Source organism: Aotus nancymaae, unplaced genomic scaffold (genome assembly GCF_030222135.1).
Source record: "Aotus nancymaae isolate 86718 unplaced genomic scaffold, 86718_ANA_hifiasm-v0.15.2.pri h1tg000006l, whole genome shotgun sequence".
In the NCBI taxonomy this organism is placed as follows: domain Eukaryota; kingdom Metazoa; phylum Chordata; class Mammalia; order Primates; family Aotidae; genus Aotus; species Aotus nancymaae.
In genome coordinates this window covers 3,389,968-3,674,591 of record NW_026988417.1, presented here as the reverse complement: position 1 = coordinate 3,674,591, position 284,624 = coordinate 3,389,968, and the positions used below count along the sequence as shown (strand labels likewise).

Genomic DNA, 284,624 nt, shown 5'->3' with positions numbered 1-284,624 from the left:
CCCTTTTGCAGATGAGCAAACTGAGGCACAGAGAGTTTCGGCCACCTGCGAAGCTTGCACAGCCAGGATCTGCTGGCTTCTCACAGCATCCACCCTCTGCCCGAGGAGTGCCCAGTTCAGCAAGGCAGGTGACACCAATCCCAACTGGGCAGCCAGGTTTTATGAGGCCAGGACACAGGGCACTGATTTGAAGCCTCGTGGAGGGGTTCAGGTCACAGGCCCTGCCAACGGGCTGACCTCAGGGTCCTGGGGGAGCCACAGTCCCTCTTTCCACCCAAGGGGCCTGGTAGCACCAGCCTTAGAATGTGCTGTGAGCCCGGGAGGTTGCAGGTGGGTATTGAATGATTCCTGCCACCCGGCCCCCACAATACCACTCTGTCCCTCCCACAGGGGCAGCCTGGAAGCTACACTCAATTGCATCACCCCCAGGAAGATGGAGAGAGGCCCCCACGAGCTCATCAGGGTGGGTTTCTGCATAATGAGGTGCCTTGGATATTCCTAGAGGTCCCAGCCGAGGCCTCTGTCCGTACACTGGTGAACAGAGCCCTGCTTGACAAGCTCAGGAGGACGCCAGGATCCCGAGTGACAGATTCCACATCCACGCAGGCAGACCAGGGTCTGCAGTTACGGGTGGGAGTCCCAAGGTCCAGGTGGGCACTCCCTCATGTTCCCAGGAGCATGCTAGGCTGCAGCGGGGTGGGCAACGCTTCTGGGCTTTGCTCCTGCCCAGGCCCCATTTCCCCATCTGTAAAATGGGGGAAATATTTTCCCTTCCTAACCACATTGGAAAGACAAGACAAGCAGCCACCTGGGGAAGGTGGAACTTCCCGCAGACGCAATATTGGGCAAAACAAGCAGGTTCAGCGCCTGAGCTGTGGTGCTGGCCCCACCACTGTGTGGACACAACACATCCCAGCACTCAGCCCATGGAAGCCGTGCCCGCTGCTGCACTGACGGCCCCTCCCTCTCACAGAGCCCTGATCCCGGCCATCCCGATGGTTGCGGTCCTGGTGCAAGGGGACCCTGTGCCCTACACTAGGCTCCTCCCCACTGGGACACCCTGTGCTGTCCTTGAGGCTGGCACTGTCCCTGGCAGGGGCCGTCCCATACCCAGTAGGATGCTGAGTGGCACCCCGGACCTCCACCCACTAGACGTTGGTAGCACTCAGTATGACAACCACTTTATACCCAAACATGGCCAAAACTTCCCCCAGTAGAGAACCGATGACAGGTCTTCTAGACTGTCCTTGTCACCCTTAGTCCTTCCCCAGACTGGGACATCTCACAACCAAGACCTCGTCCCGCCCCACTCTCTACATCCAGCATCTGGCACCACACCTGCTGAGAGCTCAGGCAGTGTTTCCTGATGGAATGAGAGCACGGGCCACACACCTCATGGTGGCGGGGTGGGGGTTTCTCGTGAGTAGAGGGGCCCCGCATGCCAGGGCTGCGCTGAGCAGGTACACGAGTGACTCCCGTTGTGAAGGCGGCCACTTGAGGTGGGATTGTAGGAGCCTCTGTCACGCCGGCAGTGCACAAGTCCTCATCCCAGGAGGATTCAGAGACAGGCGGTTCCAAGACCTCCCGGCTCACTGGTCACAGTCTCCCGGGTCCTCCCGCCACCCTCTACACAGCACCACTGCCACCCACGTCCCTGGTGGGCAGGAGCAGGGGTTGACACAGGGCAGTGGGTGCGTCTGATCCAGGTTTTGTGGGGCCTCCCTATAAAGAAAAGAATACAAACTTATAACAACAATATTAGGTATGAGAGTGAATATTTCTTTAGGATGAGGGAAAAAAAGCTGCAAACGTACAAAATCCAGAAAAGCAACATCCTGTTTTTCTGGCCTGGCCCATCTCCACAATACTTCCTCCTGCCTGCTGTGGCTGCCTGCTTTTTAGCCATCTCATTGTGTGAGAATTTTGCATCACCTGCTGTAGAAGGAATAGAAGCATAATAGTTCTTCCTCCAGCACGGCTGACTGAAGTTTGTCTTTTCTCCTTTTTATGATTAGAATGCACAGAGCATGTGACTTAACACATGTGCCCACAGCTTTGCAGTACAGCAGAAGGTCTGCACAGGTTAAACAACACGAGTTCTGACCAAGTCTGTTACAAGATTCCTACTTGAAAAAGGAAACAGGCCAGGCACGGTGGCTCACACCTGTCACTTTGGGAGGCCAAGGTGTGTGGATCCCTTGAGCCCAGGAGTTCAAGACCAGCCTGGCCAACATGGTGAGATCCTGTCTCTACAAAAAAAAATTAGCTAGGTTTGTAGTCCCAGCTACTCAGGAGGCTAAGATGGGAGGATGGCTTGAGCCTGGGAGGCTGAGGCTGCAGTGAGCTGTGACTGCCCTACTGCACTGCAGCCTGGGCAACAGAGCAAGACACTTTATCAAGAAAGAAGCAGAAGCAGCGATGCTGGGTGCACATTTATGACCATATACAATGCGTTATCGACGGGTGGTTTCTGCTCCAGCAAGGCCAATGAGAGCCGCATGCTCTGCTTACAATGGCACGCACCCGAGGACCATCAGAGGGTCTCCCGGGCGCCCGGGCTCCGTGTGTTTCAGACCTCGCTTCCCGTCCACCGCATCCGGGCAGCACAGGGCACTGCAGGTGCGTTCACTGCCTCACGATCTCTCCCCAGCACCCTCAGGCCGTGATGCCAAAGAAACCGTCTATGCCCAAGTCTTAATCCACAAAGGTGCCCGAGAGGGGTCAATGCTATTGAAAGGAAAGTCTAACATCACTCTTGAAACATTTGCTGGAAATGAGAGACGTGACCGGGTGGCGGGAGGGTGGCAGGGGGACCAGGAGGCAGAAAGGAGTGAGGGAAAGGCCCAGGCCACAGCCTTCGCTGATTTCCCTGGGAAGGCCGGGCAGAGCAGGGGAGACAGTTCGGGTCGGGCTGATTTGTCTGATTCTGGTGGGCTCCGGGGCTGTCCCTTGTGCTCCGGTTCCTGGCCCGGGTTGACATCGGGTAGGGACATATTGGCTGACAGGAGAGAAGATGAAGGAAGTGGCTGGGAGCACGGGCTCTGAGCAGCAGGGGAGGCGCAAACAGCCCTGGGTCGCTCTCTACAACCCAGCAGCCAGCACCGGCCCCATCAAACAGCTTGGCCCGTCATCACGTCCGCGAGTCGTCAAACAAAGCGTCTAAGGAGGCACACGCCAGGGACGAGGCCAGCAGGGAGGCCAGTGGGGAGGAGCGGGAGCTGGGGTCTTTCTTCCTCTGCCTCCTTCCCCGCCCCGCACCCGAGAGTAAATTGCGTTCTTTTGCCAAAGCCACAAGAACACTCAGGCGCCCAGAGAAAGTTCACACACGAACACAGGAAAAAACGTGAGTCGTGTGACCATCTCCACAGACGGGGTCACGTGGTCGGTAACGATCACTCTGTGCTCTTAAGGAAAAGCTCAGCCGCTGGGAAGAAAAGGCCCGTTGTGAAGCTGATGAAGGCCACCTACCGAAAAAGTCAGAGCGGCCAACAGAGCTAACAGGAGAATGTTGAAAGCTTTCTTTACGAGATTGGCAAGGGGACAAAGGTAGCCATTAGTGCACTGCTATTCAGTATCAGCCTGGATGTGTGCTCAGTGAGTTGGGTCAAGTTTGTGAAGAAAATCAAACGGCCTTTATTCCCAGATGATATGGTTGTGTATGCAGAAGAGTCTAAATAATCCACAGGGAAATTCTGAGGACTCAGAGGAGCTCAGCAAAGTTGTTAGGTTCAAAATGCATAGGCAGGATTCCACTTTATTACTATATATTAGCAACAAGGTTGGAAAAATAAAATTTATAAAAAGATATTGTAAGAGCATAAAATATCAAGAACTGAGAATAGTGTACAAGATCCCTACACAGAAATGTTATTAGTAGGCATCAGGATGCTCTAAATAAATGGAGATACCATGTTCATGGATTAGAAGTCTCAAAATGGACTCTTCCCAAATTAATTAATTTTTTCCAGATTGATTTGTAGAACCAAAGAAATTGCTAACCAAATCCTAACCAGGTTTATGTGGAACTTAAAATACTTGCTCTAAAATGTGTGTGTGTGTGTGTGTGTGTGTGTGTGTTTTATTTATTTGTATTTTGTTGTTGTTGCTTATATTGAGACAGGGTCTCTCTGTGTTGCCCAGGCTGGCCTCAAACTCCTGGGTTCAAGCCATCTGCCCACCTCGGCCTCTCAAAGTGCTTGGATTACAGGCATGAGCCACTTCATCCAGCCTAAAATTTGTATGGAAATACAAATTCAATTGACAAATATTTGTTGCCTCTGCCTGGTCCAGGACCCGCGTTCAGGGGAAGCCGCGTCACTGGGGTCCTGAGATGCCGTGATTGTTCAGACCCGTGGAGGAGGCTGAGCAGAATCATGTCATTTCCCCTGCACGTGCCAAGGGCAGGGACCCTGCTGCTTATCCCTGCCGGATGTGCAGTATGAGCTCAGAACTGCTTAACAGCACATCAACGAACCTATGGCTTTATGGCAAATACCACAGAAACCACCTTCAGAATGGGCTGAGGGAGCCGTCTGACCCCGAACAAATGAATCCTGCTTTCCTCATCAGTAAAGCGGCAGTGCAGCCCCTCCTCACAGGACGCTCCCCGCAGGGTGAAGACACGGCCACACTCCGCCGCACAGCAGCCCTGGGACCTCCTCCCCGTGATGGGAGGCCCCTGCTGAACTGCTCCCACCACAGATGCCGGCGAAGCCCGGAAACAACGTGGCCCTCCCGGAGCCCTGCAACGGCACTGTCGTCATCAGGAAAAGGGCCGGTGGCACGCACCTGGCCATTCGTGTCCTAAGTGAGAAAGGCCCTCTTCCCCGGCGTCGGTGGCTCATTGAGAGGAACACCTGGGAATCTGGCTGCTTAGTAGAGCAACTGAGCACCCAGGTGGCAGCCCCAGCGGACCCTGGAGACATTTCAGGAGACCTGGCAGGGACCTGAGACTCTTCCACTGCACCAGGCCCTGGCCAGGGGCTGGGCTCAGAGCCTTTATTTTTTCTTTCTTATTTTTAGAGACAGGGTATTGCTCTGTCTCCCAGGCCAGAGTGTGGTGGTGAAACCATACCTTGCTGCAGCCTCAATCTCCCAGGCTCAAATGATTCTCCTGCCTCAGCCTCCCAAGTAGCTGGAACCACAGGCATAAGCCACCCTGCCAGCCTCATTTTTAAATGTTTTTGGTAGAGATGCCACCTCCCTATGTTGCTCAGGCTGGTCTTGAACTCCTGGGCTCAAGCATTCCTCACACCTCGGCCTCCTGAGTAGCTGGGACCACAGGCGCGCACCACCACACCGGGCCCCACGGTCCCTTTTAAACTGCAACTCACAGTCTCCAAGTTAGACGCGCACAGAGAAGACCTAAATATGTGTGTCCTTGAGGGAGGCTGAGGAGTGGAGGAGGACGAACTCTTACAAAATGTCAACCTTTTCCAAAATGTGTTTTCAGTAATTGCTGTTCTGCGCCAAGTTTGAGCCTGGTGGGAGTTTCATGTCGGAATTTCTAAGTAGGAGTTCATAACAGACAACTTAATCACCCTTGTGTAGGGGGAGGCACTGAGCGATGATCTCTGTACCCAGGTAGGTGCTTCCTGGATCTGCAACCACAGGAGAAGGGAGGTGGGGAGTGGGTGGGGGGCTCATGAAGGACACCGCGGAGGAGCAGGGGGCAGGGGGCAGCAGGATCTCTGATGGTAGAAGGGAGTGGTCACTACATCCCCGACACCCACCCCCCATGTCCCCGCTGTAAACACACACTACAGGGGGAAGGCTCCGGGCCAGCCCCCATCCCCTCAGGACCACGATGCTGGCATCTGCAGAAACAGGGGTAGGGCTGTCTGGCCTGAGAGCCCTAGAGCCTGAGGAGGTGCTTTAGAGCTGACCTCCTCCTCCACCCTCAGACCCAACCCGCTTCCGCAGCAGCAGGTCCCGCTGGAGTCCCTCCTAGGCCTGTTCTGGATCTGAAGTGGGCATGAGACATTCACCACCTATTCCTTTGCCCCATTGTCATCAGGGGCTTTGTGGTGCCTTATTTTTGAGAAGAGGCCACATATTGTAGGACCAGGCTGGGAACAAGGGAGACGTTCATCATGCATCCCTCCATTCATCCATCCATCCATCCATTCATCATCCATTATCATCCATTCTCCCACCTACTCACGCATTCCTCATCCATCCACCCACTCATCCACCCATTCATCCATCCACCTATTCATCCAACCATCCATCCATTCATCCATCCACCTATTCATCCATCCACCCATTCATCCATCCACCTATTCATCCATCCATCCATTCATCCATCCATCCATTCATCCATCCACCTATTCATCCATCCACCTATTCATCCATCCATCCATTCATCCATCCATCCGCCAGTCATTATCTATCCATCTACTCACCATCCATCCACCTACCATTCTTTATCCATTCATCCCTGTCCATCCATCCATGTATCCACCTACCAATTCATTCATTATCTATCCACCCCATCCATCTATTCACCTACCAATTCTTGCGTTACCCATCCATCCCCATCCGTTCACCCACCTACCCATCCACCTCTCCATTCATTATGAATCCCTACCCATCCATCTACCCACCCACCCATCCATTCATCATCCATCTATCCCCATCCATCCACCCACCCACCCATCCACCTACCAATTCATTCATTATCTATCCATCCCCATCCATCTATCCACCCACCATTCATCATCCATCTATCTCCATCCATGTATTCACCTACCCATCCATCTATCCGTCCCCACCCATCCACCCATCCACTTACCCATCAACCATCTGCCTTCCCATCCAGCCAACCATCCATTCTTCATCCAGATGGACAAATCTTCATTGAGCACCAACTCTGTGCTGGGCAACAGGAGATGGAGATGCAGGAATCACACTCTCTGCTCTGAGAGAACATGCTTTCCAGGGACAAGACATGGACAGAAGCATCAGGTGAAGATGGCAGGAAATGCTTGATCCGTGGTCCACACCCTGTCGGGGAAACTGAGGGCCTGGGGACACCGGTCTGATGAAGAGAAGACTTGAGGGAACTGGCATATGCTGCTGAGAATGTTTGGTGCCACCATAATAACTGGGAGAGAGGAGGGAGGAGGGAGGACAGGATGGTGACCATGGTGAAAATGAGGAGGGATCAGTGGATTGTAAGCCCGGCCATTGAAAGAATGTTTAGGTGAGACCGGAGAAGTCAGCTGGACACAGTCAGGACCGTACGAGTTAAAGAAAGAGGAAAGAGACACGAAAAGCAGCCTTGGGGCTACACCTCTCCAGTGGAGGGGAGGTTATCTTAGGGCTGGCAGGCCTCTGGTCGGGGAGGGGTTTGGAATGTTTCTGGTCTGAGATGTTATTTGTGGTTTATGGTCATGCTGACCTTAGCCATTAGGCTGATGCCCTTTGGATTTAGGCGGCTTTTGATCAAGGTGAACTTAAAATGACAGTGCTTGTCCAAGACAGTGATACTCCCACTCTGTCCGGGAGGTCACAGCTGCTGAGTGGCCACTTAGACCTGTGCTGGTGGAGGGAGAAGACTTTACGGTTATGGGCTACAATATCTTGGGTGTGGCCATGGGAGAGGAGGACTAGGGTAGGTTTGAGGTCAAGACCATCAAGGAGAGCAGGCCAGAGTTTTGGGGGCCTCACCCACCTGGAGACGGAAATAGAAATCACCAAGAACAGTAGTGCTGGAGAGAGTGCTGCAGTCCTCGAGGGACTGTGGGGGGCATTTCCAGTCACAGCAAAGTCAAGCGGATGCTCAGAGACCCACAAAAAGAGTCAAACTCTGCAAAGTATTTGAAGAGATTTATTCGGAAGCAAACATGAGTGACACGGCCCCCGACGCAGCCCTCGGGAGGGCCTGAGACCGTGCGTCCAAGGTGGTCAGGATACAGCTTCATTTTACACATTTTAGGGAGACATGAGACGTCAATCTAATACATTTAAGAAATACATTGGTTCAGAGAAGCAGGACAACTAGAAGGCCGGGGATGGGTGGGGGTGGTTTCCAGGCTGTAGGTAGATTTAAATATTTTCTGAGTAGAGTTGATTTAAAAACCTAGGACTAAGAAAATGTTTGGGTTAAAATAAAGGATTGTGGAGACCAAAGTGCTCATTTGCAGAGGAAGTCTTCAGGTAGCAGGCTTCAGAGAGAATGGAACGTCAACTATTTCTTCTCAGACCTCTGTGTGGATGTTACTGCTGGAGGCAAGTCCCACTCCCACTTCCCATCAGGGCCTGAACCAGTGTTTCAGGTTAAATTTCAAGAGTGCCTTGGCAGAGGAGGAAGTCCATTCAGATGGCTGGTGGGGGGGCCTCAGAATTGTATTTTTGGTTTACAAAAGGTTTGGGATATGGGGGACGCTGCTCATGGCTGGTCATGAGTTCGAGAGTAGGGGGGTTGGGGGAACTGGGGATGGGGGAAGGGGTCTGAGAAGGGGATATACAGAGCTGCCTGGGGCAAGGGGTGGCCTGGGGGACTCAAGCTCTCCATGCAGAGGGAGAAACAGCAGCATCAGCTTCGTCCTGGGGTCACAGTGGCAGGCAGTGCGGGGAGCAGTGGCAGTCATGGAGTTTGCCAGCAGAGGAGGCAGCGGAGGGTGGTCTTACTCAAAGGACCCTCCCTGCATGCTGGTAGATGCCTGGGAGCTGGGAAAGGGTTGCTTTTGCCCAAGCACGTGGGGTCCCACTTGTCTCCAGGCGATGGTGGCTGGCAGAGAAGATCAGGAGGCTCATTGCCCTAGGCCAAGTGCGACCTTCCCTAACCAGGAGGCCACGCCCTCCCCCACAACACAGTGCCTGATTGCTGCCAGCAGGGAGAGGAGGCACGAAATGGTCCTGGCCTCAAGGCAGAGACAACTGTGAGGTACAATGCTCCTGAGCTCCCCTCGCCCAACCAGGCGGAAGCAGGCACAGCCTGGCTCAGCTTTCTGCACCTGCTCTCTACCCCCACTCTCCTTTCATAGGAGTAGCTGCCCTATAATCACTTCCACAGGAATTCCACCTCAGCTCTGCTTCCAGGAAACCTGACCCAAGACAGAGGTTGCTGCAAGGGCAGAGGCCACAGACATCCACGCCGGCCTCCCTGCGTTCAGTCTGTGAGGGCCCCCCACCCCAAGCACTTCTCCAAGACTCTTGGACCCTGGAGTCTGCAGGCCAGCTCCTTGCTGGCGTCTTCCCTTGACCTGGCCACTGCCTCTGCTTCCTCTGCAAGTTCCCTCTCGCACCCTCGTGCTCGCTGCTAGCTGCCTCCAGAGCGCTCTATCCCCTTCCCACGTGCCCTCATGGGGGGCCCCCAGAGCTCTGTCTCCTCTCCCCTGGACCCCTCTGCCTCTGACTGCCACATCTATGGAGTTAATGTCCCAGGAAGGCTCCACGTCCAACCCACAGGGACCTGGATTCTCATCTCTCTCCGGAACGTGCTCTCCCTGGAGACCTGGCAGTGGAATTGGCCCTGCCCACCTTCTGGTCTCCCTGAGTGGACACCTGGGCATCGGTCTGGACTCTTGTCACCAAATTCTGTCCCTTCCACCTTCACATGGCCTCTCCATCTTCACCGCCTCAGGGTCTCTATCTCATCCAGGCCGCCGTCCCCTCTCCTCCGGCCAAGAGCACCGGCATGCCACTGGTCTCTGTCCCCTCTCCTCCGGCCGAGAGCACCGGCACGCCCACTGGTCGCCGTCCCCTCTCCTCCGGCCGAGAGCACCGGCATGCCCACTGGTCTCTGTCCCCTCTCCTCCGGCCGAGAGCACCGGCATGCCCACTGGTCTCTGTCCCCTCTCCTCCGGCCGAGAGCACCGGCATGCCCACTGGTCGCCGTCCCCTCTCCTCCGGCCGAGAGCACCGGCATGCCCACTGGCCTCTGTGCTCTTCCTCGAACGCCTCTCTGTGTACATCTCATGTCGGGATCACTGCGGCCCCCACTGCTCTGGGTGGAATCGTCTTTCCGGCGGTGCTGCAGTCCCGTGGGGCTGCCTCACTCCCCACCCCACCTTGTTTCTGCACTGAGCTCCAGCCAGACCACCTGCCTGCAGCCACCTGGCGCTACCTGTTCCTGTGCTTCCTGCCTTTGCCTGCAAAGAACAGTTTATTCAGTCCACCCTCAAGGACAGAAACAAACTGCTCTTTGGCTGTAGCGGCACAAAAGCCCCAGTCAGTCAACGACAAGGCTGCATGCTTCTGAAGGCCAGCCAGTCAGGGACGGCGCCCCACTACAGTCAGGCCCAGGCAGCAAGGCGCTTCTGCTCAGGCTAAACACTCCTGCTTCTGAAAGCTGGCCAGTCCTCGGTGCAGGCTTCCCAAGAGACTCAATTTGTTTTGCTCTGAGAGATGGTCCTATAGCACAGCTCCCTTTGCTCTAGTAAGCAAGACGCTCCACATCAGCGCCGGCCAGCCCCACAATCCACTCCCACCAAGGCCGAGGGCCCTGCCTCTGAGCTCCTCTAGGACCATGTCTGTCTCTGTTCACACACCTTCCCCTCACCACTTACAGACATGGGCTGGCATGGGGGCTGCTGGGTGCAGGGGTGAAAAATGAACATTCAGCCCTGGAGGAGCCCAAGAGAAGAGCGTGCCCTCAGCTGGAGTCCCTGCCATGCGCCTGGCACCGGTACTGCCTACATTAACCACTGTGATGTTTTCAAAGATGGATGAGTCCGAAATGTATAATGCCCACGGGGGAGTGTATGAAATCTGGACAATGTAAAGACGAGGAAAAATGCAGGCCTGTGTGCCCACCACCTGGTGAGGAAAACCACCTGGACAGCACTCTAGAAGCCCGTGCTGCCCATCGCGTCCTTCCTCCTCCCCCTGCCCAGACGCCTCGGCTCCAACCTTCACCCGGTCCCTGCCTTTCTTTAGTTTCATCGCCTGTGTACATAGCCTGGCGTACAATATTGCTTAGTTATCTGGGAAACTGGGCTGTGTAAGAAAAGGGCTCGTAGGACCCCACACCACTGTAAGACGCAGGATCCCAGAAGACTCTCCTCCCAGTCCAGCTTCCGTTTCCTGTGGGTTTATAATGGCCCTTTCTGGAGACACTGGGGGCAGGATTCACAGAGCTGGAACATTTGCAGTGAGGACCACATTCATTCCAGATGACCAACAGGAACATGCTTACAGGGGGATGGGCCAATCTGGACTGTCTCCTAAGCCCACCACGGCCTACCTGTAGCTCTCAGGAGCGGGGGCCGAGCAAAACACGTACGCGGGGTAGAACGGGTACCCGCTGATTTCAGGCCCCAGGAGATGGAGAGGAGCAGGAGCCAGGGAACACACGGGGAAGACAGTTACAGGTGAGAGTCTAGGCCAGGTTCACCTGGGCAGTCGGTCCTGAGGTGTGAGAACACGGGATGATGGCAATGACAGCATTTGCTCTGTCTCTGCAGTCACTTCGCGAGGTCATTCTCCCTCTGCCACCCTCCCGGGGGGGTTCCTTTACCTCCTCTCCCCCATACATCCTATTTGGTGAACGTGTGCTTCCAGCTAAGATGCAGTAACAGGCTGAATTTGCCCTCTTGCCTGAAACAACAGCTGGAAAAAACAAACGAAATGATGGCTCTGAAAATACTAGAAAAGCAGTAAAGGACAGCAGTAGATCACCTGGATTCCAGGCACCTGAAGTCTTCTCTGGACCAACGTAAGATAGAATGTAAAAGTAAATTAGGGTAGGCCCAGTGGCCTGCTACTGTAATCCCAGCACTTTGGGGGGCCAAGACAGGAGGGTTGCTTGAGCCCAGGAGTACAAGAACAGACTCGGCTACACAGGGAGACCTAATTTCTACAAAAAATTCAAAGAATTCGGCCGGGCGCAGTGGCTCACACCTGTAATCCCAGCACTTTGGGAGGCCGAGGCGGGTGGATCACGAGGTCAAGAGATCAAGACCATCCTGGCCAACATGGTGAAACCCCGTCTCTACTAAAAGTACAAAAAATTAGCTGGGCATGGTGGTGTGTGCCTGTAATCCCAGCTACTCAGGAGGCTGAGGCAGGAGAATTGCCTGAACCCAGGAGGCGGAGGTTGCGGTGAGCCGAGATCGCGCCATTGCACTCCAGCCTGGGTAACAAGAGCGAAACTCCGTCTCAAAAAAAAAAAAAAAAAAATTAGCTGGGCGTGGTGGCTCTAACCTGTAGTCCCTACTCAGGAGGCTGAGGCGGGAGGATCGCTTTAGCCCGGGAGGTCGAGGCTGCAGTGAGCCATGATCGTGCCACTGCACTCCAGCCTAGATGACAGAGACCCTGTTCCCACCCCCTCAAAGGAAATGAATTAACATTAATTTCTCCCAAGATGCCCAGGTTCTCTTCACCCACTTCCTCATTGCTCCTCCAGTTGGAAAGTTCTCCCTCCCCAGGCAAAATCCCGCCCGTCCTTGGAGGCCTTTTCAGATCATTCTTGCCAGATGAGCTCCCCTTGTCCCTCTTCTGAGCCCAAAGCGGCCCAGCTGCCGTCTGTCTCCCTCCTGTCCCTTGTTTCCCGCGCTACCTCCAGGGCACTGCCCAACTCACTGGCCAAGCCCCCAACGAGCGGACTAGGCTAACTTTGGCTCCGGGGTTTCCTAGGGTATCGTGGGCTGGGGGAAAGCGCGCGAACCCCTGCGGTGCAGCAGGCGCGAGAGGCGGCGCCTTGGACGCGCGCGGAGGCAAGGGGCTCCGGGACGTGGGGGGACGCCTGCGCGGTCGTGCGTCCCCGGGACAACCCGGCCTGCGCCCACCCGCGACCGGGCCCTCCGAGGAGGGCAGAGCGGGCTGCGCCACGTTCCCCAGCGTCAGGCCGGGGCCGCAGTCCTAACCCCGCGATGGCACGAACACGCAAGACTCGGCGTCAGTGCGCGCGAAGTGGGGGCGGTATCAGGCTCAGCCGACATGGTCTGGTTCCTGGGCTTTCCGCTCTTTCTGCGGGGCAGGGCGGGAAAGAGGCCTAGAGTCGTGCGGGCTCCAGGCTCGGGGCTCCTAGCTCTGAGTGAGGCCTGGTGCCTGCTCCCGCCCGGCCACCCACATTCCCCAGTTGTATCCCCAGCCCGACTCTGCAGCCTCGGGCCGCGCCGTGGTTGCCCGGGAAACGCACGCGCCTGCGCAGGGATTCCTGGGCTCTGGGAGTCCGCCGGTGGCCTCACCGCGGCCGGCCGCTCACGGGAGAACTACAATTCCCGGGAGGCCACGCGGCGAACGGGGCGGGGAGGTGGGCAGGGCCTTTACTTGCTGGGGTCTCTGCGCGGAGCGCCAGCCGCAGAGGAAGATGGCGTCGCGGAGGGTCGGATCGTTTCCCCGCGGGTTCGCGGCGCTGCTGCTGCTGCTGCTGTTCCTGCTTGGGCTCCGGCCCGCGGCGAGCCACGGCGGCAAGTACTCGCGGGAGAAGAACCAGCCCGAGCCGCCTCCGAAGCGCGAGTCCCAGGAGGAGTTCCGCATGGAGAAGCTGAACCAGCTGTGGGAGAAGGCCCGGCGGGTAAGCGCGGCTCCGGGCGGCAGGGCAGGGTTCGGGGGGCTGTGGAGAGGAGCCTGGGGGCGGGGGCCCTGGTTATTGGGCGCGGTGGAGCGGGGCCTGGGCGTCAGAGGCGGGCGAGGCGCAGCCGGGGCACCTGCGCTCCACGCACCCTGTTCTTGGCACAGCCTCCTTCAAGTGCCAGGTGGGGCGCCTCGACCCCTCCTGCAGCAGGATAGGGACCCGTGCCGGCAGCCACGCCTTGTGGAGCAGTGGCGGCCGGCACCGCGAGAGTCAGTGTCGCGTTCCCCAGCCTGGCCGGCCTGCTGACCCGAGCGTAGGGGCAGACCCAGGCTAGATCACAGGTCTCTTGCCTCCCAGGCCTTTGCCTCTTTCTTCACCTCATCTCCTTACGTGGGGAAACAAGAAAAACACGTTGTTGGGTAGAAAGACGTGTCTAGGGACGGCAGGAATCCCAGGAGCAGGCACATTCTTGTTCATTTGAGCGAGAAATGAGGAGATGGGATCGATTTAGAGCACATAAAACGCGACCTTGGGAATGCTTAAAGTCAGTCTTAGCAGCGCGCTTACCTGACTTCCTTCATCTGAGAGATGAAGGAGCCGAGGCCCTGAGGGGAAAGGGCACCCCCAAGGTCGCTCAGCCAGTGGTGCCCGGGGACTGCAGCTTCCTAATTGGTGGGTGACCCTGAGCCAGCTGCTCTTTTCTTTGAGATACGGTTACTTCATTTGTTAGGTGTGGTTTGCGTTCCCGAAATGGGTTTTTACAAACTATGCCCACCCTCTGGGCGTCAGTCAGTATCTCATCTAAAATGCAGAAGTCAGATTAGATCTCTGTCTCGGTATTCCCGGTTTAAGCATTCCTGAGTCTTTTGAGAGGGAAAGTAAATTATTTGCAGAATAAGAAGGAACTTTGGAACCAAAAGGCAGAGGAGAAACAGGTGGGGGAGGGACAGACGGCTGTAAGACTGCGTGGGGCTGGGGATTGACGCCTGGCGTCAGCTCCACAGGCCCTTCCTGAGCTGCTCTGGGGTCCTGCAGTCAAGCCCCAGCGTGACCTTCAGCCTGCAGAGGTGCGAGAACACTCGGCTGGAGCAGCAGGGTAGCTTCCTGGAGGAAGGGACTCTGAAGGGGCTGGGGACACGGCTAGGTTTGGATGTGTTGACTGCCTCCCTGTGCCCACTGCGCTGGGCATCTGTTGAGTGGGTAGAGTTCTTCCACAGGATGAGGAATGCGGAGCCAGGAAGAGACTCCCTGACAAGTGGAGGTGATGCTGAGGAAGCACACTCGGGCCCAGGAACCCCAGCGGCTCCCTTTGCTTTTGGGTCCTGGCCCACGTCCTCCACCTGCCCTGCGGGCCCCCCTGCTTCACCCAGCCTTATCTGCAGGCACCTCCAACTGGTCCTCTGCCTGTGTCAGCCCAGGCCTCCTGCGGCGATACGCCTGCCCTCAGGCTGCCCCTGCACCGTCCTGGGTGCTGGGTGCTCACCTGACCGGCTTCAGTCCTGGGTCGGGTCATGTCTCCTGAACCTCCCCTGAGGTCCACTGGGCCCCGTGCTAGGGAGAGCTGCCCACCTCAGCTTTGGACTGAGCCTCGGGTAGATGGTCTTTCTGGTCCCTCTGAGTCCTGAGCTTCTCTCTGGGGGCAAGTCTCTTCTGCTGAACACAATGTGAAGTTCTTTGTGGTGAGGGTGTTTGGGGATTTTCTGTGTCTTTGTCTTCCCGCCTTCCAGAGAGCCTGCTACTCTGGCAGGCAGGCCCGCAGAGCCCATTCGTCTTGGTTTTCCTTCCAGATAACGGAAGCTTAGAGGGCCGCCGTGCTGAGAGGGTGTTCTAGCCCCCAGCCAGGTGTGCAGGCGTCAGACCCGGACTGGCTAATGGAGACAGGTCTGCAGAGCGGGGCCCTCAGAGCCCCACCCCATCTCTCAGGCCACCTCCCCGGCTTTAGAAGGGCCTCTGAGGACAGGCCAGGGCAGCCTCCACAGGCACCTAGGACCCGCCAGGCCAACCCACAACCTCACAGCAACTCAGCAAGGTTGTGCCCTTGTCCACGGAGCTCAGGTGGAAGGAGCTGGGGCGCAGTGGCTGGGTTGGAAGGGACAGTGCAGCGCCGCCCACCGTGGTGAGACAGACGCAGCGTGCCAGGGGGCCGGGGTCACCGCCACAGCCTGCTCCTCAGGGTGGGTGCCTCGTGGTCTGGTGCAGGCACGCGGGTGAGCGCTAGCAGGACGGCACGTGCCCTCTGAAGAGGCAGCCCATCGGCCATCCTGGTGGTGTTGGAATCTGCGCAGCCTGAACTGTGCTCTGTGTGCAGGTTGACACCCGTGGCTTAGCTGTGGACCCAGGGCCGGGATTCCCGGGGCGTTAAGAAGCAGCAGGTTGTTGGAAAGTTCCAGAGCACTCTGCTGGCACGCAGGTGCTGCTGTGTGGGGAAGGACCGCTGCTGAGGTCCCAAGCAGTGCTGGGCTGCTGGGTCTGGTCAGGAGGGCACGGCCAGCTCCGCTCGTGTCTGAGGACACAGGCAGGTGTGAAGCTCCAGGCCGCACGTCGTCCGTGGGGCTGAGCCGGCTTTCTTCCCTGCGTGTGGCCCCTGGCTGGTGATTTGCCCCACTGCTTCACGTTTGACAGGTTCTTTTCTGCATTTGGTTTCCACAGCGCAGTTCTAACTTGATGCGTTAACATTTAACTTGACAGAGGTGAAAGAATCCAGAAGTAGGGTCCAGGGCCCTGCACATGGCCCGCTGGTCTCCCCCTGCGTGCAGCCAGGCGGGCCCCTTCTGCGCCGGGCACAGCAGCCTCGTATCGGGGAAAGGGGGCTGGTTTTTGTGAGACACGCGGTGTGCAGTTTAAACCCTCTGGCGCCTAAGACTTGGGGAATCAGAGGGAGAAAATGACTTTCTCCTGTGGATTGTAGATTCTACAGCCCACCGAGCATCTTCCTTTGATTCTCCCAGTGCCCTGGGGAGGCAGACAGGAGGAAGCCAGTGAGTGAGGGCCACAGGTTACAGGGCATGGAGCCTGCCAGGACGGACCCAGGGCTCCAGCAGCCCAGGGTCTTCAGCTTTGCTTTCCAGCGAGCAGCCCACGGCAGTCACAGGACACCTGTGTCCTCTCCCCTGCAGTCCAGGAGGGCAGACCCAGGGCCCTCAGTGCCGGCACGCTCTCCAGAGTGTGGGCCAGTATTGCCTGCCCTGGGGTGCTGCTTCTGGCTCAGAGCGTCACTGTGGGCCTCTTGTCTCGGGCCCTCCCGGGCAGTGCAGCACGGTAGGTAAGACGCCTGCGGGGTAGCAGCAGTCGCAGGGAAGCAGAGATGGAAGCAGACCTGTTCCTCTAAGAGTTTGGGTCACAAACAAGATAAGCAGGTGTGGGCTCCCGGGCACAGACTGCTCCTCCTGAGAGCTCAGCGTCACTCAGGTGCCTTGTCTTGGGTCCTCCTGCTGGCAACGCTCAGATCAGACCTCGGTCCTCCTAGGGCCTCCCAGTGGACACCACAGACAAGTGTCCAGGGCACAGAGGGGCACAGGGAGGAGCTCTCAGGAGAAGGGGCCAGTGGATGAAGCTAGCTGGATGAGAGGCACGCAGGTAGGGTGTGTCGGAGGCACCAGGGAAAGGGTTTTCGGGTGGAGGCACAGAATGTCTACCAGGAGGACGCTGGACAGAAGACTGCCCCCGGGACCACCGAACAAGGATTGGAGAACCTTCTAGAGAATCAGAGGCTTTCCTCTGCCCTAGGCCCTGCCATTCATTTGTGCCTACCGTTTGCCTTCTTTTTACTGTTGGGGGCCTTGTCTCAGTGATCTGAATTTGTCCCTAACTAAATTTTAAGCTCCTGGATGATGGCTCCTGTGTGTCTGGGGCAGCCGCAGAGTCAGGCTAGGCTCCTGAGGGGAGAGAGGCTGAAGCCGATAGCCCAGCGCCGAGCTGGAGACAGGACCTGTGGCCAGGGGTCTCCTTCCTCGCAGGCCCAGCACAGATTGAGCTGCAGGGAGCAGATGGGCTCAGTCTAGATACGTGCAGAATATCTACTGCACTGTCTGGAGTGCGGGGTGCTCCAGACAGACAGAATTGGCTTCATGTGAGTCTTGAAAGAAGCGTGTGCCCTTGTGAAGTAGGGACCTGAGGGCCGGCCTCCTGAGGTCTCAGCTGCAAGGGAGCATGGGGTGCAGGACACTAGAAGGCAGCTGGCTCTCAACTGGGCACTTCCTGGGGATGCTCACTGTTTATATCCACTTGATTGAAGTATAACACACATACTTTGGATATTAGCTTGTGTTGTATTTATATGTATTTATGATAGAAAATAGCTGATGAAATACAGATTAAAGGTTAATATTTCAAATCTCTAAGGGAAAACAGACTCCATATTGAAACAAGCACCATGAGAGACAGGCATGAAGTGACCGACGCCTGGAGCTCAGAGGTGCAGGAGCTACGGTTCCCGCCCAGAGCCACGAGCAGCTCTCCAGGACCGGCCCCAGGGGAATGTGGCAGGTGCTCCAGGAAGGGAGCGGCCTGAGATCCGAGACTGGAGCATCTGCAGCCTGCAGCACTGAGCGGTTCCTTTGCTGCAGGACTCCATAGAGCCTTTCCTGTGCGCTGTCATGACACAGACGTGGCTGCAGCTCCCCAGTGAGCCAGGGACGGCACCCTGTCCTCCATGCACCCTGGTCCCACCTCATGACATGTTCTGGTTCACACAGCTCGGCCACCTGCCCTGCGCAGAGGAGTTCTTTGCTTCCCTGAAGGGCTCGCCTGCCCCGTCACATGCTTGTTAGTGGCCAGGTCAGACCAGAGGCCAGCGTTCATGATGGGTGGCCGTGGCCCATCGCACGCTTGTTAGTGGCCGGGTCAGACCAGAGGCCAGCATTGGTGATGCGTGGCCATGGCCCATCGCATGCTTGTTAGTGGCCGGGTCAGACCAGAGGCCAGCATTCGTGATGGGTGGCCGTGGCCCATCGCACGCTTGTTAGTGGCCGGGTCATACCAGAGGCCAGCGTTCGTGATGATGGCCATGGCCCATCGCACGCTTGTTAGTGGCCAGGTCACACCAGAGGCCAGCGTTCGTGATGGGTGGCCGTGGCCGGTGGTTTTCATTCTGCAGCTTGCCTCGGCCGTGTGGCATTCTGGCCCCGTCATTCTAACATGGGACACTCTTGGCCTAAATCCTGTCTAAAACCAAAAAGCAGTATGCCAGCGGTCACCTCATCTCCTTCCTTCGCTCACCCAGGGTCTCAGAGCTGGGCGGGCAGGGTGGGATGAAGGAAGCATGGGCTGCGCTGTGGAGGGTGCGGGTGGGGTGGGAAGTCCCTCAGCCCCAGCGCAGTGGCTTGTTCCGGGCCCTGCCAGGGTGCTTTACTCCAGCAGGTAAATGAGAGGGTGACAGATTGCTGCTCCAGAAGGATCTGGGGCTGTGTAAGCACCATCCCGGCAAGACAGGACCGTAGTGCACGTGAGCGGTGGTGACCAAGGGTCCTTGGGAAATGAAGATGCGGCAGATCTGAGATGACAGTGATTTTTTTTAAAAAAAGAACTTCTAGGTGTCTATGTCCTTTATTTCCCCTTCGCCCAGGACCGTGGGTGCAAGTGCAGGCGTCCAGCAGGCAGGCCGTTGACACCTACTTGGAGGACGAGCGCCTGGGTACCCACTCCATGTGTCCTGTTCACTCCACGGCTGCCAGTGTCCCAGGGCGGCCTGGATGTGCTCGATTTGGGTTTTGGTGTTTAAGATGTCAGGTGGAAGTTTTCTATAAACTTCAACTTTTATTCTCTGTAGTTGAGTTTCTTTTCTTACAGTTACACAGTATAAGGGAAACGCAGTGGGTATCTTCTTCCCGCCCTGTTTACCCAAGTGCCTGATGCCTGGCCCCAAGTGCTGGGGTGGGAAAGTCAGGGCATCCTGTTACAGCCAGACAGGAGTGGGCAGCTGCTGGCAGTGGGGAGCCCCCGACGGACTTGGGGTTTCCAGATCGTGTATACAGATGGGCCTAGGGACTGGTGTCCGTGCAGCCTTCTTGTCTGACCGAGAGGGTTTGAATCCAGCTGACACTGACCCTGACTCCCCGTCTTCCTGGTCTCCCGGAACCTCCTGGTCCTAGCCTCCTCTGAGGTCAGTTTCCCACTGCGTCCTGGTCCGTCCTGCTGGTGGCTCACAGGCCCCTCTGCTCTCGTTTGCAGCTCCATCTTTCTCCCGTGAGGCTGGCCGAGCTCCACGCTGATCTGAAGATGCAGGAGAGGGACGAACTTGCCTGGAAGAAACTGAAGCTCGAGGGCCTGGACAAAGACGGGGAGAAGGAGGCGAGACTCATACGCAACCTCAATGGTACGCTTTTTCTTTTTCATGCAGGTGGAGTATCTCTTACCCTAAATGCTTGAGACCAGCAGCGTTGTGGATTTCGGATTTTGTTTTGGATTTGGGAATATTTGCATTATGCTCCATCTGGATATCCAAAATGAGCCTTTCCCCGAGCATCCTGTCAGTGCCCAGAAGGTTTAGGGTTTGGGATGGGGGCTTCCAGTCGTGAGGGAGGTGGCCGATGGCCTCAGTGCTGCGGGCCACGCCTCTGACTCCTCGGCTCTTGGCCAAGGGGCCCGTTGGGTGCAGTCTGCAGGGGCTGTCCTCCGTGCACAGATGCACCCTTGCCCATGGTCTTGGCTTCTTTGCTGTCACAAGTGCCATTGGCACGCTGGAGGGAGGGCCAGGACTGGGGTGCTGGGCAGAGGAAGGAGCCAGAGGACAGGCAGCAGGAGGCTCTGTCACCCCGAGGAGGAAGCTGGCTCGCCCCAGCATCTTGAAGTTTTGGGGACATATTCCGGATGTTGTCGGAATAGCTTCCTAAGCGTCAGAATGGACGCCCCTGTGATGTAGTTGGTGAGCCTCTTGTGATGTAGTTAGTGAGCTGTGGGTATTCAAGACAAGGCAGGACAGTCGCCTGCTTGGTACCAGCATACAAAAGCCAGGACGGTTTTAAATGACAGCGTTGTGACTGTTCCTTAGGACCCCCTCCTCCACCATCCTCCTCGCCACGGGCCCGTTGGCGGGGCACTGGTGGGATGAGGGCATGCACCAGGGCGGCCTGTGGGACTGGGGTTGGGGCTGCTCCAGGGAGTCACATGCTCAGCCGCCTGACCTCAGTGCTGCTGAGCAGTGGCTGGACGTGGGCTGAGCAGGACAACCTTCACACGCAGGCAGCACCGGTTCTGAGGCCAGGAGGCATCCAGGCCACCTTTTTAAACAGTGTGTGTTTTCATGTATTTATTTAGTTATTTTCTCCTCCCCACTGCCAGTACTGTTTGTTTGTTTGTTTGTTTGTTTGTTTGTTTGTTTGTTTATTTTTTGAGGCGGAGTTTCACTCTTGTTACCCAGGCTGGAATGCAATGGCGCGATCTCGGCTCACCGCAACCTCCACCTCCTGGGTTCAGGCAATTCTCCTGCCTTAGCCTCCTGAGTAGCTGGGATTACAGGCACGCACCACCATGCCCAGCTAATTTTTTGTATTTTTAGTAGAGACGGGGTTTCACCATGTTGACCAGGATGGTCTCGATCTCTTGACCTCATGATCCACCCGCCTCGGCCTCCCAAAGTGCTGGGATTACAGGCGTGAGCCACCCCGCCCGGCCTCTATTTATTTTTAAAGGCAGGGTCTCACTTTGCTGCCCAGACTGGTCTTGAACTCCTGGGTTCAGACAGCCCAGCCTGAAATAGTTGTTTCTGGTATCAATTCCTTGCCATGAAGACCGACCCAGCAGGGGATTGAGTTTTGAAGCGTGCGTCTGTGGGACCCGTGCCCAGCGCCAGCAGCTCTTGACGGCTGTCAGGAGAGGCAGCTTTCTGCAGTAGGAAGAAGACTGCAGGCTGGTTTTTCAGACTTAGGAAGATCACGAGTGCTTCCAGCTGGAATACGAGGAGCACACGCTGCCCGGCCCGGAGACCCCCGTGGCCCAGGCTTCTGGGTGGAATGAGACAGGAGGGATCCAAGGCCAGGCCACTGTCAATGAGAAAGGAGGCCTGAGGCTTCCGGGGTGTTCCTGGGGCAGGGACACTCCCTGGGGCTGGCAGTGACCCAAGATGGACCCTTGGGAGAGCGCAGGGGTGGGGCCTGCTGAGCCCGGAGTGTGTGGAGGCCCCACTGGGAGTAGTCCAGTAGGGTCACGGGTGAAGGCCCAGAGGAGGCACTGGGATCCTGGGTCACCGCCTGGGTGAAGAAGTCCTCGGAATGGGGGGGTAGTGTGAGGCGAAGGAAGGCTGCACGCCCAGCATCTGGGGAAGGTTTGATTAGGAACTTGGGAGAGGCCCTCTCAGCCCGGAAGGGAAGGCAGGACCCAGTTCTATGGGAGGTGGGGCCCTGGGAGAATTCCTCCAGCCCCCAGGAAAGGGCAGAAAGGCCCACCACCAGCTAAGGAGGCAGGCGGGGCTGCACAGGCTCCAGACCCATGGGACCCCATGAAGGGCCTGTCTCACAGAGCCACAGCGAGGGCCTTGGAAGTGGGAACTGGGCCTCAGGAGAACAGCTTTCCCTTGGAGGGGAGGCCAGCCCCCAGGCTCTGCTCTCCTGTCCCAAGCACCAGACCTGTCCACAGCTGGGTGCTGCCAGCACCAGGGCCCATGTTGAGCGCCTGCTTTCGTGCCGTGTTGGTGGCAGTGTGTGGTGACAGACACAGCCCACAGATGCCGAGGCCCCTGGGGAAGTGGGGCTGGGGAGCGCCATGTGGGCAGATCCTAGAGGCCTCCCGGAGTGGCTGGGCCACCGCATGCCGCAAACTAATTATCTTCCTGGCTGCTGCCAGTAACTTTGTTAGAAGCTGCTGACACTGAAGTTTCTTCTTTAAAAACTGTTTTTCCTCCCAATAAAAATAAGATGTGGGCTATCAGAAAGCCCATCACCCTGCATACTCTGCAGGTGGCCTCTGCCCTGTGGTCGTTAGAGTTTGTCCCATGGCAACAGGTGAGGCTACAGATTTTGTTCTTGAAAATCTGTGTCACTGGTCTGCAAAGACAGGCCAGTGTGTAACCACTTCCACGGTGCCCCAGCCCCCCAGCCGCTTCCGACAGCTGCGTCCAGAGGGACACAGCTTGGTGGAGGAGTACAGCGGGGGCGTCCCTGGTAGGAAGAGGGAAGTCCTGGGACGTCCCGTGAGTCACCAGACCTGTTCCTAAGCTCTGGGAGACCGCAGTCCCCACGCTTGTTTACGTTCTTGTTCCTGCCACATCTCCACTGGTCATCCAGGAACTGGGTGAAAGGAAACCGCTGACAGATGAGAGGTGAACCTGTGTCACCCCCTGCGGCAGCCCAGATGTGTGGCCGTGCACTGTTTTTCACAGGAAACCATATCACATAGAACCTCCCCTCTCTCCTAGTCATCCTGGCCAAGTATGGTTTGGACGGGAAGAAGGACACTCGGCAGGTGACCAGCAACTCTCTCAGTGACACCCAGGAAGACGGGCTGGATGACCCCAGACTGGAAAAGTTGTGGCACAAGGTACTCCTGGGTTGTCTCCGTACCTCGCAGAATCTGTGCCGTTCTGTCGAGTGTTCAGGCTAGGGGCTGTGAGGGGGCGATCTCTGCTCTGCGTGGGAGCTGGGGCTTGGGGGAGTCTCAGGAAGACAGTGGTTTCCTAAGGAAGCCGTTCTGCCATCTTTCCGTGAACGCCTTCGGCTTTCCTGTTTAGAAAATCCCTTGCTCTTTCAGTAGGGAGTTCTATTTGGCCTGCAGCTGTCAGATCTTCAGCTCAGATCATGTGTAGTTACGGGGTCATGGCATAGCATGGGCTGAACTGTTGACTCGTGTCTAGTTTTCAGTATAGTGAGTGGTGCTGTGGACTTGCCTCTGTGATTAGTAAGGTGCCCTCGGCCAGGGTATGGTGTGTAGGGCTGGGCTTTCACCCTTTGCCCGGGAAGGGTGTGGGGTGCTGGTGTGCGGCCAGGTGCTGAAACCTGGTGGGCCACGGCAGGGCGTTTACCTGCTTCAGCTCCCCCACTTCCAGCAGCTTCTGCTCCAGAACAGTGTGTCTGGATCACATTGATTTGGGGCCAAGAGCTGGACTTCTCATCGCAGCCCAGCCACAGCTCACTGTCCTTGGCCGGGAAAGATGGAGTCGGTGGATGTGGGCAGAGAGGGAGAGCGGGTCCTGTGTGGCCTCCCTGGACGTGTGTGACCCATGTCTCCCCACGACCGGAGGCAGGTGGCATGACAGTGAGGAGCTGGCAGTGGTCTCCCTAGGAAGATGGCCGGGCGAGCCTGGGGGCTACCGGGCTGCCACCCTGTCCCCTCCTTGGGATCTGTTCCCCACCCAGCCAGCTCCGTAGCCATCCCCCACTGAGCCTGGACTCGTCCTAGAGGAGGGCAGTTGCCTGCCAGCAGCTCTTCCCCAGTTTGTTTTGTTTTCCTGCCCTACCCAGCCTAATAGCGGCCCAGGAGGGTTGTGAGGGCAAGAACCGGGCCCGGCACTCACACGTGGGCAAGGGCCTCCTGGCCAGGGGGAGTAGTCAGCTGATGAGCGGCCCCAGCCACAGGAGCCCACGGTGGGTTTCACTCTAGGCCTTGTTTCCCTCTTAGGCAAAGACCTCTGGGAAATTCTCCAGCGAAGAACTGGACAAGCTCTGGCGGGAGTTCCTGCATCACAAAGAGAAAGTTCAGGAGTACAACGTCCTGCTGGACACCCTGAGTAGGACCGAAGGTGCTCCCTCCCCGGCCCACCTGCACACAGGGCTTGCTGCGCTCTGGGCAGCCCCGGCTCCCCCCGGGACACGGCTGGGGCAGGGAGGAGGCACCGGATGCCGTCTCCCAGGGTTCCCACCAGACTTTGTGAGTGGGAGGTTGCGGTGTGGGCGGGGCCGGTTCTGAGCGTCGCCCACCTGCATTTGGTTGGATAAACCGAGTCTTACCAGTGCCTGTCCCCACCATGGGCACAGCTGCCGCCTTTGCTAGACCTGAGCTTCACTGATGGGTCCTTCATTCTGGACTCTGGACCCTCCCCAAATAGTGATTTTCCCACCCTACAATGTTGGAGTAAAATGGAGGAGATGACCCAGCAGAGGGGGCGGCGGCAGGGATCCAGAATCAGCCCCCAGGGGACCTGATGCCCCAGCCGTCACTGCCAGGCACCGCTTGGTGTGTGTTGCAGCATGGAAAGGAAGCGGTCCCGATGGTCATTTCTGTGGCGCTGCTGGCCTGCAGAAGGGGGGACATTGTCAGTCAGAAATGAGAGCAAGTTTGAGCTCCCCCGCAGTGGGCATTCTAGATGGTGCTCCAGGCAGGCAGGGCGAGGGCTCCCAGCCTCATGGGTCCTGCCTCGGGTTTTACAGAAATCCATGAGAATGTCATCAGCCCCTCAGACCTGAGCGACATCAAGGGCGACGTCCTGCACAGCAGGCACATGGAGCTGAAGGAGAGGCTGCACAGCATCAACCAGGGCCTGGACCGCCTGCGCAGGCTCAGCCACCAGGGCTACGACACCGAGGCTGGTGAGTGCCCGCCCGGGGCCTCTGCCCGCCGGGACTGTCGCTTCCTGAGGACGGGGCTGTCTCTGGTTGTGTTTTGGGGTCGAGCAGGTGAGTGCTTGGAGCGACGGGCACCTGGACCTGTGGACGCTGCAGAGGCCCTCGGTGTGCTGTCTACCCAGGGGTGGTCACAGGGCTCGCTCCCAGCAGCTGCTCCATAAAGGTCACTCACCGTCCCGGGCCCTGTTCCTGGAGACTGGCGGAGGGTGGTGGCAGCAGTGGGCCCGGGAGCAGCCCCTCCCAGCGTCTCCCCAGCCCCAGCAGTGAGGCTCCTGCCATTCTCTTGTTGGCTGAGAACAGAGACCAGTTGTTGAGCACAGCTCTGTCTCCGTCTCATGCCACCCGCACTGTCCGTTCGTCCCCCTCAGCCCTGCAGGGGCAGGACCCCCAATCAGGCCACAGAGCACGTGGCTCCATCTCAGCAGCTTGGTCAGCCTCCACCGCAGGCCCCTAGTGGCCAGGCCCTGTGCCGCTGCTTCTTGCCCAGGACCCAGGCCCGAGCCTTGCTCAGGGTTTGCCAGAAGCCTGCCGGCCTCACTCGTACAGCTTCTGATTCTGCTCCTCATCCTCCGAGTGAGCACTGAGCACTGCCTGCGTGCCAGGCCCTGCTCTAGGCTGGAGGAGGCAGCCGCTGCCGAGAGATGCATTTGTGCCCTCATGGTGATAAGACAGCAGGGCTGGTGTCTGTCCCCGGTGCCAGCCAGAGCCGCCACCTCCTTTCCAGGATGGAGCCTGCAAGGCCTGGCCAGAGGCAGCCTCCAGCACGGCAGTCAGATGTGTCACCTGCGTGCTCTTGGGCAGAACCCCTCACCACCCACCCCCAAACCCCGGGCTCTCAGCCCGATCTGGTGCTGGTGACGGTGTCAGCCTTGGCCGTGGTGGGAGGGCTGTACCACCCCATAGGCCGCTGTGCAGTTCACCGAGTGCCTGTGCTAGAGAGACCCGCGTGAGCCTGGCTACAGTCCATGCGATAAGGGTGACTCGGCCCCACACACTCCTCTCCCACCTCGGGCTGTCCCCAAGGCTCCTGCACCCAGTGGCTCCTGCAGTTCTCTTTCGGATCTGCCTGGGCCTTCCAGCAAGCCCTGCCAGCCCTGGGCCCTCGGTCCTGAGCAGGAAAGGTCAGCAGAGGAAGGAATGGGGCCACTCTTGTGGGGCTCCCTGGGCAGGCGGCTCTGGGCCACTTGCTCCTGGATGGAGAAGGGTGACAGCCCCGGCGTCTCCCACCACATCCCCTCGTGAGCACAGGGTCCTGGAGCCGACTTAGTTTGCCTGGCTCTGCCCAGAAGCTGAAGGAAAATGGCCTGTGCTTCCCTCCAGACCTAGGCGAACTTGTGGCCCCTCCCGAGGTCCCGGGCAGCCTCTCCAGCAGGCCGCCTTCCACCCTCCACCACCTGCTTCAGAGGCAGCCAGGCAGACTATGGCGCTTCCCAGGCTCTGGTGCAGGCAGGTGTTTCTGGACACAAAGGAGACGTGGTCGCTTGTCCGAGGGGCAGGGAAGCCACATTTCAGTGAGGTCACATGAGCTGCAGAGCAGACACCCTGTGTGCCCCGTAGGACTCTCAGTGCATGTGCGCCCGCCTCACACACAGGCCTGCACACCCTCACGGGCTCCACGCGCACTTCCCACGGGGCTGGCTGGGGCGTGCACCCGGGCGCTGCTGAGGCCACTCTCACTCCTCCCCTGCAGAGTTCGAGGAGCCCAGGGTGATTGACCTGTGGGACCTGGCGCAGTCTGCCAACCTCACCGAGAAGGAGCTGGAGGCGCTCCGGGTAAGGAGACGCAGCCCTCTCCTGTCGGGTCCTCCTGTGGTGAAGGTGCCCTTGCAGTTTCTTCCTTAACCACTCGGTGAACCTGTTTTGCTTCTTATCTGCACAGGACCTCATGTTTCAGGGGCGGGGCCACGGCCTGGAGGGAGGGCCTTGGTTCCTTTGTGCATGTTCACATCTGAGCGTGGGCTTGGTGTGGGTCCTGTGGATGGTCAAGGATTGATGGCGGGAGGGGACCAAGGACAACCGCGATCCTTTGGGGGTATCACAGCTTCCTGAGACGGGGACCCAGGGAGGGAAGGAGACCACCTCAGGTGGCAGGGGCTCCTGGGGCGTATGGAGTACCAGATCCTTCTGAGGGTGGAGCTGGGGGCCCTGGGTCAGGTGCGGGGGTCAAGGCAGGGCAGGGTGCCTGGAGCTGCAGTCCAGCCGAGGTGTTGCCCAGGCAGGCTGAGGTCAGGTGCAGAGGCAGCCACAGCAGAAGCACAGGTATGTGTGAGGTCAGCCACCTGTGCAGCGGAGGCACAGCCCCTGGACGTGGGGTCAGGCCAGGAACGAGCTGGAGGCCCCCAGACGAGCAGTGGGTCGGCTTAGGGCTGCTGAGGAGGCGCAGGCTGGGACCCATTGCTGGGGTGATGGTCTCCCAGCTGCCACCCCCTCATTGTCCATATCACTGCAAGGCCTGTCCTGCCCTGGGAACGGCACCACCTCTTGGGGTCCGTTCATTGGTGTCCCTCGTTTACCCAGGACCGAGAGGTGGCGTGGCGAGCATGGGGAGGGAAAACTCACCTGTGGGAACCTTCTTCCAGGAGGAGCTGAAGCACTTTGAAGCCAAAATCGAGAAGCACAACCACTACCAGAAGCAGCTGGAGATCGCGCACGAGAAGCTGAGGCACGCGGAGAGCGTGGGCGACGGCGAGCGTGTGAGCCGCAGCCGCGAGAAGCACGCCCTGCTGGAGGGGCGGACCAAGGAGCTGGGCTACACGGTGCGCGTGGGTTTCGGGGCCGGGGAGGCCACAGCTCCCCCGCCAGGAAGACAGGGCTTTCCCTAGATGGGGTGTGGGCTCCACGCCATGGTCTGGGTTGAACCCCAGGACCGCAGGTGTGTGGGGCGCTGAAGCCTACTGCAGCCTCGCAGGGGCGCTCTGCGGGCATCGAGTCGAGTGCAGCCCCCCGACCCCAGATGTGAGCGCAGGCCTGGGCAGGCCACTGCCTGGTCCTCTGCTGTGACCAGGATGGGGCGTGACCTGGATGCCCACAGCCAGCCACGAGTCAGGGTACTTTCCGGCCCTTGAGACTGGCGAGACCCTTCGCCACAGCCCTGGGTTAGATGTGAGGAGAGGGGGAACAGAGCCCCCCACAGAGACTGCAAACCCGGAAGCTCATGCCAGTGCCTTTTGCACGGAGCTGGGTGGCTGGGGGTCAGGGCGCATGGGAGCCCCATCTGTACTTTTTAAACTTTGAACTGCAGGCATGTGTTACCAGTTCAGAGATAGGAAAAGCCTGAAAAATAAACAAAGGCAGAGGTTCCGATAGGAGAGGGTGGTGTGGGTCTGCCGGGAGAACATGCCAGAAAGCAGCCTGCAGCCCATCACCCATCCGTGGGCAGGAGCTCAGGTCCAGGGTGAGCACCACCATGTGGGGGTCTGCAGGGCGCCCCTGAGACGCAAGGATGGGAGGTTAGCATGCACCTGGCTTCACTTGACCACAGCAGAGCACAGTGTTGGTTAGCAAAACTGTGTCACGCTGCCTCTGAGACCCCGCACCAGCGGGGCAGAGGTCAGAGGGCGGCTGAGGGGGGACCTTGCTGGGTTACTCGCCCTGAGCTGCGGGCTCCTGTGGAGACGGAGGAGGCGCCCATGAGCAGACTTTGTGAGAATCTGGGGAGCCACAGTGAGCCCAGCCCAGGCTGGGCTGACACAGCACCCACCGCCACCGGGATGGTGTCTGGGGATGCTCTGTGCCGCTGTGGTGCGAGGACCTAGAGGTCCCTCTCCTTCCCTCCCAGGCCCCGAGGAGGAAGGCGCCTTTCCCAGAACCCTGTCCCAGTCCAGTCCTTCCAGTCATCGTTTCGGCTCATGACAGGCTCACACCTGTAATCCCGGCACTTTGGGAGGCTGAGGCAGGTGGATCATCTGAGCTCAGGAGTTCAAGACCAGCCCGGGCAACGTGGTGGAAACTGTCTCTACCAAAAATTCAAAAACGTAGCTAGGCGTGGTGCTGTGCACCTATGGTCCCAGCTACATGGGAGGCTGAGGTGGGAGGATCACTTGAGCCTGGGAGGCGGAGGTTGCAGTGACCCGAGATCATGCCCCTGCACTCTAGCCTGGGTGACACAGCGAAACCCTATCTCAAAAATAAATAAATAACACCATGGGCCGATCACAGAGACGCTGGGCTTTCCTCTTCAGCATGAACTGCGGCTGGCTGGTCATTCTTAGCATTCTTGGGTGGGGGTTTCCTAGTTGGCACTGAGCTGCTTCTGTGATTCATCTGTGAGCATTTCTGGATGGGCGTGTCATTGGACAGTCAGATGCACGGGACTGGTGCCTTTCCCTTTCGGATCACACATCTCCTGGCGTGACTGAGCTCACAGAGCCGGCCTCGAGGTGTGCTGTCCCCAGCTCATGAGGCGTTTCCATCCCTAGGTGAAGAAGCATCTCCAGGACCTGTCCAGCAGGATCTCCAGAGCTCGGCACAACGAACTGTGAAGGTGTCGGGAGCCCGGCCCGGCAGGGAGGAGGCCGGCGTGAGGGACCTGGGCTCCTGGCCGTGGCATTCCTGTGGACAGCCCGCCGTGAGGGTGGCTGGGGCTGGCACAGGTGTCAAAGCAGGAAGGCTTGTTACTGGTGACTGCAGCCGCTGCTGTCCCAACACAGGACTTGGTGGTGGTCGTGTCTGAGTCTGAGATCAGCCTGGCTCTGACCGAGGGGGCTTGGCTTCCGCTCAGCATCAGCGTGGCAGTCACCGCCCCGGGGAGGACCTCCGTGTCCACCCGCTGTGGGTCTGCCAGTCCTCTGCTAAAACAACACAGTTACAGAAAGAAATCTTACACTTCTGCCACTGGAAGTGCTATGTACAGAGTCCTTAAAAATTATAGTGCAGTATTTAAACCACCCATTGTTGGCTGGTCACTGAGTGTCCTCGCAGCTCGGGCTGGAGCCAGTGCTCGTGAAGGGATCACACCACAGCCAGCTTCCCTTCTGTGCCCCATGGGTCTTTGCAGCCAATCGCCTTTTCCCGTGAGACAGCCCGGCTTGATTTAAAGCCAAGAGCGCTTGAGGCTGAGGGGAAGGTGGCAGAGAGGAGTGCGTGGTCCCGTGGAGGGTCAGAGACTGGCCTGGGGCAGCGTCTTTCACCTCTCCTCACCTCTGCAGCTCAGGGAGCTTGGGAGACCCCAGTGAACCTGCAGGGCCTCCGTGCTCCTAAGTGTGCTGTGTAAATGCTCCATCTCACAGGGATAGGGACGAAGGCCTTCCCCCGACCACAGCTGATGGGCCGGGCGTTGCCCAAGTCCGGTCGGACTGTGGTTCCCACGTTTATCTCACGGGGGTAGGGACAGCCACCAAGGCCTTCCCCCGACCACAGCTGATGGGCTGGGCGTTGCCCAAGTCCGGTTGGAGTATAGTTCCCACGTTTATCTCATGGGGGTAGGGACAGCCACCAAGGCCTTCCCCCGACCACAGCTGATGGGCCAGGCGTTGCCCAAGTCCGGTCGGAGTGTGGTTCCCACTTCTGAGCCTGGAAGAGGCCCCGCCGGGCGTATTGGGTTTGGCTGCAGCTGGATCTTGGTTTGACTGTTGAGATCTGCCGAACACGAGCATCCGCTCAGCTAGCATTTCTAAGAAAGGTCGAGGCTAAAGGCAGCATGCTGGGAGTTGGCACATATAGGGTGGAGGGCCCCAGGTTACGGCATGTGGGTGCCTGTTTCTACATGGACTCCATCCAGGGCGGGTGGCCTTCTGCCTGGCCTAGTGTGCCAGCCCCAGCAGTGCCCCTGTGTCCCTTCAGCACAGGAGCCTCACCAGACCTCCCCATAGCATCCACCACACTGTCCCTCTTGGGTGGGGCTGGGGTGATCGTCCACTCAGACGCCCAGAGAAGCAGCCCCCCTGTCTGACGGGATCTCCATGCAGGAACCCACATGCAGGGCACAGCCCTGGGGCCTTCACAGTCTTGGGGGCGGGGGTGACAGGCCTGGGGGACTGGGCCCAGGTTGCAGGTGTGAGCCATGACACCCGGCCACCACGTCGTCGTGGCTACCGTCGGGTTTATGGTAAAGCCTGAATCCAGGCAGTGTGCATTTGCCAGCTCTTCTTTTTCAAGGTTCTTATGGCCGTTTATGTCCTTGGTGTTTCTGTGTACATTTTACAACCGGCTTCTCGATTTCTACCAAGAAGAAGACGCCTTCTGGGATTTCAGTGGCCATTCCCTTGGGCGCATTTTTGAATACCTTTTCTGAATATCTTGAATACATGCTGGGAAGAGGCAGCATCTGAACAGCATCCAGCCTTCCGAGCGTTGACTGTGTGGCTCCAGCATTTAGCTCGTCCGACTTCCCGGCAGTGGACTGGAGTTACCTGTGCATGCGTCTGGCCGCTTTCCATTCGATGTATTCCTAGGTGTTCCATGTGCTACTGAGGACTGTGTATTTTTGTTTCTCGTCTCACTCGTGCGTGGTGCTTTAATCCTGTGCCCTGAAGTCCTGTATTGGTCGTGGCGGCATTTCTGTGGACTTGAGGGTTTCCGTGTGCGCACATGTGTCCTGTGTCTGACCGGGGCTTTGCTTCCCCTCTGCAGTCTGTGCCTTAGCTTCTCACTGCACGGGTGAGGTGAGCTGGCACTTCCTTATCTTATTCCCAGTCTCAGTGAAAATGGGCTCCCATATACACACACACACACACACACACACACGAGTGTTCACCACAGCTGTTTCCAGCTGGGTGTTACAACCCCAGAAAGGAAGCAACTCAAATATCCACCCACAGTAAAGTGCATTAAAAACAGCACGGGACAGGCACACGATGCAGTACAGCAGCGAAAAGGAACGCGCTTCCTCCGCGCTTACAGGGGTTGTCACTGCACTCACAGGTGGGAGAGGTTCCTCATTTGCTGAGGGCTTTCCCCAATCGGTGTTGAGTGTGGTCAGCTGCCTCTCGTGCACCTAGTGAGATGCTCAGGAGGTGGCTTGCTTCCCGCATGACTGGTGAACTACGCCGACTTTCGTGTGCCAAGATGACCCGGCGTTTCTGGGTAGGTCCCTGTGGCCGAGGTGCATTGTCCTCGCATGGCCGGGTGAGATGTGCTCATGCCAGGCTGAGGACCTCCTGTGTATGAACGCTCATGAGGGGCCCCGGACACTGGTCTTCATTGTCTTGTCATGTGAATGTCTGTCAGGGTTTGATACCTAATTAAGTTGGACTGAAACAACTCTGTCATGGTTTGTAAAGAGTGGCATTATTTGTTCCATGGAGATTTGATGGGTGAAGCCATCTCTGCCTGCCATTTTCTTTTTGCTTAGGCGTTTCATTAAGAACTTGATTTTTAAAAATAGACATGAGACCGGGCGTGGTGGCTCACACCTGTAATCCCAGCACTTTGGGAGGCCGATGTGGATGGATCACCTGAGGTCGGGAGTTTGAGACCAGCCTGGCCAACGTGGTGAAACCCCATCTCCATTAAAAATACAAAAATTAGCCAGGCGTGATGGTGCATGCCTATAATCCCAGCTACTCGGGATGCTGAAGCAGGAGAATCACTTGAACCCAAGAGGTGGAGGTTGCAGTGAGCCGAGATCATGCCACTGCACTCAGCCTAGGCAACAGAGGAGGCTCCATCTCAAAAAGAAAAAAATAGACATGAGACTTAGATTTTCTGTTTCTTCTTTTGTCATTTTTTTAATGATGTTTGTCATAAAATTTCGTCTAAGTTATCAAAACAATTTACATCAATTGTTCACAATATCTTCTGTATACTGTGCAATGGTGTTCATTTTCTTTTTCTTTTCTTTTTCTTTTTTTTTTTTTTTTTGAGACAGTTTCACTCTTCCTGCCCAGACTGGAGGGCAACTGTGCAATCTCGGCTCACTGCAACCTCCGCCTCCCGATTCAAGCAATTCTCCCGCCTCAGTCTCCCGATAGCTGTGATTACAGGCACGTGCCACCACACCCGGCTAATTTTTTTTGTATTTTTAGTAGAGACGGTGTTTCTCCATGTTGGTCAGGCTGCTCTCGAACTCCTGACCTCAGGTGATCTGCCTGCCTCGGCCTCCCAAGGTGCTGGGATTACAGGCGTGAGCCGCCGCACCCGGCCGGGATGTTCTCCCATTCCTGCTGTTGGTAATTTGTTTTCCTTCCCCCGATCAGACTAGCTAAGAATTTACCATTTTTACAGATATTTTCCACACACACAAAAAAAACCCTACTTTTGGGTTCATTGATTTTTTTCTATTGTTTTTCTTTTTCACTGACTTTTGCTCTTTTTATTCTTAGAAGTTTCCTTTCTTCCACCTATTTTGTGTTCAATTTGCTCTCCTTGTTTTAGGTTCTTCTGATAGAGGCTTAGATAATTGATGAAGAATAGGAAGGATTGGACAGTACAGTTAAAAACTTGGCCTACTCACGCCCGTTGGAGAAAACTTTCCGAAGCACACGTGGAATGTTTTCCCAGTTGACTGTGTACTAGGACCCCAAGCATGTCGACCGTTTGCAGAGGATAACGTGTAGGTAAACACACACTGTGTAGATAAGTGCAGAGTGCAACTGAGGAAGTCAGTAACAAAGGACAACTAAATGCATGGGATTTTTTGTTTGGTTTTGCAGTAACTTGCACCTCCCTGGTGACAGGCCCAGCGCCTTTTGGTGCGCTCTTGGCCATGTGGGTATCTTCCTTAGGGAAGGGCCTGCTTAATTCTTTTGCCAGTTTAAAAAACCGAGTCTCGGAAGCCTTGCCTTTTTTGTGAGTCAGACCTTACTCTCTTGCCCAGGCTGGAGTGCAGTGTTGCGATCATAGCTCACTGCAGCCTTAAGCTCCTGGGCTCAAGCAGCCTCCCACCTCAGTCTCCTGAGTAGCTGGGACTATAGGCATGCCACCACTATGCTCTGCTAATTTAAAAAAAAACAAACTTTTTTTGTAAAGACTGGGTCTTGCTCTGTTGCCCAGGCTGGTCTCAAACTCCTGGTCTCAAGTGATCCACCTGCCTCCACCTCCCAGAGTGCCAGGGTTACAGGTGGCTGAGCCACCACGCCCAGCCTGATCTTAGAGTTCTTTCTATGTCTGGGTATGAGTCCTTTCTCAGATCTGTTGTGAATAATTTCTCAGTCTCTCGCTGGCTATTTTACTTTTTTTTTTTCTGAGATGGAGTCTTGCTCTGTCACTCAGCCTGGAGTGCAGTGGCACAATCCCAGCTCACTGCAACCTCCGCTTCCCGGGTTCAAGCAGTTCTTCTGCCTCAGCCTCCCAAGTAGCTGGGATTACAGGCCTGGGCCATCATGCCTAGCTGATTTTTTTGTATTAGTAGAGATGGGGTTTCACCATATTGGCCAGGCTGATCTCGAACTCTTGACCTCGTGATCCACCCCGCTCAGCCTCCCAAAGTGCTGGGATTATAGGTGTGAGCCACCGCGCCTGGTTTCTATTTTACTTTTAATGGTTATCTTTTGAAAGCAGAGGTTTCTAATTTTGATGAAATCCAATTTTTTTTTTTTTTTCCTGTTCTAGTGGTCTTATTTTCTCCTCAAATTGAGACTGGGGAAACTACACAGCAGCAAACCAGGATATATCCTCCTTTTAAAACAGCTTGAGCCAAGCGTGAGTGGCTCCCGCCTGGAATCCCAGCATTTCGGGAGGCTGAGGCGGGCATATCACATGAGGCCAGGAGTTTGAGACCAGCCTGGCCAACATCAAGAAATTCCATCTCTACTAAAAGTACAAAAATTGACCATGTGTAGTGGTAGCGTCTGCCTGTAGTCCCAGCTGCTCAGGAGGCTGAGGCTTGAGAATCACTTGAACCTGGGAGGCAGAGGTTGCAGTGAGCCAAGATCATGCCACTGCACTCCAGTCTGGGTGACAGAGCAAGACTGTCTTAAAAAAAAAAAAAAAAGCTTGAAAATTAAAAAACATCTCAATAATGATGAGATGCAGTGATTTTTTTTCCTTCCCTAAGCTGGGCCTAGAGGTATCTCTAGGTTCAACTCCTCTGGTTCTGGAAGACCGGAAGGGTGGCATTGCCCACCTTGACCAGGGCAGGCCCGGCACAGGGCACTTTAAGAGCTGGGCCCAGCCCAGCCTAGCCTGCGTAGTCCGCGTCCATCTGAGAGGTCTCCTCTGCCCAGGAACTCGGTGGCTTCCAGGTCCTCCCCGACAGAAACCTCCCCAGCGCCTTGCAGAGCTGTAGTTCAGGGTGGTGGTGTAGACGGTCAGGGTAGCCAGTAGTGGTGCCGAGGCGGCATGTGGGTTGGTGGGGCAGCTGGAAGCACCTCAGCTGTGGCGTCACACCAGGTGCAGTTGAGAATGCAGGGATGTTCTGGCCGCAGGAGGCCCCTGCCTGGCCAGGCGGCTGTGCGTGTGGATGAAGCGCCACTGTGAGTTGTGCTTGGTGAGGACGTACACCCTACTCTTCTCAGTGGTGACGGGTCAAACCACTTCTTCCCAAGGACAGGCAGCAGCCTGGTGAAGGGCCTAGGCACCAGGGAGAGGGGTTGGACTTGGAGTTGGGTCGGGTGGAGTCGCCCTGCATGGGGCTCCAGTGCTCTGGCTGCCATTCCCACACCACGGCACCACAGCCGCCATGGGACCCCGGGGGCTGGGGCTGAGGGGCCCTGGAGCCAGGCTGTCCAGGACGCAGCTGCCTTCTTTCTCGTGTCCTTGAGCTCAGGCATAGCCTGCACCTTAGCCGGCCCACCACAGCTGTGTGCGTGGCAGCTCGTGATGGCCTCTGCTATCACTAGCCATCCCGGTGTCTGAAGTCTCCACTGGTCTGTTCCTGTCTTTCCATCTGGGTCACTTAGGGGTCATTTTGTCTTCCATGCTTGGTTTGTTTGTTTGTTTTCTAGAGATGGAATCTTGCTCTGTCGCCCAGGCTGGAGTGTGTTGGCGTGATCTCAGCTCACTGCAACCTCCGCCTCCCGACTTTAAGTGATTCTCCTGCCTCAGCCTCCTGAGTAGCTGGGACTCCAGGCATGTACCACCACACCAGGCTAATTTTTGTGTTTTTTTTGTTTTGCTTTGTTTGAGACAGAGTCTCACTGTCACCCAGGCTGGAGTGCAATGAGGCAATCTCAGCTCACTGCAACCTCTGCCTCCTGGGTTCAAGCAATTCTTCTGCCTCAGCCTCCTGAGTAGCTGGGACTACAGGCGTGCGCCACCACACCTGGCTAATTTTTGTATTTTTTTTTTTTTTTTTTTTTTTTTTGAGACGGAGTTTCGCTCTTGTTACCCAGGCTGCAGTGCAATGGCGCGATCTCGGCTCACTGCAACCTCCGCCTCCTGGGTTCAGGCAATTCTCCTGCCTCAGCCTCCTGAGTAGCTGGGATTACAGGCACGCGCCACCATGCCCAGCTAATTTTTTGTATTTTCAGTAGAGACAGGGTTTTACCATGTTGGCCAGGCTGGTTTCAAACTCCTGACCTCAGGCAATCTGCCTACCTCAGCCTCCCAAAGTGCTGAGATTACAGGTGTGCACCACCATGCCTGGCCTAATTTTTGTATTTTTAGTAGAGACAGGGCTTCACCATGTTGGCCAGGCTGGTCTCAAACTCCCAACCTCAAGTGATCTGCCCACCTCAGCTACACAAAGTGCTGGGATTACAGGCGTGCTCTTCCGTGCCCTGCCTGAACTGTTGAGTGTTTGTGAAGTTATTTGGGGGTTTGAGATCTGCTTTATGGATCACCCTCCCAGAGAGGGCTCTTAGCCTCTGATAGTAGGTTTGGGGCTGAAGCTTTCTGACCCACACGAGTCATGCTGATCACCCTGAAGGGCCAGGCCAGATCTTGCCAGGTTAAGGACTTTCCCCACACACACTCAGGAGAGGGCGAGGGGAGGGCCTGGATTCGGGGGGCTTTGGCTTGCTGCAGATAGGCGCACCTTTCAGACTCTCACCTGAGGCTGGCCTGGAGCCTGGTGTCTGCCCTGTCCCACCCCCTGCCCCCCGCCAGCCCCCCAGGCCCTAAGCCCCCGAATCCTGGACTGGCCAAGCCCTGAGGCAGTGGTACTCGGCGCTCACAGCCTTCCTGGGCCCCTGGGTCCCTCGCTTCTCTCTCGTTTGTACCTTGCTGGCTCTTCAGATTCCCACTGCTCTTAAGGAAAAGTTCAGTATTTGCCGCAGCACATCTGCTCTCGGTGTGGCGGCTCATCCAGGGACCCTAGCCCGTCGTTACTGGACCTGGAAAGCTCTGTCGTCCGTTGTTCTATGAAACAAGCCTCTGAGGTTATCAGTTTCCCTCCACCTCCCACCCTAACCACCTTTTCTCAAGGGTTGATGTGTAGTATTTTCATGGCCATTCAGTTCAAAATATTTTCTCATTTCAAATGTGATTCCTTCTTTGATCCACGTGTATTTTTAAGTTTCTAAGTGTGCTTACTATGGCCGGGTGTGTGACTCACGCCTGCAATCCCAACATTTTGAGAAGCTATGGGGAAAGGATCACTTGAACCAGGAGGTTGAGGCTGCTGTGAGCTCACCCTGCACTCCAGTCTGTACAACACAGAGATTCTGACTCAAAAAAAAGAATTCTAAGAACCAGTTTTTAAAATGGGGAAAAGAGCTAAGCAGGCCCTTAATTCTCTAAAGAATATTCCCAGACATGCAGCAGCATGTGAGCAGGTGCTTGGCCATCAGTCTTCAGGGAAACTCAAGTTACTACAACGAGAACCACGGCACACCTGCTGGGGTGACTGACAATAAAAAGGCCCCCTCACAAGGGTCAGGAGGACGTGGGCCTGCTGAAACTCTTATGGGGCTGGCGCACATACAAAGTGGTACAGCTGCTTTGGAAAACTATTTGGCAGTTTCTTTTAAAAATTAAACATTTCGAAGCCAGGCGTGGTGGCTCACACCTGTAATCCCGCACATTGGGAGGCCGAGGTGGACAGATCACCTGAGGTCAGGAGTTCAAGACCAGCCTGACCAACATGGAGAAACCCCATCTCTACTAAAAATACAAAATTAGCTGGGCGTGGTGGTGCATGCCTGTAATTGCAGCTACTGAGGAGGCTGAGACAGGAGAATTGCTTGAACCTGGGAGGCAGAGGTTGCAGTGAGCCGAGATCACACCATTGTACTCCAGCCTGGGCAGCAAGAGCAAAACTCTGACTCAAAAAAAAACAGATTTCTCTAAGCGAAAATTTCACTACCACACATATCCGAAGAGAAGTGTGTGTGTCTGCAGGAATGTTCACCTAACAATTTTGTGATAGCCTCAAACTGGAAACAACCTGAATGACCATCAGCGGGCCTAGATGACAAGTCGTAGTGTGTTTGCATAATGGAACAGGTGCAGTGTTTGAGTAGTGAACCGTGAATCCCATAGCGTGGATCTGAACATGAGGAGGAGAAGAGCAAGCTGAACGTGGACAGAAGGACTCCCTAGTGATAGCTTTCAGTAGCGATGGGAGTCAGTAGTGATGGGAGTCCCTAGTGATGGAGTCAGTAGTGATGGGAGTCAGTAGTGATGGAGTCTGTAGTGATGGGAGTCCCTAGTGATGGAGTCAGTAGTGATGGGAGTCAGTAGTGATGGAGTCTGTAGTGATGGGAGTCAGTAGTGATGGGAGTCCCTAGTGATGGGAGTCAGTAGTGATGGAGTCTGTAGTGATGGAGTCAGTAGTGATGGCAGTCCCTAGTGATGGAGTCAGTAGTGATGGAGTCAGTAGTGATGGGAGTCAGTAGTGATGGGAGTCAGTAGTGATGGGAGTCAGTAGTGATGGAGTCCCTAGTGATGGAGGCAGTAGTGATGGGAGTCAGTAGTGATGAGAGTCAGTAGTGATGGAGTCCCTAGTGATGGGACTCAGTAGTGATGGGAATCAGTAGTGATGGAGTCAGTAGTGATGGGAGTCAGTAGTGATGGGAGTCAGTAGTGATGGAGTCCCTAGTGATGGAGTCAGTAGTGATGGGAGTCAGTAGTGATGGGAGTCCCTAGTAATGGGAGTCAGTAGTGATGGAGTCTGTAGTGATGGAGTCAGTACTGATGGGAGTCCCTAGTAATGGGAGTCCCTAGTGATGGGAGTCAGTAGTGATGGAGTCCCTAGTGATGGAGTCAGTAGTGATGGAGTCAGTATTGATGGGAGTCAGTAGTGATGGGAGTCAGTAGTGATGGGAGTCAGTAGTGATGGAGTCCCTAGTGATGGAGGCAGTAGTGATGGAGTCAGTAGTGATGGAGTCAGTAGTGATGGGAGTCAGTAGTGATGGAGTCCCTAGTGATGGAGTCAGTAGTGATGGGAGTCAGTAGTGATGGGAGTCCCTAGTAATGGGAGTCAGTAGTGATGGAGTCTGTAGTGATGGAGTCAGTAGTGATGGGAGTCCCTAGTAATGGGAGTCAGTAGTGATGGAGTCCCTAGTGATGGAGTCAGTAGTGATGGAGTCAGTATTGATGGGAGTCAGTAGTGATGGGAGTCAGTAGTGATGGGAGTCAGTAGTGATGGAGTCCCTAGTGATGGAGGCAGTAGTGATGGAGTCAGTAGTGATGGGAGTCAGTAGTGATGAGAGTCAGTAGTGATGGAGTCCCTAGTGATGGGACTCAGTAGTGATGGGAATCAGTAGTGATGGAGTCCGTAGTGATGGGAGTCCCTAGTGATGGAGTCAGTAGTGATGGGAGTCAGTAGTGATGGAGTCCGTAGTGATGGGAGTCCCTAGTGATGGAGTCAGTAGTGATGGGAGTCAGTAGTGATGGAGTCTGTAGTGATGGGAGTCAGTAGTGATGGGAGTCCCTAGTGATGGAGTCAGTAGTGATGGGAGTCAGTAGTGATGGAGTCTGTAGTGATGGGAGTCAGTAGTGATGGGAGTCAGTAGTGATGGAGTCTGTAGTGATGGAGTCAGTAGTGATGGAGTCAGTAGTGATGGGAGTCAGTAGGGATGGGAGTCCCTAGTGATGGAGTCAGTAGTGATGGGAGTCAGTAGTGATGGAGTCAGTAGTGATGGGAGTCAGTAGGGATGGGAGTCCCTAGTGATGGAGTCAGTAGCGATGGAGTCAGTACTGATGGGAGTCAGTAGTGATGGGAGTCCCTAGTGATGGAGTCAGTAGCGATGGAGTCAGTAGTGATGGAGTTAGTAGTGATGGGAGTCCCTAGTGATGGAGTCAGTAGTGATGGGAGTCAGTAGTGATGGAGTCTGTAGTGATGGAGTCTGTAGTGATGGAGTCAGTAGTGATGGAGTCAGTAGTGATGGGAGTCAGTAGTGATGGGAGTCCCTAGTGATGGAGTCAGTAGCGATGGAGTCAGTAGTGATGGAGTCAGTAGTGATGGGAGTCAGTAGGGATGGGAGTCCCTAGTGATGAAGTCAGTAGTGATGGGAGTCAGTACTGATGGGAGTCCCTAGTGATGGGAGTCAGTAGTGATGGGAGTCAGTAGTGATGGGAATCAGTAGTGATGGGAGTCAGTAGTGATGGAGTCAGTAGTGATGGGAGTCAGTAGTGATGGGAGTCCCTAGTGATGGGAGTCAGTAGTGATGGGAGTCAGTAGTGATGGGAATCAGTAGTGATGGGAATCAGTAGTGATGGAGTCAGTAGTGATGGAGTCAGTAGTGATGGGAGTCAGTAGTGATGGGAATCAGTAGTGATGGGAATCAGTAGTGATGGAGTCAGTAGTGATGGGAGTCAGTAGTGATGGGAGTCAGTAGTGATGGGAATCAGTAGTGATGGGAATCAGTAGTGATGGAGTCAGTAGTGATGGAGTCAGTAGTGATGGGAGTCAGTAGTGATGGGAATCAGTAGTGATGGGAATCAGTAGTGATGGAGTCAGTAGTGATGGGAGTCAGTAGTGATGGGAGTCAGTAGTGATGGGAATCAGTAGTGATGGGAATCAGTAGTGATGGAGTCAGTAGTGATGTAGTCAGTAGTCATGGGAGTCAGTAGTGATGGGAATCAGTAGTGATGGGAATCAGTAGTGATGGAGTCAGTAGTGATGGGAGTCAGTAGTGATGGGAGTCCCTAGTGATGGAGTCAGTAGTGATGGGAGTCCCTAGTGATGGGAGTCAGTAGTCATGTGAGTCCCTAGTGATGGAGTCAGTAGTGATGGAGTCAGTAGTGATGGGAGTCAGTAGTGATGGAGTCCCTAGTGATGGAGTCAGTAGTAATGGAGTCAGTAGTGATGGGAGTCAGTAGTGATGGGAATCAGTAGTGATGGGAGTCAGTAGTGATGGAGTCCCTAGGGATGGGACTCAGTAATGATGTGAATCAGTAGTGATGGCAGTCAGTAGTGATGGGAGTCAGTAGTGATGGGAGTCAGTAGTGATGGGAGTCCCTAGTGTTGGGAATCAGTAGTGATGTGAGTCCCTAGTGATGGAGTCAGTAGTGATGGAGTCAGTAGTGATGGAGTCAGTAGTGATGGGAGTCAGTAGTGATGGAGTCAGTAGTGATGGGAGTCAGTAGTGATGGAGTCCCTAGTGATGGGACTCAGTAGTGATGGGAATCAGTAGTGATGGCAGTCAGTAGTGATGGAGTCAGTAGAGATGGAGTCAGTAGTGATGGGAGTCAGTAGTGATGGGAATCAGTAGTGATGGAGTCCCTAGTGATGGAGTCAGTAGTGATGGAGTCAGTAGTGATGGGAGTCAGTACTGATGGGAATCAGTAGTGATGGAGTCAGTAGTGATGGGAGTCCCTAGTGATGGAGTCAGTAGTGATGGGAGTCAGTAGTGATGGAGTCCGTAGTGATGGAAATCAGTAGTGATGGGAGTCAGTAGTGATGGGAGTCCCTAGAGATGGAGTCAGTAATGATGGCAGTCAGTAGTGATGGAGTCCGTAGTGATGGGAGTCGTAGTGATGGAGTCCGTAGTGATGGAAATCAGTAGTGATGGGAGTCAGTAGTGATGGGAGTCCCTAGTGATGGAGTCAGTAGTGATGGGAGTCAGTAGTGATGGAGTCCGTAGTGATGGGAGTCTCTAGTTATGGAGTCAGTAGTGATGGGAGTCAGTAGTGATGGAGTCTGTAGTGATGGGAGTCCCTAGTGATGGAGTCAGTAGTGATGGGAATCAGTAGTGATGGGAGTCAGTAGTGATGGGAGTCCCTAGAGATGGAGTCAGTAGTGATGGGAGTCAGTAGTGATGGAGTCCGTAGTGATGGGAGTCGTAGTGATGGAGTCAGTAGTGATGGGAGTCAGTAGTGATGGAGTCTGTAGTGATGGGAGTCAGTAGTGATGGGAGTCCCTAGTGATGGAGTCCGTAGTGATGGGAGTCCCTAGTGATGTAGTCAGTAGTGATGGGAATCAGTAGTGATGGGAGTCAGTAGTGATGGGAGTCCCTAGTGATGGAGTCAGTAGTGATGGGAGTCAATAGTGATGGAGTCCGTAGTGATGGGAGTCCCTAGTGATGGAGTCAGTAGTGATGGGAGTCAGTAGTGATGGAGGCTGTAGTGATGGCAGTCAGTAGTGATGGGAGTCCCTAGTGATGGAGTCAGTAGTGATGGGAGTCAGTAGTGATGGAGTCCGTAGTGATGGGAGTCCCTAGTGATGGAGTCAGTTGTGATGGGAGTCAGTAGTGATGGAGTCCGTAGTGATGGGAGTCCCTAGTGATGGAGTCAGTAGTGATGGGAGTCAGTAGTGATGGAGTCCGTAGTGATGGGAGTCCCTAGTGATGGAGTCAGTAGTGATGGGAGTCAGTAGTGATGGGAGTCAGTAGTGATGGGAGTCCCTAGTGATGGAGTCAGTTGTGATGGGAGTCAGTAGTGATGGGAGTCAGTAGTGATGGGAGTCCCTAGTGATGGAGTCAGTAGTGATGGGAATCAGTAGTCATGGAGTCCGTAGTGATGGGAGTCCCTAGTGATGGAGTCAGTTGTGATGGGAGTCAGTAGTGATGGAGTCCGTAGTGATGGGAGTCCCTAGTGATGGAGTCAGTAGTGATGGGAGTCAGTAGTGATGGGAGTCAGTAGTGATGGGAGTCCCTAGTGATGGAGTCAGTAGGGATGCGAGTCAGTAGTGATGGAGTCCGTAGTGATGGGAGTCTCTAGTTATGGAGTCAGTAGTGATGGGAGTCAGTAGTGATGGAGTCCGTAGTGATGGGAGTCCCTAGTGATGGAGTCAGTAGTGATGGGAATCAGTAGTGATGGGAGTCAGTAGTGATGGGAGTCCCTAGAGATGGAGTCAGTAGTGATGGGAGTCAGTAGTGATGGAGTCCGTAGTGATGGAAGTCGTAGTGATGGAGTCCGTAGTGATGGAAATCAGTAGTGATAGGAGTCCCTAGTGGTGGAGTCAGTAGGGATGGGAGTCAGTAGTGATGGAGTCAGTAGTGATGGGAGTCCCTAGTGATGGAGTCAGTAGTGATGGGAGTCAGTAGTGATGGAGTCTGTAGTGATGGGAGTCAGTAGTGATGGGAGTCCCTAGTGATGGAGTCCGTAGTGATGGGAGTCCCTAGTGATGTAGTCCGTAGTGATGGGAATCAGTAGTGATGGGAGTCAGTAGTGATGGGAGTCCCTAGTGATGGAGTCAGTAGTGATGGGAGTCAGTAGTGATGGAGTCCGTAGTGATGGGAGTCCCTAGTGATGGAGTCAGTAGTGATGGGAGTCAGTAGTGATGGAGGCTGTAGTGATGGCAGTCAGTAGTGATGGGAGTCCCTAGTGATGGAGTCAGTAGTGATGGGAGTCAGTAGTGATGGAGTCCGTAGTGATGGGAGTCCCTAGTGATGGAGTCAGTTGTGATGGGAGTCAGTAGTGATGGTGTCCGTAGTGATGGGAGTCCCTAGTGATGGAGTCAGTAGTGATGGGAGTCAGTAGTGATGGAGTCCGTAGTGATGGGAGTCCCTAGTGATGGAGTCAGTAGTGATGGGAATCAGTAGTGATGGGAGTCAGTAGTGATGGGAGTCCCTAGTGATGGAGTCAGTAGGGATGGGAGTCAGTAGTGCAGAGTCTGTAGTGATGGGAGTCCCTAGTGATGGAGTCAGTAGTGATGGGAGTCAGTAGTGATGGGGTCTGTAGTGATGGGAGTCAGTAGTGATGGGAGTCCCTAGTTATGAAGTCCGTAGTGATGGGAGTCCCTAGTGATGGAGTCAGTAGTGATGGGAATCTGTACTGATGGGAGTCAGTAGTGATGGGAGTCCCTAGTGATGGAGTCAGTAGTGATGGGCGTCAGTAGTGATGGAGTCCGTAGTGATGGGAGTCCCTACTGATGGAGTCAGTAGTGATGGGAGTCAGTAGTGATGGAGTCTGTAGTGATGGGAGTCAGTAGTGATGGGAGTCCCTAGTGATGGAGTCAGTAGTGATGGAGTCAATAGTGATGGAGTCAGTAGTGATGGGAGTCAGTAGGGATGGGAGTCCCTAGTGATGGAGTCAGTAGTGATAGGAATCAGTAGTGATGGGAGTCCGTAGTGATGGGAGTCAGTAGTGATGGAGTCAATAGTGATGGAGTCAGTAGTGATGGGAGTCAGTAGTGATGGGAATCAGTAGTGATGGGAGTCAGTAGTGATGGAGTCAGTAGTGATGGGAGTCAGTAGTGATGGGAGTCAGTAGTGATGAGAGTCAGTAGTGATGGGAGTCAGTAGTGATGGGAATCAGTAGTGATGGCAGTCAGTAGTGATGGGAGTCCCTAGTGATGGGAGTCAGTAGTGATGGGAGTCCCTAGTGATGGAGTCAGTAGTGATGGAGTCAGTAGTGATGGGAGTCAGCAGTGATGGGAGTCAGTAGTGATGGAGTCCCTAGTGATGGAGTCAGTAGTGATGGAGTCAGTAGTGATGGGACTCAGTAATGATGGGAATCAATAGTGATGGCAGTCAGTAGTGATGGGAGTCAGTAGTGATGGGAGTCAGTAGTGATGGGAGTCAGTAGTGATGGAGTCCCTAGTGATGGAGTCAGTAGTGATGGGACTCAGTAATGATGGGAATCAGTAGTGATGGCAGTCAGTAGTGATGGGAGTCAGTAGTGATGGCAGTCAGTAGTGATGGGAGTCCCTAGTGTTGGGAATCAGTAGTGATGGAGTCCCTAGTGATGGAGTCAGTAGTGATGGGAGTCAGTAGTGATGGGAGTCAGTAGTGATGGGAGTCAGTAGTGATGGAGTCCGTAGTGATGGGAGTCAGTAGTGATGGGAATCAGTAGTGATGGGAGTCAGTAGTGATGGACTCAGTAGTGATGGAGTCAGTAGTGATGGGACTCAGTAATGATGGGAATCAGTAGTGATGGCAGTCAGTAGTGATGGGAGTCACTAGTGATGGGAGTCAGTAGTGATGGGAGTCCCTAGTGATGGAGTCAGTAGTGATGGGAGTCAGTAGTGATGGAATCCGTAGTGATGGGAGTCCCTAGTGATGGAGTCAGTAGTGATGGGAGTCAGTAGTGATGGAGTCCGTAGTGAAGGGAGTCCCTAGTGATGGAGTCAGCAGTGATGGGAATCAGTAGTGATGGGAGTCAATAGTGATGGGAGTCCCTAGTGATGGAGTCAGTAGTGATGGGAGTCAGTAGTGATGGAGTCTGTAGTGATGGGAGTCAGTAGTGATGGAGTCCGTAGTGATGGGAGTCCCTAGTGATGGAGTCAGTAGTGATGGGAGTCAGTAATGATGGAGTCTGTAGTGATGGCAGTCAGTAGTGATGGGAGTCCCTAGTGATGGAGTCAGTAGTGATGGGAGTCAGTAGTGATGGAGTCCGTAGTGATGGGAGTCCCTAGTGATGGAGTCAGTAGTGATGGGAGTCAGTAGTGATGGAGTCTGTAGTGATGGGAGTCAGTAGTAATGGAGTCAGTAGTGATGGAGTGAGTAGTGATGGGAGTCAGTAGTGATGGGAATCAGTAGTGATGGAGTCAGTAGTGATGGGAATCAGTAGTGATGGGAGTCAGTAGTGATGGGAGTCCCTAGTGATGGATTCAGTAGTGATGGAGTCAGTAATGATGGGAGTCAGTAGTGATGGAGTCCCTAGTGATGGAGTCAGTAGTGATGGGAGTCTGTAGTGATGGAGTCAGTAGTGATGGTAGTCAGTAGTGATGGAGTCAATAGTGATGGGAGTCCCTAGTGATGGAGTCAGTAGTGATGGCAGTCAGTAGTGATGGGAGTCCGTAGTGATGGGAGTCAGTAGTGATGGAATCAGTAGTGATGGGAGTCAGTAGTGATGGAGTCAGTAGTGATGGTAGTCAGTAGTGATGGAGTCAATAGTGATGGGAGTCCCTAGTGATGGAGTCAGTAGTGATGGCAGTCAGTAGTGAGGGAGTCCGTAGTGATGGGAGTCAGTAGTGATGGAATCAGTAGTGATGGGAGTCAGTAGTGATGGAGTCTGTAGTGATGGGATTCCCTAGTGATGGAGTCAGTAGTGATGGGAATCAGTACTGATGGCAGTCAGTAGTGATGGGAGTCCCTAGTGATGGGAGTCAGTAGTGATGGGAGTCCCTAGTGATCGAGTCAGTAGTGATGGAGTCAGTAGTGATGGAGTCAGTAGTGATGGGAGTCAGTAGTGATGGGAGTCAGTAGTTATGGAGTCAGTAGTGATGGGAGTCAGTAGTGATGGCAGTCAGTAGTGATGGGAATCAGTAGTGATGGGAGTCCGTAGTGATGGGAGTCCCTAGTGATGGAGTCAGTAGTGATGGGCGTCAGTAGTGATGGAGTCCGTAGTGATGGGAGTCCCTACTGATGGAGTCAGTAGTGATGGGAGTCCCTAGTGATGGAGTCAGTAGGGATGGGAGTCAGTAGTGATGGGAGTCAGTAGTGATGGAGTCCCTAGTGATGGAGTCATTAGTGATGGGAGTCAGTAGTGATGGAGTCAGTAGTGATGGAGTCAGTAGTGATGGGAGTCAGTAGTGATGGCAGTCAGTAGTGATGGGAGTCAGTAGTGATGGAATCCGTAGTGATGGGAGTCCCTAGTGATGGAGTCAGTAGTGATGGGAGTCAGTAGTGATGGGAGTCCGTAGTGATGGGAGTCCCTAGTGATGGAGTCAGTAGTGATGGGCGTCAGTAGTGATGGAGTCCGTAGTGATGGGAGTCCCTACTGATGGAGTCAGTAGTGATGGGAGTCCCTAGTGATGGAGTCAGTAGGGATGGGAGTCAGTAGTGATGGGAGTCAGTAGTGATGGAGTCCCTGGTGATGGGACTCAGTAGTGATGGGAATCAGTAGTGATGGCAGTCAGTAGTGATGGGAGTCCCTAGTGATGGGAGTCAGTAGTGATGGGAGTCCCTAGTGATGGAGTCCGTAGTGATGGAGTCATTAGTGATGGGAGTCAGTAGTGATGGAGTCAGTAGTGATGGAGTCAGTAGTGATGGGAGTCAGTAGTGATGGCAGTCAGTAGTGATGGGAGTCAGTAGTGATGGAATCCGTAGTGATGGGAGTCCCTAGTGATGGAGTCAGTAGTGATGGGGGTCAGTAGTGATGGGAGTCCGTAGTGATGGGAGTCCCTAGTGATGGAGTCAGTAGTGATGGGCGTCAGTAGTGATGGAGTCCGTAGTGATGGGAGTCCCTACTGATGGAGTCAGTAGTGATGGGAGTCCCTAGTGATGGAGTCAGTAGGTATGGGAGTCAGTAGTGATGGGAGTCAGTAGTGATGGAGTCCTTAGTGATGGGTCTCAGTAGTGATGGGAATCAGTAGTGATGGCAGTCAGTAGTGATGGGAGTCCCTAGTGATGGGAGTCAGTAGTGATGGGAGTCCCTAGTGATGGAGTCAGTAGTGATGGAGTCAGTAATGATGGGAGTCAGTAGTGATGGAGTCCCTAGTGATGGAGTCAGTAGTGATGGGAGTCAGTAGTGATGGAGTCAGTAGTGATGGTAGTCAGTAGTGATGGAGTCAGTAGTAATGGGAGTCCCTAGTGATGGAGTCAGTAGTGATGGGAGTCAGTAGTGATGGAGTCCGTAGTGATGGGAGTCAGTAGTGATGGAATCAGTAGTGATGGGAGTCAGTAGTGATGGAGTCTGTATTGATGGGAGTCAGTAGTGATGGGAGTCCCTAGTGATGGAGTCAGTAGTGATGGGAGTCCCTATTGATGGAGTCAGTATTGATGGGAGTCAGTAGTGATTGAGTCTGTAGTGATGGGAGTCAGTAGTGATGGGAGTCCCTAGTGATGGAGTCAGTAGTGATGGGAGTCCCTATTGATGGAGTCAGTATTGATGGGAGTCAGTAGTGATGGAGTCTGTAGTGATGGGAGTCAGTAGTGATGGGAGTCCCTAGTGATGGGAGTCGGTAGTGATGGAGTCGGTAGTGATGGGAGTCAGTAGTGATGGGAGTCAGTAGTGATGGAGTCCCTAGTGATGGGAGTCAGTAGTGATGAAGTCAGTAGTGATGGGAGTCAGTAGTGATGGGAGTCAGTAGTGATGGAGTCAGTAGTGATGGAGTCCCTAGTGATGGGAGTCAGTAGTGATGGAGTCAGTAGTGATGGGAGTCAGTAGTGATGGAGTCAGTAGTGATGGAGTCAGTAGTGATGGGAGTCAGTAGTGATGGAGTCAGTAGTGATGGGAGTCAGTAGTGATGGGAGTCCGTAGTGATGGAGTCCCTAGTGATGGGAGTCAGTAGTGATGGAGTCAGTAGTGATGGGAGTCAGTAGTGATGGGAGTCCCTAGTGATGGGAGTCAGTAGTGATGGAGTCCGTAGTGATGGGAGTCATTAGTGATGGGAGTCCCTGGTGATGGAGTCAGTAGTGATGGGAGTCAGTAGTGATGGAGTCAGTAGTGATGGGAGTCAGTAGTGATGGGAGTCCCTAGTGATGGGAGTCAGTAGTGATGGGAGTCCCTAGTGATGGAGTCCCTAGTGATGGGAGTCCCTAGTGAAGGAGTCAGTAGTGATGGGAGGCAGTAGTGATGGAGTCATTAGTGGTGATGGAGTCAGTGGTGATGAAATCTCTGGTGATGGAGTCAGTGGTGATGAGTCAATGGTGATGGAGTCAGTAGTGATGGATTCGTTAGTGGTGATGGAGTCGGTGGTGATGGAGTCGGTGATGGGGTCAGTGGTGATGGGTCAGTAGTGGTGGGGTCAGTGGTGATGGGGTCAGTGGTGTTGGAGTCAGTGGTGTTGGAGTCAGTAGTGATGGAGTCGTCAGTGGTGATGGAGTTCGTGGTGATGGGAGTCCCTGGTGATGTGAATCAGTAGTGATGGGAGTCTGTAGTGATGGGAGTCAGTAGTGATGGGAGTCCGTAGTGATGGGAGTCAGTAGTGATGGAGTCAGTAGTGATGGAATCAGTGGTGATGGATTCTGTAGTGATGGGAGTCAGTAGTGATGAAGTCAGTAGTGATGGGAGTCAGTAGTGATGGAGTCCCTAGTGATGGATTCAGTGGTGATTGAGTCATTGGTGATGGAGGCAGTAGTGATGGGAATCAGTAGTGATGGAGTCAGTAGTGATGGGAGTCAGTAGTGATGGAGTCAGTAGTGATGGAGTCTGTGGTGATGGATTCTGTGGTGATGGGAGTCAGTGGTGATGGAGTCGTCAGTGGTGATGGAGTTGTCAGTGGTGATTGAGTCAGTGGTAATGGAGTCAGTAGTGATGGAGTCAGTAGTGATGGAGTTATCAGTGGTGATAGAGTCTGTGGTGATGGGGTCCGTGGTGATGGGAGTCAGTAGTGATGGGAGTCAGTAGTGATGGAGTCCCTAGTGATGGAGTCAGTGGTGATGGAGTCAGTGGTGATGGAGTCTGTAGTGATGGGAGTCAGTAGTGATGGGAGTCATTAGTGATGGAGTCAGTAGTGATGGGAATCAGTAGTGATGGATTCTGTAGTGATCGGAGTCAGTAGTGATGGGAGTCCCTAGTGATGGAGTCAGTGGTGATGGAGTCAGTGGTGATGGAGTCTGTAGTGATGGGTGTCAGTAGTGATGGGAGTCAGTAGTGATGGGAGGCAGTAGTGATGGAGTCAGTATTGATGGGAGTCAGTAGTGATGGGAGTTCCTAGTAATGGGAGTCCGTAGTGATGGGAGTCAGTAGTGATGGAGTCAGTAGTGATGGAGTCCCTAGTGATGGGAGTCAGTGGTGATGGGAGTCAGTGGTCATGGAGTCAATGGTGATGGAGTCTGTAGTGATGAAGTCTTCAGTGGTGATGGAGTCTGTGGTGATGGATTCTGTCGTGATGGGGTCAGTGGTGATGGAGTCTGTGGTGATGGAGTCAGTGGTGATGGAGTCACTGGTGATGGAGTCAGTGGTGATGGAGTCTGTGCTGATGGAGTCTGTGCTGATGAAGTCTTCAGTGGTGATGGAGTCTGGTGATGAATTCTTCAGTGGTGATGGAGTCTGTGGTAATGGAGTCTGTGGTGATTGAGTCAGTGGTGATGGAGTCAGTGGTGATGGGGTCTGTGGTGATCGAGTCAGTGGTGATGGAGTCAATGGTGATTAGTCAGTGGTGATGGAGTCTGTGGTGATGGAGTCAGTGGTGATGGAGTCAGTGGTGATGGAGTCTGTGGTGATCGGGTCAGTGGTGATGGAGTCTGTGGTGATGGAGTCAGTGGTGATGAGTCAGTGGTGATGGAGTCAGTAGTGATGGAGTCGTCAGTGGTGATAGAGTCATCAGTGGTAATGGAGTCTGTGGTGATGGGGTCAGTGGTGATGGAGTCTGTGGTGATGAGTCAGTGGTGATGGAGTCTATGGTGATGGAGTCCGTGGTGATGGAGTCTGTGGTGTTGGGGTCAGTGGTGATGGAGTCTGTGGTGATGGAGTCTGTGGTGATGAGTCAGTGGTGATGGAGTCTATGGTGATGGAGTCCGTGGTGATGGAGTCTGTGGTGTTGGGGTCAGTGGTGATGGAGTCTGTGGTGATGGAGTCTGTGGTGATGAGTCAGTGGTGATGGAGTCTGTGGTGATGGGGTCAGTGGTGATGGAGTCAGTGGTGATGGAGTCTGTGGTGATGGAGTCAGTGGTGATAGAGTCTGTGGTGATGGAGTCAGTGGTGATGAGTCAGTGGTGATGGAGTCAGTAGTGATGGAGTCGTCAGTGGTGATGGAGTCGTCAGTGGTGATGGAGTCTGTGGTGATGGAATCTGTGGTGATGGGGTCAGTGGTGATGGAGTCTGTGGTGATGAGTCAGTGGTGATGGAGTCTGTGGTGATGAGTCAGTGGTGATGGAGTCAGTGGTGATGGAGTCTGTGGTGATGAGTCAGTGGTGATGGAGTCTATGGTGATGGAGTCAGTGGTGATGGAGTCTGTGGTGATGGGGTCAGTGCTGATGGGGTCTGTGGTGATGGAGTCTGTGGTGATGAGTCAGTGGTGATGGAGTCTGTGGTGATGGGGTCAGTGGTGATGGAGTCTGTGGTGATGAGTCAGTGGTGATGGAGTCTGTGGTGATGGAGTCTGTGGTGATGGGGTCTGTTGTGATGGGGTCAGTGGTGATGGAGTCTGTGGTGATGGAGTCTGTGGTCATGAGTCAGTCGTGATGGAGTCTATGGTGATGGAGTCGTCAGTGGTGATGGAGTCTGTGGTGATGGAGTCTGTGGTGATGGAGTCTGTGGTGATGGAGTCTGTGGTGATGAGTCAGTGGTGATGGAGTCTGTGGTGATGGGGTCAGTGGTGATGGAGTCTGTGGTGATGAGTCAGTGGTGATGGAGTCTGTGGTGATGCAGTCAGTGGTGATGGAGTCTGTGGTGATGGGGTCAGTGGTGATGGAGTCTGTGGTGATGAGTCAGTGGTGATGGAGTCTGTGGTGATGGAGTCTGTGGTGATGGGGTCTGTTGTGATGGGGTCAGTGGTGATGGAGTCTGTGGTGATGGAGTCTGTGGTCATGAGTCAGTCGTGATGGAGTCTATGGTGATGGAGTCGTCAGTGGTGATGGAGTCTGTGGTGATGGAGTCTGTGGTGATGGAGTCTGTGGTGATGAGTCTGTGGTGATGAGTCAGTGGTGATGGAGTCTGTGATGAGTCAGTGGTGATGGATTCTGTGGTGATGGGGTCAGTGGTGATGGAGTCTGTGGTGATGGAGTCTGTGGTGATGAGTCAGTGGTGATGGAGTCTGTGGTGATGGAGTCTGTGGTGATGGAGTCTGTGGTGATGAGTCTGTGGTGATGAGTCAGTGGTGATGGAGTCTGTGGTGATGAGTCAGTGGTGATGGAGTCTGTGGCGATGGGGTCAGTGGTGATGGAGTCTGTGGTGATGGAGTCTGTGGTGATGGAGTCTGTGGTGATGGGGTCAGTGGTGATGGAGTCTGTGGTGATGGAGTCTGTGGTGATGGAGTCTGTGGTGATGGTGTCATCAGTGGTGATGGAGTCAGTGGTGATGGAGTCAGTGGTGATGGAGTCTGTGGTGATGAGTCAGTGGTGATGGAGTCTGTGGTGATGGGGTCAGTGGTGATGGAGTCTGTGGTGATGGGGTCAGTGGTGATGGAGTCTGTGGTGATGGCGTCAGTGCTGATGGAGTCTGTGGTGATGGAGTCTGTGGTGATGGAGTCTGTGGTGATGGAGTCTGTGGTGATGGTGTCATCAGTGGTGATGGAGACAGTGGTGATGGAGTCAGTGGTGATGGAGTCTGTGGTGATGAGTCAGTGGTGATGGAGTCTGTGGTGATGGAGTCTGTGGTGATGGGGTCAGTGGTGATGGAGTCTGTGGTGATGGGGTCAGTGCTGATGGAGTCTGTGGTGATGGGGTCAGTGCTGATGGAGTCTGTGGTGATGGAGTCTGTGGTGATGGAGTCTGTGGTGATGGTGTCATCAGTGGTGATGGAGACAGTGGTGATGGAGTCAGTGGTGATGGAGTATGTGGTGATCGAGTCGTCAGTCGTGATGGAGTCTGTAGTGGCCACCTCTGGAAAGGACAGGAGGGTGTTTTGGGTCATGATGGGAAAAGTTCTAGATGTTCATCTGGCTGCTGGTCACATGGTTTGTACATGTTCAAAGGTTTATCAAGCTGTATAGTTAAAAGTTGTGTATTTTTCTCTTTGTAAGTGGTAACTAAGGAATTCCTCAGAGAAGAGTGTGTCTGTGTAACAAGAACAGGGTGCTGTAAAACGCACTGAGAACATAAAGAACTGCAAATCAGGGGCCTGGCAGCAGAAATAAAGCCCTCAAAGACTAGAAAATAAAAGTGTAATCCCAGCTACTTAGGAGGCTAAAGTGGGAGGATCACCTGAGCCCAGGAGGCCGAGGCCGCAGCTGGCTGAGTTAGCACCACTAACTCCAGCCTAGGCAACAGTGAGACCCTGCCTCAAAAAAAAAGAATCACACTGAGTACCACAAGAAAGGATCAAGAATAAACTGTAAAGGGTGACCCAGGACGCCTAACAATCTGAATAACAGGACTCCAGAGAGGCCAGAGAAAATGGAAGTGGGAAATCATCAAATAATTCAACACGATTTTCTGTAACTGAAGAGCAAGTTTCCAGAATGCAAGGCCCTTGGGTAAGAGCTGAAAGTTATAATTGTGAAATTGAAAAGCAATGGAGGCCTAGAAATGAATCAAATACAGCAAGAAGGGGAGACGGGATCTCCCCAGAAGAATTGAGTATCAGACTTTGCAGCAGTGGCGGGAGCTGCATGTCTGCAGAGCAGACTCACATTTCAGAGGAAAATCACTCCCTCCCTAAAACTCTGTCCCCAGCTGTGAAATACAGAAGTAGAACACAGGTTTTTTTGAAGCGTGTAAGACCTCACATTCACCCCCTTACCCCGTGTCTTCAGTTGCTCCTGGAGGAGGGCGCATTAAAATGGAAGAATAGATCAAGACACAGGACCCATGGAAAGGGACCCACCCCAGCAGAGACCTGTGATTTCTAGGACCTTGATGTGGGCAGATGCGGGGTAGCAGCTGCATTCGGCAGGGCAGAGGCTTCCTCAACAAAATAAAGTGGATTGACAGCCTGGCACGCCATGGTATTTGAGAGGCGATTTATACATCCATGGGAGAGTTGACCATGTGTTAACGATGAGTGCATACAAAACTCCATTCTAGGGACAGCTGAAGTTGAGCTGAGAAGGAAAGGGCCACACTAGCTGCCCACCTGTCAGAGGATCTTCCCTGTGCCTTGGGGCGGCACGACGCTGGCCCACCCAAGTTGTTTGAGATAACAGGCCTGCCTGGCACTGGTACTCCCAGAGTCACAGACGCTGAGCCGTGCCAGCACTGACTGCTCGGGACGGCGGGACGGCGGGGTCCCCATGCCCCACATGTGAGCTGCTGGTAGCTGGGCTGAGCCCAGGTCCCGTCCACGTGTGGGACGTGAGTGTGTGGTGCCATCGTGTCTGCATGCATCCTGCCTGGTCCTGGACGCTTCAGGCTTCCTGCAGCACGAGTGTCAGAAGGGACAGGCCTGGGCCTGCAGATCCAGGGGTGGTCTTGGGCAGAGGCTCCTGCTCTGACAGAAGGGAAGGAGAAGGGTAGGAAGACCAGCAGAGGCAGCAGGAGGCAGTGGTGGCCGCATGGGTGGTGCAGCACCAGGGCAGTGGGCAGAGGCCGGGGCAGTCTCAGGCCCAGGGTCAGCAGCTACATGCAGGCAGAAGCCAGAGTCCAGGTGCCTGAGGCCTCTGTGGGCACACAATGGCCCGTGTGCTCTACCTCATGGCTACAATAGCTTTGCAGAGATGACTCTGTCGGGCTTTGGCCGCCAGTCACAACACCAGGGGAGGGTCAGGCGTTTGTCCAGTTGTAGCTGCAGCCTTGAGTGGCCATCCTGGGCTGAGGGCGGCTGCCCTGAGATCAGAGCGACCCCGCCTTGGCCAGCACTGCTCGTTCCCACGGCCCCTGCACCACACAGCTGGGACCCACGGTGCGGTCACAGCCTCCCCGGGTGCTCTGCTGGAGGCCTGTGAGGACCCGAGCCCCATACCATGCCCACCCGTGATGCCCTGGCCAGGTCTGGCTGTGACCCCTGCTTCTGGGCCTCCCACAGCCGTGGGACTGGCTCCAGCCCCACAGTCACACTTTTCATGTGGCTGTTTCCCCAGGACAGAGCCCAGCCATTCCATCGTGCAGAGGGGAAGTGGCCCAAGGCACACCCAGACACACCTGGTCCAAACCCTGCCCCACAGCCCCACGATCCTGTCAGCAGCACAGGATGGACCCTTTCTCCCACTATGTAAATGGGAAGCCTGAGCTCCAGCCGGCCAGGGTCTTGGGGAGGGGCGGGGCTGTGCGCCCAGGTTGCATGTCTGAGCTGGTGCATGTGGTGGCCCGGAGGTGGGCATCTCAACTCCGCCACCTGGAGGGCCTGACATGGCTGCAGCCCTGGACCAGGGTGCAGGCCAAGCCTTGCCCCAACTTGCAGCTTAAAATCTTGTCCAGGGGCCTCCGGGGTGAGAGCCCAGCCCTGTGTCTGTCAGAATGCTCCCCAGGGCCCGGGCGTCTAAGCAGGACATCTCTGTCCTGGCCCAGCTGGCTCCAGATTGACCCTGCATCCCCAGAAGTCACAGGCGGAGTGGGGGCACCAGGAGGGCCAGTGCCCTGAGCCTGCCCACTCGAGGGCCCCACTAAGCAGCAGTGGCAGCCACCTGTAGTCCCCAGGCAGGCTGATCCTGAACTCCCTGGGTCCTTGATGAGCTCCTGGGGGAGGGGCAGGGGAAGGGCAGGAAGATGAAAGAAAGGGATGAATACGGGTGGAGCCCTGACATGCAGACAAGAGCTCCGTCTCCAGGAGCAAGGCAGGGGCCCGCCGGGGGCTTCCTCTTGCCGCAGGGGTTGAGGGCACGCAGGACGCCCACCACCTATGCACATGGCCCCATCAGCCCACCGACCCCCAAGCCACAGCACCCACGCAGAAGGAAACCCCAACCCTGTGCCACCAAGGAAGGCAGCCCTGCTCGCCCCAACCCTGAGCACCCCACATGAAGACATCAGATCCATGTCCAGGAGAGAGAAAAACTGGGCATCATCAGAAACAGAACAGTCACAATGCGAAGCTCTTTACAGGACTGACTGTAATGGGTCCCGGGCGCAGGGCTGCCGGGAGGTGGGGAGGGGGTGCCGGCAGTGTGGAGACTCCAGTCTCGGGTGGCGAGGTGCTGAAGTGGGAGCAGGCGCTGCTTCTGGCGCTGCAGGGCACAACACCAAGGTGAAGAATGAGCGTTTTGCCAGGATGCGGCTGTCATCCAGGCGGTCACCTCCAGGGTGAGAGGGCAGTTTGCATCCCAGGCACCGCAAACCATGCTCCCAGACTCACTCCTAGGCAGCGACCAGAGCTACCTGACGCCTGGAAGCAGGGCCTCAGGCAGCCTGGGATCCAGAGCGACTCATTCAGGCCAAAGGAAGGGTCAGCCCGGGGCAACTGCAAGGCGGGAGGCCTGGCCGTGGGCCCTGGATACTTCTTCCTGTTTGCACCAGGGCCCGGAGACCGGCCACGCCCTCTCCTGCGACTGGGGGTCCCTGGGGATCAGCCCACGGCCGACAGAAGGGGCAAGCCTGCCGGGGGCTGCGGCAGCAGCACAGTGTGTCTGGTCAGCTCCAGGCACTGTGGCCTCACGGCTGGGCTGCCCTCCTCTGCTCCAGCTCCGACAGCTGCTCCTCCCGGGCCCGGGCGTGCTGGGCCCCCACTCTGTGCGCTGTCTCGGTGGCAGCGATGTCGATCTGGGCGTAGAGGGAGGCGCCGGCCCCTGAAAGAAGCCCGTGTCAGCGGCAGCCTGCACCGCCCCGCTGCCCAGGCCCATGACCCTGCCGCTCCACACCAGTCCCCAGCCAGGCCTGCTGGAGAGGACACCCCCTTCTGCAGCGGGGACACCCTCAGGGGTTGTGGCCCAGCCAGGGATGGAGTTGGGGAAGTTTGCCTCCTGGGGGGAGGCTGGTAGGCAGAGCTCCCTGGCGAGGGCTGCTGGGTGGGGCTGGGGGACAGGGCCCTGAGGCTGTGGTCCCAGCTCCCAACTGTCAGGGCCTCCACGCAGGGCAGGGACCCACCTCGGACGCCCTCGCCGGCCTCCTGGAGCTCCAGGCCCATGTAATGCAGCTGCCTCCTGGAGGAGGGGCCGACGGGGATGTTCACGTAAGCGGGCGCCTCGCCTCGAGGCCTCTCTGGTCCTGGGCTGTCCACAGCCATGGGTCCTGGAGATCCTGTGGGGGGAGTGGCTGTGACCCCATGGGGACCGAAAGCCGCACTGATCCCAAAGATTGTGCAGTAAAGAGCTGCCCGCCCCGCCAGCCCCTCCTTCCCCCTCCGCCTCTCCTGCGCCTTGGGGGTTCCCGCTCCATTTTCCCTGACTGTCCATCTTTGGCCCAGCACTGCCCCATCCCAAAACCACCCCCCCACTGTCCACTCCTGGTCCAGGTGCCCACAGAGCAGAAGGAAGCGCCGCCCCTCCCCGTGCCACCTCTCCTGCAGTCATTGCCGACCCCCAGTGGACGCCTCGAGGCCCGCTCTTCTGTCCCTGCGCCACTCACCTGCACCTTCCTGGCAGTCTCCCTGCCAGCCACCCCTCCCCGACTGTCCTGGCACCTTCTCTCTTCTCTCCCTGTCCCTCCCAGGCCAGCACAGCCCTGCTTTGTTCTGGCCTCCAGCACCTGCCCCTGGTGTCACTGTCCTCCTGGGTCACCCCACCTGCTGCAGGCTCCGGGGTGCCCCCTTTCCTGCGCACAGGCCCAGGCTCCCTCTGCGTCCCCTCCAGGGCACCCAGGTGCCCCACACCCTCTCTCCCTTCATAGGAGTTACTCCCTAGCCCCGCCCACTTCCTAACAGCTGATGGTTCTGTCTGCAAACCCCACTGGTGCTGGGGTGGGCAGAGCAGGTGCTTGGAGGGGACCCCACGAGCCCGACTGGGTGGGACTTGAAGCAGGCTCCCACCTTGTGGGGCTGGACACACACTGGCCCCTCCTCTGCAGCCCTGAGGGCTCTGAACCGCAGGCACCAAGGTCCTGCAGAAGGATCCCGTTCTCCAGCGCCTCCTCCCACTCCTGTCGTCAGGGCCTTGTCGGGGAACTCAAAGCCACGTGACGTGGGGGCAGTGAGAGCAAGTCCCCCTTCCTCATTCCCGGACTCAGTGACTGGGAGGCTCAGCCAAGCCCTACCTGGGTTGTGCTCCCTGCCCCTGGCACACTCCGAGCCCTCAGAATTCAGGTGGGGGCTGGGATGGAGGGTGACTGCCCTGCAGGTCGGCCTCCCTGAAACACCTGCTTGTCGGGGGAAGGGCCTGGCTCAAGGCTGGGCCTCCCTGCCCCAGGGATGTGTCCGCAGCAGACCCAGGCTCTCCTGTGGCCACCCGCTGCCCGGCACCTGCAGCACGCGTCCACTCTGTCTGGCTGCTCATACCCTTGTCCCCATCACTCCCTGCCACATGTCTGGTGGGGGGAACTTCCACCTGCTTGCTCCCAGTCTCCCAGAGAGACCTGACTTGCTGATTCTGCAGCCAGCAGCCAGGACAGAGTGAGAGGGAGCCCAGGTCGATGCAGGTTCGCTCCCCTGATTCCATGAACTAAAGCAGCCAGCACAGTTCTGCCCCCACCCTGCCGGGGCCTAGGACCCTGGGGAGAACCCCTCCTGCAGTGCATGGCCCCCTCTCGGGATGCCAGGACCCCTTCATCAAGATGAGCCACAGAACACCGCAGCCAAGTTCCAGTGTCCAGGCAGGTACCTGGGCCAGCAGGTACAGGGGCATCAGGGTCAGCTGCCTGGAGGAGGGGGCGTGGCTGAGGGGTAGAGGTCGAGAAGGCATGGTGGGAGAGGCAGGTGTGGGGACAGCTGGGGGAGTGCCGGGGCCTGGAGTCTGGAAAGGGGCTAGGCTGCCATGCACAGGTCCCTGAAGCCAAGGGGCGTGGCTGGGGCTCGCCCATGATGGACTGGACACGCCTCTGTAGCCTGGCACCTCATTTTAGGATTGGATTCATTCTTCCAAGGTTGTCCCCAAGGGTGGTGGGTTGGAGGGGCGAGGGTGGAAGCTGGAAGGACCATGGAGTCCTGACTGCAGGGAGAAGAGACGAAGGTTCCCAGCACCACCAGGAGTCCACTAGGCTGTAAGCGGCGCTGGGCCAGGGGGCCATATCCGCAGCTCCTCCCCAGCCACCAGCGCCCAGGTCCCCAGTGCTCCGCCTCCTGTCCACTCCCTGGGACTTTGCTTTTGTTTCGGCTTCTGTAAGCATCGCTCCCAGTGCCTCAGACACTTGCGGTGAAGCAGGAACTGGGAATCAGCCCTTCTGCGCCCTCCTCCCGCACCCCGCCCTGGGCTGGCAGCCCGACACTACCACACCAGCCTGGTTCACCTCTGTCCCATGACAGACCCCGGGCGCCCCTCCCGAAAGCCCTGCCAGCCTCTGTGGAAAAGATTCACGTCCTCCAGTAGATCCTATGGGCCTGTCCCCTTGACCCCCACACCTGTGTTCCAGGGGACCCCGTCTGAGTAAAAGACACCTGAAGGGTATGGGTGGCCTCGGGGAGCCAATGGCAGGCCCCCGGGAGGACCCTTGGGGGAGGGCTGGCCCCACCTCCTCTGGCCTGGTGGCCACCTCAGCACTCTGGACTACAAGGATCAGTGTCCAGCCCAGGTCCAAGGCCGGCTAGTGGGGGCTTTCCAAGCTGCCCTTGCCTGCCTGTGGCCCCGCCCCATCCCCAGGTATCCCCTCCAGGCCTGCCTGGACCCTACGCCCCCTGTAGGTGCCACCTGCTTGGGAAGAAGGGATTGAGGAATCCAAGGCTCAGTCCATAGGGGCTCCTGCCCACAGGGAAACTGAAACACAGAACTATGCCACCCATTCACCCCAGGCCAGCCACCGTCACCTCCAGCCTCTCTCAACCCTGCCCAGCCTTCAGCAGGGCTCTGTCACCGATGACAGCTGGGCTTCTCCGGCGAGACCCTGGGGACCTATGCCTTCCCGCTGGTTCCCTGCCTGGCCCTCCCTCCCGGCCCGGCCCCAAAACTGCACCTGCCAGGGCACCAATGCCTGCTCCTCACCAAGTCGCTTACCACCAGCCCAGCCTCCACAGGCCCCCCTCCACTCTCTGAGGACACAGCCCCTCCTTCCAAGCTAGGGCTCCTGGACCCCAGCTCTGACTGCCTTCCTGCCATGCCCCCCTCCAGGAACAGGTCCATGCTTACGGCTTGGGGACCCACAGACCCAAGTCTGTGTCTCCCAACCCTCAATCCATCATCTAGCTGCCCACTGGGCACTCTCAGCCGGTGCTCCTGAGACAGGCCACATGGTCCAGGCCACACGGAGCCAACAGCCTGCCTTCTACCCACTGCCCTGCTGTCCACACCTGGGCTGGACTCACCCCCACTGCCTGCTGCCACCCAACACCCACTGCCACCCAGCACCCACTGCTGCCCAGCGCCCACTGCCACCCAGTGCCCGCTGCCACCCAACACCCACTGCCACCCAGTGCCCACTGCCACCCAACACCCACTGCCACCCAGCGCCCGCTGCCACCCAACACCTACTGCCACCCAGTGCCCATTGCCACCCAACACCCACTGCCACCCAGTGCCCGCTGCCACCCAACACCCACTGCCACCCAGTGCCCACTGCCACCCAACGCCCACTGCCACCCAGCACCCACTGCCACCCAGCGCCTGCTGCCACCCAACACCCACTGCCACCCAGCGCCCACTGCCACCCAGCACCCACTGCCACCCAGCGCCTGCTGCCACCCAACACCCACTGCCACCCAGCGCCCACTGCCACCCAGCACCCACTGCCACCCAGTGCCCACTGCCACCCAACACCCACTGCCACCCAGTGCCCACTGCCACCCAACACCCACTGCCACTCCAATGCCCGCTGCCACCCAGCATACACTGTCACCACCACACCCACTTTCACCCCATTCCCCACAGTCCCTACTGGCAGTGGGCCCACCACCCTCCCCCTCTAGCCAGACTCTGGCTGTCATTTCTGCGCCCACCCGGACTCCCATCTCCCTGTCCCTGAGCTCTGAGGGACTGGCTCCAGGTGCCTACCTGAATGTGCTGTCGCAGGTCCAGAGGATGAGGCAGCTGCTCCCTAGACCAAAGAGAAGCCAGGTCAGCGCACCCTTCAGGCCTCCCTCCATCCTGTGCCCGGGGCCTCTGAGAACAAGGATGATACCCCCGAGAGTGACACAGGCTGGGGGACCGGGGCCACCTGCAGGGAGTCCACCCACCATCCCTGATGCGTTCTCTCCAGGGCCCTTTGCCCCACACGCCCCAGATATCCGGGCCGCCCACCCACCCTGACCTCTCAGTCTGGTGGCAGCCCCCAGAACTAGCCACAGAAGAGCTGGAGGCCTCATCCTCTGGGGATGGGGTGGCTCCGAGCCCCTGGCCCTGTCCAGCTCCGCCTATTTTGCTGCTAGAGCTTTATCGGAGGAGGCCCACACCCACGAGAGGCAGTGTCTGGGCGCCGACCTCAGAGCTGAGTGGCTGCTCCGAGCATGGCCTCCATTTCCTTTCCCGTCCTTCAGGGCGTGGGCCCCGCTCTCAGCAGCTGGCGGGGAGGGCTCCGCGGGGGTGCCCCTGGAAAGCGCCCCATTGAGAGGCCCCAGGTGAGATGAGCACAGTTCCCCGACACTGCAGGCGACCTGCCTGCTCCTGGGCCTCTGAAGTGGGCTGTGCCTAACGGAGTGCCCTGAGTCCCTGGAGGAGCCTGGGGTGGGGTCTGAAGGCCACTCGAGGGTGGGATGGCGGCCCACGGCTGAGCTCAGAGGTTTCCTGCCCTCCTTCAGCCCGGACAAGCAGAAGCTGGGCCAGCCCAAGTGAAGGCCCCACGTGGACCCCAGAAAGAGGCCGCAGCGCCCTCCTGTTGTGAGGGCCCTGTGTGGGTGGGGCTGGGAGGCTGGAAGTGGGGGCTCGGTGCTGAGTTCCGCTCCAGGCCAGACTTGAGGGTAGACAGTCACAGGACTGGGACCCTCACACAGGGTGACCTGAGAAAACTGGACTGATCCAGACTCTGAGAGCCTTTGACAAAGGCCGGCACCCCGAGCTCATCACACACAGGCCTGAAGGCTCCCGTCCCGGGATGCCCTGGGAGGGCCAGGCCGCAGGTGCAGGTGGTGCAGAGCCCGAAGCAGTGAAGGTCCGCCCTGTCCCTACCTGGCCAGGCCCAGAGGCTCCTGGGTGGCGAGAGAACAGAGCCAGTGCCTGCCCCATCTGGTTGCCCCTGGGCTGAGGAGAAGCCCCCACTCCACTGGCCACCCACTTGGGGAGGGGAATGGAGGCTGGAGACCCCGGGCCGCACACTGCAGCAGGCGGTGGGCAGAACCTTCAGACGCGCGGAGCGAGGCCTGCGCTCCATCCAGCACAGTGGGAAGAGGCAGACGCCCGGGCCGCGTCCCCATAAGGAAGGGCTGTCCAGGGGCCTGGTCCCGCCGGGCAAGAGGCCCCCATGACCCCACACCACCCCCCAGGCCACCGTGGGGTGCCTCAGTCTGCTCTTCCCAGAGGGACCCTGTCCCCCGAGCCTTGGGCAGGGGACCCGCGGGAACGCAGAGGGCTGAGCTCGGATGATGAGGACTCTGGCAGGAGGGCCTGGCTCCCCAGCGTGGAAGCCACAGCCTCTCATCCCGCGACAAGGCTGGTGCGGCCACCGCCTGAGGTGACAGCAGCTGGGGCGACAGTGACAGCAGCTATCAAGCCCCTGCGACGTGACCTCATCAGACCCTCATGCAGCCCAGTGAGGCAGGGTCTGTCATCCCATTTGCAAGAGGAAACTGAGGCTCAGAGAGGCACGGGGCTGGCTACGGGCACCCAGCCAGTGGACGTGGCCCAAACTCAGTACCCAAAGCCCACACTTGCCACCAGGCATCACTGCAGAAGCTCCTCCAGGACTCCCCACGCAGAGTCGCCCCCAAACAGGGTGGCAGGCAAGAGGGCAGAGAGGTGCCCCCACAGGATGTGCAGGGGTGACTCAGACCAGCCTGGAACTTGGCCCCATATGAGGAGACAGGCAGGGCAGGGGCCCCAGGCTCAGAGCCAGTCTCCTCCTGGCCTCAGGTTGGAGGATCTGCTCTTACCTGTACCTGAGGAGCCCCGTGCCTGAGCCCGAGGGACTACTCAGACCCCATTGTGGTCTCCAGGACACACCCAGGAATGTGCCACATGTGCATGCACACATGCACACACACACACCACGTGCACGCACACACCACACGTGCACACACCACATGTGTGCACACACGCACACGCACGTGCGCACACAGGCACACGCAGGCACGCACACGCGCACACGCACGCACGCGCATGCACACACGGACACACACACATGCACATCCCAGCCCGAGGGCTGCCCGGCACTGCCTCTCTGCACGCCACAGCATTCAGGCCCAAGGCTGACGAGACAGACGAGGCTGCTCCAGCTCCTGAGATGATGGCCGAGGAGGCTGGGCTCGGAGACTTCGGATCCAGGCAGAGGCCCAGCATGGAGGCCAGGCGAGGGGGCAGAGGGCGGGGCAATGGACGAGGACAAGGTGGTAAGAAAAGAACACTTTATTTCCAGTCTGAGAACGTCTTATAAAAAGTGTCAGAGTGAGAAACGGCTGACAGCGAGGGATGGAGCCAGGTGTTCCCAGGGTGCGGCTGGGCAGTCAGGGCTGGCTCCGGGCTGGGTGGGACGAAGTCACCCAGGGTGTGCACAGTGGGCCGGATACCGCCCTGCCTCCGACGCAGGGGAGCCGAGCTGCTGACACCAAGGGGCACTGAGCCCTGGGCCAGGGCAAGCACAGGCAGGGCCCGGAGCCTCCCGACGCCAAGCCTGCCTTGGGCCCCACAAGGAGGCTCCCACCAGAGGCCTGGGGCACACGGCCCCTCCCAGCAGGGTCAGTGGGTGAGGCTGTTCTGAGGACACCGCCTGCCCCCAGGGCCTTCCTGCAAGGGCTTCATCAGGGAGCAGCGGGGCCCAGACCCCAGAGACCTCACGAGTCACGCAGCCTCCTGGGCTTCGGTTTCCTCCCATAGACGGGGATGAGGCCCGGCGCACACAGAGCCAGGGGCTGGGCTGGTAGAGCCTGAGTGTCCAGAGCCACTGTGGGTGGCTTGGTGCTTAGCAGGTGGTGTGACCGCACCAGAGGGGTGAGGGGGAGAACCGGCCACCCACGAAGGGGGCGTGAGGCCCGAGGAGGACAAGGCAAGGCCAGCAGCGGGGCCTCCAGCCCTTGGCGCCGCGGTGCGAGGCGTAAGCCGCAGAGATGCAGCCCCCGCCAGAGCCCCAGAGCCTGATCCTCAGACTAGGAGACACGGAGGGAAGCAGTTGGGCCTTGGGGCTCTGCCGACCCCGACCTGCCTGACCCAGAGCCCCTGCCTTCCAGAACTCACCTCCCCAAGCCAGCCCCTTCCTCCACGGGCAGCCACAGGGTGCTCCCTCCAGTCCCCTCTCCGGGAGACCCCGGTCCCTCCCGCAGAATGTGGAGCGCCTGTCCTGGGCAAGGAGGCCAGCGCCACCCCATCTCCCGTCTGGGGGCAAATTCAGCCCCTGTGCAGCCGCGGACCGGATCTGCGGCTCTCAGGGAGGGGGGTTTACCTTGAGTCCTCCACAGACTGGACATGCCGAAAAGAAGGCTGGGGCTGGCCCTGCGTGGGGGCCGCCTGCTTCCCAGGGCTCGCCGGGGGCCGGGCCAGGCAGTGTGGCCTCACCGCCCTGGGGGGCCTCCGTCACCAGGCCCTGCCGTCTCGTGCCCAGCCAGCCAGAGGGACACCCGGCGGACGTCTGGCCGCCCGAGTCCCCGGCCGCACCGTCGCCAGGACTGCCCTGCGAGGCGGGGCTGTGGTCCCTGGGAGCCAGGCGCAGGCTGCGTGGTGTGTCGTAGTGGGGCCGCAGCGAGGTGGGCACCTGGTACTCAATGGCCCCGGGTGGGCAGGTGCACAGGCTGGGCTCAGGGGCCCCGGCCGCCGGCAGGCTGAGCAGCGAGCCCAGTTCGTCCGCAGCCCGCCACACGTCCAGGCTGCTGCCCGCGTAGGAAGACAGGCTGCCGGAGTAGGAGGAGTGGCTGCCCGTGGCGATGCCGCTGTCCGAGGAGCTCTGGCGGCCGACCTCCTGCAGCTGCCGTGGCCGCAGCAGCTTGGGGGGCGGCCTGGAGGCGCCCAGCATGGCTTCCCCGGGGCCCTGGGCAGCTGCTGGCCTAGGCCCCTCCTGCGATGTGCTGGCCGACGACAGGGACTGCTCTGGCCATGAGGTGAGCCGGCTGCCGGCGCTGACGTCCGAGTGGCTGGCCTCCGAGGAAGAGCTGGACAGGCTGCGGTCATCCCCTGGGACAGAGCAGGAGGCCAAGGCAGCTGGGGATGGCAGGGGGCTGGGGAGGGCTCAGGGTGGGGCTGGCGCCTGGTGGATCCCCACCGGCTGGCACCTCCTGATCTCACCCCCCCTCCAGCCCCCAACTCCCTAGGGACTGTCACAGAAACCTGGCTTCACCAACGACAGGGCACCCTCTGCCCTCCTTGTTCCTCGTCCACTCCTGTCCTTTGTCTGCTCCTGTCCTTCTGCCACCCACTCTCCTAGGCCCCGGGCCCCTCCCTCTCAGCGCCCCTGCCAATACCTGGGTCCCAGCCTCCTCTTCTCCCCCAGAGTTCCCCACCCTCCCTGCCAAAGAGACCCACACTCTGTGCCCAGCCATCCTGACTGCCTTCCAGGGCCACCTGGGTAACTTGCCCTCTGCACCATCATGGCACCAAGGCTGACCTGCACTTCCCTTCCCCAAGAACTTCTCAGACCCTGCCAGCCTGGACACCTCGACTCGGCCCCTGCCCTCACCATGCTGGGTCCCTGCCCTCGGGGATGAGAACCACACCCGCAGCAGGTCCCAGGCTGCCTCCCTGCCAGGCCTGGCCTCGTGAGCCCATGGGAAAGCTGCTCTCACCTCTGTTGCTTCGCTAAGCTGCCTGCTCTGCCTTCCAGGGTTTCCAGGTGGAAGCAGTAGTGAGCCACCCCCAGGAAGCCCGAAGCTCACTGCAAATCTGAGACCCCTTCTCCCAGGGCGGGGGCAGGCAGAAGGGGAGAAGGCCGCTGTCCGATTGGTGCACGCCAGGGTCAGGCAGTGATCAGAGGGCACCGGCCGGACCAGCCCACACTTGGCCCTGGGAACAGGTCGCCCATGCAGCCACCCTCCTGGGAGCACAGCAGCCCCTCACTGCTCTGCCAGCCCCTGGCACCACCTCCTCTCCCCACAATGGCAACAGAGCCAGAGCCCCCAGCAGCTGAGGAGGCGCCTCTGCTCCTGGGCAGCCAGCTCACCTGCCTTAGAGCCTTCTGTCTGGGCACAGAAGGTAAAACCAACACTCAGGGCCTTGGTCTCCCCCAGGCACAAGCTGGTGGGCAGGAAAAGATTCAAAGGCTCTCAGAGCAGAATCACCTTTCCTGTCAGCACCTCAGACCAGAGTTTAGCAAATGTGGAATCAGGAGTGCAGGAAGGAACAAATGATCAGAGGGAGAAGGAAGGAATGAATGATGGGGGAGAAGGAAGGAATGAATGATCAGAGGGAGAAGGAAGGAAGGAATGATGGGGGGACAAGGAAGGAATGAATGATCAGAGGGAGAAGGAAGGAAGGAATGATGGGGGACAAGGAAGGAATGAATGATCAGAGGGAGAAGGAAAGAAGGAATGATCAGAGGAAGAAGGAAGGAAGGAATGATCAGAGGGAGAAGGAAGGAAGGAATGAGCAGGCGGAGAAGGAAGGAATGAATGATCAGGGGAGACGGAAGGAATGAATGAGCAGAAGGAAGGAATGAATGAGTCGGGGGAGAAGGAAGGAATGAGCAGAGGGAGCCCACAGCCCCCATGCGCGTATGGAAGCCTCCGGCGCTCCCCTGCTGGAGCTTAGCCGAGGCCCCACAGCCCAGGCCCGGCCCCGGCCCTACCTCCACTGCCCGGCCGGCCCACGGGGGACAGGAGGCTCAGCCGCTTCTCCAGCTGCAGGGCTTCCAGGGCTTCCTGGGCCACGCGCTCCTCCACGGTTGAGGGTCCCACAGGACTCGGGTCTGCAGCAGAGAGAAGAGTCCGTGGAGGAGGTGGCCCCACCTCCCACCCTCACATGCGGGCACAGCCCAGCCTGACGCTGGGCTCCCCCTCAGTGGAGTGGCAGTCCCCTGGGAGCCCCACTCCTCCCCACACCTCAGCCCAGATGCTGGGCATCACATGCAGACACCCACGCCGCCCCCATCCAGGCCACCAACTGGTCCCTTTGCTCGTGGACGGCCCTGCCACCTGTCCACTCACCAGGGCCCCACGCCAGCCAGACCCCTCTTCCTCACCACCACTGAGTCTCTCAATTTACTGTTCCAAAAACGCCCGGCCCCTCCCCAGCCCCTAGTGCCTGCCTCGCTGCAAGAGGTGTTGCCCACCCCCCATCACGGCGCCCACTTCTCGCAGGCTCCCTTCCCCCTGGGGTAAACGCACCCCTCACTTTGCGGCAGCCCCACTGCTCCCTGGGGCTTCGGATGGAGCCTCACACGGTGCCCAAGGCTCAGAGCTCAGTGGTCTGCGGACCCTCAGCCTCACCCAGCCCCTCCCCTCAGGGCTGCATCCAGGGAGCCCCAGCCCCCACCCTCTCTGGTCATCATCCATGTGTCCTGTGGGACTGGGTGGCCAGAATCCTCCCCTTCCTGCCCAGACAGGGCGGGACCCTCTCTGGCCCCTCAACACCATGGCCCCGAACCTCAGCATCACTGCCCGGGTCCTCAAGCCCCCACCTGTGCTGGGATGTCCCAGGCACTCGGTGATGAGAATGCTGGGCTGAGAGGCTGCCGTGCCCAAACAGCGGGCCTCAGGACCCTGTCCCCTCCACATCCACTGCACCCATGGCCACAGTTCTTTAAAGAGCCACACCCACAAGAGCAAACCGACCCTGTCACGCTCCAAGTGGCCTCCTCTGGGCCTCCAGGACACACCTCCTGCCACCCACCTCGGGGACACCTGCAGGACTGAGCCAAGACAGGTCCAAGAGCCTGCTCTCCCCAGAATTCAGGAGCAGAGGCAGCGTGAAGTTTCACCCAATCCTGCAGCGCCCAGCGGATGGGAAGGTACAGCCCACGGCCTGGGACATGGGATCAGAGCCTGGGCGGGAACTGAGCCTGGCAGAGGCTGGACATCAGTCTCGCCGCCCCACAGTCAGGCTTCCGGAGAAAGAGAGACAGCAATGGTGCCCCTGTCCCGGTTCATGTCTAGGCTGAAGAAGCCCTGATAGGACACCGTCCTCTGCTGACACCTTCAGGCCACACAGGTGCCCATCTGGGGCCTTGAGCACAACCGGTCGCCCTGTCGGGACCTCAGAACCGGGCCCTCCCCACGGGCAGGTGAGAACTCACTGCACTGGGCCCAGGAACCAAGAAGAGGCTGGAGGAGCCCCCGCCAGCCTACGGGTATGGCCGCCCCGAGGCACTGCTCCGGTCAGCCTGGGGACCGGCCGGCCCACGACCCTGTGGCCCAGTCTGTAGCACTGCCAGGGACAGGGATGGGAGGCACAGGCCTCTCTCCTGTCTCCTCCCCGCCTGTGCCTGGGAGGGTGGAAGGTGATGGCAGCCAAGGCAGTGCCAGCTCAGGCCCCACTCCCTCCTGACACAGCCTCCTGGCGGCCACCCGGCTTGGTGGCTCCTGGCGCTGTCACAGACACATTCTGCCGTGTGGGCAGGACAGCAGGCGCCAGTCCTGGCTCCTTGGCACACTGAGGGTCCAGGCCGAAGACAGGCACAGTGACAGGACAGTTCCACTGCCCCTCAGCCCTGGGACCTTCCCACCAGGGCCGCCCCCAAAGTCAGTGCCCTGCGGTTGGGACGAAGAGCGGCCCCTCGGTGACGCCAAGGTCAGGACGCAGGACACGACTTCCTCCATTTCCCACCCAGTTGCCGGTGGGCAGCAAGACGCAGACTGACTCCCAGCCCCACCAAGCGCCCCCTGAGCCTCTCACCCCCGTCTGCAAAATGGGGGTGCAGCAACAGGGCACCCCTGCAGAGGCCGGGCCAAGAAGGCAGCACGCATGCTGTGCTCGAAGCCAGCAGACCCCGGACCTCAGAGCCCGCCCCTCCTGCTCCTGGCGCGTCTGACCGCCTCTGTGCCTCAGTGTCCCCGTGCAGAAGTCCAAGGGGCTGGACTTCCTGCTTCTTCAGTGGGTGTGACCACAGCAGGCCCAGCACAGGAGCACAGCAGAAAGCCCGGAGCGTGAGGATGCTGAGGGGCTCTGCGGTGGGGCACAGCTGCAGGCCGACGCCCTGACCGCAGAGCTTTCTGAGAGCCCCCAGCTGACTCTGGCTCACAAGGACGTCCTGTGGAGTGAGGTCTGGGACTTCTGGGCAGCCCAACCCCTCCAGTCGCCAACAATGGCCCTGCCAGGGGTGGTGGCGCCTGTCCTGTCTAGCGGCTGTCCCAGGCCGAGCCTCCCTGGCATCCTTTGCCCAGTGCTGCTTCCCGACACAGCTCCAGCTCCCGGGAACGGCCTGCAAGGAGCAGGAGGGAGCGGGGAGGCCTCCTGCTGCCCCTGCCTGGCCCTGTCCCCGCCCCACGCCCTGCACAGCCGAGCACGCTGACCGCACCATCCACAGATGCCGGCAGCCACTAGGCAGGAAGACGCCTGCAGGAGTGCGGCTGCACCATGCAGCATGGCGGGGTGGCAGGGAAGGCCCTGGCCACAGGTGCCGCCTCTGTCCTCCCAGGGCTGCCCCCCACGTACCTGAGCTGGTGTGGGTAGCAGGCATTGGGGACTGCGGCCAGAAGGGAGGCCGGGGCGCCCGCATGCTGCTCACCTCTGTCCTCCCAGTCACCCCCTTTACCACGCCCCGGCTGGGGTGCCAATGCCGGGAGGCGCCACCTGTGAGCTTGCCGGTCCCCCGCCACGTGGCCTGAGCCTGGGCCTCACTTGGCCGTTGTGACAAGCGTTGCCCTCATGGAGCTAGAGGAGCGCTGGAGAGAGGAGGCCCTGCCCCGCACCTGCCCCGACATGGGGAGCCCTGCCGTGCCCAGGCACCAGCACCCCTCTGGGGTCCAGCAACCACAGCCTGCGAAGCCAGCACCTCGACTGGCCGCGGCCACAGCCAAGGAAGCGCGGGTGGGACGAGGCGAGGCCCCTCAGTCCAGCGTGCCTGAGACCCCACAGCCAGGCGACCTCCTGAGGTGACCTGGGGCCTAAACACGGGGCCCAGGTGGAGCAGTCCCCATCCCAGCCCCGCTGGCTGCCGAGCTCCGGCAAGGCCCTCCACAGTCCCGGCCTGGGAGATGGTGGGGGGTGTCGGAGGGTCCTTTTACTGCACAGGAGCAGTTGCCGCTGACTGTCCCAGCCAGAAAGCTTTAGGCCCCAGCGTCCCAACCGCTCAGACCCCCGAGGGAGAGCGCCTGCAGGGACACGCCCGGCCGGACGCGCTGAAGCCCTCGGAGGGTCTGTAGAAGCCCAGCCTGCAGGCCTGGCCCGGAGGGGGCTGGTTCCTCAGCTGAGGGTGGGGAGGGCGGCCACCCAACTAGGTGACGAATTGGCGTGGCCCCCCGGCCCCAGGACACCGCCCAGCCCACCGAGCGCATCCTCCCGGCCGACCGGGCTCCACACACACCTGGGAGAACGGGCCGCAGCCCGAAGGGGCCCTTGGTAGGGGAGATGCCTCGGACGATGCAGTCGAACAGGAAGCTGATCTGCTCCCCCTCGGCCGAGGACAGGAAGAAGACGCCGGCCCCTGCAGAGGGAGGACAGAGACACGGGTCAGCCTGGCCGGAGCACAGCTGGGGACCCCGCAGAGCGGGGACGCAGGGAACTGGAGCAAACTCCGCCACAAGCCGCCAATGACACCCTGCCTGGCCCCGCGAAGCCGGGTCCCCAGAGCCTGTGGACTCCCCACGGACCCCGAGGCGCCCTTCAAACTTGGGCAGCTGCTCGAACAGCTTGGGCTGCTGGGCGCCAGGGTGAGTGCTGCCCCTCCCGTCCCAAGTCCTGTGTCCAGAGGACACGCCCCAGAAGGAGGTGGGAGGGAGCGCCCTGCCTTGGACAGAGATGGGTGCCCCCGCCCACACACCTGCCTTCTGAGCTAGCTTGCGGGGTGGGGAGGTGGGAATGGGGGGATGGGGGTTGTGGCTGCTCTGCCATCTGGCAGTTCCTCTGCCCCCAGGGCCCAGCAACCACCCCCGCCAACAGCCATCTTGAGGGTGAATGAAGCTGCCAGGAGACCCCAGAGACATCAAGCAGGGTCCCCTCAGGGCTCCACGGCCACGGCGGAAGGAAGTTGTGCCACCTGGAGCTGGGCCACACCCCAGGACGGCCCCATGGGACCGCACTTCCTCCCCCAGGGCTGTCGCGAGGGCTACGGTCGACTGTTTGTGAAAGACGTGGCACGGCACCCGCCCACACATGCCACGACCGTCACGCCGGCCAGCGCCGTGTCCTCCCCACCTCGGGTGGCCTTGCCGCCTCCTCAGTCATCTTTCAGGGGGAAGCTGGAGCTCCCAGTGTGGGGTGCAGCACCCTGGGCCAGCACCCACCTCTGCACCCCCACAGCAGCAGGAGGGTCCCCAGGGCCAGCCTGGGGTCACTGACAGAGTGACGGAGCCCCCACGCGTGGAGAAACCCCAGCTGCGAGTCACGGGGCGCTGCCCTTCCGGCCGGGGGTGAATGGAGCCCTGGCGGCCACGTGAATGGGTGCCTAGGCTGGCTGTGCCCGCTGGACACTCCGCCTGGCGTCACCTTACAGGAATCCCTCCCACTCCGGGGCCTCTGCCTGTTGCCCAAAGAGAGGCACGCCGGAGGCAAGGCGCCGGGGCCGGTGAGGGGTGGGGACAGGAAATCTCGGCATTATAACCCCGCTGCCCGTCACCCAGTCACGCTCCGCCTTCACAGAACCCAGGCTGCAGATTCCAGGGATGCAGAACTCGGGCCAGCCCTGACACGTGGCAACACTGCCGGCCCCTTGGCAGCCACCCCGGGCACACGAGGGTGAGCGGCACCTCGTGCTGTGGATGCCTCCTTCCACGTAATGTCCCCAGACCAGGTCACCGGACGGCACCATTCCTGCTTTAGCGACGAGGACACTGAGGCCCAGAGAGGGCACGCCACCTGTTCACTGTCACACAGCCACGAGGTGGACTCAAGCCCCAGTCCCCTGGCCCCCCCGACACTTCCTGCCCCACACAGCTTCCCGTCCTGCTGTGGGTGAGGGGTGCTGCTGACCAGAAGCCGAGGTGGGGCATGGAGGGGAGGCCAACACCCACTGTGATGCATCCAGGAGGCTGCCCCAGAGGCTCAGAAGGGCCGGGATGGGGTGGGGGCCCCCAGCCAGGGAGGGCGGGTAGAGGAGAGCTTGCGCCAGGCCCTGGGGGCAGGCGAGGAGAAGGCCAGCACGCTGTCTGCTGGCTGGCTCACTCACCGGGCCAGGCTGTCTCTCCCTGCCCGGCGGTCTGGCCCTCCCCTCCCTGTGAAGGGCTCAGCCGGCCTGGCCCCAGCTCTCTCTAATCCTGAGCTTACAGACAGCTGGCAGTGGCCGAGGGACAATGCGTCCCCTGACTATAAAAGCCGCATTCTGAAGGCGTGGAGCCGGCCCGCATTCCACGGGCTTCTTCAGAGCTTCACTCGCCCCGGAGACGCCGTCGGCGGGCAGAGCCTGGAGCACAGCCACTGCCGGCCTCGCCCCCCACGTGCCCACCATCCACGCCAGCACGGCTGACATCAGGGGCCCCAGAGGAAGACGTCCAGCTCCGGGGCTGGTCTGCAGGTTCTCAGGCCGTGGCCTCCCAGGACGTGGCATGGCTGGGCTCTGGCTGGGCCCCCCGGGTTCACGCTGCACCCCTGTCCCCAGGCTCCCCGCTCCCACCCAGCCCCCCACGTCCTTGGGAATGCTCAGAGCTCCCTCTGCACACCAGGTCAGCCTGACATCTCCACTCAGGAGGCCGCTGTCCCCACTGCGCCACACCCCTGGCCACATAGAATGCTCCCTGACCTGTGGAGACTCAGGCCACGTAACGCCAGCTTTCATGATGCTTTCTTGGCTCCTGGCCCCCTTCAGTCCCCTTCAGTCCCCTGACCCCGACAGCCCCGCTGTGATGCTGTCACAGGCGCCTCCTCTGGGGCAGAGCCCCATCTGCTGCCGTCCCAGCCAGCAGCCTAAGCAGCTGGCTGGCCAGGCACCTGCGCCGTCTGAGGCCTCAGTGTCCCACCAAGCGCCCGACAACCAGGAGATTGGGGGGAAAGACATAGGCCGCCCCGGCCCCTTCCCCAGGACAGCATGGGTGCCTCCTGTTTGCCTGTGTGTTTGGGGAAAGTGCCCCCTGCCGTATCACACAGGTGTGGTGGCAGCAAAGCCATCCGCTCTGCTTCTGCGACCCCTGCCCTTGGAAGCCGCCCCTTCTCGGGAGGCCAGTCCACCCCCTCCCCGGAATCGGGGCCAGCCAGTGATGGCTCTGGCTATAAAGTAGAGCGAGCGATGCTGTCCCAGCCCCACTCCATGGCCATCAGAGGCCTGGCAGCTTCTGCCTCTGCCCTCTTGGAACCTATCGAGAAGTCCAGACTGTCCTGCTGGAGGGTGAGACTCCTGCAGGGAAACTGAGGCAACCCAGCCAACAGCCAGCATGGCTCTCTCCTGGGCCTTTGGGCCCCACCACCGCCAAATGCCACTGCCCAAGGGACCCCCAGCGGCACCTCACGGGGCAGAGATGAGCTGTCCCCACTGTGCCCCGTCCCGATCCCTGGATCGCCAGCCAGGGAGCAGCCACCAGGTTCCGAGTGTTTGTCACACCGCAGGAAGTAGCGTGGGAGACGCAGAGACACAGCACAGAGGCAGGCAGGACGGAAGCAGAAGGCCAGAGCCTGCGAGCCTCAGGGCAGCCCCCACTCTGGACAGGGGCTACTGAGCTGCGGGCGAACCTCACCCACGTTCCAGACGCACCTGCTTCCTAAGAAACACAGCTCCAGTGAAAAAGCTGTTGCACTCAAGCCCAGGACTCACTGGCTCGAGAAAGAAAACGCTCCTCCATGCAGACACCCAGCGAGCCAGTTCGAGCTAAGGCGATTTCTGTTGCAACAATCTTGGGTACCCCAGCAGGTACCCCTGGATGTCATTAAGTGCTCAGAATCCCAGCTCCTCAGAGAACAAAACATCAATGTGTTACCCCTTGTTGACAAAGATCATGCACTGGAACCATCTGAGAAGATTCTAGAAAGCTTCTGTGCATACAGCACTGACCTGCCTGGCTTATGCTTTGAATCAGAAAGTTGGCCCAGCTCACCGAGCCCCTCGGGAGGTCATTCTGCTCAGAGTTTCCTAGCAGAGTAAGATGTCCACCAATGGGAATTTCACTTTTCTGTGCCCTGATTTTGGTAGAAGCAAAGTTCAGTGAAACAAGTTCATATTCAAAATTGAGTTTTAAATTTCATCTCACCATTTCATGCCCACTGGGATGACTATTATCAAAACAAGCAAAAAAAAAAAAAAAAAACAAAGACAAAGACAGAGACAGAAAACAGAACAGAAAATGCCAAGCGTCAGGAAGAACATGGAGAGGCGGGAACGCTTGCCCGTGGCTGGTGGGAAAGTGACAGGGTCAGTTGCCGTGGAAGAGTCTGGCAGTTGCTCAAAACATTAAACAGAATTCCCGTGTGACCTGGCAATCCACTTCTGTGTCCTTCCGAAGGACTGCCAGCAGCACCCACACAGACACATGAGAGACAGCCCGATTCTCCGCAGCTGAAAGGCGGCAAGGCAGAGGCCACGTGTCCCTCCACGGAGGAACGTGCAGGCACGTGGCCACCCCTCAGTGGATCTGGGTGCCACGTGGAGAAGGAGGCAGTTCTGACGTGGGCCACAAGCTCGAGGAACCTCAAGGACACTGTGCCAGTAAAACAAGCCTGTCACAGCGGAGCAGACCCTGTGTGACCCCACTCACATGAGGTTGTCCAACTCACAGAGAAAGGAATTTGAGTGGGGGTGCCAGGGGCTGGGGAGGGGGCTGGTGTGAGTGTTTAATGGGGGCGGAGCCTCAGCCTGGGAGGATGAGAACGTTCTGTGGAGGGATGGCGGTGAGGGCTCCCTGGTGGCACAGATGAATGGAGCAGCCATGCCTCCCTCACCCTCTCCAGCCTGTGCCTCTCACGGGCCACCATCAGGGCAGGACAGAGCTGCGCAAGGCAGAGCATCGGTGTCCCTGCAGCCGCCTCTCTGCAGGTCAAGCGCATCCCACAGTCACTGTGACAAGGAATCCTGCACACATACATGCACAAACACACACACGCACAGGCGCACGCACATGCATGCACACAGGCACACATGCACGCAGGCACACACGCACACTCACACAAACACGCATCCACATGCATGCACACGCACACGCACACACACATACACATACTTCAAAATGTCTTAGGGGTGCAGCAGCCCCAGCACTGACCCCAAAGCTTCCTGAGCAGAGTGTAGCAGTGTCAGCCAAAGACAGGGCTCCCCCAAAGACAGGGTCCCCCAAAGACAGGACCCCCAAAGACAGGGCCTCCCAAAGACAGGGCCTCCCAAAGACAGGGTCACCACATCCCTGGGCTCCACCCGGAGCAGCAGGCTGGTCACGGCTTCCCCAGAGTGGACACGTTGCTCCCCCTGCAAGGCCCAGCAGAGGCCACTCCACCACGACCTGCCTTCCTCCCTCTGCCACCGGCCCCTCTTGCGGCATCAGTGGGTGCTTACCCACCCGGGCGCAGCCTGAGCAGGCCAGGGATTGCTCCAAGGCAGGCCTGGGCTGTACTTTTCTCTGCGTCTCCTGAAGGGCCAGCCAAGGGTCCTGCTGCCAGCCTGTCCAGGGTGTCCTGGATGGCTCAGCCCCCAACAGGGAGGCGTGGGGCGCCCTCCGAGTCCCCACAGGCACACAGGGCTGCTTCAGGAGGGCAGAGGAGGGGTGAGAACCGACACCCACTCCCAGGCTCCAGGCCCCCCTCGGCCCAAGACCCACCAGGTGGGGCCAGGGCCACTCCCAAGTGCACAAGAGGCGGGAGGGGGCTCCCTGGGGGGCAGGAGGGGGAGCCCTGGGGGTTTGGGAAGGTGATTCCTAGGGGGTGGGAGGGGGAGCCCTGGGGGGCAGGAGGGGGCACCCTGGGGGGGCGGGAAGGGGATTCCTAGGGGGCGGGGGTGCCTTGGGGGCAGGAGGGCTGAGGGTCTTGTTATCCAGACTTGTCAGTGCTGCCCAGGGAGGCTTGTGGGGGCAGTGGGGACGAGGCTGGGAGCCTCGCGGCATTTGGCTCACACAGCCGGTTCCCCCAGCGTCCTGTAGAAGGGACTCAGGGTCCCCACCATGCAGATGAAGAAACAGAGCTCAGGGAAATGTGAGCCCCAGCCAGGGATGCGAAAGACGCAGGTCAGCCCTGCAGTACCCCGGAAATCCTGGCACTCAGACTCAGGTCCAGGAACTCACATCCTTGTGTCTGGAGGCGTGAGATGAGGCTCCCTGTGTGGCTGGTCCCCTGTTCCTGAGGCCACGCAGCCCTGGGCTGCTTTTCTGCCCAGGAAACAGACTGGAGTGAACGTGCCCCAGGAGGAGGTGTGTCGGGGCTGCCCACGGCCAGCCAGTGTGGAGCATGGCAGCTGCTCCTGCCCCCGGACACCGCCTTGCTGCTGGCCCTGCCAAGAGCGGGGAGGCGGGGGCGGGCAGAAGGCCTGGCCTCTGGTGCCACAAGGGAGGAAGGGCGCAGCATCTGGGCCCCCCTCCCTCAGACCCCAAGTTCAGCCTTGGTCAGTGCGTAGCGCAGGAGCGGCCATGGCTGGGCCACATCACGGCCATGGAGCACTGGCCTCAGGAACGGCAGGGCAGGCGGATGGCTTCATGCCTCAGTTTCCTCCCCTGTAAAATGGGGATGGCAGGATACCTCATGGCAGGGGCCAGGGGAATGCACTAAGACAGCTGAGCGCTGAGACCCACGAGGGATCCCCGAAAGGCCGGCTCCCAGGAGCTGCCACAGCCAGCCTGGGCCCCCACTAAGTGGGCCACAGAGGAACTTGGCCCGGTGGAAACTTCCAGGCAGGGGAAGGAAATAAATGACAGACCTCTTGGAAATGTGATAGGTGGCCCTAGACCCAGAGGAGACTTGAGTCAACAGAGCAGATTAAATGTAGGGTCTACTCGTGGAGACCTGCAGGGTCAGGACCCCAGTTCCTGGATGCCCCTCCCCTTGCCACCAAGGCAGGGCCTTTGTGCTGGACGCTGGCCACCCCACACCCAGGGGCACAGCTCTAGAAGGCACTCCTCCTGGGCCGCCCCTCCTCCCCTTGTCAATCACCACCTGGTTAACATTCCTGGAATCCACAGGGTCGTCCCCCCAACCCACCAACCAGGCAGCTGCTGCCTGGGGTCAGCCTCACCCTCTGCCATCTGGACCACAACCAGAACCTTCTCTGGCCCCTGTCAGTCTATTCCTCCACGCCAAACTGCACCGTGGGGTCCACATTAGCATATGAAACACTCCCCTGCTCAAACACCTTCAATGGCTCCCTGCTACTTCAAGACAGTGGCGGTCCAATTAACCAACTGTTTTCAACCCAGCCCGGCCTCCTCTTCCTCCTCCACCCTCATGCCTCCCATCCCCACCTAACAGGGTTCGTACACATGCCTTTCGGGCACCCGTTCGTGCTCAAAGATGTCTTCTGACAGCTGAGCTAACTCCTATTCACCCTGCAGAAACCGCATGCGGCTCACTCCTCTAGAGAGCTTCCCTCAACGCTCCAGCCTGGGGTCTGCGCCCCTCCTGAAGGACTGAAAATGCCTCATTCCGACTCATGCGGGCTCTGAGGCCTGGCCATCCGATCCTTAGGCCCAGCTCTCGGCCAGGAGAACCCACGGAAGGCACTCCCTGCTGTCCCAGCTCAGGGACCCGCGCCGGGGCTGCCGCCAGCACGGTCCAGGGTGCAGTGCAGTGGCCAACGGCGGCTGGCAGGGGGCGCTCCAGAGCTGGGCAGACGCAGCGTCCACACAGCAAGAGCCTCCTAGTTGGGCTTTGCATTCTTCTTTTTTTTTTTTTTTTTTTTTTAGGTGGAGTCTGGCTCCGTTGCCCTGGCTGGAGTGCAATGACGGGATCTCGGCTTACTGCCACCTCTGACTCCCAGGTTCAAGCGATTCTCCCACCTCAGCCTCTGGAGTTGCTGGGATTACAGGCACCTGCCACCACACCAGGCTAATTTTTGTATTTTTAGCAGAGACGGGGTTTCACCATGTTGGCCAGGCTGATCTTGAACTCCTGACCTCAGGTGACCCGCCCGCCTCAGCCTCCCTAAGTGCTGGGATTACAGGCGTGAGCCGCCACACCCAGACACATCCTTTACTCATTTTTAAAAGTCAAAATGGTTTTAAAACGCTCCCTGTGGCTCCCAGAGGCTGGGTGAAGAGGCAGATGGGGTCCCTGGACTGGAAGCAGCCGGAGAGAATGGGTAAGGGGGAAAAGGGCATCATCTCCAGAAGCTTCCATTCACCCCCCAGGCCGAGCTCAAGCGTCCCCTGCCCCTCCAAAGCCTTCCCTTCCCGGACTCCGCGTGGGCTCAGCCTCTCCGGGGCCCCGCCCTCTGTCCTGCAGGCTGAGCCTGTCAGGGTGAGTGCCCCTCTCTCCTTTGCTCTCTACCAGGCACCATCAGTCCCTGCGGGCGGGGCCCAGTCACTCGCCGGTATGTGAGGCTGGAACCCACAGCTCCAAGCTGTCCACAGACCGTCGCCTACCACGTGCCAAGTGCGCTCAGGTCAAGCTCCCATAGTCCACACTACAGGCCCATGACCAACAGAGACCCAGGGAATTGGGCCACACTGGGGACCCAGGGTCACTGTCACCAAGCCACCTCCTGTCCCATTCTGAACAGGCAGCGGTCCACAGAGAGGACCCCCGCCCTCAGGGCCACACCCAGCCAGGCCTGTCTCCACCCGACCCCCACCAGGGCACCAGGGATGCGCAGCCATGCCCAGCGTCTCAGGATGAGTGAAGCGTCGCCTTGGGCCAGGGTGGCCCTCTTTGCTGTCTGCAGAGCTGGCTGTGGTGGGGCCAACTGAGGCGGTTCTGGGGACCGGGAGCCAGGCTGGGACCTGTTCCTGGGGAAGGAGGGAGTGTAAATTTCCTACACCCAGGACCTTCCAGGGCCTTCCCACGACTCCAGCCCCACTGCAACCTCCAGATGGAAAGTGACGAGGCCCACAGACTCATTGGGATCCAGATTCTGGATCTTTCTCCATCCTGGTGGCCCCAGTTGTAGGCCAAATGGTGGCCTAGAACATGTGTTTCCATTCCAGGACCTGTGAACAGGGGTCTCTGCGATGGAATCGAGGTTCTCGGGTGAGGTCATCTTGGGTCCTCCAGGTGGGCCCTAAGTCCAGGGACTGTAAGAAACGGAAGAGGAGGCGCAGGCGGGAGCCAGCAGGCGCAGAGCTGAGCAGCACAGCTGAGACCCAAGGCCACCGGGGCCACCAGTGGCTGGAAGGGGCGGGAAGGACCCTCCCCCGGGTCCTCCCCTAGAGCTTTTGGAAGAAGGCGACCCTGCAGACCCCATCCTCCAGGCTGCGGAAGGAATCCACTCTGGACTCTCGGCCCTTTCCTGGGGATCATCTGCTACAGAAGCCCCAGGAAGCTGATGCCGCTGCCCCTGGACCACCCGAGCTGCCGCTCCCTCCCGCAGGAGGCCCCAGGCTGCCCACACGTGCCGCAGATGCCCGGTCCCTCCTGCCACACAGCCTGCACTCAGGGCTGCGTTGAGAACACCATCGCTTGGCCAAGCCTAAGATCCAGCTTAAACCAGCCAGGGTGGGGGCCACGCCTGTCTCCAGGAGGACGGAGCCCAGAAGGGCCTGCCGGGGGATGGGATGGGTGGCTGGGTCAAGCCTTCCAGCCTGGCCTCCAGAACCCACCTGCCCTATGGGGTGTGTGGCCATGGGTAACAAAATTCCCAGAGCCCTTCTCTCAGCCCAGGGTCCCACAGGGGACGAGAACACTCAGCATTGAGCTGCAGAGGCGGGTTCCGCAGGGCTAGCCCCTGTTTTCAGGTTCTGCGGGGCCAGCCTGGTTTGTGGGTTTGTGGGGTAAGCCCCTGTTTTCAGGTTCTGTGGGGCCAGCCCGGTTTGTGGGTTTGTGGGGTAAGCCCCCGTTTTCGGGTTCTGTGGGGCCGGCCCGGTTTGTGGGTTTGTGGGGTAGGTCCTCGTTTTCGGGTTCTGTGGGGCCAGCACAGTTTGTGGGTTTGCGGAGGGAGCTGCTCTAACAGCTTGCCCTGGAGAGGAGGCAGCAGACGCCCTACGAGCGCCCACCCTGGCTTTCGGGCAGCCCAGGAAGACACCACAGCAGCCTCGCCCTTGGGCGAAGCGCAGCTGCAGGCGCTGGATTGCTTACCAGTGGCAAAGGGGCCACCCACAGTCCGGCAGACACGTGACCCTTCAAGGCCTCCGTGGAAAGACGTCCCGTAACTCCATTCCATTACAGCCCAGACAAAATAAACAGGTCTCCAAGGAAACGGGTCCTCCTGCCCTGCCCCAGCTTAGAGGGTGAGCGCGAGGTGCCACCCCAGCCAGCTACCTGCCCATGCCAAGGAGTTCCACAGACGAGAGGAGGGTATGGGTCCCCATCCTGCAGGGACCCCCAAACCTAGCACACCACAGACGAGACAGGTTGTCCGTGCCAGTTCCTGCTTCCCACGCGACAGAGGACAGCCACCCCAGGCTTCACTCCTGAAGCCCTCGTGCTGAACCTCCAGCCCGGGGGCCCGTCCAGCAGATGGGACCCCGACAGGTGTCCTTGCTCTCCTGGGAACCACCCCCTCCGAACCAGCCCACAGCTGGCGTGGGCAGTGGCCCTGCCCATCCACAGTGGCTCACAAACCCTGGAGCGGTCTAGGCCCTTTGGACTCTGGCTGTGGCCCTGACAGCCCCAGGGGCCGAGCCTCCAGGCCAGCTCCACCCCAAGAGCCCCCTGCAGGTGGCTGCGCACCGCCTGCCTCGGTAGAGCCTGCGCCGTGTGCCCTGCCCCCCTTCAGGGTCAGACGTCACCTCCTTAAAGGCCCCGACAGGGCTGGCTCCTGCCGTAAGACCCACTGGATTTGTCCCCAGCGCCCAGCGCAGAAGGTGGCAGAACGCAGCTCCCAGGTGGGTTTGTGCCTGCTCCCCAGCTGGCCTTTGCAGGACGAGGGCGCAGGTGGCCAGCATGGCTGTGTCCTTGCCTGCGTTTGCTCTAGCCAGACACATCCCGGCACCCCCAGAGCCCGGGCCAGTGTGAGCCGCGTGCAGTCCCTCGGCCCTCTCAACCCCACGCCAGGCCCCCAGGAGGCCCCTCTGCCCCCTCCAGCCCAGCAGATGAGCAGCCTCCCCTCCAGAGAGAAGAGAGGAGGCATCACGCCCTCCGAGGGGACTGCAGGTCCACAGGCCGGCCTGGCATGTCTGCACCCAACACAGGAGAAAGTGGGCGGGGTCGCTGGAGCGCCCGAGCTCCTGCAGCACTCTGGAGCCGGCCAGGGGCCTTCCTGCTCCCATTCCCTCACTCCCCCGGCCGTGGCGGGCTGGGCGGGGGCTGTCAGGCCGTCACACATGCAAAGTATTCAGGCCATCCCCACCCATGGCCTGGCCACCTCACTGGGGACATGAGGGCAGTTCTGGGCTGCCCACAGGCCGGGTGGCTGGCAGGTCCACAGGGAATTCTTGGTCCAGGGACATGTCTCCATGGGCGCTCATGCGGGAGCTCGCACTGTGCTAAATGCATTTATTTGTATTTTGCTTTTCATGAGATCTGGCCATGAGTGGCCCTGAGGCTCTGTGACCCCGGGCTCCTCCCCCTCCCCCAGCCCTCTCCCTCCAGTGAGGAAGAGCAGAGGCAGCCGAGGCCCAGACTCAACGCTCCACCCTGAGGTTCCTGGGGCAAAGGACCTCAGACACCGAGTGTGGGAAGACGCTGTCCCCCCGCCGGGGCGTTCTGAAAATGCCAGCGGGCCAGCCTGCACCTGGGGTCTGGCAGCCGGATGCCAGCAGCTCTCAGGGGAAGCAGGGAGTGCCCGAGCCGCCGCTGCCCAGTGGCCCCACACACCCGTACTTACAGTACCCACACCTGGTCCCGCCTTCAAAGATGAATCCGTTTGGCACGGCCCCGTAGCGCCGGAGGTCAGACAGCTTCCACTGCCCCGTGACAGCCGGCGGGATGTCCCTGGCCAAGACGAGGACGTCATTGCAGAGGTGCAGGGTGGCCGGGCCACTCTCCAGCTTGGTGCCTGGAGCCACCGTCACATGGAACCTGTGCACTGTGGGCGGGCGGGGCGAGAGGGCATCACGGAGGAGGCGGCGGGGCAGCGGCCAGGCCGGGGGGCAGGGCCCAGGCCGGGTGAGCAGGAGCAGGGGCCAAATGGGGGTAGGCGGGGGACCAGGGTCGGTCAGGGGCAGCCGCCCAGGGGTCAGCCGGGAGCTAGCGACGGCAGGATGAGCAAATGGCACTCCTCACAGCTGCACTGGCCTCCTCCCCATCCCTTCCTCCCAGGAACTATCTTTGTTCAGGGGCAAGCAAGTCCCAGAGGGGCCTGCAGAGGGGCCTGACCCTGGACCTCCACCTCCCTCCCCCAAACCAGCCTGGGAGGTGCCGCTGAGGGCAGGGCTGGTGAGTGCCCTGGCTGGGTTTCTGCTCATGGCACCTTCTCCCCAGGAAGCCTCCCTCTGTCTGGGGCAGCTGCATGGCCCCGTCACAGAAGGGGAAACCGAGGCTCAGGGAGCCACAGCCTCCAGTTAGGATGTGGAAAGTCTGGGGTCTGCATCGCAACCCCAACCTGGCCACGGGACCCTCAGGACACTGCGGGTCCTCTCTCCATCCAGGTGGCCATTTGCCCGATCCCTGGACACCCCCATGGTCCTGCCCACTGCCTCTGCCCAGCCCCTGAAAGCCCCAGAGAGGACAGTAGTCCTGAGCGCCGTCCCCACCTCGCCTCTCTCCCAGGTCAGCACCCAGGCAGACAGCAGCCTCCCCACCAGGGGCCCCACTGGCTCCATCTCAACCTCCAGAGCAAAAGGGACCCCGTTTCCATCCCAACCCCCCTCCTCTGCCTCCTCCGAGGCAGCCTTGGGAGCCTCCTTGTCAGGCCGTGTTCGACGAAGATTGAGCTGTGCCATGGCCCTGCCCCAGCAGAGGAAGAAGCAGAGCCATGCCACTCAGTCAGGCTGGACTGGAAGGAACTCCCAACGGGAGAACTTTCTGGAAAGGCGCAGTTCTTCCCTCCTAATGCCTCCTTCCCCTGTACCCTCCTGCAGAGCCCGCTGGCTGCACCTTCTCCCGCTAAGCACCCGGCTTCTCGTCCCTCAGTGGGGCAGGAGGGGCTGCTGCCCTGGGGCCGAGGCTGGGGGAGCTCACCTCCAAGGCCAGAGAGCTCAGCCATCAAGGGCCCGGGTCTTTTAATCAATAGTTTACAAAGTAGAGTCATGCAGAGACCATACTGACCAAACAGCAAGTTTTTTTGTTTGTTTTTTTGAGACAGGGTCTCACCTGTCACCCAGGCTGGAGGGCAGTGGCACAACCTCAGGTCACTGCAATCTCCAACTCTCAGCTCTTTTTCACTTTTTTCTTTTGAGATGGAGTCTCGCTGTGTCACCCAGGCTGGAGTGTAAGGACATCGTGATCTCAGCTCACTGCAACCTCCACCTCCCAGGTTCAAGCGATTCTCCTGCCTCAGCCTCCCAAGTAGCCGGGATTACAGGCCCCTGCCATCATGCCCAGCTAATTTTTGCATTTTTAGTAGAGACGGGGTTTCACCATGTTGGTCAGGCTGGTCTTGAACTTCTAACCTCGGGTGATTTGCCCGCCCTGGCCTCCCAAAGCACTGGGGTTGCAGGCATCAGCCACCATGCCCAGCCATCATTTTTGTATTTTTAGTAGAGACGGGGTTTCGCCACATTGCCCGGGCTGTTCTCTATCTGCTGGACTCAGGTGATCCACCCTTCTCAGCCTCCCAAAGTGCTAGGATTGGGAGCCACAGCACCTGGCCTAAAATGGCGAGCGTTTAAAGCGAGGCAGTGGCGGTGCCGACATGATGGGGTGGACACCTCAGTGAAGGGTGAGGACTCCACTTGGTTGATATTTTACTGTTTTGCTCACTACGGGTGTTTGGCATTGATTTTGGTCTCTTAGGAGACGCAGGGTTATGCTTGCTCTGCCACTGAGTGCCCAGGGGCCCAGCACCACCCACGTCTGCTCACAGCCCCAGGGCAGCTCAGCCCCAGAGGCCCCCACGCACCCATCCGAAGCCCCTGCAGGGCTGGGACTAAGGTTTCAGCTCTTCCAGGGCCAGCTCCCCCTACAGCACTCCCTGCCCCTCCAGCCCCTCCCCTGCCTCTGCTCTTACGTTGGGGAAGCTGCGGTGGGATGGCCCAGCCTGGGGCTCTCCTTCCTACCCAGGCTCTGGGCTCCACTGTCCAGTGTGGGAAGCAAAGGGCAGGGCTTTGGGAGGCCACACCCCTCCAGAGGCCACACCCCTCCAGAGGACACCAGCCCGGGTTACATGCTCCAGTGGTGACTAAAGGTCAGGCCAGGGAGCTCTAAAGACATCACAGCCCAGCAGACTCCCCTCCCAAACCCTCGTGGGCACCCCCAGGCTAAAGCTCAACCCACCCTGAGGCTTCCACGAATGTCCCATCTTCCTGCACCGGTCCCTGGAGCCGCTTCCACTTCTGTGGCCCACGTTGGTGAGGGGCCCCAGGATAGAGCAGGGAGCCCCCCTTCCCCCGCCACCCAGCCCCGGCCCCATCACTCACCCTCACCGAGCGCATAGCGGATCCGGGCGTCCCATGCACACATGGCCTCGCGGCTGTCGAAGCCCAGCATGATGGCCTGGGACAGGCAGACGATGGCCAGCGTGTGGGCCAGGCCCTCGTAGGGCAGGCCGGGCTCCAGCCCACAGATGTCCTCCAGCATCAGGCTGCTTCGCTCCCGCAGGCCCTTGGCACGCTCCGACTTGTCCTTGTAGGCCAGCATCAGCAGGCAGTCTGCAGGGAGCGCGGCCGTCAGGGATCAGCCAGCACCACCCGCCCGAGTCCTCATTGTCCCCAGGGGGGCTGTGACAGTGCAGAGACCCAGGCTGGGGGCATGACCCTAAGCAAGCTGCTCAGTCATGCCCAGGCCTCATCTTCTGGCATACGAAACAGGGCGATGCCCTCCTCCAGCCATGCCAGGCCTCGTCTCCTGGCATACAAAATGGGGCGATCCCTTCCCCCCAGCCATGCCCAGGCTTTGTCTCCTAGCATACAAAATGGGGTGATTCCCCTCCCGCTATAAGACTCACAGGCCACCAGGGCAGAAATGGCCCCGGAACATTCGTGGCTGTGCCCGGCCCCCTACACTGGCTCCCATGACTGGGTTCTGGACCCTTGCCAGCAGATTTGCCCTGCCTCAGGTCCTAGAGCCCCCGGGCCACACTGAGGGCTGCAGGAGCTGTGGCCAGGGGCTCGGGGGCCCAGCGTGGGACCTGCCCCATGGCTGTGGCCTCATGCCCTGTCCCTGCCACCCTGCCAGCCACACCTGTGCCAGCTCCCTGCCACCTCTGGACCCACTGCCCCTCGTGGTTCCTTTAGTTCCAGGGTGTGTCTGAGCTTCAGCCCCAGAAAGTGGGGAGGTTGAGGGGCCTTGGGTCCCACCCCCATTCACCCACCACTGCCCGGTGCAGCAGGCCCTGGCGTCTTCCTCAGCTGCTGGGGACCTGCCTGCGTTCTGCCTCCTGGACCCTCCAGGGTCACTTGGGTCCCCGTCCCCACCCCCACATTCCCATTTTCCAATGTCACTGTCACTACAAGCAACCAGTGGGTACCATCCACTCTGCCGGGTGCAGCTCACACCCATCACAGCACAGCCCCCGCGTGGCCTTGGGAGAAGCACCTGGGCCTGGGACACACCTGTGAACGGCAGGTGCAGCAGGGCTGCCCGAGAGAGCAGAGAGGACGGCGCAGGAACACTCCCAGCCCTCCCGGCACAAGTCCAGGCTTGACAGCCAGGCCGCCTCCCACCTAGGCCCCGGCAGCTGGGTACCCGGCTTCAGTGAGGAGTAGGTTCTGGGACTTCATGCAAACACCCCAAATCCCTGTGCACACACAGGAGGGGATGGGGGGAAATGTCTCCAAAGAGGATTGCAGAATGACGTGTCCATCTAACGCTCTGAAAAACCCAAGTGAGAACCAAAATCCCAAATGAACTTGACTCAGACACTCATTTTTGCAGTGGAGTCCAGAGCAGACATGGTGCTCAGCTTCCCTCCTGTGCCACGCCCACCCCCAGGCCACGGGGCGGCAGCCCCGGAGCCGGCAGGGCCTGTGTGACCTCCGGGCCAGTGGTCAGCAAGCTCCCTCTGCAAGGGGCCAGAGGCAGGCAGTGCAGCTTTTGGGGCCACACGGGCTCCGTGGCCACTACTCGGTGTCGCCACCCTGGCTGTGTGAAAGCAGCCTCAGACCGTGTGAACACCCATGGGTGCAGCCGCAAGCCAGTGAAACTATTCACAAAAGCCAGGCGCGGTGTGGGCTCGGGGCCGGGGAATTCGGTTCCCATCGGAGAATCTGTCCACAGTGCCTGACACGTTTACAGCTAGGAAAAAGTCGGGCATTCCCAATTGGAGAAAGGAGCCCCTCGCCCCGCACCCACAGGGCTCCGCCTGCCCAGCCGAGGCTTTCCAGACCATGTCCCGGCCCCCTCTGGAAATTTAGAGACAGGAAGCAAGACACCCGGCCCAGAAAGGGAACTCCAACACAGCGGCGTGGCCGGAACTCGCAGGAACAGCTCTGCGGCTGCTCCTCCACCTGTTGGCACCTGGTCCCTGCCACGCCCCCGCCTGTAGCTCCTTTGTTCAACAAGCTACATTCCCAGTAATCCAGTCAGGACTGGGGTCCGTTTTGGCTTTGCGGGGCTTGGTCTCCGTCTGATACTTAGCTGGAAAGCAGGAAAGCAGCCGCAGATGACCTGTGCGGGAATGGCCTGGAGTCAAACTGTATTTACAAAAACAGGTTCCGGCAGGATTTGGCCCAGAGACCACAGTGGGCGACTCCTGGCCGAGGGCTGAATTTGCCACGACAGCTTCTCACACTGTCCTCACGCCAGTGACACAAGCCAGCCAGGCCCACCCGGGACATCTTGCAGGTGGCAGGACGCATGCTGACCCCACGCTCGGCCCTCAGACCTTTCTCTGATTCACAGATGTCCCCCCTCAGCCTGTCTGATTTTTCTGGAGACACAACCTGCATCTTGAGAACGCCTGAGAATCCAGGAGCGCTTACATCCAGGGGGCTGAGCGTGGCCCCCAGCCAGACGTGTCCACTCCCGACCCCGGAACCTGTATGTCCTTATTTGGGAACAGGGTCTCTGCATATGTAATCAGGGTCAGGATCCTGGACTATCTGGTGGGCCCTGAACCCAGCAGCAAGTGTCTGTGTGAGAGACAGAACAGGAGGCGCAAACACAGGGAAGATGGTCACCTGAACGGGACGGAGGCAGAGACAGGAGCACCGCGGCCACAGCCAAGGGACGGCTGTGGCCAGCAGGAGCTGGAGATGCAGGAAGGAGCCTCTCTGGGAACCTCGGAGGGAGCGTGACCCTCCTCAGTGCTTAGCAAGGGGCACACACTGTCCCTTACTGAGGAAGGGCCATCGGCCCCGCCCACCCACCTCCAGCTGCTCTGCACCCTGTGCCTTGGAAGGCTTTTGCAGGACCTGGAGGGACCCGGGGGCTCTGGCAGGCAGCACAGGGTGGGGTGGAGGACACCAGGTCATGACGGTGAAAGGAGACAGACGAGGAGGCACCAGGAGAGGCCAACCAAGGCATGGAGACACGGGAAGCAAGCAGGCACACGCGCACCCTCATACATGCACACACACACACACAGGCACAGGCACACTCATTCACACACACACAGGCCCATGCATACATACATGCACACATACAGGCACACACACCCCCATACATGCACACACACAGGCACACGCACACTCATACATGCATACACACAGGCACACACACCCTCATACATGCACACACACAGGCACACACACCCTCATACATGCACACTCACACAGGCACACATTCATACATGAACACACAGGCACACACCCTCATACATGCACACTCACACACACACAGGCACAGGCACACTCATTCACACACACACAGGCCCATGCACACATACATGCACACATACAGGCACACACCCCCTCATACATGCACACACACAGGCACATGCACCCTCGTACATGCACACTCACACAGGCACAGGCACACTCATTCACACACACGGCACATGCACACTCATACATGCACACACACAGGCACACACACCCCATACATGCACACACACAGGCACACACCCCCCTCATACATGCACACACACACGCACAGTCAGGCACACATACATCCACACACACACATGCACACATACACAGGCACTCATACATGTACACTCAGGCATACACTTGCACATACACACAGACACACACATACATGCACACACAGGCACATATACATGCACATTGACATGCACACACACAGGCATGCACACTCACACAGGCACACACGTACATCCACACTCACAGACATGCACACACATGCACACACATAGGCACACACATGCATGCACACACATACACAGACATACATGCATACTCACACTGGCACACACTCATACATCCACACACACACAGACAGGCACACACAGACATGCACACACAGGCACACACATGCACACAGGCACACATATACATGCACATACTCAAGACACACAATCATGCATGCATACAGACACACACTCATACATGCACACTCACACTGGCACACACTCATACATCCACACACAGGCACACACATGCACACAGGCACACACATATGCACACTCACACAAGCACACACATGCGCACAGGCACACATATACATGCACATACTCAAGACACACAATCATGCATGCATACAGACACACACTCATACATGCACACACAGAGGCACATGCACATTCACACACAGGCACACACTCATACACGCACACACAGAGAGGTGCAGACACACAGTCATACAAGCACACACAGAGAAAGGCACACAGTGATGTACCCCCATGCAGACACAGGTACTCATAACACTTGCACACAGAGACACATGCACACAGGCATTCAAGCTCACACAGACACACGCACTCACACACACGTGCACACACAGACACACTCCCGCACAGCCCCTGCCTCAGCCCACACCTGCTCTCTAGCAGCTCTTGCCCTACTTGGAGCAGCAAGTAGGGCAGCTGGTTCCCAGAACTGGGGCACGGCCGTTTGCGGGGGATGCAGGTGTGGGGCAGATGCAGCAGGCAGGTGGCAGCCATGGCAGAGTCCTGCTGGCCCTTTCAGGGTGCTGAGAGACCCCAGCTGGGCCCCGGGAGCCCTCTCACTGTCTCTGGTTTCTTCCCAGCCTCACCTGGTCCTCCAAGGCCCTCTACTCAGCTCATTTTGCAAATGCCAAGTGCACTTGAACTCTGTGAGCAGCTCAGAACCCAGGGAACAAAGCCCGGCGCTTGTGGAGCTGACTCCAAGATAGGGAGACGGTCAGGCGTGCACAAGACCCACAAACAGGCGCGCACGTGTGCGCGCGCACACACACACACACACAGACCAACGGGCAAGGAAAATGCTCCACAGACAACCAGAACAGGTGACCCAAGGACAGTGGGCAGGGGACTCCCTGCACACGGGGGGCTCTCCCCGGAGGGACCTGACTGACTCCTGAGTGAGAGAAGGACCGGAGGGACCTGACCGACTCCTGAGTGAGAGAAGGACCTGACCCAGCAGCCCCACAGGGAACAGCATTGTGTTAGAGGGAACAGCCAGTGCAAAGGCCTAGAGGCAGAGTAGCATGGACTCTTCAGTCACACAAGAAGGAGGGGACAGTAGTCCGAGGTGTAGGCAGGTTGGGACCCATGGGCCTGGGGATCGGGAAAAAGAGCTTTGCTCCGAGGCCCCAGGGGCACTAAAGGGCTGGGAGCACAGGGGGTCTGGCCTGGCTTGGATGTCACAGCCCACCTTGGCTGCTGTGTGATGGGACGCAGGGAGGCAGCAGAAGCCACAGCGGCTCCTGCATCTGTCCAGGAGGCTCCCTGCAGGCTGAGGCGGGGCTGCAGCAAAGGGAACTGGGAGGCCGGGGCAGCCACAGTGGTGACCTGGACATGGAGCGCCACCCCACCCCCCCACCCCCCCCCCCGCCCCGGCAATGCATGATCACCTGCCGCACCCAGCCCCCCAGGCTAGAGGGGATGTCTGGAGGGCGGGTGTGGGACAAGGGAAACGGAAATTCCAGAATGAGCCCTGGATATGGGTGGTGGAGGGATGCCCGGGGACCCTTCTGGGGTGGGGGCTGGGGTCGGGGGTCTTTCCTGGACTCGGGAGGCTGAGAAGCCACCAGACGCCGGGCAGAGATGCACACAGGCAGCTGGACGCAGGCGTCTGGAGATGTAAAAATAACCGTGGAGTCATGAGCACACGGAAGGCCTCACAGCCAGGGGAGAGCCGGGGAGGGTGGCGGGGAGAGGGAGGAGGGGAGAACACAGAGAAGACGGAGCGAGCAGGCCAGCAGGCGAGGTGGCCCAGGGAAGGCGGGGGCGCCTGTGGGCAGGGGACACAGTGGGGGGTCCACGTCCACAGGGACCACGATGGGAGTCCACAGAAGTGGCTGTGGGACATCGCCTGTGGAGGTCGCAGTGACCTTGTGGCAATGCCCTTAGCCAGGCAGGCAGCAGCAGCCTGAGGGGACCCTGCTGGGTGTGCAGCAGACTGGAGCCGCCCCTGAAGCTGGGCAGGGGCGAGGGCAGGGGCCACCAACCAGGCCAGTCTGCTGGTGCCTCTTCAGCCAGGCCACAGCCAGGACACATGGGACCAGGGTCCAGTGGCTAGCCCCAGGAAGGAAGCACGTGAGGGCGCGTATCCCAGCACAGGTGTCGAGGCTGTGGTGAAGGTGCCCCCAGAGCACAGACGTCAGCAGGGCAGCCCAGGATGAGGCTCCAGATGCCAGGGCTGGGCCCTCATGCCCACCTCTCCATCGCCCTCACAAGACCCCTGTCAGTGGCTGAGGACGCAGGCAGGGGCCGCTCAGGTCACCACGCCCACACATGGAACTGAGAGCCGAACCCCGGCTCTACCATTCCCCGTCCTGACTCAGGGCTGTGGGAAGCTGGCCCTGTTCTCGACGTTTCCATGGGGAGAGGAGAACCAGGCCAGTGCCCACGCCCAGTCCTCAGCCCGGAGCTGGGATGTCAGCCCCAGTCCCTTAGGGAAGGAGGCAGAGGCACAGGAAATCCACCACCAGGAGGCCTGCTCAGGAAGGGCCGGCCCACTTTCCACCCCAGCCCCTCGTTAGCGGAGCTGCCCACTGCGGAAGGCGGCGCCCCAGCACAGCACCAGCCGTGGGGCAGCACCTGAGCTCACAGGCAGGTGCCAGGCTGTCTCCGTGACCATATGATGGGGTCCCTCCTGCAGGCCAGGCTCCGTCCCACCAAGCCGCTTTTGAGGGCAGTGCAGACATGGGGGACCCCTGCCCTCCAGAAACTCAGCTTTCGAACCGAGAGCAGGGACAGGGGAGACTAAGCAGGCACCAGTAGTCGGCGTGGGAGCAGGCGTGGAGCTTCCGGCCAGCTGTGGGGGCAAGGCTCGGACTGGCGGGGGGAAGAGGGCTGTGCCCAGCAGTCTGTGTCTTGGGCCGGATTCCTTAGCTTTTGGCACCTCGGCTTCCCGCCCGTGACAACTCCAAGAGTCTGCCAGCTCCAGGACTCGGGCCTCTCCTGTGACTTATCTGAGCTGGATGAAACCCCCAGGTCCCACCAAGTGTCTGGAGGATGAACAGTCCCCCCGCCACCCCAGCCGCTGCACCAGGGAGGAAGCAGAGAGGGGCTGGGCCAGGCGCCAGTGTGCGGGTCCCCGGCAGCTAGCCCTGGCCACGACTGGACAGACCGCCCTGCCTGGAGCGGGGACGCAGACACGCCTTCCGCAGCCAGGACGAGGTGGAGACCTCGAGGAACACTTCCCACTGCAGGGCACGCTCCCGCCCCACCCCGAGGCCGACGGCCAGGCGCAGTTTCATAAAGAGTGTTTCCTTCATTCCTAACTACACTTCGCCACGAGAGAAAGATGTGCTCGTGATAGAGGAAAGCGCACAGAGGAGCGAGGTGCCGGTGGGAAAGCTGGGCCCTTCCCGGAAGCAAATCACCGCTGCTAACCAAGAGAAGCCTGCATTGCTTCCAAGGAAGCAGAGGGGTCCTTCCTCTCTCCCTCGCACTGGGAGCATGGGGCTGTGCTGTCCGTCCAGGGCTGGAGCTGCTCCCCCTACGCCGGGCCCATCCGCGAGGGAGGTGGTCTCCAGAGCTGAGGGGAACGCAGCCGGGTGAAGGCAAAGGGGCAGCATCCAGGGAAGGGCCAGGGCGAAGAGCCTAGAGGAGGTGCCAGGCTGGCCTGGTCGGGGTGGGGAGGTGGGCGTGAGGACTCTGCTCTGTCCCGTCGTCTCTCACTGACCTCCTGGCAACCCCACAGGGTGTCAGTTTCAGCCCCGGCTGCTGGAGTGACCAACACAGAAAGCGGGTGTCCAAAGCGATGGGTCCCAAGACAGGGAGCCGGTGGGTGCTGGGGACACCTGGCCGCAAGGCTGGGAATGGACATCCGCCCAGAGGGGACAAGGCACCTTCCATGACTCCACGTCACCTCCCATGGCAGCCCACACCCAGCTCCAGCCTCCCCAGGCTGTAGATCTCAACTGCGCAGGGGACGGGGTAACCCAGCTGACACTCGGAAGCCTCCACGTTCACCTACAGACTCACAGAGCGTCCTGCCCTGGACCCAGGCAAGCTCCCCTCCCTCCACTCACACTTACCCTCTTGAGGCTGGCAGGCCCTGCCTCCTGGGACACTCTCTGACCCAGAAAGGAAAGCCTCCAAGAGGGACAAAGACCGCTCCCCCTCCATTCCTCTTGGGGGCAGCTGTCCCAGGTGCCTTTCTGGGCCAGGGCCTCTCTGGAGGGTCTGCACCGGCCCCAGCCCAGCACCGCCCACCAAGCCTCACCCACCCCACCTCAGCCCCAGCCCAGCCACGGCTGACCAAAGCCTCTGGTCCACCCCAGCCTGGCCGCTCACTCCGCCCGGACCCCACCCCTTCCTATATCAGATGCCCTGCAGCCCCGGGGCACAGACACCTTCCCAAGCTCTGATGGTGCCCCCACAGCTCCAGGCAAGAGGTCTGGGCACGGAGAGCTGAGTGGAGAAGTGACCCTGCGAGGGGAGGCGGAGGCCAGGCGGGAAGCACCTTCCTCCAGCACCTGCAGAGAGGACCCAGGAGGCCCTGCCCCACACCCTCCCTGGAAGCCACGACACCCGTGCTGGAGGACGCCCTGGCAGCCCGTGGCATGCAGCCCCCCATGCCCGCAGGCCAGCATCCCACCCAGACCGGGGCCTGGCTGGCTCCATCGCACCTGTCCCCTGGAGCAGCTGCAGGCCCGGCTCAGCCCTCCCTGCAGGCCCAGCGCTGCAGCCGGCCAGGGCTGCCAAACCTGGGGGCTCCTCACTGGCCCTCCCCAAGCTGGGGTGCTGGCTCAGGGCGAGGACTGCGGGGGACCCCTGTCTCCTCCTGGATGACTCTTCCCCCAGCAATGGGGAAGTCACCGAGCCCCTACCCAGCTGCAGCCCAGCCTCTGCTCTGCCTGGGATGGACCCGGGGTCAGCAGCCACCCACACAGCACCCCTGGAGGCTGGTTCCGGGGCCCTGCTCTGAGCGTCCGCACAAGCACAGCTCAACCCTCAGGCACATGGGGCTTCGCTTCTGGAGTGCCCCTTGCTGCTCTGCTGGGGAGCTCAGGTCGAGTGCCTTCCGGGCCTCAGTCTGCCCTTCTGGAAGGAGGGTTCTCTGGGGCCCCCACCTGCGCTCCCAGGGGTACCGGGTCTGGGTCCGAGCGGGGCTCTGGTTTCCCGGCGGGGTGACGGCAGCGGCTATTTCGGGCGAGCTGGCATCACTGCCCCGGGTCACTAGGCCCCCACGCCCCTCGTCCCCCGCCCGCCCGCCCCGCTCACCTGCCACTGGCGACGGCTTGCGCAGCACCAGCCACCTACTCTTCCACTGCGGGGACAGGGGGGAGCGTGAGCCGCCGCCCGCGCCCGCGCGCCCCCCACCCCGCGCCCCCGACGCGCCCCGACCTTCTTGCCGTCCCGCAGCTTGACCTGGCCCTCCACCAGCGCCGCCTCGGTCATCTTCTGTCATGGTTCCGCGCCGCTGCGCTCACCCCGGCGCCCCAGCCCAGGGTCACTTTCAAAATAGCTCCGGGGCCCTGGGCTGGGCCAGGAGGGCGGGCCCGCGGGCGGGGCGGCGACACCGGCGGCTCCAGGGCCGGCGCGGGCGGGTGGGGCTCCTTCTCCTCCGGATCGCGGGCGGCTCCCCCACCCCCACGGGCCCCCTGGCCCCACTGTCCCGCTGGGGCCACCTGAGCCGCCCACCCTCTGCAGCAAACGCACCATCTGGGCTCACTCAGACCAGCGCCTGGGCGGCGGGGCGGGGGAGGGGGAGGCAGGGGCTTCTTTTTCAAAAAACAAGGAAAGCGACCCAGCAGAAATCGGCCTGCTCTGGGTAGTGCTCCCAACTTTAAAGTTGGTCTTCAAGCAGTCTGGCTTCCCAGACGGGCATCTGCCCCTCCCACTACCCCAGGGTCACCAGACACCCTGACGACAGACTGGCCACAGGCAGCCCAGGCCTAGGACGCCCTATGTCCCCAGGCTTCCCCCACAAAGAGGTGACCCCTCCCCAGGCAGGCGGTAGGGGTGGGGTGCCCCTGGCAGCCTCTGTCTCTTCCTCCATTCCTGTCCCCATTGAAAGGCGAGACCTTTGGCGGCAGGGACCCCAGTGCAGGTGGGCGGGTCCAGGACCCACTGTGCCACCTCGGTGCCCCAGGTCTGCACGTCTTCTGCCCCACATCCGGGCAAGAGCGGGACCTGCTGAGGCCAGCCTGGCTCCAACAGGCAGAGGGGCTGCCCGCTTTGTAGGGGACCCGCCACAGCCCTCCCAGCCCTGGAGTCTCTGAGTTTCTGGACTCCCCTCCTTGACCATGTGGCTCCAGTCCAGATGTCCCGAAGCTCTGTCCTGGGCATTAGATGCCACACTCAGGTTCTTCTGGGGAGAGGCCATGTGCTTTGGGGGACCTGGCAGGTCCTCGCCTCAGTGTTAGCCCCATCTGAGGGACGATCTCCAACACCCTGGGGTCGGGGACACCCAGCAGATACAGGAGCAGCATCGGGGAGGGGTGATGGCACCCCAGAAAATAAGCTCCTGGACAAGCAGGGCAAGTCCACATGCCCTGCCCCAGACCCCATCCTCACGGGGCTGCTGGTTCTGGGAGGAGAAGAGGGAGGGGGTAGACAGTGTACCGTTAGGGAGCACCCGTCTTCCTTTCTTTCATCCCATCCAGACCCCAGGCTGGGCTCCGTCTGCCTCGTACTGAGAAGGAGACAGAATCAGGGCAGCGTGAGGCCTCACAGCCAGCACTGAGCCACATCGGCTGACCTCAGGGCAGAGGCGGCAGGAGCCCTGGGCCACCCCCGCCACTGCCCCTGTGATCCGAGAGGCAGGTCTCAGGTGGGCCACAGGGGGTTGGCTTTGATGCTGCGGAGATGTCTTGCCCGGGCCTCATGCAAGGCTGGGGACACCAGGCCCAGAAAGCAGCTCTTTGCACCCCCCACCCACCCCCACAGTCACTGCGTGGCCCCCAGCCGCCTTCCGCAGAACAGTTGCTGAGCCACAGAGCCCCATTCATGCTCCCCACACATCCCAGGCCCCCGAGGGGCTGGCCAGGACAGCCGGCGCGGAGGCGGGGGCGGCTGGGGCTGTAGCCACAGACACATCCGCTGCCCTGGGCGCCTGGCACTTGTTCATCCCTGCAGGGAGGGGCAGGGCCCCACTGCATTCCGGAGTGCTGGCCCCGGCCCAGGCTCCTGCCACGCCTGGCAGCTGCACCTGCTCCCACACGGCCTGGAGCACACAGGATGCGGGAGGGCAGACAGCTCCCTTCCCTGCTCCACGCCGCCCCGGGGCTGCCGAAAGGTGGGGAAAGCTTCCTGCAGGAGGAGAAGGTGGCCTGGCTGCCACTCCCAGACTGGCCAAGAGCTCTGTGACCCTGCGCAAGCTCTTGCCCGACTCTGTGCCTCAGACGATTTCCCTAGAAGTCATAGCCAGGGTTACTGGCTGCAAATGGACAAATAGACTGGCCACTGAGCAGGAAGGGGTTGACTGGAAGCATGTCAGGCCTCCAAGAACCAAGGGAGAGCTGGTGGGCAGAGAAAGCAGAGTCACATCCTGAGGCAGGAGGACACTGCAGCCCGGCCCCGCCCCCAGCACAGCCGGGCTCCATGCGAGGGGCAGGGCCACCACCTTCAAAGGAGGCCACGGTCTCAGGTCACAGCTGCACTCCTGGCTGACCAGAGCCCCCCTGCAGCTGCCATGCTGCCTCTGGCCAGGGACACTGCCACCTCTGTCAGACCCCATGGTCATGGTGCACTGCCACATGCCAATGGCTCTGTGGACAAGGGACCTGCCCCTCACCAGCCACACCACCTTGGCCACCATGTGATCTTACCGGTCTCAGCTTCCTCTTCTGCCCTGATATTGTGATGAGCCCCCGAATGAGATGATGTCCATGAGCATCTTTCAAAATTATCCTGGGTTTTCTGGCCTGCTATGTCTTGCGTCTCCAAGTGGCCCAGTGTGCGGGAGAGAAACACGTCAGTTGACCGTGGCAGGGCTGTACCCTGTGGTCACATCTGTTCACACATCCACGTTTCTCAGTGCCACCCCTCCCCCGCCCCACACACATATCAGGTAAGGCTGTATGAGTGAGTTCTGGCCAGTAGGGCATGGGTGGAAGGGGTGACCAACACTTCTGGCCAGCCCATAGGATGCCTGACTTGGTTTGGCTGTGTTCACACCCAAATCTCATCTTGAATTGTATCAATACTAATAGCTCCCATAATCCCCATGTGTTGTGGGAGGGATCCGGTGGGAGGTAACGGAATCATGGGGGTGGGGTTTTCCCGTGCTGTTCTCATGATAGTGAATCAGTCTCATAGATCTGATGGTTTTATGAAGGGCAGCTCCCCTGCACATGCTCTCCTGCCTGCCGCCACGTAAGACGTGCCTTTTCTCCTCCTTCACCGCCGCCATTTCCCATTGCCTTCAGCAAGCACCTCAGCAGGTCATTCTTTTTTTCCTGGTGGAGCCGCCCAAACCTTCATTCCCGAAGGGTCTGGCCCATCTGTGGTCCTGCCTGGATGGGGCTGCCGCAGTTTCCCATTGCCTTACTCACAGGGCACCGTAATGCTGAGGCGCCCTAAGGGTCTCCTGTCTTCCATGCATACTCTTCCCTACCTCCCTTGTGGGGTAGTAGACTGATTTCATCTTGATAGTCCGGGTCGATCACCCCGGCCAACACTGTAACCCCCTTAGCCTGTAGACTTAAAGGAAGGAGGAGCCCAAAGTGTCCAGGTGGCAATCTTCCAGCTCAATGGAATCGTGTCTCCCGGTGGCAGCGTTCCTCCCTCTGGAACGAAGACCTCTAGGCCAGCAGAACGTAATGTCGTGGGAACAGGAAGCAAAAATGTTGCCAGTGGGCCCCAGGGGTGATGGCCAGTGGTGCCACTGCCACTTCCACCCCTTGATTCCTGGACCCGTGAATCCTGGCCGTGGGAGAAACAGTAGCATATATTGGACACTGATCGAGAGCATACCCGGCCTTCCGGAGAACTTTGCCCTAGTTGTCACTGTAATTGTGACTTCCAAAGGCCATTCCGCCATTCTATCCAGATGCTTCAGGATGGTGGGGGACATGGTAAGCGCAGTGAATTCCAGGAGCGTGAGCCCACTGCCACACCTCGTTAGCTGTAGGGCAAGTGCCTTGGTCAGAGGCAATGCTGTGAGGAATACCATGACGGTGGATGAGGCGGGCCGTGAGTCCGCGGATGGTAGTCTTGGCAGAAGAACTGGGTGCAGGATAGGCAAACCCATAAACAGAGTAAGTGTCTAGTCCAGTGAGGACAAACCTCTGCCCTTTCCATGATGGAAGAAGTCCAGTATAATCAACCTGCCTCCAGGTCGCCGGCTGATCACCCTGAGGAAGGGCCATACTGAGGGCTCAGTGTTGGTCTCTGCTGCTGGCAAACTGGGCACTCAGCAGTGGCCGTAGCCAGGTCAGCCTTGGTGAGTGGAGGTCCATGTTGCTGAGCCCATGCGTAACCTCCATCCCTGCCATCGTGGCCACTTTGTTCATGGGCCCACTGGGCGATGACAGGGGAGGCTGGGGAGAGAGGCTGAGTGGTGTCCACAGAACAGGTCATCCTACCCACTTGATTATTAAAATCCTCCTCTGCTGAGGTCACCCATTGGTGAGCACCCACATGGGATACAAATACCTTCGCAGTTTTTGACCTCTCAGAGAGGTCCATCTGCATACCTCTTCCCCAGATTTCTTTGTTACCAATTTTCCAATCTTGCTTTTTCCAAGTCCCTGACCATCCAGCCAAACCATTGTCTACAGCCCATGAATCAGTGAATAATCGCACATCTGGCCATTTCTCCCTCCATGCAAAGTGCACAGCCAGGTGCACTGCTCCAAGTTCTGCCCACTGGGAAGATTTCCCTTCACCGCTGTCCCTCAGGTACGTCCTAGAAAGGGGCTGTGGTGCTGCAGCTGTCCACTTTCGGGTGATGCCTGCACGTCGTGCAGAACCGTCTGTGAACCAGGCCCTCGTCTTCTCTTCCTCTGTCAACTGATCACAGGGAACTCCTCATGAGGCTGTCAGTGCAGGCTGGGGGAGCGAAGGCAGCTGGCAGGAGTGGAGACCGTGGGCGTTTGAGCCACCTCCTCATGTCACTTACTTGTGCCTTCAGGACCTGCTGGAACCTGATCACGTGTATACCACTTCCATTTGATGACGGAATGCTGCTGTGCACAACCCACTTTATGGCTGGATGGGTCAGAAAGCACTCAGTTCGTGACAGGCGGTTCAGGTCGCATGGTGACTTGATGACCTAGAGTCAGACGTTCAGTTTCCACCAAAGCCCAGTAACAGGCCAAGAGAGTAGTTATCTGCAGAAGACGGCGGGGCCTCGCTCCAAAACCCTAGAGGCCTCCTCTGTGATTCTCCTATGGGGGCTGCCAAAGGCTCCACACGGCATCCCTATCTGCACTGACACCTCAAGCACCATTGGCTCTGCTGGGTCACGTGGCCCAAGTGGCAGGGCAGCCCGCAGAGCAGCCTGGGCCTGGTGCAGAGCCTTCTCCTGTGCTGGACCCCACTCAAAACTGGCAGCCCTTCCAGTCACTCGATATATGTGCCAGAGTAACACACGCAAATGAGGAACGTGTTGCCTCCAAAATCCGAACAGGCCCACTCGACGTTGTGTCTCCTGGATTGTAGCAGGGGCCAAATGCGCAACTTCCTTCACCTTAGAAGGAATATGTTGACAGGCCCCACACCACTGGACCCTAGAAATTTAGGTCCCTGAATTTGAATCAGATTTATTTCCCATCCTCTGGCACACAAATGTCTCACCAACAAGTCCAGTGTGTTTCCCATAGTGTCATCAATGTGACGGACCAGTGTGATATCTTGTGGAAGAGAAAATCGATCAAGATTTCTCTGAACAAGATTCTGACACAAAGCCGGAGAGTTTATATGCTGTCCCTGAGGTAGGACAGTAAAAGTGTATTGCTGGCCTTGCCAGCTGAAGACAGATTGCTTCTGTGGGCCCTATGGACAGGAACGGAGAAGAGGCATTGGCCAAGTCAGTGGCTGCACACCAGGTACCAGGAGATGTGTTAATCTGCTCAAGCAATGAAACCACATCTGGTACAGCAGCTGCAGTTGGAGCCACCACTTGGTTAAGCTTACGATAATCCACTGTCATTCTCCAAGATCCGTCTGTCTTCTGCACAGGCCAAATGGGAGAGTTGAGTGGGGACGTGGTGGGAATCACCACCCCTGCGTCTTTCAAGTCACAGGGAGAGGATGTTGCCACTACTGGGGATGGGGAAGCTGTTTCTTCTGGTAGAAAAGTTTCATCAGCGTTTACAAGCTCCCTATTCCCAGCTTCATCAGGGCCCTCCCACACGTCCCCATTGCAAGTTGCAGGGCCCATCCTGTTCCAGTCAACGCTCTCACTCTAACAGTGGGCACCTGTGAGGCTGCGCGTGCACCCTTCACTGCAGGTCAGCCGCTTGCATGATAAGACCTTGTGTCTGTTTTCCCCAATTTCGGCTCTTTCTTTATAGGAAATAAGACTCTTGGCTGGGCACAGTGGCTCGTCCCTGTAATCCGAGAACTTTGGGAGGCTAAGGTGGGCAGATCACCTGAGGTCAGGAGTTCAAGATCAACCTCGCCAACACGGTAAAACCCCATCTCTACTAATAATACAAAAATTAGCTGGGCATAGTGGCGCACACCTGTAATCCCAGCTACTCTGGAGGCTGAAGCAGGAGAATTGCTTGAACCTGGTAGGCGGAGGTTGCAGTAAGCAAAGATCGAGCCATTGTACTCTAGCCTGGGAGCCTGGGTGATAAGAGAAAAACTCCATCTCAGAAAAAAAAAAATTACTCTCCCTCGGCAGTCTTAGCAGATTTGAGGCTCAGTATCTGCTTCTGAAGCCAGGCGTCAGAACCCCTGGGTTCATCATTTCCTTTCACCACTTTGTCCTCTGAACTGAGGAGAAACCACCAGCTTCATTATGTTACTTGGTTCTCCACACGTGGCCAAAGGTGTCATGTAGAGCCACTAAACTCCTTGCCTCTCAAGAGCGGTGACTCAGGAGTGTCAAACACATTCATCTTGCATAACTCTCCTAACAGTTTCTCCAAGGACCATCAGTGTTCTCCAGACCCTCCAAAGTAGAGTCCTTAGCACTTTGGGGTCTAATCATATTAAGCAGCCAACTCCAGAAACCCCAAAACCGATGAAAGAACTCCCTCCTTAACATCCTGTTCCTCTCGAACCACTCCTGGTACCAAGCTCTGTGTTAGTCAGGGTTCTCTAGAGGGACAGAACTAATGGAATAGATAGATAGATATGAAGGGGAATTTATTAAGTATTAACTCACATGATCACAAGGTCCCACAATAGCCGTCTGCAGGCTGAGGGGCAAGGAGAGCCAGTCCCAATCCCAAAACTGAAGAACCTGGGAGTCCATATGCGAGGGCAGGAAGTGCCCAGCATGGGAGAAGGATGGAGGCTGGGAGGCCAGGCCAGTGTCTCTTCTCACGATTTTCTGCCTACTTATATTCTAGCCACGCTGGCAGCTGATGAGATGGTGCCCACCCAGATTGAGGGTGGGTCTGCCTCTCGCGGCCCACTGACTCAAATGCTAATCTCCTTGGCAACACCCTCACAGACACACCCGGGATCGATACTTTGTATCCTTCCATCCAGTCGAGTTGACACTCAGGATTAACCATCACAGTGGGTCTCCCTGAGAGCGGGTCTTCCTCTCCCAGTGCACTGACTCAACACGCAGAAACACCCAGATACACCCAGAAACAATACTTTGCATCCTTCAATCCCGTCAAGGTGACACTTAGAATTAACCATCACAACCAGGAACAACTTTATGTCAATAAATATAAAAAGTTAGACAGATATATTTATAAAAGCATAACTTCCTGTAACTGGCTCAAAAAGAAATAAAACTACTCGCATAACCATTAAGACACTGGATCAGTAGTTAAATAGAATCCTGTAAAGCAAACACCAAGACAGGCAATTTCATGGGCAAATTCCACCAGACTTTCAAAGGATAGATCCTTCCAACTATATACAGAATTTTTCATTGAATTTTCATAAAAGAAGGGATACTCTTGAACTTATTTTATGAGTCTCGGATAGCCTTGACAACAGTCATTCAGAGAATATAAGAAGGGAAAGTTACAGGCCAATCTCATAAACATGCATGCAAAATCCTAAATAAAATATCAATTATCTATAATATAAAATACATATAAATATAAAGACTATATACACATAAATTATATATTATATATACAGTGTCTGTTTTCCCCAATTTCAGCTCTTTCTCTACAGGAGATAAGACTCTCACTCAGGGCAATCTTAGCAGATTTGAGGCTCAGTATCTGTATATGTATTTTATATATATATAATATATATTATATATACAAATATGTATATAAAATTTATTTTAAATATAAATTTTATTTTATTTAATTTTTAATGTTTTGTTATATACAGATTTTAAATTTATTGGTTAAATAAATAAATATAATTTTTATTATTTAAATAAAATATAATAAAAATAAATAAATAAAATATAAATTTTAAAAGGTTTAAAAAAACCAGTCCAGCATGTATCAGTCAGGGTCCCCACAGGCAGGCACCCGTGGCGGGACAGTTCGAGGAGGGCTTTTATTTACGAAGCTGTGGACAATCACAGTGGGGAGCGTGGGGCTGGCAATGGCGGGAGTGGACCCCGGAGCATCTTGAGAGCAGCTCTGGCCTTCAGTCCCAGGACACAGCCAATCTGAGGGTATTTGTTTGTCATAAACTACCACAGATTGGGTGCCTTAGACAACAGAAGTTTATCACCTCGAAATTCTGGAAGCTAGGAGTCTAAAACCCAGGTGGCAGCAGGCTTGGCTCCATCGGAGGCCAGGAAGGGACACCTGCTCCAGGCCTCTGGTCCTGGTTTGTGGACGGCCATCTTCTCCCCGGGGCTCCTCCCGTCGCCGTCCCACTGTACGTGTCGGTGTCCTGTAAAAAGCAGCCATTCAAAACCAAAGCTGTTGCAACTTTAAACTACTTTGCATCTTCAAGGAACATGATTACGGGACCTGAGTTGCGTCTGACAGGCGGCTGTCACTTCAGCAGCTGTAACCCTTGTTCCTCTGATTATAGAGTAGCCTTTTCTTTACCTGCTTGGTTTTGTGAAATGTTGGAAAAGACTGTGGGACACCAGGGAAGACCCCTCCCCGCTTCATGCTGATCTTCACCGTAGATTCGCTCCCCTCTGACTTCTCCTGCACAGAGACCTCGCTGGCCTCCACTTCGTCTACGTTCAATATACTCTTTCAAATTGGAAAAGAAAACAAGATGTGATTAATCAGATTGCTGTGACCCGTAAAGCAGCCTCGTGTGGGAAACACTGCCGTCCCGTTCGCTTTGGTTATTTGCTGCCTATGTAAGCACGACCTTAACTCCGTGTCTTTGTGGCACTGGCCCGCATCCTCTGGAGTCTGTTTCCCAAGTGGGTATTTTCAGCTTCGTGTCTGCATACGCTCTTTCAAACTGGATTCTGATCCTTTTTTAATTTTTTGAGACGGCGTCTTGCCCTGTCACCAGGCTGGGGTGCAGTGGCGTGATCTCGGCTCACTGCAACCTCTACCTCCCGGGTTGAAGCAATTCTCCTGCCTCGGCCTCCCGAGTAGCTGGGACTACAGGTGCACGCCACCACACCCGGGTAATTTTCGTATTTTTAGTAGAGACGAGGTTTCACCATGTTGGCCAGGCTGGTCTCGATCTCTTGACCTCATGATCCGCCCACCTCGCCCTCCTGAAGTGCTGGGGTTGCAGGTGTGAGCCGCCGAGCCCAGCCTGGATTCTGACCCTTTCATGATTTCATGTGGACAGTCCAGATCACCTCTTCTTCTTAGGACACCGGTGGTATTAAGTAAGTGTCCACCCTAATGACCTCATTTGAACTTGACTGACTCTTCGAACAATCTGTCTCCAAATACACTCACATTCTGGGCTACTAGGGGTTAGGACTTCACATATGAATTTATTTATTTATTTATTAAAACAGCATCCTGCCCTGTACCCAGGCTGGAGTGCAGTGGCATGATCATGGCTCACTGCAACCCCCACCTCCTGGGCTCCGGTGACCCTTCCCCTTCAGCCTCCTGAGTAGCTGAGACTACAGGTGCGTGCCACCATGCTCGGCTAATTTTTTGCAGAGACTGGGTTTCACCATGTTGCCCAGGCTGGTCTTAAACTTCCACCTGGGCCTTCCAAAGTGCTAGGATTACAGATGTGAGCCACTGCACCCAGCCACCATATGAATTTTAGGAGGACATAATTCCACCTAAAACACTGAGGTGACCCCAAAGAAAGGGAGCCAGGAAAATACAAGCTCAGTCCCTCTGTCCTGTCTCTGACTTTGTGCCCAACAAGAAACAAGAGAGTGCATGCCCACTGCAGACCGCAGAGGCCAGTCACCCAGCCAGGGCACGACGGGAGCAGGCCGGGCACAGTGGAGGGGCAAAGGGAAGACCCCAGCTTGCACTCCAGCACAATACTGTCCACTCCACAAACGCAAGGCCAACCTGAATTAGAAAACCTATCACGGGCTGGGCGCGGTGGCTCACGCTTATAATCCCAGCACTTTGGGAGGCCACGATGGGTGGATCATTTGAATTCAGGAGTTCAAGACCAGCCTGGGCAACATGGTGAAACCCTGTCTCTACTAAAAATACAAAAATTAGCCAGGCGTGGTAGCATGTGCCTGTAATCCCAGCTACTCTGGAGGCTGAGGCAGAAGAATCGCTGGAGCCTGGGAGGTGGAGGTTGTGGTGAGCCAAGATTGTGCCACTGCACTCCAGGCTGGGAGGCAGAGTGAGACCCTGTCTCAAAAACAAAAAGAAAAAGAAAAAAGAAAACCTATCATGGAAGTCGTCACATTAATGGAGCCAAGGAGAAAATGTGTACATTTATCTCAACAGGGGCAGAGGATCATTTGAAAAGGCTCAGCCCTCACAGGGGAAGGGTCAGGGACGGCTCACATCGGATGGGGGAGCCATGCGGTTCAGAGCCCCAGAACCAGCTGCTGGAGGCCCCACGCTCAGGAGGAGGAGATGCTCCCCTCTCAGGATCCTGGGGCACAGGCGCCAGCCTCAGTTCCCCAGCCACTGCCCAGGCTGCCATTAACACTGGCAGGGGCAGGGGTCCCCAGTGGCGGGGTCGTTCGTGAGCTTGAGGGCTCGGAGGCCCACGCAGGGCAGCGCCCTTCCCTCTCTGCTCAGAACCCGGCTTTGCGTAGGGCAGTGACTGCGGCCTCGATGCCCCGTTTCCCGCCCTCCCAGCCTCCTGTGCAGCCCGAGGTGGCACCAGCCTGCTGGGGAAGGGGTTCCTGATGAAAGGGAGCAGCTGTAGCTGTGAACCATGGCCTTCCCCGGACCAGGACCCCAGGCAGGAGATGGGGCGCTGGAGAGAAAGTCCTGGGTGCCTCGGGGCAGGGAGGAGGCCTGTCCTTTACCCGCCACACTCCCACCCTCTCTGCCCTCGGGCTCCACCTCCTCCTGTGTCCTGCCCTGCCTGGCTGGAGGGAGGATACAGCCTCCGCCAGCCCAGCAGTGACCCTCTAACTGGGCCCCACCTGGCACGTGGGCCCCTCGCTCCCCCAGCGCCCCCAGAGGCAGCCTCCCGGCTCCTTGCTCCTGGGAAGGGCAGCAGAAGCGCTGCCAGGCGGGCTGCCCCAGTGACGGCCAGCGGGTGCTCCCGTGGGGCCTGTCTTCTTCGGGTCTCAATACTCCCTGCCCCACGGCCTGGGGCCCTGGACTTGGTTTCTACTTCCTGCCCCGGGAACCCAGGTGCTGGGTCCCGGCTGGGGCTGGCCTGGGTGGGTCTGTCCTGGAAGGGGGCTGTCCTGGGAGGGGCTGTCCTGGGAGTGGCTGGCGTGGGAGGGGGTTGTCCTGGGAGGGGCTGTCCTGGGAGGGGCTGGTGTGGGAGGGGGCTGTCCTGGGAGGGGCTGTCCTGGGAAGGGCTGACATGGGAGGGGGCTGGCCTGGGAGCGGCTGGCCTGGGACAGGGCTGGCATGGGAAGGGGGCTGGCCTGGGAGGGGGCTGGCCTGGGAGGAGCTGGCCTGGGAGGGGGCTGGCCTGGGAGCGGCTGGCCTGGGAGGGGGCTGGCCTCTGCTGGAGCCCGATGCCTGACAACTCTCTGAGGCCAGACCCCACTGTGGGGCCACAGGCTCTATCTCCACTGAGGACCGTGCAGGCTCCAGGACCGCAGCCTGAGCCCCGCCGCCCACAGACCTGGGCCCGAGTCGTGGCCTGGAGGGGAAGGCAGGGCCGCAGGCAGGGGCCAGGCAGCGTGGGCCGGGTTCTTGGCAATATCTTTATTGTCAGCAAGGCAGGGAACGGTGGGAACCAGGGTGTCACGCAGCAGCCTCAGGAGGGAGCCGAGGGCCGCCTGGGAGGCCGGATCCGGTCGTTGATCCAGTCCACGTAGTTGGCCACGCGGGTGTAGACTCCTGGCTTGTGCAGCCGCCCGCAGCCATCGCCCCAGCTGATGATGCCGTGGAGGTAGGCCACGCCGTTCTTCTCGCAGGCCAGGGGCCCTCCCGAGTCGCCCTGAGCAGAGACGCTGGTCAGAGCCACCCTGCAGCCAGAGGCCTGGCTCAGTGGCAGCTCGGGGACAGAGGATGGAGGCATTTCTGAGCAAGGGAGCTGATGCACTCTCCTGAACCTCGTGAAAGGGCATCTCCTTCCCAGGGGACAGCACTGGCCGGCCAGGGCATCCAACCACGTTATACCCCCTCCTGAAGCCAGGCCCCCTCCCCCGACCAGTATGCACCCTGTGTGGGCCACACAGCCACCCTGTGTCTGAGCACCTCCTGCGATGACTTCTTCACTACCTGGCAAACTCCTACACATCCCTCGGGACCAGTGCAAACACCCCCTCCTCCAGGAAGCCACCCTGACTTCACCTATCGAGGTCCAGTGACAAGCCCCACCCACTCCACCTGTGTAGCCTTGGAAGAGTGAATTGGCTGCCTGGGACTCAGTCTCCCCAGCCATGAAATGGGGCATAAAAGAGCTGCCGCATGCCAGGTTGCTGTGCCGCCTGAGTGCGCCAGCCTGCGGAGCCCGGGACATGCTTGGGCTGTTGGGCTTATTGATGGCTAGAGAGAACTAGGGACAAAGGGGCCTTTGTCGTCTGGTGTCACAAGGACAGCACTGCCTTGGGCTGGATGGCTGGGATGTGTCCAGGCTCTGTGGGACACCAGGCCCCTCTCAGAGCCTCGTCTCCCCCTCTGTGCGAGGAGGTAGCCCCGGGGGGCTGGCGCTGACAGCAAGTCTGCTCCCTGCGCAGGGGTCCCTGGCTGGCCCTGCCAGGGTGGGGAGCTATCGGGCTCTGGGATCCCCAGGGGTGAGCATCTCTGAGACTCAGGACCAGTGGCACACCCCACAGTCGGGTCCTGCGGGGCAGACAGGAGCTCACCTGGCAGGCATCAGACTTGCAGTCGAAGTAGCCGGCGCAGAGCATGTTGGGGCTGATGTCAGCACCGTAGACCTCAGGGCTGCTGCACTTGTGGTCAGCGACCAGGGGGACCAGGGCCTCCCGCAGGGAGCTGGAGTAGCCGCTCACGTCTGCGGGACACGGTGCCCTCAGCCCGACACGCACGCTGTGGCTAGCCACTGTCCACCCTGGTGGGCACTGGGTAAACCCTCCCAGCTCACCCTCGCCCAAGTGGCCCCAGCCCGCGATCTGGCACTTGTGTCCGGCAGGGAAGGCGCTGCCGGGCTCGGGCAGGCAGATGGGCTGCACAAACTGCGAGCGAGTGGCACAGCGGTCCCCTTTCTTCTTCAGCCGGATCAGGACTGATGAGGAGAGAGCCCAGGGTCAGCCTGTCGGGGCCGTGAGGGAGGGAGGGAAGGTGGCCAGTGGGTCCCACTAGGCAGCCTAGGAGATCCAGAAGGGATCGGTGCCCCAGCCTCCCCGCCCTGCCCCCAACTTCCCTGCACCACGTCTGCCCAGCTCCTGCCCCTGTCCAGGCCTGGCCTGGGGGGCACAGGGCCCACGCCCACCATGGGGCCCCGATGCGCTGGAGCTCACCAAGGTCGTGCTCGCTGGGGTTGAACACGGAGTACAGGGTGTAGGGGATGTATTTCTCAATGCCGAAGGTCTGCGTCACATCCGTCGTGCGGTTGAAGAAGTGCTGGCCCAGCACCACCGAGACGCTGTCCCTGGGGGGGCTGTAGAGGGGGGGTCCCTGGGGGGACTGTGCTGGGGGGATCCCTGGGGGGCTGTGAGGGGCGGTCCCTGAGGGAGCTGTGCAGGGAGATCCCTGGGGAGGCTGTGCAGGGAGATCCCTGGGGAGGCTGTGGAGGGGGAATCCCTGGGGGTCTGTGGTGGGGAATCCCTGGGGGTCTGTGGGGGATCCCTGGGGGGCTGTGGGGGGATCCCTGGGGGGCTGTGGGGGGTCCCTGGGGGAGCTGTGGAGGGGGTCCCTGGGGGGGTCTGTGGAGGGAGGATCCCTGGGGGGCTGTGGAGGGGGGTCCCTGGGGGGGCTGTGCTGGGGGATCCCTGGGAGGCTGTGGAGGGGTGTTCCCTGGGGGTCTGTGCAGGGGGATCCCTGGGGGGCTGTAGAGGGGGGTCCCTGGGGGAGCTGTGCTGGGGGGATCCCTGGGGGGCTGTGAGGGGCGGTCCCTGAGGGAGCTGTGCAGGGAGATCCCTGGGGAGGCTGTGGAGGGGGGTCCCTGGGGGGCTGTGCAGAGGGGATCCCTGGGGGGCTGTGGGGGGTCCCTGGGGGATCTGTGGAGGGGGCTCCCTGGGGGGGCTATGGAGAGGGGGTCCCTGGGGGGCTGTGCTGTGGGGATCCGTGGGGGGCTGGGGGTTCCTGTGGGGGTCTGTGGGGGCAGGATCCCTAGGGGGGCTGTGGAGAGGGGGTCTCTGGGGGGCTGTGCTGTGGGGATCCCTGGGGGGCTGTGGAGGGTGGGTCCCTGGGGGAGCTGTGTAGGGGGGAATCCCTGGGGGACTGTGGAGGGGGGTCCCTGGGGGGGCTGTGGAGAGGGGGTCCCTGGGGGGGCTGTGCTGGGGGATCCCTGGGGGGCTGTGGAGGGGGGTCTCTGGGGTGCTGTGCTGGGGAAATCCCTGGGGGGGCTGCGGAGGGGGAGTCCCTGGGGGAGCTGTGCAGGGGGGATCCCTGGGGGGCTGTGGAGGGGGGTTCCCTGGGGGGCTGTGGAAGGGGGATCCCTGGGGGGCTGTGCAGGGGGGATCCCTGGGGGGCTGTGGAGGGGGGTTCCCTGGGGGGCTGTGCAGGGGGATCCCTGGGGGGCTGTGGAGGGGGGTTCCCTGGGGGGCTGTGCAGGGGGATCCCTGGGGGAATGTGGAGGGGGGTTCCCTGGGGGGGCTGTGCTGGGGAAATCCCTGGGGGGCTGTGCAGGGGGGTCCCTGGGTAGGGCTATGCAGGGAGGGCTGGCCGCTGCACTGACCAACCTTCCCCTGGCCACTGGGGTCACCTCTCCCTTCCTCTTCCCCCGCCCACTGCCCAAGGAGGCCAACGGTGTGGGACCCTGGTCCGGGGGAAAGGTCCAAGCAAGTGCCTGAGTGTGGGTTGTTGATACTGGGGAGACGGGGGTCACCAAGGAGGGGTTATGGCCAGTCACCCCCAGATCCAGGCACGGGAGCTGCAGTGCGGTGCCATCCCTCCTGACAACACCGGTCCCAAGCCCTGGGCGGAGTCTCAGGCCAGGCCCAGGCAGGGGCGGCTCCAAGGCTGGACCTGAGTAGGTGGAGACCCGGCCCCACCTGGAGGCTGCCTTAGCTTCCTTCCACAATGTGGGGTCCCCACACGCAGCCCTCACTCCCACTGGGCACAGAGCCCGGGCCCCCGGGTCAGCCTGGCTCCCAGCTGCTGTGTGAAGGTCACTCCCACCTGCCTCGACCTCCTGCCCTGGCTCCACGTAGGGGACACCACGTCTCCACACCAAGGAGGGCTCTGACCCCATTTGCAGGCCCAGGAGCTGCAGCTTCCACAGGACCCCACCCTAGGCACTGTGGTCCTTAAAAGTCCACCAGACCCTCAGCTGGCCAGACCTCTGCCCCTGATTACTGGGGGCCCATCAAAGGTGGGAGGGCAGGGAAGGGCATCGGGCCTCAGGGTCTCCCCACTTGAGCCCCGCCTCCCAGAGTGTGTGCACCCCCACTGCAGGGAGTCTACTGAGTGGGCTGGGCCTCAGTTTCCCGGGCTGTGCTGGGCTCTTGAGGCTCTGACTAGTTGTCACTGCGCTCCCTGGCTCCCTACTGAGAGCCAGGATTCTGGGAGGGGCGGGGCCTGCAGGGCGGACAAGACCCCGCCCACTGCACCCTCCGCAGGTGTCCGGTTCTCTGCGGAAACACCCCCGACTCCTGGGCTCCCTAAATAGGAACAGGGTTTCTGGAATCTCTGTGCGTGCCCAGCTCAAGGCTGAGCCCCAAGTCCCAGAGGGGTCGGGGGGTGACCGGGGACCCCAGGAAGGGGTCAGCGGAGGCAAGCAGGTGGGGATGGGCACGTGGTGGTGCTGGAGGGCGGCGGGGCCTAGAGGAGGCCAACCTGTGGGAGAAGCAGTGGGCGGCCGACACCACCCAGCAAGTGTGGACCAGGCTGCCGGTGCAGAAGCTGTCCCCAATGTAGATGGCGGCCAGCCAGGGGTGCGAGCCGGGCAGCGAGGAGGAGCCGCCGATGATGCGCGGCCGCAGGAACGTCCTCTTCTTGTGCCTCCTGCCACAGGCCTGGCGTCCGGCGGAGGCTGGCTCGGGCAGGGTCACCAGGAGATCCGGGTGTGGGGACTGGGCTCTGGTGAGGGATTCTAGGACCAAAGGTCACCCAGTCACACCCCTGGGGTCCGAAGGGCCAGCCCCCTTTCTCACACCCACCCCACCCAGCAGCAGGTGCCACAGTGGGCCGTGGCAGGAGCCCCTGTCCACGCTGCTCAGGCCCTGGCGCCTGCCCACCTCTGACCTGTTTCCAGATCTGTAGAAGGGGGTTCGATGCCCAATCCCAAGGCTCTGTGAGGGCCAGAGTGGCTGGACACACGGAGGGCTTTGGGACACCCTCAGCAGCCTGGAACCCCACAAACAGCCCCAGCACCATCAGAGACCCCGCACAAGAGCCCTGGATGTGGGGCAGGAAGCCGGCGGCCTCTCGGGGGCTGCCCGCCCAGAGTCTGATGCCAGGGCGCCTGTGGGGAGCCTGCATGCCATCCTCCCATCTCCTCCCTAGGAGGCCTCTGGGGCCCTACTGGGCATAGTGCAGGCTGGTCAGCTGCCACCAGAGGCCGTCACCTGGTGACCAGCCCCCTGCAGCAGGCTACTCCCGCACTGTGACCCCAGTACCGACCCACTGCGTGACCTTGGACCAGCCCGATTCTGTGAGCTTCGGTTTCCCCATCTGTCAGAGGTGCAGTAGCCAGGTGTGGGGAGGGGGTAGGAGGACCACAGGGAAAACTGGTGTGACCCTGGTGAGGCCGAGGCAGCACCCCCCCAGCTGCGCACCGCAGGCTGCCAGGCGGCAGTACTCCCAGGAGAGCGCGCTGTCCTTCACCACGTAGCACCAGGGCCTCTCGTCACCGTCCGGATTCCTGCGGTGCACGAGGAGGGGCCAGCAGGGAGTCACACTGCCCCTCGGAGACGAGACGGCATGGGGAGGGGACATCAGAAACCCCTGCAAGGAGGCTTCCCACACCCGGAGCAGCGGGAAGAGCGTGGCCCTCCTTCGGGCAGAGGTACCGGGGTCTGTCTGGACAGAGCTGGCCCTGCCTGGGTTCTAGGGAGCTGAGGTGCCTCTCCCCGGGACAAACCCCTCCTGCCCCACGTGCGGCAGCCTGGTGCGGCCGTGGTGCTGACCGGCAGTAGGCGTGGGGGCCCAGGCCCAGCAGGGCTGCGGTGCCCACCGAGTCCACGTGCAGCTCCTGGTAGAGCAGGTCAGAGTTCCAGGCCAGGCAGCTGAGGCCCGAGGCCGAGATGTTGGCCACGCCACGGTACCCTGTGCCATTTCCCCGGAAGCAGCGCTCGCCAGGCACTGTGGGCAGAGGGCAGTGAGGCTGGTCCACGGTGGAGTCCCCCCACACCACCACAGGGCACCAGGCCGGCCAACCCACTCACCAATGTTGCACAGCCGCCCGGCGTAGCCTGGAGGACAGGCACACACGGTGGTCCCGGTGGCCACGACCAGGTGGCAGGTGCCCCCATTCAGGCACGGGCTGCTCAGACAAGCTGGGGGCAGGGCAGAGGAGCTGGGCCAGGGCCTCACAGAACCCCATGATGGCGGGGTGGGGGCCGGGGTCCACCCCTCGTCCCTCATGGCTGGGTGACCTCAGGCGATTCTCCCGCTCGGATGGGGACAGAGCCACCCGCCAGGGTCAGTGGCACGGCTCACATGCCATGGCGCACCTGTGTGTCGGGTGCCTTCACACCAGGCCTGGCCCTCCAGGCACTGGCACCCTTCCACGCGGCCCTGGTGCACGCGGGCCCAGCGGTCGCCCTGCTCCAAGTACTCGTAGCGGGTCTCGTCGAAGCATTTCTCTGAGGGTGGCACAGTGAGCCCCCACTCCCTGGCCACCCGCTGTCCCCGAGCAGGGCTCCCGTTCCACACTCGGGTAGCCCCCTTGTTTCCCCATCCTCCCGGAACCTGCTCCGGCTCCTGGCTCTGTGGGCCTCTGAGGCCCTGCTCACCCCTGCCCCACACTCGGGCAGCCCCCACCGTTCCCCCATCCTCCCGGGGCTCGCTCCGGCCCCTGGACCCCTGTGGGCCTCTGAGGCCGCTCACCCGTGCCACAGTCCTTGCCGGTGAAGGCCGGGGGGCAGCTGCAGTGGTGGGACGGGGGGTCCTGGGTGTTGGAGCAGGAGCCCCCATTGAGGCAGGGGCTGGACGCACAGGGTTCTGGGCCAGCTGGGGACGTGCAGGAGGGGCTGTGATGGGCGGGCTGGAAGCCTCAGGGTCCCTCTGTGATACCCCTGCTCACCAAGCCTCCATCAGGCCCCAGTGAGGGGCTCTGGGTGCAAAGGGGCCCTATCCATGTCCCTTGGGGGTGCAAGGCCCCTGGGAGGAACACAGACCTCCCCTCCCTCCCAGTGTCCCTTACTTAGCACCTGGCCACTGGCCCAGTTCTGTGTGTGGCTCCCTGGAAGCCCAACACCCACACTGTCAGGCAGCAGCCCCTCCCATGTGCCTCTCCCATGTGTGAGCAAGGCATCCAGCACCACCAGGGGACCACCTGTTCCCTGCCCGGGGCTTGCCTGTGTGACCGAAGGGCTCAGCCTCACCACCAGGCGGCGCCTTGCACCCGGCGATGGCTGTGCAGACACCGAGAGCCGTAGGTCCCGCCTGGGGGAGGCTCTGGCCCTGGGTGGCACCCACCAGGGTTAACCCCGGAGCCCCTGTTCTGCTCCCCTCCAAGCAGGACCCGTGCCTGGGTCTGACCCATTACCCCCTTGGCCCCTCTGGCCAGGCCCAGCACCCCCTGCCGGACGCAGGCTCCCCACCCGGCACCCACCTGAGACCCCCGGAGGCGGAGGGGCCTCCACGCAGTAGCCCCAGGCCCTGTCCCGGTCGTAGTTGTGAGTTGTGGCACACCTGGGGGGGCAACACCTCCTCGCATGAGGGTCCCAGGCAGAGGTTCCCCCACCCCACGACCTTGGAGGGTCCGGGTTCACTGGGTCCGCCTGCTGCGTGGTGAGCCCCGCTGTGTGCCCAATCCCCAGAGCAGCAGGCAGTGCGGGGCGGCTAACCCCAGCTTGGGTGCCCCGGCCGCCCAGACCTACCACTTCCTGTGAGCGCTGCCCTCCGAGGTGCAGGCGTGGAGCATGCGGCCCCCATAGCGGAAGGGGAATCTGCAGGGCCGCCCGTCCTCCGTGAGTGCTGTGGGGAGGGGTGGCGCCTTGGGGTCAGTGCTCCACTTAAGGGCACCCGACCCCCTCAGGGCACCCCAGCCGCAGCCATGCTCCTCCCACCCAGCCCTGAAGTGAAGCCCGATCCCTCCTCCCAGAGCCCACCTGACCCACCTTGGGCCTGGGGGCTACTGCTCGAGGGAACTGCCCTGTGCCAGGGCAGGAACGCCCCACCTTGGGGTCCCTCTGCCTCTGGAGCACTCGTTGCTGGGATCTCAAGGGTTACAGAGGCCACCAGGATAGTGGGGATCTCAGGGGTCGCTGTGGCGTTAGGTTCTGGGGAGTCTGTGTGGTTCTAGGAGGAGCAGAGAGGGTGTCAGTGCCGGACAGACCCTCACACTCAGGTCCTGCCAGGCAGGAGGCCACAGCCCTGAGCCTGTTTCCCTCCTGGGGCCCTCAGATCTTGGAGCAGGTTCCAGGAGAAAACACGACACTCCTGAGGCCTCAGCCGGGCCCTGACCCTTCCCCACTCTGGGCCCCCAGTTAGCACCTGCTCAGGGTCACTGCCCAGTCCGAGGCACTGCCACCCACCAGATTCATACCCTGAGGTCAGGTCTGGGTGGATGGGAGCAGCTGGGAGGCTCTCAGAGGTTTCCCCAACCTCACACATCCGGACCCGACAGAGGCCCAGAGAGGAGTAGCCCCCAGACCCACAGGGGCCCAGGCCAGGACACACAGGGACAACAGCCCTCAGACACGAGCCCAGCCCCCAGGCCAGCCCAGCATCCACCTGCTCCGTGAGGCCAGCTTTCAACCTGAGCCCCTGCTGGGCCCCCCAAGCCCCCGCTCTGCAGTGATCTTCCCTCTGGCCTCCTCCCAAGGACCCCGAGTAGCCACAGGGAGCCTCTGGTCGCACTATGACAGGGTCAGTGCTCACCCCGCCAGGCTGGAGCTGGAACCCCCGCGGCAGCAGCAGCAGGAGGAGGAGGAGGACGGGGCCCAGCCCCAGTGGGGGGCAGGGGCTGGGGACCCAGGCCCGGCACCCCATGGCTCCTGAGCAGGCCTGAGGGGCAGCGGGAGGCTGGAGCAGAGCGGCCAGGGCGGGTGGGGTCAAGGTCTTATGGAAATGATTAACCCTGGTGGCCTCCCATGTCGGGCAGGTCCAGCCAGGGAGGAAGTCCCCAAGTCCCCTGACCCCCGCACCTGCTGCCCATCTCACTCTGCCGCTCCCTGGAGACCCAGCTGTCCATTCTGGCCTTGGCCTCCTCTGGTCCTGGTCCTGGACCTGACATGGTCCTCAGGCCTCAGCTTAGAAGCCTCCTCCAGGAAGTCTTCCAGGATAATGCAGATAGGTTGTGGCCTAGACAGTCTGGCACCACTCCCAGTCCCTGTGGGCCACAGAGCTGGCTGTCATCTGCCTGTGAATTGTCCATGATGAGAGCTGCTGTGGGTGCTGAGCCTGAGGGGTCTGGTCTTGTGCCCAGCATGGCAGACAGTAGTGGTGGGGACAGCATTGCCCCGTCCTGCAAATGGCAGCAGCACCGGGGGCTCCCGGAGGGTTTGGCGCTGCCTTCTCTCAGTGGCCCCAGGGCTGACCAAAGGCCAGGCACAGGGAGGTGAGGGGCCACGGGATGGCCAAGGGCGGCACGTGACGAGCCAAGCGCCTGCCCACCCACCTGTCCTGACTCTGGGGGTGGCCAGGGCCCCCCAGCAGCCCCTGGCGATGTTCAGTGTCCCTTCCTCCTCGTCTCCCAGACAGACCGAGGAACCTCCTCCAGGAAGCCTTTCCAACCCCAGCTCCCCACCGCCACCTGGATGGTCCAGGCCAAGTCCGCCTCCCCTGACCCTGTAGCCTGAGCCCAGGCGGGGGCCCCAGCACAACCCTGGGCCAGGTACCCTGGGGCCTGGGATGGGGATGCCACCGCCACCTGGATGGAGCTGGCGTCACGGAATTCGTGACTTGGGGCTGTGGGCAGAGCTGCCTGGGGAAGGGAACAGCCACCACGGCGCCTTGGGTTCCCCGTGAGTCATCAGCTGCATTCCAAGGTGGGAGGAGGGGCCCACGCACCACTGTGGCCTGGAGACCGGCGAGGGCTGAAGCCACCTCCCTGTACCCTAAACCCCCTCTCTCTGTGCAGAGGGAGAAAGAATGGACACCCACTGACCACCCAGCTTGACACCATGGGCTCAGGGGCACAGTGGACATGGAGGCGTGGTGGGTCCCGGGGCGCAGTAAATGTGGAGGCACGGTGGGTCCCGGGGTACTGTGGGTGAGGGGGCGTGGTGGGCCCGGGGGCACAGTGGGTGAGGGGGAGAGGTGGGCCCTGGGGGCATGGTGGGTCCTGAGGGCACAATGGGTACCATGATGGGTGGTACACACAGCTGGTACCAAGCTCTATCTTCCCTTCCAACCCCTCCCCAGCTCCCTTCCTAGAGCACCACTAACTGGGGTCCATCCACTCCCTGGAAGCTTCTAGAACAGACCCAGGGGACTTGCTGTACTCTCAGGCCTCTGGGATGCTCTGAGGAGCTCACCGATCACCCTGTCCTGAGGCTCCTCAGCATTAGGGGTTCCATCGAGGCAACGTGGGGGCTGGCCCTGCCTCTTCTGACTCAACCCAGCCCCGTGGCCCGGCCTCCCTCTCAGCCACACCAGCTTGCTTTCTGTACCCGAGGCCTTGGCACAGGCCAGCAGCAGCAGGGTCCCCACGTGACTCGACAGGCACAGTCTCTGCCATCTGGTCCTGGCCCTCAGGCCCTGAGAGCCAAGCTCCCCTCTCCTCAAAGTCCCCTCGACCTTACCCTGGGGCACTTCTCCTCCTCAGGCCCCTCTGTCTCCTGCACGACCTCCCGGGGATGCGCTCAGAGTCCCCAAGAACGAGGGGTCTGTGTCCCCAGCACCCAGCACCAGACCAACCCTTGGGTCCTCAGAAACGCTTTATTGGGCAGCCTCGGGCCTGGGCCAGGGAGCCTCATGGCCAGCACGGCGAGTGTCCAGGGCCAGTCCCTCCAGCGAGGTCACCCCTTGCCCTCCTGGCTCGGCTCCTGAGGGTTCGGTGGCCAGGCGGCCCCTCTGAGGCCCAGAGAATCCACTTGGGCTGCCTGCGACCCGACGGGTCCACAGGAGAGTTGGCCAGGCCGGGGCAGCTCAGACGAAGGTGGCGTGGTGCATGCTGGCCTTGGGCTTGGCGGGCTCACCCGGGATGGGGCTCAGGCTGGGGAGGTCTGATGCAGGAGACCCGCCACTGATCTGCGACCTCCCAGGGCCAGCCCAAGCCCCCACGGTGCAGCCACCCCGCCCAGGCGCTGAGCCAGTGACGAGATCCACGTCGATGACTCTGTTAACTGGGAGGCCTCGGCCACTGTGGGCCCTGCTTCCTGTCACAGGGAGAAGAGAAGGTGTCACTTGCCTGGCGCGGCACTGGGACCCTGGAACCCACCCCCCCACCCCAAAGGCCCCTACACAGACAATGGCTGTGGGAGGAGTCCCTGAAACACCCCAAACACATCCCATAGGCAGCTGGCCTCCCACTGTGGGCCTCCAGGCTGGGGCAGCTGCATCCAGGGGAGATGGACTATTCCCAGAGCCCAGAGCAGACCACCTGCCACCAAGTGGAGGAGCCCCCACACCCAGAAACCCCGTCATCCCCCCACACCCTCAGAAAACCCGCCACCTCCCCACGGACACTCAGAAACATCGCCACCCCCCAACACACTCAGAAACCCTCTCACCCTTCCCACACACTCGGAAACCCCGCCACCCTCCAAAAACACTCAGAAACCCCGCCACCCCCCTACACGCTCAGAAACATCGCCACCCCTCAACACACTCAGAAACCCTATCATGCCTCCCACACACTCGGAAACCCCGCCACCCCCCCACACACTCAGAAACATCGCCACCCCCCAACACACTCAGAAACCCTATCACCCCCCCCACACACTCGGAAACGCCGCCAGCCCCCCACACACTCAGAAACCCTATCACCCCTCCCACACACTCAGAAACCCCGCCACCCCCACACACACTCAGAAACATCGCCACCCCCCAACACACTCAGAAACCCCGCCACCCCCTAAAAACACTCAGAAACATCACCACCCCTCCCATACACACTCAGAAACCCTGCCACCCCTCTCACACACACTCAGAAACCCCGCCACCCTTCCCACATACTCACAAACCCCGCCACCCCCCACACACTCAGAAACCTAGCCACCCCCTAAAAACACTCAGAAACCCCACCACCCCTCCCACACACACTCAGAAACCCCGCCACCCCTCCCACACACACTCAGAAACCCCGCCACCCCTCCCACACACACTCAGAAACCCCGCCACCCCTCCCACACACACTCAGAAACCCCGCCACCCCACACACACACTCAGAAACCCCGCCACTCCCCAAAAACACTCAGAAACCCCGCCACCCCCAACACACTCAGAAACTCCGCCACCCCACCCACACACTCAGAAACTCCGCCACCCCACCCACACACTCAGAAACCCCGCCACCCCTCCCACACACACTCAGAAACCCCGCCACCCCACACACACACTCAGAAACCCCTCCACTCCCCAAAAACACTCAGAAACCCCGCCACCCCCAACACACTCAGAAACTCCGCCACCCCACCCACACACTCAGAAACTCCGCCACCCCACCCACACACTCAGAAACCCCGCCACCCCCACACACACTCACAAACCCCGCCACCCCTCCCACACACTCAGAAACCCCGCCACCCCTCCCACACACACAAACCCTGCCACCCCCACACACACTCAGAAACCCAGCCACCCCCCAAAAACATTCAGAAACCCCGCCACCCCCCCAACACACTCAGAAACCCCGCCACCCTCCAAAAACACTCAGAAACCCCGCCGCCTCCCCACACACTCAGAAACCCTATCACCCCACCCACACACTCAGAAACCCCGCCACCCCCCACACACTCAGAAACCCCGCCACCCCCCACACACTCAGAAATCCTATCACCCCTCCCACACACTCACAAACCCCGCCACCCCTCCCACACACTCAGAAACCCCGCCACCCCTCCCACACACACAAACCCCGCCACCCCCACACACACTCAGAAACCCAGCCACCCCCCAAAAACATTCAGAAACCCCGCCACCCCCCCAACACACTCAGAAACCCCGCCACCCCTCCCACACACACTCAGAAACCCCACCACCCCACACACACACTCAGAAACTCCGCCACCCCCCAAAAACACTCACAAACCCCGCCACCCCCAACACACTCAGAAACTCCGCCACCCCACCCACACACTCAGAAACCCCGCCACCCCCCCACACACTCAGAAACCCCGCCACACCCACACACACTCAGAAACCCTATCACCCCTCCCACACACTCACAAACCCCGCCACCCTCCAAAAACACTCAGAAACCCCGCCACCCCCCACACACTCAGAAACCCAGCCACTCCCTAAAAACACTCAGAAACCCCACCACCCCTCCCACACACTCACAAACCCCGCCACCCCTCCCACACACTCACAAACCCCGCCACCCCTCCCACACACTCACAAACCCCGCCACCCCCACACACGCTCAGAAACCCCGCCACCCCCCAAAAACAATCAGAAACCCCGCCACCCCCAACACACTCAGAAACTCCGCCACCCCACCCACACACTCAGAAACCCCGCCACCCCCAACACACTCAGAAACCCTATCACCCCTCCCACACACTCAGAAACCCCGCCACACCCACACACACTCAGAAACCCTATCACCCCTCCCACACACTCACAAACCCCGCCACCCTCCAAAAACACTCAGAAACCCCGCCACCCCCCACACACTCAGAAACTCTATCACCCTTCCCACACACTCAGAAACCCCGCCACCCCCCACACACTCAGAAACCCAGCCACCCCCTAAAAACACTCAGAAACCCCACCACCCCTCCCACACACACTCAGAAACCCCACCACCCCTCCCACACACTCACAAACCCCGCCACCCCTCCCACACACTCACAAACCCCGCCACCCCCACACACACTCAGAAACCCAGCCACCCCCCAAAAACACTCAGAAACCCCGCCACCCCCCCCAACACACTCAGAAACTCCGCCACCCCACCCACACACTCAGAAACCCCACCACCCCTCCCACACACACTCAGAAACCCCACCACCCCCCACACACACTCAGAAACCCCGCCACCCCCCAAAAATACTCAGAAACCCCGCCACCCCCAACACACTCAGAAACTCCGCCACCCCACCCACACACTCAGAAACCCCACCATGCCTCCCACATACACTTAAAAACCCTGCCACCCCTCCCACACACACTCAGAAACCCTATCACCCCTCCCCACTCACTCACAAACCCCACCGCACCACTCCCCGCCCACTCACAAACCCCAACGCCCCCTCCCCACCCACTCACAAACCCCAACGCCCCCTCCACACCCTCAGAAACCCCGCCACCCCCCACACACACTCACAAACCCTATCACCCCTCCCCACCCACTCACAAACCCCAACGCCCCCTCCCCAGTGCAGCTCAGAAACAGAGCTGGGCCCCCAGGGCAGCCCCAGCCCTGACTACATGTCTCAGGCTGTCGTGGCCCCTAATTCTCCCTGGGGGCTGTCCTCAGGGGCCACCTCCAGGGGGCCAAGCACCTCCAGGGTGGGGACAGTTCCAGAAAGGCTGGACCCTCACAGCCTGGCAGAGCGGACCCTGAGCCCTGCGTCACTGGCCTGCTCCATCCTACCAGGCTGGCCACCTGCTTGCCCACCTGGCTGGCTGCCTGGGTCCCGTCTTCACCTCACACACCCTACTCCGGGCCTGCCTGTCATGCACCCTCCCCCTCCATCCCCAACCCCCCTGCTGAGGCCCCTCTTCTGGGCTGCTCAGTGACTCTGGCCCCACTCCGGTTCCAGTGCCTACTCTACCTTGGAAGCTTCTAGACCCAACGTGGCAGGCCATCTCCTTGCCAGCACCCCCGGGAGGTCTTCCTACCCAGGGTGTCACTGCCGGCCACGTCTGGTGGCGTCCACGTGGACCCTGGACAGTCATGCCTATGCCAGGGTGGAGTCCCCAGGGGCCAACACAGGGTGGGGCTGAGGGGAGTGAAGGGTGTGCCAGGATGGGTGGGCTCACATGCCCCTAGAGCTCCAGGGCGGGACCCAGGGCCTAGGTAGGGCAGGGCAGTCCCCGTGCTGGGAGCACCCAGAAGCCCTTCCCCGATCAGCGACTCTACCCCCTCATCTGCACAGTGGGGGTGTCTTACTGACTCAGAGGAGCAGGCTTCGGGGGCATGTTCCTGCATGCCCGGCATATGTCCACGCAGGGGTCCAGGAGCTCCCTTCCTCATTGAGCCTGGGGCCGAGGCCCTGAGACAGTCATGCCTACGACAGGATGGGGGCCTTGAGGCGCCCGTGGGGTGGCAGGAGCAGCAGGCCTGAGCCCAGAGAAGACTGGCTGCAGGAGGAGCCGGCCCCCAGCTGATGAGAACCAGGAACAAAGGGTCCCTGCTACCAACTGCTGCCCTCCCTGGGCGTCGGTCTCCCCCGGTGAACCAAAGGCCTTGCCAGGGAAGGTGAAGACCCTCCTCGATCTAGAGTTCTGAGGTCCCTGAGATGACCGCAGGGTCCTTGCTGCCCCAGCCACTCCACAGCCACCAAAGTCCTCCACCCAGCGTGTCCCACCACCCTGTCAGTCCAAGCTTCTGGAAGCAGGTTCCATGAGGCGCCCGTGAGTAAGTCTGGGCTGTGGGCAGAAGGCGTGGCTCCCCTCTTGAGCGTGCCCCGCCCGTTTGCTTGAACAAGTCCCGGCAGTGGCCCTAGAGGCCCTCATCCTGGCCCCGACACGCAGCACCAGAGCGCCCAGCCCGCGTGTGGGGGCTGCTCCAGGCCTGCGTGTCTTAGGCAGGCCAGGTGATGTCCTCTGGAGACCCAGGGTCCATGTGGAGCAGCTGAGATCAAAAGCTTCTCCCAGTTGGGCCTCTGCTCATTCAACAAGTGTCCTGCTAGGTTCTGTAAGCACTAGGAGCCAGCCCTGCCCCCAGGGGACAAGGGGACAGCTCCGCCCATCTCCTTGTCACCAGGTCCCCATGGCTCCAAATACCCGGCTGCAGGGCCGGGAGATGATCAGGTGTGGGGAGACGCAGGGGTTTGCCCCCACCTCACCGGTCAATACTGTGGGCATTTGGGCATTTGCCTGGAGTGTTCATCAGGCTCTGAAGGGGCCTGTGACCCCACACATATCCAGGACCCAGGCTCTGCCGCGCTGGCCCCACATGGACAGATGGGAGGACAGGTCCCTGTGAGCCCCGGGCAGCTAGTGTGCTCAGGATGGGGAGAAACACTTGTTTCTGGAGAGAGGAGAGATAGGGCAGCTCCGTACTGGCCAAAGACACCCACCTCACAAGGAGGGGGCTACAGCCAGGCACCCCCTGCCTATGCGGCCCAGCCTCGCCCTCCTTTCGGGACAGCCAGCCCCAGGCCTGACTCAGTCGCTGGGCCCAGCCCTGAGCAGCGGGCAGCCTCATGACCTGCATGCCAGGGCCTGCCTGGCAAGCACTTCCTGCCCAGCATTTCCCTGGCAGGGATGGCGACACAGAGACCCAGCAGGGCTACAGGCCCCAGGCAGAACCTGTGCCGCTTCCAGAGGGGCCTGGCCTGGTCTCAATCCCAGTGCCGGCTCATTCTGACCCGTCCCACATCTCCTAACATCCAGACGTGAGGCCACACGGATCTCATTCCCTGCCCCTTGGGCCACCTCTCCCCTCCCGTGGGCCCCATGGCTCCCCGCCCTCGGCTGGCTGGTCGTGCCGCTCTGACTGCGCTGTCCAGCCCTCCTGGAAGGGGGCCGTGATGGAGGCCCCACAAGACGCAGCAGGAAGGCCTCTCCTTCCACATGGGTGGGCCTCTCGCCAGCAGCAAGGGTCAGGCCCCCACTCCACCCTGGTCCTCAAGGCTGAGTCAGGACCCCCGCCTCCTGGCAGGCACAGCAGGAGCAGGGGCTCTCAGCTGCCTCCCAGGCTCTCCTTTGAGACCCAGGCCTGCCACCTGTCCCACTGCCCTTCCTGCCCCCAGAGGGACCCTGACCCCCAGGCACTTTGCTCAGCCTCTGCCCCCATGCTCCAAATCATCTGTGCTGCCAACTGCAGCCACCTCCTCTGTTAAGCCTCCCTAGTGCCCCTTGGAAGCTCGCAGGACACCAGGACACCCAGGCATGGCTGAGCCGGCTCACACTGAGAACACAGGAGGAAGGGGGAGTGGGGAAACAGAGGCAAGGACCCTAGCTCCCAAGGCCCCTTCCCTTCCCAGCCTTCCCACGGCAGCACGCTCCACGGGCTCCCACCGAGGCCTGCGCACTCCTGCTGATGGGCCTCCATGGGAAAGAGAGCCCCCCTTGAACCCTGGTTCCAGAGTGTGACCCCCCAGGTCCCCCTGTCCCTGTGGGTCCCCAGCCAGAATCATGACTGTGCCTGTGATGGGCTAGGGCTGAGAAAGAGCTCCTCAAATACTTCCGGGCATTGGCGAGGGGGTGGACAGTGCCCAGCAGGTGCACAGCATGGTGCATGGGGAACAGGAGCGGGAATGACTCAGGGCACAGGTGTGCATGTGGTGGACCCTGGCAGGGGGCTGCAGGCCAGAGCTCCAGCAGTACTGGCTGAAGTAGGAACATGGGGGTGGGCCAGGCCACGGTCACTTGCAGCCCTGAGACTTCCACTCTGCGAGACCTGGCTGGAACTTCAGGCAAAGGGCAGACACTTCAGAGGAGGAGGGGAGCAACCTAGGGTGTCTTGCGGTAAGATCTGGGAGGACCACGTGTCACAGCTGGGCTGTGGGCTGTGGAGGAGGGCCCAGGTCAACTGGTCAGCTCAGGAAGCCCCTGGGGAACCACGAGGCTGGGCAGGTGCCAGGAGGTGTTCTGGGGAGAGGCAGTTCTGGAGAGGCACCTAGCAGTTGCCCCAGCAGCTTTGCAAGCCTGAGACCAGTGGCTGGCTCTGGTGCCTGTGTCCCTGAGAAAGCCAGCACTTCTCAGTCCACATCACAGCGAGGGCATCTAAGCTACATCTGTTCCTGCAGAGGGCTGGGCACGGAACCTACCAAGGAGGCCTCTCTCACGGGAGTGGCTCTGGACAGAGCAGGAGCCGGGCAGGGCTGCATCCTCACCTGGGCTTCAGCAGGGACGACACAGTGGCAGTGCCACGGGAGGTACTCTCACCCCCAGGGTGAGGGGCATGCCCTCACTTCCAGGACACAGACATCCCAGCAGGCAAGCATCTGTGGAGAGCTGGAGACCAGCGTGCACCTGGCAGGTAGCTGAGCTCCAGGCACCTGAGAGCCACTGGGCCTAAATGTGTCCCTTGGGGACACTGACAGCTGTGACACTAAGGCCTCCAGGTTGAGTGACCCCTGCCCCCACCCAGTGAGCTGCCCTGGGGGACCCCAGCCCCAGGACAGCTGTATGGGGATCCCTCCTGAGGAGGTGCCTGGCACCTCCCTACCAGCATGTGGTGGAGTCTGCATCCTCTTGGGACCTCTGCACCAGGAGCCCAGCCTGGCCACGGTGCTGGGCACTCAGCCTTCCCAAAGGGGCTGGGAAGAGCCGCTGGCCTCCAGCTGCCAGCCAGGACCCCTGACTGTGGACTTGCAGTCAGCTGGCCAGCAGTGAGGCCACCCAGCTTCCGGGTTTTTTGTTGTAAACTGAACAGATCTGGTTAAAAAGATCTGGGACTTACCCAGAATTAATACCAACACAATCCTAAGAACATGTTTTAAGATTGCGCGTATGGAAGAAGCACTGTGTATTGGAAACTGGGGTGGGGCGCACGCGACCTTTTGAACACCTCTCTCCTTTCTGAAAACACAAAGTGCGTCTGCTTCAGTGTAGGATGGAAGATGACTTCTAAAGGCGGGACGCAACAGTGCTGGAGGGACTGCTCCCTCCCCATGAGAACAGGAGGTGAGCGAAGGCACAGACATGCACAAAATGTATGCCATGCAGACACAGGTCACACGCACACACACCAGGTGTGCACGCACGTGGGCGTATCTGCCTGACACACAGGTGTGGCCTGGCTCTGTGTCCCCATCCAAATCCCCAGATGCCAAGGGCGGGACCAGGTGGAGGTAAATGGATCATGGGGTGCGGTGTTTCCCCCATGCTGTTCTCGTGATATTGAGTGAGTCTGATGGTTTTATAAGTGCCTGGCATTTCCCCTGCTGGCACTCATTCTCTCCTGCGCCCTGTGAAAAGGTGCTTTCCACCCTGACTGTAAGTTTCTTAAGGCCTCCTCAGCCATGCGGAACTGTGAGTCAATTAAGCCTCTTTTCTTTGTAAATCACCCAGTCTTGGGCAGTTCTTCAAAGCAGCGTGAAAACAGACTAATACACACGGCAGTGTGTGGACACCTGCACGCCCCCTCAGAGTGCCCTGGAGCCTGGGCCTGGCACTTCTCCCGCCTGGAGCCTCTGTTGTGTGTGTCAAAGAGCTAAGGCTCAGGGTGGCCTGGTGGCAAGCGGCCAAAAGATGAGACTCACCCACATTCCTCTGGGACCAGAAATGCATGGGGGTCCTGGCCAGCCTGCAGGGCCTGACGGGTCTCAGGGCATGGCGCTGGGGCCAGACGGATGGAGTGGAGTGCCGTGTGGCATGCAGCACTGGGGCTAGAAGGATGGGATGGCGTGGTGGGTCATGCTGAGGCTAGAAGGGTGGGGTGGAGCACCATGTGGTGCATGGCGCTGGGGCTAGGAGTGGCACAGTGCGTGGTGCCGAGGCTGGAAGGGCAGGGTGGCGTGGTGCAGCTCTATGGAGACTCCCCTACCTCAGGGCTGTTGCTGGGCCCCCATGCGTAGCTGGCATACCACCCACTGTGACTATGGAGTGGGCAGGAGCCTGTGTTGTGTATCTCATCCCAGATACTGGGTCCAGGGTGGCTGCCACATTGTGAGGAGGCATCAACTGTCAACGTCACAAAGTGTGACCCGGGATGACTCCCAAGCTCCTAAACCCTGACAATGACGGGTGAGCGCACAGTCCAGGCTCACCCCGGCCCATGGTTGTGAAAGAGGCTCCATCGCATCACTATGGCACTCACAGCCTGTTTCCTTCGCTGCCACGGGCAGGTGGCTGACTCGAGGCCCATGCCACAAGGACCGCTCCAATACAGAGAATCTCATTAGAGTGAGGGTTCCAGAAAGCAAGCTGGTTGCCAAGCAACCCGCAGCCAGCACCACCAGGAAGACTGGGCAGGTCCTCGGTAGTTGTCTGGTGTTGCCGGGGACAGGCACGTGGCGGACACAGACCTATGACCTATGGCCAAAGCCGCTCCCACCCCTTTCTCCTGCTGGGTCTCCTCCTAGGAGACAGCCCAAGAGCCAAGGGCCCGGGGTGCCCAACTGCCCAGGGGCTGGGGAGCCAATGGGGTGGAGAGCTGGTTCTGGCCAGTGGCAGTTGGGGGCAGCCACCAAAGCAGGGGGACCTGCTCCTCTCAAGGCCGGCACCTCCCGCCCTCCTGCCACCAACACATCAGGGACATCAGCCGCGGGTGCTCGCTGGGCCCTGTACTGTAAACCACATCCATGCTAATGGCCCCTGGCAGGAGAGAGAACATGTGGGTCTGTCTGGCCCTCCCAGGCAGCCCGACGCACCCCACACCCCAGACCTGCACACAGAGCCAGCCCCAGCCCCAGGGCCATGTGGCCGGGGTGTGGGCGAGGGACTGCAGCCTGAGGGCCAGAGGGATAGCTCATCTCAGCACCCACCCACGGGACCACCAGCCTTTCTGCTGTCCCGCCGCATAACTGTGCCGCTAGGAGCACACCAGGCGTTCAGTTTTGTTCAGTGAATGGTATGCATGCATATATATACACACACACATATATGTATACATGTATATTTGAGGCTAAGCCTCACTCCGTCGCCCAGGCTGGAGTGCAGTGGCACGATCTCAGCCCACTGCAACCTCTGCCTCCTGAGTTCAAGCGATTTTCCTGCCTCAGCCTCCAGAGTATCTGGGACTACAGGCACGCAAAAGCCGGTAGATTAAGGTAAATCCATTTAATCTCCTAAAAATGTGTAATATTTCCTGTAGATTAAAACATTTTTATTATTTTCTAAAGTGGAAACAAAGCTTCAAATGAGAAAGGAAAGTTGCAAGCCAGTCAGTCCAGTCAAGATGTCCAGAGTTTATTACTCCTGGAAGAACAGACTCAAAATGCAGGTGACAGCCACACAGGTGTCTGGAGACGGGACGAGGGGGACTTGGGCCAGGGGCAGAGGCTGCGGAGTGGCACCAGTGGGCACGCCGGGCACCTCAGGCTTTCTCATCCAGGCATGTCCTGGCTGGGAAAGGGACCAGGGAGGCCCTCCCACACCACACGTGGCCCCCAAAGCCCAGATATGTACAGATCTACAGATGTGCACTCCCTGGTCCCCCAGCAAGGTCCAGGCTACGGGTCTGATCAAACCAGACCCGGTGGCAGGACTCCCGCTGCCATCAGCATCCCAGACCAGGGTGCAGGACGGAGAGGCGCTCCCATCGCCCCCAGTAGTAGTCCACCACAGAGGTGTCCACACACCCCAAGCACGCTCCATGACACACGCCCTGAGTGGCTCCTCTCTCCAGGGGACGGCCACACAAGCCACAGCCCTTGGACCCCTGGAAACAGCTTCCCCTGCCTCCTGCTGGGAGCCTTGCCTCAGTTTCTGATATTTGTGGCTCGTGGAAATATCCCTGCTACCAGACCATCCTGTTCACCTTCACACCCACTGACTCCCCTGACTCTTTTGAGAAATGCCTGTGACACCCACGGTCAAGGAGCCCTGCTGACGTCACTCGACTCCCAAGCACCACAGCACCTGCTATGGGGGCTGCCGGCGGTCCCAGCTGCACTCTTGAGGCTCTCTCTGAGGATGGGCCTGTATCTCCGAGCCCACTCCTGCTGTAAATACGGGGGCTTCACTTCCTCACTCAAGACAAATGCTATTGTATTTCAGTCTTGAGACATAAACACTAAAAATGGGCGCTGTCCAAGTTTGGAAAGGAAGGCCTCCATTTTCAGAAACCCCCAGGCCTCGCCCAGGGTGTTCCCAGACCTGGATGCAGGCACTGCCATGCATCATTCCTGCAAGAGCCTCTCGGGACACCAGGACGCCTGCCCGGAGCGCCTCGGGGGGGACCATCCTAATAGACACTGGCCTGGGGCCACAAGAGCCCCTCCTTTCCGAGAGGGCCAAGGAAGCCCCCAAACAGCAGGTGAGGAGGGGCCACGGAGACTGCCAGCAAACAGTGGCGGCCGGGGGCCCGCTGTCCTTTCTGACCGGAAGCTGAGCAGACCGCGCTGACGGGGCCAAGGTGGAGGGGATCAGAACCTGGAGGTACCTGGTCTTGAAGGTTCCAGCGCGTCCTGGGGGGCAGAGGGCGGCGGCAGCAAGGTGCTGTTGGGGCTGCTGATGTCCCCCTCCCCCATCAGGGTCAGCTCAGCCACATGCTCATCCTCCACCGTCTGGATGCCCTCAGCCTCCACTTCCCGAGACTGCCTCTTCCAGATCTGTGCGGTGCCCTCTTGCTCGAGGGAGCCGGGGGACTGGGGGGTACAGAAGGCCCCGCTGGGAGACTTCTGCCCAGGGGAAGTCGTCCCAGGAGGCCCAGGGGGGCTGGGGGCAGAGCCCGGGCTGGTGGACGGGCTGTCGCTGCTCTCCTGGCTGGGCTCCCACTGCTCGCTGGGCTGGGAGGCACTGCCTGCTGTGCCTCTCTTGCTAAAGCCCTTGGCCATGGCAGCCGCAGTGGGGAGGGTGAGTTCTGTGGAACCAGGCGGTAAACGAAGGAACTCTGGCAACACCAGGTCTTCCTTCCTTAGCAGCCCACGTTGGTCATCTGCTCTGTTGCTCTGAGCTTTGGAAATAAGCTCAAAAAACTCTATTGGAAGAAAACCCAGAGTGACTATGTTTTAGAGAGTTTCACATTAATGCCCGTCACAGCAGAACATTCTAGAAAGCTCTCATCCTGGGCTGTCCTAACACCCTATTGGCTGTGGGTCAAGAAGAGCCCTTTTCCGTCCACACTGTTCCTGCACAGAGAGGAAGGGAGAGCCCTGTGGCTTCTAGCACACTCTGTCTTCAGGAGTCTGAAAAAGCTGTGACTCCCTGAAAACCAAGCTGTGTGAGGTCCAGACTTGAATAAACAAGACCCCTGACTCCACATGGTTATGCGCTGATGCTGTCTGAGTAGGATACTGTGGGGCTCTCTGGCCTGGGCTGAGGACTTGGGGCCCTCTGAGGACTGGCCCCTTCTCCGGTTGGTCAGCATCTGAGGCACCACTGAGTCTTGGCTACAGCTGCCGTCCTCACCCAAGGAGGGAGGAGAGGAAGGCCCTGAGATGGGTGGTCTGGGAAGGGCACCTTCAAATCCATGCCTGCCTCTCGTGGGTCAATGCCTCTGGGCGGAGGGTGGCCCTTCCAGGCCTAGGCCAGAGGGAACAACACGTGCCCTCCCTCTCTCTCTGCTGGAGCTCCACAGCCCCAAGGGGCCGGGACGGGTGCCCCTGGGCCTCCCACTGCCCAACAACTCCAGGGCCTGCAGGCACCTCCAGCTTCTTCACTGGCTCCCCCAGAGCTCTTTTCTTAACTGGGCTGGATTTTCTAGTGTAGCAGGCCCCAAGGCCACCATTCGAGATAGATGGTGTCTAAACCGGGATTTCTCTAGCACTGAAATCACACTCTGACTTTTTAACAGCTACAAGGAATCTAAAATCTCCGATTTCACTGGTTCTCAGAAATATACGAGCCTCAAAGAGGGCATGTGATTTACTTGTGCTTGGTGGCCAACAAAGGCTGGAGGTATGTTTTATGGTTTTACTGTGAGCTCGGACTCCACAGCCAGCTGTGACAAAGCCGTGACAAGCCAAGTGCACTGGCAAATATGCCTTGGATGAAAAGTCAGGTCACAGTGACAGCTGCTGATTTTGATTCTGTTTTCAATGCTTCTCTTTGTCACAAGCTTCTGGAGGAAAAAGCAGCTTCAAGAAAGGACTCATCTCTCCATCTCAGTCTTCCAGGTATGCCTGCCAACTCTCCTGGACATCGGGGGTGTGCAGGCTGACCTGCCTCACTGACCCCGTGGCCAAGAGAGGGCAGCAAGCCCACGGCCCTTCCTTCCAGGCCAGGGTGCTCCACCTCCCCTCTCCTGGGCGCCCAGCTCTGCCTAGTGTGGACTCGCTAATGCTAACTGTGTGCCTCCATCCACGCTGGGGACTCGGGGAGGAGCCTGGGTGAGACGGAGGCAGAGCCTGGTGGAGCCTGTGGCATCTCAGGGCAGATATTGCTGCTCACATCGGCTGCCCCTGACACCCTAGGAGCCTGGCACTCGGTCTGAAAACTGGGGTTTCGGTGAAGTGATCCCAACAGCCTCCAGACTGCCCGCAGGAGGCGTGTATCCTCCAGGCCACAGAGAAGAGCCGCAGTCACCCAGATGCTGACAGCTCAGAGCAGCTCTACTGACTATACCGGAAACTGTGCATTTACTGAAAACGTGGAAGTTTTAAAAAGTTCACATACCCTCTGCTTCGTCCAAATTAATTTTCTGATATTTTTTTTTCCCAATCTTTGCAATAGATTCTTCTCTCTTTGAAAGCCGGGGATCCCTAGCATTTTTTCCATTTTCTCCTTTTATTTTAATAGAATTAGACTTGCCTAGTGTTCTTTCCTCTCCCTGCATTAGAAGGAAAGTCAAAGTTCTACTTTCATTTCAATATACGACAATGTAGCATTCATCAGTTACAGATTAGAAGCTTCTATGAAATACAGATTGCATTGACACAGAATTTGCATGCATTGCAGAAAAGCCAATTGCAATGATAAAGATTACAAACAAGAATAGCATTTAAGGTACAACCACCCCCACCTCAGAAGAAAAGAAAGCCGGCAGCTGGTCCTTCACAGGTAAGAGGGAGCTGGGCATCAGCAGGGACAGGACAGACCCCGCCAAGGAGTGTGCGGGAGACACGCAGTGACAAGCAGGCGCGAGAAGCACCAGGGCGCTGTGTAGAGCAGGCGGGCCGCAGAGGGAAGCAGGGCACAGGGTGGGCCAGGGCGGGGAATTACCGTAGCTGAGTGGTTTCTGGAGCTGGAATTTACAGCTGTGTTCTGTTTGACTGGAGCGCCTTTCTGTTTATCTGTGGATGCTAAACATAATCAGAAAGCTTTATGATTTCAGGGACTCGCAAATCCATCTCAACGTTTTATAGACAACCTGCTCCTACTGTCTCTGACAGCAAAGCTGCAGAGAAGCCACGAGGTATCTGCTGCCCTTGTGCACCACGCACAGCCCGCAGGGGAGACCCCATGGGGCAGGAGAGAAGGCCCGTCCTCCACACACACAGCGGGGCTCTGTACATCTAACTGGGAACTTTCTGGAAGAGTGATGTTGAAATTGAAAAGCTCATTTCATATACTATTTGGCATAAATATTCTTTAGAAAGTCACAGTCTTATATTTACTTTTTTTCCTTTTTTTTGAGACAGAGTCTCGCTCTGTCACCAGGCTGGAGTGCAGTGCCATGATCTCAGCTCACTGCAACCTCCTTCTCTCGGATTCAAGTGATTCTCCTGCCTCAGCCTCCTGAGTAACTGGGATTACAGGTGCACAGCACCATGACCAGCTAATTTTTGTATTTTTAGTAGAGATGAGGTTTCACCATATCAGCCAGGCTGGTTTCGAACTCCTGACCTCAGGTGATCCATCTGCCTTGGCCTCCCAAAGTGCTGGGACTAAAGGTGTGAGCCACCACGCCAGGCCAGCACATATTTTGAAATATGGCCTTTGCCCCAGGTCAAGGCCACAGGCTGGCCTTTGCTGGCACTAACAGTCTCAAGCCCATTTCTCTGACCCAAATGTTACTAGAGGAGTCAAGGTCCTGCCCCACATATAGCCTAACAAAAATGCTGCATGCCTCACTCCAGCCCCCCACAGGACTTGCCTATGCACAAACAGGCCCTGAGCCCCAGTGGATCCTGGGCACTGAGGGCCAGCCAGGGCAAAGCTGGAGGCCACCCTGCTGGGTTACACATGCTGTGCTCACTCTACCTGCCTGGGGGTCAGGGTCTGGGGTGAGGCTTTCCCTAGAGCAAAGGGTGGCCTGGGGGAAGGGTCTCTGCTCTATGAGGAGTTGGGGAGGGCAGCAAGGGTTGGAGCTCCGAGGCTGACGGCCTCAGCATTTGCTTCTGCCTGGGACCCATGGCCCAGGTCTCCCTGGGTGGGGACAAGTGAGCCACATGTGCCCTGCGTGACATCATCAGGGCCAACATCCTGAAAAACAGAGGGGCAGCCCAGTGTCACCTGAAGTGGCTCCTAACAAAGTGAGCTCTCTATCCAGAGCATCTGCAGGTGGGTTTCCAGAAAGCTCTCTCCAAGAGACACACCTCCCTACAGCACCTGCACCTGCAGGCCCCAAGGCCATGCCTCTGCCTGTCCCTGGGGACAGCTACAAACAGGACCCACCCGCCTGGGTCTGAGTAACCTTCCTCATGCAAGGCTCTCAACCAGGGCTCTGAGGAGGGCTGGCTCCTGTGCATCAGCACCAGGTGGGGGCTGGGCAGTGAGCCCATCTCTGAAGGCTGCTGGCCAGACCCCAGCTTCCCCAGGGCAGGACCGTCATGACCAAGGCAGGCTCCCACTTTGCCGGGCAGGGCACAGCTATCTACTGTCCTGGCTTCCTGTTTCGTGCCCAGAGGGAAGGGTGCCAGATCAGGGCACCAAGGAGGGATGAGGGGGCCTAGACCATTTCCCTTTTGTGTGCTGACTCCAAAGCCTCCCCCTTCCCTGGGTCTGCCCTCTCCCCTACACCGGTCCCACTCCCCCTCCCCCCTGCACCAGTCCTGCCTGCCCCCTCCCCTGTGCCAGCCCTACAGCCCCCTCCCCTGCGCTGGCCTCACTCCCCCTCCCCCCTGCACCAGCCCCACGCCCTCCCCTGTGCCGGCCCTGCAGCCCCCTCCCCTGTGCTGGTCCTGCAGCCCCCTCCCCTGCGCTAGCCCTGCCCGCCCCCTCCCCTGTGCTGGCCTTACTCACCCTCTCCCCTGCACCAGCCCCACGCCCTCCCCTGTGCCGGCCCTGCAGTCCCCTCCCCTGCACCAGCCCCACTCGTCCCCTCCCCTGCACCAGCCCTGCCCACCCCCTCCCCTGCGCCAGCCCTGCCCACCCCCTCCCCTGTGCCAGCCCCACCCGCCCCCTCTCCTGTGCTGGCCTTACTCACCTTTTCCTCTGGAAGGGTCCTTCTCCTCCAAGACAACCCGCTGTCCATCCAGACTTGATATAGGGGCGCCAAGGTCCAGGGGCTCCTTCTCTCCACTCTAGGGCAGAGATGGACACTCAATAATTTACCCGGATTGGAACTTCAGGGAACAGGTGTGTGTGATCCCACCCCTGACTGCACAACCATCCTAGGCTCAATGGAGTCATGCAGGAGATGGCCCCGAGGTGAGGCCTGCCTGACTCAGGCACACGGGCTGGGGCTGGGCCAGGCTCCTGACATGGGTAACTAACTCTGATCACCGTGGCTGGCCCCAGGGAGCAGTGCCCTGAGGAATTGCGTGGGCAGCACCTTCTGCACCAGCCCCCTCCAAGGCCCAGGGGCAGGGCAACATGTGTGAACCCCAGAAGCACCTTCACCCACACATTTAATGCTTCGAAATGCATGAAAATACTCTGAAATAGGAACTGAAGCTCATAGAAGTCTCCATATTGCTCACAACCTGGATGGTAGCCTCCCTAAAAACCCGCTCACCAATCCTTGAACACTGCTAGGAGGGGATACTGAGAGCAGATATTCTCCTTTGTAAACAAGGAAGCAAAGACAGACAACTTTAGGACCAGGTCTAAGGCTGGAATGCAGTGGCACCAGCTACAGAGCTGGAGCTCTTGTCTCTGGGTTGGAGCTCTCCTCTGGCAGAGAGTCTGACTCTTTGCCTGCCATAATCACAAATCAACTTGTTTGGCATTCACAATCTGTCAGTCAGGGGAACAGCAGCCGTCCAATGCCAGGCGGGAGAGGCTCTGAGCTCCTGAAGGGGCTGGTTCACTGGGCAGGTGTGGTGGGCCCTGGGGGCAAAGCAGAGGAGCTGCCCCATGTCCCGCTTCCTCCACCACATTCGTGGGCATAGGGGGCCCAGGAATTCACTGGAGAGGTCAGGAGAAAGCATCCAGGAAAACGTCACACCCAAACAACCCATTCCACACGAACCCTTCCCAGCCCCATGGCCCTAACCCTGCCTGGCCTGGAGACCTTGGCAGCCGAGGGTTGCAGCTCACAGGAGCCAGCCTGACCACAGCCAGCCTTCCACCCTGGCGCCTCCCAACAACGCCACGAGCATGCTGCCATGACCAATATTACAGACAGGGAAACTGCCACCCCCAGGGCTGAGCAATTGCTTAGGGTCTCCAGAGCCGGCCACAGGGGCACACTGGAAGCCAGGCCCAGTCCGCCTCCAACCGGCAGATTTCCAGACTCCAGGATGGACCCCACAGTGCAGGGAAGAGGCTTCAGGTTACCTTCGGAGCTAGTATCTGTAAATAATTTAATAGGCTCTTCTTGTTCACTTCAAAGTGAATATATTGAATACATCTGAGTGCAGTTTCAGGGAAAATTAAAATCCTGAAAATACTTGAAATCATTGCTCTAATAAAGTTGACAAGGAAAGAAGGCAAGGAGGACACTGTGCCCTAAACCCCCACGCTCCGGGGCACACCCAGCGAGGCCCAGCTCTCCCTGTCTCTCGTGGCCCACCGGTGCCTGCTGTCACCACCCCAGGCGGGGTTTTCTTTCCTAATCCCATCCACAACATAATGGCGCAGGCTGTGAACGTCAGCTGCGTTCTGAAATCTAAAGTGAGGTGAGAATCAGGACACGCACATGTGATTGTGCACTTGAGCCACCAGCACAATGCCCGTGCCCAGCAGGTGCAGTGGGGGCGGGGCCGTCTGCACTCCGTTATCTGACCACATTTGCCAGTGGTCGGGGATATTCCAGGGCTGGTTGGTTGGTTTCTCATTTTGGCCTTCCTGGAGCAAAACCACATCTCAAATATCAATTATTTTTGGAAAGAAACCATGATGGCTTCCACTGCACAGAACCAGAACTGTGGATGGCAGAGGCTGTGTCCTCTCCTCCAGGGGGACAACCAGATCGGGGGAAGACACCACTTCCTGGTGTGTCCTCTTCAGCGAACAACACAGAGGCTGCCAAAGGGAACAGACAGTTCCCGCGGTGCCGACGCCCATGCAGTACTCACCAGCCTCACCAGCAGGCCACCGAGGTCCAGCCCGTACTTGGCCACCACGGGCCGCAGCACCTCTGTGACGGGCTTGGTGGGCTTGGCCTTGAGTCCCACTGACCGGTTAATCGGTACGAGATCCAGCCTGGTGGGGGATGGAAAAATTCACTACAAACTCATGTCAGCCCTCATTAGGAGCTCAGCCTCATGAGCAGAACTACAGCACAGTCCCAGGCCACCCTCAACCCCCAGCTGCTCAGTAAGCGCCTTCCTCCACATGGGAAATGCCAGGCCAAGCCAGGGCTGTGGCCTCCTCCTCCCGTGACAGCAGTGTCCTGCAGAGCAGCCTGGCTACTTGTGGGGCATCCGCCCTGAGAGAGCACTCCTGCCCCTCCCTCTCTGCATCTTAGGGGGCTGTGCTCACCAGGCCAGGGCAGCCCCTGTTCACGGGGCTGGAGGGAGAGGGCCCCTCTCACCCCCAGGCTTGCAGGGGGCTGCCTCATGTGGACCTCTACCCCCGCACCAACACCCCATCGTAGCCCAGCATGGAGCATCCACTAAGGTAGCACAGGCTACCCACTAAGCGCAGAGACCAGTAGGTAGTGGGCACCCGGGTGGGCTCTGGGAACCTCAGGTGATAACAGCATCTTCCTCTCACCGAAACAAGGTGCGCTTTTCTAGACGCAGGTCCCTTGACTCCAGGATGCTACTGTCTTGGTGCAGCACCAGAGGCTGGGGAACAAAGGACCAGAATCAACGTGGGCACAGCAGGCAGCCCCCGAAAGGCAGAACATTGTGCCCGGGGTGCACAGCTGTGCAGAGCAAAAGAGCAGCTTCAAAAATAGCCATCCAAAGAAAGCAATCACTCTTTCCACACCAACCTAGCACCCACTTGCAAAGTGTTCCCAGCAGAGAGCTCAGTTCAGATCACCCGGCCTCTACCCCAGGCACTGCTGAAATGAGGAGCAGAGGAGGGGCAGCCGGAGGACTCTGGCAAAGCCGAGGGACAGTGGGCAGGCCATGGCCTAGGGGCAGCATGAAGGTCAGGCAGGTCAGTACCTTGTCCCCGCCCACCAGGAAGAGGTCCGCGGCCGCCCCGTTGATGCCATGCCGCTCACAGAGTCCAGACAGGATCTCTTTGATGGAGAAGCCCGCCTTGACAGCTACCACACAGGATGTCCCATCCGGGAGGTGAACGCAGCAGTGCTTGGTGGCCTTGTCCTTCTCGGGCGCCAGGGTCCTGCAGGCCTCCGACTGGGGAGCAGGGAGGCAAACAGCCATGCAGGCGCCAGCGTCACAGGGGTGCGGGGCGCCTCCCAGAGCAGCCCAGGCCCAAGCTGCTCGTACTGGGGAGGCTGGTGCCCTCACCTGCAGCTTCCGGGGCACCTCCCGGGGCAGCCCAGGCTCAGGCTGCTCGTGCTGGGGAGCTGGCGCCCTGCCACCATCCCCCCGCAGCTCCACAGGTGCACACCTCTCAGGCTCAGTCCACACTGCCTAAGGCGTTGGGTGTTGTGGATTAACACGGGAGAACAGTCATCGTTCTCTCAGCTCTGGGCCTCACTGGCCATCATGCTCAAGACAGCACAGGCCCTTACGTGGCTCTGCTCAGCAGGCACATCCGGGCTTCTCCGCCCAGAAGCAGAGCTGTCCTGTGGGGCCCACTGAAGCCGCCTGTGTGGATCACTCCCTCCTGGGGCTCTGGGTTCCAGCCCCCATCCTCTGTATACACAGCTCCCCGTGCACACCATTCTGATGTAAACCTCACCTGGACTGTTAGTTATCACTGCCTTCTGGTAGTCTGAGGTCTCTTCTCCCTGAGCATGATTTCAGGAAACTCGTTTGTGCAGTGGCAGGCTGGCTGCACAAATGGTCCCAACCATCTCCTTCCCTGTGTCCGTACCCCTCACAATGTACCTTTGTGGCTCCTCCCATGAAGAGGTGGAGTCAGCCCCAGCCCAGACCCGGGTGAGCAGAAGGAGCAGCTCTGAGCCTGGGCCTCCAGAGGCCATCCTGCTCTGCTCACTGTCAGGGTCCCTGAGACGGCTGTGGGACAGGGTGAACTGGCCAGCTGAGTGAGGCAAATGAGGGGTCCTGTCAGTGCTCCTGCCCCAGCCAAGGGCCAACAAGGGCCAGCTATGCAACTAAGGGCCTCTGGGACCAGCCAGCTGGCTCATGTGCCAGGTAACCAGAAACACATGGCAAGACTGGCCAGAATGGGCAGAACCACCAAGCTGACCCAGAGACACAGCACAATAGTAATCATTTTAAGCCTCTGAGTTTGGGGGTAGGAGGTATTAGGCAGCAAGAGTTGAAACTTGGTAAATCCTTATAGCTTCCAGTGTTATTTGGAACGACTGAAGAGAAATTATATTCCACATTAATTACTGATGGAAAATTTCAAATGACTAGGATGCTGGCAACCAGTGAGGTTTTCCAAAATTCCTATCAAACAAAATCTAACTAGCTCATGAGTCCTGCCTGTACCCACTCATCTCCCTCATCTGCTGGAAACTGGGGCCAGGACAAGTACCAGCCAAGTAGTGAGCAGGCTCTCGTGAGACAGAGTGCAGGCCAGACAAGCAGCCCACAGACAGAGGCACAAAGCCTGCAGTGCGAGAGCGGATGGGATCTCACGCAGTGAGAGAGGAGCACCCACTCTCAAAGCCTCTGCTTATTCCTAGTGGGAGTTCAAGATATCTTCATTAAATCACAACAAAAGGATTTAAGAAATAAACCCAAAGATACTTTGAGTTCCCTCCCTTGTGTAAGTCATAGTTTTTGTACCATCTCAGGAAACCTAGGCTGGGGGACTGGAAGGCTGGGGCCTGATGAGGCCCTGGGCCAGCCCTGCACTTTGCCGCTGCACCTGGGCTGGCGCCTGAGCCTCATACCCCAGCTTTACAGAATGGATGCTGGGTTTTGTATATACGGGTTTCCATGGGAGGGAGGTCAGCAATCAGCTGGTGGGGGCAGCCCTGAAGCCTGAAGGACAAGAGGAGACAGTGACTCACCAGGTCCAGGCTCCCCGAAGAGGACACAGAGCCCTGGGACTCTCGGCGACACAGGCCTCCGTTGGCATGCAGGGGGTCTTAATGGGGGAAACACAGTGACTCATGTCAATCAGAGCCCCATCTATTTGGTCACATCTCCCAACCCTCTGCCCCCTTAAAGCTAAACAGATGGAGAGACGCCAGGAAGCCCCTCCCAAGTACCGCCTTGCCTTGCCTGGCAGAGATGAGTCACGTGTCTTCCTAACCCTGGAAGCCAGTCAGGGGCCAACGCGGCTCTTCCCACCATGCAGCAGAGATGCCACCCTCTGCCCTGTCCACTGCCATATCCTGGCTCCAAAATGTGCTTGGCTCATGGCAGGCGCCCAACCAGTCACATCAGTATGTGCAGCTACACAACATGCATGCAGGTGCATGTCCCAGCTGGGCCTCTCCTCCATTTGATCTGGAGTTTTCATCCCCAGGTGTAGTCTTGGGGCCTAACTGCAAACCCCTCACTGTGGCAGCAGCCAGCACTCTCAGTCAGATGCGGCCTCTGACCCATTCAGTCCACGTCCTTTTCCTCTGACATCCTGACATGAACCAAAATCAAGTGTCAATTGTCACCAACCTCAACTAAATATATTCTTAGGCTAAGCTACAAATCATGAAAATTCTGACACAGCAAGGCCTTTTCAAACAGAACCTGCTGTCAAACCATGCTGCTGCACATGGCCTCTGGGGCCCAAGCGGGGAAGAGAAGGCAGCTCCCAGACCCACTGGCCTCCAGCCTGCGGCCACCTTCCATAACAACAGATGCCTAGGCCAACTCCTGGGCCCAAGATCAGAATGTGTTAGTTCTGGGAAGTGCCTGTAGTCAGGGCTTTATTTTTTGGTTTGCTTTGTGTTTTTAGAGACAAAGCCTCGCCGTGTCCCCCAGGCTGCAGTGCAGTGGCGTGATCGTAGCTCACTGCAGCTGCCAACTCCTGGGCCCAAGCACTCTTGTTCCTACCTCAGCCTCCCCAGTAGCTAGGACTACAGGTACGCCACCACACTTGGCCAATTTTTAAAATTTTTTTGTAGAGATGAGTGTCTTGCTATGTTGCCTAGACTGGTGTTGAACTCCTAGGCTCAGCTCATCTCCACATCTAGGCCTCCCAAAGCACTGGAATTTAAAGGCATGAGCCACCATGCCCCACTGCTATCAAGGTTTCAGGTTTTTTTTTTTGAGACAGGGTCTTGCTCTGTTGACCAAGCTGGAGTGTAGTTCTCAGCTAACTGCAACCTCTGCCTCCTAGGTTCAAGTGATTCTCATGCTTCAGCCTTCTAAGTAGCTGGGACTACAGGTGCCCACCACCACACCCAGCTAATTTTTTCTTTTCTTTTTTTTTTGAGACGGAGTCTCAGTCTGTTGCCCAGCCTGGAGTGCAGTGGCACGATCTTGGCTCCCGCAATCCTGACCTCCACCTCCTGGGTTCAGGTGATTCTCCTGCCTCAACCTCCCGAGTGCTGGGATTACAGGCACGCACCATCACATCTGGCTAATTTTGTTATTTTTAGTAGAGACAGGGTTTTGTCACATTGGCCAAGGTGGTCTTGAACTTCTGACCTCAGGTGATCTGCCCACCTCAGCCTCCCAAAGTGCTGGGATTACAGGCATGAGCCACCACACCTGGCCCCTCTTTTTTTTTTTTTTTTTTTTTTTGTATTTTTAGTAGAGCCTTACCATGTTGCCCAGGCTGGTCTCTAACTCTGGACCTCAGGCAATCCGCCTGCCTCAGCCTCCCAAAGTGCTGGGATTACAGGTGTGAGCCACCGCACCCAGCCCTATCAGGGTTATAAAAGCCCTTTTCAGATCTGCCAGGTGTGGGGACAGAGGCAAGTGTCTGGAGCGAATACTCCCCCATCTCCCAGGTACTCAGGAGGCCTGGCCCCATCTAATAAGAGGGTGTCCGTCTCCCAGGTGGCATCCCACAAAGGTGAACTCTACTACTCCCAGCTGCCTTTGCTTGGAGAAGGGCACCTCGCAGCATGGCCTGGAGCTCAGGGCTGCCCACGCCAAGCCCATGCCCTCGCCAGTGTCTCCCTCCACGCCCTGGGTACAACGCTGCCCCGTGCAGGCAGGGAGCAGCCATGCACCAAGGGCTTGGCAAGGACAGCAGGCACAGGAGCCGCAGCGGGGGAGCGCAGAGCACCCCACTCACCTGCCTCCGCCAGGGCTGTACCGGGGGGCAGTGCAGAGCACCCCACTCAACTGCCTCCACCAGGGCTGTACCGGGGGGGAGCGCAGAGCACCCCACTCACCTGCCTCCGCCAGGGCTGTACCGGGGGGGAGCGCAGAGCACCCCACTCACCTGCCTCCGCCAGGGCTGTACCGGGGGGAAGCGCAGAGCACCCCACTCACCTGCCTCCGCCAGGGCTGTACCGGGGGAAGCGCAGAGCACCCCACTCACCTGCCTCCGCCAGGGCTGTACCGGGGGAAGCGCAGAGCACCCCACTCACCTGCCTCTGCCAGGGCTGTACCGACTGTGCTAGCACAATCACATCACTGCCTGATTTAAACTTGGAGACCACTGGCTTAGCACCAGCCTCTACCTTCAGGCAGGACACTCATTCCTGAAAACTAATCCCTTTCTCAAAAATCTCTAGAGAAGAAAATCTTCCCAGCTCTCCCCTGTGTGCTTTTCAGCACCTGGTACAGAAGGGCCTCATCTTTGCCAGCCTTCAGCATGGGCATCTCTATGACCTCTGCCCTGCCACCCACCAACACCAGCAGGCTAGCATCTAGAGCTCAGCCAGGAGCCATCAAGGGCCCTGCGGCCCTGCCCCTGGTGCCCTGGGAGCCGTCTCTCTGCTTAACTTTTGTTACAGGGAGTCTCAGACATGCACAAGAGAAAAAAGGGACCCAGCATCCAGAACGGGCAGTCCCCAACATCCAATACCAAACCATCTTAACTGAAAAGTGCTCGCTACTCCAGCTACAGTACTACACTTAAGAACAGCACACATGTGTAAAAGGCACATAGACACTGACAGCTACCTAGGAAAAAGCCCCGGAGAGAACCAAGCTGCCAGCAGGGGAGACACCCAATAGCACATTTGTGTGTTCCTGCTTTCACTTGATTGTATTTTCCAAATTTTCTACCAGAAGCACTTGTTCCTTTTATAGTAAAAAGCAGGAGAGGACACAGATGTTCAGCCGCCACTGTGGGGGGAAAGGTCTGAGGTGGGAATAGGCTGGAGTGTACGGAGCCCTTTTCTCTGGAAGACTGTGACACGGCCCTGCTGCCCTCTGGCTGGCTGACAGGTCGTGTCCCTAGACACAGTGGCATTCCTTATTTGCTCAGACAAGCTTCCTCGACCTGTCGGCTGGGCCTCTCACTGCGCACATGACCCAAGGTCATCACCAACCCCAGAGCAGCAGCCTGGGTGGGGACATGGCTGGCTGGCCTGGACATCGCAGCCCAAGGGCCACCCCACAAACCGTCTGCGTGGTCCCCGTGCTCTCTCTTCTTCTGGGACCTCCCAGTGCTCCTGGTCCGCGACCACAAGAAAAACGCGCCTTTCCGCCTCTTCTCGCTGTCCTCGTCTCCCAGCTCTTCGTTCAGGGATCGCCCAGATTTTGATTTTCCATTTAACTGTCATCAAATGGAAACCTTGGTTAAAACACTGTGAGGTTATTTTACTATCACATAAGTGCAAAGGAGGCGGTACTGAGCTGTAACACAAGCACTCTATGGGATGGTATCGATGCTTCTGCGGGTCATAGTGTGGTCCTGACAGGACTCCAGAAACAGCAGCTGGAACTTTCCAGCATGGAGCGTCACCCATCACTGGTGAAGAAGCCGACAGGGCCTCTCTTTACCTCCCATAGAACAGCTCTCAGCTGATGACACACAACCCACAGGGGTGTGAGGCCAGCCTTGGGGAGGTCACCTTTTTTGGCGTGGACACACTGGAGTGGTCTGAACCGAGGCTGTGCTTGGAGGCTGGGCTGCTGGGGACCTGCTGCGAGTCTGGGAGTGCTCGGCCCTCCACTTCCGCCAGGATGCACTCCTGGTACAGCGGGGACTTCAGAAAGCGAGTGTAGCTATCAAACTTCATGAGATTGAAGATCTGGGGAGGAGACGTAAGGCAGGACAATCACAGGGGGACCTGGATCCACAGCCACAGGTTCAGGGCTACGTGGCAACCTGCAGGCCACCACTGGCCCAGTTCCAAAAGACATCATTTCAGCCCACTTTCCCCGCCAGCCCTGAGGGTACTACAGAGTTATTTCCAGTGTGCCTTCGTATCTGAGCCTTCTATCTCATCAAAAACCAGCCTTTATCACTCTTAAAATTAGTGAATTCTGACAACTTACAGAAGCCAGCAGCATAAGCAGACTCCGGAGAACTTTTATTTTGTTAAATAAGATTAAAACCAAAAGCAACTGGGCTCTAACAGCAGACTGCCTTGAAAATGCCACCCTACGCTTCTGCGAACGTCACCCACGTGCCGCAGCGACATGCAGAGGCGCGGCTCGAATGGCATGGGGCCTCGTGCACATCACTACAGCGAAGTCCCAAACTGCAAAACCGCAAATGCGATACACCATCACCGTGAAGGTGTCATTTCACACAGATGTACACACACAGTGTGAACAGCCAGGTCACTGCGGACAGGCACAGCGTGGTTCAGGACTTCTTACTTCATGGCTCTGCTGAGACCCCCAATTCCTGTCTGCGTTTCTCCACCCACATCTGTGATGCTCTCAAAACACTGACCCGCCTGGTAGCATGTGTTCTTTGAAGGTGGACCATATACATCGAGCCTTAGCCTGGGCTCCCCACAAGCTCCCGCGGCCTGGGGTTACCTGGAGCTGCTGCTCCTTGAACATGTCCGGGTGAGGTGCACGGAGGACATCGTCTGCTAGCTGGGCCTGGCTGTCGATGTTGACCGGGGTGGTGGCTTTGCTGCACAGGAACTTACTGAAAATCTCCCGGGCCCTGTAGGAAAGCTGACAGGAAAGGTGCCTGAGCAGCCCTGGACGGTTTCCTCTCCCCGCGCTAGTGCTGCATGCCAAGGCCCGACACCCCCAGGCACGACAGATGTGTTCTCATGGCCCCAGGAAATACCTCTTGCTTGAATAAATATCAGTGCAGCCAGAATGCAGCAGCACTGAATGGGCTCCCCTACAATTGTTGAAACGGATACTGAAAGTGTCCCAAAGGCCTGGGCTAGCCCAGCAGCAGCGTGCAGAGGCAATACTGCTGTGTGTCGATATGCACACATGGTCTTAGCGAGGTGAGAGCGCAGTAGAACAGCCTGCTCGGAGCATCTCGAGCAGAGGAAAATGGCCCCAGAGCCTGGAAGCGAGGCCACAGGCCGACTGAGAAAACAGCACCCAGACCAGGCTGAGGCATCCTCCCAGGCTTCTCCTGCACCTCCCACCAGGTGCAGGAGGAGAAGCTATGAAACCCATGGCCTGGGATGCTCTCCTGCCTCAGATTTTCTTTCAAATTCCCCTAAATACACATTTCTTCCTCTGAATTCCAACACACTGAAAGACAACCCATCTGCCAGTGAAAGCTGTGGCTGAGGGCGTTTATACAAACCATGTTTAGGCAAAATTAAATATCATGTATATTTAAAAATTTATTCCGAAAAAGAAATGATTTTTTTCAAGCCATGTGAAAATATTTAACATCCATTTTCCAACGCTCTAGATACTCAGTGCGCACTAAGCCAGCCTCGAATGAGACCACGCTGCTCTCCCACAGCCCCTACTTCCCAGTGTGGACTTACCTCTTTTTTGTCATGTGCAGGAACATGATTAAAATATTCACAGGCCTGCCAGAATAAAATGTTTTCTTCACTGAATTCTTTCCTTAGAAAATCCTAAGAGAAACACCACTCATTAACATGGACACGGGGTCCTCCTTTCTTCCTACTTCCCTTCTACAGAAACCATGAGGTCGCAGGCTGCTTGGGGAGCTGCCCAAGGACCTCGAGAGAGAAACCTCATTGCTGCCCAGCACTTTACAGAACCGCGCTGCTGCTTCCAGCTGTTTCCCCAAAAGCAAAACATCTCTTTGAAGAGTTGGCAGCAGGAACCTGGCTCCTGAATGCACACAGGAAGCTCCAGTGTTGCGGGCTGCAGAGAGACCCCGGCAGAGATCAAGAAGGCCGGGGACCCTCCCTGGGGCAGAACCAGGGGCAGGACTCAACCCACCCTCCTTTGGGCTCTTGAGAGGGCAGCGGTCCAGAGAGGGGAGACCTGTGCCACAGGGCTGCTCAGGGCCCGCAGGGTGCCGCTGTCTCTAGCGCGGGCCGCAGATCTTGCTCCATTGTCTCTGCAGAGCAGACTGTCCCGCTGGCCCGGGCTCTTCCCCACTCACAGAGAAGTAGCGGACACCAACAGGGTCCTGTAGCAGGCGCTCAAAGGACACAGCCCAGCTGGCGACCCTCCTCTCACGCAGGCGCCGGCAGCTCTGCACGCTGGGGAGGCTGGCATTGCTGCTCAGGCTGTTGTTGCTCACGCAGTCCTTCAGGTCAGCGCCGGTCAACTCTGTGGGACCAGTACAGACAGCACCTGCACCCCGGCCCTCCGCCCCAGCCCAGCGAGCGCTCTGCCCACCCATGGGAGGCCCCAGGACACGCAGCAAGCTCTGTTCCCTCCAACACCCGTTCAGTCAAACAGGCAGGGAACGAAACACAGACCCCAAACTGTGTGTCTCCACGTGTGAGCGTGAGCACACACACACATTCACATGTGCATGCTCACACAACACCCTTGCACGCACACTCATATACTCACACGTACACACTTGCCCGAACAACACAGTCACAGGGTTGAACAGGAAAAGCAACTAACCTTACACAAAAACATGAGCACACACGGGGCACTAAGACCACGCAGAGCAGGGAGGCACTGCCCAAATGGACTGGGGGCAGAAGCAGCTGGGTGCCGTGGACTCCATGTGTGTTACGTCCCGACCCGGAGTGCCCTCGGGGGAGAGTGCGCAGAGTCTAAGGGGGCACAAGGCTCACCTTCCGGATGCGGAGCCCACATACCAGTGACTTCACACTGCTCTGCACGTGGGCTCCTTCTCAACACAAAATGCTCAGGCACAGTGTCCAGAGCTGGGCCCTCAGCCACGCACGTCGGCCTGGCAACTTATCTACAGGGGACCTGACATGAGATACGGCACAGCATGCACTCTAGGACACCAGCTCTTGCCTGACATGTCTGTAAAATGGCCTTCAATGGACTTTGGTTCCCAGCATCTCCTAAGCTCTTGAATAAAGAGAAGGGAGGTGCCCAGGAAGTCCCCATTCATCACCCTTGTCCACCTGATGTGAGCAGTGTGGTGGGCATCCGTGTCCCTGAGTGGGCAGCCTGCCCTGAGTCCAAGAGGAAGGGATACTGCCCATTGTGAGCCCACCCTCAGGGACCGCCAACCACTCTGCCGGAGCACATGTGTCTCCTCTGTGAGCATAGTGTGTCCCACAGGTGCTGTCCCTAGCCTCCAGCTAAGCCATGCCCTGCTGACCACAGATGCCGTGTGAGAGGGTGGCTGGCCACTAAACCTGTGCTGTTAGGAGGCCCTGGGCTTTGGGCTTGGTTTTCTGCCGCAGCTTTATGGAACGCAGCTGACTGACAGAGCAGCCTCACAGAACCTTCTCAGTAGCATCAGAAAATATGCTATGTTTCCCTCCTGCTCCTTCACCAGCCTCCTGCAGCACAGTGCGCAGGATAAGCTGCCCAGGCTGGCATTGTCTCGAAGTCGCAGCCACAGGACTGATCCCAGTGGACGAGTTAACTGGCTCCAGCTCCAGGCCAACAGTGGCTCACGCCTATAATCCCAGCACTTTGGGAGGCTGAGGCAGGTGGATCACCTGAGGTCGGGAGTTTGAGACCAGCCTGGCCAACATGGTGAAACCCTGTCTCTACTAAAAAAATACAAAATTAGCCAGGCATGGTGGTGTATGCCTGTAATCCCAGCTTCTCAGGAGGCTGAGGCAGGAGAATTGTTTGAACCTGGGAGGCGGAGATTGCAGTGAGCCGAGATCGCGCCATTGCACTCCAGCCTGGGCAACAGGGGTGAAACTCCATCTTGAAAATAAATAAATAAATAAAACACACCTTACTAGCAGCAACCAGGAAGGGGGTCAGTGAGGCGGCATTGACTCCTCTCTGGCAGAAACAACACTAAACCTTGTAAGATTAAGCCCAGTCTGCAGATGTGCTCTAGGTGACAGGCAGAGGCCTGGCCAGAGGGTTTCCAAGGAGGCCACAGTGTGGGCCCTGCTAATCTAGAGAAAAGTGGACCCCTCGGGACTAGAAGAGCAAACCAGGGATTTGATCCAATAGCATCCGTGATGGTCAGCAAGGCAGCCAGAGGCCATGCTTGGCAGGAGTCATCCAAAGCGCAAAGAACATTTAGATTAAAAAAGAAAAAGTCCTTTGGGAGGCCGAGGCGGGTGGATCACAAGGTCAAGAGATCGAGACCATCCTGGTCAACATGGTGAAACCCCGTCTCTACTAAAAATACAAAAAATTAGCTGGGCATGGTGGCGCATGCCTGTAATCCCAGCTACTCAGGAGGCTGAGGCAGGAGAATTGCCTGAACCCAGGAGGCGGAGGTTGCAGTGAGCTGAGATCACGCCATTGCACTCCAGCCTGGGTAACAAGAGCGAAACTCCATCTCAAAAAAAAAAAAAAAAAAGAAAGAAAGAAAAAGTCAAAGAGTAATCACAAAAAAAAAGAAAGAAAAAGTCAAAGAGTAATCAAATAAAAGTTAAACTACTATAGAAAAAAATTAAAATAAGACTGAAAGGAAGTTCTAGAATAGGATAGAAATGCACAGTGTGAACGTTTCCTTGAATCCACCATGCTGTAGACCTGCTATCTGTGAGATAAAACGTGTGATCACAGAGGCCGCCAGCAGGTACTGAAGACTCAAAGGCCTGCGCTGGGGCCAGTGCAGAAGCCCTGACTCCGAACTGCAGTGGGAGATGTGGCACGCACTGTGAGAGGACGCACACTGGCACTCACACTCAGGACAGGGCGGCCAAGCCAGGAGTGCTGGGACCAAGGACAGAAGGACAGGGGCTATGTGAGGCTCCCTCTGTACCCAGCATCTCTGCCACCATGTCTACAGAACCATCTGGAAATGCCTTGCTTAAAGAATCCCAACATCTAAAACTTCCCACATGGCAAGCACCCCGTTCTGCACGTAAGTCAGGTTGAAACTCTCACGCATACACTCACTTGCACGCCCACTCTCTCTGGGGCAGGGGTCCTGGGAGAAGGCCCACTCTCTATGCTTGCCTAGTGTCCTGTCACCAGGAGACGGGGGGCAAAACATCACAGGCAGGAATTCTCTCTAAACGGACAGATCACACCGACACTTGCCTATGAGTGTCTGGTTAGCACTACACAGTGGAGCGTGAAGCTCCTGTGGAAAGCTACACGGGAAACGAGGGGAACAAATGAGACGAGCAACAGGGCCAGGCCAGGCCAACCTAACACATGAGCACACACAGACCCCAATCCCAAACACACACAGGGCCAGGCCGACCTAACACGTGAGCACACACAGACCCCAATCCCAAACACACACAGGGCCAGGCCAACCTAACACATGAGCACACACAGACCCCAATCCAAACACACAGGGCCAGGCCGACCTAACACTGAGCACACACAGACACCAATCCCAAACACACACAGGGCCAGGCTGACCTAACACGTGAGCACACACAGACCCCAATCCAAACACACAGGGCCAGGCCGACCTAACACGTGAGCACACACAGACCCCAATCCAAACACACAGGGCCAGGCCGACCTAACACGTGAGCACACACAGACCCCAATCCAAACACACAGGGCCAGGCCGACCTAACACGTAAGCACACACAGACCCCAATCCCAAACACACAGGGCCAGGCCGACCTAACACGTGAGCACACACAGACCCCAATCCCAAACACACACAGGGCCAGGCCAACCTAACACGTGAGCACACACAGACCCCAATCCCAAACACACACAAGGCCAGGCCAACCTAACACTGAGCACACACAGACCCCAATCCAAACACACAGGGCCAGGCCGACCTAACACGTGAGCACACACAGACCCCAATCCAAACACACAGGGCCAGGCTGACCTAACACTGAGCACACACAGACCCCAATCCAAACACACAGGGCCAGGTCGACCTAACACGTGAGCACACACAGACCCCAATCCCAAACACACACAGGGCCAGGCCGACCTAACACGTGAGCACACACAGACCCCAATCCCAAACACACACAAGGCCAGGCCAACCTAACACGTGAGCACACACAGACCCCAATCCAAACACACAGGGCCAGGCCGACCTAACACGTGAGCACACACAGACCCCAATCCAAACACACAGGGCCAGGCTGACCTAACACTGAGCACACACAGACCCCAATCCAAACACACAGGGCCAGGTCGACCTAACACGTGAGCACACACAGACCCCAATCCCAAACACACACAGGGCCAGGCCGACCTAACACGTGAGCACACACAGACCCCAATCCAAACACACAGGGCCAGGCTGACCTAACATGTGAGCACACACAGACCCCAATCCCAAACACACACAGGGCCAGGCTGACCTAACACGTGAGCACACACAGACCCCAATCCAAACATACAGGGCCAGGCCGACCTAATACGTGAGCACACACAGACCCCAATCCCAAACACACACAGGGCCAGGCCGACCTAACACGTGAGCACACACAGACACCAATCCCAAACACACACAGGGCCAGGCCAACCTAACACATGAGCACACACAGACCCCAATCCAAACACACAGGGCCAGGCCGACCTAACACTGAGCACACACAGACCCCAATCCAAACACACAGGGCCAGGTCGACCTAACACGTGAGCACACACAGACCCCAATCCCAAACACACACAGGGCCAGGTCGACCTAACACGTGAGCACACACAGACCCTAATCCCAAACACACACAGGGCCAGGCCGACCTAACACATGAGCACACACAGACCCCAATCCCAAACACACATGGGACAAAATCAGTGTCACCCGCAGGACACAACAGAGTACAGAAACAGACCCTGAGTGTCTCAGTCATACTCAGGGTAGTGGGTGGGATGTGCGGGAAAGATGATCTCTGAAACCAATCTAGTTGGATCTCTTCTTTCCAGCACACACTGAAACAAATCCCAATGCATCAAAGATTTAAATGTAAATTAGAGAAATACCAGAAGAAAATGTGGGATAATTTTTTAAAACATTGGAGTGAGGAAAGCCTCCAGAAGGAAGACATGAATCCCGAGCCACGAAGACAACACTGATACGGTGCATGGCACAGAGGCGCAAGTCTCGATAGGGAGAAGCACCATAAGCCAAGTCCCCGGACAGGAAACTGTGGGGCACAGGTGGTGGGCAGGCTCCCTTTCTACATCAGAGCACCCACACTCCAAGAAGTAAACCATCAACAAACCAAAAGGAAAAGAGAGGTCCAGGCGGCCACCAAGTAGGAGAAGGCACCTGGACACTCACAGGCGTGCCAGCTTCACCACAGAACGCCGGCCATGAGCCGAAGCCTCAAGCAGTTTGCAGCCATCCTCCTGGCCAACATCATGGTGTCAGCGACGTCTGAGCCAAGAAGCACCTCCTGCACTGCTGGGAGGAGCAAACATGGATGGAGCCCTCTGATGACACTGATCAAAATATAAAGTATAAATGCCCAGAGCCAGCTCCTGTTGCTGGGGTGCACTTGTTCATCGGCCACAGGGAAGGTGCAGGATGTCCAGCCCAGTGCTGGGAGGTGGAAGACCAGAGATGGCTGGATGTCCCCTGGCACTGAACACGAAATGGCATGCCCTGCCTCAGAAACAGGCTCGGGTGCCAGTCCTGCTCCGTGTTCATTCCAGCACACGGGCACACACTACCTATTTAAAAACATGATCAGGCAGGCTGGACGCCGTGGCTCATGTCTATAATCCCACCTCTTTGGGAAGCCAAGGAGGGAGGATCACTCGAGGCCAAGAGTTTGAGACCAGCCTGGGCAACATAGCAAAACGCTGTCTCTACAGAAAACGAAAATAAGTTAAAAATTAGCTGGACATGGTGGTGAGCACCGGTGGTCCCAGCTACTCCAGAGGATGGCTTCAGCCCAGATTTCCAGGCAGCCGTGTCAATAACCTTGTTATATTTTATGCTGACAAATGAGGCAATCCTCACGAATGAAGTATCTGCATTATGAGCACCATGACGTTTTTCCAGCTTTTTTTCCTGAGACAATAGAGGCTGGCTAAGAACTGAGAGCGAAATAGAAGTTAACTGGCCTCCAGGTAGCAAGGAAGAGCTTCCATGCCTAGATAAGCCAGGCTGAGCCAGGCAGAGCAGCATGGTGCCTGCACCGAGCAGCACGCAGTCTACCCTGGGGGACAGTGATGAGCAAGGGACAGCAGGGTCCCTCTGGCGGCCTGGAGGGTGGCCTGGGGCTGCCTAGGGGAGGCCCAGCTGAGGGGCCATGGGGGCCAGGACGGGAAGACAGGGGAGGCAGAGAGGAAGCTACCCCACTGCACGCTGCGGCCGGCACAGCTCAACCCTCCATGGGTGCTGACGCTTTTGCTCCTCGAAAAAATGGTGTTCCAATTCCAACACACAAGCACAGTGACACCTGCCTCCCTTGCTGCCAGTGGAGGGGAGATGGGCCTCTCCCTGGTACCACGCAGACGTCCCACACCAGCCCCCAGGCCCACCTCCCCTGTTCCCTGGCTGCCCCCTAGGCCTTGCCGCCTCCCTCTACTCACCAATCTAGGCTCAAGCCCACCTCCCTCAGCAGTGGGGCCAGCCACCCACAGGGCTGTTCCCGGTTCGAGTGCCGGTGTGTCATGGTATTAATGAATACATGAATGTTGACTGAATATAAATTTTGAGGGAAAGATAACTGGTATACCGACTAACCTCATTTTCAAAAGCTTTGGCAGATACTAATTATTTTCTAAGACTCACAAATCAATAACTGACTCTTTAAAAGCCTAATCAAGAAATAAATGTTAATGTATTTTAAACAGCAAATGATGACCATCTGGTGTGCTGGGTTCCACTGTGCCAGCTGTGCCCGCCCAGTAAATCTGCATTCCCTCCCAGGCACGACCCCGCTCCTGCCCTTCGGGTCCTGCAGAGGGTTTCCTGTACAGAAACCCACACGGCAGACCCTCCTGAGAGGGCGCAGCCTCGAATATAGAGGTGCATGGCAGAGAGCAGACGCAGGCACAGCTTGGGGGCAGTGTGCGCATCGAACCCTCTTCTAGGCCTGCCCAGGCTCCAGGACCCACTCCAGTGAGAGTTGCTTTAGCTGCAAATAAACCATTTCCACGGAAGGGACAGAGGTTCCAGTCCAGTCCGTGCTCTCCTCTGGTATTACAAAGACAGGAGGCGTGGCCTTGCCAGCTGCTCCCGGCACTGCTGGAGATGAGAGTCGCGCCCCCTTCACACAGTCTCATTTTGTAGCTTTGTGCTGACACAGTCAACTGCTCCAGCAATTCCTCTGAGGCCACAGCAAGGGGGGCCTCCAGTCAAGCAAGGGAGCCTGGAGTGGAGGAAGCGGGCACATTCCCTGGAGCAGCCAGAAAGAGAAGGCTCTAGGCCACAGCCCTGGCTGCCCACGCCACTCCAGCCTAAGGATGAGGGCACAAAACTCATGACCCAGCTCCTCAGCTTCCCAAGGGCACGCACGGACAGGACCTGCCAGACACACGGGCCTTCCTGAGTCCACTCACTGAGTCCAGCCACTCGTGAAAGATGTTGGAATCTCCAGCAACACACACCTTTCAACACACACCACATAGGTGGGCTATGAGAAAACGTCCACCCAGAATTCTTATAATCATAAGCTCTCCTGGCGAACTTTTATGATTCCATTCAGACAAAATGCACGCAGATGACTTTCGGAGAAACACAGCCAAGCCAGGTGTGACTGCAGAGCCCCCGAACACCATTTTTCTTTGCGATGTGGCTCAACATACATGACAAAAGTCGTCTCCTCTCTGACATCCACTTTCAATTATGGAGTTCACAATTCATAGCACTTTACTGTGCTCTGGAGTTGTTCTCGTCACTTGGAAAATAGTGCATAGTCACAGAAGGCCTGACCTTGAACACTGAGCAGCACTTGCTTGAAATACAATTCCTTGCAAAAGCCACCATTCCAACCCCAGCTCCCAGGCCAGAACATGAGAGGGACAGACCACCATGTCTGTAATTCACGGGCCTGCTTGCAGGGGCCTGCCTGATTCTCAGGTGCTGAGAATGTGAGTAAAACCCACACTTGTGTTCTAAGCTAAAGAAGAAAAGACACCCACAAAACACACCCTGCATCCCAACACCACCTTAGAGAACATGCTCCAGTTTATGGTATCATTGTAGGGTTTCTTCTTTCAACTGACCCATCGGAGTCAAAGAAATGCTTTCGTGGTGAAAAAGTTTAGAACAGATTTGCTGCAAACTGGAAATGCTGCTACATTTACATTGGTGGGTCAAATGTGTAGGTTGCATGTTACAAATTTTAATCCCCTAAGATTAAAAGTTTGCAGTTAGTTCTGTAGCACATGGCCTGGGCCCATTATTATCTCATCCAAACCAGAATCTCAAACACACTGACTGTTTACGTCACAACTCCAGTCAGATCACGGAACGCGTCACTGCATAGGCTCCCCTCCGGGCCCCTCGCCCCCAACACAATCCCCCTGCGGCAAACATACCTGAAGACCACACAAGTCAGTGTGCCCCAGACAACGCGACAAGGTGCGAAGATGGGGACGAGGGACTTTACCTGGGTAGAGCTGATAAGAGCCACTGTGATGCCACTTAACCAAATACTTCCAACCATGCACTGCAAACCACCCCTCTGAGTCCATACCAGGGTCAGCCGGCACAGCCCGGGCAGCCCCGAGCAAAGGCTTGGGCCCCACACAGGGACATTGTTCCTGAGCTCACTCTCCCAGGAGGGCAAATTATTGCAGTTTCTCCGATGATCCCAGCACACAGCTGACAAAGACGGCTCTGCCCTGCCTGTGCTCAGGCTCACGGATGGGAAGCCAACAGGAGACATCGCACGCAGCCTTGCCGGAGAGGCATGCATTATTCACAGCAGCCCTTCAGCCGCTGCCGCCACAGAGCCTGAATTATTGAAGCCGGGCAGAGCACAGCCAGGTAACTGCACGCGGCATAAACGCTGCAGATGGAAGCCGGCCTCCCGACATGCTACTAACTTCAGCAATTTGTGCTTTATTAAACCAGCAGTGACAAAGAAAAACAAAGTACTTGTAAGCTTTTTGTATAGTTACAAAGTCTTTTAACTCTTATTTCCATATGCATCTTAAATTTCAAATTTTTTAGTCCCATAAATACAAAACTTTTTTTTTTTTTGAGACAGTCTCGCTCTGTCGCTCAGCCTGATGTGCAGTGGTGCAATCTCGGCTAACTGCAACCTCTGCCTCCTGGGTTCAAGCGATTCTGTCTCAGCTTCCCGAGTAGCTGGGACTACAGGTGCCCACCACCACGCCCAGCTAAAAACCTATCTTTTTAATAAGCAGGTAATCACTCAAACAGCATGTTATCAGGAATATGTATTTAGTTAGGAAATAAGCAACTATACCAAACTGGACCACCTGTGAACTATAAGGAACATGTTTACATCAAAGCAAAATATGCCAACCTGCAGATATTTCTGACATGCCCGGAGGCAACCTGCCCACCGCATGGGTGGCCCCTTTCTGGGGTGGGATGCCACGCCCACTTCTGTTCCTCCTGCCCACAGGCCGAGGAGGGCCTGATCCCTGAGAGGATCTCCTGGGTCCTCGAGGGTTAGGAAATGTCCACTAACACCGCAGGTGAGGCCTGGCAACATTCTCTGGGGAGGGTGGGTGACACAGCCTCCGTTTTTCTAGGACGTTGCGGTCTCTGCAGTTAGGACACAAGCAGCCTCTGACAGCAACCGCAGGAATGGGCATGGCCATTCCACCAACACTAGTACACAAAGCTGGTGCTGGGTGGGGCTTGGTTGGAGGTGTCATTTGCTAACCAAATCTACTGACTCCTGGATGGACACTGCCACAAAGCAGCTCTTTGATGGTAGTTCCACTAAAAAGGCATCAAATCAAGCTCAACATTTTCCAAGAAAAAAGTCCTGAAAAGGCTGCAGAAGATGGAGCTTGGCCTCATCCAGCCCACCCTTCCATCATGTGCTTCTTGGCCTCCAGTTTCTGAGGTGCAGGAAGCCCTTCTCCACAGCTCAGAGGGCGGCCCAGGCAGGAGGTGGGGGTGCAGGCTCTGAGCCCGCCTGGCCTGAGCTCTGCAGATGAGTTCTGTGCTCCTTTCTGGCTGGTCCCTTTGGTGGGGCCCTACAGTCCTGTGGCCTCAGTACCTGTGTCCAAGTACAGCTGGCAGGGGCTTGCAGGGCTGCTGTGAGGACCAGGAGAGTGAAGACAGGCAAGAGGCCAAAGCCCAGACGTGAGAGCTGTCAATGCAGCTAAATGTGCTTTCGGGGGAGCCAGGACACACATCACCGAGATGCCACAGGAACCCGTTGTTCACACCAAAATCACCCCTTTCCTAGGCAACGTGCACCATCCTTTTGGGGTGGCAACTTTTTATTTTGAAATAATTTCAAACTTGCGGAGAAATTACAAGGATAATAAAAGGGACCCCATATCCGTTTACCTGGATTCACCAAATGTCCGCATTCTGCCAGCTTGCTGTGTCATTCTCCCGCTTCCGTCCATTCTCCCTTCCTCTAAACATGCTCACACCCACACACACGCAAACTTTTTCCAGACTATCTGAGATCAAGTTGGAGATAGTATGCCTCTTTGCCCCTACACATGTAAGTGTAGAGTTCCTAAGAACATGGATATTCTCTTTCATAATCAAGTAGTCAGGAAATTTAACAAGCCATCTTCCAATTTCATTGATCGTGCCCTTTCCAGCTGTTTTCCCCAGGGCAGGGTGGAACTCAGGGTGGCTGCTGCCATGTGTCTGCTGCCGTGTGTCTGCGGTCTCCTTCCATCTGGAACGTTCCCCAGCCTCTCTGTGGCTCTAACCCTGATGGAGGCCAGTTATTTTTAGGACTGCCCTTCAGTTTGGGCTCAGCTGATGTTTCTTTGTGACTGGCTGGAATGCCCCAGAAGCCATGAGGTGTCCCTCCAGGACCTCCTCTGAGGAGGCGCATGGTGTCAGTTTACTGCAGGGTGGGTGACGCTGGCTCTCATCACGTGGCTGGGGCACAAGGTTTCCCTACTGTTGTTTCTAGGGTTCCCTGGTGATAATAAGCTTTGTGCAGAACTCCTCTGAGGCTCTCTAAGTGTCTTGCTCCACATCAGCCTGAGTCTACTTCAGCCCCCTCTGATGATTTCCTAGTGCACTGTTCAGCCACATTCTGCTCTAGAAGCCCCCCTCCCATTACTATAAAGCCATTCATCTGTGTTAGTGTGGACTCGCTGGGTCTTTGTTTTAGCCAATGGCTCATACTCCATGAAAACCTTTCTTTTTTGGAAGCTCAGTCCCTCCTTCAGGCTGGCACCTGTATCCTGCTCATGTGTCCTCATCATGCCTTGAGCACTGCCTTATTTTCTGGTGAAGAAAAAAAAAGGCAAAGCTCCAGCTTCATCCTGTGTTTTCCCCATTCCAGTCCAGGAATTAGTCTTTGTTCATGGAACCTGACTCCCTCTACAGAAAAGATGCATTAGACACCAAAATCTGGACATGCGGGTGCTCACTGCTACTGGGGTTTCCCTGCCTCTAGCCCCACCCCAGTGGACAGAGCTGGGAAACATAGATGTGCGCGCGCGCGCACACACACACTCCACTATGTCTATTTCTCCATCCACACATCTCGCTATCAAAAGCCATCAGTTCATACTGATGTCTCCAACACCAACCCAACACCCTGAGCACATCCTCGCTTCCTCTTCTGTCTCTGTAATTCCCTGCTGGCAGTGGGGAACTGGCCCCAGGAGCTCTGATGTGTCTGTCTCTGTGCTCAAGCCTGGCACACACAGAAAGCAGCTTAAGAACAAGTGACCCACACCCCTGCACAGACAGACCTACTTACTCACCCAGCTTAAAACCGTACCATCTATTATTTAAAGCCTGCACGTGTTCACCAAAGTGAATTTGTTTCCCCTTTAAAACAGCAAGGCCTTGTGAACACCTGCCATGAGGTCACTACAGTGGCAAAATCCAGTTCTAGGGAAAATCCCCGTGTGGACACTTATGCCCCAGGGCAATCCTTCTGTCTCTGGCTGCCATGATGTGATCGATCACATGGTCTTGAGTATGTCTGTGCCTCGGTTTTCTCAAGGAAGAGAACTAATCTTTGCAGGGCTAGGGGCAAGTATAGACGAAGGTTCTTACACCGTATATCTAAATGCTGGAAAATTACAACAAAGGCTAACACATTGTTAAGTAAGCTATATTCCATCTTGCTACCCTCAAACAACCTGGAAGGCCAGGTTTAATTCGCAATTCTGGAAGCTGCCTAAGTTCTGCACAGAAGCATGGTTGTGTAGGGAGGGCGCCACAGCCTACAGCCCACAGAGTCCCCCCCGCCCCGCCACTTCCTTAACTTCACACTCCAGCTACATACTCTTCAGTTTTATATCCAAATTTTGTCACATTACCCCACATCAACAGCCCTCTTTGGGCCTAAGAATATCTATTTCATTCCCTGGTTATCAACCAGGAGACGCTTTTCAAATTTAAAGCAATGAGGCCTTTCTTCCCAGAGAAATCCTATGGGAATCCCTGTGAGGGGCTGGCTGGCAGAGGAAGGAGGAGGTGTGGGGCAAGAACAGGTAGGGTAGGCTCAGGCCCCTGCTCTGCTTCAAGCAGCACAGGCTGCGGAGGCTGGCCCAGCTCTGCATCTCAACAAAAGCCTGCCACAACTGCAGAGCCTGCTGAGGGTTAGAAAACAGGCATTTGGAATAGCAGCTCCTCAGAACAGAGTTTAGATGCTATCAATCTCAGTTAATCAGCCCATTTTACAGATGAAGCTGCTGAGTCCAAAGACATCCATGACCTCCCTGGGCTGACAGCAGTGACTGTGCTGTGCCCAGACTCCGCATTCTTCATAGTGAGGTCCTGGTGTCCCCAGCAGCACTTCCTGTGCTCACTATAAGTCTGGCCCCCACAGCCAGACCTCACAGCCCTGCAGAGGAGCTGCCATGCCTGGCAGGTCTCATGGACCCCTTGAGGTATGGTGTACTTCCCGCTACCTCAGAGGGCCAGAAGAAATATGGGCCCAGACAGGAGAAATCTGAATTCTGGGTCTTTCCTGGAGTCAGTACTAGAAACGTGTGATTTATAACTCTTCTGGCAGAGCCCAGCAAAACAAACTCTCCACGTCTGAAGTGACACCAAGTCCTTCTGGAGAGTGAAATGCCAGCAGGCGGAGGTGAAATGCTGCCAGAGCCTGCAAGGCCGTGGGAGTGGGCAGAGTGGCTCCTGCAAAGAAGGTCAGTGTGGGAAGTGTTAGGTGATGTGCAAAGACCAGTGAATTGTGTCACTTGTCACTCTGAATTTTTAGGATTCTAGGCTTAGAGCTACCAACTATGACCAGAAGTAGTTGGTGGACTAGAGGTCATATCTGACCACAGGGAGCCCTCGGGACTCACGAAGAAAAGACACAGAACATTTTTCAAAGATCAACCCTAACTGACTTCATGTATTATACTTATTTGAGCTGAAAAATACTTACATTACTCATTTAGTGGTTAATTCCTTTGTGAAACTGATTTACTTTATTTTGATGAATAAAATATTTATACTTTGTAAAGATATTCTTCTTTTATTCTTGTGCCAGTAGCTACACATGATGTTCAGACTTTCAGCCATGGCTTGGCCCCACCAGAGGACGCCACCCAATGCAGAAGCCCAAGGACTCCAAATGCTGACCTCATGAGGAAGACTCAAAAGTGGTCCTAAACTCTTCCCCCAAGCCGAGGTGGGGCCACCCATACAGAAAACTGAAGACAGTCCTGGGCCCTGTGCTTCAACTGGTAGAGTCCAGGGATGGAGAGGAGGAAAGGGTGCCCTCCCCCATAGGACCGAGGCCAGAGGACCAGGCTGCAGGGAAGGAGGAGGAGTCTGAGTGTGTAAAATCATAAAGGATTCATGACATTGAGGGGCCACCCCTGTAAGCCAAAAAGAGGTAACAGGAGGCAAAGAAAAAGGCCTGTTCTACACATCAGGGGCAGACAGTGGACGCTTTGCTTTCAGCCTCAGCGGTCATATCGATGGGATCTGCTGGGACTGTGATGACTTCACAGAATTTTAATAACAAATAGAATATGTTAGATGTAAAACTAAACACAATGCAATGCTTATACCTTTTATATGACTTCCAACATAAGATAATCAAACTTAAAACGTCATTTGTCCTAAACTGGGGTTCCGAAACTCTGGTCTCCATGCTGGTCCCGTGTCCCCGGCCCAGAGAAGTAGGCAGCACTCATGGACTCCAGGGCCTGCTGCCTGTGGTCTGGCCCCTTCCCAGGGGTGGAGCTGGGGCTTGGAGGGCCACCTCTGGAGACTGTTCCTCCTTGCTTACTGTAGAAAGGCTCTGCAAAGCCCTGGACTTGTACACAGCAGGAGATGAGGCTGAGGTGGGGCTCTGCTCCACGGGGGACCCAGCCATTCCCCCAATTCTCTTCCTAAAACAAGATGGGCAAGTTTAAGGTGAGCACACGGTAAATGAGGCCACCGCCTCCTTCTCAAGGATTCACAGATGCTGACTGGATGTCTGCTGTATGGCAAGCTGTGTTCTAGCAGCTGGATCCCCAGCCTGGTTTTACCTAGCCCAGAGTGTGGTGGTTCACGGCGTGGTTCCAGAATTACACTGCTTGGATCTGAGTCAGAGCTCTGCTCCTTCCTTGCTGGGCAAGACACTCCACCCCTCTGTAAAACCACAGTAAACAGTGCCCTGACTTCATAGGGATAGCATGAGAACTCCCCTCCTTACCAAGTAACTTAGGAGTTACTTAACTTTCCTATAAAACTGGGATAATAACTATGAATAGATGCTGACATGATAGGAATATGGTGACAAACTGCGAGCCACATCGCAGGCATCCAATAATATTGTCTGACTAAGTGGATCGCTTGTCCCAAATAACAGCCAATGAGAGACTACAGGCTGAAAGGTATATAAACTGACATTATAACGCATAATTCATCAAATATGTTCTTCCTTGAAAAATGGAAATATAAATCTAAAATCCCTACTGAGCTTGTCATCTAAAATTCTATACTCCCTCTCAAAGAAAATCCTTCTTATTAATTTGATATTGGTCCTTCCAGTGTTTTTTATACTTTTACCAACATCCATATGCTCCCATAGAAATCCTATTTTGTTTAGGAAAGCCACTTACGTTAGCTCACTGAACTCTGCCAGTTTTCAAAGCTGGGCCTGGCCAGGAGATACGCTTTCAGTTTTGTATAATAGTTAATAATATTATTTGCACATGATGATTATTTATCTTTTTTCTTCCCAAGTTTTAATACTCTTTTTCTTGTCATGTAGTGCTGGCCAGAATCTACAATACAATGTTAAACAGTCACTGAGATAAAGAACAACCTTGCCTATTCCTGGCTCTAATGGGATTATTCTAATATATATGCTGTTATTGATAGTATAATACTATCAATAATAGTATAATACTATCAATAATAGTATATATGTTATACTTAATGTATTCTATTAAGTATAACTTAAAAAAAATGAGTGCTTTTTATCAGTAATTCTATTAGATGCTCCTTTGGCCTCTAGTGTGGTAATAATATGATTTTCCTCCTTTAATCTATTAATTTAACACAATCTGCTGTTTTATTCACCAATGTATCCCCAGTTCCTAGAAGAGTTTTTTGAAGTGAGAGTCCCCTAAAAATCACTGTTGAATGAACAGTGGCATTAATGGAAAATTCCCTAATGGTGAACATCTTTGCATTTCTTGTATAAACCAAACTTCTCAAGGATGCATTAAAAAATGCTACTGGATTCGATTTGCTAATATTTTATTTAGGAACTTCTATATTTACTCATAAGTGAAACTGGCCAGTAACTTAAGTTTTCTGTGCCATCTTTCTCCAGTGTTGGTATCAGGAATATACCAGCCTTGTAAACTGAGTTGAGAAGCTTCCCATCTTCTATGTCCTGTGTGGAGATAATATTAAGTTGGAAATGTTTGTTGCCCTCCTTGTGGAAGATCATTCAAGCCCTGTGTACTGATGTCAGGCTGGGCCATGTGTTGTGCTTTGGCCAATGAATGTGAAACAGTGCGGCTAGGTGCCATGACCTGTTTCTCCCTGCTGTCTTTTCCCTCTGCCACAAGGCCTGCAGTGCCCCATTTAGGAACCGCTCCAATAGCCTGGCTCCTGGAGGAAAACACTTAGAAGAAAAACAAAGCCAAACTGCAGTAGGCATGTCATGTGGTGTAAGAAATCAGCTTTTGCCTTGTTAAATCCATCAGGATTTTTGGTGTTATTTGTTATTGCAACATTACTTAGCCTAAGCTGACTGATACACTCACCTGTATATTGGTTTGGGCATGGTGCCTTATGGCGGGCGGTTAGATCTTTGAATTCCGAATCATTTTTGCCTATGTTGATATATCTAGTCAGTTTCTACTTCTTAGGCCAACTTTGATCACTTTATTTTCCTAAAGGTTGTCTGGTTAATCTGGGTATGTACAGTATAAAGTGGCTAATGAAATTGTCCTATAGTGTTACTTCTTAGTCTCTAACTGTACTTAGGACCTGTTTTTCATTCTTCAATGTTATCTTTGTCCTCTTCCTCGTTTTCCTATTTTGTAGAGACAGCATTTTGTTATGTTACCCAGGCTGGTCTCAAATTCCTGGGCTCAAGCAATCCTCCTGCATCAGCTTCCCACAGTGCTGAGACTACAGGCATAAGCCACTGTGCCTGACTTCCCGCTTTTTCTTGATTATACTTTTGATCATACTTTTAGTTATGTACTGTTTGTTTGTTTTCTATTTTGATAATTTCTGCTTTTATCTTCATTTCCTTAGTCTTAATTTGCATTTATTTCTTTTCTTCTCTATTTTCTTAATGTTGAAAATTTATTTCCTATAATTTCAAACATTTTTTTTCTAATATATACATTCAATGCTACAATTTTTTTCACTGAAAATCACTTTGGCTATATTCTACTGGTGTTGATGTGTAGTACTAGAATTATAAATGGTTACGGTTCTAAATTATATGAGAATTTCCATTTTAACTTCTTCCTTGACCCATGGATTGTTTAGAAGTATGGTTTTAAACTTTCAAATGTATGAATTCTTTTTTGTTATCATCTTATGATTGACTTCTATTCAATTACACTGCTGTCAGGAGATATTCTCCGTATGTTATAATTATTTTTTAATTTGTAGCAACTGCATGTGTGGCATATAGTATGCCACAACTTTAGTAAATGTTCCATGTACTTTTGAAAAAAAGTGTATTTTCTATTGGGTACAAAGCTCTCTATGTGTCTGTTAGATTTAATTTATTCATTTTTCCCTTCACATACTTTGTCATCTTACTATTTTATTATCAGCCTGATCTCTCAGTTTCTGAAAAAGGCACGCTACAATCCCCCCTCGGAGTACTTACCCATGTTGATGCCGAGCCATTTGCTTCCGCTCTGCAAATGGAATGCTACTTTTGGTGCGCCCTGTCTTCCTTGTTCTATTCTTTTTCACTTTGTCTGATATTAATATTGTTATTTCAGTTCTCCTTTTGCTTAATATTGCCTGTTATATCTTCTCATCTAGTTGTTTTCAATCTTCTTTTGTTGCTTATTGTTGTTTGTTTGTTTTGAGAAGGGGGTCAAACTATATTGACCAGGCTGGTCTCGAACTTTTGGCCTCAAGTGAAGTGAGCCTCCTGCATCAGCTTCCCAAGCATTCCCTGTAATCCACAGCTAGGATCATAGGTGTGCACCACCATGCCCAGCTCAACCTTGCTTATTTTAAAACTGGGTTTTCAACAATCCAAGTGGAGAGTTTTTCTCCCCTGATGCTCCTTCTCTTCTGTTGATCTTGAAACCTTCTTCAGGACCTCTTGGGTTCTTTTCTCTACCCAGTCCTTCTAAACAATTTTGTTCATCTCCAGGGGTCAATTACATTGGAAATGCAATTACAACAACATTAGTAATACTACGAGTAATGGCAGCTATCATTTATATAACTCCTTATTATGTACCAGGTATTGTCCTATGTACTTCACATATATTAAATCATTTAATATCCTAAGAACTTTGTAAGATGGGCCCTACTATTATTCCTATTTTACAGATGAGAGAAATGAGACCCACAGCTAAGAAGTAGCAGAATTGGGATTTATTTGGCTCCAGAGGCCATGCTCTGAATTGTTCTATGTCCCATTGCTTCTCAAACCGCATCTCCAGCATCGTCTGGTTTCCCACGTATCTTACGGGTTTCAGACTCGCCTTTTCTGCACGATCTCTGATTACTCAAGTTTACTAGGCACTGAATTTCACTGAATTGCTGATGACTCCCTAATTTCTACTTCCAGGCCTAATCACTTTTCTGCATTCTGTACTCATTTATCCCACTGTCTACACAATATTTCCACTGGGTTTTGAATAAACATCTCAAAACTCACATGTCCAAAGCAGAACTCTTGGTAATCGCCCCACTGTCTGCTCCTCCCCACCCTAGTCTTCCCCACCTCTGCAAACACCATCATCCTCCAAGCTACTTGAGGCAAAACCCCAAGGTTAGTCTTGGGACCCCTCTCACCTCGTTCCACTGTTCCCCCAACAGACATGTGTATACACAGCCACTCTCTCGTGCATTCCTCACGACCCCCTGGCTGCCATCTCAGCTTTTTCCTGATTCTTCCTATCTTCCCAAACTCATATGAGGGTTAATCCTGACCCGTCTTTCAGGTCTCAGCTCTGCTCGGCCACCCTAACCACAGGGTGGGCTCTGACCTGACCATGCACTCGCACGGTTCCTTCTTCTTCTGTCGCAGCCAGTGTGGCATCCCACCACAGCCCACCTCAGCACAGAGGCACACGGGGCTTTCCCACTGGCTTCTCTGATGCAACCAGTCCATTTTATCAAGTCCTCGCAAGGCCTGGTGTGTCCCAGGTGCTCCTTCACCTTCTTTTGAACAAGCGTCTTTTTGAGGGTGATGCATTAGCCTGAAATCATCTCCACTAATGCTGGTGTTAGATACTTATAGAGGTCATTCATCCAGAAGAGATGGTTTTTAAAAAGCAAACCAACCCACATTTAGTATTTATTCCTGGGGGGAATGACCTCAAGGTTTTGAGAGCAAGAGTGAGTGACTACATAATGAAGATCACATATGTATAATTATAGTAATTAAAAAAAAAAACCCAATAGTCAAAATGTCAATGGCTGCTTATGGCTTGTGATAACATTTCCAGGAAAAGCATCAACACAGATTCCAGAAGTGCTATGTCTCAACCAGCTTGGACGGAAGTGAAGATGACTCTGGAAAGCTGCCAGTGACTTGAAAATTGCCTCCAAAATATATAAGGAAAATGCAAGGGCCAGGAATAACCAAGGCAATCTTAAAGACAAGCAAAGTGAAGACTATAGCACTAGATAGCCAAGTGCCAGGGATGATAATTATGACATTAAGTCTTGATTCAATGACAGACAAACAGACCAATGGAACAGAATACAGAGGCCATAAACAGACCCACAAATATGTGATTACCTGATACAGATGCTGCTTCAAGTTAGTGGGAAGGATCATCTTTTCATCACATGGAGCTGGGACAACTGAATACCACATAGAAAAAAATGAATCTTACCCCTGCCTCACACTATACACAAAAACATCAATTCCACATGAATCAGAGATTTAAATGTTGAAGATAAGACAAACTAGATTTATCTTCATGGTCTTTGGAAGGGCAAAGCCTGCTCTAAAAGGACATAAGCTTACTCTAAAGGGGAAATGATAAACTGGATTATATTAAGAACTTTCAGTCATCAAAAGACACCACCAAGAGGATGAACAGGTAAGTTATAGAAGAGCTTAACTGCATACGTAAATCCAACATAAACACATAAATCCAAAACACAAGGTATATCTAATACAGCCAGCCCTCCACACCCACAGTTCTGCATCCACAGATTCAACCGTGTATGGAAAATATTTGGGAAAATATCTGGAAAAAAGTTAAAAATAGCAATACAACAAAAATACAAATAATACAGTATAACAACTATTTACACAGCATTTACATGGTATTAGCTGTTATCAGTAATCTAGAAAAGATTTAAAGTGTGCAGGAGGGTGTGCGTAGGTTATATGCAAACACTACACTGTTTTATACAAGGACTCAAGCATCTGCAGATTTTGGTATCCTCAGGGGGTCCTGGAATCAATTCCCTACAGATACTAAGAGAAAACTATACATAAATTCACCATAAAATCATTTCCAGAAGATATTTTTAAAATATTCTATAAATCGATAAGGAAAGGCAGATAACCTAACAGAAAAATAAGCAAAAGTCTCGAACAAGCACTTCACAAAATAAGATAATCAAATGACCAAAAATACACAAAAGGTGATCAAGTCCTAGTCGTCAGGGGACTGGGAGCTAAAACTATTAGTACAATCAACACCCCAGGTATGTGGCTACAGGGAAAGTGTCGAGAGGATGTTGAACACCTAGAATTCTGGGCAATGTGGACACTGTAAAACTGTTTGGAGATTGGCAGTATTTACTATCAGAGCAGAAATGTATGGAGATGTCCACACAAAAGACCTATACAAGTATGTTATATGGCACCATCTGTAATGGCCAAAAGTCAGAACCAATCGATGTCATCAAGAGAAGAATGGAGGCACAACACTGTATTTGCAGCATGGACAGTCCACAGCAAGGAGAGTAAACAGCTCCTGATAGACACACAGGTGCAAAATGCACCATCTTATGTTAAATAAAGGAAGCTAGACACTAAAAAGCATACGCTGCATCTTTTTTTTCGAGACGAAGTCTCACTCTGTTACCCAGGCTGGAGCTCAGTGGCGTGATCTCACTGCAATCTCCGCCTACTGCAACCTTCACCTCCCAGGTTCAAGAGATTCTCCTGCCTCAGCTACCCTAGTGGCTGGAATTACAGCTGTGCGCCACCATATCTGGCTAATTTTTTTTTTTTTTTTTTTTTTTTGTATTTTTGGTAAAGATGGAGTTTTGCTGCGTTGTCCAGGCTGGTCTTGAACTCCTGGCCTCAGGGGATCCACCTGTCTCAGCCTCCCAAAGCGCTGGGATTACAGGTGTGAACCAATGCGCCCTGTCAGTCTTTTTTTTTTTTTTTAAGTTTGAAAACAGGCAACAGCAGTCAGGTGAGTGCTCCCTTCTAGGGTTGGTGACTGAGGACCTGCAGGGGTGCCTGGGATTCTGGTGATGTTCTGTCTCTCAGTCTGAGTGCTGATAACACAGATGTGTTCATTCTGTGAAAATCTCTCAAACTGCGCATTAATGGTGTATGTACTTTTCAGTGTGTAAATTATTCTTCAATAAAGTTTTCATTACTTGAAAAACAACTGCAACAAAAATGCATCTGAAGGGTTTAAATAAAATAGTGTCATGAAATGTGAGCAGAATAGAGTCACCTTTCTACATCAGTGTCATTGAATATAAAATGCAATTTTGCATAATGAAATAAATTTAGTATTCTCATTAGATATTTGTTATCTACATTCCTTTCTAGATTTGTTATTTACATTTCATATATTCAGCCCAGCATGGTAGCTCATGTCTGTAATCCCCGCACTTTGGGAGGCCAAGGTGAGCCTATACCCTGAGGTCAGGAGTTCAAGACCAGCCTGGCCAACATGGTGAAACCCTGCCTCTACTAAAAACACAAAAATTAGCCAGGTGTGGTTGTGTACATCTGCAATTCCAGCTACTTGAGAGACTGAGGCACAAGAATTGCTTAAACCCAAGAGGCAGAGGTTGTAGTGAGTCGAGATTGTGCCACTGCATTCCCGCCTGGGCAACAGAGCGAGGCTCCATCTCAAAAAAAAAGATGCACTGAAGAAGCAGACAGATGAAATGCCATGAAAGGGCACCACATTCAGAGTGATGCCGGAGAAAGGGTCAGTCGCAGGTGCTCTGGGGGCCGGGCAGAGGCTTGGTCTCCGCACCTCACATGGGGAGCCAGCCAGGCCAAGTCCAACCTGGGCTGGGCACCTTCCTCCCCAAATTGCAGCCATTTCCCCACAGTGCATCCTTATTCTTAAAGATACATCATCACTGGCATCAGGGACTTGAGCTTGATTAATATGAACTGACTCAAATGAATGTCAGTCTAAAGCTGAGAAAACAGTAAATTATGCCAGGATTCTCAGATCTGGCTACTCTTGACACTTTAAAACATTTGTGTAAAGGCTTATCATCATCACAGACCCATGACAATGACCAGAGATTTGCGGTTAGTAGAACACTACAAGGAGGCTTATGGCCAGCTCTCAGAGCATAGCTCCATCATTTCTGTTCACGGCACGCTCATTCACCTGAGGACCCAATTCCTTCCTGACCAATGAGTAAGCTACTCAAAGCCCCAGGGGGTGAGCCCCACAGACAAGGAACAAACATGCAGACGTGGCTAACCTAAATCACACACAAGGTCAGCGAGATGGACCTGGCCAACCCCTGAGCTCCTGGCCACATCCCTGTCCAGGTCCCTGAGTTTCCAGGAACAGAGAGCAGTGGCAACAGCCCCACACTGTGTGGCGGGCAAGGGCAAGGCTGGTGCCCACTACAAGGGTCAGAACCTGGCCCCTGCTCAGGGACCAAACTCAAAGCCTTGCAGGCAGCCTGCCCTCCCAGGATCCCAGCTATCACTGTTGACAGGAGCCACATGGCACCCACCTGACAGGGCTGTGGCAGGGATCAGACGAATTAAAAGATGTGGTGCATCTGGCCGTGCACTGCTCAGGAAATGCCGCCACCACCGCCAATCCCAGGAGAGCCACTGAATCAGATGCACTCACACCCCTGGTGCCTCTCGGCAGGCCAGGAGTCCCTCCAAGGAGGCAAGCTACCTCAAATTTTCTCCTATGAACCAAGGGACCCTTGTCGGGGCCCTGCTCTGTTTCCCAGAGGTGACTGAGTGGGGCTGGGTGGAGCTGCTGAAGATGAGCAAGGCTGAGCATCCGCAGCTCCAGAAGGCAGAGCTTGGCTGTGACCCCTGACAGCCACAAAAGATTGACGCCTGCTGTATACAAGGCAACACTCCATGATTTCATCTCACAACTTAATTCCGACACTCTGACTTTTTAGAGCTGAACGCTTGATGAAGTCCACCAGAATCTTACAGAAATGAGAAGGTGACTGACACGTACTGGGACCAGGCTGAGGCGTTTGCTCCTTCACTGGCTGCTTCCCGTGCCCAGTACAGTGCTGGCTTCAGATGCTCCAGGGACGGGCCTGGGGAGAGAAGAACCTGCTCTTTCTGGGTTGTGAGGCAACTTCTGGGAAATCAGTGAAGCTCTTTGTGCAAGGTGCCGTCATGACCTGAGTTTTGTTCTGAACTTTCTAGACCACATCCACAAGTAAGGTGGCTGGAACTGCACCTTACTAGGAGAGAGCTAGCAGGGAGAGCGCCCAGAGACCTCACAGGAGCCTCTGTCTGTGGCTGAGTCCTAAGCTGTGCATGCACAGCGAGACCCTATGAGGTAGGCACAGCGAGACCCTATGAGGTAGGCAAAGATTAGCCAGGGGCTGCAGCCGGAACAGCTGCCAGAACTCACACAGGGTCGGGAGGTTTCCAAGTTCCAGCCGGTTCTGGGTGAATCCCCAGCTTTCGGAGGCGTCCCCACATGTAGCTTAACAAGCCTCTGTATTTTTTAAAGGAAGACAACAAAATGCAGCACTCAGTCAAGAACTGCCAGACAAATGAATACTCAGAAAAATGTGCCCTATAACCAGGAGAAAAGTCAGTAATAAAGGGACCCAGAAAGACAGAGATGATAGCACTGGCATCTAAGGGCTTTACAGGTCTTATAAATACACCAACATTTTTGGGGTTTTTGTTTTGTTTTGTTTTTGAGATAGAGTCTCACTCTGTCCCCCAGGCTAGAGTACGGTGGCACAATTTCAGCTCACTGCAACCTCTGCCTCCTAAATTCAAATGATTCTCCTGCCTCAGCCTCCTGAGTAGCTGGGATTACAGGTGCCCACCACCATGACCAGCTAATTTTTGTATTTTCAGTAGAGACGGGGTTTCACTATGTCGGCCAGGGTGGTCTCAAACTCCTGACCTCAGATGATCCGCCCGCCTGGATCTCCCAAGTGCTGGGATTACAGGTGTGAGCCACTGAGCCTGGCCAACATGTTTGGGGTTTTAAAGGAAAGAGTAAAGAGAATCAGCAGAGAGAAATGGAAAAAGCAGAAGGAACTGCTAAAAATGAAAACGAGGTCTCTAAAGTGATGGGCTCACTGGCAGGAATTCCATCACCGTGCAGGGTGGGGGGAGGGCAGGGTGGGAATGAGCAGCATATTTGACACTGCAGAGTGCAGATCAGTGAACTTAAGGACACAGCGAAAGACACCACGAAACGGCAAGCATGCAGGGGACACAGAAACCTGAAAATGAAAGCCTCCGTGACCTGAAGGAACAATCAGGTGGCCTAACATGCTTGTATAATTAGAGTCTCAAAAGCAGAAAACATGAAAAAATATCCGAACACCAACAAATCCCAAACACAACAGACACAGAAAAACCAACCCAAGACTCATCATAATCAGGTTGCTGAAAACCAACAACAAGGAGAAACTCTTGAAAGCTTTCTTTGACATAGTAGCCCGGGGGATCGCTTCCCACAGTTTACCTAGCCTGGGGGAGGGGAAGGTTTTTCCTAAACTCCACAAAACTGCACAAATTCTGTCCCTGAGAAAAGCCCTTGAGCTCTCCCCACGCTCAGAATCTACTTCTAGATATTTTTCTTAAATTATTTTGGCCAATTCGATTTTCAAACCAATCTACATTATGCTTTCTTTCTGCAACTTTATACATAGTCTCCTGAGAGCAAATCTATTAAAGTTTTCGGACGATTTTGAAAGTCCTTAGGTTAAAAGTTTCAGAAGTTTAAAATAATATTAACTATAGTAAACTATTAAGATTTACAGAAAAGCGCACAGATCTCGAGAATACGGCTTTGTGGAGTTTCACAGGCGAATGTGCTCCAGACTGAGAAGCTGAGCAGAGGCAGCCCCTGGAGCACCCAGGCAGCCCTCTCTGATCCGGCCCCCAAAGCACCCCAGGCAGCCCTGTGTGAAGTGGGCTCCAGACTGCCAAACAGTGCAGATACTGCCTCTCACACGAAGGGGTGTATGAGAGGAGTTCTCAGGTTGTTTTGTCTTTTCCCCAAGAATCCAACTAATAAACTCCCTTGGAGTGGGAAAGGGTCGCACCTGCTCCCAGATTTGGCCTCTGGGGAGGGGATGCAGCCGTCAAGGGCTTCTGTGGTCACCCTAGCCCTGAGTCAGTTCTCAGGCAGAGGCCACCAGGCTCACACACAGTCACTCTGGAAGCTAGGTATGGGGCCACTGGCTTTACTACCTTTCAATTTGTTTGCTTGAAAAAAGAATTTCACAATAATAAAAATTAGTAACAAAAACTCTCTCCAAAATATGGTATAGAATCGGAAAGGAGTAAGTACATCGGAAGGCATCCTGGCAAAAATCAAGTCTCCATGCTTCCAAAACTGAAAATCCAGTCTGACTCCTGTTTACAAATACTAATACAGTGTTCCACACCCTATAAATACACTGTGTTATTCTGAGTACCATTTTCAAGTCCAAAAGCAAACCAAAAGAATGTGACATATTAAAACAAGTAAAAGATTCCGGTTAAAACAACCGCTCCCACAATAGCACACTACATAGTAACATTCTGTTTCTGCTATTTAGCAAACATTTTTGGAAAATGGGCAATTAGGCTGTTCTGTTTTTCTGACGAGGAAAATGTAAATCTGTCAACTAATTCTATATGAATACCGATGCCACTACTCCAAGCTTTTTACATTTCCCTTTCTCTTTCAATATTGTATAGAATACAAATGCATTTGCCGAAAATATTAACAATTATACTTTATACTTTAAAGAGGAGTGCAGCTTAAGTCCCCCAGGTTAATCAAGCAATTACAGTCACCCTCCACCATCAAGCAGCTGTTTGTGGCAGCTCCCCAAGCCTGGAACACTCAGTGCATGTTCCCTAACAAAGACAGGCTCAGAAGACTCTCTAAGGCCTGGAGTGGAGCTGAAGACATGACACTAGGAGAGAGAAAGCGACTTGCCCCAAGAGGTTGGCCTGTCAGCTGTGGAGCTGCGGGTGGAGCCGGAATCTTCAGCCATGGCCAGGTCTGTGCTCCGACGGCCTGCGCAGCCAGTGAGGCACTGGAAGAGCCTGGTGAGTGCGCAGAGCAGCCCTGGAGGGGGCGGCAGCGGGTCCACCCCCCCACACCAGTCACCAGGAGTTTCTGCTTTTGTGCTGTTTCTACTCAGTTTGTTTATGTGCTTTTTGAGAAGGTTTCACGACTAAAAGGAAAATCACTGAAGGCCACTGTCCCCACTCAAGCCTCACCCCGACGCTCTGGCTGATGTCTGCTGAACACGCGATCATTCACTCAACAGACAATTCTTGTGCAAGCCGCTGCGTCAAGCGCTGGGACAACCCTGACCTGCCATGTGGAGGTCCCACGGGCCAGGGGGACAAAAACATCAACAGAGATGAATAATTAAGATGACGGAAGCTGCCCCTAGCACGGGCAGGAAATTGACTGTGGCCATCACTCAGGACGGGGGCAGGTGGTCAGGATGGGAAAAGCAAAACCGTGTGGGCCTGGGGCAGCACGGGAGACCAGGGTGGGATGCAGGATGGGTAGGGTGACAGGGGCTCTGAGCTGGTGGAGGGGCCCAGTGCAGGGGTCGGGCAGATCACTGCTGCTATGGGGGCAACCGCCAGCATTCAGGAGAAGGGAGTGGAAGGATGGCTGCAGAGACAGGGCCAAGACTCAGATCTGCCTGGAGAACACACAGCCAAGTGGACAGAGTGGGGTCGGGGCAAAGTTGAGGCATGGGACTCGAGGACGGCATGGGGATGGAGGACAAGGACCAGTGCCTGTGGGAGGACCCCAGGGTGAGGCTGGCGAGAACGGAGTGTTCGTGAAGCAGCTGGAGCACTGGTGTCCCATGGACCTGCCACCATCCCCAAAGGCAGAGCCATGCGGTTCCCTGGCCTTCCCACTGGCACAGACGCTGTGCACAGGAGGAGGTGGGCCCTATGGGAGCTCCCTGAGAGTCTCCACACCCCAACTCCAGAAGGTGCAGTGGTCACAGAAGGAACATCCACATCTGAGGCTGCAGCAGGTGGAGGGATTCTGGCAGGCCTCTTGGCACAGAGCTTGACCAATGGAGGAAGGCACAAAAACCGGCTTCTGTGAGGTCGTGGCTCTATGCGAAGCCAGACCTAGGGGTGAGAAGTTCCTTTTTCCAGAAGCAACCAGGCATCTTCCTTTCCTCATTTCTTCACAATGCCCCATCTCCCTCCAGCTCAACCTCACACTTCTGTTTGAATAACTTCCCATAGGCAGACCACTCCCCGGCTAAGCTTCTCTATAATGCTAGAATGTTCTTCCTCCTCTCCAGCCAGAACCCGCTCCCTGCCCCCACCCATGGCCCTGCAGTGCCCCCCACGGAGACCGGCCCTAACCCTTCTTTCTGAGGGCATTCTGGCTATCAACGGGTGGCCACTATCAGCCCCTTCCTTCTGAAAAAGTGAAAGATGTCAAAAATAGCATTATCCAACTTCCTTAAAACCAAGCCACAAGACTAAAACTCTACAGTGAGAACCTAAGCTATAAAAGCATGATACATACCACAGAATAAAACCGTGGCATGAACCCAAACTCTCTCACTGGCACAGCTCACTGAACACAAAATATTTCTAAGTGAGTGATTTGTTAATCACCCAAACTAGACAGGATGACCAGGTAGAGGCAGCCCAGCTGAGCAGGTTGCTCTCCAAGCCGAGTCCTCAGTGCCTCCTCGGAACTTGGAGCGCATTCTCCCATAGAAACACTGGGCTGCTGGAGCTCCCAGGCCCACCTCACTGTGCTGAGTCTCCCACTGACCACAGCCTATAAAAAGATCTCTGTGCCACGTGCAGTGGCTCACGCCTGTGATCCCAGCACTTTGGGAGGCTGAAGCGGGTGGATCATGAGGTCAAGGGATTGAGACCATCCTGGCCAACATAGTAAAACTCTGTCTCTACTAAAAATACAAAAATTACCTGGGCATGGTGGCGCGTGCCTATGTCCCAGCTACTCGGGAGGCAGAGGCAGGAGAATCACTAGAACCTAGGAGGCGGAGGTTGCAGTGAGCCAAGAGAATGCGCCACTGCACTCCAGCCTGGGCAACAGAGGAAGACTCCGTCTCGAAAAAAAAAAAAAAAAGATCTCTGTATGGAAACATAGCCCAAGCTTCACTGGGACCCCCCAGGCTCCTATCTGCCATGGAGGAGGGGGGTGGTGGTTGGCCCTTCTTTCTACCTGAGACACCAGAAGGGATGGGAGGGGTTGCAGGCACTGGAGGTTCCAGGGCTACAGCAGGGCCTCTCCAGGACCATGGGGTTGGGCGTGTGGAGGCCCAGGGCCTGGGGGTGGGTGGGAGCTGGGGCCCAGGGGGCCTCTCGGCTAGGGTTTCCCCCTCCCCGGGCCTGAGCCTGGCCACCTCACCTGCAGTCTACTGAGACCTGATCAATCTCCTCACTCTGCCACGGTGCCCCACATGTAACAACAGCAGAACGTGACACTGACCTAGAGTTCATGTGCATATTAAACAAGGTAACTGGTTCTTTTAGAAGCAGAAAAGAAACTGAAGCGGAAAAATAATAAAAACACAATCGGTAACTAAATAAACGCATCCAGCCTGCCCTGTGCCATTCCTGAGATTCGGGGTGTGCTGATGACAGTGTCTTCTCCCTCCTGTCCCCTCCTCTGTGACTGGGGCACTCCATGGAGGGACAGGCTAGTCCCAGCAGCCCTGGGGCCTGCTGTGGGAAAGAGAAGAGGAGCAGGGGTGGAAAGTCCTGGCGGCAGGGGATCTCCACGCAGCCAGGACACACTTCCTCAGAACACACAGAGCCCTCGTGGTGAGGAGTCAAGGGCTCCCACACCTGGGAAGTGCAGGTTTTTAAACAACTGAAAACAGACACATAATACAACTCTCAGAGGTGCCTGCATCTACTGCTGACAGAAGAAAACTTTTGAAGGCAAATAAAACTTATTATATACAAGGAAACGAAACATATTAAGTAAATCTTTTATTTATAAATTGCCTGCAGAAATGAATGTCCTTCTGCAGAAAAGAGAAGTGAGAACACAGCAGAAAGAGAAAGCATGAAGAGAACATTCAGCAAACCGTTCACTTTATCCTGGATTTGGTTCCGGGTCATATTTTTTTTTCATTAAGAAAGTTTATCCTCCCCCAGCTTAAGACTGATTAAATGACATGATTTTCATTGTACATAAACTAGGAAATATAATTCCTTTTATACTACAAAATCCATCTCAACCACACGAGCGTCAGGATCCCTCTGGCATCGGCTTAGGTGCTGGTGCATGCGTAACCCAATACAGGCTCCTCCTCACCTGCCCATGGAGCGGCTGGCCCATGAGGACTCTGAGCTCTGCCTGCCCGCCTGGGGACAGCAGCCCTTTCTGAGGCCGAGGACTGAGGCCAGCAGCTTCGGTACCACAGAAAGTTGAGAGAAATGACCCTTGGTTTCTCTTTAATGTACAAATACAGTGGCCTCAAACCCACCATCCCCTGGGCAGCTTCTGCGGCATGGCCCATCCCTGGCCCACAGCAATGCCAGGCGCACCTAATCCAGTTCTCAGGGACAGAAGCAAGGTCAAAAGCATGATGTGACCACAAAACCAACCCAGTAGCCCGCAGACTGTCATGAGTGTCAGAAGAAAAGAGGAATATGTGGGAGGAACTCTCCTTACTTTGGAGAGTGTTTTAAATCACTGAACTAAAATGGTAAGGATTACATCAGAGAGATCTTCAGTGAAAGAAGACATTCCTGGCTACTTCCTTTTTCAATCAGTCCCATGAAAAGATTCCTGTGCACAAAATTCCTTAAACACAGTAAGTAAGTTTTTGATTTCTCTTCTTCCCATACTCTCAATTCATCTATTATACTTTTCCTGAGAAAACTGTGGGTCTCACCCAAATTTCCTGAATTGCTCAAATTCAGAAAGTACTTCGAAATCTTAACTTGCTGGTTTAAAAGCTGGTTATACAACAAGGGAAGAGCAAAACCCGTTTGAACTTGTCAGACACAGGCAGGCGGGTGGATGCGCTCCTCACACACACAGCGCTCTGACACACAGCACTCCAGTACACGAGTGTTCAGGGCCACAGCAGTTCACCTAATAAACAGCTTCCAAAACACATGCCGGGGCCACCTAGGCACCACAGAAAGCGCCCCCCAAATTACCCCACTAGAACCCTCCCACAAGCAGACAGGGAAAGACAAACAACTTGTCGTTTCTGAGCACATCAAACGGCAAATGCACTTTCACAAATTGAAAACTTCATGAAAAATAAAAAATATATACATCAGAAATTGTGACTTACCGCCATCAGACACAGTTGCAGACTGAAAGAAAAGAGAGAGAGACATGAGTTAATTAAGCCTCATGACAAAACTCCGGGAACCAAAATGTCCATCTGAGGAACAAAACGGGCAGACTCTGGGAGTTTCTCAGAGGCACTCTCCAGGTGGAGGTGTCCCGGGAAAGCCAGACGGCCCAGTGAGTCAAGAGTCATGGCTCCCACTCCGCCCAGACTGGGTGACACCCAACAAGAGGAAGTCATCCTTTTCATTTGAAAGGAACAGATCCCAGCATGTCTGACAGTACAGTCTCAGTAACAGCATCAATGAAAACAGTTTCACAAACTTCAGTAGCATCATGCCCTGTAAGTGACACACGCATTGGGGCAGCCACCAACAGCCCACTCATTGCCTGTGAGCCGCAATGCCACCCAGTGCCATGCTTGCCACTCCTCATGCTCTCCAGCATGACCGCCCTCCCATGGGGTGGAACCGGGGCCTACAGAGGCGCAATGACCACTGGGGGTAGTGGCAGAGGAGTCAAGCCCAGAGCCAGGCCCCAGACCTGGTGCCCACCTGCCCAGGCAGGGCAGCACAAGAGTGGCCACCAGCAGGTGGGCTGGGGAGAAGCTTCTGAGGAAAGGGCTTGGAAGAGTGGAAGGGGCTGGAGGAGAGCAGGGTGGCTGACTCGAAGACACCAGGGACAAGAACAAACAAGTCGAGTTGTGCAGGAGGGGTGGCAGGCGGTACCGGAAGGCCAGTGTGACCAGGAGGAGGCCAAGAGCTCGAGGCAGTTGGCTGAGCCAGGAGGAAGCCGCAAAGAACAGGAAGCCACAGCGGCCCTGATGGGAGCCCTGAGCAGGGCGACCTGGCACTGCACTGGCAGGAGGCGCCCAGGGCACAGAGCCATCAGGCAGGTGCAGGACAAGCCTGGGACTGAGCCCAGGAGGGAGAGGAATCAGAAGGGGTGGGCTCTTGGGGGACACAGATGCCAGGAAGCAAAAGAGTCTGAGCAGAATGGAGTGGCTCTGCCCCTCCAACCCCAGAGGCTGGACAAACCCATGTTTGATCCAATCCCTGGAGCGGACACACTGCTGCCATCTAAGCAGGAACCCCCTCCCTTGGGGGCCTCTTGGATGGCCTAGCAAGGACCCACTCCTGTCCTCCTGTCCTGTCTGCCAAGATGAGGGCTGCCGGGGCCAGGGGAGTGAACAAGAAGGCCCTGCTGTGATGGGCAACCTGGTTCCTCCTGGCTACCCCCCAGAAGTGGAGGTCACAAACAAATAAGGCCCAGAGGAACCTCCCAAGTGAGAGGGGACCAAGGAAAAAAGCCAGGGCTTCCAGCTCCTGCCCCTGACACGGCCCTCCACATGCACTGTGTGAGTTTTAACACGAGTGGCACGCCCACTGGAATTCTGCACTTCCTGTCTGACCACCCCATGCTCGGTGCAAGGCCCCAGCCCTGCCTCCCGGCCTGCCACCGAGAGCAACTCTGCCCCCACGCAGCCTGGGCATCCAGGGCCCACTGCCAGCCCTGGCCTGACAACCCACACCAGCTATGCATCCTTCTCCCCCGCAGAGTCTGTCCCCTGGCACCCAAAGGAAGCCCCTCGACAGGCACTGTGTGAAACCAGCAGGGCCAGCTTCAGAGGGTCCTGCCATCCCGACCCACTTCCCAGTAGTGAAGACACACGGTGGCCTGCATCCACTTCTTCACTTTCCTCTCATTGGCCAGGAAGGGGAAAGAGCACACATCCTTCAAGCCAGCATGCGGCCCTAGGCCCTTGGCCCTCAGCCGCAGGGACTGGTTTTTATCAGAGGCTGTGGGGCAGCCACGTCACAGGTGCTGACACGCACACTTTGGAAAGCTGTCGTTCCTTCCATGCCCACAATAAATCATCCACAATCATGTTGCAATCTAAATGATAACACAGGCAGGCTGAGTGCAGTGGCTCATGCCTGTAATCCCAGCACTTTGGGAGGCCGAGGTGAGTGGATCACCTGAAGTCAGGAGTTCAAGACCAGCCTGGCCAACAAGATGAAACCTCATCTCTACTAAAAATATAAAAATTAGCCAGGTGTGGTGGCAGGTGCCTATAATCCCAGCTACGCGGGAGGCTGAGGCAGGAGAATCACTTTAACCCGGGAGGCAGAGGTTGCAATGAGCCGAGATCATGTCACTGCACTCTAGCCTGAGTGACAGAGTAAGACTCCATCTCAAAATAAATAAATAGCATCACAGGCAAAATATACCCTTGAGACTATGAGAAGAAAATCCACAAGGCATACACAAAATCAGAAATGTTGCCAATAATACATGAAAGCTAAATCATAAAATGTAAACTTCATAAATATGAAGGAGGTGATTCACTTCAAGTCACACTCATGATTAAAACTCAGTTCTCAGATCTGGCAGGCTGAACAAATGCACTAGAAAACCTCTACACACACAGCACTGACACCTCCCAAATCAGCAGCCACTCGAAAACCAGAAGAGAGGGGTGTCCCAGAGGTCAAACAGACCGAAGGATAAGGTGTCCGGGGGGCGTGTGATGCCCACGGAGAGGCCAAGGAAGGTAGGTACAGGCTGGCGCTGCTCCTGTGATGGGCACAGGCTGGGAGCACGCAGGGCTGGACCAGAGCCTCTGGGAGGCTCCAAGACAGTGCCACCAGTACAGGTAGAGTGTCGAGCTATTTTAAAAGTAAACTTTATCTTTTCAAACACTTTTAAATTTATACAAAAATTTACTTTAAAGACAGTACAAAGATAAACATGCTTTTTTTTCACAGTCTCACTCTGTCACCCAGGATGGAGTACAGTAGCACAATCATGGCTCTCTGCAGCCTCAACCTCCTGGGTTTGAGTGATCCTCCATGTCAGCCTCCTAAGTAGCTGGGCTCCTTAGCCAACATGCTTGGCTAATTTTTGTATTTTTTGTAGAGATGGGGTCTCACTATGTTGCCCAGGCTGGTCTTGAATTCCTAGGCTCATGTAATCCTCCCATCTTAGCCTCCCAAAGTGCTAGGATTACAGGTATGAGCCTCCATGCCCTAGCGAACACTCTTTCTAATATACTGCTACACCAGAAAGAGGAAAGGGGAATCCCTGAAATGAGAAGAGGAAGAAATAGAAGGAGGGCAGTTAGAAAATGCCAATGCTACCAGGGTCGGTACCCCACGGTGAGCCTCGGCCCTACCACAGTTGTTCCCTCAACCTGAGACCCTCCATCCAGCTCGGCCATGGCCCTCAGGGAGTAGTGTTGTCCTGGGTGCCACAGTCCTGGAAGCCACACATGTTAATGCAAATCCTTCCAGAAAGAAAATAGGGGACCTCAGGAGTTCCAAAAAGTGAGCCCACTCAAATATGAGTACACTATGAAAACCAAGGAGAAGCCCAGCGTGAGTGGGTGTCGGCAGAGACAACAAGGGGCAGAGCCTCAGACACCGGAGCCATCTAATGGAGAGTGCTGAATCCTTCTCTGTGAGGCTGTGGAGAAACAAAGGCTGCAACAGAACACGAGCATGGTGCAGATCGGAGAAAGAACCATATGGAACGTCTGACAGTAAAACACAACAGGTGCAGTTAAAGATTCAATAGGAAGCTGAACAGAGATGGGGCAGTTGAAGAGAGAATTTGGGAACTGGAAGATGGAACCAAAAATGATCACACTGACCACAGCACAGAGGGATGGGCAGAGAAGAAAAGGAGGAGTAGAGAGAGTGGCAGAGAATTGAACGGTGGTCTCCCTCAGGATCGGAGATTCAGAAATGACCACAGTGAGCTCCTGAAGAGTCACCTACAAAATGGTGCCGTGAGCAGGACTACTGCAAGCCGAGAGACTTTTCAGCAGATCCTGTGATGTTGATCTCCCAAGGTGGTCACAGGAATCGAGACACCCACCACAGTGGCTCAGCACAGCATCTAGTTGGCACTCACCACAGATTTAATTTACTAATCATCCCTGCCACTTCCGCCTGTGCTCAGGAGGGGAGCTAAGAAGGCAGAGTGACCGAGGGCTTGTCTCAGCATCAGGAAGGGGAGGGAAGGAGAGGGCACCTTGCAGCTCCTTTCTTCATTTCAAAGAGGGACATTATATCTCTGACAAGAACTCTTAGAAGTTATGTCATCAATGTAAGTGGAAAAAATGCAAAATGATTTCATAGTATAATCACAAATACGTAAATTTTTCTTTAAAATGTAAGATCTGTGAAAACATACTCTCAAATACTAAAAAGACATAATTAGCCACAAAGAACCAGCATCTAAAGCTAATGGCAGTCAACTGCCCTTGAATGGTGAGGTTATAACTCTTTTTTGACAGATAAAACTTTGTGCTGTACAATGGGCGAAGGCGCCGGTGCTGGCAGGGAAGCCTCTGGCCTTCATACGCAGGTGGCTGGACCTCAGTTTACACAGTGCACAGCTCTCTCACTCCCAGGTATATTCATTAACAAAAGCAGTAAGACGCGTGGTAAATATAAATGATCTCTTTGCAAATTAAGTAATCTTGTCAGGAAAAGTCAAAACCAATTTCTCTGAAAGTATGAAAGCTTGAAGAGGACAGGAGTTTGATGTCCAGGTGATGTGACTTGGCTGTGTCCCTACCCACATCTCATCTTGTAGTTCCCAGAATCCCGTGTCGTGGAAGGCACCTGAATCATGGAGGTGGTTGCCCTCATGTTGTGCTTGTGATAGTGAGTGAGTTCTCGCAAGATCTGATGGTTTTATAAGGGGCTTTTCCCTCTTTTGCTTGGCACTTCTGTCTCTTGCCATCATGTGAAGAAGGACGTGTATGCTTCCCTTTTCGCCATGACCGTAAGTTCCCTGAGGAACTTCAGCTATGCGGAACTGAGTCAATTAAACCCCTTTCCTTTAAAAATTACCCAGTCTCAGGTATTTCTTCACAGCAGTGTGAGAACAGATTAATACAGTACCAGAACTGGGGTGCTGCTGTAAAGATAACAGAAAATGTGGAAGTGACTTTGGAACTGGGTAACAGGCAGAGGCTGGAACCGTTTAGAGAGCTTAGAAGAAGACAGGAAAATACGGGAAACTTTGGAACTTCCTAGAGACTTGGAGTGTTCAGAAGACAGAAATATGTGTGAAAGTTTGGAACTTCCTGGAGACCTGTTGAATGGCTTTGACCAAAACGCTGATATCGATATGGGCAACAAAGTTCAGGCTGAGGTGGTCTTAGATGGAGATGAGGAACTTGCTGGGAACTGGAGTAAAGATCACTCTTGTTATGCTTTAGCAAAGAGACTGGTGGCACTTTGCCCCTGGCCTAGAGATCTGTGGAACTCTGAACTTGAGAGAGATGATTTAGGGTATCTGGTGGAAGAAACTTCTAAGCAGCAAAGCATTCAAGAGGAAGCAGAGCATAAAATTTGGAAAATTTGCAGCCTGATGATGTGATAGAAAAGAAAAAAAAAATTTCTGGGGAGAAAGTCAAGCTGGCTACAGAAATTTGTATAAGTAACAAGGAACCAAATGTTAATCACCAAGACAATGGTGAAAATGTCTCCAGGGCATGTCAGAGACCTTTGGGGCAGCCCCTCCCATCATAGGTCTGGATGCCTAGGAGGGAAGAATGGATTCCTGGGTTGGGCCCAGGGCCACCCTGCTCTATGCAGCCCCAGGACCTGGTGCCCTGAATCCCAGCTGCTTCAGCTCCAGCCATGGCTAAAAGGGGCAGAGGTATAGTCAGGCTACTGCTTCAGATGATGAAAGCCTCAAGTTTTGGCAGCTTACATGCGGTACTGAGCACAAAAGTCAAGAACTGAGGTTTGGGAACCTCTGCCTAGATTTCAAAGGATGCACTGAAAAGCCTGGATGTCCAGGCAAACGTCTGCTACATGACTGGGGGCCTCATGGAGAACCTCTGCTTGGGCAGTGTGAAAGGGAAATGTAGGGTCAGAGTCCCCACAGAGTCCCCACTGGGACACTGCCTAGTGGAGCTGTGAGAAGAGGGCCACCCTCCTCCAGACCCCAGAATGGTAGATCCACCAACAGCTTGCACCATGCATCTGGAAAAGCCGCAGACACTGAATACTAGCCCATGAAAACAGCTGGGAGGGGAGGTGTACCCTGCAAAGCCACAGGGGCAGAACTGCCCAAGGCTGTTGGAGCCCACCTCTTGCATCAGCGTGCCCTGGATGTGGGACATGGAGTCAAAGGAGATCATTTTGGTATAATGACTGCCCTACTGGATTTTGGACTTGCATGGAGCCTGTAGCTCCTCTGTTATGGTCAATTTCTCCCATTTGGCATGGGAGTATTTACCCAATGCCTGTACTCCCATTGTATCTTGGAAGTAATTAACATGCTTTTGATTTTACAGGCACCAGGCAGAAGGGATTTGCCTTGTCTCAGATAAGACTTTGAGACTTGGACTTTTGAGTTAACACTAGAATGAGTTAAGACTTTGGGGGGACTGTTGGAAGGGCATAACTGTGTTTTGAAATGTGGGAACATGAGATTTGGGAGGAGCCAGGGAGGAGTGATACAGTTTGGCTATGTTGCCACCCAAATCTCATCTTGAATTGTAGTTCCCATAATCCCCACATGTCATGGGAGGGACTCAGTGGGAGGTAACTGAATACTGGGAGCAGTTGCCCCCTTGTGATAGTGAGTTCTCACAAGATCTTATGGTTTTATAAGGGCCTTTCTCACTTTTGCTGAGTACTTCTTTCTCCTGCTGCCATGTGAAGAAGGACATGCTTGCTTCTCTTTCCGTCATGACTGTAAGTTCCCTGAGGCCTCCCCAGCCATGTGGAACTGTGAGGCAATTAAACCCTTTTCCTTTATAAATTACCCAGTCTTGAGTATTTTGTCATAGCAGCATGAGAACAGACTAATACATTAGGTAATATTAAATTTTTAAGGTGTGCAGTGTGTTATTTTAATATATGCATACACTGTAATATGATTACCACAATCAAGCAAATTAACAGGTACCTCCATCACCTTACTTAGTTACCTTTTCTGTGTGTGGTGAGAATCTATTCTCTCAGCAAATCAAGATTTACTCTCTTAGCAAATTGCAAGCATACAATAAATGCAGCCATCAAGCTATACATTAGATCTGTACAACTTATTCATCTTATAAATGGAATTTGTACCCTGTGTCCAACATCTCTCCACCACTACCCCCAGGCACTGGTAAGCACCAGTCTACTCTCTGCATCCATGAATTCAATGTTTTCAGAGTCTACATATAAGTGAAGCCATACATGTTTGGTTTCATCCATGTTGTTCAAAATGGCAGGAGTTCCTTTAAGGCAGAATATGCTATTCTCATTCTCTCTCTCTACACACACACACACACACACACACACACACACTTCCTTTCACACACACACACACTTCCTTTATCCCTTAGGTTTTCATATCTTAGCTATTGTGAATAATGCTTCCATGAACTATGAGAGACTGATTTTATTTCCTCTGGAGATATACCCAGTAGTGGACCATATGGTAGTTCCATGTTTAATTTTTCAAGGAACCTCCATGCTACTTGCACAATGGCTGAACAATTTACATTCCACCAATGGTGCAAGGGTTCCCTCTTCTCCTATCCTCATCCACACTTGTTATCTTTCACCTTTCTGATAACAGCCATTCTACAGGCATCGATGACAGCTCACTGTGTGACTGCATTTCCCTGATGACGGGTGATGCTGAGGCCTCTGCATATACCTGTTGGCCATCTGTAGATCTTCTTTGGAAAAATGTCTCCTATGGCCCTTTGCCATTTTTTAATTGGGTTATTCGGCCTTTGCCACTGAGATCCTTATGTATTTGGATATTAACCCCTTATTGGATATACGGTTTGCAAGTATTTTCTCCCATTCACAGGTTCCTTTTTCATTTTGTCAGTTATATCCTTTGTTGTGCAGAAACTTTTTATTTCAATGTAATTCCACTTGTTTACTTTTAGTTTTGTTACCCATTCTTTTAGTGTCATGTCCAAAAAAAATCATTGCCAAGACTGATGCCATGGAACTTTCCTGTGTTTTCTTCCAGAAGTTTTTTTTGGTTTCGGGTGTTTTTAATCCATTTGTGAGCTGATGTTTGTGTATCTGTGATGAGGACCCCGTTTCTCCACATGACTTCTGGGTTAGGCATTCCCACATCTGCTGGCACACGTGGACCCGTGTAAACATGTTTATGAATTAAAGCACAGCATTCCTAATGTGTATTCTCATATGTAGTACTATTTGTACTAATAACTTGTTTTCATTGGCCTATACTTCTTGGATTCTTCCCAAATTTCCATATTTACACATTATACTTACAAAAAAAGTACAGCCACAAAAACAAAGCCACCCATGGAAAAAGATCCCAGTAAGTCAGCATTTTTCAGTGCTTACAATTTAAACATATACCATAAGTAATAGCTCTAAAAATTTCTATAACATGCCTCCAGAATTGGAATTTACACTAAAGTAAATATAACTCTTTTTTAAAGAAACTGACAAAGTATTTTAAAATGTAACTTAAGTCCGCACAACCTCTGCTCCTCGGCAGGTCTCTTGGACGTGCCAGCTCGGCTGAAGAGGACTCAATTGCTCCTCTGCAGGAAGTCTGTCTGGGCCACACACATCCATGGATATTTTATTTTGAATTTATGTTTTGAAAGTTTTAAATGATTTATATGAAGAGTGTCACATGAGGAATCTAACCTTTGTTAAGGTTTATTCTGTTAGTAACACTAGACAAAAGGAATTATTAGAACATATACTTCCTAAATTACACTGGTTTACAGCAATACACTGTAATATAAATTTTCCATTTTGAGCCACTGACAAAATCTTCTACCTTGGACATAAGAACTATTCAATAACCACATGATGTCCTTAAAAAAGGGGACCAAAGGCCTGCAAGTTGCTCAAATGCATTAAATGTTTTCAATACAAACAGAAGAAATGTAAAAAAATGAATTATGAATTCAGTAATCAGCTGGGCACAGTTGTCTTATGCCTGCAATCACAGCACTTTGGGATGCCGAGAAAGGAGGATCACTTGAGCTCAAGAGTTTGAGACCAGTCTGGGCAATATAGAAAGACCCTGCCGATACAAAAAAATACAAAAGTTAGCTGAGTGTGGTGGCGTGTGCCTGTAGTCCCAGCTACTTGGGGCACGGGAGGATCACTTGAGCCCCCCAAGTAGCTAGGACTCCAGTGGCTTCTGCACAGGAGGACCCTTTCCATTCCTGATGGAAGGAAGTTAAGGCTTCAGTGAGGCATGACCACACCACTGCACTCCAGTCTGGATGACAGAGTGAGACTCTGTCTCAAAAAAAAAAAAAAAAAAAAAAATTAACAATCCAATTTGCACATATATATCCTTTACCTTTTAAAACTTCATCCTTTACATTTCAAGGTAATCTCTCCCTGGACCAAACGCAGAAGAGCGCAGCATCCACACTGCGGACCGAGGCCTCGGAAAGGCGGGTCTGGGTCTCTGAGGCAGGCAGGGCTGAGTGCAGCACAGAGCAAGTGTTCAGGAGAGGGGACCCTGGCTTGCTGGCTCACTGCACTCCCACGTGCTGGGCTGCTCTCTGCTCCACTAGCACAGGGGTTTTCAGACCCAGCCATGACCCTGCAAGGGGCTAGCAAATCAACTCAGGGAGTGCGAGCAAGCCTTCCTTGCTACCCTCCGGCCTGGCCTGAACACCTGGGAGAGGCCCTGCCACAGCCATGAGGACTTCCTTGCAGTACAGGCCAAGGTTTCTTGGCTGTGGGCCACAGGGAGGGGCCACTCCACAGACCTGAAGGAGCTAAGGGGCGGGGCTGCACAAACATTGTCAGCACGCACAGACACACACTTTACTTCCTTTTAAACAAACAAGCAAGTTCAACCAAAGAGACAACAAGAGATGAGGTCCATGTGGAGGCAAAGTGGAGGCCCACAGTTCTAGGTCCAGACGACACAGTTTACAGTAAGGAACTTCTGTGACCAAGGGACATCAAGGACAAGGGGAGGAAGGTAATGCGGGGGGCTCAGGAGCAGCAGTGACAGGCAGGACAGCAGGAAGTGGGGGACATGGAGACTGGAGCGTGGAGCCAGTGCAGCACGGCTGCCATGGCCTGTGGGAAGGGCAACACACCTGGTTAAGACACGGACCTGTGCTTCTCTCTCTAGAATGTGTGTGTATGCTTCTCTCTCTAGTGTATGTGTGTGCTTCTCTCTCTAGTGTATGTGTGTGCTTCTCTCTCTAGTGTTTGTGTATGTGCTTCTCTCTCTAGTGTGTGTGTGTGTGCTTCTCTCTCTAGTGTGTGTGCATGTGTGTGCTTCTCTCTCTAGAGTGTGTGTGCGTGTGTGTGTGCTTCTCTCTCTAGTGTGTATGTGCTTCTCTCTAGTGTGTGTGTATGTGCTTCTCTCTCTAGTGTGTATGTGCTACTCTCTCTAGTGTGTGTGCTTCTCTCTCTAGTGTGTGTGTGTGCTTCTCTCTCTAGTGTGTGTGTATGTGCTTCTCTCTCTAGTGTATGTGCTTCTCTCTCTAGTGTGTATGTGCTTCTCTCTCTAGTGTGTGTGCTTCTCTCTAGTGTGTGTGTGTGCTTCTCTCTCTGGTGTGTGTGTATGTGTGCTTCTCTCTCTAGTGTGTGTGCTTCTCTCTCTAGTGTGTGTGTGCTTCTCTCTCTAGTGTGTGTGTATGTGCTTCTCTCTCTAGTGTGTGTATGTGCTTCTCTCTCTAGTGTGTATGTGCTTCTCTCTCTAGTGTGTGTGTATGTGCTTCTCTCTCTAGTGTGTGTGCTTCTCTCTCTAGTGTGTGTGCTTCTCTCTCTAGTGTGTGTGTATGTGCTTCTCTCTCTAGTGTGTGTGTGCTTCTCTCTCTAGTGTGTGTGTATGTGCTTCTCTCTCTAGTGTGTGTGCTTCTCTCTCTAGTGTGTGTGCATGTGTGTGCTTCTCTCTCTAGTGTGTGCTTCTCTCTCGAGGGTGTGTGTGTGCTTCTCTCTCTAGTGTGTGTATGGGTGCTTCTCTCTCTAGTGTGTCTGTGCTTCTCTCTCTAGTGTGTGTGTGTGCTTCTCTCTCTAGTGTGTGTGTATATGCTTCTCTCTCTAGTGTGTGTATGTGCTTCTCTCTCTAGTGTGTGTATGTGCTTCTCTCTCTAGTGTGTGTGTATGTGCTTCTCTCTCTAGTGTGTGTGTGCTTCTCTCTCTAGTGTGTATGTGCTTCTCTCTCTAGTGTGTGTATATGCTTCTCTCTCTAGAGTGTGTGTGCTTCTCTCTCTAGTGTGTGTGTATGTGCTTCTCTCTCTAGTGTGTGTATATGCTTCTCTCTCTAGAGTGTGTGTGCTTCTCTCTCTAGTGTGTGTGTATGTCCTTCTCTCTCTAGAGTGTGTATATGCTTCTCTCTCTAGAGTGTGTGTGCTTCTCTCTCTAGTGTGTGTGTATGTCCTTCTCTCTCTAGAGTGTATGTGTGCTTCTCTCTCTAGTGTGTGTGCTTCTCTCTCTAGAGTGTGTGTGCTTCTCTCTCTAGAGTGTGTGTGTGTATGTGCTTCTCTCTAGTGTGTGTGCGCTTCTCTCTAGTGTGTGTGCTTCTCTCTCTAGTGTGTGTGCTTCTCTCTCTAGTGTGTGTGTATGTGCTTCTCTCTCTAGAGCGTGTGTGTGCTTCTCTCTCTAGTGTGTGTGTATGTGCTTCTCTCTCTAGAGTGTGTGTGCGCTTCTCTCTCTAGTGTGTGTGTATGTGCTTCTCTCTCTAGAGCGTGTGTGTGCTTCTCTCTCTAGTGTGTGTGTTTCTCTCTAGAGTGTGTGTGTGCTTCTCTCTCTAGAGTGTGTGTATGTGCTTCTCTCTAGTGTCTGTGCGCTTCTCTCTAGTGTGTATGCTTCTCTCTCTAGTGTGTGTGTGCTTCTCTCTCTAGTGTGTGTGTATGTGCTTCTCTCTCTAGAGTGTGTGTGTGCTTCTCTCTCTAGTGTGTGTGCTTCTCTCTCTAGAGTGTGTGTATGTCCTTCTCTCTGTAGAGTGTATGTGTGCTTCTCTCTCTAGAGTGTGTGTATGTCCTTCTCTCTCTAGAGTGTATGTGTGCTTCTCTCTCTAGTGTGTGTGCTTCTCTCTCTAGTGTGTATGTGCGTCTCTCTCTAGTGTGTGTGTATGTGCTTCTCTCTCTAGTGTGTGTATATGCTTCTCTCTCTAGAGTGTGTGTGCTTCTCTCTGTAGTGTGTGTGTATGTCCTTCTCTCTCTAGAGTGTATGTGTGCTTCTCTCTCTAGTGTGTGTGCTTCTCTCTCTAGTGTGTATGTGCTTCTCTCTCTAGTGTGTGTGCTTCTCTCTCTAGCGTGTGTGTGCTTCTCTCTAGAGTGTGTGCGTATGTCCTTCTCTCTCTAGAGTGTATGTGTGCTTCTCTCTCTAGTGTGTGTGCTTCTCTCTCTAGTGTGTATGTGCTTCTCTCTCTAGTGTGTGTGTATGTGCTTCTCTCTCTAGTGTGTGTATATGCTTCTCTCTCTAGAGTGTGTGTGCTTCTCTCTCTAGTGTGTGTGTATGTCCTTCTCTCTCTAGAGTGTATGTGTGCTTCTCTCTCTAGTGTGTGTGTGCTTCTCTCTCTAGAGTGTTTGTGCACTTCTCTCTAGTGTGTATGTGTGCTTCTCTCTCTAGAGTGTGTGTGCTTCTCTCTCTAGAGTGTGTGTGTGTATGTGCTTCTCTCTAGTGTCTGTGCGCTTCTCTCTAGTGTGTGTGCTTCTCTCTCTAGTGTGTGTGTGCTTCTCTCTCTAGTGTGTGTATGTGCTTCTCTCTCGAGCGTGTGTGCTTCTCTCTCTAGTGTGTGTGTATGTGCTTCTCTCTCTAGTGTATGTGTGCTTCTCTCTCTAGTGTGTGTGCTTCTCTCTCTAGTGTGTGTGCTTCTCTCTCTAGAGTGTGTGTGCTTCTCTCTAGTGTGTGTGTGCTTCTCTCTAGAGTGTGTGTGCTCTCTCTAGTGTGTGTGGGCTTCTCTTTAGAGTGTGTGTGTGCATGTGCATGTGCTTCTCTCTCTAGTGTGTGTGTGCTCTCTAGTGTGTGTGCTTCTCTCTCTAGTGTGTGTGTGCTCTCTAGAGTGTGTGTGCTTCTCTCTAGTGTGTGTGCTTCTCTCTCTAGTGTGTGTGCTTCTCCCTCTAGAGTGTGTGTGTGCTTCTCTGTAGTGTGTGTGTGCTTCTCTGTAGTGTGTGTGTGCTTCTCTCTAGAGTGTGTGTGTGCTTCTCTCTCTAGTGTGTGTGCTTCTCTCTCTAGTGTGTGTGTGTGCTTCTCTCTCTAGTGTGTGTGTGCTCTCTCTAGTGTGTGTGCATGTGTGTGCTTCTCTCTCTAGAGTGTGTGCTTCTCTCTCGAGTGTGTGTGTGCTTCTCTCTCTAGTGTGTGTGTATGTGCTTCTCTAGTGTGTGTGTGCTTCTCTCTCTAGTGTGTGTGTGCTTCTCTCTCTAGAGTGTGTGTGTGCATGTGCGTGTGCTTCTCTCTCTAGTGTGTGTGGGTGCATGTGTGTGTGCGTGTGTGTGCGTTTGTGTGCGCTTCTCTCTAGAGTGTGTGTCTGCGTGTGCTTCTCTCTCTAGAGTGTGTGTGCGCGCATGTGCTTCTCTCTCTAGTGTGTGTGGGTGCGTGTGTGCGTGTGCGTGTGTGTTCCAAGGAGCTTTTCCACCTTTAATAAAATCAGAAGAACCTGAGCCGGAGCCAAGACCACAATGACAGCGTCTTAAGACGGCAGCAGCTAATATTCATTTCGTATCCTTCACAGAGCCTAAGATAATACATTCTGACAACTTTCGGGCCCAAAGTAGCACCCTCCTTGGGCCAGCGGTTGGGGCCATCTGACTTTGGGATGCTCCTTCCTGCCACACCATAACCCTCTGTTGGGACAAACACCACACAGGCCTTTGCCCTCCTCTGCTCGCCCACTCTCAGAGGCCAAGAGCCCTCTAGCACGCAGACAGGTAGGTAGCAGGCTGCCAGGCATCCAGGCTGACGTTCATGACTCAGGTTCCCAATGTGGCAGTGCCAACCCCCACGTGGAAAGGTGAGTATAAAAGTCAGCTGTGCTGAGAGGCTCTGGGCAGGGAGTGGCACTAACACAGCAGGCCACCAGGAGCTCATCCCATGCTGGAGATGAGGGCTGGAGCCCACACTCCCACCCAAGATCCAAGCCCAAGCCCAGGGAAATGTTCGCTCATATGAACTAAGGTTCAGCGACTGTCTCAAAATGACCCCCTGTGCAGCTAAGCCCTGGTCTAAGACAGGGCTTAAGAGATAGCTAAGCCTCCTGTCTCCCCCTTGGCTCCCCTCCTGGCAGCCCCCTTGGTGGTGTCCAGCATAACCATGGGTTGGTTATGGGGTTATGAACTGCCCTGCCCACAGGGACAGGCGGTGCATGGCAAAACACAAGCTGAGAACGCTCCCACTCACTCAGCAAAGCATCTGCTAAGCCCCCATGATGCGGTGAGCCATCCTGAGATGCTGGATGTACAAAACAAGCACGTGCCATGCAAACCCTGAACCGAGAGCCCCGCCCTGCAGAGCCTGGCCTGAGGCAGGAAGCCATGGGACAGGGGCAGGGGCAGCTAGGATGGCGCTGCGCATGGGACAGGGGTAAGGGGCAGGGACAGCTAGGATGGCGCTGCACATTCTGGCGGTGCACATGCAGGACGGGGCAGGGCAGGGGCAGCTGGAGGCTCCGCAGTGCTCCAGGCAAGAGATGGGGATGGGGGCAGGCTGCAGCAATGGGGATGAGAAAGTGTAAACTCAGGAAGCCCAGGAGCTTGCTGACATGGAGTATTAGAGGGAGTGGGCTCAAGCAGAGGGGACAGGGCTTGTCCCCTCCTGAGATGCGGGAGACTGAGGGAGGGACACACTGGGGTGAGGGGAGAATCCAAGTCATATTTGGGACTTAAGTCTGAGGGGCTTCCTGGATGTCTGAGGAGAGATGGTAAGAAGATGTGGATCTGTCACTGAGGCTGGGGTCCAGGGCGGAGGTGCCTGCTGCAGGGAAGGCAGGGAGGGGAGCATGTGATGGATGAATCGAGCCTATCCTGGAAGGTGGTGTGGGAAGGAAACCGGTCCCTGCCCAGTCCAGGCCTCCCCTGTGAAGACCTGATGGCAGCAAGCTGATGGAGTCGGAGGGGAAGCAGGGAACCCGGAGCGCACTGCTGCAGAAACCCGAGGAAAGCCGGCCCAGCACTTGAAGCACAGCAGCTCCTGCTATCTGGGGAAGGCTGGGTCCCTGCCTCATGTGTAGGATGGCAAGCATTGCAAGGAACCCCAACCGGCCTCCATATCCATCCAACAGAGACTGGGACACCTGCACTCACAGAGCTGCGTGGGACAAGATAGGAGAAGGTAATGGGTGCTCGAGGGCCTCGCCATGCAAGCTCGCCGCCTTCCTCCTCAGGACCCAGGAGAAAGGGCTGTGGGTTTTTGTCCTGAGAAGGATACAGCGCTAAGTACGTAACATGGAAAGATAGCTGCCAGCGTAAAGTGTCCAATTTCTTAATGAAAAGAAGGGGGAAGAGGTGAAAATAGAAATTTATTATAACAGTTCTTCTCAAATATACTTGGAGGTGTCCTTATGTAGGTAACAAGACTCAAAGCGTCAGCAAACAAGAGAAGAATCTGCAACCAGCATGTGAAGTGGGATGTGTGGATGGTCCCCAACACAGACTCCAGGCCCTCCTGCACCAGGCTCAGGGGCAACAGAGGCCTGGGGCGAAAGGTGAGCTGACCAACATGGGAGAACACAGGCAGGCTGGAGGTAGGGCACACAGCCACAGCACACTGTGTGCATGTGCCCTGCAATCCCAGTGCCGGTCAGCACTGCACTTCAGTGTCCTAAAGGAGCGAAGGCACGCGAGGGCAATTTGGGAGATGCGGTTAATGACACTGATGAGAGCACCTGGGTTAATCCAGGCTAGACAAGAGACACGGTGAAATGCAAACACCTTCCTGATGGCCCACCAAGCTCATCCTACAGAGGCCCGGAAATGACCTAGCAGAGGTGTCCACACAGATGTCATCCCAGGCATGTCAGCCCCAGGCACGCCCCTGAACCTTCCCAGCCATGCCCCACTGCCACCAGCCTCAGTCCCTAATACAACTTTGTCCCGCGGGAGCCGGGACTCTCTGCTGGAGGACCCTGGAGGCTGGCCCAGCCTGGCTGCCCGTGGCAGACTTGCAAGGAAGGCTGAAGACTGCTGTCAAATGGCATGGGGGCAAAAGGCTGCAGCCAGAGTCACCCGCATGTCTCCAGCAGCCACTGCCTCCTCGCGACCACCCTCCATCTTCCTCTTTATCCTTTCACTTCCCCAGGCTCTGACACAGGCCCTGCCCTCTTCCCTGCATGTCTCACCGTGTCCTCTACGTGGCCACAGCCGCACCAGGCCACAGACTGCATCAGCTCCCACGCCTCCTCCCCGCTGCCCTTCCTCAGCGACTATGGCCTCCACACTGCCTGTAAGAGATTATTCCACTTTTTTAAACACTGCCACCCTTGTTTGAGATTTTTAAAATATTAAACAGAATGCCAATGCCTGAAGGAGAGAAGTCCTTTGGTCTCTGGAAAGTTCTTTGTGTCACACTCTGGCAGTCTGAAAACACCTCCCCGTGCTGAGAGAACGAAGGCAAATCTACATGGCACCTGACGTGCCTCCAGGTCTCTCAAGGGCTCTGCCTTGAGACAAAGCTTCTGCCAAGTGTCTAACACTGCATGACTTATTTTCATGAAGGAAGGAAAGGACACTCTGAGACATCACAAAACTACACCCTGGCGGCCACTGCCACCTCCACACCGGCCACACAGGGCACACCTGGGAGGCCAGTGTGGATGTGCCCGAGGCAGTGCCAACGCCGGGCCTCTGATAGCTGAGGACTGAAGTCAAACCCCTAGCTTGGACAGAGGAGGAATGCCAGGGAAGCCAACAGCTCAGGCAGCTCCGAGACAACTGTCACGCTTGTCCAGCTGTGCGCCAGCAGGGCCTGACCTGGGCACTCACTCACAGTGGGGACTTGTTCCCACAACTCAGAAGAAAGGTGGAACTGGCCCAGAAAGTTCCATCCAGGACCCCATGACAGCCACAGGCTGACTAAATGGCTGTTGCCTGGCAGGGAGAGCTGGGCTGCCCAGGGCTGCAGCAGCCCCCCGACCCAGAGCGGCCACCCCACAGCAGGGCATCCTGGGAGGGGTGCACAGGCAGACCTTGAGGGCTCTCTTCCTCCAGGGAATTCCTATTTCTTTGGGGCTGAGGTCTCGGTGTCTCCTCTCTGCATCTAAGTAGCATTAGAGCCTGCAACACCTGATGAAACATGGTCTATGAAACAGGACAAAGCACCCTAAATAGGGACAGGCACAGGCATCTTCCCAGTCTGCCGGAGTCGGGGAGCCAGGGATCGGCCGATCTGGTGCCAGAGCCTTCGTTCTCTCCGACTGGAAATCCCAGCAGCTCCCCACATGCTCTTGGAATGGAGTTGGGCAACAGCTCCTAGAAAGGCTGGGGTGTCCTCCCCCTCAGGATGAGGGGAGCTGGAGACACATGGGCCTCCGGAAGAGTGCTGCTGCAGAAATGGACGATGGCGCCCTGGCATTCCCTGACCCTCCAATCCTTGAGAAAAATGACCTGAAGCTCAGAGGGAGAAGCAATTCTGCCGACCGCGGAGGCTTTCCAGCCCCTCAACTACTGGCCAGAGTCCAGCCAGGCAGAGCTGCAGCCGAGACGCCCACCTACCCGCCGCACCTCTGACTGCAGGAGCAGGAGCCACTCACTTCTGATGCCTGACGGCCACATCAGCCAGATTCCAATACGCTCACGTAAACAACTGATTTGCCAGTGTAAGCATTTGCAAGAGCTTCAAAAGGACGTCCAAGTCATTTATTCAGACACATACAAAGGCAGGTTTTTAATGACTTAGAATAAAATACAAAATTTTCTACAACTTGCCTGGATATACACTGAGATGAAATAGCTAACTGATCAACTTCCCATTAAACCCATTTCTGCTCCAAATGCACTTTCCAATGCAGGCTATGAAGCAGAGGTTACAGAAACACATTCCTCCTGTGCTAAGACAGCCAGAGGCAGCCCGTAGCAGGCACACCCCAAAGAAGACCAAAGCTGCCCCTCCAGCCTTGCGCAGCTGCACCTTCCCAGCGCTTTCCACATGCACAGAAAGCCAGATTCCATCAGGCTCAGGCTGGCCCTGCACAGCAGACCCGTGTCTATTTCCCACTTAAAAGGAGGGACGCAGCTCATCTTCCTGTTCCCAAGCTGCATGCCCCTCATCTCTCAACCAGTAGTTTCTCCTTTGGTTCTCTACAGAAGACTTTAATTAGATATTAGAAAAACATGAAGATTATACAACTCCCAGAAAAGAACGAATCCAAACTCAGTGCCCAGTAATTACTAAGACTTCTGTACATAATTTAAATTTATTTTTATCTTTACATCACACAGCCATAAAAAGAAAACAGAAATTATATTTATTTCATCTCAAATCTTTTTAAAATTTTTATAGTAACTTCAACTTCATAAGCTCATAGAGTAATCACTAATATGATCTATAGTAGCTATCTATACACACATTGGCCAAATCAACTCATTACATTTAGAAATGTAAGCTATAGTCATTTAAAGAGCATGAGATTTTAATATACTTATGTAGCCTAAAATTAATATTTCAACAAAATCAATTCACTCACATCTTTCGAATCTATGAGAATTACTATGGTAAAGGAAAGAAAAACATCTGATGCTTTCTGTAAGTTTTGACTTAAAATCTGGCAACCTGGGCTCCCAAGGCGTTGATGCCGGACAGCCGGGCGTGTCGGCAGGGCACGCGGCGGTCCCAGAGCCTTGGCTGTGCCTCCGCAGCAGTCACTTTGAGCTCTGGGATGCAGGCACTTGAAAAGCATTTCCAAGCCTTATCCTTAAAAGCATTTGCAAGTCCCACAGCTGCCACTCACGAAAACAGGATAACCAAAGTGCCTTCGCTTTCTTAGCACTGACAAAATGAAAAGAAACAGCTGGAATAGCTTACCTGCTGGTCATTAGAAACGTGCGTTTCACTTGCCAACTCTTTCCCCAAATTCATTGTAAGGCACCGAGCCACACCAGGACCCGGGTCTAAGACACACCATTTAACACCGAAGCCTGTGCGTGTCAGAAAAGTTTAAAGGCATTTCCGATGAAGTTCCCTCTGGCTCCCTCCGTAACCCATGGCAACAGGACACTGCAGGAAGCTGCGGCTTGCCATGGATTCAGACTATCTCAATTGTCTCATCCAAAGAAAGAAAAGCCGTTTACATAAATCACACTGTGAGATCATTTTTAAACTATTTCCTCTACCAAATCAGAAGAATAAAACTTCGGCCGATAGGGGTAATTTCTCAGTCAGTAAAACAGCTGCAGAGAATTTGTTTTTTTTTTTTTTTAGCATCGTGGTGCAGTTCACAACCTTAATTACAGTTGCCAATGATTCTATTCTAAGCCTCCACATGCACCAGCTTACTGGGTGGCAGCCAGCAGGATCTGGCACACGCCTAAAGCCTTCTCAGTGCTATCTGTATTCCGTGATCTGCTCTGCCCACCCTCAAAATATCTCCAACAACCAGAAACCAAGTGAACCATGATGGATTGTGGCTCTAAAAAGGAAGGAGGAAAGAAAAAGAAAACTATTTCTAAAACCTTGGTATCAATGCAAAATGATCTGTTAACTCTCTAGAGATTGGGGGAAACTGCTCCCCCAAAGTGCTTCCCTGCCGTCAAAATCACGCAGCATGGGCCATGCAGGCTCTAGGAACCCTAACCTTGGAACGTTAGATTAGACCGGGGGAAGCTTCTTGCCCAGGAACTGCAAACTCAATGCCCACAGGACTACCAGGCTGGATCCACAGCTCTGGGGTCCGGGGTCAGGCTGCCAGTTGGGAAGGCCCTGTGCCAGCTCTGCTTTTGCCTTTCTGTGGAGGACATGAACATTCCCAACACGAGGGTTCAATGAACAGAACCCACAGCACTGGGCGCATGCCATGTTTCAGAAATGCACAGTGGCTGCTTGCAGAATGCACACAGCTCAAGCTTCCTTAGAAGGTTTTTCCCAGGAGCTGTGCAAGTAATAGAAGTGTGAGGGAGTCCACAGGAGCAGGGAGGCAGCGCCCAGCCACACCCCCAGAAGCGCAGGAATCACCCCAAGGCAGCCATACCTCCCTCTGCACAGCTGCTCCTCCTTGGAAGGGGCGCCACCTCTGCTTCTCTCACCAGGGCTCAGAAGCCCTGTTCCTTAGCAGGGACTCGCCTCTAACTACCACGGCCCCACCCACTTCCCCTGGGCTCTGGGCTCTGGGCCAGAGGGTCTGCTTTAGGTACAACATGCATGGCGGGCAGTGTGACAGAAGCGGGGCACACATAGACCAGGCCCTTGAGCAGCCAGACCACATCACCATTCCTGGGTTAAGCCACATCTGTCAGGCAAAACCAGCATCCCCGTCCCCTGCCCTACTGTCAGCACCGTGCACCCACCCACCCAGCCCCACACACACAGGCACCCACACGCACACAGGCACCCCTCCATACACACACACACACCCCCCCACACACACAGGCACCCATAGGTGCACACACACACAGGCACCCCCATACACACACACACCCTACATACACACGTACCCCACACACATATATGCACCCACACACAGCCACCCATCTGTGCCTGCCCACACAGGCACCCACACACATGTACCCCCCATACATGTGCACCCACACACAGGCACCCACACACAGGCACCCATATATGCACACACAGGCAACCCCCCATACACATACACATCCCACACACACATATCCCCCACACACAGGCACCCACACACCACACACAGGCACCCACACACAGGCACCCATCCGTGCCTACCCACACAGGCACCCACACACCACACACAGGTACACCCACACACAGGCACCCACACACAGGCACCCATCCGTGCCTACCCACACAGGCACCCACACACCACACACAGGTACACCCACACACAGGCACCCACACACAGGCACCCATCCGTGCCTACCCACACAGGCACCCACACACCACACACAGGTACACCCACACACAGGCACCCACACACAGGCACTCCCCCACACACAGGCACTCCCCCACACACAGGCACTCCCCCACACAAACAGGCACCCATCTGTGCCCACCCACACCGGCACCCACACACACAGGCACCCACAGGCGCAGGTACACACACACAGGCACCCACACACACAGGTACCCACACACACAGGCACCCATCCATGCACACCCACATAGGCACCTCGACCCCCACACACAGGCACCCCTACACACAGGCACCCACAGGCACACTTTCAGAGAAAGCAATCCGAAGGTCCTGGAATAACAGCACAGGGTTTCTGGGGTGGCCAGGTGAGCCCCTGATGCTGACCTGCCTGTTCCCCTCACTGGCTTCCGAGGGGCCTGCACTACCGACAGTTTACAGAGCTTTGGAGGAGACAGTGGTCTCCAGGCAGGAGCAGAGGACAACATCATCCTGGTCCCCCAGGAGCCCCAGACCCTGGGGACAGCTACCAGCGACCGGGAAGCGAATGCAGCCGGGGCGTGTGTGGGGCCTTCTGCTGAGGGGTTATCAGCTAAGTGCCAAACCTCAAGCCTTTCAGACAGAAACGCCTTCATCCCAGCTCATTCCATCGAGGGCAGAAAGAAACACGACTTCACGTTGTCTACATGGCTTATTCCGTGTAGCCCACAAAGCAGCCCAGGCCTCCAGGGGTCCGCGTGCTGCTGCCCCGTCACTAACGACGGGTCCTCTGGGTTCTCCTGCCTCTCTCTAGCACCCCCATCTCCTCTTTTGTGGGAGCCTGTGCTCTGCAGCTGCTGGCCTCCCCTGCCTAGCCAGTGCCTCCCCTCTGCCACCAGGTAAGGAAAGAGATGGGGCAGGGCCAGAACATGCCTGGGAGACCCCCTGTGACCTCCTGAGGGCCCCAGCAGCAAGTGCCCTGGGAAGACAGGGATGAGCCGCCTGCCATACGGTGAAAGGCCCAGGAGCTGCTGACAGCCACGCCCCAGAAGGTTCTGGGCACCAGCCTGCCTCCCCTGCCTCGTGCTAGACTGCCCTCGTTTGGATGGAGGTGTCTACTCAGTGCCTGCCGGGAGTTGGGCTCAGCCTCCAGGCCTGGGGAGCCAGCACAGCCCTTCACAAACACATCCACGGCTGGTCTGGGCACAAGAAGAAAAGCGCTACCAGGCTGGAGCACTGGATTGTGTGCTGCACAGGTGCTGCCTCACCAGGACAGGCATGAAGAGCAAGTGGGCAGAGTGCTAGTTCAGAAAGGGCGAGCCGTTCTAAGCCCTCCAACGCCGGCCCACCGGGCCTCCTGCAGGCGCCACTGCAGAGCCCAGGGAAGGTAAAGCCCCCGTGTGATGGGCTCAGCAAGCGGGCATGTAAGCCTGGGGGCAGCTGTGGTGCAGCGGGGGCTTGGCCTGCATCTCACCACCCAGCTGGATACAGGACGTGCTTCCCGACTACCTGGAGGGAGTCCCTCACCTCCCCAGGAATCTGTCCTAAGCTGGAAACCCAGGGTGAACAGGCGGGCAGGGCTGGGTTGGAGGAGTTCACGGATGGGAGCTCTGGGTTCAGCCAGGGCAGCAGGGATGATGGGGGTGGGGGGCTGAGGGTGTTCCAGGTCGAGAGGAGCTGAGCTGGGCAGAGGTGAGCACCCACATGGGCTATGTCCTGGGGCCAGGAGAGGCCTGGCTAGCTGGAAAGTTCTGGTGAAGGCAAAGTCATCTGTGGGTGACACCCATGTCTCCAGCAGGTCTCCAGGACCTGCCAAAGAGCTCCTCCTTGACTCTGAGCCTCCCTGCAAGGCCACCTGCCTCCCTGGGCCCCTCTCACTATTACCGCCCCCACCCACACCAGCCTCAGATAGAGGACCCATCCCGTGAATGTGGGGCCCAAACAGGGGCCCCTGAGCCTTCCAGCCATTCCTGGGGCACAGCTCGACCTGGAGGGAACAGAAGCACTCTCTCTTGAAGGTTTCTGAATGCAGAAAGGAGACAAGCGCGGAAGGCCCAGGCAACAGGACGGCCCTGGCAGACCCTGGCTGCAAGCCCTGCTGCCTCCTTCATGGGGCTGGACCACCTCACTCTCAGCTAGGAGGGCTTGGGAGGCAGAGAGGCAGGAACTGGAGGGGCCTCTCTGCTGACTGACCCCGGGAGACACCTGCAGAACAGCCTCACACATGTGAGCACAGACCCGGATTCTCTCCCTCCTCGTAACCCTGGAAGCCTCTGGTGACCAAGCCAAAGGCCCGGGTGTGGCTCCACTCTGGGCAGGGCCTTGGAATCTCCCCCAGCTGGGCTCTTCCATCCTCCCACCCTCTATCCCTCACCCCACCTGACCAGCTAAGACAGCTGGCCGCCATACACCAGTCTGACCCTTTGCAGTCTGCCTTGGCGCCCGCCCCAGCCCCACACCTGACCACCATGCAGCCTGGCGGTCCTGCCTGCCTGCCCGTCCTGCCTGCCTGCCCTCCTTCCCCAACGCCCTTCTTGGGGGTCGTGGTGCTGCCTAGACTAGCACCCCCCAGTGAGGTCCCACCCCACCTGGCCTGCAGCTCCTTACAGCAAGCGGGCACATAGTAGGTGTTCAACAAACATGCAGTCAATGAGAGGGCCCTGAAGCACTGAAGAATACCATTACATGCCCTGGAGTTCGCAGGATCTTAAGGACAATTCAGAACATTTCCCTTATAATGGGTTTTAAAAGTAGACTGGTGTGCAAAAGACCAAGATAAGCAAAGATTTCTAAGTTAAATTCTGAAAATAGCAAAGTCACAAACATAAGAGGCAGGGTAAAAGGAGCTTACTCTGAAAGGCCTGTGAGGATCTCATTCCTAAACAATGTGATGTGTAGCACGTCGTCCCAGAGGCGAGTAGGAGGCCAGGAAGAAGCCAGCATCACCACCCAGCAGCCAAGAAGGCCATGCCTGCCTCACGCCAAGGCTTAGGTCGGACTCAGGGCTCGGGTGGTTTTTGCTGGGGACTGCAGCTCTGGATGGGCAAGATCACAGCACAGGCCTCAAGATGGAATCAAGGCAACTCACTGGAGACAGTGTGAAAGCTCCTGCCTCCTCCCTCCCTCCTCTCACCTGGGGCACAGCTCGACCTGGAGGGAGGAGAAGCCCTCTCTCCTGTCTCCCTTCTCCCTCTATCCCCCTTCTGTCCTCCCTCCCTCAAGCTCTGTCCTCCCTCCATCCTCTCACCTGTCTCCCTCCTCCCTCTGACCTCCCTCTGTCCTCTCACCTGTCTCCCTCCTCCCTCCTCCCTCCCTCAAGCCATGTCCTCCATCCTCTCACCTCCCTCCATCCTCTCACCTCTCTCCCTCCTCCCACCTGTCTCCCTCCTCCCTCCATCCTCCCTCCCTCCTCCCTCCCTCAAGCCATGTCCTCCATCTTCTCACCTCCCTCCGACCTCTCACCTCTCTCCCTCCTCCCACCTGTCTCCCTCCTCCCTCCATCCTCCCTCCCTCAAGCTGTGTCCTCCATCCTCTCACCTCCCTCCATCCTCTCACTTCTCTCCCTCCTCCCACCTGTCTCCCTCCTCCCTCCATCCTCCCTCCCTCCTCCCTCCCTCAAGCCGTGTCCTCCATCCTCTCACCTCCCTCCGACCTCTCACCTCTCTCCCTCCTCCCACCTGTCTCCCTCCTCCCTCTGTCCTCCCTCCCTCAAGCCCTGTCTTCCCTGCCTGGTACCATCTGAAGCAATGAAGGGAGAGCATGGCCTGGGTGCCCCTTGCTGCCCGACCCTGCACACAGCACCAGGTGCCCATGGCCGCTCACCCTGGGCCCCAGATCCAGCTCAGGCCAGAGGAAGCACACGGGTTCCTCCCAGCATGGCACTGGTACCCAGGAGTGTCAATCAACATAAATCCCTCAGGAAAGACCAAGGCAGACAGAGGGGCCAGGTGTGGTGAAAGGTGAAAGCTTTAAATGCCTCAGGTGTGGCTTCCGTCAGGCAGGGTGTTCAGGGCACACGTGGCAGGCAGACCTGGTGCCCGAGCAGTCACTGGCCCAAGGGTGGGGTCCCAAGCGCAGGGAATGGTGCAGTGCCTGGGCACAGCAAGCAGCCAGGCAGGCCCTTCCCAGCTGCTCTTCCTCTGGGCCCTGCCTCTCACTGGTGCAACCTCAGGCGCCGGGTTCTTACCGAGGCGAGGCCAACTCCCTACAAAGGGCAAAGAGCAGGCAGTGCCAACTGTGCAGGCGACACCATGCACTCGATCCCACTCTGCCACTGTCGCGTGAAACAGCAGACAGCGTCTGCGGCCCAGGGAGACTTTATTTACAAGAACAGGCAGCCTCACAGATGTGAGCACAGACCCGGATTCTCTCCCTGCTCATAACCCTGGAGTTACGAGTCTGGCCAGGGACTGCGGTCTGCCGTCCCTGGCCCTGACCATCCCCTCTCTGCCCAGTCCCTGAATCCAGGTCTCTCCCAGGCTCCAGCCCAGGCTCCTGGCTCCTGCAGCTCCCGGAGAACCTGCAGACCGCCATCGTCTTGTCCTTCTGTCACCCAGGACACCCCTTCTGCTCCCCTGGAAACGCGCGGGTTCCACCTGGCAGCAGAACCTCCATCCAGTGGCCACCTGGATTCCGCCCGCCTTGTGTAGGGTGTGCCCCTCTGGGTCCCGCACCTCCGCCCAGCCTCCTCTTATCCAGAGTCCTTCCAAACAGCCTCCTGCAGCAGCCAGGCCCCGGCTCTCCCAGGCAGCGCCTGCCAAGTCCGGTGATGGGAAATCAGCCAAGGCCCCCAAATTCTCCATGCCACACACAGGGCAGTCGCCCTCTCCTTCAGCTCCTAGCAGGAAATTTACCCAAAGTTCCGGTCACACTTAGAATATCTAAGTCCAGGTGTCAGCCCAGCCCTCCCTCCTCTGTCCCTGGGACACACCAGCTGTCCTGGGCCCTGGGCCGTGTCCCAACACCTGCCCTGGCTCCCTCCGAGCGTCAGGCGTTCCCCACATCACCTGGCCTCATTTCCAGGGGCTCGTGGACAGTCTCCTGCTGCTGCTGTTTGTTCATCTCTCCCAAGTGGAGAGCAAGTTCCCAAGGGCAGGACCTCTCCTGGTCCAGTGCTGCTGAACTGCAGCTCAGTAACAGTGTGGGACGACCTGGGAGGGGACATCTGCGGAAGCAGGTGGAGTATACACCCACCCTGCCAGGGCCCCTGGGGGAGAGGAGCCGGCCCCAGGAAGCTCAGCACAGGCTTAAGGGGCTGCCCTCAGACACAGAGGCCCCGAGTCACAGTTGCGGCAGATGGATGTCACAAGCCCAGGAGCCCCGAGGGGCAGCAGTGATGTGGTGCTAGTGTCGGACAGTGATGTCCCTTGAGGGACAACAAGGCCATCCCCAGGGCTTACACAACAACCCTTACAGACAGCTACATGATTCATCTAAGATAAATCCTGCTTATTTCCCTGGTGAATAAAGAAAAGCACAAACATGAATAAGATACAGGTCCTGGCCATCCCAAGGCACTTGCAGAATCGGGGAGGGAAGCATTTCAAGCCACAGACGATGTGACGGAGCAGAGTCCCCAACTCCCAGGTGCCTGGCCTCTCCAGCAGCATGGGTTGTGCAAACCTAGGAGGCATGTCCCCTCCCCATCCCAGCCCTGCACTGCCCTTCCCAGGTCACCCAGCCACTCTCAAGCGCCTCTCAGCCCTCCAGGCCACCCCCAGGTTTCTATCACCAAGCTTCCTTCCAGTCCCTGACCCCTGGGTCCCAGGGTTCTGTCTGCCTCCCGTCACTCTGGTGACTCCACGCCCTCCCAGCTCTTGGATAAGCACCCAGCACGCAGCCCAGTCCGAGTCACTGTTGGTCTTTGCTCTGCTCCCGCCAAGCCTGCCCCAAACCAGGAGGGCTGGCAGGTCCACACATTGCTGCCTCACTCCTGCACGGAGCTGGGCCGTGAGCGCGAGGTGAGCGAGACCCGCGTCATCTCCACAGCAGGCAGTGCGGCGGCTTCCCAAGCACAGTCTCCGCACGCAGGAACACACACACCCTCGTCCGCCTCGCCTCCTGCCCTTCGCTTCTCACCTGCCAGCAAGCGGTGGTTCAGGCCCGGCGGCTGCTTACCAGGAGTCAACCAACTACCAGACTTGGGGTCTCTCAGGGAGCTGGCACCCAAAACAGAAGTCAAAGAAACAACAGGAGCCGAGCTTCAAATGGCTTTATGAGAACTGTTTCTCTTTAAAATAGCTGAAGCTCTTTGATAGGGGAAAGAGTAGACACTTATAATCGCCGGTCACTTTTTCCACTTTAACATAATGCAACTTTGCAGAAATAATTCCAAAAACACTAGGATTTATGAATGGGGTAAGACGAGGGACAGAACTGCTAGTTCCAAATGACCTTGCCACACACACTCACACTGATGCACACACCCTCACACACACTCATTCGTGCACACACAACCATCTCTCACACACCCACACGGACACACATACACTCACACACCCTCACACACTCCCACACTCATTTGCACACACAACCATCTCACACACCCACACTGACATGCTCACATACACACCCTCACACTCACACCCACTCACACTCATTCACACCCTCACACCACACATACACACCTCACACTCACACTCACTCATTCACACCCTCACACCACACTCCCTCACATTCACACTCACACTCAGACACACCCTCACACACACGCTGTCATACATCCTCACACACCCTCACACCACACTCCCTCACATTCACACTCACATGCTCAGACACACCCCACACACATGCTGTCATACTCCCTCATACACCCTCACACTGACACACCCACACATACCTTCACTCGCAAACTTACACTCGCACACTGACACACCCTAACACCCACACACACCCTCTCAGACACACACCCTCACACTGACACACCTTCACACACACCCTCACACACACCCTCACACCATCACCCTCACACTCATACACCCTCACACGTACCACACTCTCACATCACACACTCATATACATCCTCACACACTGACCCTCACACACTCACACCCTTGCACACACACTCCCTCACACACTCTGTAGGGGGGAAACCCCGCAAGTGCTGTGGCAAGGGTCTGAAGTCTCAGCCTGTCCCCACATAAATAATGATTTAGAAAAGAATTAGAAATGTAGGCACATAGTTATTCCTTTATATAATCACATATAATCTATAGTTATTTATAATCATAAAGATGTATACTCAATATAACCTTTAAGCTTACTAATGACTATCGGGTTATGAAGCATGGAACTGAGGTGACACTATGAAATGAGTAACACTAAGGCAAGATGCTCCAGGTTCTGTCACACCCGCATAAGGGCTGCTGGAGGGCGCCTCGGCTGTGCGGCAGCGCCAGCGCTGTGAAAGCCCCGCCGTTTAGGCAGCTAGGGGAGGAGACGTCCAAAATGGCTGAGACGTCCCCTTCCTGGGGAAGTTAGGAGAAAACTCCGCTGCTCCAAGCTCTTGTGGTAAGGCCTGATGGCTGTCAGGGACACCCGCAGACACCCGGGGCTTAACTGTCTCTACGTGATGCTGTGCCTCAGTGGTCACGTCCCATGTCTACCCTCACGGCCTGCTTCTGCACCTGGTTTCCCTTTTTCTTAAAAGATAAGAATTAATAATAGTAACATAGTCTTAGTGTCCTTGATATTTCTGACAAATACGCAAAGAGCGCTGACGCATTAGCTTTTTTCCTCGCCTCGGCTACTTGAAAGCCTTGGGTCCTGTCTCCAAGACAGGTGATTTACCTGACCCTGTCACTGCCCACCAGGACCTCACCCTGCCTTCCCTGCCCACTGCTTTGTACTCAATAAAAGTCAGAGCGTCCAGGCACTTGGGGCCACTGCAGGTCTCCGCGCTTTGGCTGGCAGTGGACCCCGAGCCCAAACTCTCTTTTCTCTAACTCTGTGTCTTTTATTTCTACAGTTTCTCGTCTCCGCATCAACAGGGAGGGACCCTACACACTCCCCGACACTCACACCCTCACACACCTTCACACTCATACACACTCCTCACACACCCTCACATACCTTCATACTCACACTCCCACACACACACCCTCACACACCTTCACTCATACACACACCTCACACACCCACACACCTTCACACATACTCCCCCCACACACCTTCACACACTGACACACACCCTCACTCACACCCTCAAATACCTTCACACATACACACACCTCACACACCTTCACACTCATACACTCCCCCACACCCTCACACCTTCACTCATACACTCACACCCTCACACACCTTCACACTCATACACAGCTCTCACCCTCACACCTTCACTCATACACACCTCACACATCCTCACACTCATACACTCCCCCACACCCACACACCTTCACACACACTCCCACACCCACACCTTCACACTCATACTCCCCCACTCACACCCTCACACACCCTCACACACTGACACACACCCTCACCCTCAGACACACACCCTTACACATCCACACCTTCACTCATACACACCTCACACCCCCACACACCTTCACACTCACACTCCCACACACCCTCACACACCTTCACACACACTTCACACCCTCACACACCTTCACACATACACCTCACCTTCACACATACTCCCCCACTCACACCTTCACTCATACATCACACTCACACCCACACACCTTCACACTCATACACTCCCCCACTCACCCTCACCCTCACACACACCCTCACACCCTCACACAGACACACACCCTTACACACCCTCACACCTTCACACACCTCACACCCACATCTTCACACTCATACACTCCCCCCTCACCTTCACTCACACTCCTCACACCCTCACACACCTTCACACACACCCCCACACACACCCTCACACTCCTCACACACACACCACACACACCCCCACACACCTCACACCCACACACACCTTCACACTGATACTCACCCACACCCTCACACTGACACACCCTCACACACCCACACACACCTTACACACCCTCACTCATACACCTTCACACTCATACACCCCCCACACCCTCACACACCTTCACTCATACACTCCTCACACCCACACACCTTCATACACTCCCACACACCCTCACACACCTTCACACTCATGCACTCCCCCCACACCCTCACACTCCTCACACACCCATACACCTTCACACATACACTCCACACACCCTCACACACCTTCACACTCATACACACACCTAACGCTCACCCTCACACACCTTCACATACACTTCCCTACACACACCCCCACACACCTTCACATTCATACACTCCTCACACCCATACACCTTCACACATACTCCACACACACACCTTCACACTCATACACTCCCCCCACACCCTCACACCTTCACACTCACTCCTCACACCCATACACTTCACACATACACACTCCTCCACACACCCTCACACACCTTCACACTCATACACACCTAACGCTCACACCCTCACACACCACATACACTTCCCTACACACCCTCACACACCTTCACACTCATACACTCCACACACCCTCACACCTTCACACTCATACACACCTCACACACCCTCACACACCTTCACACTCATACACACACCTCACACATCTTCACACATACACTCCCCCACTTACACTGACTCACACACACCCACACACACCCTTACACACCCTCACACACCTTCACTCATACACCTTCACACTCATACACCCCCCACACCCTCACACACCTTCACTCATACACTCCTCACACCCACACACCATACACTCCCCCACACACACCCTCACACCTTCACACTCATACACTCCCCCCACACCTTCACACTCATACACTCCTCACACCCATACACCTTCACACATACACTCCACACACCCTCACACACCTTCACACTCATACACTCCCCCCACACCCTCACACCTTCACACTCATACACTCCTCACACCCATACACCTTCACATACACACTTCTCCACACACCTTCACACTCATACACACACCTAACGCTCACACCCTCACACACCTTCACATACACTTCCCTACACACACCCTCACACACCTTCACATTCATACACTCCACACACCCTCACACCTTCACACTCATACACACCTCACACACACCCTCACACACCACTCACACTCCCCCTCACACCCTCACACACCTTCACACACTGACACACACCCTCACATTCATACCCCCACACACTGACACAAACTCTCACACTCACCCTCACATGCACACACACACTCTCTTCACAATGTGAGGCTACACACGGGTTAGGACAGCTAAGGAAAAATGTCTCCCTCAACCTGGCACTCCCAGGAGGTCCTACAGACCCCATCCTGTCTGGTTTGAGCAGGGCCTGGAATCCCACCCATACCCTATGTCCCCCACCTCAGTCTCCAGCACCCACCCCTTCTTCACTGCCGCTGCCCTTTGAGACAGGGGACATAGGTGGAGAAAGCTGTGAACAAAATCCAAGTGCACCTGCCCAGCTCCATCCACCACAGATGGCTCAGTCCCATGGGGTCCGCAGCCCACTGTGGGTGATGAGGGAGAGCTCTGCAGGTGGCCGCTGGCTCCCAACACTGCCTGCCCCAGGCTGATGGGGGCACTGTTCCCTGTACTACGCCTCAGTCCCCAGAACACAGCTCTCCCAGAAGCCTGGCATGTGAGAGGCACTGATGTGTGTGGGCCCATCTTCTAGGCCTTCAGTGTAGCTCGAAGACATTTATTTCACCAACACTGTAGACCATCTCTGTCTGAACCTGACTTAACATCTGGAAGGCAGAGACGTTCCCTCTGACTGTGTCCTTCCTCAACAGGCCTGTCACTGCCTCTCTTGCGAACAAACAACTCGCCCCTGCAATTCCCAGAGCAGCTATGTCATCCTCTGGCCTCCACCTCTTGCCTCGGGAGCTCCTCCAAGTGCTCCCCCTGCCCAAGGGCCTTCTCTCCCTCCTGCTACTGGTGCCAGTTCATGCCCTCAGTTTCCATCCCAACCGGCTCAGAGGCCAGCCTGCCCTCACCATTTCTGCTCATGTGCCAAGGTCCCAGGTCCCATCTTGCTTTCAGGCCCATGTGCAAATCCTCACCCCAAATGTTGACATTGCTCGGGGCTGATGCCCTAGCCATTCAAAAGGTCTGGAAAAAAAATACACACACCCAAGCTGCCATTTTTTGTCATAAACTATAACACAAATTCAGAAAAGTACAAGACAGAAATGCATGGCTCGGTGGTTTATTATCAAGTGAAGCATACGGAGCCCCCACCCAGTTTACGATGAAAAGCGTAACAACATTCTAGCTCTTCTTTATGGTTCTACCACTGAAGCACATAACCTAGAACCATGGTTTTCAACAGTTTTGCCTGTTTTCAGGTTTCTGTAACTGGAATGACACAGGTGCATTCTCTTGCGCCTGTCATCTTTCTGTGACAGTGATCCGTGTTCTCAAGACAGCCACAGTCTATCAGCATTCCACTGCAGGAATAAACCACAGCTAACTCCTTTCCACTGCCGGTGGGCAGTCAGGCTGCTTCAGTGTAGGGAATAATGCTTATGAATAATGCTATTTTGAATTCTTGGACATGCTCTTGGTACACATGATGAAACTCTAGGAATTTGCCTGGAAACCTGCTCGTAGGTTACTTTGCCACTGGCTAGCACCTGTAGTAAAACGTCTGTTCCAATCCCTCGCGCACTGTGCACTGGGGCTGTCATTCTCATGGACATGCTGAGTTCTCAGCGTCCATGGGCTTTGTGGGTTAGCCGCAGTGTCCTCCCCACTTCCTTCTAAAAATACTATGTTTTCATGAATGTAGGTTCCTAATATTCATTTAATCAAAGTCATCGGTCTTCGCCTTTACAGGGAGTGCCTTTTGTGTCTGTCTTTAAAAGCTTCTGCCTCTCCAGTCATCATGGAGATGTACCTATAGCTTTCTTTTGCCCTTCATAAGGAAAATTAGAAAATACCTGAGACAAATTAAAACAAAAACGCAATATACCAAAACTTATGGAACACAGCAAAAGCAGTACGAACAGTACTAAGGGGGAAATTTATAGCCTTAAATGCTTACAAAAAGATCTCAAATCAACAATTTAATTTTACAACTTAAGAAACTAGGAAAAATAAACTAAACCCAAAGCTAGAAGAAGACAGGAAATAATAAAGATTAGAGCAGAGATCAATGAAATAGAGAACAGAAAAACAAGAAAAAAAAATCAATAAAACCTTTGGAAAGATCAACAAAATTGACAAATCTTTTGCTAAATGAACTAAGGAAAAAAAAGAGAAGACTCAAATTACTAAAATCAGAAATGAAAAAAGCAACATTACTACCAATTCTACAGATATAACAAGAATTACAGTACAAGAGGAGTACCATGAGCAACTATATACCAATACACTGGATAATGCAGATGAAATGGATAAATTCCTAGAAACACAAAACCTACCAAGTCCAAATCATAAAGAATCAGAAAATCTCACCAGGCACAGTGGCTCAAGCCTGTAATCCCAGCACTTTGGGAGGCCAAGGCAGCAGATCACTTGGGCCCAAGAGTTCAAGACCAGCATGGGCAACATGGTGAAACCCAGCCCTACAAAAAAATTAAAAATTAGCCAGGTGTGGAGGCACACACCTGTAGTTCCAGCTACTCAGGAGGCTGAGGTGGGAGGATCACTTGAACCCAGGAGGTGGAGGTTGCAGTAAGCTGAGATTGCACCACTGCACTCCAGACTGGGCAACAGAGTAAGACACAGCCTTTAAAAAAAAAAAAAAGGCAGGGCATGGTGGCTCACACCTGTAATCCCAGCACTTTGGGAGGCCAAGGCAGGCAGATCCCGAGGTCAAGAGATGGAGACCATCCTAGCTAACATGGTGAAACCCCATCTATACTAAAAATACAAAAAGTTAGCCAGGCATAGTGGCGTGCGCCTGTAGCCACTCAGGAGGCTGAGGCAGAAAAATCGCTTGAACCCAGGAGGCAGAGGTTCCAGTGAGCCGAGTTTCATGTCACCACCTGCACTCCAGCCTGGGAGATAGAGCAAGACTTCATCTCAAAAAAGAAAAAAGAACAGAAAATCTGAACAGATCTGTAACTAGTAAGCAAATTGAATCAGCAATTTAAAAACCTCCTGACAAAGGAAAGCCCTGGATCTGATGGCTTCACGGTGAATTCTACCAAACATTTAAAGAACTAATACCAATGCTTCTCAAACGCTTTCAAAATATTGAAGAAGAAGAAGAAGAAGAAGAAGAAGAAGAAGAAGAAGAAGAAGAAGAAGAAGAAGAAGAAGAAGAAGAAGAAGAAGAGAGGAGGAGGAGGAATACTTCCTGTTCTATGACATTACCCTGTCATCAAGCCAGACAAAGAAATACAAGAAAACTAGAGACAAATATTAATGTAAAAATCCTCAACCAAATACTAGCAAACTGAATTCAGCAGCATATTAAAAGGATTATACATCATCACCAAGTGGAATTTATTCCTGGAATGCAAGGATAATTCAACATACGAAAAATCGATCATTGTATTATACCTCATTAACAAAATTAAGAGGGAAAATCACATAATTATCTTAACTGAAGCAAAAAAAATTTCACAAAATTCAATATCGTTTCATGGCTTGAAAAAAAACACCTAACAAACTAGAAATAGAAGGAAACTACCTCAACGTATAAAAGGCATAAGTGAGGAAACAACAACAGACATCATATCCAAGGGGGAACGACTGAAAGCTTTCCCCCTAAGATCAGGAACAAGGTGTAAGTGCCCACTTTGTCCCTCTTTTCAACACAGTACTATAAGTTCTAGCCAGAGTAATTAGGCAAGAAAAGAAATGAAAGGCCCTTAAACTGGAAACAAACAAGTAAAATTATCTCTGTTCACAGATGGTAAAATATTATATGTAGAAAACCCTAAATATTTCAAAAAAAAAATCTTATTAGAGCTAACAAATGAATTCTGCAAATAGGAGGACATGAAGTCAACACACAAAACTCCGTTGCATTTCTACACTAACAGTGAATAATCTGAAAAGGAAATTATAAAAACAATTACATTAACAATAGTATAAAAAGAATACTGAGGAATTAACTGAACCAAGGAGGTAACAGACTTGTACAATGAAAACTAGAAAACATTGCTGAAAGGAATAAAGACACAGGTAAATATAAAACATATCCCATGTTGATGGATGGACAGACTTGCTATAGTTAAGATGTCAATACCACCTAAAGCAATCTGCATATTCAATTGAATCTGATTTCCCTATTGAAATCCCAAGGACTTTTTAAAGAAACAGAAAAACCCATTCTGAAATTCATTTGGAATTTCAAGAGACCCTGAATAACCAAAACAATCTTGAAAAAGAAGAACAAAGCTAGAGGATTTGCACTTCCTGATTTCAAAGCTACAGTAATCAAAACAGTGTGGTACTGGCCTAAAGACATACATATAAGACCAATGGAACAAAACAGAAAGCCCAGAAATAAACTCTTACATAAACAGTCAAATAATTTTTGACAAGGGTACCAAGACCATTCGATGGGGAAAGGGTAATTTCTTCAATAAATGGTGCTGGGAAAAGGATATCCACATGCAAAAGAATAAAAATGGACCTTTACCTAACACCATATACAAAAATTCACTCAAAATGGATCAAAAACCTAAATAACACCTGAAACTATAACACTTAGAAGAAAACAGGGTACAAGCTTCAAGACACTGGATTTGGCAATGATTTCTTCAATATCAAAGGCACAGGCAACAAAAGAAAAAATAGATAAGTTGGAGTTCATGAAAATTTAAGAACTCTGTACACCAAAGATATTATCAATAGAGTAAAAAGGCAACCCACAGAATGAGAAAATAGTTACAAATCTTGTATGTGATACGGGGTTAATATCTAGAATACAGAGAACTCCTATAACTCAACAACAAAAATAAATAACCTGATTTAAAAATGGGCAAAGGACTTGAGTAGATGTTTCTCCAAAGAAAATATGCAAATAGCCAACAAACACATGAAAAGATGCTTAAATCACTAAACATTAGGGAAATGCAAATCAAAACAATGAGATACCACTTCACGCTCACTAGGATGACTACCATCAAAAAAACAGAAAATGCTGTTGGCAAAGAGAAGCTGGAAACCTGGTGCACTGTCACTAGGAATATCAAATGGTGCAGCCACTACGGAAAACAGTATGGTGGTTCCTCAAAAATTAAAAATGGAATTACCGTATGATACAGAAATTCCACTTTTGGGATACGGCCAAAAGAATGGAAAGCAGGAACTCAAACAGTATTTATATGCCCATATTCACAGCAGTGTTATTCACAATAGCTAAAACACGGAAGCAACACAAGTGTCTATCAACAGGTGAACAGATAAGCAAAATGTGAGTATGCAGTGGAATATTATTCAGCCTTAAAAAGGAAAGAAATTCTGACGCATGCCACAACATGGATGATGCTTGAGAACAGTATGCCAAGTGAAATAAGCCAGTCACAAAAGGACAAATACTGTATGATTTCACTTAGAACAGTGAATACGATTCTAGTGATACCTAGAATATTCCAAATCATAGAGACAGAAAGTAGAATGGTGGCTGCCAGGGGCTGGGGGTGGGAGGAATGGGGTACAGAGTTTAACAAGTTGAAAAACTTCTAGAGATGGATGGTGGTGATGGTCCCACATTATGAATGAGTTTAATAACATTGAACTGCATACTTAAACATGGTTAAAATAATAAATGTTGTTGTATGTATTTTACCACATTAAAATAAATTGAAAGGTCGGATGTGGCAGCTCACGCCTGTAATCCTAGCACTTTGGGAGGCCAAGGCAGGTGGATCACTTGAGCTCAGGAGTTTAAGACCATCCTGGACAACATGGTGAAACCCTGTCTCTACAAAAAATATCCAGACATGGTAGCTCACTCCTGTCCTCCCAGCTACAAGGGGGGCTGAGCCGGAGGATTGCTTGAGCCCAGGAGGCAGAGGTTGTAGTGAGCCAAGATCACGCCACTTACTCCAGCATGGGTGACAGAGAGAAGCTATCTCAAAAAAAAAAAAGAAAGAAAGAAAAAGAAAAAGATAATCTTGGCTACTTTTGGCCCTTTGTATTTCCATGACGATTTTATCTTGTTTAATCAAAAACCTCTTGGGACTTTGATTAAAACTGCACTGAATCTATAGATCATTTTCTAACTGTATATACAGTTTATTTTTGTATATTAACTATATATCTAGCAACCTTGTTGAATTAATTCATTTTAATAACTGGTTTATAGATACTTTGGGATTTTCTTTTTTTTTGTCCTTTTCTTGAGACAGGATCTCACTTTGTCCCCCAGGCTAGAGTGGAGTGGCATGAACACAGCTTACTATATCCTCGACCTCCCAGGCTCAGGTAATCCTCCCACTTCAGCCCCACAAGCAGTTGGGGCTACAGGCGCACACCAGTACACCCAGCTAACTTTTGTATTTTTTCTAGAGATGGATTTTAGTTACACTGCCCAGGCTGGTCTCAAACTCCGAACTCAAATGATCTGCCTGCTTCAGCCTCCCAAAGTACTGGGATTACAGCGTGAATCACTGCTCAACTTTTGGATTTTCTGTTACAATCACATCATCTGAGAACAGTAACATTTTCACTTCTTCTTTGCAAGCTTTATAAACTTTTCTTGTTTTTACTTTCTCAGTACACTAACCAGGACTTCTGGTAACAATTTAACTTAAGATGGTGACAGCAGACATAGTTCTCTTGCTCCCTATCTCAAAAGGAAAGCTTAATTATGATGCCATAATTAATTACGATACCATAGTGTTTTTGATATCCTTATCATATTAAGGAAGTTTCCTTTAATTCTTCTTTTAACTTTGTTTTACCATAAATAGATACTGAATTTTACCAAATGCTTTTCCTGCTCCTGTTGAAATAGTATATGATTTTTTACTTTATTCTGTTAATGTGGTAAGTTAAATCGACTTTCAAATGTTAAAAAACACTGTGTTCTTGGAACAAATGTATGTTACCCTTTTTATAAGTTGTTGGTATCACCTTGCAAATGTTTTGTTTATGTGTCTCACACCTATGTTTACTAGCAAGCTTGACCTATGATCGCCCTTTCTTATGCCTTTGTCAGATTTTTGATACCAAGGTTATGGTAGCCTCATAAAATGAGCTGGGAAATAATCTTTCTTTATTCTTTGTTAGTTTGTTGGTTTTCTGTTTCATTAATTGATGCTTTTACCTTTTATTATTGCCTAGCTTTGACTCCCTGTAATTCTGTTATGCAACTTTTTGTCTAACTTCTTGAGATGACTTTCTATCTTCCTTCATCTCTAATACATGCATTGACAGCTGTGAACTTCCCTTTACACACAGTTTCACTATATCCCACAAGTCTGGATAAGTGGTATTCTCATTGTTGTTTGTTTCAGATGCTTTCTAGTTTCCACTGTGATTGCTTCTGTGAACTCTGGATTATTTCGTAATGTACTGCTTACTTAGCAAACACAGTTTGCTGTTGGTTTACAGTGTACCTGCACTGTGCCAGGAAACAGTTTCTGCAGGACAGGCTTGAATATTTCTGAGACTTGCTTTTTGGCCCAGCACATTTAATGTCCAGGCTCCTCAGCTTTTGTAATGTTCCAAGGGCTTAGAAAGAATGCACCGCCTGAGTGTGGCATCACATGAAAGAGTCTCACCATTCGTGAGAGAGTCAAAAAACACACCCAGTATGATTAAGCACCAACTAAAGGCAAAATATGAAAGGCAGGTGTCCTTGGCAGAATCTAATAGAGCCCTAATCCCCTACAGCCAGAAGGCAGACATGGCAGAGCCCCACTCAGGACCTGTAAGAGTGAGCAGAGCAGAGCTCCGAGAAGTGGAATTCTCAGCTCCACCTGGCTTCCCACGTTGCAGGAGGAAAACAAGGTGTTCCTGGGGCAGGCTGGCCAGGCAGCCAGCAAGAGTATTGCTTAATTTACACAATTTTAAAGAATCAAGGCCAAGGGCAGCAACCCCAATAAAGTCATGATCCTTTGTCGAATTTGAAAAATGTGTACCATTTCTCAAACCTGGAAGCCACTAATTAAAGGAAAGCCAGAAAGTAATTAGGTAGGTCCTTGTAACACCAAGGCAAGTGTTATCAATCGTCATCTCCCCAGTCTTTCTCCAGAGCGCCATTGGCCACTTACTTGGGAAATCGTGTGTTAGGGAAAGGGGAATGCTCAGATCTCTCTGGTTTTGTTGAACTTAGGGTATGAATCGACACTACTATCTGGGAACGCAAAGCACTACATGTTCTCCCTATAAAGAGGGTGGAAGTCAGGATATGAATGGACTCTGGCCCCATCTAGCTCACAACAGATCCACAGACCCACCATGGTCATTTCCCTAGTTCCCAAATGTATAAGTGAAACGACCAGCAGAACCTGCACATTGGTTCTTTCACTCACTAGGTAAGAGCTAATAAGTTGGAAAAGTCAAAGAGACGCCCATGACACAGTCCTCTTCCCCCAACCCAAACCAAGACGGTGAGCAAAAAATAATGCCACACCAGGGAAGAAACAGCCCAGATTAGTACAATCCTCAAAGACTTCAAAAAATGTGAAAGGGGTGGGGCCTGTCGTACCCAATTTAACTCATAACAGTCTGGTCCTACAAAGTTCAGATGGATGACGGTGATGACAGTAAGCTACTACAAACTTAACTAAGAAGGAGCGCTAATCACAGCTGCTGTGCCAGGCGTGCTACCTTTGCTAGAGGACAGTAGCATCCCCCAGGATGCAGTGTACACGCACTGATCTAGGAATGCCTTCTTTTCCATTCCTATCAGAAGGATGAAACTCAGTCCACTTTCACATAGGCTAGGCAACAGTGTATGTTTGTAGTCTTGCCCCAAGCCTACGTTAACCCTCCCACCCTCCAACAAGGTACTCTGAAAAGACCTGTATGATCTGGCTCAATTCAAAACATCAGAGTGGGTTCATTATGCCTTTCACATCAGGCTAATTGGAGCAGGTGAGCAAGAAGCAGCAAGTGCCACCGAAGGCCTCAGTACGGCACACGCACTTCTGAGGGTGCGAGGCAGAACCTACAGACTCAGCAGCCTGCCCCATCAGCAACATTTGAGGAGTCAAACATCCCTTCCAAAGAAAGAAACAGATTATTTTAACTCACAACTCTTGCCTCTCAGAAAAAGGCCAATGCCTGGTAGGCCTCTTTGGGTCTGTCAAAGTTGTCAGATTCAAAACGGAGTCACTATGTTAAAAACCCTGATAAATAGAGCTAGGGAAGGTTATGAAGGGAGGTTTCTCATGCACAAATGCCTGATAACAAGAATTATCACAAAGGACTGGAAAACTGCAACCTTGCACAAGCCAAACAACCTCACACACACTCACAAATCACTTCTGTGAGGACATCTGCCTAGCAACTGCCTGTCCAACCTCAAAATCGTGCCACCCGGTTACTGATCCTTATATCTCAAAACAATTATGTAATCATATTCATTATTCCTTTAAAAACCTTTATCTTCCATTATTTCCCTGAATATGCACATAGTGTACCATAATATGTATTCCCATTGCAATGCCTATTCCTGAATAAATGTCATTTCCTTTTGGAGAGTGTCCCTCCCTATTTGTTATTTAGGATGGCATAGCTGGTGTCAGAAGTGGGTGAAGAAGGATCCCTATGGAAGGAATCATCAATTCTGGGAACTGGTATGTGGTACTCAGTCGAGCCCTTTGAGCTCTCTGCTTCCATGGCTCACCTCTTCTGCCCTGAAAAGTCTTCTCTCAAACCAAGTCTCCCATTTTTTTTGTTAGAAGCTCTTTTTACTTAATCTGGGATCTGAGTTGGCTACAAGGTGGCCTTAATAAAGGACCTTGCATCTGTCTGGGATAATAAGACTTTTTGTGTCTTCTGGCAAGTCCCTTCTGGTATAAGGACAATGTCCTTCTGGTTACTACAGAATTTATATTCTGTCTGGTTCTGCACACCTGGTTTAATGTTTTGTTTGGACTGCATGCCTGGCTTAAAATTTCTCTGAACACACTTATTTTTTGTTTCATTTTGATTTGCTTATGCACATCTGTACATGATTTGGCTCTTTTTTCCCTTGCTTGTTTCTGGCCATCATCTAAGAGCAAAAATAAAGATTCTAAATAATGGGTATGGGATGGCCAATTAACAAGGGCAGTCAGCACCATATAAAGCACCAGTCCAAACTCCCCGACAGGAGATACAGGATTTTCTTTGCTCTTGAGAGAGTAATAAGAAATGAAATAGTATTCTTAAACATGGAAGCACACCAGGTCTTCTGGGACCCTGACCAGCTATACTGCGGTCCGTTCTTGTGCACTGAAGGGCAAACTGCATCAGGAAAAAACGCAGCACTGGACAGCCATTATTCTAACTGTTTAAGCTTGCTAAAAACTGCAACTAGCTACGGGTTAACATGGGAGTCTGCTAAGCTCTCCATCTCTTTTTTCTGCCAACTTTGAATCTGGTGACTTTTCTGCCAGCATTAAGATAAACTCATTGCTTATGGAAACTAAGATTTTGTTTTAAGGGTTAAAGGGATTTCAAACTAATGGCTTTATAAATTATCCCAAATCTATGGTAGCCAACAATGCAGACACCTTTTGGAAATGTAAATTTAGGTTTGTCTAACAACTGCTTAGGGTGGTGAAACAGTTAATTGAAAAATTGATATTCTAAAAAAACAACTTTATAAATGTTTATAAAAGCTAGGCTGTCAAATCAAACAGGTTAAAAATCTTAAGCTCCGAGCAATGCTATAAGGTATCTCTGTCTGGCATAAAAATTCTTTTGTCTGACACTTAAGAGCCAGAAAAAGCAAACAAGCAAAAAGATTTGTTACTAATTCACAGCAACTTAAAAATTTTGTTTTTCTTATACGATTTAGCCAGGCCTAGCTAAAATGTAAACCTTTGAATATTCAACCCTAAATTCATTTGAATCTGAAAAAAATGATTAAAAGGTTTCTTAAAAGTCAAACTGCTATGAAAATCGCTTTATCCAAAATTTGGTTCACAGCCTTCTTTAATTACTTATCAGGGTAAACAGAACTTAGCCACAGATACAAGTCCCATTTTGTCAAAAATATAGTTTGATCCAACTGTCTTTTATAAATCTGTGAGTTTGTATCACTAGGTTTTGCTGTTTCATGACCAAAATTCTAAAATGAAAGCTATAAGATCTTTATTTGTGTCTGTATATGCTTTTATTTATGTTACATATATTGTACATTACATCTACATGGTAAAATCTGCCATAGTTGGCCAGAAATCCCTTAAGGAATTCTATTTGGATTGGCTTAAACAAGCACTCATAGAAAATATACAGTAATTAACCCAAATACTTTTTAGTTCATGTGACTTAAAGAAATCTTTTTTGTTTTTTTTGTTTTTGTTTTTGATATAGGTTCTTTCTCTGTCACGCAGGCTGGGGTACAGTAGTACAAACATGGCTCACTGTAGCTTCAACCTCCTGAGCTCAACTGATCCTTCCACCTCAGCCTCCTGAGCAGCTAGGACTACAAGTGTGCACCATCATATCTAATTTTTTTTATTTTTTGTAGAGATGGGATCTTGCCATGTTGCCCGGGCTGGTCTCAAACTCCTGGGCTCAAGCAATCCTCTTGCCTCAGCCTCCCAAAATACTGGGATTACAAGGATGAACCACTGCACCCAGCTGACTTACATAAATCTTTGATAAATAAGTTGGTTTAAAATTTGTTGATAAAATAAAAATAGAAATGTCTTCAAAACTGTCAGCATACATTTTTGCCTGGCTTTACTGGTTAGACAGGATTATATTTACCTCAGCTAGAAGTCTTAAGGTTATTAAAGTATAAATCCAGCCTAAAGACACAATGATCTTTATTTGTATAACTTTTTGATGACTAAGACTAACATTGTTAGTTTAATAGAAGCTTCTGTATCTTCTGTGTTATCAGCAAAATACTCATATATTTAAGGTTCTTAGGCGAAACCCTGATATTCATAGGCTATACAAATGGTTAAAAGGGAAATAACTTGAAAGGAAGACTAGCTTTTTCTAATATTTCAGCTTTCATAAGTAGCCTAGGTATAATTATTAAAAATAAATAAATTAGGTAAACATAGATGGGAAAGTGCTTATAAGTAAACTGTCATGTAATTTGAAGTCTTCAAGTTATGTTATATTAAATTAAATGATAGATATTCATTAAATGTCTAAGTCATTTCCATATAAGATAAAGTACTAAAACATAAATTGCTAAACACAAATCTTAGTTTGTTCTTGGCTTATTAAATTTTAGAGAAAGACTACATATATCTTTGCCTGTTAATACACAAAATAATTATGTTACAGAAAAACATGTTTCCAAAAATTATAAAATGGTTCTCACCTATAAAATACTGACATGTGACAAGCAGTTTAAAACTTCTTACTTCCAAAGTTTTAAGGTTACTAAGAGTTAAATATAAAATATTTAACTGAAATATATATATATATATATATAGTATATATTTAGTATACAAAGTATACCAAAAGTAAGATATGTTTCTGATGAGAAAAATTATGAGAGGAATAAAAATGTGTTCTTTATTGAGAAAAAAGAGTAATTTTGTCTAGTTTGGAGATTATTTAAAAGTTGTTTCAAAATATAGATTTAGAAAGAAAAGAGAAAGCAACCACTAAGTAGGAGAGAGATATGAAGAAAGTTATAGGTATTTATACGCATTTTTAGTAAGGAAGGTTAAAAAGAGAAGAGAATATCCTGATCTATCATAGTCCATATATATTTTTTAAAAAAAAGAGAGAGAGAGAGAAGAGAATAACTTTGTATGAGAAAGACTCCTATGTGGCAAATTTTTGCCCTAAATTAAAATGCCCATTTTATTTTTAAGAAAGAGGAAGCACAGAACGAAGCAGAAAGGCTTAAGGATGTCATTGAAGGTCTATACTGGTCATAAAAGGTCTGTGAAGGATGAATTTATGAAAGAAATTTTGTATGATTAAGTTGGTTATAATTAGAAGAAAATTATAAGTCTTTCTAAAGACCAAGCTTTAATATTAAAAATACACTACTACAAAACAAAAAATGTGGTCACTTCCGTTAGCACAACAAGGTTTTCTTGAACTATTGATTGGCTATCAGTAAAACTGCAGGACGCTTTGAATTTTAATTCTGAAATATGTTTATAAAACAAGCTTCTAAACTGCAGTTTTTTTCCATTTTACAGTCTCCATTTAATTTCCGTAGTTTCAGGTTAGAAATGCTGTCTTCATTTAGAATGGCAATTTCATTTCTGAAGGTAGAGTCTTCCTCTCAAAGCTTCTTGGATTCACACCTGAGAAGCTCAGCTTTGGCGCCGCCTTGCTGGGCATGACTTCCAGGCTGCGTGTCACTGCCTTCAGCTCTCTCCCTTTGAGAAGTGCAGCTGCTTGCCTGGCTAGGGAGAGGACTCTTTCTTCAACTTTGTTGTCAGCTCCAGCTCCCGTAACTTTTTTCTCCAGTTTTAACTTGGTTATTACGGTCTGATGCACTATTTTCCACCTGTATAATTCGATTCTGTGCATTCGACTTTTCTGGATGTGTCTGAATTGTTCCATGGAACCAGAAAACTTCCCATGCTCTGACTTACAGCCATGAATTGCCCTGCTCAAGTTACATTCCTCTATAATATGGTGCACACTCATAACCTGGGACACACTCTTCCTACGTCTCATTAAATTCAAGTACTTTTCTTCAGGTTACACTTCCGGGCAAACCAAATGGGCTTCCCATGAGGAGAAGCAATCACACCAGAGGAAGTTTCTCTGTACCTTTTTGGTAACTGGCCTACGAAACAAAGATTCTACGTTTTATCAAGATAACTTCCTGTGTTGTCTTTATTAAGTTTTTTTTATTTTTTAGGAAAACTGAGCTTTGAGTGAGATGTTTGGTTTACATTCATGGAACTCCCTGTATTGCTTCTGAAGTCCTTCTCATTCTGGTTAAATGAACGACTATTATTTAATAGTGGCCTGTGCTCCTGTTTTGATCAGATGTTTTAAATCTTTTGGCGTCTTCGATGGGCTTCCCCAAAATACAAATTCTAAATGAAATCTTTTTGACTCATAATTAGCTTTAGTATTTTCCAGTCAAGCTCCTGGAGAGCCTCAAAGGACGCATCGCTCATCTTATAAAGACAGTAACTGATCAGACTTGTTTGGTAAATTGTGTAAAAGCACTGTAAAATAGTAAGTGATGCTAGGCCTTCTTTCAGTTACATTTACGGGTATGTTTTTATAGGAATGTTCCAAAATTGTATAAAAACCTAATATGTCGTAACTCGTTATTATGTTGTATGCTACAGAAATAGCCACATTTCCTTGCCAATTACTAATTATGATGAACTTTCACCAGATTTAAACCATGGCTATTCTGTTTTTCTTACCCATTTTATTGTTTTGATGTTTCTCTAAAAGCATTTGCAATCAGATTCATTGAAAAGACTCTTAAATACAGGTTTCTAATAACTTTAAGATCAACCAACTAAATGAAAATTCTCAGAACTCTAATAAAGAAACTGATGAATTTGTGAAACTATCAAGATCAAGCAGAACAAAAATTAATTACATGAGATTAAATAACTGATGTTTTATGACTTTTATTTGAAACTTTGTTAGTTCTTTACTTACATGTTTTATTTTCCAGATCTAAGGATATTTTCTTTCTTAAGCTATCTATACCTTACAGCAATTTGATAAAGTATACTTTTGTGAAAACAAAAGAAAAAACATTTGCTTTTTCTCCCAACTTGATCCATCCAAAATTCGGAAACTACTCACGAGTATTCTATGGCAGTGTGGTTATTTACAAAAAAAATCTGTTCCTTCTTGATAGCAGGATACAACTGAAAACACTGGTTTTGTTCCCAACGCTTTGTCTGGAATCTCATGTTTGAGAACATGCATAGAATACCCTGCTTCAAGGGTTCCCGGCCTTACAGTGGGTGAGTAAAAACTGTCACTTCCTATCAGGCCCAGAAACCTTAAGACTGTAGAAAAAGTCTAAAGTCTGCCTTGGTTTGGCTTCCCAGCCTCAGGAGGTTGTTAAAATCGGAGTGAATTTTTCTTGTGTGGTCAGTGTAGGGAGAAAATGCCATGTTTCTGAGGAAAAGCTGCAATACTCCTGTTATTACACTGGAGCCCTGTGCACTGTTTCCAAGCTCCTGTTATCCACCTATAGACTAGACGACCTCCTCAATTCTTCCAGCTTCCTCCCATCCAACTTTCTCCCACATGATGACTAAAAGCAGAGAACTATTCTATTCCTGAAGCCCTATAAGCTGAAACTAAATGAATTTTAAGGAACAAGTCTCATTCCTGATGTATGGGCCGCACCCAGAGTTCACCAAACCACTGATGCCACAACCAGAGACACTCAGACCACAAGACAGGACCAGAAGATGACAGCTTCATGCTATGGGCAGCTTCTCCCAAGGCACTGGAACAAGACTCCATATGAGAAGGAGACATTTTCCCCTTAATGCCTACCTTTTTGACTTGGCAGAATAATGGTGTGATGGAAATTTCACAATCAGTAGCTTCTGCTGGGAACTAGATAGAACCCTAAGAGATCCCTGAGTCCACCTAGTGGGTGACTTCGGCAACATCCCTAACACAACTGTCACTCACTCTCTGCTTTAATCCAACTCAGTCATGGGACACTAGATGATAAAACTGCTCTACATTAGCCACTGCTTAAAGCAGGAAATGCCTGTGCTCTTGCTGATACTACATGCTACACCTGGATACATTCTTCCGGGAAAATTTAAGGCTGATATACAAAAAATAAGAAGATGGGTCTGGGCACGGTGGCTCATCCCTGTAACCCCAGCAGAGGCTGGAAGACAGCTTGAGCCCAGGAGTTCAAGATCTGCCTGGGCAACATGAGAAACCCCATTCTCCATAAAAAGTAAAGAATACATACACCCCCAAAAGAAAACAGGCCACGTATTATAAAGAGTCTCACGCAATTCCCCATGGCCATTTAATTTATTCAACTGGTTGGCTTTAAGCCTATGTTCATAACTCAAGACCATTATGCAAACTGGGTTGTTATATTATTATTAATTTTACTCTGTATTTTCCCTTTTTAAATTTTGTATCTCTTGCTTTAGTCGCTGTAGAAGTACAACTCCTGTCAGAATCATGCTGGCCCAGTGCATTGAGATGATGGCCAACACCCATGGAACACACAAAACTGTATGTAACAGTGAACTCCAGGTAGCCTGCGCCTGGGGCCACTCCCTCCACACCCCCCTGGTTGCTTGAATGTGGCTAAATGAGCTGACACTGACTCCTCGTCACCAGTCACATCCTGCTGCTGTGGAACCAGACCACACCAAACTGGGACAGTTCCATCGCCGCACCAAGGGGCAATCAAAGCCTGACTACAGAATGACTGCTCAGCTAAGCTTTTGGAGAAAGATCTTAATTAAAAGGGAGGAGTGTGAAAGTTGCCAGAATGAAAATGGAGTCACTTGTACTAAAAACCCTAACAAACAGAGACAAAGAAGGCCAGGAAGGGAGGGGGGTTCTTATGCTCATAGACCTGATAACAAATCCAACACCAAACATCGCAAAGACCACAACCTTGCACGCAGGCCATCCCAGTCTTACACACAGAAATATTCCTCTGAGGACATTGGTCCCGCAACTGCCTGTCCTACCCTGGACTGGTACCATCCTTGTAGGATAATTATCTCAAAACAATCATTGATCCTCCTCATTTTTCCTTTAAAAACCTCTGTCTTCCTTGACCTCCCTGAACATGCATAGTTTACTACAGCACACAGATTCTCATTGCAATGCCTATTCCCAAATATTAATAAACAACATTTTCTTACAGAGAGCCTTCCTCTGTGTTATTCAGGATGATGGGCTCAAGAGGCAAACCACCCCTCACTTGGGAAGCCTGCTCAGATCCCTCTCCCAGAAGTCATGGAAGGCTGCCAGCAGCGAGCAGGGACCACATAGAAAAGGGCAGGCAGCCTGCCACCTGGGCCATCCCCCTTGGCCCCAGTAAGAGATGTACAGCCAGAAGCTTCAGGTGTGGGGCAAAGACAGCAAGACCACACACCATGTGGAAAGCAGCAAGGCCCTGGTGAAAATGGAGTATCCACTGGGGACACCCAGTGAGTAGACACCAGAGCTGTCCACCAGTACATGGCACTGACCCTGGCATGGGGCAAGCCCAGCAGCAATCCACCACAAGACAGAAGTTTCCATCCAGCAGGGAAGGGACAGGTTGTGCAGAGCACATGGCCCAGACCCACATATCATTCACCAGGGCACCAGCACAGCTGTCAGCCCACACCTAGGGCCACATGCTGAATTCCTCATGACCTACAGAAAAGGAGGAAAAGGAACGAGACTGGTGCACAGATGGGTCAGCTCAGTATGGCAGAGTGAGCCAAAAATGGTCCCGAGGTCCTCAGCCTCAGGCTAGGCCCTGCCGCAGGTAGCACACCCACCTTCTGTGTCTTCAACAGCAGCATGTGTGCCCCATTGCAACCGATCCTGATTGCTGCCTGCCCAGATACGGTACGCTAGCCCCAACCTGCCCTCAAGCTCCCTGGAGAGACCAAGGCTAAACAGGGCATCCATGGGCAGATTCCTATTCACAGCCCCAACAATCCCCAGACCCCTGCCATCCCTGAAGCCACCTCTTCTCCTGGAAGAGCAGGAGTTGGATCAGCCACTGTGGGCAGAGCCTGGCCACACCACTCATGCAGGCCCTTCCCGGCTAGGAACACTCACCTGTCCCACACGCGCTCAAGGAGACACGTACAAGAATGCCGTAACAGTAGACTATCTCCCACTTCCACTGAGTGTCTATCAACAGCGGAAGGCATCAATAATCGTCATAGATTCCTAACAGAAAGCCATATAGCAAGTAAAAGGACTGAGCTGAAACTCCAGGAGTAAACCTTCAAAGTATAACATAATGTTCTAGAAGAAGACATTGATAAGAAGACATAGAATATAGCTGTACCTGTATAAAATTTTAAAACATGCAAAATGGGACAGTCAAAGGATCAGTGGTTGTCAGTGTTCAAGGGGAGGGTGCAGGGATAAACAGGTAGGGCACAGAGGATCTCCAGGGCGGTGGTATATGGCATGGGATGTTTGTCCAAACTCACAGAGAAGACAGCACGAGCAGGAACCTGCATGTGAGCTGTGGACCTGAGCTAATTGTCACTCACCCACACCAGCCTGTCAACTGTAGCAAACATCCACACCAATGCAGAAAACGATACTAACTAATGACACAGGGCATTTTTAACAAGTGGGTGGGGAGCATAAGGGAACTCTCCATACTTTCTGCTCAAGTTTTCTGCAAAACTAAAACTGCTATAAAAAATAAAATCTATTCATTGTTCTTTACAAAAGAAATACAGAGGCTGGGCAAGGTGGCTCGAGCCTATAATCCCAGCACTTTAGGAGGCCAAGGCAGGCAGATCACAAGGTCAGGAGTTCGAGACCATCCAGACCAACATGGTGAAACGCCATCTCTACTAAAAATTAGCTAGGTGTGGTGGTGCACGCCTGTAGTTCCAGCTACTCGGGAGGCTGAGGCATGAGAATCTCTTGAACTCAGAAAGCAGAGGTGGCAGTGAGCCAAGATCACGCCACTACACTCCAGCCTGGTGATAGAGCAAGACTCTGACTCCAAAAAAAAAAAAAGATTTCAAAAGATAGAAGAGGCACATAAAATGATACCTACCTGTGTCTGTGGATCAGCATCCCATCTTTAAGTGGGGGCAATGACAGGTTCTACTTGGGAGAGTTTTTGTGGGGATTAAACCAGCTCATTTCTAGAAGTGTTCACTGGAGTCTGGCACACAGAGGAGCACCCTAGAGAGCCCTGTGACAGCTCAGACACATTGCAGGGTAGAAAGGTCCCCAAATGTGCATGGGGACGCTGCCCCTGGAAAACAGGGGTTACCACTACAGAGAGGGGAGGGGAGGAGGACACAGGGACTCAAGGAAGAGCCAGACGTATCTGCAAGGTGCCCCTGCATTTTTTAAAACCTAAAGGAGGAAACAAGAGAAATGAAAATGAAATTACCTCAAGGTCATCAAGGGAGCGAGTGATACTGAATCTCTTGGATCTCCCAAATGATCTCCGGGCAGGTGTGCGTGGGGAAGGCTGAGTGAGTCCAATGCCCCGCCCAAATTTCGAGCCCTAAACACAAAGAAAAATGGTATCAGGTTACTCTTTTGGATAGAGATGTTTAGTCTTGCCCAATGCATGGCGTAGCAGAAAAGCAAGGAATACTGTGGAACGAAGACTTCAAACACAAGACTTAAAATCATCCCGGGGTAAATCTTATCTTAGGTATATTTTATACAAGAAAAAAATGTAAAATTGGAAAAAAAGAGCATCCCAGGATCATCAAGAATTTGCTCTGCCAGCTGTGTGTCTCCCGCCAAGCCTCCACCTCTGGCATCACAGAACAGTGTGACAGCAGCCCACCCACAAGGCTGTTACCCACATCAAATGAAACGGCGCACAGGGATGTCTTGGACAGTGGACGCAGGACATTAGGAGCAATGACGATTAACAGGAGGGCAGGTGTTCAGCAAAGTCGTGCTTTTTCATGATTTTATAAGCACTTTAGGAAATGAAAGAATCCCTAAGCATTCAGCTGCTGTCTGAAGACCCAACCAACTCTGGTGCAGGAAATAACCAGCTATTAAAACACCCTGTCTGTCTTCCTCCAGGAAATGACCAGAATTAATTCAATTCAACAAACATCGGTTTGGCGCCTATCATTATGCTAGACACTTCCCCAAATGAGAAGCTGGCTCTAGCAAATCAGTCACCACCTCTTAAAAACAAAACACATCACAGCTGGGAGCTCTGCTTTCCTGAGGACTTGGAATACGAAGTGACCAATTTCAGGCTTGAAGGAAGGGAACCTGTTTATGTTAAGATTTACAGGCTCTGCAGCCACTTCTGTCTCTTCACCTGCATAAGAGTCTTGTAGAAAACCTTGCAGCAATTCCTTGTAAGACCCTGGGGAAAACAGCAGCATGCCTGCACCTTCCTGGAAGCCAGGTGGAGTAGGTCTTCCCTCCACGACTCCCTCCCCTCTCTCCCTGCCCACCACACTGACACACCCCACACACCCCACTCACCCCCTCATGTCCTTAGATCCATTCCCTCCTGGGTCTCCCTGCACTGGGCCTCTCCTCCTCAACTAGAAAGTCCTTCCTTCTCCACCCACTGTCATGGCCCAGCCACACACCACACCACACCCCTAGGCCTCTGCAGGCCCCTACCCTCTGCCCACACCTCCATCCTCCACCTTCTCCTCCACTCCACGCACAACCCCACCTCTCCACCCTCCCCTCCACCCACACCCCATCTCTCCACCCTCCCCTCCACCCACACCCCATCTCTCCATCCTCCCCCTCCCACACTCCCACCTCTCCACCCTCCCCTCCACCCACACCCCATCTCTCCACCCTCCCCTCCACCCACACCCCCACCTCTCTACCCTCCCCTCCACCCACATCCCATCTCTCCACCTTCCCCTCTCCCACACCCCCATCTCTCCACCCTCCCCTCTCCCACATCCCCACCTCTTCATCCTCCCCTCTCCCACACCCCCATCTCTCCATCCTCCCCTCTCCCACACCCCCACCTCTCCACCCTCCCCTCCATCCACACCCCCACCTCTCTACCCTCCCCTCCACCTTCACCCCATCTCTCCACCCTCCCCTCTCCCACACCCCCATCTCTCCATCTTCCCCTCTCCCACACCCCCATCTCTCCACCCACCCCTCCACCCACACCCCATCTCTCCACCCTCCCCTCCACCCACACCCCCATCTCTCCACCCTCCCCTCTCCCACACCCCTACCTCTCCACCCTCCCCTCTCCCACACCCCCACCTCTCCACCCTCCCCTCCACCCACACCCCATCTCTCCACCCTCCCCTCCATCCACACCCCCACCTCTCCACCCTCCCCTCTCCCACACCCCCATCTCTCCAACCACCCCTCCACCCACACCCCATCTCTCCACCCTCCCCTCCACCCACACCCCATCTCTCCACCCTCCCCTCCACCCACACCCCCATCTCTCCACCCTCCCCTCTCCCACACCCCCACCTCTCCACCCTCCCCTCCACCCACACCCCATCTCTCCACCCTCCCCTCCACCCACACCCCATCTCTCCACCCTCCCCTCCACCCACACCCCCATCTCTCCACCCTCCCCTCTCCCACACCCCCACCTCTCCACCCTCCCCTCCACCACACCCCCACCTCTCCACCCTCCCCTCTCCCATACCCCCATCTCTATGCCCCCACTTAGGGATGGTAAAGACATCTCATGTTTGCTCTCAGAGAGGAGAAAGGGAGAGGAGACAGCCGGGCTCAGGAGGAAGTGAATGGGAGGCCCACAGAAGACAAAGATGGAGGCTGCCAGAGCTTCCTGTCTCAGAATGGTGCCACAGGTGGGGCAGCGCTAATAGAAAAATCCAAAATTTGAAATACTCCAACATCTAAAACTTTTTGAGGGCTGACACGATGCTCAAAGGCAATGCTCATTGGAGCATTGGGGTTTTTGGATTCCTGAATTAGGGTTGCTCAGCCAGTAAGTATAATACAAATATTCTTCCAAAACGCTTCCGGTCCAAGCAGCTCAGGTTAGGGATACACAGCCTGTATCACAAACAGAAATGGGTCCTTCGGGATGGTGATAAGACATCCCATGTTTGCTAGTCAAATCTTCACATCTCAATAACAAGAACCCAAACAAGAAGCTGTTCACATAATTTCACATTCCTCTCGCTTCCTGGGTCCACTCACTCAACAACTACCAGGCACGTCTCTGCCGCAGCTGGGGATCCCCTAGCCCGAGGGGGAGGGGAATAGAGTGACATCAAGTCCCCGGGAGCACAGGCAAGGTGCCTACTGGACTCAGGAAGGGCTCCCAAACCTCACCCACAGCAGACACCATGGGCAGAGAGGATGACGCAGGCATGGCAGCCTGGGACAAGACCCTAGAGGCAGAGCCCACTGAGGAATCCAGAGACCCTGCCCCAAGAGGCTGACGTGGGAGCTGGGCCTAAGGATGGGTAGAGGGGTGTCACTGTCCTCTTTGCAGGCATGAGATCCCACATCCGGGGGCTGTGGCTGCCAGGCACACTCGAGGATGCTCGGGGAGGGACGCCACAGCTGGGCCTCTGCCAGGCCCAGAGGAGGCTCTAAGGCTGTCATCCTGAAAGTGACGATGCCCACAGAGGGCAGCCAGCAAGCTGAGGCCTAAGGCACAGCGGCCAGGTGTCAGATGGACCAGCCAGCACAGGTGTCAGACACACACCAAGCTGAGGCGCCACGGTTGACAGTTCACTCCAAGACACTAGTGGCGCATCTGCTTGTTCCCAAACTAAGGAGCAGGCCCCGAGCACACCGCACCTCCGAGGCTGGAGAGGGCACTGCAGTGGCCTACACCTGCCTGCCTCCCAAGGCTCAGAGACACCGGCTCCTGCCTTCTGTAAGTCAGCCTGTAGCACACCCTTGGAGGGAGCCTGTGCTCCCATTCAGACACAGATATGGCCTGCTGGTGTCTCTGCTCCGGATGGCAGGCACCTTGGGCATCCTGTCACAGAGCGCTCTTCTTTGCTGACAGATAAACTGCCACCCCCGTACCCTCCTGCTTAGGCCAGCGGCCATGTCCACGCTCTGGGTCCACACCCTCCTCTCACTCCTCCGGCCACATCCTCTCTGAAGCCTGCACTTGTCTGGTCATCTTTTGGGTTCCTTGCTAGCAAGTTAATGAATCTGACAGATTCTTGAGAAAAACTTGGATAAGAAATTTCTTTTTCAAAAAATGTGCCCACAGCAGACCCAAGCTGTAAAATGTACCTAGAATCCAGCAATTCCCTTGCAGACCCACGACCCAGCCTGGTGCACATCTGGCCTCCCCACTGGTGGTCCTGTTCCCTGCCTGCCCTGTGCCAGCCAGGCTTGGTGCCTGCAGAGGCTCCTTGTGGTTCTGTGCTGCTGGCAGGGCCTCTCCTGGGTGCTGCCTCATGGCCTTTCTGCATGTTCTTCCCTCCCCTGACCCCCAACCCAAATAACCACTCTTATAAGAGACCTCCAAGCCCCCATCTAACTTAGACTGCCCAGCGTCCTCTCTCTCTGCCTTTGGGTCTTTTCCTTCCCACCAATGACACGGTTGTCAGCTATAGGGCATCTTCCCCAGGGGACTGCCATGGGATAGCAGCCACGCCCTCTGCTTTCCCTGATGCTGCCTGAAAACCTGCCGCCCAGCACAGCACCCGGCTCCTGGCAGGTGAGTGACTGCGGCTGAGGGGAGGCCCGAGAAGGTGCTCAGCAGTGCTCATGAGACACACGACGCAGAGGCCACAACACAGGGGCCTGGCTGCCCAGCAACGGGAGCCCGGGGTGCCTGCGCAGCATGCAGACATGTGTAACTGCAACAGCAATGACAGGAAATGTTCATTCCACTGCTAAAGCCATGAGCGACCTTGTTCTCGTTTGACATACAGATTTGCTATTCTTTATGTTCTGCTCTTGGGAAGGGTGGGTAATGAACTCATGGCTTTGTGAGATTAAGGCTGTCAGAATCAAAATGAGCCAATTGTGTTAAAAACCCTAACAAACAGAGCTGGGGAAGGCCATGAAGCGGGAGTTCACACATTAGCATGCCTGGTAATAACAGATGCAGCACAAAGACTGCGCAAACCACAGCCCTGCACACAGGCCCTTGAAGCCTACTCAAAGCACACTGTGAGGACATCTGCCCAGCAACTGCCCACCCACCTTCAGCCTGGCATCACCCTGGGTGCTGATCCTTGTAGCAAGGATAATTATCTCAGAACAATCATGTGATCCTCATTTTTCCTTTAAAAACCTTTGTCTTCCTTGGCCTCTGCAGCTATGGATTGTAGACATGGCAAGTATCTGCCCACTGCAGTGACCCGCCCCAGACAAACATCCCTTCTTTCAGAGAGCATCTCTGTTATTTAGGTGGACAGTGACAAGAGTTTAACTGTGTGTGTGTGTGTGTGTGTGAGAGAGAGAGAGAGAGAGAGAGAGAGAGAGAGGCTCTCACTCTGTCATCTAGGCTGGAGGGAGTGGTATGATCACGGCTCACCACAGCCAAGACCTCCCAGACTAAGTGATCACCCCATCTCAGCCTCCTGAGTAGTTGGGACCACAAGCATGGCTAATTTTTGTATTTTTGTAGAGACTGGGTCTTGCTGTGTTGCCCAGGCTGATCTCAAACTCCTAGACTCAAGCAATTCGTTATCCTTGGCATCCCAAAGTGCTGGGATTGCAGGCGTAAGCCATGGCACCCGGCAGCCCTGACTACACCCCGGGTGGGCAGCTCTTCCACAGTCAGCCTTGGAACTTGCTCCCAGCACAGGCAAAAGACAGGAAGTCCAATGCCTGGTCACATGTAGCTGTCCTGTGTGCTTTGGAGAGGCAAAGGAGAAAGGAAAAGTCTAACGAGCAAACAGAAAACAATTCCTGCAAAGAACTAAACCCACTCATGGAAAGAAGGCCAGTAACAAACGTGACACCTCCACAGCAGGGAGAGACCAGCATCTATTCGTGCTTCTCAAATTGCCAAAGTTTTTTATTTAATAAACTCAGAAAATCTCCACTGATTTAGCACCCCCTGCTGGTGTGACATAATCTCAACTCTTCCCAAAAGAGTACTAAGCAGGGAAGACAATAAAAGTGGCCTCAAGGGCCACTTTTTCAAACTCCAGCTTTGAGGTTGAGAAGGACTCCTCACGACTGAGAAGACAAGTGGGGCCCCAGGGCACCATCTACACTGCCCAGCCTTCGGCCACCACACTCACCACTCAAGGGCACTGAGCGGAGAGAGCCCACAGAGCCTGGCCAGCCCAGCTCCCAGGCATCCAGGATGCAGTGAGCCAGCTGGCTTCAGGGAGAACCATGGGCCTCAGGCCAATCAACCTGCCTGGCTACAGGGCCCCAAGGGACAGTCGGTCAACTGGCATTACTATCACAAACAGGCCCAGAGAAACATTGGGTTCCCTCCAAAGAAAAACCACTAGAAATTGGGGGAGGGGAAGAGGGAGGTAGAACCTCACCCCCTACCCAGGTACCAAATTTCTAGGCCACTCTTGGTACCAACAATGAATCGCTGGGCTCCATGGCTCACGCCTATAATCCCAGCACTTTGGGAGGTCAAGGCGGGCAGATCACCTGAGGTCAGGAGTTCGAGACCAGCCTGACCAACATGGAGAAATCCCGTCTCTACTAAAAATACAAAATTAGCTGGGCCTGGTGATGCATCCCTGCAATCCCAGCTACTCAGGGGACTGAGGCAGGAGAATTGCTTGAACCTGGGAGGTGGAGGTTGTGGTGAGCCAAGATCGCGCCATTGCACTCCAGCCCGGGCCACAAGAGCAAATCTCCAACTCAAAAAAAAATAAAAATAAAAATATTTATCCCATGCGACCATCAGTTCAGGGCGAAGAATCATTTTGGCACAAGAACCATTCCAACACCTCAATCCACAGATGAGAACCGGAAGTCAGGGAAGCAAGTCCACTCGAGGTCACACAGCTCGTGGTTGGGACAATACCCAGCTCTTGCTCTACTACTGCACTGCCGTTTTTTCTTAGACTTTCCACATACTTATTCAATCTGATTTTAAAATCCAGATAACATAAAATTTACCATGCTGGCTGGCTCAGCAGCACTCACGTTGTAATGCAAGCATCACCACCATCCTCCAGAACTCTTCATCTTCCCAGCCCGAAGCTCTGCCCGCATTTACTACGTACTCTCCATTCGCCTCCCCAGGCCCCACCTTCCGCTTTCTGTCTCTATGAATTTGACTGCTCTAGGAATCCCATGTAAGTGGAATCGGATGGTATCTGTCCTTCTGTGACTGGCTGATTTCACTGAGCATGGTGTTCTTAAGGGTCACAGTGTCCTTTCTCTTCAAGGCTGAATAATATTCCGCAGCATGGATGGACCACACTGTGTTTGTCTATCACTTGATGATGGATAGCTGGGTGGCTTCTGCCTTTCAGCTAGTGCAAATAATGCTGCTAAGAATATGTGTATAAAGAACATCTTCTCAAGACCTTGATTTCAATTATCTGGGTATATACCTAGAACCAGGATTGCTGGGTCATATAATAATTCCACTGTTCCTGTTTCCCCAGCGGCTGCAGCACTTGACGCTGCCACCCACCAGTGCACAAGGCTTACAGTTCCTCTGCATCTCGGCCAGCACTGGTTACTTGCCCTTTTGTTGAGGTGGTGGCAGTTGCTTTACAGCAGCCATCCCAAGGAGTGTGAGGCGGCACTCCCTGTGCTTTTCACTGGCACTGGCCAAATCATTAATGGTGCTGGGCAGCTTTTCCTGTGCTTATTGGCCATCTGTGTATCTTCTTTAGAGAAATGTCTGTTCAAATCCTTTACTCATTTTTAAAATTTTTCTTTTTCTTCATTTTTTCTTCTACTTCACAGAACTCACACTGGACTTCTGCCCATTTTGTCACTGGGTTGTTTGTTTTTGTTGCTGAGTTACAGGAGTTCTCTATATACTCTGCATATGAACTCATATCAGAGAGATGGCTTGCAAATATTTTCTCCCATTCTGTGGGTTGCCTTCATTCTGCTCGTTGTGTTTTGTAATGCATAGAATTTTAAAATTTTGATGCAATGCAATTTATGTATTTTTTTCTTTCATTACCCACACTGCTAGAACTAAAAATCCCTAACCAATTCAGTCTAAATGAATACTAGTGAATAAGCCCCAGTGAGGCAAGTACTGTGTCCTGGTCACCACCACACCCCCAGCCCTCCCACAGTGCTTGGTGCATAGTAAGTACTCAACAAGTATTTACTGAACAAATAGACTATGCAAGAGAGTACTGAGCTGGAAAGAGAGACCAGATGATCTGAAGGTAGTTCCAAAAAGAGGCAATACAGAGCCTTATGAGGAGTGAGATTTCTAGCTCACATATTCCCATCTCCTGCTGTAATCTTCAGAGTCCACTCAGGACACAGAAACCACCCATGGTTCTAACAGAGAGTCCTGTGTAGAGAAGGGGTAGCTTGGCATTGAGGGATGAAAGGGCAGAGGGACTCTAAGATGCCATGGAGTAGCAACCTCGGGAAGTAGCTGCCACTCCAGGGCTGGGAAAACGTGGGGAAGCAGAGGGAATTATTCCAACTCAGCAACTAAGAGTAAAAGAGCTGGTGAAGCTGAGGCCCAGACCACTGAGGAAGTGTGGGGCTCCAGCCCTCAGGTGGGTGGGTTGGTCTGTTTGTTTGTCTGTTTGTTTGTTGAGACAGAGTCTCACTCTGTCATCCAGGTTGGAGTGCAGTGGCGTGATCTGGGCTCACAGCAACCTCCGCCTCCCAGGTTCAAGCAATTCTCCTGCCTCAGCCTCCCAAGTAGCTGGGACTACAGGCACACGCCACCACGCCCAGCTAATTTTTTGGTATATTTAGTAGAGAGAGGGTTTCACTATGCTGGCCAGGCTGGTCTCAAACTCCTGACCTGAAATGATCCGCCCACCTTGGCCTCCCAAAGTGCTGAGATTCCAGGTATAAGCCAGCACCCAGCCCATCTATTGTTTCTGAGGGGCCAGGAGATCGGCCCAGTGAGCCGGGCAAATTGCAAACTGAGCAGGGAAGGAACTGCCCGCCATGGGGTTGAAATGTTGCTATGGTGACACTCTTGCCTCGCCAGCTCCAGGTAGCACCGCTGGGGACAAAGCCTGACATGGATGCAGCTGGTGAGCAGGAGGTGGTGCGGAGACCCTATTGGTGTCATAGAGGGTGGGCTTAAGGCTGAGGGTCAGTAGCTGAGTAACCGGCACACCTGGTTAAATCTGCTACAACAAAACTCTATGTAGGAGGAAGAATTCTAAGTCCAAAAGCAAAACTATTTTAGAATCAACAAACTTCCATTTCAAACCTAAAACTGGCTAGACTTACAGCAACGGTTATGGAGTAATGTGTGAGGAGCCAAAGAAAGGTTCCTGATCATAGCAAATCACCTTTTGTGAAAGGAAGGAGAAACGTGCACAAAGACTGGGTGTCCTAGTTAAGAAAGAAAAAGATGAATATTATACAGGAAAAGAAATTCACATAGAGATATTCATTTAAATTATTCCAAAAATATCTTAGGGCCCACGACGTGCCAAGCAACTGGCTAGGACTAGAGCCTTTAAAGACAGAGACAAAGCACATAGTTTCTTCAGCAGTAAAGGAGGTGGGTGTGCACTAAGGAAATGAACCAAACAGGCTTGAAATTAAAACAAAACAAAAAGTAAGGTAAGAAAGCAGAGAGGAGGACCTAGAAAAAGCAGATCTACAAGAAGAATGCAGCAGTATCACAGAGCCAAGATTCAACGTGCCAGTCGCCCCAGCACACCAGTGACCCACATCTGCCAATTTAGTCTGATCTTCTTGAGCTGTCAGAAGAATCTGCCACTTATAGTAACAATTCGAAAACAGAAATGGAAAAGCTTAAATAAAAAGACGAAGTGTTGCCTCAGAAAAAGCCAGTTTCACTTTAATAACAGACAAAACACACTTTAACCCTACTTTTAAATTTTTCAAATAAAAAATTATTAAAATCCTCTGGAGGGAAGATAAAAATAAAATATAAGATTCAATATATGAGGAAAAGGAGAAGAAAGGGAGGGAGAAGAGAAGAGAGAGGGATAGAAAAGTTCTACCACTAATTTTTCATGTTTTATGAGACTACTGTAATCTTGATACCAAAACTCGACAAAGATAATATGAAGGGAAAGTACGAGACAGTCTCACTCAAACACAGATTTTAAAATTATACAAAAACATTAAACTAAATACATCAGTATATAAAAAGATTACCATAAATTCTCGGGGGGATTCCGCCAAGATGGCCAAACAGGAACAGCTCCGGAGCACAGTTCCCAGCCAGAGACACGCAGAAGGCAAGTGATCTCCACATTTCCAACTGAGGTACCAGGTTCATTTCAATGGGACTCGTTGGACAGTGGGTGTAGCCCAAGAGGGCAAACTGAGGCAGGGCAGGGCACTGCCCCACCAGGAATTGCGACTGATCAGAGGATCAGGGACTTCCCCACTCCAGGCACTCCGGTTCAGATACTGCACTTCTCCCACAGCGCCAGCAGACCAGGAGATCCCCACTGGGCTGAAAAGTGCCGCAAGTTACCAGCACAGATCTGAGCGGCAGCTCTCACCAGCGCCGCCGGTTGTCGGCACAGATCTGGGCAGACATTTTGACTAGCACTGAAAGCGCCTGCAGGATGGAGCTACCCACTCCCCAGAAAGAGAGGGAGCTGAAAGCAAGGAGACAGGTGATACGGCTGGGTGGGTCCTTCCCCCACAAAGACCAGCAAACTGAAGCCCTCTCACTTGAGAGTTTTGCAGCCAGCACATCAGTTCGAGCTCAACCTGGGACATTCAAGCTCAGTGGGGGGAAGGGTGTCTGCCATTACTGAGGCAGGTCTAAACCTACCTGTGTAAACAAAAGCCAGAGGAAGCTTACACAGCAGCTGGACTGAGTCTGTGACAGCCCAGCAGTGCCTCTGCAGGCAGACAAGGGATAGATTGCCCCCTCAAGTGGTTCCCTGACCCCTGTATAACCAAAAAGATGCCTCATACAGGAGAGCTCTGGCTGATAGCTTGCAGGTACCCTTCTGGGACAAAGCTGCCAGAAGGAAGATCAGGCAGCAATCCTTCCTGTTCTGCAACCCCCATGGGTGATTCTCAGGCAAGCAAGGTCTGGAGTGGACCTCCAGCAGTCCTACAGCAGAGGGACCTGACTGTTAGAAGGAAGACTAAAAAAACAAAAAGAAATCGCTTCAAGAGAAACAGAAAGGATATCCACTCAGAGACCCCATCCAAACTCACCAACTTCAAAGATCAAAGGTAGATAAATCCACAAAGATGGGAAGAAACCAGTGCAAAAAGGATGAAATCATCAAGACCAGAACACCTCTCCTCCTCCAAGGGATCACAACTCCTCACCAACAAGGGAATAAAAGAGGATGGAGAATGAATTTGATGAACTGACAGAAGCTTCAGAAGGTGGGTAATAACAAACTTCTCTGAGCTAAAGAAACGTTCTAACCCAATGCAAAGTAACTAAAAACCTTTTTAAAAGGTTAGACGAAATGCTAACTAAATAATAAGATTCACCAGGGTTGAAATGAAGGAAAAAATCTAAGGGCAGCCAGAGAGAAAGGTTGGGTCACCCACAAAGGGAAGCTCATCAGACTCACAGTGGATCTCTCAGCAGAAACCCTACAAGTCAGAAAGTGGAGGCCAATATTCAACATCCTTAAAGAAAAGAACTTTCAACCCAGAATTTCATATCCAGCCAAACTAAGCTTCATAAGTGAAGGAGAAATAAAATCCTTTCTGGACAAGCGATTGCTGAGAGATTTCGTCACCACCAGACCTGCCTTACAAGAGCTTCTGAAGGAAACACTAAACATGGAAAGGAAAAACCAGCCACTGCAAAAACGTACCAAATGGTAAAGACCAACGATGCAATGAAGAAACTGCATCAACTAACAGGCAAAGCAACCAGCAAGTAACAAAATGGCAGGATCAAATTCACACATAACAATAATAACGTTAAATGTAAACAGCCTAAATGCCCCAATCAAAAGACACAGACTGGTAAACTGGATAAAAATTCAAGACCCATTGGTGTGCTGTATTCAGAAGACACATCTCACGAGCAAAGACACACATAGACTCAAAATAAAGGGAAGGAAGAGGATTTACCAAGCAAATGGAGAGCAAAACAAAGAAACAAAAAACAAAAAACAGGGGTTGCAATCCTAGTCTCTGATAAAATGGACTGTAAACCAACAAAGATCAAAAGAGATGAAGAAGAACAATACATAATGGTAAAAGGATCAATGCAACAAGAAGAACTAACGATCCTAAATATATATGCACCCAATACAGGAGCACCCAGATACATAAACAAAGTTCTTAACAACCTACAGAGACTTAGATTCCCACACAATAACAGTGGGAGATTTTAACACTCCACTATCAATATTAGACAGATCAACAAGACAGAAAATCAACATGGACATCCAGGACTTGAATGCAGACCTGGACCAAGTGGACCTAATAGACATTTACAGAACTCTCCACCCCAAATCCACAGACTATACATTCTTCTCGGCACCACATTACACCTACTCTAAAATTGACCACATAATTGTAAGTAAATCACTCCTCAGCAAATGCAAAAGAATGGAAATTATAACAAACAGTCTCTTAGACCACAGTGCAATCAAATTAGAACTCAGGATTAAGAAACTCACCCAAAACCACACAACTACATGGAAACTGAACAACTTGCTCCTGAATGACGACGGGATAAACAATGAAATGAAGGCAGAAATAACGATCTTCTTCGAAACCAATGAGAATGAACACACAACGCACCAGAATCTCTGGGACACATTTAAAACAGTGTCTAGAGGGAAATTTATAGCAATAAATGCCCACATGAGAAGTGAGGAAATAGGAACACTTTTACACGGTGGTGGGAGTGTAAATTAGTTCAACCATTGTGGAAGACAGTGTGGAGATCCCTCAAGGATCTAGAAATAGAAATTCCATTTGACCCAGCAATCTCATTACTGGGTACATACCCAGAGGATTATAAATTGTTCTATTATAAAGACACATGCACACATATGTTCATTGTGGCACTGTTTACAATAGCAAAGACCTGGAACCAACCCAAATCCCCATCAATGATAGACTAGACAAAGAAAATGTGGCACATATACACCATGGAATACTATGCAGCCATAAAAAAGGATGAGTTCATATCCTTTGTAGGGACATGGATGAATCTGGAAACCATTATTCTCAGCAAACTGACACAAGAACAGAAAACCAAACACCACATGTTCTCACTCATAGACAGGTTTTGAACAATGAGACACATGGGCACAGGGAGTGGAACGTCACACACTGGGGTCTGTTGGGGGGTGGGGAGCTAGGGGAAGGACAGCAGGGGGAGGGGAGGTTGGGGAGGGATAACATTGGGAGAAATGCCTGATGTAGGTGATGGGGGGATGGAGACAGCAAACCACCATGGCATGTGTGCACCTATGCAACAATCCTGCAAGATCTGCACATGTACCCCAGAACTTAAAGTACAATTTAAATATATATATATATATAATTTTTTTAATAAAATAAAAAGATTATCGTATGTTAGGTTTATCTCAGGAATGCAAGTATGGCCTATCATTTGAAAATCAATCATTGTAATTTCCCATGTTAGCATCAAAAGGAAGAAACATGATCTCAATGAATGCAAAATAACAAAAAAATACAGCTAAAATTTAACACCCATTCATGAAAACAAGTATTAACAAACAGTAATGAAGGGAACTTTCTTAACTTTAATAGGGCAGCTGGATATAAAAAGCAACAAGTCAATTATATTTCCATATATCACAAGAGCTAGCATGTACAATTTATTCTATTTTTATTCCTTTTTCAATCACCTTCTTCAGGTTGAAGCATTTACAATTTTTAAAAGGTACCATTTATAATAACAAATAAAATTATAAGATACGCAGAAATAAATCTAGCTAGAGAATAAATCTAATTAAAGAGGTTTATTAAGGAAATTACAAAGTTTTACTGAAATAAACCAAAATGAGAGAGAAGAGAGATACTATTTTCATGGATAGGAAGGCTGGATATCCTGAAGACAGCAATTCTCTCAAATTGATCTACAGACCAAATGAAAATGTCAATAGCATTTTGGAGAATTTGTAAACTGGTTGTAGAATCTACATAAAAGAGCAAGGCCCAAGTACAGACAAGAAAACCTGCCCTATCAAAAGTAAAGACTTATTATAAAGCTATACTAATTTTTTCAAGTATAGCTGGGGATACTGACTAGGCAGGAACAGAGTACCGAGAAACAGACCCACACGTACATGAACACATGATCCATAACAGAGGGGGCACTGCTGATCCATGTGGAAGGATGAGATTACTGCTAGAACCACAGAGAAAAAAATTAACTTTCATCTCAGCTGATTATTTTCATAAACATTAACTCCAAGAAATAAGGGGAAGAAGGGAGAAAATATTTTTTAACCTCAGATAGTAATAAATGTATTAAATAAGACACAGGCTGGGCATGGTGGCTCATTGCTGTAATCCCAGCACTTTGGGAGACTGAGGTGGGAGGATCACTTGAGGTCAGGAGTTTGAGACCGGCCTGGCCAACATGGTGAAACCCCGTCTCTACTGAAAATATAAAAATTAGCTGAGCATGGTGGTGTGTGCCTGCAATCCCAGCTACCTGAGAGACTGAGGCAGGAGAATCGCCTGAACCCAGGAGATGGAGCTTGCAGTGAGCTGAGAGTGCACCACTGCGCTCCAGCCTGGGTGACAGAGTGAGACTCCATCTTAAAAAAATGTATACATCAGACACAAAGTGTAAACCATAAAAGAAAAGATTATACATCCAGCTACATTCAAGTTAAGAACATCTGGTCATCAAGAGGAGCGTGAAACAGGAGTCACGCCTGGGGCGGGCACATGTGCAATGCGCACCATCAGCTGGGGACTCGCAGCCAGCACCTATCACTCCTGCAACCCATGAGGAAATGACAGCCCAAGAGGAAAGAGGGACAAACAGTGAGTAAGCGCCTCAACACAGAGGACACGCAGAGCTTTATAATCAAGGGAATGCAAATCAAAGCCACATGAGACACCACTTTACAGCTCCCAGATTGGCAAACAGTTTAAAAGTCTGGCAAGCACACCTGGAGACAGGCACAAGAATGTTCACTAGTGTGCGTTATTAGTAATTGTTTAGAGGCTCTGTGCATGTAGCAATAGATTCATGCAATGGATTATACAGAGTTAAAGTGAACAGACTGTAACTACCAGTAACCTCATGGATATGTCACTGAAATAACATGAAGTGATTAAAAACAAGCTGCAGACAACTGTGTTATTAAGCCATTTCTATAAAACTGAAGAAGCAGCAAAACTAATTGATACACTGTCACCAGATTCCAACTCTTCAGACACTTCTGGTTCTGCAGGGGTGTGGTGGCTGCCTTGCTCTGAGCAGTCTCCCTTTCCTGGAAACCCCACAGAACACGAGCCAACAGTGAGGGATCACACCAGTCTGTGCTCCTTTGCTCAGGGATCCTCTACCTCCATGGCCCCAAGCCATCTGTGCTACTGATTCCAGCTTCTTGGGGAGCCTCTGCCCTATTCCACAATGGCAAGGGCTTCTGCCCACTGCTTCCCAGACCCTCCACAGGCCTGAAGCTGTCCTCACTGCAACACCATTCGAGCGCACTCGGTGACCGTGGTCAGGATAAACTCCATGGGCCAGTGCTGTGGGGACGAGGAGAGATTGCCTGGTGCAGGCCACACAAAGCCCCAGGCCCCAGCTCTGCTGCAGGCCATGATGCTCCTCTCCCTGGAGCTGCTGTTCCTTCCCAGGACTGGGTGGACTCGGAGTGCCGCTGCCCAGTGCCTGCCTCCCTTCCTTCCGCTAGGGACGGAGAGCAGTTCCATGCTGGCCCCAGGATCCCCATTTGCACAGCATGATGGCCAAAGTAGCCCTTCCTAGAGAGACTAACATCATGGGGCCTTAGCTGTGACCCTTCTACAATTCTCCAGATTTTTTTTCACCATCTATTTTAAAACTTCCTCTCATTGTACTGGAAAAGCAGCAGTAAAATCTATGTGCTGAATCTGAAACTCTCCTGGTCTGCAATCCATGGAGCCTGTCATTGGCTACACTGTGTGAACAGTTTGTTTCCAAGGCCATCTCTCACTGACTTTGTTCTTAGTAAAATAATTTTTACTTTTCTCCAAAGGAAGTTTTTTTTTTTAAATAAATGTGCTCATATTCCCATCATAAGAAGTTTAAACAACACAAGATAAAAATCCCCTGGATTCTCTCCAGTTTTCATTCACTACCTCTGAGATAACTACTACTACCCATTTGGAGTGTTTCCTTTCTATTTTTTCCATATATTTACATATAAACATATTTACACTTTAAAATGTACAGATTTATTTGAGGAGTGTTGGAATTTTTTGCACAAAAACAGGATATTAAGTATATGTGTTTCTTTGACTTACTTTTTCCACTCAGTGTGCCCTGGGGAGCTTTCCCTATCAGTAATGTATTGATCTGCTTCTCGTGGCAGAGGCTGCTTGCCATTCTTGCAATAATCAGTCTCCCCTTCTTCCACAAGAATAGAAATCTTGGCTAGACACATGGCTGTCCAGCTCAGGACTACGTTTTCCAGCCTCCTTTGCACTAGGCAAAGCCATATGACTGAGTCTGTCCAATGAGATGTGTAACTTCCAGACTGTGCCTCCACCTCCCTCTTCCTGCTGATTGAAATGGGGAAGTGAAGCTAGAGGAGCTATCTCAAAATTCAGGGCCAAAGCCCCATGTGGAAAGCAGCAATGACACAACAGAAGGCACCCTGGGTTCCTGATGAGGGTGGAGCCTCCACACCAGCCCTGGAGGGTTTACTCAAACTATCCTTCTCTATATCTAAACTGATATTATTTTAATTTGTGCTGTTACAGCACAGAAACTCATATTACTTTTAAATGAGTGTATGTATCCTATAGTTTGGAAATACTACATTTTTCTTTACTCCATTGTCAATACACAATTTTATGCAATCAAAAAAATACTAAGTGCCTTCTAACTGCCAGGCACTGTTCTAGGTTCCATTGTTGCAAACCAGGCTGCAGTAAAGATCCTAGATCACAATTCTTCATGCCTTTCGAGTATAGGTATCTTCTCTCCCTGATTGAAGGGAGGGAAGGCAAGGAGGAGTAGCCTGCAGACCATTCTCTCACTTTACCTGGGGTTACCCCAGCAAAGAAAGGTGACCTAATCAAATCTCCTTGTAAACTTGCTAACGAAAGACCCCCTGTCAAACGCAATATTTGCTAGCGGGAGAATCCTTATCCGTGGAATGCTTTCATCGGGATGTATCTGGGGTATCTAGGATTGCTCATGGTAAATAAACTTGGAATCCTAGGAGTTATGGAGTATGATCCCTGAAAAATGTCACATGAACTATGCAGCTCTCAGAGTATAAAATGGAGATATTTCATGGTCAACAGCTTCCTCCATGTGAGTGATGTGAGCACGTGCATTTGTTTAGAGACCTCCCATGTGAAATCTGGGCCAGAGCATGTCCTCACACAAGAAAGAACCAGGCAGTGTAACTGGCAGATAACTTCTCTCTGCTTCTATGAAACTTCACAATTACATGTATCCTAGAAATTATTAGGAAGCTTGATATGCAGTAAGATCAGTGACTCCCAGAAGTTTAATGTAACAGTTTACCACTGTGTTCTCTTAAATAGAAAATTTGTTTTAAAAAGGCAAAATAATCACTTCTCTTACTCCTTCCTCAATTAAATGTAATAGACTGAAATTTTACATTCATGGACTCAGGTTTGTAAGAAATTTTACTTTAAAACGTACGTTTATTTTATATAACCCAATCTGATTTTTTAATGCTAAGTCAAAATGACACCTGAGCAGATTGAATTCCGTCATTTCTAAGTAAACCGTGAAATTACTTTTCCATCAATTCTGCTCTTTCGTGCTTCAGTGGCATCATGTTCAGGCCCTCTCAGTGCACCACACTGTTCCCTCCCTGTGGTTTCAGTGGATGAGGGGCGTTTGTGTAACTGCTGCTCTGGCATCACAGGGTGAGGGCCCCCAACCTCTCAGGTGTGACTTGTCTTGGTCCTGTGCTGATCCATCCTCCCACTGCCACTCACGTATCTGTCACTGGGCACATGTTGAGCTATTATTCATGACTTTGGCACTGGCTCCTTTAGGAACAGACATGGCCTCAATCAATCCCAAAGGAGATCCTGTTACAGGCTGAAATTTGTTCCCCCACAATCCAGATGTGTTGAGATCCTGACCCCCATACTTTAGAATTTGATGGTATTTGGAGACAGGGCCTTTACAGGGGTAATTAAGGTGAAATGAGGTCATCAAAGTAGGCTTTCGTCCATTATGACTGCTGTCCTTATAAGAAAAAGATTAAGACACAGAGGCACAGAGGGAAGACCATGTGAAGATACAGGGAAAAGATGGTCATCGGCCAGCCACAAAGAGGGGCCTCAAAAGAAATGAACCCTTGACAGCTGACCTCAGACACACTGCTGACATCTTGATCTCAGACTATGAGAGAATAAATGTCTGTGTTCCAGCCGGCCAGTGAGTGGAACTTTATAATGGTACGTGAGCAGGTGAAAACTGTCCACACTGCACCCTCCACAGCAGGCCCCTCGCCCCATGGCTGGTCCTGGTGTAAACCCATGAGCACATTCACCGTGGTGTGCAACACACCCTTTCAAGCTCTGTGACCTCCTGGGAGCCCAAAGGAACTTCTCATGCCACTCAGAGTCATCCCTTGCCCTTGAGCCCGCTCCCACCTTCTATGGGGCAGTCCCCCTCCAAATTCTAAACACACCAAGGAAAACAGATCTCTTGCAACCCTGGGCCTCAAACACGAGGGCAGTGTCCATCAGGCCACCGTGGAACTCAAAGTGGAATGTGAAGGCTTCTCCCACCCCCTGGACCCTCTGGTGCTCTCCAGTTATCCTCTTCTCAGCCCACAGCTCAAGCTGTTTCTCCCAGGGAGGGTGGGAGCACTGATTCTTGCCATGTGCATCTCGGTCTTCCTGCCTTTCATCTGAACCCTCAGTTCTTCAACCTGGAATGCAACAGCTGAGCCTCTTGGCCTGACAACTTCCCCTTGGGGTAAAGGTGACTCCGTGACCTCCCATCCAGACTGGACATGGTTAGTAGACAAGGGGGAAGAAAAGTCAGGCCAGGTAACAGATCTCAAAAGACCATTCTGCTCACAGAGCTGCCCACACACCCCATGACCTTGCTTCCTATAGAACACAGTCGCATGCAGTTTGAAGAACCAGGGGCCGGGCGCGGTGGCTCATGCCTGTAATCTCAGCACTTTGGGAGGCCGAGGCAGGTGGATCAAGAGGTCAGGAGTTCAAGACCAGCCTGACCAAGATGGTAAAACCCCATCTCTACTAAAAATACAAAAATTAGCCAGGCATGGTGGCAGGTGCCTATAATCCCAGCTACTTGGGGGACTGAGGCAGAGAACTGCTTGAACCTGGGAGGTGAGAGGTTGCAGTGAGCCAAGATCGCATGGCTGCACTCCAGCCTAAGCGACAGAGTGAGACTCCGTCTCAAAAAAAAAAAAAAAACCAGGGCAGCCAGGTCAAAAGTTTTCTAGGTTTACAGGAGAAAATTATAAACAAATACTCCCAACACATCTCCTGCTGAGTTTGCATAAGACCCCAGAATAAGAGAAATCTCGCCGCCATCTGCATTATTACCTAATTGCAAAACTATTACATCTATACCTGTATCTCTCTATCCCTACTGTTTCTATATATATCCTGTCTTAGTCCACTTGCTGTTGCTATAACTGAATACCTAAGACTAGGTAATTTAAAAAAAAAAGAAGTTTATTCGTTCCCGTCCTAGAGGTCAAGGGACTACACCTGGTGAGGGCCTGCTTGCTGGTGGGGACTTCTACAAAGTCCCAAGGTAGCACAGGGCATCACATGCCAAGGGGGCTAATGAGAGGGAGCTAAACAGGCTCTCGTAACAGACCCACTCTCTATTTTTCTTAGATATTATTAAAAATTATTTGTTTAAGTGTATGGAGTACAAGTACAATTTTGTTATTATACATGCATAGACTGTACAGTGGTGAAGTCTGGACTTTGAGGGTATCCATCACCCAAATAACATATAACATACATTGCACCCATTAAGGAATTTCTCATCATCTACCATCTACCCCCCTCCCCCCACCTGTCACCTTTCCAAGACCCCACTGTCTACCATTCCACTCTCTACATCCATGGTCACACATCATTCAGCTCCCACTTACAAATGTGAACATGTCGGACTGTTCTTTCTATATCTGACTTGTTTCACGTAAGACAGTAGCCTCCAATTCCATCCATGCTGCTGCAAAAGACAAGATTTCATTCTTTTTATGGCTGAATAGTATTCCATTGGGTACAGATGCCACATTTCCTCTATCCAGTCATCCACTGATGGACTCAGGTTGATTCCATGCCTTTGCTACTGTAGATAGTGCTGCAATAAACATGAGTACAGGTATCTTTTTGATATATGATTTCTTTTCCTGTGGGTAGATACCGAGTAGTAGGACTGCTGGATCGAATGGTAGTTCTATTTTTAGGACTTTGAAAAATCTACATACTGTTTTCCATGGAGGTTGTACTGATTCACATTCTCACCAACAGTGTATAAGAGTTTCCTTGACAATGTCTATTATTGTTGGACTTTTTAATAACAGTCCTTCTAAGACAAGATGACATCTCGTTGTGGTTTTAATTTACACTTCTCTGATGATTAGTGATATTGGGCATTTTCTCATATGCCTGTTGACCATTTATATCTTCTTTTGAAAAATGTCTATTCATATCCTTTAAAGCCCACTTTTTAATGGGGTTATTTTGTTGTTGTAAGTTGAGTGCTTATATATTCTGGATGTTAGATCCTTGTCAGGTGCATATTTTGCAAATATTTTCTCCCATTTTACAGGCTATCTCTTCATTCTGTTGATTATTTCTTTTGCTGTGCAGAAGCTCTTTAAGGCCCACTTGTCCAATTGTGGCCTGTGCTTCTGGGAATTCAACAATAATTGATTTGCCTACACCAATATCCAAAAGGGTTTTTCTCTAGGTTTTCTTCTAGTGTTTTTATAGTTTCAGGTCTTACTTTTAAGTCTTTAATCCATCTTGAGTTGATTTTGTATATGTGAGAGACAGGAGTCCAGTTTCATTCTTCTACACAGGGCAATCCAATTTTCCCAGTACCATTTACTGAAAAGGATGTCTTTTCCCATCGTATGTTGTTGTCAACTTTGTCAAAGATCACTTGCTGTTAATATGTGGCTTTATTTCTGGGTTCTCTATTTTGTTGTCTATTTTTATACCAGTAACATGCTGTTTTGGTTACTATATCCTTGTATAATTTGAAGTCAGGTAATGTAACATCTCCAGCTTTGTTCTTCTTGCTTAGAATTGCTTTGGCTATTTAGGCTCTTTTTTGGTTCCATATAAATTTTAGAACTGCGTTTTCTAATTCTGTGAAAAATTATGTTGGTATTTTGGTAGGGATTACATCGAATCTGTAGATTGCTTCAGACTGTGTGGTCATTTTCATGATATTAATTATTCCAATCCATGAACATGGATGTGTTTCCGCTGGTTTGTGTCATCTACAATTTCTCTCATCAGTGTTTTGTAGTTTTCCTTGTGGAACTCTTTCACTTCCTCGCTTCAATTTATACCTAGGTATTTTATTTTTGTAGTTATTATAAGTGGGACTACTTCCTTGATTTCTTTCTCAGCTATATCATTATTGGTTTAAAGAAACACTACTGATTTTTGTACATTGATTTTGTATCCTGAAACTTTACTGAATTTATTTATCCAATCGAAGAGGTTTTTTGGTCAAGTCTTTAGATTTTTCCAGATATAAGATCACATCTGGCCGGGGCGGTGGCACACGCCTCCCAGCACTTTGGGAGGCCAAGGCAGGAAGATTGCTTGAGCCAAAAGTTTGAGACCAGCCTGGGCTACACTGTGAGACTCCATCTCTACAAAAAATATAAACATTACCCAGGCATGGTAGTATGCGCCTGCAGTCCTAGCTACTTGGGAGGCTGAGGTGGAAGGATCACCTGAGTCCAGAAGTTTGAGGTTACAATGACCTAGGATAGCACCACTGTGCTCCAGCCTGGGTGACAGAGTGAGACTTTCTTTAAAAAAAAAAAAAAAAAAGATCACGTCATCAGCAAAGCGAGATAATTTGACTTCCTCTTTTCTAATTTGTATGCCTTTTATTTATTCCTTGCTTGACTGCTCTGGCTAGGACTTCCAGTAATATGTTGAATAGGAGTGATGAGAGTGGGCATCCTTGTCTTGTTCCAGTTCTCGGAGGGAATGCTTTCAGCTTTTCCCCATTCAGTATGATGTTGGCTGTGGGTTTATCATAGATGGCCTTTATTATTTTGAGCTATATTCCTTCTAAGGCTTGTTTGTTGAGGGTTTTTATCATGAGGGTTTTTATGGTGCTGAATTTTACCAACTGCTTTTTCTATGTTTATTGAGATGGTCAGATGGTTTTTCTTCCTAATTCTGTTTATGATATGTATCACATTTATTGATTTGCATATGTTGAACCACCCTTGAATCCCTGGCACATAACACATCATGGCATATTATCTTTTTGATGTGCTGCTGGAGTCAGTCTGCTAGTATTCTGCTGAGGATTTGTACATCTATGTTCATCAGGGATATTGGTCTGTACTTTTGGTGTTGTGTCCTTGTCTGATTTCGGTACTGGGGTGATACTGGCCTCATAGAATGAGTTAAGGAGAACTCCCTCATCCTCCATTTTCTGGAACCATCTCAGGAGGACTGGTACTAGTTCTTTGCGAGTTTGGTAGAATTCAGCTGTGAATCTACCTGGCCCTGGGCTTTTCTTTGTTAGGAGATGTTTTTGTTACTGATTCAATCTCACTGCTCGTTATTCAGAATCACCCCCTTGATAACTAGTCCGCTCCTGTGACAACCTATCAAAGATGAATAGATTAATGGATTCCGCCATTCATGAGGACAGAGTCCCCATGACCCAATCACCTCTTAAATGCCCCACCTCCTAATACTGTTACACTGGGGATTAAGTTTCAACATGAGTTTCAGCGGGGACAAACATTCAAACCATAGCATATCCCTATTATGTAGCTTTTAATCTATATAATAAATTATAAAAGTAATCAAATTTACTAATTGTTTTATGCCAAGGTTCATAGCAAATAAATCAAAATAAAACTTAAACTGCATTTCTGAACCAAGGAATCCTATCCTTTACCCTCCAAGCATGCATAAATCACCTTTCAGAAAACTCCTCCCAAGAAAATTCCCACTCTCTATTTGAATTCCAGCTACCAAAAATTCATTCATTTTCAATTTTTCCTCTTTGGCAGATTTTTTTTTATAACTAGTTTAAAATATTTTGACCAAAGCACTAATTTCTTTTATATACAAAGAGCTCTTACTAATCAATAAGAAGAAGGCCTACAATCAGGTAGAATAACAGCCAAGGTCCATGAATCAGGAGTAGACAATAAAAGAAATATTTATGGTCAATTAACATACAAAATTGCTCAACTGAAGAAATTAAATAATACCATTTCTTTCCTCTCAGATTGACAAATAAATAAAACACTGATAAAACTCAAGAGCTACATGGGTGGGAGGAAAAGGATCTCTTCTCCAGCCATCGAAGATGCTGTAAGGGAAGAAGGCCAAAGGGAAGGAGGTGGCTGGGGCCCCCGCCACCACACAGCCACAGGAGGCCAAGAAGGGTTAAGCAACATCTGAAGAAAGGCCTAGGAATTTCTGCACTGGATAGGAAGTCCAGCCCTTACAGGGACCTCGCCCGCCTTGTCAAAGCCCTGCTGTACCAGGCTCAGCAGCAAAGGGCCCTCCTCCATGAGTGGCTGAAAGCGCCTCCTGTGATTGACTGGTTCACCCAGGCCTCAGGCCACCAGGCAGCCACCCAACACTGTACACTGACCCACGGTACCAACCAGAGACAAGCAACAGAAGAAGCAGAGACTGTTGGCCTGGGCTGAAAGACAGCACTGGCACATAAGAGACGGACCATGTGTCCTTCCAGCAGAGGCTGATGCTGTCATGACCTTGGTGAAGAGCAAGAAGGCTGGGCCGGTGGTGATCACACACAATGGGGCCCCCACTGAGCTGTCCTCCTACCTGTCCTGTGTCCTGAGACGGGGGTTCCCTACCGCACTGTCGAGGGGAAAGCCTGACTGGGGCATCAACCCACAGGACCAACAAGTCGGCACCACTGTCGCCTTGTCACCTTCATGCAGGTTAACTCAGAAGACAAGGGAGCTCTAAGCTATCAGAAGCTATCAGGACTCACGACAAAAGCTACAACAAGATCCACCATCACTGGGGAAGCTACACCCTTGGGACCTAAATCCGTGGCTTGCGTTGTCAAGCTGGAAAAGGCAAAAGCCACAGAACCTGCCACTAAACTGGGTGAAATGAACACTGTTGAGTTTTCTGTACATCAAAATAATATAAATTCGCCTTCAAAAAAGAAAGGGGAGGTGGGGCAGGTGCAGTGGCTCACGCCTGTAATCCCAGCACTTTGGGAGGCCGAGGTGGGCAGATCACGAGGTCAAGAGATTGAGACAATCCTGGCCAACATTGTGAAATCCCATTTCTACTAAAAATACAAAAATTAGCTGGGCATGGTGGTACACACCTGTAGTCCCAGCTACTCGGTAGGCTGAGGCAGAAGAATCGCTTGATCCCGGGAGGAGGAGGTTGCAGTGAGCCAAGATCACACCACTGCACTCCAGCCTGGCAACAGAGTGAGACTTCATCTCAAAAAAAAAAGGCGGAGGGGACATTCACACACACACTACTGACAAAAATTTAAACTGGAAAACCTCTTTGCTGGGCAATTTGGCAAAATTTAAAATGCACATACACTTTTAAAAACAGCAAATCCACATCCAGGAACCTACCCAAAAGAAAACTCACATACATACAAAAATAGAACCCTAAGGATTTTTACTGCAATCCAGTTTATAATGAAATCTAGAAACAATCTAAGGTTGCCATCAACTGGAAACTGATTCAATAAAAAAATGGCACAGGCATATGATGTAATACCACATGGCCACTATCATGATTAAGACAGAGTTTTTTAAATTGATATGCAACTATGTACATGAGAAATTGTTTTAGAAAAACGTAACTCACAGCAGTATGTCATATGTATCTGCAATAAAAGGAAGGAAAAGGAAAAGAATATCCAAGAGGTTGTGCGGACAGAGTAAGTCCATGAAAAGGAAACAGACTGTGTGCAGCTCCCGTGTGGAGTCGGGCAGAGGCAGCGGCAGCGTCTAAGGCTTCTGTGTCTGTTATTTCACCTCTGGGTATATTATTATGATTAAATGGTAGAGAATGAGATATGAGCACTCCCCCCAACACACTGCACCATGAGAAATAAAACTGCACCAACACGAGCGAGGCGCCGCGGCACCTCCCCGAGGAGAGGCCCCCGTGGCCTGGTGCTTGCTCACCTGCCCACTTGCCCCTGGCTTGTCCTCCCAGCGAGGGGCACTCACCGCCCTGGACAGCAGCCCGTGCTGCTCATGGGGTTGAGGCTTCTGTACTTTGCCTATTTTATGAGCGCTGTTTTCAGATGTAGTTCAGGTGATGCAGGTACCACTATCTCACTCAGATGTAACTCTCTGGTATTCCAGTACACCCATAAGGTATTTCTCCATTCTCCCATTCATGGTCTTATTCTGAGTAAGAAACAGTTTAGAAGGAACTCACTCCTGTAAGTCCTCCCTTCTGTGGGCAGTGGTCCTCAAGTGCTATGGTCTAAGGACTCCCAGGAGTGCATAAAAATTACTGAGGACCTCAGGGCACCTTTATCTTTGTGGGTTTCAGCTACTGATGTTTCTCATACCAGAATTAAACTGAGGAATTTAAAAATATGTATTCATTCATTTCAAAACTACATCAATCCTTTACATATCATAAATAACATATTTTCATTTTTTAAATTTCCAAAATCCATTATATGGAAATTTTTAAGAATTTGGGTGCTGTTACTCAACCAGATATTTTAATTAATTAATACAACTTTGAATCAGTTTGCAAAGACACAGAATTAAACACACTTGCCTTAAATGAAACACAAGGCAATGATTTTTGATAACAGCAGCGTTTTGAGAGCCTGAGTTCTCTTTGCGTCAACCCCTTTTGTTAGTCACAGGCCTGAATGTTTATCAGCTTGTGCTATTACAGACATTCAGCCAAGACAAGGAGCAAATTACACGAAGGGAAAGCCATCCACTGACACGCATCATTTCATCCACTTCAAGAATCTCAGACCCTCGGCAAGTCTACAAATACTCAGCTCCCATTCCTGGGTCCTCCCCAGAGGAGGGAGAAGTTGACAAGGGCAAGTCAACTCAAGATCATCACCTGTGTTGGTGTGCAGGGGGTTAAAGCTTTCCATCTCACCAGGAAGAGGTGGAAATGCTCAGCAACAGGGGGTCTGGCTCACTCATTCTCCAGGCTCCCCAGGAGCAAGTGGCCACTGAGGGCAGAAACCTGGGCTGAGCTTGCGGACAGTGGGATCGGGATCGAGGCCGCAGTGACAAAAGCATTGGGAAAGGACAACAGTGGAGAATCTAGGGGCAGTTTGGACACAGAACTGTTGGCCTTAGAGACCAACTTGTGATTAGATGCAGTACTGTATTTCTTCTAATAGTCAGCTTTCTTTTTTGCATACAAATTAAGAAAGGCTGGTGCCAGTAATTTAAAAGAGAACCAGTAATAACTGTGTAGAGAGAACACAGAAGATTCTTCTAGGGCTAAGAGTGAGTGCCTAAGCCAAGGACACCATCAGCAGGCCCCCTCCCTGGGCCTGGGCCTCAGAGCATGCTGGACACACACACCTGAAGCCCACTGGAGAGAGGAGCTGACGGGGCTGTCCAAGCCAGAGCTGCTCCACAGCCGCAGGAAACCCTGCCCTGGGGTGCAGGCAAGCCAAGGTGGGCTCAAAAGGAGAAGCTGAGGGGGAAATGCCTTTGGGAGGTGTCGAATAAGGGAGCCTACAGATGCTGTGTAGCCAAACGGGGTGCTGTGCCAGGCACCAAGGCATTTCCTCTCAGCGCCAAAACCACTTTGCCATGCCCACCTTCTGATCCCGGCACTGGGCCCTGAAGACCACATGGCCCTCTTGCCCAGGGGCTCGGTGTTCAGCACTGGGCATGGGTACTGCTTCCCAGGTGGTGTGGGGTGGTCTGGTGTGCGAGTGTCCCACATCATTTTTCCTGGGGACTGGGGACAGCCACCACAGGTCAGCCACCAATCCTCACCTAGTTGTTTCACTCTCTCACAGCTGCGATGGACTCACGGTCCTGTGAGATAAGGCCCTTACTCTGAGCATCTAAGTCTCTCCCACATCCACTTTTCCAGACTCAGCCCCTTACCGCATTGATGACCTTGGCCTTGTCTTTTCTGTCTTGGAGCAGCTAGCCATCTTTTCCTTTGTTAACAATTCTGTACACTGAATTTTTCATGTTCAAATTACTGCTGTCTTTTCCTGTCTTCTGGCCAGATCCTGACTGATTCCGCCTGAGTCTGTGCAAAGTAAAGCCCTGAAGTCCCCATCACGCTAAGAATTCAGAGTCACGTGAAGCTCGCTGCCTGACACCGCTACACCCTCCGGGGCCTCCTCTGCTCTTCCCCTCCCTGTGCCAACTCTGCTTCTTCTTCTAACTTCCAGGCACTTCCTGCATCCCTGCTGGCCCCTCCTTCCAGCAGAGGTGGGACCCTGATCACTGTGGATGGTCACAGTCGCCTTCAAAGCCCTGTAGACCTGCCAGGAGGGACGTGGCCACCTTGTGACCCCTGGAAGCTTCTGCTGCTCTAATGGGGGAGGCCATGGGATCAGACTGACCTAACTACACAGGGAGGCCCACTTGGCAAAGTAAACAGCAACAGATAAACTTCAAGAGATTACAGGCAGAAACCCATAAACACAACACGTCACTACCTATTTATTTTTAGACGAACAGTGTGTCATGTCACATGATGAAAGCCACTGCAAGTCACATACAGGAGTATCTCTGTGGGAAGTGACACGGAGTGCCAGGGCTATCTCATGTGTCCTATGACTGTGGGCAAGTCACCTGATAGCCTAACCTCAATCTCCTGGCCTGATGGCCTCAGGGTTCCTATCAAGGTAAGGATGCACTCTGCAAAGCAGTGACCTGCACCATTATTTCAACCCTGATGACACGCTGGCTCCCTTCTGCTCTGCTCCAGTGTGGGTGGGAACAGCCAGGACCTTCTTCTTCACTGCAAAGAAAGCCAAGGCTGGCATCATGACCCCACCTATCCCGTCCCCCGTCACCTGCCCCAAGGAGCAGTCCATTCACTGGTGGGATGGGGACGACAGCATTATCTGTCTCTCAGGTCCCCTGAGGACCATCAGCACCACTGTCAATCATCTAAAGCAGCATCATGCTCCCCACTGTCCAGGCCACTTTGAACTTCAAGGAGAAAGCAGGTGAAGGTGCCCTGTAATCCACAAAGAACCACGTAAACACCAGTGAGCCTTCACTACAACATGGCAGTGGAGAAAACAGTTTTAAATATGTATTCAAATAGATGAAGAATCTCCTGATTCCAAAGAACATTTTCACCACTTTCCAGGGCCCTTCACCTCCCCATCCCTGCCCAATACAAACAGCCCACACTGAGGCCAGCTCCCTGGCAGTGGTCCTGCCCCAACACCGATGGGCTCCATAAGGAAGTGAGGCAAGGCCCAGGGCGGGCAGGAGGGCACCTCCCTGAGAATCCAGCCCAGAGGTCAGATTAAGAGACAGGGAAAGACAGGGCAGCAGCACACACAGCTGCAGAACAACTCCTCTAAGAAGGAGACTGAGGCTGGGCACGGTGGCTTACGCCTGTAATCCCAGCACTCTGGGAGGCTGAGGCAAGAGGATCACTTGAGCACAGGAGTTCAAGACCAGCCTGGGCAACACGGCAAAATCTCATCTCTACAAAAAATATAAAAATTAGCCAGGTATGTTAGTGCGTGCCTGTAGTCCCAGCTACTCAGGAGGCTGAGGTGGGAGGATTACTTGGGCCCGCAAGGCGGGGTCTACAGTGAGCTATGACTAAGCCACTGCACTCCTGCCTAGATAACGGAGCCAGACCCTGTCCACGACCTCCACAAAAAAGAGACATTTGAAAATCCATATGATTACAAGTGTTTTAACAAAATTCTATGCTTAGATGCATCAAAACGTTATCAGTGATCATTCTGAGGAGACAAAAACCAGAAATCTGTCCTTCATCCATTTTTTTATTTTTTTTCAGAGTCAGGGTCTCACTCTGTCACCCAGGCTAGAGTGCCATGGCTACAACATAGCTCACAGCAGCCTTGAACTCCTGGGCTCAAGCGAGCCTCCTGCCTCAGCCTCCAAAGGGCTGAGTTACAAGCGTGAGCCACAGCATCTGTCTCCTTCCTCGTCTTTAAATGCTCTCAGGCACCGTATTTCATCATGGAAAACACTAGTCCCAGGAGGGGGAAAAAGTAGAAATGTTCATCAAACACAGCTTCTCCTATACCCTGGCCCTGCCCACCCAGCCAGCAGCCGGAAGGTCTTCTTAGGATAGTCTCAGGATGTGAACAAACACAAAAAACGTGTCTTTACATCATAAATGGTGCAAACAAAGGAAGCTAAGTGCTGAACCCCTCACCTGTCACAATGGCCCTGGCTCCAAACAGAACACCTGACAGCACGGCCCCGCACAGCAGTACCACCTCCTACTGGACGAAGTCCTTCCAGAGGGTTCCCTGCACCCAACCACACAGGCACAGTCCCACACAGCCCTGCACGGCAGCACCACCTCCTGCTGGACAAAGTCCTTCCAGAGGGTTCCCTGCACCCAACCACACAGGCACAGCCCCACACAGCCCTGCACAGCAGCACCACCTCCTGCTGGACGAAGTCCTTCCAGAGGGTTCCCTGCACCCAACCACACAGGCACAGCCCCACACAGCCCTGCACGGCAGCACCGCCTCCTGCTGGATGAAGTCCTTCCCAGAAGGTTCCCTGTTTTGCTCATTTTCTCTCTTTCCTGCTAGGAACTTAGCTCTCAAAGGCAGGCAGGGGCCCCAAAGGGATACTGATGGGTCCAGGTCTTTGGGGCAGCATTACACACCACGAGGTACCCCTCGGTGAGCAAGTAGCATACGGCATCCCAGGCCCACTGTGAAGTCCAGCTGGCGTTTTCCACATCAAGATATCCCCTACGGAGGAAGCAGCATGAGGAACCAGCTCTCAGTGCTTCAAGAATATTCTCGCCTCAAAAGGGATTTGGGACATGGGGACGAAGATTCTGGGGTCAGACCTAAAATGGGCTTCAAGGGGCTTCAGGGACAGAGCAAGGGAGGAGCAGGAAGGGGAGGAAGGGCCTTACTCTGAACTCTAAGACGACAACTTCCCTCTCGCCACCACCTATCCTGCCCAGATGTCCCGCCCAGGACCATCCATCAGAACCAGAACCAGCACCAGAGACTCAAACAGGGCTCGGGGTCAGGGGTCCCAGCAAAACACAGTCCACAGCCCAGAGGCAATGCAGACACCCTGTGATGGCCACAGAGGCCACAGGGCCAGCCAGAAGAAGCCAGGACCTGCATCTGGTGACTGGGAGTCACCTCCCTGTGGCTGCTAAGTTAGAGGCCAGGGCTCCGTACTAAGTGGCTCCTGGCAGGCTTACCTTTTTATCTTCCTTAGTCTTTCGAACATTTCGATGGGGACCAAAAATGTTTTGCATTCCAAAGGCCTTCCTGGACCACTCCCTCTTCGGGGCACTGCCCTCTACCCTGTAGCGGTCCGCGGGGATCTTGCTCATGGGAGGGGGCAGTGTGCCACAGTTGACGCTGGACCAGCCGTCAGTGGAATCCGTGTAAGACTCCTGGTCGCTGGCGTGTCCACACTGCCACTCCCGGAGCACGTGGACCGGGAGCCAGCGCTGGTTGAAAGCAGAGCTGGCACCCACAGTGCCCCTTTTGGAAGGGGGGACCGAGCTCCTCGAAGAAGCTGGGGGCAACTCCACAGGAGAGGCCGGCCCTAGGTGCTTGCTCAGGTCCCGGAACCTATCAGGCTGATGAGCAGCCTCAAATGGGGGGCTCCCCTCAGGGTCCGGACAGAGGGGCCCAGTCCAGGGAATACCCCAGGGCTGGGCACCTCTCCCACCCACACCGTCCCACGCGCTGCCTCCGGGGCCGTGCCTGCTCGAGCTCCCACCCAGGTCCACCACAAGGACCCGGTTGCTCTTTTCCTCCTGATTGAAGTTCCCGATGCCGCTGTCACTGTTGCTGCTGGTGCTGTTGTTCTGCTGGGCATCGGCGTCCCCGTCCAGAAAGGCGCGGGCCCGCATGCCCTCAATCAGCTCGCCCATGTCTCGGTACAGGACGGAGATGAACTGCAGGACAGGGAGGGAGGAAGCCGGGAACTCCAGACAGCCATTGGTGTCAGGGTCGGCCGTGCACTCAAACCCAAAGCGCCGAGCAATGCCTTGGTGGATCTTGTGATGAAACAAGTCTGGGTCCACCATGAACACATGGCAGGAAGTCCGCAGGGCGCCCTCTTCCTCCTGGGCCAGGCTCCCGTCATCATTTGTCTGCATGGTCACCAACCCGAAAAACCGCCTGTCGTCCGGGCACATGGCACTGAAGGCCAGCTTCTCGGCCGGGTACTCGGCCACCACCCCAGCCTTGTCAGTGCCCAGCTGCACACAGTCATGCATGATCTTCATGGTCACCAGCGAGTGGATCTTCTGCTCTGCCCGCAGGCGCCGCATGCAGCCGCGGATGGCCTGCAGGCTGTCGGACTCCAGGTTGGAGCTCGTGGAGGGAAGCTCAATGGAACCTAAATAGCCCACGATCATGGCCACATTTAAAATACTTGCATCCAATGCAAAGTCGTCATGACCTTCGAGTCCAATACTGAAAACTGAATCATCATGAATAACTTTGGATATTTCCTCCTTAGAAAGCATGCTGGGGTTTGGGTTATTTACACTTTCATGCCCAACATCAAATCGTGCTGCGGCCGACTCTGAAAGGGATCTCTGTTTCAACCTCAAGGGCTCTGAACTGCTCGCACAGAGGCTCGGGTTTTCGAAAATCATATTGAAAATCCCCCCAGACTGCATTTCCTCCACAACTCGCTCTGCTCTGTTTATACCCAGTGCCTTTGAATCCAACTTGGGCTTCAGCCAGCCTTTTCCTTCATACAGTCCCCCTTCTTCGTCACTGGAACAGGACTCGAAGTGGCCGATGCCTTCGGCAATCACCATGTGCAGGACGCCAGAGCACTTCCCAATCAGTTTCACTACATCTTCATGAGATGCTTTTTTCACGTTGATTTCATTGACTGCAAATATCTGGTCTCCAGCGCGGAGTCCCACGAAATCCGCAGGGCTCCCTCTCATGACGCAGCTGAGCACACAGGGCGCCTGTCCCGAAAGTGTGAATCCGTAGCCGGCCCTTCCCCGGGCGACCTCCACGCTCCGTACCCTCAGGGGCACCGGCCCAGGCAATGGGCGCTTGGCTGCCTCCCCTGCTCTATACATTCTGATGAGCTTCCAAGACCAGGAACACGTCTCATTGTTCCCGAAGAGCCATATTTCAGGGAATGCTTGATGCCACCATGTCTTCTTCTTGAAACAATACCCTAAGAAAGAAAAATGAAGAGCTCATTATTAAAGATTCCATATTTCTCCACTGCTCACTGGTATTACGCAAACACAAAAAGATAATTCATAATAAAATCGCCACAGAAAGAGCCTCTAAGTGTCCTTAGAGGCTAAGAAACTTCCTTTCGGAGTAGACAATGTCTCCCTCAACTGCCACCTTGTTACTGCACCTGTTCCTGCCAGGCCAACCCACCGTGGGCATGAGGGTGTGGGGCTGCTTCTCGGTGCTGCTTCCACACCCTGTTTTGATAGAAGAGCCCCTTGCTACTCAAAGTGTGGTCCATGGACTAGCAGCCTGTCTGAAAGGCAGACTCTCAGACTCCGTGCAGAACAAGCACACCAAACCCATGTTTCACAGGATGGCAGAGTCCCAGTGTTAGAAGCAAGGCCTGCTACAGGTTTCAGGTTCAAAGGCACCTGCAGAACACCGAGTTTCACCCCTCAGTTATCAGAAATCCCCTCAATATAAAGTTTTCCCTCAGGAGAGGGGGCACCTAATATTCCATGACCCTCTCACATTAATTTACTCTGAATATACTGTGTGGGAGAAAACACATTAGTCTGAAACAACCTCAGTCAATACTGCAGAGGCCACCCAACAGGCTAGATAAAAACCACCATGTTGGAAATAGATGCTCGGTGCCGCAAAGAAAAATTCACACTGAGACAAAGGATCTTTCATCAATGCAATTTTTAATTCCTAGACTGCAGGAAGGGTACTCCCAGTAGCCATCGTGCCATGAGAATACAAAGAACAAAGGGAATACACACAAATTTATCCTTACGCATTTGGGGTCGTCCTTACTGCTCTGTCTGATCTCCATTGGCTGGAGCCAGACCTCACAATCTAAACTAAAACCCGATTGGCTGATAACTTACAACTTTTCTAAACAGGTAAAAGCAATGGAGAGCTGGGACATGCCTGTGAGCACGTCCAGCACAGATATCTTGGTTAAGGTACAAGGACATAGAATGTACTACATGCCTGTAAGCATGGCATGTTTAACAGCTACACAGGAAACTTTAAAAAGGAACTTTTCTACTCACACACTACCAAAAACAACAAAGAAATGTCATATTAACTCAATTCTTCCAGGGGGTATGACTTTAAAAGTATTGGTTGTCAGCTGGGTGCAGTGGCTCATGCCTGTAAGCCTAGCACTTTGGGAGGCTGAGGCAAGTGGATCACCTGAGGTCAAGAGTTCAAGACCAGCCTGGGCAACATGGTAAAACCCCGGCCTCTACTAAAATAAAAAAAAATACAAAAATTAGCTGGGCGCGGTGTTGCATGCCTGTAATCTCAGCTACTCAGGAGGCTGAGGCAAAGAGAATCACTTGAATCTAGGATGCAGAGGTTGCAGTGAGCCGAGATTGCACCACTGTACTCCAGTCTAGGTGACAGAGCAAGACTTCATCTCAAAAAATTTTAAAAAAATAAAAATAAATATAGTGGTTGTCATGAGGACAAACTTGTCAGGGGTCCCCAGGACCACCCCTAGGCCAGTGATTCCCTAGGATTCCCAGGACTTAGGACAGAGGTACAATCACAGCTGAAATTCATTACAGCAAAAGGATTCAATGCAAAATCAGCAAGGGCAGAGGCCCATGGGGCCATGTCCCAAGGAAACCAGGCTTGAGCTTCCAGAATCCTCTCCCAGCGGGGTTGTGCAAGACGCACTTAACTCCCCCCACAGTGAGCTGTGACAACGCGTATGCGGTGCCATCACCAGGGAAGCCCACTAGAGACTTGGTGCTAGGGTTTTTACTGGGGGCTGGGCACATGGGCACCCTCTGCTGCCCAGGCTCTGGACTCATAGAGGGAAGGGAAGGCAGGTTCTCAGCACAAACCCTGTTGCTCACACAAGCAGCTGAGCACAGGGAGCCCCTCCTCAGTGAGGGTGGTGGGCACCGTCCCGACACCAGCCAGGGGCCAGCCTTGCACAGAGCCTCCCTCAGGATACAGTCTCGGGCCTGCTGTGTGGATCTCATCTGCAAGACTCTTTAAAGATCATTTTAAAAAGCAATACAGTAAGTGATTATGTTGTAAATATGTAAAATAGAATAAAAGGTATGTTTTTTAAAGAAATAATTGTTTTAAAGTTATTAGGAGAGATTTTTGTGTGTTGGGATAAAGCTTCCAGCAACAGGACCACAAACAGATTCAAAGTAATATATACACACAAAAGCTACAGAACTAGATGAAGTGGAAAGGCCATCACTAGGAGACTCCAAAAGTGGTTCAGTGACAAAACACAGACATACAACATGCGTACTTCATCAAATTATGTTTTGATACAGAAGAGTAAAAAATGAATATAAATTACTACATTACTCAATATCTAAGTCGTACTGTATTAGTAATTTAAATATTAGGACTGGGCATTTAACTATTTAATGTTCATCACTAAAAAATAAATAAATAAAAATAAAAGTTGGCCAAGAAACATGTTTGAGGACCTTCTTTTTTTTTTTGAGACGGAATTTCACTCTTATTCTTATTACCCAGGCTGGAGTGCAATGGCACGATCTCGCCTCACCGCAACCTCCGCCTCCCGGGTTCAGGCAATTCTCCTGCCTCAGCCTCCTGAGTAGCTGGGATTACAGGCACGCACTACCATGCCCAGCTAATTTTTTGTATTTTTAGTAGAGATGAGGTTTCACCATGTTGACCAGGATGGTCTCGATCTCTTGACCTTGTGATCCACCCACCTCGGCCTCCCAAAGTGCTGGGATTACAGGCGTGAGCCACCGTGCCCGGCCCAGGGACCTTCTTATTGGATCTTCTTAAAGGGTGTTGACAGGCTAGCTGATGGCCCCTGATACACCCATGTCCTAATTCCCAAGCCTTTGGATGGCTCCTCCCGTGGCCAAAGGGACTGCAGAGGTGATCGCAGTCCCTTTGGCCACTTAAGGCTCTTAAGATGGGGAGAGTATCGAGTGCACTCACGTGAGGCTGCGGTCAGAGCCAGAGGGGATGGCCATGTGAGGAAGGGTGCAGAGACAGAAGGGATTCAAGGACAGGGCTTGAGGCCAGGCAGGCAGGCAGGTGGCTGCCTCCAGAAGCTGCAAAGATCAAGGAAACAGACACAAAGCCACCAGAGGAACCAGCTCTGCCACATCTGCGATCAGCCGGGTCACACTGACTATGGACATGGGGCCTCTGAAAACGCAGGAGGATGAATGCATGTTCTCTTAAACCCCCAGTTTGTGGTGATTTCTTTCAGCAACCCCAGGAGACAAATACAAGGGGGAATCCCTTTGTCGGGAGCTAGGGAAGAGGGGAGCAGTACATGTGTGAAACAGTCTCGCTAAAGCATGCTCAGAAAAGCATCCGGCTTGCGGTAGATGTCACACAACAAAGCTGCTGCTGTTACTGGTTACGGCAAGTGCCAGCTCTCACTGTGAATGACCCCAGGACAGCAGGTCATGAAAGAATGGCTTCCTCTAGGAACAGGACACCTCTTGGTTCTCTTCCAAACAAGAACAGATGCTGCCTCAATGAAAGACGTGCCCTCCCAGTTTATTCGCACCATCCACCTCACACTGTCTGACATAATGGTGGATAACAGTCTTCTGTGCAGTCCACTCAATTTTTCTACTGGACTCTTACCATCATGTGCCTCTGCTTATTAAAAAGAAATGGTTTGTAATTCATGTAACATCTTATGATCTATAATCACATTCATTTCATCATTTTTGTTTTTTAGAGACAGGGTCTCACTCCACTGCCCAGGCTGGAGTGCAGTGGTGCAGTCATTGCTTGCTGCAGCCTCAAACTCCTGGGCTTAAGCCATGCCAAGCACACCCCCATACTCAGCTAATTTGTTTTTTTTTTTTGGAGAAAACTGTAAAACCATATTGAGATATTTTAAGTCATGCATCTAATATGAAGCCAGTGTGAGCTGTTTTAGCTGGTCTTTGTTGAAACCTGTGGCTGCCCTTCACCTCCTTCTGGCAATTTAAATTGCTCTGATTTTGGCAGAATCTTCCCCGGACATCAGGACCTCCTCCGCATTCATCCCAGTCTTTGAGGAGGTTCCCAGAGATCCGCTTCCCAGTCAAGCATGAGAATCTCAGCGGCACCGGGTCTTTCTCTCTCTCCTGGCCAGGTGCGGGGCTCTGTCTTTCAGGCAGCGGTTCCTCTTGCTGAGGCTGTTCATCACTGGCTCAAGCACAGGCCCAGTCAGCTCAGGAGGCTGCAGAGACCAATCTGGTCTAGGCCTATATGCTGATCTTCCTCGCCAACTCCTACTTCACACAGCTGCTTCTCAGTAGTGGGGAAAGAGCCCAGAACGCAGGAACGCAACCCTCACACCCTCACAGGTCCACAATGTTCACCACGTGGGCGAAGGGGCTGAGGGGAAGACACCCAGTGAACTTCAGCTAATTTTTTAATTTTTCTGTAGACGTGGACTCACTATGCTGCCCAGACCAGTCTCAAACTTCTGGCCTCAAGCAATCCTCCTGCCTTGGCCTCCCAAAATAATCACATAAGTTCAGCTTACAGTTTAAGTTTTCCTTAAACTGTATCAATTAATAATAAAGCTAGCAGAACAGACAGTGAAATTCAGGAGACCACAGGGCACTGGATTCCAGCTGAACTTGTACTACAGCATCTGGGCTACTAGTGAGAATGCCAGTTTCCGGGTCGGCTGCACCTCCCAGAGACTCTGACATAGTAAGTCTGGGGCAAGGCCGGGAAGCTCCACCTACCTCATGCACACCCTGACTGGAGACCATCTTACCCAGCCTTTTTGTTGTGTGGAAAAGGGAACACGGCCTGGCCAGAAGTGGTTCATTCCAGCCCTGAGGCACAGATGGGCTGTGACGCGAAGGCCCCACTTGCCCCCCGGCAGTACTCAGGGACACTTAGCCTGTGTGGTGTGGTGATTGACCCCCTCATCAGGAGTCACCCACCACACCACACAGGCTAAGCGTCCCTGAGAAGATATATCTGGGACCAGAAGTGCTGTGGATTTTTCTGATTTTGGAACATCTGTATGTACATAATAAGATATGCTGGGATGAGATATCCAGGTCTGAACAAGAAATTCATTCATGTTTCATATATACCTTATACACACAGCCTGAGGGTAATTTTGTGCAGTAGTTTTGATAATTTTGTGCATGAAACAAGGTTTGTGTACATCGACCCATTAGAAAGCAAAGGTGTCAGCTGGGTGCAGTGGCTCATGCCTGTAATCCCAGCACTTTTGGAGGCCAAGGTGGGTGGACCACGAGGTCAAGAGATCAAGACCAACCTGGTCAACAGAGTGAAACCCCATCTCTACTAAAAATACAAAAATTAGCTGGCATGGTGATGCGCACCTGTAGTCCAAGCTAATGGGGAAGCTGAGGCAGGAGAATTGCTTGAACCCAGGAGGTGGAGGCTGTGGTGGGCCAAGATCGCGCCATTGCACTCCAGCCTGGGCAACAAGAGTGAAACTCCATCTCAAAAAAAAAAAAGGAAAAGAAAGCAAAGGTGTCACTGGCTCAGCTATGCCTGTGGCGTCACATTTGCCTCCAAAGTTTTCCGATTCCAAAGCATCTGGATCAGGGACGCTCAACCTGTACTGTCGATCCTTCACTCACTCATCATTAAAAACTCACGGTGTAAAGAGGATGACAAAACAAAACAAAACTCCTGGTCATCTAGAAAGAAATACCGCAGCCATGACACTTCTCTATTCCTTTCCAAAGTTAAAACCTCCTATAAATGTAGTCCTATTCGGATCAACTCCTCCGCTCATGCTGGGCAGCACCCCAGACCTGCAGGTACAGAGAGGGGCCCTAGCCCTGAGTGAGGCAGGGCCAGAAAGATCAAACCAGCACCCGTCAGCGCTGACTGTGAACACAAGGCAAAGTGAGAGAGAAGCTGCCCTACGAAGGTGGAGAGTCTGGGGCACACAGGAGGACAGGAGAATGAGTGACAAGAATAGCACAACAACGGCAATTGCGGCCTCCAGGCCGACGGGCTGTAATAGCGGCTGCCACTGCCAGGCCTTGCCATGCAGTCCCTGACATCCTCAACACCATCGCTCTGAGGGAGGCTCTGTTACAATTCTCGTTGTGCAGATGAGGGAGTGGAGGTACAGAGAAGCTAAGTAACTTGTCTACCAGCACACAGCCAATTAACAGTAAAGGTGGACTTGAACCAGGGCTATTCTTGGCTTACCCACTTACGCGGATTCATAAAGGAAGGGTCTGACACAGCAAGACACCACACCTTCTCCATCTGGGACCTGCCCCACAGATGCCCGCCCCCCTCACACCCTCCTACAGTCATCACGTCCCAGCAGCCTCCCCCACCACTATCTCGCAGTGCCCATGGCTGCCGAACACCCACCCAGCACTTCCTGACCCACCACACTGGGGACACACATCAGACAATCTGACGCCTGCCCTGCAGGACACACCCCATGCAGATCCGCACTGACCATCCTGCATCTGGCCACTCCCACCATTCACCTGAGGAGCCCTCTAAGTCCCTGGCCATTCTTCCCAGACCTTTCCTGGACCCAGACCAGCCTGGACCTGCCCGCCCTGGACACAGCAGGACATGGTGCCAAAGAGGGTGAGCTGGCAGATTCTGGAATCACCAAGGCCACTTCCCGGCCATTTTGCTGGACCACCAGTCAATACCTCTCCAGGCTTCCCTTCCTGGGTGCAGCGTGGACTGGAGACAGTCCTTGCCATAACCGCCCCAGCTCCTCTCCCCTCGGTTCCCCTCAGAGGACACCTGCCATTCCTGGGCCCCAGCTCCTCTGCCCTCAGTTCCCCTCAGAGGACACCTGTCATTCCTGGGCCCCAGCTCCTCTTCTCTCTTCCCCTCAGAGGACACCTGCCATTCCCAGGCCCCAGCTCCTCTCCCGCTCAGTTCCCCTCAGAGGACTCCTGCCATTCCCAGGCCCCAGCTCCTCTCCTCTCTCTTCCCCTCAGAGGACTCCTGCCATTCCCAGGCCCCAGCTCCTCTCCCGCTCAGTTCCCCTCAGAGGACTCCTGCCATTCCCAGGCCCCAGTTCCTCTCCCGCTCAGTTCCCCTCAGAGGACTCTTGCCCTTCAGCGGTGTCACGAGTGCCGACTGCATGTGGGACTCTGCAGGTGACCCGGGACACGACAGATGTCAGCATGCTCCTGAGAGAGCAGCCGCCGCTTCCCAGAGCTGAAGGCAGACAAGAGTCTTCTAATGCAAAGGACCCACCAAGCCCTGAGCAGGGAGATGGAAAAAGTCCCTCAAAACTTTCAGAGGAAGAAGACAAGTCTTACACAAAGGCATGAGAATCTGCTGCCAGACACCTGAGAACACAGCCTGCAGGTGCGCAGGCCTCAGGCAGCCAGGTGGTGGCTGGGGAGAGCATCACAGGCTGCACACGCCGTCCAGAGCATGCAGCGCCATGGGCCAGCTGTTATCCCCACAGACCTCGCACCCTGGCCACCTGTGGAAATATGGACGAATCACTAATCCCTCTCCAAGACTTACAATCTGCAAACAGGGAGGGTGCCTCACCATTTCAGTGCCACAGTCCCCCACCTGCAGCGAGGGGAGTGCTAAGCCAACCCACTTCACGTCTGACTCTCTCTCTCACCCAGGGCACAGCCTCTGACCAACACTGGTTGTTGAGATCACCAGGTGTGTTTCCGCTCACCTCCTGAAGTGCACCAGCCCTGTCTGGCCAAAAATTGGGGTGCTGCAGGCATGGGAAGGAACACAGCAGAAGCAGACATGCAATTCCCCAACCAGCTCAGGGCCAGACAGGCGCTCCGTGCACACAGCCCCTGAGCCCAGAGCTGCCCGCACACCTGACCTTGTGGTCCCAGGGCAGCCCACCAAGGTACCACCCCAAGACTCCCACAAAGACCAACCATGCTTCCCTAAGCCCCCATGCATTTCCTCTGCCCAGGCACCCCCAGACATCCTGGTGAGTCTGGCTGAAGCCCAAATACACCAGGGAAGAAAAATACCCCCTGCTCTCTCTAAAACTTTTTGGAACTTTAGGAAGAAAGAAGGAAGGACCCTTTGGAAAAGGACCATTTGTGGGGCAGGACCTTCTGAGTGTGGAATTTCACATCTCCTGCCTAAATACCAGGGGCATTTCTGCTAACACAGGAAAGAGGCTGCCATCTGTCCACACATTCCACAGTGGGGAGCGCCATCTCAATGCCACGCACAGTTCTAGGCACAAGCAGGGGCCACAAGGCCTCGAGACCAGCACACCCACAGCCTGGAGCAGGTGCGCGATCCATGCCTGCTGAGTGAGGGAAGGAGGGAAGAGTGCCAGGAACCTATTTGGCTGAAACATTCTTGACTTTCTCTAAGTGTCTGAACTTACTTACTTCTGTGCATGTTTTCTACATCTTCTAAAAAGAACAAATATTACTTTTGTACTAAAAAAGTATATGTAAGAGAGTTGATGAGGCTTTACACGGAGGCCACTGTAATCATGAATAAAATACCTAACTCCTAGTTTTACAAAATTCAACCTGGCCTTCTCTCTTCACACTCGCGGCAGTTGCACCCCAGGCTGGCTCGGTGAAGATAGACCTCACACAGTGTGCACACACTGCCGCAGCGTAGTCTGTCCCCAGCCATGTGCAGGCTCACGTCCAAGACAGTCTAAGAGCAAGATGCGTCGGCAAAAGCCACATCCCAGGACCAGAAAAGCAGCAGGCACCGTGTCATCCCATAGAGTTCCTAAGCTTGTGGGGAGAGCCAGTTAAGAGGTGTGAACGATGGGCTCAATCCCAAACCCCGAGTCGATCAACAACGAGCTTGATCAGCACCGATTCAGAAAAGAGAGTGATGGCATGAAAGGAACCAAATGTCAGAAACTGACAAAAGCCCACCCTGGCACATTTCTCAGTTGCCTAAAGTGAAGGGCTAGAAAGAAGCCTCCAAAGAAGCACCTAGAATCCACCTTCACTCCCTGACCCCAAACCCCATCACCCCTCTACTCAGCACAACCCAGCTCCTCCAGAGAGGGCTGTCTGCTACTTGCCAGGTTCACAAGGCATGCGCTGTGTCCTTCCCACCCACCAGCCTCCCCCAGAACATTCCCCACCCAAACAGAAGCAGAGTGCCACAGAGGGTAGGCTCAGAGGCCGGGACCACTCCCTGCTCCCTGCTCAGGCCCCTGCACCAGTCACTGCCTCCCCAGGCACCCACGCAGTGATCCTGAGGCTTTGGTGCCAGAGCAGACAGATGCCTATTTGTGTTTAAGGAAGGGAACGTCTCACTGGCAGTCAGTATTTGTAGACAAAAAATAAAAAGGGGAAAAAAAAAGGAAGGAAGGAAACGTCATCAAGGCCAGTACCTGATAAGGGGAGCAGAGGGTACTATGTGTCTATAAGCAAGGCAGGACAGGAACCCAGACATTAAACTCCAGTTATGCTAAAGAAATCTACATGACACAGGGGCGTAAATGCAGTGCTACTCAGCGAGCGAGACCTCCCAAGTCAGCCTCTGCCACCATGCTCACACTCCCCATGGTGGAGGGCACACCTGCATCTGTCTCCTTGTCCCCACACCCTCCTCTAAACTCATGTCATCGTTGTCACACCTCCTGTCACTTACTGTCCTCTGAGCAGCCCGCTGCCCTGTGGCCCCCACTGCTCCAGCCAGCCAGCTCCCCCTTCCACTGCCCCCCAGCCCCCACTGCTCCAGCCAGCCAGTTCCCCCTTCCACTGCCCTGTGGCCCCCACTGCTCCAGCCAGCCAGCTCCCCCTTCCACTGCCCCCCAGCCCCCACTGCTCCAGCCAGCCAGCTCCCCCTTCCACTGCCCCCCAACCCCCACTGCTCCAGCCAGCCAGCTCCCCCTTCCACTGCCCCCCAGCCCCCACTGCTCCAGCCAGCCAGCTCCTCCTTCCACTGCCCTGTGGCCTGCACTGCTCTGGCCAGCCAGCTCCTCCTTCTGCTTCTGTCCAAGGCAAGTCTGCCGTGCATGTGATGTCAAGGGAATGGTGCTATGTGTAGCTGAGGTACAACGAAACAGCTGGGGCCCCTGTAGAGATTGAGGGTGGGCCTCACAGATTCTCATGGAACAACCAGGCCCCTAGAAGCTTATGGGCAGTACTCCTCACCCTTCAGGAGCCCAAGGCAGAGCAGGGCTCATCTCAGAGGGATGCCAGGTATGGCTCGTCCCTGATGGAATGGACACCAGTGAGATTCACAGGAGGCCCATAAAGTTAAAACTATCACTGCCAGCTTGAGCTACAAGGGTCAGAGGCAGTACAAAATAAAAAGTGGGAGCTGGACCCCAAAACCCTACTGTCAGGAAGCAGGCTGAGAAAACAACTCAGCTGCAAGCAAGTTGCAGGTAAAGGGAGCATGACTTGGAGAGAGGAATCAAGGCCTCCGAGGGCAGAGGGACAGTCATCAGTCCCAAATCGTGACACCTGAACAAGGAACTTCCACCATCTGCCAGGCTGGGTCTCAGAATTGAGGCACTCCAGAGGCTCCTTCCTGCCTCTATTTTCCCTCATTTTGAGCAGGAAGGTCTGGCCTGTGGTGCTTCCCATGATGGCACCGTGGCTGTGGGTGGATGGGCTGACAGCATGTCTCTCTAGCTCAGGTCAACAGGAGCTGCACCTCAGCCCACCTAGAGCCAGTTTAGAGGATGGCGCAGAACTCTGAGCAGACGCTGTCATGGAATGACATTGCAGGGACTGTATCTTGTACATGGGAGGGACATGAACCTCTGGGACCAGCAGGTGCATGGTGACAGGTGGCCTGAGATGGCCCCCATGACACCACCTCCTGGTCATCCTGCCCTCTGCAGTCCCTCCCCTAGGTGTGGGCTGGACCTAGTAACTTGCTTCTAACAAACAGAATGTTCAAAAGAGATGGGATGCCACTCCCAGGATTAGATTACCAAAAGACCGTGGCTTCCGTCTTGCTCATGCGCTCCCTCATTCACTCTTAGGGAAGTCACTGCCCAGTTGTGAGCTGACCAAAGAAGCCGCCCACATGACAAGGAAGGGACGTCTCTGGCCAACAGCCAGCAAGGATGTGAAGTCTTCCAACAGCAACATTAGCAATCCTGGCATTGGATCTTCTGAGGCCGCCAGCAGCCACACAAGTGTGCGCAGAGGCAAATCCTCACCGTGCAGCCCTGGCCAACGCCTTGATCACAGCCCTGCATAAGCCTCACCAGGACTCCTGACCCCAGAAGCCATGAGGCTACAGATGCAGCGTGGTGCACAGCGGCAGCTAACCAGTGTGCCACATGATGCAAAATACCTCCGGGGTCGTCTGACTTGCTGCCAATCCTGCATTACGTACAGCAGAAATAACAAAATGGCTCTGTACTTATTTCTAGGTGGCAATATATGCTTAGGTAGTTTCAAAAATGGTCCCTGAAATCTACTCTGTGAGGAGGTGATTAAGGAAATCAGGCCAGATACACCAGAGACAAACACTACAGAATGGCGAAAAGTGGCTAAAAAGAAGCCGAACTGATCATAATCTCACAGGCTAAGTCTAGTTATCATTTCCAGATGAGGAAACCGAGGCTCAGGCACCATGACTGAAGGCAGAGTTTGGACTCAAAGCCAGGCTGACTGATGGCAGCCCCGGCAACCTCCCTCTCCAGCATCACACCAGCACACGCCACACAAGCCCGTGGAGAAAGAGACCTCCCTGGAAGTACATTTCCACTACCAAAAATTCCTTATCTGGTTCTCAAAGAGTCTCTCTCAGTTCCCGGGTAGCTTTAATCTCCCAATCTGAATATTAATAACCTACATTTACGCAGCAGGTCAGCAGCCACCAACATTATGAGTAGTTTTTGAATAAATATCCATAGTTTTTGAATAATTTATTAGGCTGAACTGAGGAGTACGATACATAAAATGTCCCAGGTCAGCATTTTGTTATCAAGCAGTTTTGTGTGGGTTTTTTTTTAATTGCATTTTAGGTTTGGGGTACATGTGAAGAACATGCAAGACTGTTGCATAGGTACACACATGGCAGTGTGATGTGCTGCCTTCCTCCCCATCACCTATATTTGGCATTTCTCCCCATGCTATCTCTCCCCAACTCCCCACCCCTCACTGTCCCTCCCCTATTTCCCCCTACAGTTTTTTATAAATGTCAGTTCTTGAGGTTTTAACATTTCAAGTCCAAAGAAAGCAAAAGGCCAAGCATCAAGGACACACACATTCAATGCTTCAATTCCGGCCTCATGGAGCAAATGCACTTTGTTTCTCTTCCAGAGTCAATCTCAGAGAGTCCCACACATGGCTGGGCAGCAACATGGCAACTCAGCACTTAGAATAGAATTCACTCAAAAAATAAAGCAGTTTTTAGAATTCAGAAGTATGGCAAATATGAATGATTAAGAGAAAGAAATGAGAGGTAAGGAAGAAATTAAAGGCTGGAAACTTGAGGCCAAGCGCAGTGGCTCACACCTGTAATCTCAGCACTTTGGGAGGCCAAGGCAGGTAGATCACGAGGTCAAGAGATTGAGACCATTTTGGCCAACATGGTGAAACCCTGCCTCTACTAAAAATACAAAAATTACCTGGGTGTGGTGGTGCGCACCTGTAGTCCCAGCTACTCAGGAGGCTGAGGCAGAATTGCTTGAACCCTGGAGGTTGCAGTGAGCCAAGATCATACCACTGCACTCCAGTCTGGTGACAGAGTGAGACGATCTCAAAAAAAAAAAAAAGGACTGGCAACTTTCAAAATGCTTCGTTTCTTGAACATTTGAGAAAAATGTATACATTATTCCAGTCCAGCAACAGTAAAAGGAAGAGGCATTCAGAAAGTCATATAAAGTTGAAGAAATAGTTTGGCTAACATCATACTAATCACGTAAAACATGAATGCTGGTTTGGCTTCTCTAGCTCCATCTTCTAGAGAATACAGGGGCAGGTCTGTGGCGCACAGGGGAAGCCAGGCACCAGGGAGATGAATTGGCTTAGTTCGTCCTGTCTTTTGCTCCCCCCGCCACCAGGGCAAGTTCAAGTTGCTGAGGAAGAGGAGGGGGCTTCTCCCGAGAAGAGACTCTGCAGACTCCTCCAAGGACCCAGAATCCACAGAGCAAAAGAGCCTCCAGGGACAGGATATCCACACAGATGCTGAAATACGGCACTGCTGGTTCTGGGGTCCTCACTCCCAGGAAGAGGCCTTAGAGCAAGCAGCCTTTCTCACCCAGAACTTTACCTTTCTGGGATGCATGGAGGAGAAAGTCCAGATTTAGCAGAAAAGATATTATCTTAAATTACAAAGATCTGTTTTACAGGTTTAAAAACAGTAGTATGTTACATCTCTGAGTGATTTTGATCTTTTACAATGTAGAGTTTATATCAAGCAAAATCCAAAGGCTACCCAATGAAGAGAAACACAGGTGTGGAGCTCCCCAATCTAAAAGAAAGAAATGAAAATGTAAGACCACCGATGATTAGAAAAATTAGAAAAGGCCCGAAATGCCTCACTTCATACTGCCTGGGCTCGCACAGGGCTCCCAGGATGGCACCAACCACCTGCAGTGTCAGAAGCCACAGAAGGTCCCTGGCTACAAACCAGGTCGCCATGTGCAGCAGAGACCTCCGCCCCCATCCTGGCCATCACAGCCTGGGCAGGCACTCCTGGCTGTTGCTTCATGACTCAGGTTTGGGGGCTTCACAGGGATACTGAGGCAGTGTGTTCTGAAATGATAATGATTTTATTCTCATAACGCAGGAACACTTTCTACATACAAAGCAATGTAAGAAGGGTCTCACTTAAGGAAAGAAAAGCAGCCCAGCAGAATGGAAGCTGCCAAAATTCCAGGTAGGAGACAAGGTGGCAAGGGCCACAGACGTGAGGCTGAGGGAGCCTGCAGGCACCTGCGGCTCACTGTCACCCAGGTCCCCATCCCGTCGGAGGCCCTCCCACACCCTCTTTGCCTAGGTCACTGCGCCAAAGCTCACCGTGCATGGTGGCCACACCTCCTACTGGACTCTCCGCTGCACCCGCTTGCCAGCCCACCCTGCCCTCACCCTCCTTCTGCCCATAGCTAACAGCTCATTGTCCTTCCCCGCTTCCTCACCTCTGTTCAAGCACCTGTCCCACTGGGTCCAGCCTCTTGACGCCCTCTCACTGGGTCCCTCCCCAAACCTCAAAATCCCCTCAGTCAGACCCACCTCCTCCGGCCCCATGATTTTCCTGCTCACTCATTCATTCAGTTATTCATTCAAGAACTGTCTCATGGTTCCTGTAGCAGCTCCAGGTAGGCAACTACGAACAGGCAACCAGTGATGGCCCCGACCTCCCAGGGCCAGTTGCCCTGGGGATCATAGACAGTTAGATAGCCCGATGCCCCAGTGCACGTAGGCCCGGGCCTTGCAGGAGGACACCGTTTGCAAAATCACTCTCTTCTGAGATGGGCTCTCTCTCGGTCCTCCACAACTCTGTGGCTCAGCCCACAGCCCGCCTCCTCCCTGAGGCCCCCACTGACCCCTCCAACGCCCCTAGACCCCAGGCTCTAAGCACCTACCCACAGAGCAAGGGCCCCACGCTCCGGCTGTGCCTGCTCACTACTGTGTCACTTCCCTGCTCATGCACAGAGACATCGTCCCACAGCCTTCTGGGGCTTTCCAATGCGGCTGCCCTGGAGGTGTAGGAGGACTCTGTAAGCAGTGGGAGCAGGGTCCACCAGCCATGAGAGGCTGGGAGGGGCTAGGCACAGCAGGCCCCACCTGCCTGTGCCTCCGTGGTTTTGAAGGCCACAGAACGTGAACTCCAGAAACTCCAATCCACCACACCACAAAGACACTCAGACAAGGGCGGGAACCAAGCCCCCACTCACACCCACCCCAGACTACCACAGCCAGGACTCAGGCCCACCAGGCCCAAGCCATGTCACAGGTGCCAACCCAACCCTGTGGTCAGTCTGGCAGGGCCTGCCCTGTGAGCTCACTTGGCTTGCTCTGGGCACCGGCCTAGTAATGACCTGGCATCAGGAAAAGTGAGCAGGACACATGGAGGCCACAGCCCTCCAGGATACCCCCATGCCCCACAGCTGACGGGACTTTCTGATTCCAGAAACAAATACTAGTTCAGTATCTTTCAGACACTGAAGGTCAAACCTTGAGTCTTCCTTTCCATTTGTATTTGACTTTCACTTTTTTTTTTTTTTTTTTAAAGAGAGAGAGAGAATAGGAAGGAGGAAAAAGGAAGAGAAAGAGAGAGAGAGAGAATGGGGAGGAGGGAGAAGGAAAAGAAAGAGGGAGAGAGAATGGGAGTATTGCTTTCTTGCTCAGGCTAGAATGCAATTTAGTAATGGGTATTGAAAAGCTCTTTTATACTGATAATTATACTTAATGATGTAGTCAGGAAGGAATAAGGGAAGAAGATAACAAACAGCCAACCAATATTTAATTTAAACCTATGAAATGCTATGCGATTACTGAGGAGTGATTTACTTCCAATTATATAGTCACCTTTGGAATAGGTGTGAGGTGGTAATGTATGTTTTGTGTATTTGAAGTGGAGAGTTCTATAAATGTTTATTAAGTTTACTTGTTCCGGGTCTGAGTTCAAGTTCTGAATATCCTTGTTAATTTTCTATCTCGTTGATCTATAGAATCGTTAGCTCTTCTTGTTACATTGATCCTTTTGCCATTATGTAATGTCATTCCTCGCCTCTTTTGATCTTTGTTGCTTTAAAGTCTACTTTATCAGAGGCGAGAATTGCATCTCCTGCTTTTTGTTTATTAGTTTATTTTTACTCTCTGTTTGATTGGTAAATCGTCCTCCTTCTCTCTGAGTCTTGGGGTATTGTTGCATGTAAGATGGGCCCGGATGCAGCATACCGATGGGTTTTGGCTTTTTATCCAATTAAAATATATATAGGTTTAATACCGGCGTTTGATGCTAGCTGGCTGTTTTGCCCATTAGTTGATGTAAATTTTTTATTGTGTTAAAGTTCTTTGCTTTTTGATATATTTTTGGAAAGGCTGATATTGGTTGTTCCTTTATATGTATAGTGCTTCTTTCAGAAGCTCTTGTAAAGCAGGCCTGGTGGTGGTGAACTCTCTAAGTACTTGTTTGTTCGCAAAAGATTTAATTTTTCCTTCGCTCATAAAGTTTAGTTTGGCTGGATAGGAAATTCTGGGTTGAAAGTTCTTTTCTTTAAGGATGTTAAATATTGGTCCCCACTCTTTTCTGGCTTGTAGGGTTTCTGCTGAGAGATCTGCTGTAAGTCTGATAGGTTTCCCTTTATGGGTAACCTGACCTTTCTCTCTGGCTGCCCTTAGTATTTTCTCCTTCATTTCAACCCTAATAAATCTGGCGATTATGTGCCTTGGGGTTGGTCTTCTTGAAGAATATCTTTGTGGTGTTCTCTGTATTACCTGGAGTTGAATATTACCCTGCCTTGCCAGATTGGGAAAATTTTCCTGAATGATATCCTGAAGAGTATTTTCCAACTTGGATTCATTCTCTTCATCACATTCAGGTACACCTATCAAACGTAAATTAGGTCTTTTCACATAGTCCCATATTTCCTGGAGACTTTGCTCATTCCTTTTCATCCTTTTTTCTGCATTCTTGTCTTCTCGTTTCATTTCACTGAGCTGATCCTCGACTTCTGATATCCTTCCTTCTGCTTGATCAATTCGACTGTTTAAACTTGTGCATGCTTCGCGAAGTTCTCGTGTTGTGTTTTTCAGCTCCATCAATTCACTTATATTCTTCTCTAAATTGTCCATTCTCATTAACAGTTCGTCAAACCTTTTTTCAAGATTCTTAGTTTCTTTGCATTGGGTTAGAACAAGTTCTTTTAATTCACAGAAGTTTCTTATCACCCACGTTTTGAAACCTGCTTCTGTTATTGGAACACACGTGTAATCTATTAAGCCTTGTTCCGTTACTGATGAGGAATTGCAATCCCCTGTAGAGGGAGAGGCATTCTGATTTTGAGTATTCTCTACCTTTTTACGCTGGTTTCTTCCCTTCATTATATATTTGTCCGTCTGTCGTCTTTATAATTACCGGCTTTCTAACTGGGTCTCTGACGTCCAACTTGTTGATTCCCTGCGCCGAAATCTGAGCAATCCACTGAGCCGGCCAAAACAGTGGTGTTAAGATTGATGGTGCTTTTCTGCCCGGGGAATCTCCAGACTCTGCACCAAGAACTGGCGTGCTAAGGCACCAGCAAAACCACCACGCCGGCCACAAGAGTCGCCCTGGCGACCCGTGGGGCTCCTCCACTGGGAATCTCCTGGTCCGTGAGCAACAAATATTCGTCTGAAAGTGTGGCGTCCTCTCGTTCTTTGCGCTTTCACTGGGAGGTACGTGCCCGAGCTGCTAATCATCAGCCATCTTGGATCTCTCTCCCCCCTGACTTTCACTTTTTAACTCTACTTGATATTTACTTCTGTTTGTGATTTTTAAATCTGCGCAAAGTGAAACGATAAACGGAGTTGCCAGATTTAGCAAAAAAAAAAAAAAGATACCCAGTTAAATGTGAATCTCAGATACATGACAAATGCTTAGTATGAGTGCACCCCAAATGCTGCACAGCAACACTGTACTTGGCAGGTCTAGCTCTGGAGAGAGAGGCTGTGTTTCAACCTGGCTCATTCCAATGCCCACATTCTTCTCCTCCTCCTCCTTATGCCCCATCAGCTCGCCTTGACATGTCACCTCTGCGCCCCCCACCCCTTCATTCCCTCACACTGCTTCCTTGGAAAAAGCCCACAGTGACAGGTAAAAGACAGGAGAGGACAGGTACAGCCTGGACCCCAGTCTCCCTCTCCATCTCCAGGCCTCGGATTCCAGCCTCTCTCTCCATCCCCAGGCCTGAGACCCCATCCTCATTGTCCATCCCCGGGCATCAGGCCTCCGCCTCCCTGTCTATCCCCAGGTGTCAGACCCCCGTCTCCCTCTCCATCCCCAGGCCTTATGCTCCAGACTCCCTCTCTATCCCCAGGCCTCGGACCCCAGCCTCCCTCTCCATCCCTAGCTCTCAGACCCCAGCCTCACTGTCCATTCCCAGAAGTCAGACTTCTGCCTCCCTCTCCATCCCCAGGCCTTGGACCCCAGCCTGCCTCTCCATCCTCGGGCCTTACACTCCAGCCTCACTCTCCATCCCCAGGCCTCTGACCCCAGTGTCCTCCTCCATCCCCAGGCCTTAGACCCCAGCTTCCCTCTCCATCCCCGGGCCTCCAATCCCAGCCTCCCTCTCCATCCCCAGGCCTTGGATCCCAGCCTCCCTCTCCAACCTCGGGCCTTACACTCTAGCCTCACTCTCCATCCCCAGGCCTCTGACCCCAGTGTCCCCCTCCATCCCCAGGCCTCGGACCCCAGCCTCACTGTCCACCCCCGGGCCTTGGACCCCAGCCTCGTTCTCCATCCCCAGGCCTCGGACCCCAGCCTCACTGTCCATCCTCGGGCCTCGGATCCCAGTCTCCCTCTCCATCCCAGGGTCCTGGCAGACCTCTTCTTAACCCAAAACACCCTAGAAAGACTGAAATCAATTTTTCTCATCAACAAATGGTACTTATTTCCAGCCTCCTACATGCGATTCTCCTGTTCACTGACACCTGGTCATCCTCTACAGGATTCAAGGGAAAAAGACACGCAGGGTTCCATCACTGTTTGTTTTGTGTGTTCACTAGGCCTGAAGGGTTGCTTTTGCTCTTGGTATCTTACCCACTCTCAGACAACAATCAAATCGCTGCCCACATACACAGTACTGTGTGCCTCTTCAGCACCAAGTGTGTTAAAGACAAGCCATACACCGTTCCTGCCCACAGAGCAGCTGGGGACAGACCCCGTGTACAGAGGAGAGCAGGCCACAGAGGCTTCTGGGGCCTAAAGCCCAGTGCCCTCATGACCTCCTCACATGGCTCCTTACCACCCCCAGGTCTAGGCAGGGTGTAGTGGAGCGAATGGCCAAAGATATCAGGGCCCAATCCCCAGAAGCTGTGAATGTGACCCTATTTGGAAAAGGATTACGTTAAGGATCCTGAGACAAGGCAATGATCTTGAATTTCCCAGGTGGGTCCTAAATGCAATCACAGGTGTCCATAAAAGAGGGAGGCAGAAGGGAGACACAGGTGCAAAGAACGCCACGTAGGGACAGAGGCAGGGACTGGAGCGATGCAAACATAAGCCTGGCAATGCCAGGAACCCTGGCAGCTGGGAGAGGCAGGAAATGTCTCCCCTAGAGCCTTCGGAGGGACCACAGCCCTGTCACACCTTGACTTCAGACTTCAGGTCTCCAGAACTGTGACAGGACCAACTGCTGCTGGGCTAGCCCCTTGCTGGTGATAATTTGTGACAGCAGCCCTAGGAGGGGTGGGCCCGGGCAGTCCTCCTCCTCCCAGGGCCAACTGTCCCAGCCTCTCAGGGAGGAAGCTGGCTGCTAAATGCTGGAATCCACAGAGCTGTCCCTCTTCCACACGGTCCTCTACTAACTCCCAGGCTGGACTACAGGCCCCTGGGGTACATGGGGCTCTGGCAAGTGAGGGCAAGCCGGCCCTTCCCCTTCCCTTGCCTAAAGCGCCTCCACTGCACTCCGGCTAAGCAGAGCCCACAACACTGCCACCTCCCGCAGCCTGGCATGCAGTGGGACCAGACCTGGATGTACTCAGTGAAGGCCTGGGGGCCTCCGAGGCGAGCACCTGTTCCCGGCAGCCACCGTGCATGCCTGCAGTGACACCACCAGCACCATCGCTAATGCTGACCAGGATTCCCATATGTCCGCCACTGCTCCTAACCGTTTTCCACACATCATGCTATTTAAACCTCACAACAACCTTATTATTAACCCTATGTTATAGGCCAACTGCAGCACAGAGTTAGCAAAGATTGTGGGGGTGAGGTGAAGACCACAAAACAGCAGCCACAGGCCGGGTTGTGCCTTTCCTCTCACCCTCAGTGAACCTGAAGGAGCCCCAGCCTGGCAAACTTGAGCAGGGTCCAGGAGTCCAGGGATCATGGGCCTCTGGAAAGTCAAAGAAGAGCCCAGAGGCCCTAACCTTACAGTGCTCGAGTCAGAGGAAGGCAATAAAGAACGCACAGTCTCTCTGCCCCCGCTAGTCAGGCTGGTTGACCTATCTAATAAATGCATCTATTCAAGGCTAACACTTAAGATACGGAAGGTCAAGTGTTGTTAGGGGAAGAACTTCCTTTTCGCTGGAGTGCTCATTCCATGATCACTTGAATTCTCTATGTCAGAAACAAGCAAACTGCCAAAGACCAACTCCTGGCTACAAATCAAAGTATCAGCAGCTCTACCCATAAGTTGACAAAGTCTCCTACATTCTCCCATGCTGCTAAATCAAGTTCCAGCCAGACACAAAATGCAAAAACCAACTCTGGAAGGTCCTGCAGAGCTACGAAAAGCAGACAGAAAATGGAGGGGAGTTGTCCCCTGAAAGGACGGAGCTGTACCAACTAAGACACGCATTTCTAGGAGCTGTACCAACTAAGACATGCATTTCTAAAAATGGCAAGAGCGAGGTAGAAGCCGTGATCCTCCCAGCTTGAAGAGTCCAAGATAGGGCTTGGCGAGGGCAGGGTGGCTGAACAGTGAGGGGTATATCTCAGAAAGGAGGTCACTGGAGAAGAAGCATCCCTGAAATCTGTTAGTAAATTCCGCCTAGGTTCCTGGCCAGTCCTGAGCCATCCACGCACAGAGGGACCCCAGAGCCCAGGAGAAGGAGGCGACCGGAAGGTCAACAGCACCAAGCAGAGACTGAAGCAGAGATGTTCACTTGAGTCCAGACAAATTAACTTCCAGAAAAAAAATCAACACTCTTCAGAAAAAAAAAAAGTCACTGCAATCATCATCTACAATGTCCAGTACACCAGCAAATATGACTAAGAAACAGGAAGATGTGACGCACAGTCGAAAGAAGCCAACAGAAATTGATCCTGAGATAATATCAGTGTTGAAATTAGCAGGGAAGAACTTTAAAACTGCTAGTGTGTGTCCAAAGATTTAATGACAATATGATCATAATGAACAAATGGCATAGCAGAGAAATGGAAACTATAAAAAATAAGTGAAAATTCTAGAAATAAAAACTACTATAACTGAAATTTTAAAATTCACTAAACAAACGTAATAGCAAATTGAAGATGGTGAAAAATTACATATCCAAGAAGTTCAACAAACCCTGAGCAGGACAAACACAAAACAAACCCTCCTAAGAACACCACAATCAAACTGCTAAAAGCCAAAAGTCCCAAGAGGAGCCTGAAAGCACATCGCCACATAACACAAAGGACAACACAGCTACAACAATGACTGACTTCTTAGAAACAACAAAGGGGCAACGTGACGAGACTGTGAGAAAAATGAAATGAAAGTAAAAATTGCCAGGTGTGGGGTGCACGCCTGTATTCCCAGCTACTCAGGAAGCTGAGGCAGGGGGATTGCTTAAGCCCAGGAGTTTGGGGCTGCGGTGAGCCATGACTGCACCACTGCACTCCAGCCTGGGTAAAAGACTGAGACTCCATCTCTTAAAAAAAAAAAAAAAAATGAACAAACATCAAAGAGATCAACAAGATGAGAAAAAAGAGAATTAGAGGATCAACCTAGCAGGTCCAACCTCTAAATAAATGTTCCAGAAAGAGAAAAGGCAAAACTCAAAGAAAATTATCTTGGAAATTTAAAAACTTCTATCCTCAGACTGAAGGGACTCACCGAGTGCCCAGCATGATAAATGGAAGCAGATGCCATCATCAGGATTCTCATAACACTGAGGGAAAAAAGCCACTTCTATGAGCTTGTGGCAGGAGAGATCACACACAAAAGAACTGAAATCAAAATGACATCAGACTTCTCAACAGCACTGAAACCAAATGCAATGAAACAACATTTTCAAAATCCCAAAAAAATAATTGTCAGTCTAAAATATTATACCCAGCTAAATGAATAGGCAACTGGAGAGTAAAATAAGGATGTTTTCTAAATCAAGGACAAACAAAAAATCTATGTGATGTTTCTTAGATATCAAAAGAGTAGGACTTCAGCAAAACAAGGAGTGAGCCAAGCAGACAGAGAACAGCAGGACCCAGCACATAATGAGTCCCACAGATGGAGGACAGCACAGGGAAACGCAGTGACAGCAGCACAGCAGGTCTCCTAGAGATCAGGGCAAACAGGATCAGGGAGAAGGTTCCACCCACAAAGGGGTGGAGATGGGACTATCGTCCTAGATGTAATGAAGAGCAAACCATTCTGATAGGTGGGTGATTAGAGGATGCTAATCCACAGGGCTGTGTGAGAGGACCTGTGCTCAGGGCACTCCTTGGCTCAATAATGAGCAATGCTTACAGTCACACTCGAGCAAGGACCGTTGATTTCACCAAAAACAGTGATGTGATTATGATGGGACACAGAGGAACACGAAGGCAGATAGGACAGAGGAGAGCTAAAACTTCCCTAGGCCTTTGAGAGAAATAAAAAATATATATCTAAAACAAACTTTAAAAGAGCAGCTTAAAAGCAGTAAATGCCTGAGAAAACAGACCATTTAGGTTACCCACCTCTGGGGGCTAGGGCCAGGCAGGGCAGGAGAATGAAACTGGACATTTCAAACCACAGACTCAGCCCTTCTTCAGGCATGCTGAAAGGACAACTAAGATCACTGCTAAGGGACACAAAGATGTAGGAAAATATATTTGAGTAGAGTGTGTGTGTGTATCGGATATCATCATGATTACAAAGTTGGAGACAGCAAGTCCATGGAAAAGCAGTAAGGAAAGAAAAACAGAAAGGACAGACTAGATGTTTCTTTTCTCTTTCATTGAAGTCCAGACCTTAAAAGATACGGAGGAAGGGGACTTCTAACACAAGGGTTCTTTGCCTAGAGCGTGTGGCAAGAGGCTCCTTCACTGAAGAATCTAGGCAACTTCTGCAACGGTGATCCCCAAAAGCACAGTAAAACTGCATGAGTACGTGTGTAGAGTAACTGGGTGGTAATGACCCCACCTCCTAAAAAGGCACAGCACAAGTGACCTCCCACAACCCTCTTGACTGGGGCTTGCATCCTCAGCAAGGCTTAGCTTCCTTCCCAGGACACCTGTTTCCAGGATAGCTCCCACCTCTCCCCAGGGCAGGGCAGTGAAACCACAGGGGCCTTCCCTGGACAGACCCTGCCCATCCTGGGGAAGATGCATGAGATGGCTGCTCCTCGCACACAACGGGAAAAGTTAAGTCATTTCAAAGATGAAGTGAGGAGCCTGCTGTAGGCTGAACAGAGGTCCCCAAAGAAATCCAGGCCCTAATCCCTGGGACTGTGAAAGTTATATGGCAATAGGGATCTGCAGACGTGAGTAAACTAAGGCTCCCAGAAGGAGGAGATTATCCTGGACTTTTGAAAACAGCAGGGGAAGACGGAGGCTAGGCGTGGTGGTTCATGCCTGCAATCTCAACCCTTTGAGACGCTAAGGCAGGAGGATCACTTGAGGCCAAGAGTTCGAGATCAACCTGGGCAACATAGTGAGACCCCATCTTTAAAACACAAAAATTAGCTGGGCATGGTGGCACATGCCCGGGGTCCCAGCCACTCAAGAGGCAGGATTCCTCGAGCCAGGAGTTCAAGGCTGTAGTGAGCTATGATTGTGCCACTGCACCCCAGCCTGGGCAACAAAGTGAGACTCTGTTTCTAAAAAGAGAAAATAAAGAGGAGGAAGAAGACAGCGATGTGACAATGGAAGCAGAGCAGGAGCCAGAAGCCAAGGAACGAGGCCAGCCCCAGAAGCTCTTGGCGGGAGGGACAGTCCTCCTCCAGCCCCCAGAAGCTGACAGCAGGGTGCAGGGCAGGGGCGGGGAACAGTCCTCCTCCAGCCCCCAGAAGCTGATGGCGGGGTGCAGTGGGGGGGACAGTCCTCCTCCAGCCCGCAGAAGTTGACCAGGGAGGGCAAACGGGTTCTTCTCCAGTGCCTTGGGAGGGAGCATGGCCAACCCAGGACACCACGGTTTCAGCCCCTGAGGCCTCCAGAACTGGGGGAAATAAACTTCTACCCTTTTCAGCCACTAAGTGATTGGTGCTTTGTCACACAGCAATAGGAAACTCATACAACTGGGAAGTGAACTGTTTTTGGAATTCCACCAAATTCAAATAAAATGTAAAATGCTCTGAGGATTTTGTGTACTTGAAGCCCTCCTTATGTTAATAACCTAATGGGTTGTTTATTCCTTCAGCCTGTTTTTTGGTTTTTTTTTTTTGTTTTTGAGACAGAGGAGTTTTATTTTTTGTTTCTTTGTTTTGTTGAGACAGAGTTTGCTCTTGTTGCCCAGGCTGGAGTGCAATGGCGTGATCTTGGCTCACTGCAACCTCCGCCTCCTGGGTTCAAGCGACTCTCCTGTCTCAGCCTCCCTAGTAGCTGGGATTACAGGCATCTGCCACCATGCCCAGCTAATTTTGTATTTTTAGTAGAGACAGGGTTTCACCATGTTGGCCAGGCTGGTCTCGAACTCCTGACCTCAGGTGATCCACCTGCCTCAGCCTCCGAAAGTGCTGGGATTACAGGAGTGAGCCACTGCACCTGGCCCAGCCTGACTATTTTGCTTGGCCTGTCTCAAAGATAACGGTCCAAAGACAATGTGATCCGCACACTACCAGCCGGGCCCTCGGAGCCCACTTCCATCAGCCTGGAGTGCTGACTTCCAGCAGCCATGGCCTGTCCTTCATCTCCTCCACCCCTAGACCTTCCCACAGCAGCAGCTGGGCTGGCTGGGGCACCAGCTGTCACCTCTGGTCCCTCACCACTTCCAGGACCTCACTGTGTCCCAGCTGTGTCCCAGCTCCCAGAGCCACAGGTCTCCTCGGCCTGGCCACCCCTTCTTCCCCGAGATCCTCATCCTAAACAGGCCAGAAAGGAAGCCAGCCCTCGCCCCTGGGTCCCCTCCTCTTCGAAGTTCCCATCCAGGGCCTCCCTCCCACCTCCTGACCCTCCCCATGACATGCCCTCAGGCCACACTACCCCTGCCCTCACCTGAGCGCTCCACAGGTCAGCACCACACGTTCAGCCCAAGCCCAGGGGCCTTTTCTCTGCCCCTGTCTTTGTCAACCTCCCTGAGACCTCCAGCCACTGCTGCCCTGTCGCTCCTCCCTCTGCTCTGCCAGTCATAGAGCATCCGCATCGTTGCAGTCACCAGGGCTACAAATGTAAGCCTGTCTGAGGGCAGGTTCCAGCCTCAAGAGACCTCAGAGACAAGGCTGGACTTGCAGTTTTCAAAAAAACCCCAGACAGGTGTGCACCAAGTGATGCAGCCCAAGGCCCTGCAGGCAGCCCCATCCCCGGCGTGCAGGCTCAGCCACCCCACTGCCCTTGCCCAAGCCTCTGCCCTCAGCCAACACAGCTTTCCCCATCTGTGGAGCATGGAGCTGAAGTGCCATGCAGGGCCTGCGCACTGGATCTCAAGTCCCCAAAAGCACTGACCACAGTGGACATTTTTATACCACTTGTTAAGGGGAAGAAACTGCACACTGTGACAATGACTTCCTAAAGTGAAATATAAACTGGTTCTCTCTTACTCAGAATCGCTTTGCCCTCCCCGTGTCGCATCCCTCCTTGGTAGTCTCCTTGCTGTGAATGGTGGGGCTGCTGCCTCACCTGGGGAGGCCCCCCCCAGGGCCCCTTCTGTGCAGGCCTTGCTGGCCATCCTGTAGGTCCCTGTGGCCTCGGAAGGGCCCTCCACAGGACGGCATGGACCACGCTGAGGGCTTCAGACAAAGCCACTCTTAGCCCTTGTACAGCCCCAAAGACAGGTGTAATGAGGAAACTCAGGCACAGAGAAGGTGGTCACCTGCTGGGACACATTCCCAGCAAGTGATCATGCAGGTGAGAGGCCAAGTGGTCCTCTCTGCCCACACTCCACGGCTCTGGGCCCCTCTCTGTCCACACTCCATGGCTCTGTCTACACTCCACAATCCACATTCCATGGCTGTGGGCCCACTGCTGTCCACACCCCACTGTCTACACGCCACGGCTCTGGGCCCCACTCTGTCCACACTCCATGGCTCTGGGCCCCCTCTGTCTACAATGCACGGCTTTGGGACTCTGTCTACACTCCACGGCTCTGGGCCCCCTCTCTGTCTACGATGCACGGCTTTGGGACTCTGTCTACACTCCACGGCTCTGGGCCCCCTCTCTGTCTACGATGCACGGCTTTGGGACTCTGTCCACACTCCACAGCTCTGGGCCCCCTCTCTGTCTACAATGCACGGCTCTGGTCCCCACTCTGTCCACACTCCATGGCTCTGGGCCCCCTCTCTGTCTACAATGCACGGCTCTGGGACTCTGTCTACACTCCACGGCTCTGGGCCCCCTCTCTGTCTACGATGCACGGCTTTGGGACTCTGTCTACACTCCACGGCTCTGGGCCCTCTCTGTCTACGATGCACGGCTCTGGGACTCTGTCCACACTATCGCTTGGGCCCCCTCTGTCTACACTACACAATCGCGGCACCGCGGCTGGACGAGCCCAGGTCGCTGCAGTGAGTCCGGAGTTCGGGTCTCTGGAGCCAGCCTCTGCCCTAACAAAGCCGCCGCTCGTGGAGTTCGACGAGGGAACCTGGACCCGTCAGCGCCGTCCGGGCCCCGTTCCCCGCGCGCCTGGGCGCTCCTCGCCCGCGGGACCCGCTGTCAGGCACCGCCTCCGCGGGTCCCCCCGAGGACCCGGGCGGGCCTCACAGCGCGGGCCCGGGGAGGCCGCGCACCCGCCAGGCCAGGAAGCCCCGCAGGCCCGCGCCCCGCGCCCCGCGCCCCCCGCCCCCACCCCGCGCTGGGCCCGGGACCAGGAGCCTGAGTCGGGCGGGCGAACAAAAGGCAGGGCTGGCGGGCGGCGACCCTGAGGGGACCGGGGACGGCCGGGCGGCGGAGGGCGCGGGCGCGCGCCCCGGAGGCGAAAGAAAGAGCGGAGGCAGCGCGCCCGTCCCCCGCCCCGGCCCCGCACACCTACCGGGCCGCGCCGCTCGCTCCCGCTCCGGGCGCTCCGGCCCGCGCCGCCGCCCGCGCGCGCAACGGTCGCCTCAGCAGCCGCCGCCCCCCGGGGTCGAGGCGAGGGCGGGGCCGGGGCCGGGAGGGGCGGGGCGGGGGGCGGGGGGCGGGGCCGGAGAGGGGGGTGGGATAGGAGGGGCGGGGCCAAGGGACGGGGCGGGGCCTGGGGCGGGGGAATGGGACTGCCGCGGCAGGGGGGAATGGGAAGAAGGGTTGGGCGGGGCCTCCACGGCCGGGGGCGGGACTTCCGTTGCGGGCGCGGCGGCGCTGGTACGCCCGGGGTGGCCTCGCTCTGGGCCGGCCCGGGCGTTGGGAGCGATCGCGTTCCTGGGACCTGGTTTTCTCTGCCTCCGCCCGCCCGGGACATCCTATGAAGGGCAGGTCGGTGTGGCCGGAAGGAGCCGCCCCTGCCTGGGCTGTCTCCGTCCTTCGCCGTCGGTGTCCGAGGAAGGGCCGCGGTGCCCGGGGAACCTCGGTGTGAGGAGTCAGGCCCTGGCGCCCCGGCCGGACAGACGCCCGGAGTCTGGCCGCAGCCTCGGGGGCGGCTTAAGTCCCTCAGCGAAGCCACGGGGACAGCCAGGAAAGGCCGTTCCCTCCGGGCCCCTGGACGCCCGCGAAGGCAGCTCGGTGACTGCGGCGTCCGGCGGGTCTGCAGATCCCGGAGCGCGGCAGCGGCGGGGGCGGGACCCGAGTGAGGCACCGCCGGCCCGAGAGGGGGAGCTGCCCGCCCCGGCCCCGCCGCCGCCTTCGCCCTCAGGCCGGGGTTCCTTCCTCACCCGCGTGGTGTTCTCCTTCTCTGGTGCTGGGTCTCCCTGCCCCGTCCTTCCCGCCCTTCCCATTCTCTCCCGCCTTCTCTTTCCCTGTTCACGCTCCGGCCCCGCAGCCCGCGCAGGGACCCGGGCCCTCTCGTGCTGGCTTCCCTCCTGTCGCCTGCCTTGGTGGACTCAAAACTATTCCTCCCCGCCTAGGAGGAAACCGATGGCCTTCTCAGTGGGACAGTTAGAGCCCAACAAGGCTCC

General features: G+C 53.9%; 4 protein-coding genes and 1 long non-coding RNA gene across 11 annotated transcripts; 2 read left to right on the top strand and 3 right to left on the bottom strand.

Annotated features, from left to right (window-relative positions):
* Positions 1–13,258: 13,258 nt before the first annotated feature.
* On the top strand, positions 13,259–29,845 carry LRPAP1 (LDL receptor related protein associated protein 1). Its single transcript, XM_012438930.2, has 8 exons — positions 13,259–13,465; positions 19,634–19,778; positions 22,815–22,936; positions 24,014–24,134; positions 24,763–24,921; positions 26,648–26,730; positions 27,537–27,713; positions 29,376–29,845. The coding sequence occupies exons 1-8, from the start codon at positions 13,259–13,261 to the stop codon at positions 29,436–29,438; spliced, it is 1,077 nt and encodes a 358-aa protein (XP_012294353.1). The 3' UTR covers positions 29,439–29,845.
* Positions 29,846–55,652: 25,807 nt separating this feature from the next.
* DOK7 (docking protein 7) lies at positions 55,653–93,816 on the bottom strand. 4 transcript variants are annotated; one of them, XM_021666998.2, is made up of 10 exons: positions 93,693–93,816; positions 93,570–93,615; positions 84,271–84,501; positions 81,579–81,779; positions 70,131–70,250; positions 66,456–66,575; positions 64,125–64,849; positions 60,593–60,635; positions 56,607–56,759; positions 55,653–56,308 (listed from the first exon to the last, which is right to left on the bottom strand). In XM_021666998.2, the coding sequence occupies exons 1-10, from the start codon at positions 93,744–93,746 to the stop codon at positions 56,175–56,177; spliced, it is 1,827 nt and encodes a 608-aa protein (XP_021522673.2). In that variant the 5' UTR covers positions 93,747–93,816; the 3' UTR covers positions 55,653–56,174. The 4 variants fall into 4 exon arrangements, with proteins under 4 accessions (XP_021522673.2, XP_064219898.1, XP_064219900.1 ...); XM_064363828.1 differs by lacking the exons at positions 81,579–81,779; positions 84,271–84,501; XM_021667000.2 differs by lacking the exons at positions 55,653–56,308; positions 56,607–56,759; positions 60,593–60,635; positions 64,125–64,849 and having other exon boundaries at positions 66,452–66,575; positions 81,590–81,779; positions 93,693–93,769.
* An 11,821-nt stretch (positions 93,817–105,637) lies between these two features.
* HGFAC (HGF activator) lies at positions 105,638–114,209 on the bottom strand. The gene is made up of 14 exons (XM_012466823.2): positions 114,065–114,209; positions 113,302–113,482; positions 113,062–113,158; positions 112,794–112,873; positions 112,067–112,189; positions 111,691–111,822; positions 111,403–111,513; positions 111,145–111,319; positions 110,794–110,879; positions 109,853–110,108; positions 107,374–107,513; positions 106,998–107,138; positions 106,759–106,907; positions 105,638–105,887 (listed from the first exon to the last, which is right to left on the bottom strand). Exons 1-14 carry the CDS (start codon positions 114,173–114,175, stop codon positions 105,705–105,707), a joined length of 1,965 nt encoding a protein of 654 aa, XP_012322246.1. The 5' UTR covers positions 114,176–114,209; the 3' UTR covers positions 105,638–105,704.
* Positions 114,210–116,044: 1,835 nt separating this feature from the next.
* Positions 116,045–283,646, bottom strand: RGS12 (regulator of G protein signaling 12). Of its 4 annotated transcripts, XM_064365449.1 has the most exons (18): positions 283,568–283,646; positions 254,676–256,636; positions 224,239–224,355; positions 174,131–174,152; positions 143,765–143,934; positions 143,172–143,264; positions 142,240–142,383; positions 141,321–141,500; positions 140,869–141,022; positions 137,409–137,485; positions 135,457–135,651; positions 135,056–135,129; positions 134,416–134,542; positions 132,381–132,477; positions 130,235–130,314; positions 129,689–129,842; positions 127,515–128,051; positions 116,045–116,505 (listed from the first exon to the last, which is right to left on the bottom strand). In XM_064365449.1, exons 2-18 carry the CDS (start codon positions 256,533–256,535, stop codon positions 116,276–116,278), a joined length of 4,311 nt encoding a protein of 1,436 aa, XP_064221519.1. In that variant the 5' UTR covers positions 256,536–256,636; positions 283,568–283,646; the 3' UTR covers positions 116,045–116,275. The 4 variants fall into 4 exon arrangements, with proteins under 4 accessions (XP_064221519.1, XP_012322254.1, XP_064221521.1 ...); XM_064365451.1 differs by lacking the exon at positions 116,045–116,505 and having other exon boundaries at positions 126,299–128,051; XM_012466831.3 differs by lacking the exons at positions 224,239–224,355; positions 254,676–256,636; positions 283,568–283,646 and adding an exon at positions 193,089–193,883 and having other exon boundaries at positions 116,046–116,505.
* Positions 188,710–191,396, top strand: LOC135270148 (uncharacterized). The gene is made up of 3 exons (XR_010338393.1): positions 188,710–189,401; positions 189,637–189,774; positions 190,368–191,396. It is a non-coding gene; the product is annotated as an uncharacterized LOC135270148 (long non-coding RNA).
* Positions 283,647–284,624: the final 978 nt, after the last annotated feature.

Coding starts and splice junctions, on each gene's coding strand:
- HGFAC (XM_012466823.2), bottom strand. CDS start 114,175: ATGGGGTGCCGGGCCTGGGTCCCCAGCCCCTGCCCCCCACTGGGGCTG. Junction 113,483..114,064: donor TCCAGCTCCAGCCTGGCGGG/GTGAGCACTGAC, acceptor TGCTCCTCCTAG/AACCACACAGACTCCCCAGA. Junction 111,823..112,066: donor CGGCAAGGACTGTGGCACGG/GTGAGCGGCCTC, acceptor TGCCACCCTCAG/AGAAATGCTTCGACGAGACC.
- RGS12 (XM_064365449.1), bottom strand. CDS start 256,535: ATGTATAGAGCAGGGGAGGCAGCCAAGCGCCCATTGCCTGGGCCGGTG. Junction 143,265..143,764: donor TTGGTGTCCGCTACTTCTCT/GTGAGTGGGGAA, acceptor TGTTTCTCTTAG/GATTTTCTAAGGAAAGAATT. Junction 130,315..132,380: donor GGACCCTTCCAGAGGAAAAG/GTGAGTAAGGCC, acceptor GATTATGTTTAG/CATCCACAGATAAACAGAAA.
- LRPAP1 (XM_012438930.2), top strand. CDS start 13,259: ATGGCGTCGCGGAGGGTCGGATCGTTTCCCCGCGGGTTCGCGGCGCTG. Junction 13,466..19,633: donor TGTGGGAGAAGGCCCGGCGG/GTAAGCGCGGCT, acceptor TCTCGTTTGCAG/CTCCATCTTTCTCCCGTGAG. Junction 19,779..22,814: donor ACTCATACGCAACCTCAATG/GTACGCTTTTTC, acceptor CCTCTCTCCTAG/TCATCCTGGCCAAGTATGGT.
- DOK7 (XM_021666998.2), bottom strand. CDS start 93,746: ATGACCGAGGCGGCGCTGGTGGAGGGCCAGGTCAAGCTGCGGGACGGC. Junction 93,616..93,692: donor AGCTGCGGGACGGCAAGAAG/GTCGGGGCGCGT, acceptor CTGTCCCCGCAG/TGGAAGAGTAGGTGGCTGGT. Junction 56,309..56,606: donor GGCCGGCGAGGGCGTCCGAG/GTGGGTCCCTGC, acceptor GGCTTCTTTCAG/GGGCCGGCGCCTCCCTCTAC.